Below are 288,358 nucleotides of genomic sequence, written 5' to 3'. Positions count from 1 at the left end.
TTTTAGAAATTAGTTTTATTAACTGTATTCTTTCATTTATGTTACTCAGGGTTGGACTGGGAAGACAAACTAGGCCTGGCAATTCTGCTGGCCCGCTCGGTTGGGGGTGTTAAAGTGCTCGTGAGCAGCACTTCTGCCAGTCGCTTTTGCACTGTTGCTGCTTTTGTTACAGAGGTCCAATACTGCAGCACAAAAACCGGCCCCCAGCGCTCTAAAACTGGCCCCCACCCTTCCGGCCCACTAGGAAAACACCTGTGGCCTGCTATGGCCAGTCTGCCCCTGATCTTACTGACCCTAATAACACATTAGTAACTCTTCCTATTGCCAGTTCCTAAACCCTTATACCTCTAAACTACCCCTTAACGTTACTCTTCCCAGAACTCTAAAACTTCTTGGTGCCTCTTAATGCTACCCTTCCCTAAACCCCTAAAAGCCCCATAACTACCCTTGAATTATACCAATCCCTGACCCCAACTAACCCATTATTGCCCCTAAATGCTATCTTTGCCTCAACCCTAAAATCTTCTTAAAAGCCTTTATGCACCCTTCTCTGAACCCTGCATGTCCCTAACAATCCCTTAATGCTATCATTCCACGAATCCTTGCAACTCTTACCACCTCTTAACATTACCCACCCCTGAACACTAAAATCCCTGTACTACCCCTTAATGCTACCTTTCCCTGAACCCCAAAACCCACTTACTATTGCTTAACACTACCCTTCCCTGAGCCTAAATGCCCTTACCTCCCCTTATTGCTACCCTTCTCTGAGCCCTAAAAGCAGTTACAACCCCTTAGCCCTTCCCTGATTCCAAAAAATCTTACTTCCTATTTTATGCAACCTCCCTGAGCCTTAAAACCCCCAACCATTCTTTTACCAGTTACCCATCCCCCTCCTCATCTCACTCTACTGTAGCAGGAGGATGCCCCTTTGCCCCTGCTCCGAGTACACTTACCTTTCCGTGACATTTTGTTTATTTTTTTACAACCACAGTTTTTTTCATTCTATTTCAGTAGACATTTGTGACACAACGTTTTTTCAGTCTACTTTTTCGCTATATATTTTTATTGCGATCCACCAAACAGGGAGAAAGGATGTGGCCTCATGTCTACAGCTGCTGACTTTGGAGCTGGGGAACCAGGTTCAAGCCTTGGCATCAGCTCAGAATCCAGTAATTCTGGGCTAATCACTATGGCCCCAATTGCGATGTCATTAGGAAAGGCTCCAGATGGGATTCGGTATTGCAAAATCTCTTTGGGAGCCCTTGTGTCTGACTGAATGGTACTGATTTCCCAATGACCGATTACGATGCCCGGAAACCATTTGAGCAGTCTGAATCGGTTTCAAAAGGCATCCAGACAGCCAGAGTCTTTCAGAGCCGATTCATACAGCTCTTTGGACACAGTTTCCGGATGAGGGATTACGATGACCAATTCGGACAGCCGTTCCAATTTGGTTTGTCCGAGTTGAAACAGCTGCCGGAATCAGTCTTTGGGGGCCTGTTGCGGGCCCCCCTTCATCCAGAGATGTACGAATGTAGCCTGAGGGGGAACCCAAGGGAACCCTCTTCCCAACCATGCACAATGTGGCAAGCACAATGGGGTGGTGCCCGTCACAGGTTGCAAGGTTTTCCTTAACCACCCCTTTTTTCAATGGGAGCCTGTGTTCTCGTCCGTAACACAGGCTCCCATTGAAGTCAATGTGAGTCCGACCGAACGATGTTGGGAAGCATCGTAATTGGTCGTCCGGACTCTCAGGACCCGATTAGTTTGGAAACTAGTCTGGAACCAATGAGTTCGGGAGAGTTTCCTAACGGCATTGTAATCGGTCCCTTAATCTTCCTGTGCCTACCAAAATATGAATGTGTCCTTTTGTAACGTAACTGGTGCTCATGTAAAGCGCTCCAGTACCTTCAGGTCGAGTTCACACTATACAAATCGGCAAAATGGGGTTCCTCTCACTGCTCTGAGGGACACCAGGACCAGCCAGACCATGGTAGTGGAAAGGCTGGTTTCCCTAGGTCAGTACACCGGACTGGTATGTAGGTAACACAAGTCTAGGGGCAGGACTTTGTGCACCCTATGGCCCTGGTAACCTTGGAGTGGGGTGGGAAGGTGATCCAAAAGGGTCATAGCTAATCCCCAGATGCCCATTGACTGCCTTAAGGGAAATGAGTGGCCACCAATGATTGAATAACTGGGAGGGGTGGCTGCCATGTTCCTTTTTCTGGGAGTATCGATCCACAGCGGAGGGTAAGAGGGCCGGAGTGGCAAGGTGAGGCAAAACTTACCCCTGACCCCTGTTCAGCCCTAGGAAACAGACCCTGGGCTAAGTGACCAGTTTCAGGATGTCACCCCTGAACTGGTGGGAGGTAGAGTGGAGAAACAGTGCAAGACACCTAGGGCTCCTGCCCCCCACTTTGAGAAACCACAGAGGTTAGAGACTCCTGGATGGCCTGGCTCTGGACACTGACAGCTCTCAGTGGTCCCTATTGGTTGTCGTCCTTGTGGACAAAATGTTCCTTGGGTTGGGGACAGACGTCTGATCCGAGGGGCGGGATGGGTCACATTACTTTGTTGGCCACGGTGGTACTGTTTGCCTACTGGGATGCATCTGTGAGCAAATTAAGGTTAGCTGCTGCACACATGGGATCCACAGTTGAGAAGAAGGGTTCCCATGGGTCAGTTCAGTAGCTTAAGAAAGATTAGGCAGAGGGATCCAACTGAGTTTAGTGAGGCGTAGAACTGCAGTAGTGGGCCATTGTCCACATTCTATCGCCTAAGCAGGGATCTCCATCAAGGTGCTAATTAGTCTACTCCGGCTAGAGGGGAGCCATGTTGGAAATGGCCCTTTCTGCAGGGTCACCCCCAAACGTTTTGCCTTCCTCCTCCCCTTTTTGCTAAACTTGTTTTGTTGGTTTTAGCACTCAGGGCACTTTACCACTGCTAACGAGTCCTAAAGAGTATGTGCGTTCTCCCTAAACATGGATTGATTGACTCATCCTCAATTGGCATATTTATTTACTTGTAAGTCTCTAGTAAAGTGAATTATATGTGCCCAGGGCCTGTAGGTTAAATGCTACTAGCGGGCCTGCAGCACTGATTGTGCCCCTCATTTAAGTAGTCCTTTAAAACATGTCTCTGCCACTGCATAGCCTGTGTGTGCAGTTTGCACTGCCATGTCAACTTGGCACTTCAAATACCCTGCAAAGCCTTAAATCCCCCGTTCATTACATATATGTCATCCCTAATGTAGGCCCTAGGCAGCCCATAGTGTATGGTGCTATGCAATTAAAAAGGAGGACATGTACTTTTAACTTTTACATGTCCTGGTAGTGAAAAACTCCCAATTTTGTTTTTCACTACTGTGAGGCCTAACCCCCATAGGTTAACATTAGGGATTCCTTGTTAAATCTAATACATGTCATTCCCAATTGGAAGGAGGTAGAGCTATCGTGTTTAGTACTTATAGAACTGTAATGATAAATGCTCTTTAATGGGGAAGTCAAATTTATCATTCCAGTTTTTAAAATGGCACCTTTTGAAAGTTGGCATCTTTCTGCTCTTAGCCCTGTGTGCCTGCTCTGCTCCCTGTCTCCAATGCACGTCTGGGGTGGGTGACAGCTGGGCTTTGTGTATTTCCTCTAAACAGCCACACACAAAAGGAGCTTAGGTGTAGCTGATTGTCCATCTACATCCTGATGGGACAGTCTAGGCAGGATGGAAAAGGGGAACTGGGCACAGTCTCACGCATACACCTGAATAGGCTGTTTCCTGTCCCCACACAAAGGGCTGCTTAACCCGTGTACTGAATCTGGAGCCAGGGCAGGAAGGGAGGATCTCTGGGTACTCCAAAGCCCCTCTTTGAAATCTCCTCGACTTCAAAGGCACCACTGGATATAAGAATTGGACTTTTGAACATACCACTTCAGTATACTTGTTGAACAGTAGATACTCTGCCAGGAAGATGGACTGCTGTGCTGCTGAAGGACTCCCTCTCTGTTGGACTGCTCTGGAAGAACAGTTTTCTGCTGTGTTGACCTGCCTGCTTGCCTGGGTGAGAACAACTGGACCTACACCTCTTGAACCCAAAGTTGCTCCAAGGGCTTGCCTGCTTTCCTCCTGTTGGAAGTCTCAGGTACATCAAAGACTTCACTCCACTCTTCAAGCAGCACGTGGACTCTGCCATCTGAGAGTCTTGCACTGCCAAGTGGTGCCAAACTGGTCCTGGATCCATGAAAGTGGGCCTAAAGTGCTGCAATCTGAAAAATCTATGCATCACTGTTGTTGCACGGCATGGAACCAGTGCATCTCATGTAGCACCAATGCATCGCCGGTGCTGCCAGGATCACAGGCCTTCGCAGTGTTGGCTACACGGCTTGGTCGCAATGCATTGCCTCCATCCGTGGGGTTCAACGACAATGCATCTCCAACTGCGGCCGCTCAGAACCAATGCATTGCCAGCATCCCACGGATCAACGTCAATGCATCACCTCCGACTGCTCCTCACCTCTCATACTTGATGTTGATGCAACCCCAAACCAAGGTACTGTGTTAGCCAGGCAAAGGCTGGTCCCTGAATCCACCACATGCTCCATAATCGTCAGCCTGAACTTTCAGATTTGACCCAGTCTCAGGCGACCAGATAGCCCTGGTTGGTGCTTTATGCTACGAGCACTATATTTCAGGATAGTCTTTAAAAATTTACAACTACGGTTTTACTTATTGAATGTTTTTCATTTTTGTCTTGTTGTATTTATTCAACTTAGCTCTATGTTCTAAACCTGGTGTGGATTATTTTTGAGTGGTGTTTTCACAGTTTGACAGTATTAGGTTTTGCACAAATACTTTCCACATTGCATCTTAAGTTAAGCCTTATTGATCTGTCCCAAGTAGTACAGGTTAATTTAGAGGTTCCTGCTTGGACAGGGTGCATATATCTACCAACCAGAAACCCAGGGGCATATTATCAAGGGGGTTTATCTCCGCTTTTTTGGCTTTAAAAGCCAAGAAAGCGGAGATAAAATTAACTCCATCTTACCTAGCTGTCGCTAACACCAGTTAGTGACAGCTAGTAGGAGATAGCGACCATCTTGGGCCCCGCTTTGCATGTCAGTGATATTTATCACTAATGACATGCAAAGTGGGGGTGCCAAGATGTTAGCGACTGGAAACAGTCGCTAACATCGCTATCTTCTATTACCAACTTTTGAAGATATTCGTGCTAAGTGCGAATTTCTCCAAAAGCTAACACCTGCCCCAGAGCAGTTCTTAGCCATGTTATCCAATGGTAGGTGGATAACATGGCAAAGAGCATTAGCTCGGTAATGCATGAATATCGCTGACTTTTCAACGATATTCATGCATTTCACCCGATTTTTATCGCTTAGGAGTTAAACCTTGATAATAGCAAGGTTCCTAAGCGAAAAAAATCGCCGCAGCTCGGCGATAAAAATATCGCAGCTAAACCAACATAGCGATAATTATCGCTAGTTGTCGGTAATATGCCCCCTAATTTCTAACAGTTTTTCTTGCACCTTGCCTATTTTGCACGCACTATGGATGTGAATCCGTGCTGCACGAAGGTCCCTGCAGCACCTGCAGTATATGGGAACCCCCACCGTCTGGGGGGTGGGGCTCTACTTCCAGAGAGCACCCATTCAACCTAAGTCCATTGTACATATGTAAGATTTGAGAGACTTTGAGGCCCCTCGTCAAACTCTGCATGGGGGCCCCATCATTTTTCGTTATGTCAAAGGCACATAGTCACTGGAAGTAGCGGTGGGAAGGGTGCATGCTGCAGCAACCCCAGAAATTAACATACTGAAATTCAGAAGGTGAATGAGCACTAAAAATGCCTTGAATGTGGTCTTTTGTTTGCTTTGTGTTCAAAGACACAACAAATGTCAGGAGTTGTCTTTTAACAAATTGTTGCTTACTGTTTAACATAAAGTTTTGCATTTATTTTTGTTATTTAACTGCAAAGTCAGTGGATTTTGTAAAGCGACAACACGCTGGAGTGCAGGGATTGTGAAAGTAAAGGTTGCAGGATGATTTTTCTCCTAACACAGCATTTACATACCTGTAAATGGACTGTACGAATAGTCCAAACTGTGCCAGCAATTAAGAAAGCACAAAGTAAGCACTTTTCTGTAATTCTGAAGCGTGATGGAAACAAACTTTTCAAAAGGATCAACGCAAATCAAGACACACTTACCTAATGATGCGTAAATAATAATTATTCACTGAACCCCCATTTCCACACGTTGGGCCCGATTCACAGAACTAACTTAAGACAAAATCCCAAACTTACTACTTTTGGTATTCACAGAAGTTAGGATTTTGTCTTAAGTTTGTATTAAGACAGACTTAAGACAGACTTAAGACAACATTCTAACCTAAGTCTGTCTTAAGTCTGTCTTAAGACAAACTTAAGACAAAATCCTAACTTCTGTGAATACCAAAAGTAGTAAGTTTAGGATTTTGTCTTAAGTTAGTTCTGTGAATGGGGCCCATCGTCGTTTGTGCACCATATAGTTTCAGTTCATAAAACGTCATCAATTGAGTGGCCATTTTAATGAAAAACGTCTTGTCTGTGAATGACAGTGCACTACCTTACCATGTGATATATTTGTGACAGTGTGTCACTGTGCTCTAAAATTCACCACTGGCTACATTCCACACCTTTACCAGTCTCTTGCTGAATGGGCGTGGCTTATTTGCTGCACTTTCTCTTTGTGAGATGCTTATATTTTTCACACTCCCTTTGAGTTTGGTGCTGTCGCGTTGATGATAGCACCCCCACTCTGAAAATGGTTGCGGCCCACAGCACCCGCGTGAATGGCTGCTGCAGACGAATATATAAACATTGCACACATATTTCAGTGCGACTCTACTATTCACCAACTTTCCGGGGCAAGGGCCCCGTGGCCAGTACAAAGGTTAAACTTTAATAATGCAAGGGCCTTCACAATCTGGCAGTGAGCGAGTGGCATTGCGCTGTCATTATCTGCTCTTGGATACAAAAGCAGTCATTTGGAAAAAATATGAGGCCGTAAGCGACAGAGGTGCAGAATCTGCACCCCAGTCATGTCCTCTGCGCAGTTATCTGACACGCGCAGCTTTGTTTCGAAGATCCCGTTTCAGGGGCGTAGCTAGAGCTTGTGGCGCCCGGGGCTACCCTTCAGAGTGCCGCCCCTTGGTTGGGGGGGGGGCCGGCTGCTGGGAAAAAAGGACGGTGAGCACTTGAAAGATGTCAGAGTCTCCGAAGAGAGACACGTAGTATTGCTGCTAACAGTTACCTCGATCATGAAAGTTACATTTAGTAATTTTAAAGTTTTATATAGCGCGAAATCAGAGCGCTTTACAATTTGAGGCAAAGGTAACAAATCAGAACATTAGTCTAACATGGGGAATCTAATGGGCATTGAGATGTTTACTCCTCTCAAAATCGGAATGGTTGTTTGTTAGAAATGGGGGTCTCTAGTTAGAAATGGCTGGCCACTGTCCAACTGGGGACCCTTCTTCCTAAGTCAGAGTAAGGGGCCTACACCCTTTGATAACCCCTGCTCAACCCTGTGGTAACGTAGTAGCACGAGCAGCTAGGCTTATCTCAGAGGCAGTGTGTAAAGCATTTATGATCATACACAGTAACACAGTGAAGAACACTACAAAGGGACACCACACAAGTAGTTATAAAAAAATACATATCTTTATGCATAGACTTAACACAAGACCAATAACCATAAAATGCAACAATACTGTAAACTAGGGATGCTCTTGAGAGGATGGAAAAATAGTTCAAAGTGTGCAAAAATGCACATACATGACACGGTCAAAGGTTAGACAGTTGAATACACCGGTGACTGGCAGTACAAAAGAGAACACACAAGACTGCATGATCTATCTGGGGACTCAGAAAACCCACATGTGACATCCATCAGAGAGCTGTGTGAACAATTACCCCTCAGCACAAAGCAAACATGCACATACATGACACTGTTCAGGGATCCATCATCTACAGCTGACCATTAAATGACCATACATCATAGTCCCCCCATTAAAACAGTGTGGATCTGCACAAACGTGATGTGCTCTGGGGCAGCTATGCTCAAGTGAGTCTAATTTCAAATGAAATATTTATAAGTTTCCCTTGTCATCATTGTATGGCTTTCAAGACAGCGTGTCACTCATAGTAGTTGAAATGCCACTCATATACTGAAATTATGAAGATGTTGTTACACAAAGCATAGGTAGCGATTTGAAACCTTGGCCAGCAGCTATGCAAATTGCATCAGCAGTGCTTGTGACATCTATCGTCTCATGTGAATTTTACAGACATAGAATTGAACTATTATGGCCTAAACAGTTAAAGACAGTTAAACTAGACGGCTGGAATCTAGCATGAACAGAAATCCGAAAAGCAAATGAAAATGTGTGGTTTAAAAAACGTTTACACAAGCCTCACAGAGCAACAGAAAACAATGACGCAGTAATGATAAAGGGGGAGGTCGCCTCATTAGTTACTCGGAAGTCTACAGCTGACAACCTGCTGACTCGAACAAACTGATTTACCCTAAAAGCTGGCAGACGGCAGCTTGTTTTACAAGGCACCTCTGCAGCAGAAAGGTTATCTCGCCAACAGCACACAGACACATGCTGGCTCAGTCAGCCTGTCTCTTTATATATTCAAAGCCTTACAATATATTTCTTCCACAGACTGCCCTGCTCTCCAGTCTCCATGTTACACTCGTTAGTTTTGCAGCAACTTTTGCTCTGGCGACCAGGACAGGAATTGCATTGACGTCTGATAGATGCCAAATCGAATTGTTCACTCGCTGACCACTGGAAAGCAGTCCGTGCAACGTTCCACACTATTGGTGTAAAATTGTATGGGACTTGTGGAAATGATGTGCCCTGGCCGTCTTCATTTTATTTCCTTCTCATGCTCTTCGATTTAACATGTTAGTTCTGTTTGGTGCATACGTGTAGCCGGTCTCAGTTCGGCCCGGGCCACCCCGTCTTTTAGGGGGCGGGTAGAGGCAGGCAGAAGCGCGGCCTCTATCACACCTTGTTGCGAGACACTCACACTGGTTGTGCGCCTGCTGCGGCGACCTCTGGGAAAGAGTGCATATGGAAGGTTACTCCCCCCTCTACAAACGGGAGAGCCACCCGGTTAGGGGTTCCAAGGGACAGGAATTAAGCGCCAAGAGATGTTTCAGTTGACGATGTGCGCTATACAAATTGTAAATACTATGATTACTAGCCCCAGTCTTACCTGTGGGGTATTCCTCCTCCCCCTGAAATCCTGATCTCACAGAATGCAAGGGTGCCCTGAAGGAACAAACATTCACCAACGCCAGATATTACAAGGAGGGCCTGTAATCCGTGCCAGCCGAGCCACGTGACTGGGCACAGAGGCAGGGGCAGGGCAGCCCCAGCGCACACCCCGACACCCGCCGCCCCCATGATCCATCAGCTCACCTCTTACCTCAATAAATTATAGTGCATCACGACCTCTGATAGGAGCCTCAGCCTTGATGGCAGCAGGCTTCCAGTCGCGCAGAGAGAGTGCCGCCCGGCGCCCGCAGCCACCCCACCGCCACAGCCCAGTACTGTACTACTCTAGTACTGTAGCACACTAGGAAGCAACAGGGCAGCTGCAGCAGGGCCAGGGCAGGCAATGGTCTTTACGGCAAGATGGTGCTGGTCTCGGTCTCCACACCCGGACCTCGAGGCTCGACACGACGGGAGGGGCGCGTAACGCGTCACCAGCAGTGCGGCGGGCGGCGAGAGCGAGGGCTGGCCCAAAGTGTTACACAGGGCCGTCATTGGTTGCGGCTGTGCGCACCGCGCACACTACCTAATTGACGGCCCTGTGAGCGAGTCTGGGACTGGGCGGGAGGTGGTACGTGGTGGGGGGGGCCCTGCCTGTACTGAGATAGCTGCTGACGTCAGACGTCGTCGTGATCAGGCGCTTAATCTGTATGCCTCCTATTTAACTCACTCACTGTCATGATTGACATATCGTGGGTGCACCGTGTAATGTTAACTTTTAAATTAAGCTGAAGCAGAGCACCGCCCGGGCCCGGCCACCGGGCCCAGGGTCACACCGCGTGCCGCACAGCACAGCACAGCTGAGAGCAGGTCACACAGCACAGGACAGCAGGCCTCAGCGGCCGCAACGGGCCGGGCCTCGCCTCTCCAGTCAGTCAGTCAGAGAGTGACGGCCCGCCCGCACGGCCGCAGCCGCCTCAGATAAGGTGCCGCCTGGGGCGGACCGCCCCCCCCGCCCCCCCCTAGCTACGCGGCTGTCCCGTTTGCTACCCAAGGAATTGAACGGGGAGTATGCGCGGTGCACCAAGACACATCTCCTTCACCTCTGCACAATACGAAGGGCCGAATCAATTTACAGCTTCCCGTTATTCTTTCCTCGCGGGAAGGCACGAGATCCCAGGCCCTATTTCACTCTCTCTTATTTATGTTTCCACTGACAGTCGGAGCCGCTCGGGAGGGCACTCGCGCATTCCCATCGCTTTCTGCTCGATGCCTTTAATGTACAATATATTGCTTTCAATACACTTGTCTGCAACAGCCGTAATCTACTCTCTATGCTGTAAAAGAAGAAATGTCTATTTCACAAGTCAATTATTTTTAGAGATTTCAAAACCCGGAGGACAGGCGAGGCACACTGGCCATCAATTGAGGAGGCCGACTTTACTGGAAATATCACTGAGCACCTTCCAAGGCAAGGCACCAATCCCCTGCCCTACAGCTGCTGGCAAAGGAGATTCAACCAGGTACCTTTTGTAATCTGAGATTAACATTAACATTAACATTAACAATATTACTAGCGTTTGTATTACTACTCTTATTACCATTATTATTATACTTATTATTATTACGATTTGTAATAATAATATCCATTAAAGTAAGAGTTCTAGAAGTAATAATAATACGAATGCTAGTAATATTAGTTGCTAATAATATTAGATGCTATTATCATTATACATAGTAACATTAATAATCGTAATATTAATAATAATAATAACATTAATAATAATAGGAGTAATGATAATAGTGCCTGCAATATTAGCTGCTAGTAATATTCGCTGTGGTTATTATTATTATTTTTAATATTATTATTATCATCATTATCATCATCATTATTAGTCATAATAATAACAACTAATAGCAGTGAAAACAACAATAGGATTAATAATTACAATATTAATGAAATGATTAATGTAGAGCTTAAACCTGCAGTTTTGGTGTTTCACCTATATACAGCTACTCATACAACCAGTCACTCAACCGTACAGCCAGTCACATAGCCACACACTCACCCATGCAGCTACTCACACACCAACTTTTTTGCCTATTCAGCCACTCACACACCCACTCACTCACCCATACAGCCTCTCAACACAGTCACTCTCTCAAACATACAAGCACTGTCAGACTCACTCACACACCCACACAACCACTTGCATACCCTTTCACAGATCCATACAAGCACTCACGCATCCTCTCACTCACCCATACAGACATTCACACTGGCACTCTCTCTATCATACAGCCACCCACACACCAAATCGCTTAACCAAATACCCACTCAAACAGCCACTCATTGACCAATAGAGCCACTTACACACCCAGTCACTCACTCATATAGCCATTCATAAACCTACTCACACACCCACACAACCACTTACTTACCCATTCAAACATCCATACAAGGACTCACACATCCTCTCACTCACCCATACAGTCATTCATACAGGCACTCACACTATAATACAGCCACTCACACACCAAATCACTTAACCAAATACCCACTCAAACAGCCACTCATTGACCCATAGAGCATCCTACACACTCAGTTACTCACTCATATAGCCTTTCATAAACCTACTCAGTCACCCATACAATCACTCACACACCCACTCACTCACCATACAGCCACTCACATAGCCACCCACCCATACAGCCACTGACACGCCCAGGTACTCACCAATATAAGCTCTTCCACAGTCACTAAGTCACCCATGCAGCTACTGACACTCCCAAGTATACACCCATAGATCCACTCACACACCCATACACACACTCAGACAGCCACTCACACAAGGATACACACAGTAATAAAGCCACTCACATAATCTATGTTAAAACATTGAATCACTCATTAGTAGTACACCTAGTGTATTCATTTAACTTGTGTAGTAGGTCAGTATATATATTTAACACTCATAAACTTTTAGAAAATGCTCACAGTCACTGGATGATATCATCAGTCATGTCATTTGAGAAGTGATGTCAACAGTGATGGCACTGACCATCTCATGAGTGATGTAATATGTAAGGTCATAAGCAGCGCATTGCGGGGGCTTAAGTTATAGTTAGCTCAGGTAACTATAACTGCTGAATTTCAGTGGTTATGAGCCTAACTATAATGCCCATGTAACCTTTGTATTTTAGTGAATATATATTTATATCTATAAAACAATACCCTTACAGGCTTAGAGTGCCAGATAAATTATGCAAAAAAGAAGCAGATATCTTTTGGTAGTTCCCTAGTTTAGGTGGAGAGCAATTCCTGTATAGTTCACCCTATAACACCAGCGACTCTCTGAATTTGTTCACCACAAATGCCTGTTTTACTAGAAAAATGTTAAGCATAGGAATAGCTATGACAGTGAAACATGTGTCAGGGGTTGCTTTTGTTCATTCCACATTGGCTTGAATGGGATTTTACCAATCCAAAGCTGTAAAATACTGCACCCAGAATGGTAAAAAGCTTTTGTCAATTTACATGTCGGCGTGAATGGCACTGTTCAAATCCTATACTTAAAGACTTTGCTGTAGAAATGATAGAATACTTTGTCCCTTTCTCTCTCAGCATGGACGGCACTGTGCAAATCCTATACCTAGGAACTTTGCTACAAAAACATTTGAGGTGAGCAAAATCAGTTTCGCTGATGTTATAGGATGCTGCACTGCTTATGACCTCACATATTACATCACTCATGACATGTTCTATGACATCATTTATGACATCACTGATGACATCTCAGATGATATCATCGATGACGTAATTGATTACATCACTAATGACAATATTTAAGTTTCTTTTGTACACATGGCTCCTTAATTGGGTATTCCATCAGAGCTATGGAGGTAAGTGCAAAATTGCACAGATTAATATGAATTGTCTTTAATGCTATCATACATGCAACCTCCATAGGTAAAGCAAGCTAGTGTTATTTGTAACATTGACCCATGCATTTAAGTCATCATTATAAATAACTTTATTTTGGCAACAAGTGCCATAAAAGTTTTGAACACAGACGAAAACACAATACGTTTACATGAAGACAAAAGGAGTGGAGAAGAACAAGAGGAAAAAAATGTGCAAAAATGCAGAGATTACAAATCCGAATGCAGCAACATTTCATCACTAAAATCAAAGGAAAAAAAACAGAGAAGACTCAAATCCAAAAACTTTTCATCATAGTTTACAAAAGTACAGGTGTTTCAATCTTTACAGCAATAACATTTTACATCCTAGGAACTTTGTATCTGACACAATAGAATCCTACTCCTAGCAATTCACATTCTACCAAGGCATTTGGCAACAGCACAAGCATAAGAAGGGCTAGGATCAGAACTTAATATTCGCAGTGTGCCCTCAAATTGATTTGATCCAAATAGCTCCTAAGGCTGGGCAAACATGCTGGCCAAAGTGAAGATGGTAAAAATGAATGTGAATGCTTTGACCGGCAATGAGCCTACCCTGAACTCAATATAGAGCTTCCTATCCATTGGATCTGAAGTGATGTCCAGGTATTGTTCATATGAGCTAATGGACTTAAAATCAAAAAAATCCTTTGTCACTGTACCTCTAATTGCAGCCTGTGTATTAATCTGTGCCAACCATGGCCAGTAACATTTCTTTAGTTGCGCTTTTGAGGGGAAAAATTCTTGAGTCCAAGTATGCCAAACTGTTTGTAAGCCCAGAAAATATAGTAACCTTTTCACATTGCTGAGCTCAGCTATTGTGTTGCATCTGTCCAAATCAATCACTCCTACAAGGCCTCAGCATAAGAGATTAATTCTGGTGTAGATCATAATCTCCTCCAAAACAAATGTGGTTGTAACCTAGCTCTTTCTTCAATCGATTTCCTCCCATGTCTGATTTTAATGGGTATAATGGGGGGCTAGGTGACAGGAGGACTAAATGTCTCATGAATTTATTCTTCGATCTTTTTATATGTTATATTACAGAATCTCCATATTTCTGCAACATAAAAGTCAGAACCCACAGCTTTTGACTCACAGATCTGAAATGCAGGCTCTACCGGTTTGCTTTATGATATACTGTGCTCTTTTAGAATAGCACCAACTTTTTGCCTATGTTTCTTGGTCATTTAATCAACATGGGACTTCCATGAAATAGAGGCAGTTAGCTTTATACCCAGATAATCAAATGCATCCACCTTTTCTAGCACCACATCTCCCCATGTTAACCTCCCTCTTTAGGGTTTATGCTGATTGATGGTCATGAACTTGTCTTTGCAGTGTTAACTTCCAAGCTACGGATATAACAAAATTCCTCAAATCGATTCAGAAGCCGCTGGAGATGCTTGGAGTTTTAGACACTAATGAAGTGTCATCTCCAAGACATTTGTTTCTTAGCTAGGGAGGGATTGTTAAAAAGCTTTTGGGAAAGGAAGTGCACAACCTCGTTTAAATATAGAGATAATCATCTGAAGACAATCACCCATCCTTGATGGATACCCTTGTTAACGGGAATCTGATCCGTAAGCTGGCCCAGCTCATCCCAATGAATTCTGGCAAAATTGTTCTGGTGGAGGCAATCAACTAAGGATAAAATATCTGGGGGCATGCCCATACCACAAAGTACATGCAATAACTTTTGTCGAGGGACCAGATCGAAAGCAAATTTCAAATTGACAAAGGCAACATATAAATTGCCTCTGCCGATGAGTACAATCTTCCAGTATAAAAGTAAAAGCCAAAAGACCTGATCAGTGGTGCCAAATCTTTTCCCAAATCCTTGCTCCAGTGGTGTTAAGGTATCTTTTTCATTAATCTAGTCCGGAATTTTTGCCAATACTAGCTGGCAGAATACCTTTCGGATAGATTAAATTAAGCTAATTGGCCAGTAATTAATGGATAGCTTTGTATCTCCTATCCTGTAAATGGGTACTACCTCAGCGCCTCTCCAGGAGCCAAACAAATCTGCTCCCCTTGCAATTGCATTTGATAGTACTAAAGTATTTTTAGACCAATTTTCTTCATCATACATAAAGATATCCACTGTTATACTGTCTAGTCCTGGGTCCTTAATGAGCTTGATGGCATCTAAGAAAATGCTAATATCACATAAATGAAAGTATGACGTTACAACACATACATTCACAACATGGTATTTTACATCATGTTCGTTACAACGCAAGTCTTTACACCGACTTGTGCTGGAGGCCGCTGGACTTAGGAATAGTATGATTTACTATTCCAACTCCAGCCTTTGTAACAGTAGGGAAGGTGTTGGAATAGTAAATCATACTATTCCTTAGCTTAGAGCGCCATCCAGCGCAAGTCCTTGTAATGACCGCGTTGTAAAGGTCATTCTCCAGATAAATTGAACATCAGGTCAGCCAGAGTCCGGACTATTGCTAAGCAAGGGACCTCAAGAACAGAGATGTGTGATTCATCTGAATACAATTCTTTAAAGTGGTCATGCAAGACTATCGGTGAAATATGATTGGTTGGTTATGACATATCATTTTGCCCCCCCCCCCCCCCACAGGTGACCAAAGATCAGCATTTTATAGCCTCTTTAACTGAGCATGTCTCTTAAAGGTCGTGTCACCTCATTTCATCCATATCCTGTTTTGCTTTGTACAAGGTTTTCTTATATGTCTTTCTTAGGTTTCCCATCAAGCCCATATCCTTTGATTTTATAGCAAGGGAAAACTCCCTCCTTGCTTACCTACAGTCCTTATTAAACCAAGAATTAGAATTACATACATTCTTTTTCGGGTGTGAGACAGGAGCTAAACATATGATGAAATATGCTCAAAGAAGTTTAGATGTATACTTGAAGCTTCTTTAATATCATCAACCCCGCATTGGATGACATTTAAATTGAGTATAGCTACATGCAGGTCCTGGCTAATAGGGGTCAACGTGTCCTCTTGTGAAACTTAGTGCTGCCATTTAAGGTGATGTTTGTCATTTGTGGATATGATGCCCAGTGTCACGTGATGAGGAAGAGGGTCAGTTGGTCATCTTCCGCATAATGACTGCAAACTAAGGCATAAAGGATTGTGGTCACTCTCCATTCCTTCGCTAACTGTCATGTCCTCCACATTGTGCCACAACCTCAAGTCAAGTAAAATAGTCTATACTACTCATACAGTAAGGTTTATTGACAGAAATACCCCTGTTTTGTCTACCTTTGTCACAATATTAGTTGCCCTGATCTCTCATTTTAACGATAAAGCCACAGTTGCAAAGCTACTTGGGACCATCTGAGGGATGGCTGATACCTTGTCTTCCTCTCTAGCTAGCCATACGTTATCCATATCAAGGGGTTCAAAAGTGTGTTAAATTCCCCCAGTAAAATAATTTGGGCATGTCGCTGGTTCCTTTCTATGTAGTCTTCAAGAATTTGTAATGTTTGTAACAACTTGTCCCCCTAAACCCCTCTTTCATACATATAAATAAAAAATGGTAGGGAACCACATGGTCCCCTTAGCCAAATCTCTTTAGTCCCTGACGATCCCGTTCCCCAGAGCTTTACATATCTGTCAAAAAAGGAGGGGGCCCACTACCCCCTCTCCAAATCTTGTAAGGCTCTAGGGACACCATCGCCCAGAGCTGTTTGTTTTCAATTAAAGAGGAGGCCCCTCCCTAAGCCTTGTTAGACCCTGGAATCCCATTCCCCAAGCCCATTTCTAAAACTGAAGGGAGGGGGGGCATGTAGCCCACTCCCCAAGCTGTTAATGACCCCAGGGACCATATGCCTTGGGGGCACTTATTTAGGTAAAGGGGAGGAGGCCACACAGCCCTGGGGACCCCAAGGCCCAGTGTTCTTTTGAATGGGTGCCCTGGTGTCCACCAAGGGCACCCACCATACTCTTGTTGGGGGCTGCGAGGGGAGCCTCTAGTCCCTCAGAGCCCCAGCAGGCTCCCTGCATGCAGCAGGAGCCAGCATTGCTCCCATCAGCGGGGAACAGCTCCTAATGTTGCTCCTTCCGGGCGACAGAAATATTTCGGGCAGGGAAACAAATCAAAAGTCCACTTCTAGCGGGTGAGAGCATTTTCAAAGCTCCTGCCCTCTGTCAGTGGGCTTGTTGTTTGCCCCCATTTGGAGAGCGATGTAAAAATGCTCCCGCAAAGAGAGAGCAAACACAAGTTTCCCTGCATGCACCGGTGCAGGCAGGGAATCCGCTATGTACTGGGGCTGGGCTCCACGGGACAAAGCATCCGAGCTGGCTCAGGGGGATGGGGTCCACTGGCCATTAAGGGCTCAGGGAGGGGGGCCACATGGGCTTCCTCTCTGAAAGTAATCTTCTCCGGGTGGGTTCCCCAGGGCATTTAGAGGCTCGAAGAGCAGGGCCACTTGGCCTCTTCCCCATTTTGAACATTTTCCGCTATGGGGTAGGCTTCAAAGGACCTTTAGAGGATCAAAGATGAGGGCTGCACATACCCTTCCCCTTGTTTGATGATTTGGCCCTAGGGGTGGACTCCCCGGGACCTCTGATGGTTGTGTCCTTGGGGTAGGCTCCCCAGGGCCCTTGAGGGCTTGGGAAGGGGGCGGCATATCCCCCTCACCATAAACAATGTTTTTGGCCCTGGATGGGCTCCCCGCGGCCTCTGGAGACACTTTATGAATGGGCCCCAGGAGTGATTTTTTGTCGTTTTGATCACACGAGAATCTTGCAGGATTTCAGCATTTTTTGCCAATTTTTCTTTCTTTTTGGTCCCAGGTAGGGTCCCTCTGAGTACCTCCATGGGGCCTAGGGGGTTCAGAGTATCCCTATCCTGCATCCTTATATATTTGATTTTTAAGTTTAGGACCATGGACTAAAGTCCCCCAGTCCTGCTATGGCTGCCAGCAACATTGTTCTCATTTTACTCACACCCATTTGGAGCGTTCGCTGACACAAGAGTCTGACTTCCATGGGAGAAAGATGATCCAAGGGCAATAAAGCTCCCTGGGCCAATAAGAAAGCTCTAGTTTTAAACTGACCCACCCGCAAAGTCTCTCGAGATACTCGCTGATCCAACCCACCCAGACATTAAAGTTATTAGCAAACCAAGGTGAGCAATTATAAAACCTTTGCGCCGCCGGTGCCTCACCTTTTGGCATGAGCCTGCTCCATATTAACCATGCAGCACTAAGCCACTTTTTTTGTTTTAATGTTGCCTTGTAAATATCATTCCATTTATAGCAGCTTTCTGTGTTAAAGGGGTGTGCAATAGGTGTTACTCTGGGCGTTCCCAGCAGCATCCAAGGCTTTTTGACACTGCCCCAGACTTACAAGAAATAGTAACTCTGAGGCAGCATCAAAAACTGATGACTCCCCGAGGCACAACAAGGAGAAATATCTTTATTTCTCCTTGTTTTTCCTTTTTCTATGTGTGCTGCATTCTGCATCAGTGATGTCATTTGAGATGTCATCAGTGATGTCACTTAGCATAAATGATCTCTGGAACAGAGATCAAGAGCCTAGCTGTTAGTAGTCCTATCCACAACGCTCAATGGGGTTGGAATAGTGTATCCTATGAGAGAATAGGAGAAGTTGCTCTTTTTCTTAGTGTCCCCTCACTCACCAGGGTTGCCCCTTGGTGACATGCTTTATCATGGGGGTCCTCCCAGCCCTCTACGGACTGGGGCGGGCTACGACTTACGAGTTACGCAGGAGCACTTTAATAATGACTATGTGTGGTACAAAGGTAGTGATGTGATGGAGTGGAATATCCTTTGGCCGTGTTGGGAGTGCTGTCCCGGTTGCCTGTTTCTCTCTGGCTGCTACACCACGCCTCGCGGCCCCCGCTTTGCGGGCGCCGCTCGTAGGCTCAAGACTTTAGCAGGGATTTGGTCTCTTGGTCTCCTGTTGTGCATTGGAGCACCAACGCGTGGATTGTAACTGACTCTCCTCACACCAAGCCCAGAGGCGGGACTGCGAGGACCAGCCTGCTGAGCGGCGCCGATCGGCCGCAGCTGGTCCTCTTCCCGCCCCCACCAGTCACTCCCCTTGATATTCCGTCATAGCCACGCGCTCGCGGGACGCGCGCGGGGCTACGGCCGGGGCGAAGACCGGGCAAAGAGCGGGCCGTTCTAGGCCGTTAGAGGCAGTTAGAGACTGGACTGGGCCAGCCCATTTGATTCTTCATCCTCACTCTCTTTGCATGCTCTTCCTTTTGCATCTACTATGGCAACCCGCGAGTTTAGAGACAGAGCGGCCAAATCTAAACTAAAAAATGGTACCTTGGACGATTTTATCACCAGGACCCACACTGCCATCGACAATGAAATACCTAAGATGCAACATAGGGTCTCATTAGAACTCGAAGCTGCTAGAAGACTGTCAGTCGAGTTAACTGCCGCCAAAAAATCCTCTTTAGGTCCTATTGCCTGGGCGAAAACACCAGAGCGCCCGCCCGGCACCGCCCCCACCCTGATTGTCACAAATGCCGATATCCACGTAGCAAAAGTAGATAGTATATCTTCCCCACAGGGGGGATCCCCACAAAACTCCACTCCCTCCCCAAAATCTCATCTGGGCGCAATTGTTGAACAAAAGAAGGGAACTGAGGAGGGTTTACCCTCCAAAGCCGAAACCACCCCCGCTTCACAACAAAAAGGTGGTAGTTTACCCAAATCTCAAAACCGCCCACATAACAAAAGGAAGCGTAACCTCACCTCGGCATACTCAAGGAAAAAGGCCAAAGTTGCCAAGGCGCAGTTACCAACAAAGGCACCTCCCCTTGCTTCGCTGCCAGTAACTAAATCTTCTCCCCTGGAAACGTGCCTAGAAAATACCCCCTTGCACACAGTAGTCATCCAAGAAAACAATGACCTTATCATAGAAAGTGACACTGTAGGAACCCCGCTTTGTACTATTAAAGGGAAGGATGTTGAATTTCTTACTGTTGTTTGGGAAACACTTAAAAAAGGACTTTCCCCACTAGAAAAGAGATTCACACACATAGAAACACAGCTACTGGAAATAGAAAAAAGCATATTAAATTTGGCAACTATCTCCATGCAGAACCCTAAATTAATATGCTCAAATGGACCCCCGCTGCCAGCAGCACCTCTTGGTCCTACGACTCAAGTTGCTGCGAACCCGCGGGCGCCTCCCAAGATCAAGTCCCTGGGAACCACCAATGCACCTCCGCCTCCCTTCCCTGCTGCAACCTCTTCTTCTGCTAGCCTCACCGGTACCCCCAAGGTCAAACCAACACCTAAACCCCGAACCAAGGTAGAAACCCATAATCCTCCAAGTAGGGCAATGTCGAATACTATGCAATCAGGGGCTGTATCTCTTCCGCCACCCCCCTTAGCTACATCTGGCCAAAGAGTACCTGCCTCGACTGACCATCTCAATCCGAGGCAAAATGGCCAGAATACAAACCCTCTAATATCGCAGAGAGCCAGCACCAGCTTCATACGATCAAGGGGATTTGTAGATCTTCCCCCTGAGGTTAGCCCCTATGTTGTGGTGCTGACCGGGGTAACTGAATTGACGTACAACCAGCAGGAAAACTTTGCCTCCTTAAAGAATAAGGTGATCCACTGGTTGGATGCCAATAAACCAATACCCAACCACCTAAGGAGTAAAATCCTTATGGTACGGAGGGTACCCTGGGTAGGGACCACTCAAAAGTCCACCTGTGGCGACTGTGTGATTGTCTCCTTCGAGGATCCTAACACTGCTCACTCCATTTATTCATGGATCAACCATAGTACAACCACATTAATAATAGCAAGACCACTTACTTTTTTCTATCCACCATGTCTCCCTCCAACTCAGGGTGGGAATTGGAGTAGGATCCCGGAGAGGAACCACACATGGGGAGTACAAAGCAGCTGTTGGGCAGATACACTAGGAGGATGGAACGGGGTCCCGATGTCCAATAGATATGGGTGTCTTGAGGAAGTGGACTGACTTCTACACTCGACAACCACCGCACCTCCTTCATCCACCCCAAACAGCGCCCACCCACAGTCTATGGGCGACGTATTAACTAACAGTGTATTAAATACACACATGGGCGGTCAATTTTTCCCACCAACACCAGCCCACATAATGACTAACGTTTCCAGAGTAGGGGTAGGTAGGCAAGTCACATGCTCATCCAAGGGTGTAACTAGTGATTCCCACCTGAGGTTGGAACATAATTCCCCCATCTTACATAGCCCCAAATTAAATAGTGCCCCATTGGACGCCCCCCCACTCAACCAATGTGGAAATCCCGTAGCACAAGATTGCTCCAAGATATCAGATACTAGTAGTACACCAGAGGCCCCAGGTATAATTTCCATTCTATCCTGGAATGTGGCAGGGCTAGCCAATAAAGTAGATACCCCTGACTGGACTGACCTAGTAGAGGGCTATGACATATGTCTCTTCCAAGAGACATGGGCTAGAGAACAATTCACCCGCCAGGGATTCGCTATCTTTAATATTGAAGCGAAATGGGGAGGAAAGGGCCGACCCTCAGGAGGACTTTCGACCTGGGTTGGGTCCCATTTGGGCTGCAGGGCCACACATCTGGAAACCAACTCTTGTGACTTCCAGTGTGTCTCCCTTGATTGGCTTTACGGAGGGAAGCTCATATTGATTAACATATACTCAAGGCCAGTGGGGGTTGCAGCAACTTCCGGTCCAGTGGAAGATTTGGCACAGTTCCTCGACACACACAATTTTTCCTCCCCTTTAGTCTACGCCAGAAGGCCAGTGGGCGTAGAGCCAGATCCTCATCAAGCGGGCATAGGCCTAAGTCCCCCCCCTACCTTCTTGTTTTTGTCCTGTAACCATTGTGTAGGCATTTTAAGACTTCCGCCTAGGTTGTTTTTTCCATTTTTCAGGGAGAAGGTCTCCACTGTGGACCAGGTCTTTCGTCTCGTCCTCATATACTGGAAAACGGTGCAGTTGGAGGGTGGCAGCCTCTACACTGTATTCGTGGACCTGAGGGCAGCGTTTGACCTGGTCCCGAGGAACAAGCTGTGGGAGGTCCTTGCCAAACTGGGGGTCCCCGAAGGTCTTTTGAATATGATAATCCGCCTCCACAGCACTAACTTTGCCCAGGTTAGATGCGGCAGGATGGGTGAATTGTCCGAGAGGTTCCCCGTTGGCAGGGGGGTAAGGCAGGGTTGTGTGCTTGCACCAACCCTGTTCTGCCTCTATGTCAACGGGGTAATCACCCACTTAGCGGGTGTACCTAACTCTGACGCCCCAAAACTGGCCACTGAGAGGGTCCCAGCCATCATGTTTGCCGACGACACACTGCTACTATCTAAGTCGGCAAAAGGCATCCAGCGCATCCTCGACGGCTTTGTGGACTTCTGTGAGGCCCATGGATTAGAAATCAATGCCATCAAAACGAAATTCATGGTCCTCAACCCCCCACAGAAATTCCACTTTAGTCCAAGTATTGCACACATCAAGCTGGAAAGAGTAAAAACCTTCGAATACTTGGGAATTGTGCTAAATGACAAATTCACCTGGAGCTCACACTTGGAGAAAGCTGCACTTAAATTGACCCAGCATTCGGGAGGCATAATGAAACTCTTGGCAAGCAACAAATCCTCAATCAGGCCCATTGGCCCTCCATTACAGATATACAAATCTCAGGCCAAGGGGGCTGTCATTTATGGATCTGAACTCTGGGGCCATGAAAAAACATCAATGCTGCTGAAGGTGGAAAATAAATTCATTCGTAACCTTGTTGGGTTACCACCGAGCACTCCCCTTGTCCCCCTCAGGATGGACTTAGGCCTATGCCCGCTTGATGAGGATCTGGCTCTACGCCCACTGGCCTTCTGGCGTAGACTATGGTCAACTCCAGAATTGGCCAGTTACAGGGAAGGTCTCCGGGAGGTTCTTGCTATCCCAGGTGCTGGAAAAATTAAATGGCTCAATTCCATCAAACTAGAATTCTTTGCTATGGACAAGTACTTGGGCGCCCTCTGGTCTATCAGAAGGAAGTGTCTTAAAATACAGACTTGAGTGCAGACTTGTTTTTAGCATACAAGGATTTCTTTCTCGTGATGTTTTTATGAATTTTACAACTTGCTGTATAAATCATTTAAATGAAATGTTTTTATAAATGTCTTTTATGGTAAATTTTACCGAAATAAAGATACTTTGAATTGGAATATGTAAATTTGTTAAAATTACCTGCCTAGTAAGCTATAAACAATTTTATTCTGGCTTCTAGGTGGTACTGTTTAAAACCGGGGTAGAACGATTAGGGTACCCAAATGTCAATGAACTCAGGTGTACCTATCCATTCCTATCTGCCGACTAGTTTCGTGCATCCCCCTAGCACTTCCTCAGGACTACACAGGGACTAGCCCTGTGTTCCCCACTCCTAGTAGAAGCTCCAATGAGCTATTGAAAGAAAACAAAAATTAAATAAATTAATGCTGCAAAGAATTAAGCATGCATCTGGAGCCTACGTAAAAATATTATAATCATGTGGTTCCTGTAAGAGAAGAACATAACATGGTAGTTAAGGGGTATCAAAAACCCTCATTATGTGCACCAGCACAACATGTGAACCTCACCTGCTGTACAGGTAGACACACAAAACATTGTATATGCAGTACACATCCTTTTGAGGTAGTAATCCATAATGTCCCTGAAGGTGAGTGTATTTAAAAATAAAAAACGTTTCTCAGTGAAAAAAACGTGATTAGCACCGTGGATTGCGGGCACGAGAGTTACAATTAGTACAACTAACTATTACAGAGGAATTTCAATGGTTTTGTATGAGTAAAATGTCCAGCTAACTAGAACACCCCTGAAACCTATGTTTTTTTCAGTGAATTTCTTAGGTTTTTTAAATGGAAATTCCTAACTATAACCTGCCTGAAACCTATCTTTTCTTTCAGTGAACTTCAAAGGTTTTTTAAATGTCAATATCTAACTACAATATCCCTATAACCTATAGTGTTTTTTTAAGTAAATTTTAAAAACATGTGTATACTTTTTATGGTAAAAACAAACTTAACAGTAGTGTTTAATAACTTATAATTATACCTCCTGGTTTTATGGTATTTATTTTTTGTACATTTCCATCTGTATTTATACATTTTTTTTTAAATAATTGTATCTGTATTTACCCATATATATTTCGGGTTTTGTAAAAAAATGAATGTGAAATTAGTATGTTTCCACATTTATTTTACTGATAAATATGCACTCATGGCTGAATGACTGACCGTTTTCACTCATGTAAACAGTCTTAAATGATACACTATACACAACCTTCTATTTAAATGTGCACATTTTCTTATACGAGCATATTCATTTCTCTTTAAATCTCTTTACTAAAAGTCTTTGATTGTTTTCACCCTTTTACTTTTAGAACGACAGACCTATTGGCCTAGTACTCATCATTGACAGCATTTACAATCGCTCAAAAAATAACCCAAATTCTGTATTTATCCACACTTTAAAATAAATACAGAGAGGAAATTACATACTTTTCTGTCTGTATTTATCTGTAAAAGTCAGTAAAAACATAAAACAAGAAGCAATACTTATAATTTAAGAATGTTTTCAACTTAATTAGCAGTAATTAACATATAAGTGTGGTAAAAGTATGACGCAGCACCTATAATACCTGACTTCGAACAACAGTTTGATTCTAAAGTCCATCAGCATCTTAGCCCATCACTATCTCACTGTAGGTAACACCTTGCTTAATCTTCCCAACGCCCCAAGCGCCGGCACACCTTTCCGGGGGTAGCTTTACGCTTCACAAATGCTGGCATTTTTTTAATTTAACAGCATAGTGATAACATATATTAACACGTTTTTTTTTCTTCTATTGTAAACAATATTTTTTTATGTCTTTTATTTAGATGTTTCTAATCAGGAGAATGCAAAGGACACAGTTTACTGGATAACACTTTTTAAACTCTCCAACATATATAGATAATAAGGACCTTATACGTGTTACTATGGAAATCAAAACCTTTACAGCTTCACAGTTTGTAACTTTTCCCAACACGTGCACAAGTAAAACAGTTAAAACGTGAGCACGTGTAAACTGTAAAACCTGACATCTACATAGGAGGAGCCGCATCTTCCTTCCATAAACTACTAAACAACCAAAAACTATATAAACCACACCTATTGTGCGATTAGTTTAATTTTCGCAAGTTATTTCTGCGTCGCTAATCTGTGATGCAGGTTCCCTTTTCTAGCATCGGATTCTTGTTTTGTGTCAACAAAACATATTCCGGAGTTGTAAGTTAGTTAGGCATAGTAGATAGTTATAATTTTGGCTCAATTTGTCAATATTTAAACATTTATATCTAGAAAAAAGTGTTATTGCATGTTTTTCCCTTTTTCTCTGTAACGTCAGCAGCTTGTTTTCAGAAAAAGATAGATTACAACAAACATTCCTCCTTTTCTAGCTCATTTCAGCTTATACATTGTGACTTTCTTATTATAATATTGACACTGTACTTCGCTTCAGAGGTGTTGGTGACCCGTCGGCGCAAACCCTAAACATTTACAATCAACGTCACCACCTTCCAGTGTGTTTTCCCCTAGGGATCATATACTGTTAATATGCATATTATAATACTAACAGTTATGCTTATCTCAGTGGAGTTCATGACCCGTCGGCACAAAGAGCAAAGATATATAAGCAACATCACCAGCTTCTGGTTTTTAGTCTGTTCCCCCTTTTGATCATATACTGTGAATATGTATATTATAATTTTCACAGTCATAATGATCTCAGAGAAGTGTATGACCCGTCGCTATGAAGATCAAACATTTCGACGTCCTAGAAAAAAGAAGCTCAGAAAATAATTACTGCTCAAAAGTATTTTGTTATGGATCTTCTGTTCTATAAATAACTTTGTTTTCCTTTTCTTTTTACTGTAACAATGGTATCATTTGTTATATTGTAATAGATTGCCCTATTGTTACAGAATAGGAATAGGAGATTTTTCAGCGCCATCTGTAATACAGCTTACGAAACATTAGAACGTACTTGATCAGATATTTTTTAAGTGAGCATATTTTACAAAATTGCAGAATAAAAAATATAGCTTTCATACATACTTTGTTACTTTAAATATTTGATAAACCCTACATTTCTAAATGTTATTTTCTAATTTCTATTCTTCTCAGTTGCGGTTCCTATTCACCGTCTCACTATAGAATATATAGGACCAGTACTGTATATAATAATTAGGGCTCCCAGTTTTCCGTTTTTACTGATTTTTACAGATAAATACAGACAGAAAACTATTTATTTTCCTGTCTGTATTTATTTTTTAATACAGAAAAATATGGAAAATAGGTCTTCTTTGGATGACTTTTTCTACTGTCAATTATGAATGCCAATAGAATCGCAGATTGAGAGGTAGGGGAAATGAAAAAAGACCATAGATTTCCCAATTAAGTGCGGATCTACAGTTAATTATGCTATTCTACAATGCTAGTGTTTTCAGATAACGCTATTGCACTGTATACTACTGAAACCTTTTGGGCATTCAAATGCGAGTATACATTTATCAGTAAAATAAATGTGGAAAAATACCTATTAAAGCTTCATTTATACAGAAATCACAAAATAAAAATTGATAAATACAGAAAAAATTAGCAAAAAAGAAACATGGATAAATACAGATGGAAATGTCGAAAAAATAAATACCATAAAACCGGGAGCCCTAATTATAATAGTACTATCCTATATATTCTTAAGTGAGTATGTGATTTGTTAGCGGAATAGTGTGGGACCTCTAAGCACTACGACTGAACGTTCCTGAATTCTACAAAATACAAATTTGAAAAATATTAAATGTATACATTTGTATGTAATATGAAGTCACTTGTATTTAACTGTTTTTTACTTGCTCTCCTGACCTCAGATAATGTAGTGCAGAGTGATTGTTGTAGCACTTCTATTCTACTTTATCTAAAAGTAACTGATGCCCTCTTACATTATCAAGAATATGGGGGCAACACTTTTACAAACTATAGCAGAAAAAAAGGAGGGTATGGCCATGCTTAACTGATATTTTATGAAATTCCATTTTTATTTGTCACCCCTTTCATATATACAGCGTCCGTTTCTGAAGAAAGTTTATTTGTATTTGCTAAATAAAAACTGTTTCAAACCTAGACTGAAATTGTGGCTGCGCAACCACACCTCCCCATCAGAAAAATAAACACCACATTATAAGTAAATAGTGCTCCTGGGAAGTATCCCACCCACAAACTTGATAAAAAAACACCCCACGGCAATGATATAAATGGCCCTTAAAACATATAAAAACAATTTTTACCTTCACATCCCTGTCCACCACCTTGTGACCACTGTACAGAGTTAATAGTGTTCCTACCCGCCCCTATACTACTTTCTTTTCCCATACTCCCTTGGAAGTGCATCACAAAATCACTAATAACAGTGAACCGTTCCCATCCAATAAAGAGCAAACTTGTGCTCAAAACACTTTAGCCAATAAAATGTCCACGTTGTCCCGCAGAAGAGGAAGGAATGACTGCCAAAACTTCTACTTTTAATGCTTCACAGCCAATAAACATTAAGCTTCGTAAGGTCCAGCTTGGAACACGTTACCCAATGAAATGTCCCTAATACTCCGCGAAGAGGGAAGAAATCGCTGACAACACTTCTACTTTCAACAGTTTACAGCCAATCAACATTAATCTTGGGAAAGTCCTCCTTGGAACACGTCAACAAATCAGATGTCCTTCGTACTCTGCAGAGCGGAAGTGAATGGCTGGCAACAATTCTACTTTTCATAGTTCGCAACCAACCAACATAAAGCTCAGGTAGGTCCTCCTTACAATATGTAAGCCAACTAGATGTCCTTGTTACTCTCCGGAGCAGAAGTGAATTGCAGAAAACACTTCTCTTTTCGATAGTTCGCACCCAATGAACATTAAGCTTGTTGTTGGAATACCTCAGCCAATTAAACGTTAATTTTGTTCCATGCACACATACAGAACATACCCTCCCACATATTAATAAATGTAACAAAGTGACTTTATCCGTAACAAAAGTGAACACTGACTAATAAATAAACATTATTCCACATTATATTAAAGAAAAGCCGCAATATGTCTCATTGTTGTTTTCCTGATATAATTTCCACAGCCTACTGCACCCCCCTCCCAAAATGAGTGTAGCCCCGGGACTGTGGGGGCCCCAGTGAACACCCTCTATTATTTTTTTTAACAAATACCCCTGGGACCTATTTCCACAGCCTACTGTACCCCCTCTCAACATAACTGAAGCCCCGGGACTGCGGAGGCCCTAGCGAGCCCCCGCTATAATTTTTATTATATTTTCCACTGATTTCTTCAACCTCGCTTCTACCGAAGCACAAAATGCCTTCCAACACTTCCTGGTTTCAAATGTTGACAACCACTTGACAGCCAACTAGCATTCATCGTGTGATCGGGACGGTGCTCTTATAGTCTGCGCAAGATGCGCGCATCCACCAAGGCCATAGATATATATGTACTTTCACTTGTAATTTCCTCAGAAACTACTGAACGAATTTACACCATTTAAGCCAAAGGCACGAGTCTGAACCGAGGACTACCTCTTTGCCAAATTTGGCGTAATTCTGTTCATCCGTTCAGTCTGTAGCCGCAATGAACGGTTCCTATGGAAAATTGCATGGGGAAAACACGTTTTTTTGGACCCCCCTTTATTCTCTGCCCCCACTTCAAATGCAATATTTTAGAACACAGGATTTGTCCTTCCCAGATAGCTAATTTTTAAACAAGCACAGGAGCCCGTGCTTCTTTTTTTTTTTTTACGGATGATCCATGCACCCAGCACACATTTATCCGTTTAAATTTTTTTTTAAATTGGGGGGGCCCTAGGGGTCCTTGTGGGACCCCTCAGCATGTCTAGAGGGACAAAATATTTCTTACCTGCCCACATTATACATTTTGAACAATTGTTACAATAATTGCTAGATCCTCGCTTCTACCGAGGCACAAAATGGCTGCCAACACTTCCTGGTTTCGAATGTTGACAACCACTTGACAGCCAATTAGCATTCAGCGTCTGATTGGAAGGGCGCGCTTATGGTGCGCTCATGGTGCGCTCAGGGTGCGCGGATCCACTGCGGCATAGATATATAAATTTATTTTAACTGTCATTTTCTCAGGAACTACTGAACAGATTGACACCATTTAAGCAAAAGGCATGAATCTGAACTGAGGACTACCTCTTTGCCAAATTTGGTGTAAATCCATTCAGCAGTTCGGGCTATAGCTACGACAAAAGGTCCTATGGAAAATTCAATTGCATGGGGAAACCACGTTTTGGGACCCCCTTTTTTCTCGGCCCCCGCTACACGAATCATCCCAAAGCTATCAGGATAGGAGCGGACCAGAGCTGGTAATTAGTTTGAAAAACTTCGCGCAGATTTATCAACAGGCGCCAAAGTTGTTCCAAATAGAATGTTGAGGATTTCCTATGGAAAATAGGTCCTAACTATACCTACCTACTGGCGACCGCCAGTAGGTAATATATATATATATATATATATATATTACCTACTGGCGATAGCCAGTAGGTATATATAGTTAGGATTTTTTCTCTATGGAACTTTTGAAAATTCTATGCCTAATAACTTTGGCGTTTGTGCACGGAATTGGCTGAAATTTTCAGGAAAATGGCACATTTTGTTTCTGAGCAGCTCCTGGAAATTTGGGGGGGGTTCGTCAAGGGGGGGTCGAGAAAAAAGGGGGGTCCCAAAACGCGTTTTTCCCATGTTAATTTCCATAGGGCGGTTGGACTCACTTTTAGCCCGAACGGCTGAATGGATTTCCACGAAACTTGGCAAAATTGTAGGGACTGTTAGCCCGATGTGCCTTTGCTAGGTCTCAATATATGTGCTTCAGTGAATTTTGAGAAATTAACGTTTAAAACAAGATATATATCTGTAACAGCGCTCCGGGCAGCGCTCCGGTTTGCGTACTTTTCGCTTATCGGAACTCTGCGAAGCGAAGCTGATTGGCTCTCCGGTGTCTGTCAACATTCTAAACAGTCCGGTGCGGCCGCCATCTTGTCTCTCGGTAGGATCGAGAGACAAGAGGAGGCCAAAACAAAGGGGGAAATGAAGGAAAGGGGGCAAGGTAGACTCCTTCTGACCCCCTAGGATTGATGAGGGGATATTATAGAGCCACGCTGGGCCCAAAAAAAAAAAAAAAAAAAATTCCGATTTTTTCGCCGTAGAGACGCGTCTTGGTACGCGAACCGGGCAGCTAACCGGACAGCTAACCGGCAGTGTAACGAGAGTCTGACGAGTAGCTGATTGGCTGTCAACATTGTAAACAGTCCGGAGCGGCCGCCATCTTGTCTCTCGGTAGGATCGAGAGACAAGAGGAGGCCAAAACAAAGGGGGAAATGAAGGAAAGGGGCAAGGTAGACCCCTTCTGACCTCCTAGGATTGATGAGGGGATATTATAGAGCCAAGCTGGGCCCAAAAAAAAAAAAAAAAAAATTCAGATTTTTTCGCCGTAGAGACGCGTCTTGGTACGCGAACCGGGCAGCTAACCGGACAGCTAACCGGCAGTGTAACGAGAGTCTGACGAGTAGCTGATTGGCTGTCAACATTGTAAACAGTCCGGAGCGGCCGCCATCTTGTCTCTCGGTAGGATCGAGAGACAAGAGGTGGAAAAAAAAAAGGTGTAAATGAATGAAAGGGGTAAGGCAAACCCCTCCTGAACCCCTAGGATTGATGAGGGGGCTATTAAAGTTCCCTGGGGGGTGAAAAAAAAAATTGCGATTTTTCGCGGTAAAGGTGCTTCCTGGTACGTTAACCGGGCAGCTAACCGGCAGCGTAACGGGAGTCCGACATATTGTGTTTTTTGAATGTTTGTGATATGTGCACGTGTGGATTTTGTCTGATTAAGGTTAAAAAAATATATATATATCTCTAAGCGTGTTCTGGCGCGCTTACGTTTTGGGTTTGGTTTGCGCTGCAGAGACGATACGTCACGGTTATGCGATGCATCATGAGGTGTCTCACGGGCTACGTGATACGTCACTTAATAAAGAATATATTTTACAGCTATAGATATTAGCTTTTAAAAAACCAATGAAATTCACAGAAAAAACCATAGGTTATAGACCATATATAGTTAGGAATTTGCATTTACAAAACCTTATTTTACTCGCACAAAACCATTGAAATTCCATATATAGTTAGATGTACTAACTATATATCGCGGACCCGCAATCCACTGCTAATGATGTCACATATTACATCATTCATGACATGGTCAGTGACATCACTGATGACATCACTGATGACATCTCAAATGACATCACTGATGACATCTCAAATGACATCACTGATGACATCACTGACATCTCATTTGACATTACTGATTACATCACTGATGATATCATTTATGTGATAATACATCTTCAGACTCTAATATAACCTTAGATACACTCAGTGTAAACAGGCACTCACAGACTGTCACACATCCATGGAGTTACCCACACACCTAGTCAGTCATGCAAAGAATCAATCACACCTCCATTTCCTCAACTATACAGTTATACACACCTTACTTATTCAAACATATACTAACACATATTTACTCTCTTATACAATCCTTGATACAAGTTCACAATGATTCATACAGCCACTCTCAAATTCACTGGCTCTTATGTTCAGTTATTTATATATGTCAACTCTCACATGGAGTGTGTTTTACATATGTACTTACTTTGACATGTAGAACTGAGATATCCATTCACTCACCAATATACTCATGCACACAGTCAACTGTCCATACAGCTGTTTCTACATGCACTTTTGAACCCATACACCTAGGGAATCAACTGCTCACACATCTATGCACAGAGTTATACACCTCCCAGCCACCCACACACATACTCAGTCTCCCATACAAATACTTGGGCAACCATTCAATAACCCATATAGTTACTGATATAGCTACTGATTTAAACATGCAGCAGTTTACAGAAGAACATAAATAATGATTGCCAAATTAAGACACTTTAATCACTAACCCATGCACTTAGTGAGACACATTTAATCATTCTCTCATACAGTCAGTCATGCACCTACTAAATCCTTCATCCAGACACTTATACATCCACTCATTCTTCAATATGTAAGACATATTTTAACTTTACAGAAACATACAGTCACTGGGTGTTGTCATCAGTGATGTCATCAGTGATGTCATTTGAGATGTCATCAGTGATGTCATTTGAGATGTCATCAGTGATGTCATCAGTGATGTCACTGACCATGTCATGAATGATGTAATATGTGACATCATTAGCAGTGGATTGCGGGTCCGCGATATATAGTTAGTGCATCTAACTATATATGGAATTTCAATGGTTTTGTGCGAGTAAAATAAGGTTTTGTAAATGCAAATTCCTAACTATATATGGTCTATAACCTATGGTTTTTTCTGTGAATATATATATATATATATATATATATATATATATATATATATATATATATATATATATATATATATGTATATATATTTCACCAAGTATCTGTCAAGGATTTCACCGCTCACCAAAGGACTCTTCAATTAGCTTTATTTTCAATCGTGCAAATTAACCCACGACCACCACTTACGCGTTTCAACCCTGCCGGGTCTTGTTCACTGTAAATGTGAGTCTATCCTTTGTTTCTGTATTGATAGTCTTTATCCATGTTAGCACATCGTGATGCAATAGAGGATCTATAGTTCTTCTAGTGAATATTTCAAATTTGTTAAAAGTTACATCGTACTTTTATTGGATTTTTAAATGATTTTCTTTCAGAGCAAATCCAGCTTCAGAAACAATACCTGCAGCGACGTTCTGGACCCTCACCGAGGGAGAAATATGAATGTGAAGTGGAAATGAACTCACGGAGCCCACTGAGGGTGAAACATTGCTCCGAGGAGGACTACCAGTCTCAACATTCAGCGAGTGACTGCAATGGGCGTGGTTCACTGGGGACCAATTAAAAACTGCATGCCGAGGAACAATAAAACGCGAGCCGTCTGTGAGACGAATAAAGCAGCCCATGATTGAGGGGTAGTGAGCCTGGAAACGCGTTGGGTGTTATGAACAGACTTAACGGATTGCCGAAGCGGGTCTCATTAAAGTAAATAATTGGATGGTGGAAGCTGGCGGTTGTGTGCGTCCTGTAAAAAGCTTTTGAGCAATTGTTGGTCAATTTGGTTACATGGTCGCTCTGCAGTGCGAGACAGCACCATCTGGTTATAGAGAGAGGCTGTGGTTGGGAACTGTGTCCCAGGCCTGTCGGCACAGCCAGCTTGAGAAACAATGCCCGCAGTGACTTTCTGGACCCTACCAAGGGAGAAATAATAATGTGAAGTGGAAACAAACTCACGGAGCGCTCTGAGGGTGAAACATCGCTCCGAGGAGGACTACCAGTCCCAACATTCAGTGAGTGACTGCACTGGGCGTGGCCCACTGCTGGCCAATTAAGAACTGCATGCCGAGGAACAATAAAATGCAAGCCTTCTGTGAGACGTTTTTGAAATAAAGAAGCTCATGATTAAAGGGCAGTGAGCCTTGAAACGCGTTGGGTGCTATTAACCGACTTACTGGATTGTTGAAGCGGGTCTCATTAAAGTAAATAACCAGAGGGTGGAAGCTGGCAGTTGTGTGCATCCTGTGAAAAGCTTTTGAGTATTTGTTGGTCAATATATATATATATATATATATATATACATATATATATATATATATATATATATATATATATATATATATATATATATATATATATATATATATATATATATATATATATATATATATATTCACTGAAAAAGCCATAGGTTTCACACCAGTTATAGTTAGCTGGAAATTTTACTCGCATAAAACCATTGAAATTCCAACGTTATAGTTAGTTGGACTCACTATAACTTGCGCGCCTGCAATGCACTGCTGATGACATCACATATTACATCACTCATGACATGGTCAGTGACATCACTGATGACACCATCCAGTGAATGTGTGTCTTTCTGAAAAATAAATATGTTTTATATATGTATTTGTAAAGGTCGATGGAAGAATAAATGTTTAAATAAGTGTGTAAATGGATGTTTTTTAAATAAAATATTGATTGGTTAACTGGCTTATTAAGTGTATCTTAGTGAATACATATATTAGCGAGTAATTTTTAAATATTTAAATATATGTATCAGTGTTTCACTTTGTGTATAAGTGGCTGCATGGGTTGGTGACTGACTCACTGTTTGTATGTGTTTTGAAGACAGCATATGTGCAGGACTGTATGGGTGGATGAGTGTGTATATATGTGTGTTAGTGAGTGAATGCCTGCCTCACTAGTGTCTTTATGAGTAACTACATATGTTTTAATCTAGTATATGTGAGTATTGATGTATATAAGTAAGTATATGTGAGAGTGAGAGATTGAAATAGTTCCTGTTTAAATAAGTATGTGTTTCTATAAGTTATTGTTTAAGAGAGTAACGGCCAGATTCATGAAGCTGAATTGCGCTCGCAAAGGGCCAGATTCTCAGAATCTGGCCCTTTGCGAGCGCAATTATTGCATTTTGTATTCATCATCCCAAATGCAAAAATCGGTAATAGCGAATTCGCTAATTTGCGAGGAATTACATTTAAGAAATCTCTATTTGAGATTCCTTAAATGCAATTCATCATCCATTTTTAAATTGTGAAATCGCAATTTCAGGCCGTTATTTACCGCGAGGTCAAACCTCGTAGTAAATAGCGAAAACTTAGAAAAATGCTTTTAAAAGCATTTTTCTAAGTTGCATGTTGCACACGCACATGTCCTTTGGACATGTGTGTGCGCAACACCAATGTAGATTACCTTTCAGGGGTGCTACAGGGTGTCCTTTGGACACCCCTAGCACCCTTGAAATCGCATCCTTATTTGCGATTAGCAAATTGCTAATCGCAAATAAGGAATAACTCCCCATTCAGGGGGAGTTATTCCTTATTTGCGATTAGCAATTTGCTAATCGCAAATAAGGACTGTATAAGAATCGCAATTTATTTTGCGATTCCTACATGAATCCCGTTTTGCGAGTCTGTAATAGCGATTCCTTATGAATCGCTATTACAGACTCGCAAAACGGGTCTTTGATGAATCTGGCAGTAAGTATGTGTAAGTTTCCTTAGAAGTAATGTGCTAGTGTGTGTATAGCTGTATATGCAAATAAATGGATGTCCAATAGTTTATTTGCATGTGTGAGTAACTTTTGGAAGACTGTCGGTGTGTAGCAGGATGTATATGTGTATCACTACATATGATGAGTGAGTATATGTATGAGTGACTATATAGAACTGTTGCTGAATGAGTGGATGTGTATATAGATGGTGGAATTACTGAATTGGTTGTTGTAACTGGTATGTGTATCTCCATTTTTTTGAAAATGTTAGTTTCTAGTTTTGAATATGTGTTTCAAGGGTTACATTACACAGAAAGGAGGTCTGTTACTCTGTCACAAGGATGGTGTCATCAGTGATGTCATGAGTGATGTCACTGACCATGTCATGAGTGAAGTAATATGTGACGTCATCAGCAGTGCATTGGAGGCGCGCAAGTTATAGTGAGTCCAACTAACTATAACGTTGGAATTTCAATGGTTGTATGCAAGTAAAATTTCCAGCTAACTATAACTGGTGTGAAACCTATGGTTTTTTCAGTGAATTTAATAGGTTTTTAAAATGCTAATTCCTAACTATAACTGGTGTGAAACCTATGGTTTTTTCAGTGAATTTCACAGGTTTTTTAAATGCTAATTCCTAACTATAACTGGTGTAAAACCAATGGTTTTTTCAGAGAATTTCATAGGTTTTTTAATAGCAAATCTCTATAGGTATGAAATGTAATATTTTTAATGATGAATTTTATATTTTATAATTATGTAATACTATTTTTTTTTTTTTTTTTATTTGTTGTCTCATCTGTAAAGCTGTGCTATCCAGGGGGAACCCTGCTAAAAAATATTCCTTTGGGAATCATACTATGATACGACACATGCAGCGTTTACACCCTAATAACTATTCTGCAGCAGAGGTGAGGGAAATCTGCAGTAACCTACCCCAATCATCATCCAGAACCTCTACAACTAAAGAACCCACTCCATCGGGTCCAGAAGCAAGTGAGGTGATTCCAAATATACAAACTAAGGGGCTTATTAGGATTGCGGATTTTCCGCATCCTCTGGGCCGGCGGAAGCCACCGCCGGCCAGGAGGATGCGGAAAATCCGCAGCGGACCCACCGAAGACCCACCGCCACATTAGGATGGCTGGTGGGTCCTGGTTTCCGTACGCAGCTTTTCCGCCGCGGCTGGCTTACAACCACGGTGGAAAAGCACTAATATGGTGACGGTGTCTTTCAGACACCGTTAGCCAGATTAGGATGGGCTCTGATACATGCTTTTCCGCGGTGACTTTTCCGCTGTGGAAAAGCATGTGTAACTTCACTGCGGGGGCCGTTGCGGGCCCCCTAGGTGAAGGGGGGGGGGGTGCACATGGGGGGTACCTATGGTACCCCCCTGCATTTGTATGCAGAAAGCGGCAGGCACCGCCACTTTCTACATACAAATGCAATGCTTGCATTTTTAACAGTGCTGCGGGTACAGCTTGAAGCCGCACCCGCCGCAATGTTAAAAATAGAGGATGTGACCGCCAGGGTGGCGGTCACATCCTAATTGCACAGGAGGGATCTCCGCATGCCATGCAGAGGTTCCCTCCTACTCTGGGGTCGCGGACGGACGCAAGTCCATCCGCGATACTAATAGGCTCCAAAGTTTGGGGGATGCAAAATTGTTTGTATTTATTGTAACAAAACGATTAGTTATGGTGAAAAAGCATTACACTAATCACTGTTGCAATGGATCACCCAAATGCCCGAGGAAACCATAATTTTTCCTGTTTTTTTTTGTGCTCCAGTTGAGCCATTTTCAATTCCCTCTTTTTTGTTTCTCCCCATAAAAAATACAAAAAAAATATAAAACTGTTTCAGAAAAGCCAAAAAAAAAAGTGTTCAAAAAAACAATAAAAAAATATAAAACAAAAAGAATCAAAAAAACTTCTTTTTAGAACTACCTCCAATTTTTTAAAAAAGGGTTCATTTTTATAAAACTCTGTCATTCTTTTTTCCTCATGGTACGCTCCCCGGTCTGCTCCCCGGTGCGCGTACCGGCGCTCCCCCCGCAAAAATCAAAAAAAAACTAAAAAAATGTTTTTGCCCCCCGGGGCCCTTTTAAAGCCCCCACATCAAACCTATGGGGTCAGGGGGGTCTACTCTGCCCCCTTATGGTCATTTCCCCCTTTGTTTTTGCCACCTCTTGTGTCTCGATCTTACCGGGACACAAGATGGCGCCCGCTCGGGACTGTTTCGAATGTTTACAGACACCTGAGAGCAATCAGCTTTCCGCGCGCAAGTCGCGTAGCACGCCCGGTGCGCTCCCCAGTGCGCGTACCGGGGCGCCACCATAGATCTATATATTTTTTGAACCTAAATTACTCAAAAACCACTGGAGCACATATCTTGAGACATAGCAAAGGTACATTGGGCAACCAGTCCCTATAATTTTGCCAAGTTTGGTGGAAATCCATTCAGCCATTCGGGCTAAAAGTGAGGTCGGCCGCCCTATGGAAATTAACATGGGGAAAACACGTAGCCTTCCACAAGGCCGCCCCTAAGCGCACCCACGGCCCCTTCACCTGCCGGAATTGCAGCTTCTCCTGCATCAAAGACGCCGAGGCTCCCGCAACAACAGAGCCGAACCAACTCCGATGCACCTGCTCAACACTCGCTCCGCACGCAAACACGCCGTCGAGCTCTGGCACCTACTCGACTCCACAGCACCAGACATCGCCTTCCTGACCAAGACCTGGATGAACGGAGCCTCCGCCCCGGATATCGCAGTGGCCATCCCTGACGGTTACAATATCACCCGCAGAGACCGTACCAACGGAGTCGGCGGAGGAATCGCCATCATCCACAAGAACACCATCAGGATCTCCACAAACACCGCAGACACCCTCAACACCGCCAAACACATGCACTTCCAGATCCACACGGACCCCAAGACCACCCTAAGAGGCACCCTCGTCTACAGACCACCCGGACCCCGCCCCCAATTCTGCAACTCCATCGCCGACTTCATCAGCACACATGCACTGACCTCCAAAGACTACATCCTCCTCGGCGACCTGAACTACCACCTGGAAAACAACAACGACAGCAACTCCTCCACCCTGATTGACAACCTCGTTACCCTCGGACTGAAACAGATCATCACGACACCGACCCACATCGCTGGTCGACCGCCCTATGGAAATTAACATGGGGAAAACACGTTTTGGGACCCCCCTTTTATCTCGGCCCCCGCTTGACGAATCCCCCCAAAACTTTCAGGGAAGGACCAGACGCCGCGAGGCAAATTTGAGGAAATTTTCAGGCAGATTCCTCTACCGGCGCCAAAGTTATTCCCAATAGAATGTTGAGATTTTGCATTGAAAATAATCCTAACTATAACTACCTACTGGCGACCGCCAGTAGGTAAAATATATATATATATATATATATATACCTATTTATATGGTTTTTATCTATTTTTCTTACTGTGCTGAGGATGGTTTAAAATTTAATGAATTGCTAATCTCTGTGGTCCAATTGCAATAATACTATTTTGGTATATATCATCTGTAAATTGGTTTAATAGGATGTTTTGAAGTTTTCGTCCTATCTATACATATCTCTGCTGCTATGTGTCATTCGTCACTTTAATTCTTACAGTAACTTTGCACTTTATCCCATTAGAAGAAAATTATTCCTCCCCCAAATGTTTACAAATTTGCCGTATGTGCACTCTTTGCACTTTGCACTTTTTTCACTACTGTAACATCTTGTTATAGACTATATGCCTGAATATTATATTGCTCTCTTCCAATGTTTTGGACATAATATTCTTGCACTATTTTTTTGCACAGTTTTAGTATGTGGTTTTAACTTTTGTCTACTGGTTTTATACAATGGCCCCACAACAGCGCTATATGCCATCTTATCATATCCGAAGCTTGCACTGGCGATTCATAAAATTGGGCACTTGCCCTTCATTGAGGATGAATTGATTAATGTTTTATTGTAAATACTCTATTTGTATTGTTACAATTTTGGTGTTTTTCAGCCGAGTTTGTGATAAATGGTATTTTTTTCTATGTTGTTAAATTATGGGAGGAGCCTTGTGCTAGTGTAACCAGTATTTAACCACATGATTCTCTGGGTTTGTCATGTGATCAAGTCCGGGTTTCCCGGACGAAACGCGTCATGTTGCCGTCCCCATTGATGGAATAAAGCACTCTATTCACCTTTAAAATCCTCGTCTGTGGTCTGTACCTGGTTCGTGTCTGTGCGTGGTTGCTGGCACCTCAGGATTGTGGATTCATATATATATATATATATATATATATATATATATATATATATATATATATATATATATATATATATATATATATATATATATATATATATACATATATATATATATATGTTTTAATATATTTTTTTTTTCTTTTGGCGAAACGTGTCTGTTGTGGGGGTAGGGGCTTGAATTAAAGAAAATCCCCATATGATATCGGTGTGCTGGTCATTCTTCTAGCCGGATTGGAGTGGATTGTGTGGGAACATATATATATATATATATATATATATATATATATATATATATATATATATATATATATATATATATATATATATATATATATATATATATATATATATTCGAAACGATTCCCACCACTTCCAGACAAGCACCTGGCGAAGAAGGAAACTCAGGCCTCTGCAGCAAAGTTTTTCAGACAAGAAGTACTTTATTACTTTATTTGTCACTCCTCACGACGACGCATTTCGGGCTGTGCAGCCCTTGATCACATTCAGCTAAAACTGCGCCATTTTTTTCTTTATATACAATTAGTGAAAGTGCACACCTGAGTTGCATTATAGTAATATTCACAAGATTGTGAGGCAGTGAAAAAAGACTATATTATCATACTGTGCCTAGTACTTCTTCTGTACCTGACATCAATACATGCTTTAGTCGCTATTAAAATAATTTATAAAATATTTCTAAATGTTCGTGTATTGCACCTACAATAATTTTATAAATTATAGCGTTTTTTGGCAAAGTCGAATTATTTAAATACAAAACATTTCTAACTGGATAAATCCACATTGTATCAATGTTACAATGTAACATAATAAATCTGCGCTACCTTTGTGTTATAAAGATAACCGGATAAATCCAAGCAACCAAGTACTCAATAAAAGTGCATAGTGCAAACAATTCCTATTAAAAGGACTAATAAGACAGTGCAAAAAACAGTGGTGTGCAAATGAGCATGAAGAAGTGCAGTGCAATAAATATAATAAAACCTTGATTAATATTATAAAATACAATATACAAATTCATAGCAAGCATGTATAACAATTCATCAATGATAAGATACTCCGTCCGGGTAAAACATTAAAATTGATAAAATTATACGAATGTAGCTTTATTGCTAAAAATGAGCATATTGTAAAATAGTAATCAAGATGAGGCAAGGAAAGGGTGCTGACTTGTTCAATGGAACTACCGTTATGTAGAGATATCATAAATCAAAGTGGCAGAACAACTGTTTTAAACTCTTTAACAATACTTGGCAAAAATAAATGATAATGAGACCCTATAGATAAGTGTGCATATCCTCTGTATTGTTCAATCCCTGAGGCCACTGTCAAACTCTAATATAAATTTGGTTTCAAGTTGTCGGAGTTGACGCTCTCTATTGCCACCCCTCTTAGATTTAGGAATGGCACTGACAACATAATATGACAGAAAATTAATGTCCTTGTTATGACATTGAGCAAAGTGCCTAGCTACAGGATAGGCAGGGTCATTATGCAGTATTGCCCTTATGTGCTGCAATATTCTGAAGTGCACTGGCTGCTAGTACTACCAATGTAGTTTAGCCCGCAAGGGCACGTCAAAATGCAAACAGCACATTCGGTTTTACAGTTGTAACTAGTAGATATATATTTTTTTTTGAACCTAAATTACTCAAAAACCACTGGAGCACATATCTTGAGACATAGCAAAGGCACATTGGGCTACCAGTCCCTACAATTTTGCCAAGTTTGGTGGAAATCCATTCAGCCATTCGGGCTAAAAGTGAGGTCGACCGCCCTATGGAAATTAACATGGGGAAAACACGTAGCCTTCCACAAGGCCGCCCCTAAGCGCACCCACGGCCCCTTCACCTGCCGGAATTGCAGCTTCTCCTGCATCAAAGACGCCGAGGCTCCCGCAACAACAGAGCCGAACCAACTCCGATGCACCTGCTCAACACTCGCTCCGCACGCAAACACGCCGTCGAGCTCTGGCACCTACTCGACTCCACAGCACCAGACATAGCCTTCCTGACCAAGACCTGGATGAACGGAGCCTCCGCCCCAGATATCGCAGTGGCCATCCCTGACGGTTACAATATCACCCGCAGAGACCGTACCAACGGAGTCGGCGGAGGAATCGCCATCATCCACAAGAACACCATCAGGATCTCCACAAACACCGCAGACACCCTCAACCCCGCCAAACACATGCACTTCCAGATCCACACGGACCCCAAGACCACCCTAAGAGGCACCCTCGTCTACAGACCACCCGGACCCCGCCCCCAATTCTGCAACTCCATCGCCGACTTCATCAGCACACATGCACTGACCTCCAAAGACTACATCCTCCTCGGCGACCTGAACTACCACCTGGAAAACAACAACGACAGCAACTCCTCCACCCTGATTGACAACCTCGTTACCCTCGGACTGAAACAGATCATCACGACACCGACCCACATCGCCGGTCACACGCTCGACGCCATCTTCTCCTCCAGCCCCCACGTTGCCTTCAGCCACGCCGCCGACCTCACCTGGACCGACCACAACTGCGTACACTTCACCTTCCGGAAACCCTTCATATGTCACTGCGCCCTGCAGATCCCCCGACGTCGTTGGGACAAGGTCACCAAGGAACCCCTACAAACACACCTCGCACTCAACCCATCGACCACCCCACCAACCGTGAGGAGGGGGCCAGAACCCTCAGACTCTGGATGGAAGACTGCGCCAACCCGCTAGCTCCATTGAGACAGCACGCCAACAGAGACACCAGCCAGAGAGCCAATGGGTTCACCCCGGAACTACTAGCCTCCAAACTCACCTGTCAAAAACTAGAAAACATCTGGCACAAAGAGAAGACGCCCGACAGCCGCGCAGCCCACAAAGACGCCATACGCAACCACCACCACCTCATCAGGACCACCAAGAAGGCTTCCTTTAAAGACCGCCTCGAAAACAACGCACACAACAGCAAGGAGCTCTTCAACGTCGTTAAGGAACTCTCAAACCCCAGCTCCTGCACCAACGACATCCCGCCGTCACAAGCCCTGTGCAAAACCCTTGCTGCCTTCTTCCTCCCCAAGATTACCGACATCCACGACAGCTTTAATCCTCGAACAAACACAGACCCACCGAACCCCACCGACCATGATCTCCTCACTACTTGGACCAACGTAAACACGGAGGGCACTATCAAGTCCATGAGCACCATCCACTCAGGCGCCCCATCTGACTCTCTCCCCCACCACATCGCCAACAAAGCCGACAGCTCCATCGCACCCCACCTGTGTAACATTATCAATCTTTCCTTCGAGACGGCGACCTTCCCTGAGAGCTGGAAGCACGCCGAGATCAAGACCCTACTAAAAAATAACAAGGCGGACCCGAGCGACCTCAAGAACTTCCGGCCCATCTCCCTGCTTCCGTTCCCAGCTAAGGTCATCGAGAAGATCGTCAACACCCAACTCACCCGCTACGTAGAAGACAACCGCATCCTCGACCCCTCCCAGTCAGGCTTCCGCAAGAACCACAGCACCGAGACAGCCCTCATCGCCGCCAAAGACGATATCAGGATTCCTCTCTGACAGAACGCAAAGAGTCCGCCTCCCCCCGTTCTACTCCGGAATCACCAAGACCATCTGTGGCGTCCCGCAAGGCTCTTCCTTCAGCTCGACGCTATTCAACGTCTACATGGCACCTCTCGCATGCATCGCCAGACTACATGACCTCAACATAATCTCCTACGCCGACGACACCCAGCTGATCCTCTCCCTCACCAAGGAACACCTCACCGCCAAAGCAAACCTCCACCGGGGCATGAAGGCCGTCGCAGACTGGATGAAAGAAAGCCGGATCAAACTGAACACGGACAAGACAGAGATCCTCATCCTCGGGCCCAACCCCTCCGCCTGGGACGACTCCTGGTGGCCCGCATCACTGGGATTCCCCCCGACACCTACAAACCACACATGCAACCTTGGAGTCATCCTCGACTCAAAACTCAGCATGACCAACCAAGTCAACGCAGTATCCTCCACCTGCTTCCACACCCTCCGCATGCTCCGCAAGATCTACAGATGGATCCCGACCGACACGAGAAAAACGGTCACCAACGCCTTCGTCAGCAGCAGACTCGACTACAGCAGCGCCCTCTACGCCGGAGACCCGTCCAAACTCATCAACAGACTTCAAAGAATCCAGAACGCCTCCACATGCCTGATCCTCGACGTACCGCGCCGAGACCACATCACCCCCCACCTAAGAAACCTGCACTGGCTCCCTGTTGACAGAAGAATCAGATTTAAACTCCTGACCCACGCACACAAGGCACTCCACAACACCGGCCCGGCCTACCTCAACGATAGACTCTCACGCTACGCACCCAACAGAAAACTTTGTTCCGCCGACCTGTCACTGGTCGCCGTCCGACGCATCTGCAGAACCACCTACGGGGGTAGGTCCTTCTCCCACCTCACCGCTAAAACCTGGAATTCCCTCCCTCTCCTACTACAACAGACTGAAGACCCGCTGTCCTTCAGGAGACTACTCAAGATCTGGCTTTTCGACCACTAGCTGCTGCAACCCCCTCCCCCAGCGCCTTGAAACCCTCGCGGGTATGTAGTGCGCTCTATAAATTCGCTGATTGATTGATTGAACAGAACTTATCCATACTTACATATACTTACCAATAAAGCGTGGTAAAGGCATAGGTAGTAAAGAAATTCATGGTAAAAGCATTTGCATGGTAAATGCATTGCGTTGTTTAGGCAATGCCTGGTAAAGGCATTGTGTGGTAATGCCTGTGTTGTAAAGGCTATTTTCCATTATTATCAATATCGATAGCCGTTTGCAATAGTCCTAATGCGTTTTAAGGTTGCGTCCCCACATGTAAAAAAGTAATTTCTTTGGGTCCCCTTAAATTAAGATTGATTCTGTGAATTATTTACTGCTGGAAGCAAGTAAAAAATGTATGAGGCTTCAGGCACACCCTCTAACAATTATAAACAAATGTGATATGCAGACTTTGCACAGGTATCACCACTAAAGGTTTTCCAGATTTTATGGTACATGGTAAATACCAGCTGAGATAAAAAGCACATCAACTGGATACATTTCAGCAGGTCAAACTTGCCTGTAGTTACTGTGGAAATTACATGGTAAATACCAGGATATGCTGATCTTTTTATCATACTTCATTTTATGGAATCCACTGGGTATTATTAAACCCGATCCATCTTGCACACTGGGTTTTGGATTTTATTGGGTTTGATAATTAGAGCATAGGGCACTTGCAATAGATGCTAACATGTATGCAGGTTTAAATGCAGCAAATAAACCAACCGTTTCAAATGACTATGAATTATTTAAGCATTGTATATTGTAAAAAGAATTTCATACAACAAATCCCTTAAGCGAAACATATTGTAAGCAAGAAGCCAGAATGTATAAAGAAAGTCAGAGAACATCAAATACATTATGACAAAAATTGATTCCCTCATTTTACTTTACCAGATTATGGAAGTTGAGCACTCGTAGTTTTGTCTTTAATTTGCAGGTAATGGTACAATGCTTAGAAATTGCAACACCGTAGTATGAAGTGCCATTTACAATTAATATATTCTTACATAGTTCCCCACTCTGGATCTTCAGTGGCTTTGACTATTCTCTGGTCAAGTGATTGAAAATCGAGGTCACACTGGGAAAAGTATCCATAAGGCAGAAGCAAATGCTGGATCTGTTTTTATTATCTTCATGAAAGGAGTCTACCGTGGGGAGGCTCCTTTTCTGTTAATTTGCTCCCAAACTTCCTTTGTAAAACATCCAGATGTATTCTCTTATTAAGAGAACGTACATTTTTCAGTCGGTCAGAATGGAAATTGCTCCACAAAGTTTACATTGATTTATTTCCAGACTACACATTTAAATCTAAGTAAAAATATTTAGTGTTCTCTAAAATATTAATTCTGTATGCATCCCAAGAGAGAAAATGCACATTTGAATATCTTCTGATCTTGCTAGAAGCAGTCCCCGAACATATGTTGTTTGGGATTCTAGCTATATGCTTCTTTTCATGAGTGCTTCACGTGGGAGTTTTCATGTTTTGTTTTAAAAACTTACAGAGCTTCTCACTACTCTGTTTCTTACTTTTTTGAACCCCTAGGGCGGATGTTGATGAGCAAGGGCGTGCTTGTTTGATGAAGAGATCATTAATACATTGTTTACAAAATTTGGATTTGGAAGGCGGCTAACTTTTTAGTGACTGCGAGACCAATCAGGGCCTTCTATCTGAGAAGTGTTGATGGAGTGTTTTGGTTCGAAGTAAAAATATGTGCTTTATCAATGCATCACTGAATATTGTTTGGATATCCATTTCAGTATGATGCAATCAATTTTTTACATTTGCTTTAAAACGTGATAGTCTTTGCTAGATCAGTGATTCGGGGGTCGATAAAGTCCCGGCAATAAATAAAGATGCCTTTTTATTCTATATTTATCGAGACAGAAGTGCTTCTCTTCAAAGAAAGAGGTCAAATGTCAGGCTATGTCTTTTGCTGCTTACTTGTTTAACACAGACACTGGTGTTTACAAAATCCTCTCACTTTGCAGTCAGAGAAAGTCAAATAAAGTGAATTTTGTGACTATCCTCGTGGGGTATATGAAGTGTAAAAGAGAAGCTGGTGGATGTAATTTTTCAGCAGCTGCCAGCTCAGGTATGCACGATGGGGCAGGGCGCAGGGGGGAGGGGTGGGGGGGGGGAGCCGATGGATGACGGAATAGGTATTATTTATTTACTTATTTATTTATACATATTCCGTCTGCTTTCCCCCTTTACAACAAAATGTTAAATACATGGAATGAACTGTACACATTCAGCAGTTAGGAAACCAAAATATAGCACACTTTCTTTGTAATTCTGAATTGTGATGAAACAAAGATTTTAGTCGGATCAGAACAAATCAAGCCACTTCACTTGGTGAAGAAGAAATAATAACTTTTCCCTGAAAACAGATCACCACACATTATCATGTGTGTGCAATTTTTCTATTAAATTATATTTCTTTGCAACTTTAGCGCCCATTTCAATGGAAAATGCGCTACCACCGATGCTTTATTACATAAAAAACTTAAATCTCCCTTCTCCTGTCCAATAATTGTAAGTGGGTCGCGAAAGTTTGTTGGACTAAAAAGTGGGTTGTGGTTCTGAAAACTTTGCACTAGTTTATGTGATGTAGAGCAATCCCCCAAAATTGATCATTATGGAAATGAGGAGCAGCAAGTCAGGAGGGCCAATGGGGGTCATTACGATGGTGGATGGACTTAAGTCCTTCCCCCATCGTCACAGGGATTGGGATCAGCCGTCTATATGGTCGCATTGTGCATTGTTACCATTGCGGCGGGTGCTGCTGGCTGCAGTACCCTCCGCAAAGGTAAAAATCCACGTTTTGCATTTTCCTGCACTACGTGGCAGGCACCATGCGGTGCCTGCCACATATTGCAGGGAAATGTTGGGGGGCACCATAGGTGCCTCCCAAGTGCAATACTTCAGTGCTCCTGCTTAAGGGAGGCCTGCTACGGGCCATCAAAGTATATCCACGCCAGCGTGTGAATGGCGGTTGAACCGCCATACAAAGACTGGCGGGGACGCAGCATTCTAATCTGGCGGATGGTGCCTGCTAGGCATCGCCACCATTTTGTAAATGCAGGGTGGGTCCGACAGGCAATAGTAACGATTGCCTGTTTCGGACCTGTGGCGGACGGACTTCCCGTCTGCCAGCAATCCCCTGCCATCCTTATCTGGCAGGTGGAGAATGGCCACACGATAGTGGTGAATCCTCCACCGGCAGGCTGCCAGTGGCGGATTTACCGCTGTCGTAATCTGCCCCAATGTTTGGGGTACCCATACCAGAGTGGTATATCATAGTTGCAGCTTCACCGCCAGCTTAATCAATTTGCATGGGAGACATTTCACATGTAAATTCGCAGCACCCCCAGCTTCTGCCTGCAAAAATGATTCTCAGCTGCATCACAGATATAAAACTATCCTGGGGATAATCAAGGCTTCAAATGAGTATGTACTGCCACGTACTGAGAATTTGCACTTCTTTGATTTGAGGGGAAGAGTACCTGCACTTCTCAGCAGAGGTTCAATACCTTTAATCAGAGAGTGCCAGCACTTCTCTTTAGCAAACAGGAACCCTGGTATAGTGAGTACCTAAACTTCTAGAGTTCTATTTCAAGCACCGGAAATAATCATAAGAGTGCAATACTACTAGCGTACAGCTGCAGGGCCTGTGAGGTCCCATCCAGTCAGTTAGTTGAGGAGCCTACATGGTATCTTGACACAAAGCTGCTACCATCCACTGATGGTCATAATATTAACACCACTCTAAACATGCAGCTGTAAGCCATACTTATGGGCCAAGTTTCAAGCTGGGCCTGAAGCAAACAACTACTTCATCAGTTCGCCGCTGTTGGGGCATAACATCTAGAAAGTAATATATACATATCAAGGATACAAATATTTCTGCACAATAATATAATGTCCTCATTATTGATAACTAAATATCATGAAGTGAAGTACATATAGGTAAGTATAAATGTTATATTCTTTCCTCCACATCCATGTGCCTTGAGGAAGGTATATAGTTTGGCAAGGTATAGATATGTGGAACTAAGTATAGTAAATCTGCACTTACCTACATATACTTAACATCACAATATTTTGACACCCAATGTTTTGGCCACAATATTTGGAGTCCAAGGTATTCAGGTTGTATAACATACAAGGAGACCTCTGTGAAGTGATAATATTCTGCAATTCATACATGTTCCTAAGCTATGGATTTTCAGTTTTGAAAATAGGTTTTGCAAGTTACTGTTTCAGTTATTGATAAACAATTTCTACATATATTTTGCTTATGATGACTGACTTTAAAAGCTTCTATGCTCCAAGTCAGACTCCATTTTCACTGAAAGCACCTTCTTTTGAGCAGATAAACATAGGTAACAACCACCTGGCTTGATACACTTACCGACTCAATAAGGTGTGTGTACTGCATCTTTTTATATCTACATGCCACGAAGGTAGAAACTCTGATTTCAGTGGATCTATGGGTGTCCAGTTTCTCAGAAACTTTTTAATCAGGTGATAGTTATTTAATACCTATCACTTTAGAAAATGACACCAATATGTTTGACTTAGGTGTCCAGGTCTCCTTGTCTGTATTAGAAATAAAGGAAGTAGTTAGCGTCATTAGGAAAATTGGACTTGGAAAAGTGCCTGGCCCAATTGGGGTGCCTGTAGACATTTTGAAAATATAACATTGAACTATAGGTGCCCCTATTGACCAATGTGTTCAGGAGTGCTGTGACGGTCCGATCCCTGATTCTTGGAAGACCACCACAATTGTCCGCGATTTACAAAAAAAGGTGGAATCGGAATTTCCCATCATGTTACAGACCCATTTCCCTGCTTGATTCTAGTATGATGATCTTAGGTAAAGTTCTTTTGTCGCACCTGGAATCCTCGGCTGAGGATAATAAGATTCTGTCTAATGTGCAATTCAGCTTCAGAGTAGGCATTGGGACTATAAACCAGTGTCTACATTTTTATATGATAGCGGGGAAATATGTAATGGCCAAGAAAGGAGCCCTTCATATGGCATTTATTGATTTATCCCTTGCTTTTCATCTGGTTACGTGATCAAAACTTTGGGTTTTGATGGAGAACATATGGGTTGAGACGAAACTCCTCACCCTTATTAAACGCCTACACCAGGATTTATCAATCAGGGTTCATTGTAGTCTTCTGGGTGAAACTACCCCTCAAATTAGATCCACGTGGGGTGTGAGCCAGGGGTATTTGTAGCTCCTTTTATCTTTCTTCTTTACATAAACATAACCATACATAAACATGTTTCTAAACATCTTACTGTGGGACAAAAACACATTCTTCAAATTGGTAGGCAACAATTCCCATTTTTCTGGAAGCGGAGGGCGCAGTGTTGATTGCCCTCACAGCAAATGGCTTACTTGTCTTATTGGACTCCTTCTCCTCTTACATGGAAGATTTGAATTGAAAAGTTAATCATTCCAAATTGTTAATAATGACCTGTGGGTGCCAGAACACAAGATCTAAACAGTTTGTCATGGGAGAAACTCACATTGAGAAGGTGAATGATTTTAATTATCTGGGAATTCTTATTAGTTCTTCTTTTAAATGAAACACTCTTTTAATGGTATGGGTACAGAAGCATAGTAGGAATATAGAGGTCATTTTTAGATTTACCCATAGATTTGGTCAAACACCCATTAGTGAGATGATTAACCTTTATAAAAAAATATATCTCAGCTGGGCTATATGGAGCAGGATTGTGGGCTCACTCAAACCCAGGAAACCTTCAACGGGTAGAAATCAGTTCTATGCGCAGGTTACTTGCAGTTCCAAATTGGACTGCTACCTTTATCTCCTTTTGTGAAAGGCCACATGGGACTTGCTCCCTTTTTGCAGTGGGTTAAGACTTGTGGAAACCCAGAAGCAGCCCTGGTACGATCCTGCATTTCAGATTGTTTGTCTTTGGATGGGGTGGCTCGGATCCCTTGGGTTGCATATTTGAAAAAAACCTTTGAGTCAATAGGCTTGAAAGAGTTGTTTGATAAACCTTGTGTGATTACTTTAAAAAATCTAAAGAGGAAGTTAAACAACAATTCCTCAACCATTGCATGGATCTGAGGTTACAGAGAGCTCAGGCATTGGTGGCAGTTGTAAAATACGCAAAACTTTCAAATACAACTAATCTGGGACCCTATTTGTCCTTTATTGCAAACCCTATATTACGCTTCTACCTAACCCTTTTTAGATTTGCTTTTATACACTTTAAGGTTGCTTTCCCTTTACAGTATGTATGGTCACCTGATTTACCCCATGTCATTTCAATAATGTTGTAAATAAAAGCACATGTCACTTTATAATGCTTTGCCCTCTATATGCAGAAGTAGGGTGCTCTTGTTTGGTCCCCATTTTGCATGGATTAAAATTGAGACAACATTAGGAAGGCCTGATGTTATGGCAGAAACTCTGTGCCATAGAGACCTTTTATGTGGTTCTAACTGTCATTAGAAGGGCATTGTCAATTAGAAAAAGGTATGAGGTGCTTGATTCATGAGTGTACTATCGATACTCTTACCATGCTGTATTCCCATTTTTTCATTTTATGAATTGTGTACGTATTAATCTAAAAAATGTCCAAACTACACCATATTGTAAACAAATATTTATGTAGAAAGTCTAAAATAATCGCAATGTTAGCACATTTAAAAAAATAGATTTGAAATATTTTGATGTACACTAAAATAATAATTATTGAAACTTTATTAAAGATTTTACAAAAATAAAACAATTACATCTGCACATAAATATATATAAAAAAATGTGAACAGATTCTAGCAGTAGATAAAATAAATTATAACACACACAATTATTTAACACTTCTAAGTTTAACTTAGAAATGGCTATATATAAAAGAAAAGGCAGAAGACGGAGGGCCAGGGGATTGAAAATCTGGAATCCCTTAATTGAATGGTCTCAATCCCAAGGTAATTCTCTGTAGCATAAGACCATAACCAGCGTGATCAAAAATTGCAGAAATTTAATTTGTTATGGTTGTAAACTTTTTTGAAATCAATAATTATTTAGATGCTGTTTGTATCTCCCTAAATAGACTGGTAATGCTTTGACTGATTGATTAACCTATTTACCTATTTAGCCATTAATGTATGATTTATGAATTTATCTAAAATTTCTAATTTCTCTGTGTTTATATGTGAAATATTCTTGTTGAAGTTGTCTGACTTGGGGGGAAAGGGGGGTTTGTAAATTTGGAAAAAAAACTGATAAAGATACTTAAAAAAACAACAATTATTTAACACATTTTTTAATTTGTTCAAATAATTACAAAAATGTTAATTTTTAGCATAAAATAAATTAAAAACAGAATTCTGATTTAAAAATTCCCTAGTCCCTACCTTATTCCCCTACAAACTCTACATTCTGCATCTAAACACTTTAAACATTTAAACCAACTATAAATACTTAAAATAAAAGTAAGTATTAACAAATAAATATTGTTAAAAAAAAAGATATTTACATTCAATTCTTTTTAAAAAAAATAAAAATGTTAACTTTTTAACCTTAAATATTTCACACAAAGTACAATAATTATTATTTTAGCAAAATTTCTAAAATCAGATTTCAAAATTACTCCCTACTGTATTCCACTGTAAAACTGCAAATCCCACTCATTAAATATTTTACAAATGTAATGATAAATTACATACAATGATATTCAGCAATTAATTTTATAATAGAAACATCCACTAAGAAAACAATGCAATATTTAAAACAACAATATTTTTGTCATCACAATAGAAATGCAATTATATTGATGTATCACAATATTTTTTCGACTATATTTTGGCAAAACACCTGACTAGCATTTCATCTAAGTTCTCTTTCAGTTCCGTCCATGCTTAAGCCAATTAGGTAATTAGCCAGACCCTTTCCTGACAATAGCTCCACATCTTTCATCTTTGTTGAACATCACATGCTACTATTTCCTGAGTGTTTCACAAGGATTCCTATCTATATGGTATCATCCCTGATACATGATAAGCAGCTACTGACTCTGGCTGGTGTTCCTGCATAGCTAGAAAGTGGGTCAACTGCTCATAGTAAGAAGACCACATGCCATCTAGAATGTATTCTTACATCCAGTACCTCCACTGACTGTTCCAGCCCACTGTGAAATGAGTGATCTGCCTATTAAATGGTATTCAAACATATGTACCAAGACAGGAAAAAAGAATGTGTTTGTTAGCCAGAGATCTTTATGGTTATTTATTTATTTATATTTATTTACAAGTGCAGTCTATAAATTCAATAATCAATAGACGCTGTTGAAAGTAGGAGGAAAAATATTTAGCTGAATTTCATTAATCTCCATGAGTGGTGTTACCTGTAATGTTCAAGTTTTTAATTTCCTACTCACCTCTAAAAATGAGGGTTCATTCTTGATTTGTTTTTATATACAATTCCTTGTTTGTGGGCCAAGAATTTAGAAACTTTGAATCCTTTTACAGTGCAATGTTAAAGGCATCCGTTTTGTGGATTTCAAAGGGTCCCTGGATGGTATTGGAACAGGTCTGCACTAGGGAAAGAGTCTTTGGGCCACAGGCATGATTAAAGTAAACAAAAGTCAGTCTATAGTGCTAACTAGTGTCTGCTGTAACAGTGAATGAAACATCAAAGTAAGACACGTTACATGGGAGACTGATGAAGAAGCAAAGCTTCAATGTATCCCTCCTAAGAGACTCAGCAAATGAAAGGCGTCAGGATTCGGAAACATGAGCGCCTTTCCAACCAAACATGTCTTTCTTTTCAGCAAAAACTAAATTTCCCATGATGCCTGTGTAGAATGGTATTGAGGCTCATGGGATATATATTGAGGAACTGCAAGCCAGCCAATGCCTGTGACAAAGCGTCACACATCAATAAGACAACCTAAACAGCGACTAAAAAATTCAAAATGAAGGTGGAGTAATGAGGCTACTGCCTCAGTATCCAAAAATTCACCACTGTCAGAAGGAATCTGACAGACGAAAACAAGACACAGACGCCAGCCAGTGTGTGTAATTCGATCTTGCAAGGATTATTTCGTTCTGACTCGTTACGGCTGTACGGTTCTTTCCTGTGTTTTCTGCCCTTTCTTCTGGAGTTTCCTGGTTTCATGGGCGGTGAGAGATTGGAATCCTTGAACGTAGGAAAATAATCTCCCTATCGGAGATTGTGAGTATTCTTGTTTCCACGGTAAGGAACTGTCCTGACCGCAGCTTCATTCCGAGTGTCCTGGCAGTGAGAGTATTGCTCGGAGTTCAGCGGGAGACAAGCTGTCTCAACTGCGTCTTCAACCTGAGTGCAAGGGCAACGGGAGATATTGCTCAGAGTTCAGCTGGGGACAGGCATTCTTGACCGCTCGAGATTGCAAATTCTGGCAATAAGTATCTAGTTCTAGAAGCAGCTGTAAGACGGGTTGTCTTTCCTGCTTATTATTTCTCCATTTCTCGATCATGACACAGCGGAACCAAGCTACTTCCAGATAGTAAGTCTTTCTGGATGAAAGACAGTGTTCAGATTCATGACTTTGACATTGAACCCTCGGGTCTTGGATAATATATTGGTATGATTAATCAATCCTCATCAGGAATAGAGGAACTTGATTATACCTCCGTGTTTATAGTTTCTTTTGGACTCTGATACTAGAAGAAGAGGAAACCTTTTATTATATATACTAAATGAAGGAATTTGACAGGCGCAATTCTTTTGAATGTCAAGTGGTGTCCATCAGTCTTTTCCATCAATACCATTTTTCTCTCTATGTTTTCTTTTGGGTGTGTATGTATGTTGCAGTAGTCGAACAGAGTTTATTGTTTTTCCTGAGTGAAAAGGATGAAGATTGATTCTGTTTCTTATATTCTTTTATAGGTACATGCAGGGAAATAGATACCTGGCAGCTCAGTTCAGACTCTGAAATGTGGTTGATGTAGCAGCTACCTATTAAAGGTAACTCTTGGTAGTTAGCAAGACATTTTGAGAGTAGAATGTTTTCTCCACTTAATCATCATTTGTTTTCTTTCTTTTCTAGGATTTCCTTTTCCCTGCTGGTCCTTTTCTAATTCCCTTTCCCTCACTTGATCACCCTAATACTCTGTGATGTTAAAGATGTCAGAGTTAGGGATGTCACAAGGTGGCCAGCTTTGTGCATCACTCGAATCCTGAGGAGTTCCTTATCTCATTTTCATGAGAACCTTACAAAAGGTGCTTTGTGAATTCTACTCTTTCAGGGGGCAATAAGATCTTCATAAAGCAGAAGTGCAAAGAAACAACTCTTACGGAAGCCTCACCATGACTTTAATCCACTATCTTACACTTCCAGCTGGTACTCAGGGAGCTTCAAGATAAGCATCGCAGTTTTTAACTGCTCACAAAACACTACACTCCAAGCACCACAGTGTTAAACATTAAGCACATGAACATAAATTTAGAAGAGGTGGGGAAGCAGCTGTACACCTAGCTTCCGGTTTAGGCACCCTTGGCACTGGTCTTCCTACCCACTGGCTCCTGGTGTCACATAGGCAGAGAAAGGAACAGAAAGTATACAGGGTTGTTATTTTCTAAAGACTCCAGTCTTCTCCATTGCCCCAGATCCCTCTGCAGCACATAAGAGTCTGTTGATGGCATAGATATGGGACAAGAAGTCTAAGCAGTGATGTCCTTGGCAGACACAGTTTGTATGATGTTACATTGCCCACCTATGGCAATTTGGTTAATCGACAACAGCGACTAACATTTCTTGTTTCTAATACAATGGTGGTCTAATATTTTAGTAGATCAGTTACAGCAAACACATAAAGCAGCCTGAACTGTAGGCTGCGACAATACTATAAAAATACATGTTGAACAAACAAAGTGATTATACTGAACAAAGTAAAATAAAAAAATACCAGGATGATTGTTTTCAACAGCAATGCCTACCCCCACTCCTACTAACACTCCAAAAACCTAATCGTTGCCTTAGCTGGAAACTATGAATGGATTCCAGTAGGGGGTAGTCTCACTGGTTTGTAGTTAATTCAAAGCAAACACAAAGAGATAATGAACGGAGCGCTGAAACTTTTAAGACACTCACCCCCAGTCACAGATCTGGGTTGAATCCGCCATTGTTCTTTAGCTCATTTTGCCACCCCAATTCAGACCCAGACATATGCAAATCAGCCTTGACCCTGTTCCTCATGGCAACAGTCCAGCCGTAACTGCCAAGCTAGGTCTTTCCTGGAACGGAAGCAAGCATCCTGGGACTGGTTTCAGGGTAAACACCCCCCGTCAGTCAGGCTAGCTTGAATCCAGTGGCAAAGTGAGCAAGGGGCTCACGTCTGGGCATTCCATACCAACTTAGGATGAACAAAGCAAACACATGGTGATGATGGATGGTGTGCTGACATTTTCAGACACTCACCCCCAGTCACAGATCTGGGTTGTATCCATCATCATTCTTTAGCTCACTTCGCCGACCCAGACTGGGTCCCTTGCTCATTTTGCCATTAGACTCAAGCTAGCCTGGCTGAGACCGATTTCGGGGTAACACCCTTCATCAGCCAGGCTGGCTTGACTCCAGTGGCAAATTGAGCAAAGGATTCACGTATGGGCATACCTTGCCAACTTAGGGTGAACAAAGCAAACACAAGGAGATGATGGACTGAGCGCTGAAACTCTTCAGACACTCACCCCAGTAAGAGATATGGATTGAATCCATCATCGTTCTTCAGCTCACTTCACCACCCCAGACATAGGTCCCTTGCTCACTTTGCCACCGGACTCGTTAGCCTGGCTGATGAGGGGTGTTACCCTGAAACCGGTCCCAAGATGCTTGCTTCCAGTCCAGGGAAGACCCAGCTTGGCAGTTTCTGCTGGACTGTTCTCATGAGGAACAGGGTAAAGATTTATTTGCATATGGCTGGGTCTGACCTGGGGTGGCAAAGTGAGCTAAATAATGATGATAGATTCAACCCAGATATTTGACTGGTATTGAGTGTCTGAAAAGATTAAACACACCATCCATCAGCTTCTTGAATCCATCATCGTTCTTTAGCTCACTTCGCCACCACAGACATAGGTCCCTTGCTCACTTTGCCACCGGACTCAAGTTAGCCTGGCTGATGAGGGGTGTTACCCTGAAACCGGTCTCAAGATGCTTGCTTCCAGTCCAGGGAAGACCCAGCTTGGCAGATTGTGCTGGACTGTTCTCATGAGGAACATGGTCAAGATTTGTTTGCATATGGCTGGGTCTGACCTGGGGTAGCAAAGTGAGCTAAAGAACGATGATAGATTCAACCCAGATCTTTGACTGAGATTTAGTGTCTGAAAAGATTAAACACACCAACCATCAGCTACTTGTGTTTGCCATGTTCGCCCTAAGCTGGCATGGTATGCCCAGATGTGGGTCCCTTGCTTACTTTTCCACTGGATTAAAGCTAGCCAGGCTGATGAGGGGTGTTACCCCGTAACCGGTCCCAGGATGTTTTTTTTCCGGTCCAGGGAAGACCTGGCTTGGCAGTTCAGGCTGGACTGTTCCCATGAGGAACAGGGTCAAGACTGACTTGCATATATCTGGGTCTGAACTGGGGTGCCGGAGTGATCTAAAGAACTATGATGGATTCAATCCAGATCTGTGACTAAGGTTGTGTGTCTGAAAAATTTTAGTGCTTTATCCATCATCTCCTTCTGTATACTTTGTTCGCCCTAAGTTGGCAGGGTATGACCAGACATGGGTCCCTTGCTCAATTTGTCACTGGATTCAAGCTAGCCTTTCTGATGAGGGGTGTTACCCCAAAACCGGTCCCAGGGTGCTTGTTTACAGTCCAGGGAAGACCTGGCTTGGTAGTTCGGGCTGGACTGTTCCCATGAGGGACAGGGTCGAGACTGATTTGCAAATTGCTGGGTTTGAGCTGGGATAGCGAAGTGATCTAAAGAATGATGATGGGTTCAACCCAGGTCTGTGACTGGGGCTGAGTGTCCTATAAGTTTCAGCACTATGTGCATCATCTCCTTGTTTATGTTTAGAGATTTGTAGAGTGCATGGCTGCCCATGAGCTTCCCAGCACTGAAGATTGTGTTTGCTTTATAGTTAATTCATCCTGTGACCCAAGAAGGATGCACCCAGTCGTATTCTCTGTCTTTTCTTAAATCATACTTGCCGCTTTTCAGATGTGGGTTAGGAGGCATTGTGCGCTTCCTTAGCTTCTTATTTTCTCTTTCACTTCTGGTTAACTGAAAACTGTTTACAAAAATTCTCACTCCTTGGAACTCCAAACGTTCTATAGAAAGGGAAACATAAATTTACAAAGACATAAAGATTGAACTTTTGAATAATCACTGACACTTTTTTCAACCTATTAATATTTCAAAAGAGTTCAAGCTGCTAATTGAGATCTATTCGTTACACACATTCCAGGGAAGCAGAGCTGTGAAGTGACCCAAATAATACCTGCAAAGAGGAGAACCGGATTTACCATACCTGAAGTCATACAACCACAGATAACTGACTTCAATGCTTATACAACACATTTCCTTTTGTAACAAGTTAGCAAATTGTAGCCAAAAGAACGAGCAATACTACCATTGTCTTCCCATGTTTTCGGTAGGTTATACACTGAAAGATACAACAATCATATACTCTTTCAGTAAAAAAAAGTTCAGCAGAACTGTAAACATTTGGAAAATAAGTTATTATCAGAGACTGTGATGGAGTGATTGAGGGTAAAGCACCCAGAATAAGATATATTCCCAACAAACCTTTATCTGACATTTTACAATTTGCAGCGAACAGCACAAATACCCACACCCTAATGAGGTCCCAATTATTTCCAAAATAGGCGCTGGTCGCCCAAAGGCAACTTAGCTGCATACCTCACCTCATTCAGTTTTCACATACTCAACTGAAAGAATAAAAGTATTAGCAATAATCTGGGCCGCACACTTAGGAAAGCATTCTAAGAGGCAAGTTTGAAGTTTAATACATTTGAATCTATTTCACCTTTCTTGCTTTATCGTGTACAAAGCTTCAATCACATGACATACTTAACACCTTCCATGCTCATGACGAGCTTGTCATGCAGTACACTGCTCGTGTGCTCATGACGAGCTGAGCTTGTCATGAACAATGGGATTCAAGGGAGTGTATCATCCAAGATGAATCACTGTAGCATTGAAGGTGTTAACATTATTAAGCCAATGCATTTAATTCCTCTATGACTTGGAACGTCTTCAGGGTAGGTGTAAATTGGTGTGTTTCATCTGTTACACCACTGAATCATCCTTGGTAATACAGTAAATGTTGTTGACAAGCAAAGCAGAGGTCCACATCTACCTATAGATAAGACTGTTTCCTGGGCAAGCAGGGCTGCACAAGGACAGGCACCTTCTTTTGTCTGGTCTCACAGGACCTTCAAACTCCGTGCAAAGGAGCTGAGAGTGGAACAAACTTAGAATCTGAATTCTCCAAGGTTATTGACTTTTTTTTCAATATTCTTCATGCTCTGTTTCGACTTTCAGAAATCAAACGTTTTCCAGGTATTACAGATGGTCACCATCCAACACTGTTACAGCAGTCGAAGGGTTTGGTTTAAGAAAAATATATATATATAAAAAAAAAGAATGTCTCAAACATACAGTATCAAAATACAGGAACAACACTAAAACCCGAGTGGTAGAATAAAAAGCCACTTTGAAAGTTGAATATCTTTTTTATAAAAAAATAATGTTTGTTCATTTTATAGTTTTAAACTTTGAGGCACTTATAGATATTTTGATGCTGATATATTATAAACAGTGTTTGAAAGATGGGGTTGTACCACACATTTAACGATGTTTAACAATTATAAACATGCATAGTTCAATGCTAGTCTTAATATGCATGATAAAACATAATGGATTTACATTGGACAGCACAACAACTATGTACATGGAGAAAAGGACTAGTTGAGTATCCATATACGCTAGTTCCAGAATAGTTATGTAGAGGATTCCATACCTTCCACACTGGTTCTATACTGTTGTCAGGCACTGGAATACCCCAACAATAATGGTGCACCGAAGTGTAGAAGTGGACAGGGGTCACTGATGGACAAGAACAGCATTGTGCTCCAGATACTAATCAGCTGGCCCTCAACCCAACTTCTTCTTTGTTGTGTTGCAAATTTATTTTTTGCTTCCGTTAATTTCAAGAGTTCCTTTCACCACATTTGCAACAATGGGTTCTGTGGCGACTTCCATGCTATGGAAATCTGACTGTTGGCTAGCAAAAGAGACTAGTGTACTATTTGCATTCTAATTTTCCATCTTTTGGGCTTGGCATCATGCCAAGCAGGCTGGTTTCAAACATAGAGATTGTTGGTTCTAGATCTTCAATTATGGCTGTCTTCCAATAGTGGGCCTGATTCACAAAGGTAAACATACACTTCAGTGTAAGTTTATGACTGTTTGCTATTCTCAAAGAGATTTTCAAGTAGTTTCTTTAGGAGTACGGTGCCTCTGCACATAAAAAGATCTATATTTTTATGTGTGGAAACCACGCACTCATGAAGATACTACTCGTAAATCCGATTGTGAATAGCAAACAATCGCAAACTCAGACAATGTGTGGCAGACAAACCTCATATATCAAGAAGATATAGAGTTTGTAATATCTTACTTCAACCATCGGGATAAGCCGAGATGGCGCAAGGAAACAGGGGCTTTAAAGATGAATGAAGCCTCTGAATTTAAGGACTAAACTAAAATGGACACACTATATAAGGGCATGGAAGACCAAACTGACATTACAACAATTAAGCGCCAGATTTTCTAAGGCAGGAGAGAAGGAGCGCTAGTGCCCAATGGGATCCCCCGCTCTTTTTAAGCAGGACGTTGACTTTTGGGCAGGGGTATTGGCTCCTTTATTCCAGGAAGTTAGATATTTGGGACATCTACCGGCCTCTTGGTAGGGCTCCATTACTGCCCCTATATAAAAAAGTGGTGAGAAATCTGCTCCCAGAAGCTACAGCCTAATTGCATTAATTGACAACAAAGCTAAATACTACACAGACACCGTGCTAGAGGATCTTTAGCTATGGGAAGCGGAACAAGGAATTATATCACTCAACCAAACTGGCGTCGCTAAAAACACAGGAACTTTAACCATTATCACATTGTCATTACTAATGGACAAAGCAACAGCAACAGAACAGTTATTTCATCTGTGGTTTTTAGTCTATAAGGCAGCCTTTGATATAATTGTGAGAGCTAAACTTTTGGAAAAACTGACAGACTGGAAGATCCCCCAGGCACTGCTGGGCCCAATAATATCCCTTCACACAGACTCCTGGGTGCCGGTCAAACTGGGTGACAGCCCAAGCCTGTCTAGGCGAATTCCAATAGCCAAAGGACTCAAACAAGGCTGTGTGCTTGCGCCGACTATGTTGAACCTTTATATGGCTGACCTGACGCAGACTTTGGACCAATGCAATGCACACCGGCTGAAGAAGAAATCAAGCAAAAGTGAAAGGGGGTCAACCCTAGGACTCATGAACGTTGTCTAAACTGGGCCTGGCAATTTGCACAATAATTTTTTTAATCAACAAATGTTTTTTTATCTGATTTTAATTGCTTGTCTTAGTCACACACGAGCATCATTTAACGCTCTTTTTATTGTAAATTTTGTATCAGTGTTAATGAACTATATTCAATGCACTTACTTACCAGACAAAGTGCAGGTTTACCTAGTGTGTTATATCGGGGCATGATCAAAATAAATAAAATAAGTCAGCACCAATTTCTTCAGACCTTTTGCAGATGTTTACTACCCATATATACATCTTGTGCACATGTTGCAGTGCTAACTACTTTTGCTGTAAAATATTGTGCTAAATCTATCTATTCTGGAAACCCCAGGCATAAAACTAAGCACCTGATAAATCAATCCCTAAGTCTCTCTCTCCTTGTTCCTAAGTAACTCCAGGGAAATGCCCTGTTCCTCAATTGTGTAGTCTCAAACATGTCCAATGTACATCCTCAAAAACCATTCACATACTTTCACTATACCTAACACTTGTCAAAATCTTTGTATTCATATGCAGTGCTGCAAGCCTAAATTCATAGAACAATCATAGTGTTAGATCAGGTGCACATGCTTTGTTAGTTTTCCTTCATTAGGTACAGTCTCACCAGCCAGGACTAGAAAAGTAGTAGTTATTGTGCATAAAGTATTCAGTACCATTGCTCAAGGAGTGAGGTATGGGTGCTGACCGTCTCAGATATTTTGTCTGTGTTTGTGCCTGCAACCCATCTAGTCACCCATAGTAAATGCACTGACAACTAGTATGATACATTATTGGGGGCTCCCAGTCCTCACCCCTTAACTGCAATTGAAGTAGCGACTCGAGGGTCCTGAACATAAGTCGGCGCAGTGCCATGGGTATGTTTGCAAAAAAGTCAAATGAAAAGAGGTAGCACTACCATTTTTTAGAGCAAGATTCTACATGTTCCATGAAGGGAAGTCTCTTCCAGGGCACAATCGACTCCTTAGTTGCTGCCAAGGTTGTGTTCCAATTTGTCATCTTTGTGTCATTATGATGAACTTTGACTCCTAGATATCTAAAAGTGGTCGTTTCCTATTTAAGGGCATGGTTGAAAGGTTCCCTTGTACCTAAATGTTTCAGTGAATTGAGAGGGAACACATGATTTACATCCATTAAAGTACAAACCCAATAGTCTACCAATTGTACTCAGTTCTCACATGTTAGGCTGCAAATCTGTAATAACATCTTTGAGGTAAATAACATAACGTTCACGTACATTGAATTCATGTGCATGTATCCATCCCGTTTTTTACTGGCAGAACCCTGATGTCAAAAAGTGGCAACCCATAGCTCCATTGCAATTGCAAAAAGAAAAGTCAATGTGGGCTACTATTTTGGGTCTCATCTTCTAGAGGCCTGAGATAATTTGACCCACTTTGGCCCATCCCCTCGGTTCTTTAAATAACAATAGAATCAAAAAGACCATCTTATTCCGGAGTCCAACGCCATTCATGAATGCAAAGATAAAGTCCTAACTCAGTGTGTCAAAGATTTTTCCATATCTATGTAACCAAGCTAGAGAGCCTTGCATTAAAAAAAATGTATTAAGCATTTAGAACAATGACTTAATATTTGGGGAGGTGCTCATAACTGGTACGAATCCGGGTTGGTCCCAATACACTAGGTCAGGATGCACCCACACCACCATCCTCACTAAGGGTCCGATTACGATGGCGGGCGGACAAAGTCCGCCCGCGATCGCTGGTGGAAAAGGGACCTAAATTTTTCCATTGTCGCGGGTGGCAGCACCCGCCACAATGTAAAAATACATGCTTTACATTTGCATGTACAACGTGGCAGGCACTGCGCGGTGCCTGCCACCTTGTACATTCAAATGTAGGAGGGTATCATGGGTACCCTCCACGTGCAGCACACCACCCCCCCACACCCCTGGGGGCCCACAATGGGCCCCCGGGGCATTTTCCACCTGTCTTTTTGCGGTGGGAACTCCGCCGCAAAAGACAGGCATCCTAATGCCCACGGCGGTGCCTGCACGGCACCGCCTCCATAGCCCCATAGTACAGGGTCCCGCAAGGTGGGCGGAAAGGGACCGCCTTGCGGGACCACGGTGGACGGTCTTTCTGTCGGCCGCAGTACTTTTCCCATTCCCACCGCCATCCTAATATGGCGGTGGGAATATTCAGGGTGATGGCGGGAAATCCGCGACCGCCGGGCCGGCGGTCGCGGATTTCCCGCCATCGTAATCGGCCCCTAAGATCTTAGAGAGGATGTCCAAGTTCGGCATGAACACAGGGTAATATGAAACTGTACCCAAAGAATTATTCTGGGTTTTGAACAAAGCAATCAATATTGCCTCCTTAGTGAAAGGTGGCAGCTAATCTATCTCATTTGGCTTTAAGTGCATTTCCTGCAGTCTGGGTGCCAAAAATTCCTAATAAGTAGCTTAGAATTCAGTAGGAATTCCTTCACTGCTAAAGATTTGCCACCAAGCAGTCATTTGATCATAGAATTAATTTCAGGTTCAGTCAGTGGCACATTGAAAGTATCTACCTTTGTCAGTGTTAAATTTCATAGTTGACTAGCTCGGATCTACTCTAGCAGCTCAGCTGTTGGGAGCCTGAGGTGTAAAATCATTTGTAACAGTAATGGAAGGGTGATTTTATCTCTCTTTAGGAATGTATCACCATAAATCAGGTTTTTGCAATACTGCAACAGGATGGTGTAACAGCTCTGTTTTTATCAGCTATGTCAAGATTGGTCTGGCTTTATCCCAGCATAACATGAATTCCCTGTAGTTAAAACACTAATTCTGTCTTTCAGTCATATTACTTATTGCATCCCCAGGGAAGGCGTAACGAGGAGAAATATGTTTATTTCGCCTTGGTTTTTCTTCTTTCTAGGTGTGCTGCATTTTGAGGCACACATAGAAAAAGGAAAATGCCCCTTAGGATTGTCTTTGTGCAGGAAGGCTTCCCTTCCTACACAAAAGAAATCCTGCTTACAGCACAGGTACCCTTGCACCATGGTGCAAGAGTGTCTGCACTGGCACTAGTCAACACATTGAGCATCGGTGCTGGGAAAAGACAAGAATGCACTGTGCAGTGTTAAATTTATCTTCCTGCCCTTTCCCTGGTACACAGCTCATCAAGGTCACTTGCGGCACTGCGTGACTTGTTAATAAATTTGCCCCATTTTTCTTCTCGTAATGCCTCTCCTGGGGATGCGTGGCGGTTTTGAGGAATTCCTAGGTCTACCACTTATGATAAATATGGGAATGCACCAAAATCCATGGGTGTTGTGTGGAAAGACCCACACACCACCCACGGAGCAAATTGTGCTGCATTGCGTTACTCCCAATTTATCAAGCCAATCCTTGCCTGGCTTGTTAAAGCGCACTTAAGGGTTGCTTCGCTTTTGCGCCCAATTGTGAGGTGCAAAAGGGATGCAACTCACCGTGTTCCTGCTAGTTTCAGCTCCGGTTCCAGTTCCGGTTGCCGCTGTTTGCCGCTGCTGCCTGTTGAGCTGCTGTGCCAGCTGCGAGCCGTGAGTGCTTACCTCAGCACTCCGACCCACTGCCTTCCATCTTCATCTCAGCCGCATTCATTGCGAGGAGCCCGGCCGGCCCAGAGAAGCACGGAGGGGCTTGGAGAGGTCCGAAGAGGCCCGCTGAGACCTGGATACAACGCACTGCCCGGAGGAGGGTACCGAGCGGATTGGACCCCTGCCCCTGGTGGTCATTGGGATCGGTCTTGCGGATCGGATTGGGAGCGGAAGCGGGAGCGAAAATCAGGCAAATCCTCAGCGGGAGCCAGGCAGCAGCAGGATCGGCGGTGGCGTCAGCAGCTGTGGGTCGTCCGCGGCTCGAGCCAGCTCCAACCCCACACAAGCCCTCAGCCTTAGCCCTTCAGTTCTCTTATAAAATCCTCAAAACCCCCGAGCCTCGGACCAAAGCTAGGATCGGGCGGGGGGCGAGGCTGGGAGGTCAGGACTGTGTGTGAGGGCCATGGCTGGGGCCAGGGCTGGGACCATCTTTGTTGTAGTGCGGGCAGAGCTGGTTGCTGGACCAGCCGCCGAGCCCCTTGCTGCAAGTACAGTCAGCTCTCTATCGCCATGAGGCTCTGGGAATGCCAAGAGTCAGGCCTGAGGCTTGAGGCCGAGACGACTGGAGCTTGGGGCTTGGGGCTGAGGCTGAGAGGATTGGGGGACTTGAGAGGGGTGTAATCCGGAGGCGGTCAGGCGGAGCAACGGAGACTGCAAGGTGGAGGTGGTGCCGGTGATCGGAACTGGGAGGTGAGCTGAATCAATATCTTGCTCCCACATCCCTTCCCCCCTCTCCCTCCCTCCCTTGCAGTGTACTCCTTGCATAGTGCAAACTGCACACACCAGCCCCAACTCAGACATCAGCAGATGCAATTGCAAGTCAATCATCACCGAGGACCACAACTAGAGAACAGGGAACCATGAGATCAGGAAGAGTCCGGAAGACACCGTCACAGACCAAAGCAACAAAACGGAAGAATGATAGCAATGATATGCACAGAGATGCCAGTCCTTTTGGCTTTGATCCTGACAACCACAAAACAAAACGTGAAAAACTTGACGAGAAACAGGAAAAGCCATTGACCAGCATGCTCTACAACCCCCATAACACCTTGTCCCTTAATGCATCAACCAATGCTGATTTTGTTAGCCAGGAAGGAAGTAATTCTTCCCTGGCTGTAACAACTGGAACAGTGAACAAGAGAGGGCTAGAAGATCAGGTCTTAACCAGACTGGAATGGCCCCCGTCAAGAAGAAACCTCTGTACCTTCCAGCCTAAAATGGAACTAGGCCGCACCAATCAAATCTCGCAACTTACAATGACCTCACAAACAGTCGCATTAGTTCATTCTAACGATTGTCCCCCAGAAAAAACTAATAGGAGCACTAAAGCAGAGAAGCAGCACCTTCAGCAAAACCGCGAATTGGTACAAACAGCAGAAAAAACAAACGTAAAATGTCTTGATGATGAACATGATAACATACATGAGGACCACCAAAATCATCAACTCATTTACAGAAGGACAGCAATTTCACCCAATAGACTAACTTAGGAAACTTTACTCCAATTCCACAAGAGGTCCACTACGACCGACAAGTTGCTCACCAAAATAACATCATCACCCAAAAGAAAAATACTCAAATCACTTCTCCAACTCATCAAAATGCTTCACTGGTTAGTTTATGTTCTGAACACAGCCCTCAGAAACTTCCTTTGACTTTATACGCACCTGCGGAAGGACTCGAGGGTAAATTAGAGACAGCTAATTCAACGCCTTCTAAGCAAGTTGAGGAAATGCTTAGACCAAACCCAAAGCATCGCCAAGCCACCCCTCAATTACCAGTGACTATTCCTAATATAGAAGTCCAGGATAGCCCACAACAAGTAAAATCAAATTTGGAGCTCGCATCAAAGCTCCAATATGGCCAACTGTCCAAAGCAGCCCAGCCGGAAGAACAGAAAATAAAAGAACATAAAGTAAATGAACTTGTATCATCACCACTAAAGAATTCTTCTTTTCATTGTTTATCAATCTCCGATCCAGGATTAATAACATCTCCTGTGATCCTTTCGGCACTGGACGCACTCTTTGAAAAAGTCACACCGCAGCACAGTCAGCCGCCCATTAATGGAGATTTACCCAATGGTAATGGCAACATGACCTTCTTAGCCTCCCAAGAGTGGGAGGAATTAGTCACCTCTTACAACCACGACCCTAAACCTCCAAAAATCCCCCCCCTGGAAAGCAGCAACTCAAATAAAAACCTAATCTGGGAATCATTACTAAGTACAATGCAATATTCAACAGCGGCTTTACAATAACAGTCACACAAAATGGATCTCCAGCGGACTCCAAACTTTAGCTGACTTTACTTCGGGGATCGACAGGAAATTAGCCGACCTGAACGGTTTAATAAAGAGAGGGCAGGAAGCAAACTACTACGTACAGCAATCGCAACTAGAATGTTTCTGAGCCCCAATAGTGGACAAGCTACAGACCCTTCCGGAAATATTAGGCGACCTAATGTCTGTTCTGAAAACAACTGTTATTAAGCAGAATGCTGTAGGAAATGACAACTCCTTATTGGAGAAAACCACATCGGCCACATCCCTCATTAAGACGCCACAATCAAACAGTGCACCACCAACAGTATGTGGTGGGTGCCGGCAAATCAGTAACCCAGACTCCTTAGAAGAAGTAGCTTCTACAGTAAAAACTGGGCGTAAGCAAAAAAGGAAAGGAAGAAAGAAGAGAACACATCTCCAATTCCTACGTTCAGTTGCCCCTATTCAACCGGACCACACAACTAAGGGAACACCAAATCTTCCAGCACTAACTCCTCCAGCACCAGCTCCGACAGAAGCCAGGCAAGAGGCCCAGCAAATAGCCCCTAGACCCACAGCCAGTGTTACCAATAGCAGGCTAGGCAATCAAGAACCAACCAGGAAATTGCTTGACTCTAACCTCATACCAACCCCCTCTACCAATGAACGTAACTCTGTAAAAAATAGTCTGATCATAGAACCACCTAATTCACCTTTAAAAAGCAAGACCTTAACCGAGGGTATACAAGTCACAGGGCGGAACCAAGGTTTAAGCCCTCAAGGGAATTATATAGGCTTAAGCTTATCGTCGAGCCAAACCCTCAAGCAAGCATCAACTAAACAAGAAACAACTCAAGTTACATCTGTTCAACTAGAACCCGCTCATATTAATACTGTCTGGGAAACAAAAACGGCCAACGAACAACGACTCTCGATTGGGCCTCTCTACCCGTGCAGTTACCAGCAACACAGGCACCTTCGACCCAAATCAGGGATGTTTTCCAAACATAGTAGATTTTAGATTTCAGATTAGCTTTATTCGATTTTAAAAGTAGATAAAAATCATAAAAGCGACAATATATATACACACAGTATTTCATAATAAATAATAGCTCCCAATCTTAAAAACATTAAAAATAATATTAAATTGGTACATAATCAATCTAAAGCATTCACATCATAAAATTTAGCAGATCATAGAGTTCCGTTTCCTCAGGGTACTTTTTAAAAAACCAATCATAATCATAATGCATTTTCCATTTCCCAATTGCTGTAAACGTAAGTACGCTGGTCTACATTGCCGCCAGAAACCCTGTCTCAAATATTGTCTAATCCATCTTCTGCGTTCATTCTCATAGTATTTACAGAATAGGGTTACATGGAATGTGGATTGTGATGATAACTTGTCACAGGGGCCCAATTCCAAATTCCTGGACCAATTATGTTTTGTAGGAAAAGTTACCAGGTGATGGAATAAATCAAATCTGGTCAAAATGAAACGTTCAAAACCCATACAGTACAGTAACAAGCCAAAGACATCTGATGTTGAATTACAATTTTTTGGTAAGTTCAACCGACCACCTTAACATTTCATAGTGATTCATACACAGCTTTTTTAATTATTTTCTAGGTAATCCAGTAATCAATTCAGGGTTGTTATATAGTTCTGGCCTTTGTAAGTCAATGAATGTTTTCCTAAAGTACTCTAGCAATGGAATTTGTTTGGCGTTATCAAGGGCCATTGCGTCCTTGATAATTTCCCTATTAAGGGACAAAGCTTCTGAGGTCCATACTCTCTGCCAGAACAAGATTGCTTGCAATTTTATGAGATCAGAGATAAAATCCATTCCTAATTCTGAATGGCAGTTAAAAACTGAAATACCCTGAGGGAGCGCTAACAAATATCTTAGAAAACAGTTTTCTGCTATTTGAATGGGTGCTGCATTATGAAAACCCCAAATTCCCACCCCATAAAGTGCTATAGTTCTGCATTTTGCCATATATATTTTTAAAAGGATTTCAGGAGGTCTTTTCCCCAATTGTTTTACAAAATTCATTAGTGCCGCAATGAAACGTTTGAACAATAAGGTTCTATTCTTAACTGCTACACCCTACGAGCCAGAGCCCTCTATTAGTACCCCCAAGTACAAAAAGCTTGTGTTCAATTGAGAGGCCATCCGCTTTGATGGCCTTACATTTAGCTCTTCCTTTCCCACACATCATCACAAAGGATTTTTTATCATTTATTTTCAGACCCTTGATTCCATAAACTCTACATATGCCTTCTGGGCACCTACCCTAGTTCTGGCCATTAGCACAGCGTCATCCGCATAGAGAAGGGAGACCACCTGTTTTTTCCCAAACCTAGGTGAATCCACTATGGTGGCCTCCAATTCCCCCTCCAAAGCGTTCGTATATATGGAGAAGAGGAATGGAGCCAAAACACAGCCCTGTCTAACGCCCTTCTCTATGCGGAAAGACCCAGTGCATTCTCCCCTCAACCAATGTCTCACCTTCGCAGTTGTACCTGTGTACAGCTGATGGAGGAAGTGCACTATAGCCGGTTCCACCCTGGTTTCCTCCAGAATTTGCCACAACTTATCATGGTCCACGCAGTCGAATGCGGCAGAGAGGTCGACAAATATAGCTTAGAGACAACCTTTTTTTGCTCGGGTATATTTCCCTTGAATCATCACAAAATTAAGAACCTGCTCCACCGTGCCAATCCCATCCCTAAAGCCGTACTGGACCGGGCTTAAAATACTATTTTCGTTTTCCCAAGTTTGTAGTTTGTATAGGACTACCCTACCTGCAATCTTCATAAGGGAGTCCAGGAGAGATATGGGCCAATAGTTTGCTGGACACACTCTGTCCCCTTTTTTATAAATGGGTATAATTACCGATTTGGCCCAGGTTTTGATAAAACCTTCATCACAACAGGCCTGTAGGACACATGTACAGATTGGGCCCCAAAGTTCAGTGGTCAGCTTAAAAATGTCATTTGGGATCCCATCCGGGCCCAGGGCCTTACTTCCTTTGCTGTTATTTATTGCGTGTATGAAATTTCGATGGCTATCGGGAAATGATTCTGCTCTGATGCGTCCATCTCGTTTGCCTCTACAGGCATAACCAGATCCCTTTCCTCCTTTTTGTATGCATTTGAAAAGAAGTCTATCCGCGTGCTTTCTTCTATGGCGATTTCAATTCTTGCAATATCTAGTTAGGTAAAATAGGGTGCGTTTACTGCCTGCCAGAACAATTTACAGTCTCTAAGCTGCGACGCTTTGAGCAAATTTTGCCAAGCTGCTTCTTTTATTCCTTTTTTCCGAATAGACCGGGCTAAATTATAGGTCTTTCTACAAGCCCTAATTAGGCTGTGATCCCTAGGTTTGGCAATAAGGGCACCTTTAAGATAGGTGTAAGCTTTTGTGCATTTGGAGTCGAAACTACCAAAAGTGGCAGAGACTGACACTATTATACTACTTCCTCAATAGGAATCGTGAGGCCGAATGGATATACTAAATCGACAAAACGTGCTACGGCTCTTACACTCTATTCCAACTTTAACTGATATTATGTCGTCTGACTTGTTGTCAATTGAATTCTTGTCAAATAATAACAGCCAAAACCCAGAACTAGCTGGAAAAATTCTGATGTTGCAGGCAGAATTTTACAGGAAGGTGATCGCCTCCAAAATTGGGGGATAATTATGAAACCAATCCCAAAACCATTATATCCAACTCCCTTCCTAATCAACGATATAAAAAACACAAGTTCAGGACGCTTTCAGTCTTGAAAGGAGCAATGAGTAGAACTCCAGGCACAAAGATCGAGGCAAATTTATTAATTGCAGTATTGCCAACTGAGACCCAATGCACATTAGTACAATCCCCAGCAAACAACAACTGGTCAGGTATACATCGTGTAATTACATCAGTACGCACAAATTGACAAGAGTTGCTCGTGAAACAACTACCTGAAATCGAGCGGGATGAGCTCAAAATATGTGTCTGGAATATTAATGGCTTAGCTTCCAAAACATGCCACCAAGATTTCCTAAACTACCTGAAATCCTTTGACATAATCCTGCTCCAGGAGACTTGGGAAGACCAGTCCTTTGAACTACAGGGTTATATCTCTCATTTACTTCCGGCAACTAAAGGGATCTGTTTTTGGCCGCCGCTCGGGTGGCTTATTGCTCTTAACCTCTATAACAGAAATAGGTCAGACTGATCCAATGAACATTCAATTATCATCCCCAAGTTGCATTCAGGGAATGAAAGTAAAGCTAAAGATTAACCAGATCCCACAGGAAGTAATAATAATAAACATCTATGTACACCCAAAACAAAAGCTACAAGCAGCAAAGGAGTTGTCAATGGAATTAACAAGGCTGATGGAAGAGGAAGCAACAGATTATATTATCCTTGCTGGAGACTTCCACATGCATCTCTTAGGAAACACTCAAGATGACAACCAAATCCAGGATCTTTCTGATGCATAGGGAATCCTGATGCAAGCCCAATCTACAGCCTCCAAGCCAGTTCGAAGCGAGAGATACCTGCTTCAGGAGCTGGAGTACTTAAATATGAGAGCTTTAAATGGCCGCTTTAAGGACGACAATCCACCCGCTGCCACGTATCATTCAACCACATCTTCATCCCACTTGGACTACATCTTCACAACTCTGACACTAATTAACTACATAGACTCTTTCGAGATTGGCAATAACGATCTTAGCGACCACATGCCACAAGAATTATGTCTTCAAGCAAACTCAAGTCAGACATTGCTTGTCAGCAAAATAATTGTGCAAAATGAAACCAGCAATCTTAAAAGAATAAGGTGTAACTCCTCGAATTTAGAGGAAATAACAAATATTGCCAAAGATTTGTACAATCAAGGGGGAGAATAGGCAGCTCAGCCTTTGGAACACTGAGAAAACTTTGCCAAGACGCTTGGAGAAACCTTTTTAAGTAGGCAAGGTTTGAAACGGAGGAACGCTTCACAAGTTCCTAGTAAAATGGCAAAAAGTCCAGTATCGGCAAAACTGAAGCAATTTATAAATTACACACTAAGACAGCTCCGCAAATTTCCAAACAATCCGAGACTACAAAGCTCCCTCCACGAAGGAAAGAAGTCTTTAAACAAGAGGAGATGGGCAATTAAAAGAGCAAAGAACAATGAAGCATGGGCTAAACTTCTCTATGATGCAAAACAGAAAAACAGCACCAAATTTTGGCAATCAGTGAATAGATTACAGAGGCCTAACCATCCTGGTATCAACTCCAACATCACAGAAGCGGTTTGGAATGAATATCTAATTAATCACTTCAACGACTCAATTAAAACTTTTGACAATACTTTTACTCGCCAGGGTAATGTTCGCATTATCAGCTCAAAAGAAGAAGTAACTACTCTACATTTTCCCTGCAAAGAGAACAGTAGCAGCTTCTGGTCAATGCAGGTGGAAAAAGATTCATCAAACCAAAACTGCTCATCCATTGCAGCCGAAGAGCATAATAGCCCTGCGGCTCTAGCAATAAAGAAGCAAATAGCTAAAGGCAGACGGACGGGAGCTCCCGGTCCCAATGGCATATCACCAATAATGTTCAAGCAGGATCCTGAGTTCTGGAGTAACGCACTGGTACCAGTCTTCAGACAAGCTTTAAGAACTCCTTTACTCCCGGAATCATGGAGAGGCTCAATTATCAGCCCTATATATAAACAAGGTGCTCATCCCATGCTCCAAAGTTAGGAGGTATGACACCGACAAATTTGTTACATGGTGATGATTTAGTTCTAATCAGCCGGACCCTAATTGGTCTTCAACATTTCTTGGACGTAACTAGCAACTTTTCTCAATGGAACGCCTCAAAAATAAATCTCACTAAAACCAAAACTATGATAGTAAACTACCATAAGAAGACAAGTCCAAACTGGTATCTTGATGGGAAACGTCTACATCAAGTAACAAGCTATAAATACCTGGGGATACTTTTAGATCAAAATAACTCCTTCAAGCCGCAGCTGCAATCCTTGCGAACGAAGGGTGCTATGACCTATCTGGCACTTAAACCCCTGAAAAGATGTTGCCGGACCTGTCATTAGAACCTTTCTTAAAAGTCCTGCGAGCCAAATTGCAGCCCACGATCACCTATGGTAGTGAATCAATGAGAGGAAGAGATGCTGGAATTTTAAACAGCATAATAAGAACCTCTTACCGAGCAATATTTCAGCTCCCTAAATACATTTCTCCAGCCCAAATACGACTGGAATTCGGGCTACAAAATCAAACGGCAGAGAGAATGGGAGTCTATGCAAAATGTTGGCACAAAATCAGAGCTGCGGAAAAGGGTTCCCTAAATAACCACCGCTGGGTAGAACTAACACGCACAGGGAAATCACCAGCTAACAAATACCTCTTGGATTCCATCCAGGCCCTGGGTCTAACAAACCTTTGGAATACCTCAACGGCTCATTGTGTGTTCAAAAAACTAGTCACGACTACAGAGGACAAGGAAGCACTATCAAAACAAGCTCATGGCTGGGTTTTGCTCAATAATTACGAAGCCGGAAAACCTCAACCTTTTTTAAATGCAGGAATAAAGATAACAACTAAAGAAAATTTTTTGAAGCTTCGTCTGGGAGTTGGTGCAATTAATCCATTTTTACCCCCTTGGGAAAATAGAGGAGGAGATCAGTTATGCAGCCTATGTGCTCGTGGAGTCGAGAACCTCATCCACATCATTTGTATCTGCGATAAACTAAAAGATATAAGGAAAACTTTCTTGAAGCCATTTTTTAACCAGCATGGCATCAGATCCTGCAGACCGCCGGTAATCCTGGGCTTCAATTCAACTTTAACAGAGCTGAATTACCGCCTTACAAAATTCCTTGATCTCACTGAACAGAGACTGGAAAACATATCTGTACTAGCCTTGGCCTACATGATGGTCCTCAGAACTAAACTAGTTAGTCGAGGATAACTAACCTTAATAACTTGAGCATAGTATTAGGACCACTCCAGCAGTGACACCTTGAAGCTGCTTATGTTGCCTCGAATAACCAGAGCGGTAAGGGAACTCTATGGAGAAAGACACTAATATACTGCAAAAAAAAAACTCTAGACAATGGAATCTGTGAGCATACTGCTCAACAAAATAACCTTTATGATACAGACTTTTATCCTGATTAGAATATTAATTATATTTTGTGCAGATTTATGTAAGATACAGACTGGATCATTTTAAAGTTGATTAATTTTTCTATCGCAACAGTGAATTATTTTATTAACTGGTCAAAATGTTTATAATAACGAATATTGATTTTAAAGATTATTTAATGTATGCAACAGTTTTAATTAATCATGCATAATAAAAATTACTTACTTACTTACTTTGGTAAATATGCCCCTTAGTTCCTTGTCCTGCTCAGCCACACATTTCTCATCTATGATCCTGACCATGGGCCAGATGTAGGTGGCCATTTACCGGCTGGTAACGGCCGATTTCGGCCGTTACCGACCGGTAAATGGGTTTTTGGGATGTAGGGGGCCAATTTTACCGAATCTGTAAATTTACCGAATCGGTAAATTTACCGATTCTGTAAAATACCGAATCGGTATTTTTACCGAATCGGTAACTTCTAGATGTAGGTGTGACTCTTCTGAGTCCGAAAGGCCTTTCAGAATCGGTATTTTACCACCCAATCCAATTGGATGGTAAAATACCGGATCCCGGTGTGCATGCACATGTGTGCATGCACACCTATGCCATGTGACAGACAGACATGCCCTTAGGGCATGTCTGTGTGCCACATGGCACACATGCCTGTATTTGGGGTGCTAGAGGGTGTCAAAGTGACACCCCCTGCACCCTTGCTGGAATCGGTATTTACTGAATCGGTAAATACCAATGCGGTAATGCCCATTGATTCCTATGGGCTTCAATGCCCATAGGAATCAATGGTCATTACCGAATCGGTATTTACAAAATCGGTAAATACCGAATCTCAATGATTCGGTATTTACCGATTCTGTAATACCTACATACCCCCCTCTATTTAACACTTCTTAAATACCAAATCGGTAAAATTCGGTATTTAAGAAGTTGTAAAATTAAATTACCTACATCTAGGCCCAAATGTCCTATTGTTCATCAATAGCGGTTTTCACTAGATTTCCCTGTCCAGGTGTTTCCAACTGGCTCCAATTATTTGTTCATAAAAAATGTGTTGTAATCAAAAGAGAGGGGCTCGTAATTATCCAAAGGGAAATGGAGCACCAATATACTATCAAGTAAACAAAGAGTTTTCCCAATGGGAGATCCAATTTACTCAGATCCAGACAGGATTCAGAGTTCTAGCATACTCAATCCACAACATTCACCCCACTTTCAGTCTGTTGGCTTGGGAGACACTTACCAGAAGGAAAAAACAATGTGTAAGTAAAAATATACCATTTATTATAATAAAAAACATATGAATTCTTATGTATTTGTGATTAAAAACATATAGTAAGACAAGTTAAAACCACCTAATGTGGAAATGGAGAAAAGATGGGAAAAGACACTAGTATCTGTCTTAATCTGGTCACTTCGGGCCCTAGTTTGACAACAATGGGAGTAGTAGTTTTTCCTTACAACCAAAAAAGTTTGTTGGCAACTCCGAATGTGACACTTTTTAAATGCGTCGACGCGTTTCGGGAGCCTTAGTTGATAGTGGCCCCCTTCTTTAGGACAGTCTCTATTTGTTTTATCCAATACACTGTATATCACCTAATACATGAATAAAACATAGCTTTAGTTCCTAGCATATGCCTACTAACAATAGAAAGAAATATTAATGCTGACTCATCATTTACAAGTACTACCATTACATTTCTGTGCTTGACATTACAATAAAACATAGCTTTTACACACCTATTTCGATATCTAAAGCATTTCTAGAAAGACTTGTATCTTCTCACTCTGCTACCCCCTGTTATTCATACAATCTCTAATCAATGTTTTCATATACATTACTTCATTATATAACCCACTGTTCAATTAATTTTCTGTCTAGTTAGTGAAAACCCAGCCGGTCAAACGTTCTGCCACAACATTCATACAACATCTATACATATCGTTTCGTTACTGACTGATGCAACAGCATCTTGGTGAGTCTTTTGTGCTATTTGTTCTTTATTCTGGGATCGTTTTCAGTTTTACGGTTTCCCATGTTCCTATCTTTTATAAAGGAGAACACTACATTAATGAAATATAGTTATATAATAGATGAATACAACCTATATAAAGGTCCTTACATCGTTACCTCGGTGTAAAAGAAAGGGAACCGATTTTAATTTTCACTGGTTTCTTTTCGGTTTTCTCTTCAGGTTCCTATTATCATAAAGCAACCTGTTGGCATAAAGTGCTCTTATTACTCTCTTATATTACATAGGCACTATTACTGACACTAGAGATAACCAATATTTACCTCGGAGGTTTCCTACGTTCTTTATTCCCCGTTCAGACGGATATACGTTCTGACGATGGTTCTATAAAGTATACATATATAGTTTTTAAAAATATTATCCCTTTTTAAGTACGCAACTAGAGTTCTATATTATTCCGGATGCTTACCTGTTTAAAAATCAATAGTCTCTTTTAGCTGGTTTCTTTGGCGCACCCGGGTAGTGAGAGCTCGTGGCTGTGTGAAAAAACATGTGTTTGTTTTTAAATCTGAGCGGAAGGTTCTAAAGAGTTCATTATTGCTACTCTTATCACTTTGTTAAAGCTAACCATAAATCCGCTGTATCCCCCTTAATATTAACGCATAAGGAGTTACTTTTAATCGCACATCTAAACTCACGTCTTTTACATTTGGCGTTTTCATAAAGGTGTGACGTATCAGCTGTAATTGAGATCAACTATTCTTATGGGCAATATACCTAGCCACCAACACTGTCACTTCCAGAGATGCATCTAGGGTCATTTCACCTTTGCGGTCCATGAGGTGAGCTGTGATTGTTTATCATAGTCAGTTTTAGAGTCTTTTTCTCTGTGCCAGTATCGGAGACAGGCGAAAAGAAGGAGTCAGGTCCTGATCGGGACTGAGGGGGGCTGGACCATACTATAATGAGGAAAAAATAGAAGATGCCCACACCTCATAAAATAAACAATTATTCAAAAAAGCACGTGTAACTGAATTGCACATGTGGAGGTACATTTATTTATACCAACTACTAGTATTTTTTTAAATTTTTGCAAAATATTTTTTGAAAAGCAGAAAAAGGGGTAAACCCACACAATCAACACAGTGGTTATACAAATACATACAATTATTAACAATTATGAACAATAACAATTAATGAAAAACATAAGAACACAGAACAAAAATATTAACACATTTAGTAATTCATGGTTAAATGTGAATGCCTGTTTTGAAACCACCAAAGCAGAGTGAAAAGGGGGGCAAGAGCTTGCACAATGTTCATTAACATAGATACATTTAATGTGTTACTGCGCTCTTGCACAATGCCGACGCGTTTCAGGTTCGAGCAGAACGTATTCGAACCCTCATCAGGGCTTTGTAAATTGTCTGTGTAGAAAAGAAAATTGAAAACAATGTTGAAAGCCAAGACTCACATGAATCAAATGAATTCATGGGGTTGTGAAAAAAAGGGGGGGTACCTGTGGTTATCAGGCTCCCAAGAACTGATCGATGGACAGGGGGCGGTACCGCAAAGGTTTAATTCTAAAATGAATAGAGCATATATTGTTTAAGGCGTTTCATGTAATTACAGTCTCATTTACACCAAAAATGGGTGGGGGAATCACAAATGGAAACCTACCTCTATGTGCACCGTCTGGCGCCCCGTAGAGGGAGGAGATCGAGGTTAAAAATCTTTATGTCCTGTCGATTAAAAGCAGAGGCTAGTGTTGTAATATCGACCTCACAAGGACAAATTTTGCATTATTTGGAAAAATGGGGGGGCTCCATACCTTGCGTTTTATGTGGAGAAAAAGTGGTATCCCTCTAGGATGAAATAAGCGTGAAACATCTACCTGAAAAAATTAAAATAAACGTCACACCGGCTAGACATAGCCAATATTCATAAACTGAATCAAATGCGGGTGTACAGGGGCCTACCTGGGTTAGCTGCGGGAGTCGTGGCGGCCCAGGAATCGAAAAACGGAGTATTTCAATTTGTCTCCATATGTGCGGCGCGCTTCAAAATGGGGACAAAGGCGCGAATTAGTTACACGGCTGAAAACCATCGGATTTGACATGAATGGAGGCTCCCAGAGGGAGCGGGTTTCTTACCTGTCCTCGGACAGTCAATATTCGAATGCGAGGCTTCTCAGAGAATGCCCGGCGTTACGTGGGGCCATTTTGGACATACTAGATAAAGAGCAATCAGCGTCCCATTGGATTCTGGGATATGTAGTCCCAATTGGGAAAATTCAAAAACGCACCGGGTGAAAGTGAATTAAATTTTACACTCGCGGATGGGAAAAAATGAAACACAGAAAAGGCAAAGAGGAGCTATTGTGTGGAGGCTCATTATGGCTGCAAAGGGGGTCCACCATATGAATACAAAGGAGGCAATGCAAGGCAGAGGGGGGCAAAGAGCTATTCGCAACTGAGCCATTGTCGGAAAAACCAGCTAAATTCTTGATAATTCAGACATGCTGTTGAGCCCTATAAGGGTGCTATTAAACTTGAGAATCAGGTATGCTTCCTTTTGGAGTAACACCTTGTCGATGTCTGCCGGGCGCTGTGTTGTACCAATTGTAAATAGTACTGACCATTTAAATTCCAGTTCTGAATGAGATTTATCAATAAAATGTTCAACCATGGGGGCCGTAAGAACTTTCTTTCTGATCCTGGACCTGTGCTGGCTGATGCGGAAATTGACTTGCTGATTTGTTTTCCCGATATAAATCTTGGGGCAAGGACACTGGATGACGTATATGACGTTTTTGGTTTTACAGTTGGAGAAACCGGAATGCTTCCATGTAATCCCCTGGTGTTCGAATTCATTGCCTTCAATCGTGCTAGAGCATGCTACACAGTTGCCACATCTATGGTGGCCGTCAATTGGTTTCAAATTCCAACAGGACAGAATATCCTGTTTGGATTTTGGCAATGACACATCAGCTCTGACAATTTGTTGTCCAATGCTTTTGTTTTTCTTATAGGCAAAAATAGGCCGGGGAAAGGGGCATTCTAGGCCATCAAGGAGATGCCAGTTTTTGAGAATTATTTGTCTCATTTTATGCGTGTCAGGACCAAATGTGGTCACGCATACCAACCGGTCCAATTCTTTCTTTTCTTTTATTTGCAGCAAGCACTCCCTCGGTGTAAAGCGTGCTCGTTTGTAAGAATGCCTGAGTAGCTTCTTGGGGTATCCTCTGTGTGTCATTTCCCCACAGAAGATTTCCGCATGGTGGTCAAAATCACTGATCTCCGTGCAATTCCCGCGGATCCGCAGTAATTGCCCATAGGGGAGTTTGGTCTTTAGATTTCTCGGGTGGTGGCTGCTGTGATGCAGAATGGTATTTTTGTCAGTAGCCTTCCTATAAAGGGAGGCCTTCAGGAGTCCGTCCGAGCATGTGACTTCTATGTCCAGGAAGGTCATTTTGGTTTTACTGGCTTCCATGGAGAATTTTATGTCGCTGTGTCTCGAGTTAATCCATTCGTGGAAACTACTGAGTTCGGTCTGGCTCCCCTGCCACAGGAGCCAGACGTCGTCAATATAGCGCCACCGATGGATAATGTTACCACTGAATGGATTATTGTTATCAACGAACTTCGTCTCATATTGTGCCATGTAGAGCACTGCCATTTCTGGGGCATAAGGACACCCCATGGCAGTGCCCTTCACTTGCATGAAGAATTGATCGTCAAATACAAAATAGTTCTTCTTGAGGGCAATTTCTGCCAATTTCAAGATGAACTGTGTAGGCACCCGGTGGGGACGCTCTCGCATTTCAAGGTACAGCTCAATGACCTCAAGAGCCTCTTCCTGAGGGATCTGTGTATATAAGGACGTGACGTCCATTGTGACCATAACTTGTGTACAGGGATCAAAAGGAGTACCTTCTACCTTACTCAGAAAATCGGTAGTATCTCTCAAATATGACTTGATGTTCTTAATGAAAGGCTTCAAGAAAAAATCCACGTATTTCGAAATGGGTTCTAGGCAGGAGTCAACGCCAGATACTATGGGCCTCCCCGGAGGGAAATGGGAAATGCGAACCAGAAACAGGGTCTACAAGTCATAGAGAAGCCAGACGTGATTGTTAACTTATCTGACAGAGTTCTCACACAACACGAGGAGTCCGTACTAAACTTGGGATTAAAGTTTGTCCCCAGCCAAAGGACGGATTTCACGAAATTGAAGATTGAGACCCTTGAATTTTGTAGGAAGTTGAGGCTCCGAGCCTTCTTCTTTCACCAACCCACACGCGTTGATAAAGAAACGACTGGCCTAAGGAATAAATCGAGTTTTGTTCCACACCAGAACATCCCCAAACAGGTACTGGCATTCGAACAGGTACTATTAGCATCCATTAACCAAATGGAGAGATCCAAAAAATATGTACCACAGAACATCAGTCCGTACCAACGCAAAGCGATTCAGAGCCTCAAAGAAGATTCTTCTTTAATCATTAAGAAGGCCGATAAGGGGGGAGCAGTTGTCCTGTGGCCAAGAGACCAATATATTGCTGAGGGTATGAAACATGTCAATAACACCACATGGTACCGCAAATTACAAGAAGACCCAACAAAATACATACAAAGTCTCATTTCGCAGACACTGACTGAGGGCCACGAACAAGGCTTTCTCGGACCCAAGGAATTCGATTTCCTCACAAAAAAGTTTCCACGCATTCCAATTTTATATCTTCTTCCGAAGATTCACAAGAGCCTGGCTGACCCTCCGGGGAGGCCCATAGTATCTGGCGTTGACTCCTGCCTAGAACCCATTTCGAAATACGTGGATTTTTTCTTGAAGCCTTTCATTAAGAACGTCAAGTCATATTTGAGAGATACTACCGATTTTCTGAGTAAGGTAGAAGGTACTCCTTTTGATCCCTGTACACAAGTTATGGTCACAATGGACGTCACGTCCTTATATACACAGATCCCTCAGGAAGAGGCTCTTGAGGTCATTGAGCTGTACCTTGAAATGCGAGAGCGTCCCCACCGGGTGCCTACACAGTTCATCTTGAAATTGGCAGAAATTGCCCTCAAGAAGAACTATTTTGTATTTGACGATCAATTCTTCATGCAAGTGAAGGGCACTGCCATGGGGTGTCCTTATGCCCCAGAAATGGCAGTGCTCTACATGGCACAATATGAGACGAAGTTCGTTGATAACAATAATCCATTCAGTGGTAACATTATCCATTGGTGGTGCTATATTGACGACGTCTGGCTCCTGTGGCAGGGGAGCCAGACCGAACTCAGTAGTTTCCACGAATGGATTAACTCGAGACACAGCGACATAAAATTCTCCATGGAAGCCAGTAAAACGAAAATGACCTTCCAGGACATAGAAGTCACATGCTCGGACGGACTCCTGAAGGCCTCCCTTTATAGGAAGGCTACTGACAAAAATACCATTCTGCATCACAGCAGCCACCACCCGAGAAATCTAAAGACCAATCTCCCCTATGGGCAATTACTGCGGATCCGCGGGAATTGCACGGAGATCAGTGATTTTGACCACCATGCGGAAATCCTTTGTGGGGAAATGACACACAGAGGATACCCCAAGAAGCTGCTCAGGTATTCTTACAAACGAGCACGCTTTGCACCGAGGGAGTGCTTGCTGCAAATAAAAGAAAAGAAAGAATTGGACCGGTTGGTATGCGTGACCACATTTGGTCCTGACACGCATAAAATGAGACAAATAATTCTCAAAAACTGGCATCTCCTTGATGGCCTAGAATGCCCCTTTCCCCGGCCTATTTTTGCCTATAAGAAAAACAAAAGCATTGGACAACAAATTGTCAGAGCTGATGTGTCATTGCCAAAATCCAAACAGGATATTCTGTCCTGTTGGAATTTGAAACCAATTGACGGCCACCATAGATGTGGCAACTGTGTAGCATGCTCTAGCACGATTGAAGGCAATGAATTCGAACACCAGGGGATTAAATGGAAGCATTCCGGTTTCTCCAACTGTAAAACCAAAAACGTCATATACGTCATCCAGTGTCCTTGCCCCAAGATTTATATCGGGAAAACAAATCAGCAAGTCAATTTCCGCATCAGCCAGCACAGGTCCAGGATCAGAAAGAAAGTTCTTACGGCCCCCATGGTTGAACATTTTATTGATAAATCTCATTCAGAACTGGAATTTAAATGGTCAGTACTATTTACAATTGGTACAACACAGCGCCCGGCAGACATCGACAAGGTGTTACTCCAAAAGGAAGCATACCTGATTCTCCAGTTTAATAGCACCCTTATAGGGCTCAACAGCATGTCTGAATTATCAAGAATTTAGCTGGTTTTTCCGACAATGGCTCAGTTGCGAATAGCTCTTTGCCCCCCTCTGCCTTGCATTGCCTCCTTTGTATTCATATGGTGGACCCCCTTTGCAGCCATAATGAGCCTCCACACAATGGCTCCTCTTTGCCTTTTCTGTGTTTCATTTTTTCCCATCCGCGAGTGTAAAATTTAATTCACTTTCACCCGGTGCGTTTTTGAATTTTCCCAATTGGGACTACATATCCCAGAATCCAATGGGACGCTGATTGCTCTTTATCTAGTATGTCCAAAATGGCCCCACGTAACGCCGGGCATTCTCTGAGAAGCCTCGCATTCGAATATTGACTGTCCGAGGACAGGTAAGAAACCCGCTCCCTCTGGGAGCCTCCATTCACGTCAAATCCGATGGTTTTCAGCCGTGTAACTCATTCGCGCCTTTGTCCCCATTTTGCAGCGCGCCGCACATACGGAGACGAATTGAAATACTCAGTTTTTCGATTCCTGGGCCGCCACGACTCCCGCAGCTAACCCAGGTAGGCCCCTGTCCACCCGCATTTGATTCAGTTTATGAATATTGGCTATGTCTAGCCGGTGTGACGTTTATTTTAATTTTTTCAGGTAGATGTTTCACGCTTATTTAATCCTAGAGGGATACCACTTTTTCTCCACATAAAACGCAAGGTATGGAGCCCCCCCGTTTTTCCAAATAATGCAAAATTTGTCCTTGTGAGGTCGATATTACAACACTAGCCTCTGCTTTTAATCGACAGGACATAAAGATTTTTAACCTCGATCTCCTCCCTCTACGGGGCGCCAGACGGTGCACATAGAGGTAGGTTTCCATTTGTGATTCCCCCACCCATTTTTGGTGTAAATGAGACTGTAATTACATGAAACGCCTTAAACAATATATGCTCTATTCATTTTAGAATTAAACCTTTGCGGTACCGCCCCCTGTCCATCGATCAGTTCTTGGGAGCCTGATAACCACAGGTACCCCCCCTTTTTTTCACAACCCCATGAATTCATTTGATTCATGTGAGCCTTGGCTTTCAACATTGTTTTCAATTTTCTTTTCTACACAGACAATTTACAAAGCCCTGATGAGGGTTCGAATACGTTCTGCTCGAACCTGAAACGCGTCGGCATTGTGCAAGAGCGCAGTAACACATTAAATGTATCTATGTTAATGAACATTGTGCAAGCTCTTGCCCCCCTTTTCACTTTGCTTTGGTGGTTTCAAAACAGGCATTCACATTTAACCATGAATTACTAAATGTGTTAATATTTTTGTTCTGTGTTCTTATGTTTTTCTTTAATTGTTATTGTTCATAATTGTTAATAATTGTATGTATTTGTATAACCACTGTGTTGATTGTGTGGGTTTACCCCTTTTTCTGCTTTTCAAAAAATATTTTGCAAAAATTTAAAAAAATACTAGTAGTTGGTATAAATAAATGTACCTCCACATGTGCAATTCAGTTACACGTGCTTTTTTGAATAATTGTTTATTTCATGAGGTGTGGGCATCTTCTATTTTTTCCTCAGTATCGGAGACAGGGGCATACAAGCCAGTTACTACTTTGGATTTGTCTTTTGCCAGATGCTGACCATGGACACAGCTGCTCTATTTTCCATTTCCATTTGGGTACTCAAAGGATCTGTGATCCATAGAGGGTCTGGTCTATTCCGCCTTCCACTTTTGTGTCATTGTGCGGTCATGTTTCCTGATTCATGGTTTGTGGCATCCCATTGTTTCACCCAGCCCCAGTGTGCTTTGGACCCATCAACAATCTTCTCATTAGCTGAGAAAATGAGTCTAAACTTGATACGCAAAGAATGCCTCAAAAATTGTGTTTTTAGCTACATCCAATCTAAACATAAAAAAAATGTCTTCATGAAATCAAACAGACCTGTACAGGAGAAGCTGCTGTAACCTCACTGTAACTTTATAAACAACTGACAGGAATTGCATTCACTGTTTCTTGTCTACAATAATGTATCTAACTTAAGGTACCATCATCGGCTACAGGTATCAACTGCACTCGCCTTTATTAAGGACACAATCACGGAATCAATTTGGTGAAATATTGAGCATTTGATATGAGCTACTAAAGTCTAGTCACTATCCCCCCAGTTCGCAAAAAGTTGTACTAGAAGGCATTGTACTCTACCTTAAGTGAAAGAGACAGACCACACAGTGTTCTTATACACTTCATTCCTGAAAATGTCATAATGACTCAAGGATAACGTCTTTCTCTTTGAGGAAATTTGTTCTATTCAGTTGAAAGGAAAAGCTGTAGGTAGCTTATCTGCACTAGAATTTGCAATTTGTTTTATAAACCTGAGTATGAAAAACATTTTACTTCATTGCGGAAGTCACTGTGGTTTCCATCAAAGGAATCTTCATGAACATGTATTCTACGGACAATTTCTAAGAAATGTTCCAACCGGAATGTTTAAATAAAGATCTTGATGGACCTCATCCACAGAGTGAAAACAAGATAGTACCCTGCCAAATTGCTATTAATGTGCGAATGAGGGCCATTTTCATGCCTCAGGAGTAATCACAGTCAAAAGTCTAATGCTACTTGCATGCATCACAACATATAGACCCAACACTTAGACCCAACACTAATGCACGGAGGAAAACAATCAGTTAAAATAAGCACAATTGAAATTCCATTGGACAGTCTAATATTTGCTCTCAAAAAGATAAGGAGTCTGAGGAATGAGGGATGGGATTATTGGAACTTTACCACCCCCCCCCCCCCTCCCCCTCAACCAAAAGAGCAATTGGAGACCTCAGGACAACCTAGAATTTACCACAAATTTAAAATAAATAGAAGACAATGTGAATGTTCTGCTTCTTAGAAAAAGAGGCTTGACTAATAATTACAATTGTAACCTGTGGAATGAGGGTTGAGTAAACAGTCTAAACTAATAAATACATGAGCTAATGCTTAGCCAAATAGATATTTCCTAAAACGCATGCAAGTGTGGAAACTATTGGCAGTGTTCACACCAATAGGTCGGGCAATCAATGAACACAACGCTTGCATGCATAACAAAAGACGTTAAGACTGGTTTTCAGTTCCAGGCCCAGAACCTGTGTTCCATAACATGGCATGAAGACTCATAAGTCAGGCATGCACATTTCTATGTACCAATCAAAAACTACAAAATATAATAACCAAAACACCAAATATAAAGGTTGATCCTCCTTTTCCCTGTTTAGGACACTCAAAACATGAAGCCAAGGGAGGCTTGTTCTAATATAGTAAGATGTAATGGATATTCATCACAATGTACTTCTAAGATATGATTTTCCTGTTGGCATCCAATAGCCTATGCTTCATGCTAATGAAACAGCCTGACATCCCTTCAATTGGGCTAAGCCTCCTTTTCTGAATGACATGCGTTCATGAATAAACACAAAAGTGCAACACAAATAGAACATTCAACAATACAATCATTGCATGTTTCTACAGACCTTTGGATGAAGAACCAAATCCCTGTCCAGAGGAATGCCTAAATGATAGTCAAGACAAGAGTCAAAACTAGTTGGCTTCCAAGATAGGGAGTTGTGCGGATGGATACTGCTGATAATCATTATTAGCAACACAACGTCATATTTGACATTTAAGACATGTATCCGTCTATCAATCCCTGCCTTTGAGTTTTTCCCTGTAAAAGGTCAAATCAGGATAGCTAAGAGACTGTGACATAAAAGTGGTTATGCCCCCTACATATCAATCAAAAGTGCCATTGTCCCCACAAACTTTGTTAACATAGGTTAGTTTGTTACTAGAATATGTGATACTTTCCGTCCTCTCATAATAATAGTGTTTGAGCACTTCTATTAGACTCATTTGGTCAAGGTCACAACGGCACAACAGAAATGTGTTTTGTAAACTATGAATGTTTACTTGATGCTTACAAGTAAAATCGAGCAAGAGATCTAACTTTGTATTTGACCCAAAAGTCAAAGGAACCTAAACAGTGCCTTTAATATGGTATCGTAGACGAAGTATATTATTGTAGAAAGCGTGAACTCAGCGGGAGAGATGCTTTGTGTTGTTTATAAGGCTGTGCTTAGCTCCTACTATTTGAAATACAGGCCATCAACAAAGGGGTTGATTTAGTGTAACATGCAACCTTCAATTCATCTTTTCCTTTTAAACATGTACATAGATACCTTGTGCATCTTTTATATCTGGCTTGGGTTTGGGTTCCATGTTTAAGTGGATAAAGCCTCGCTGCAGCCCCCATTGGGGATTTATAAGTCACTTGAGCTGTCTGTGAGCACTTACAATGGACTAATACAAAATGGTCCACCATAATTAAGTTCTTGAAAATGACGAGCAAGTTTAGGAGGGAAAGGCTCATGCAGTTAGGGCTGTTCCGCAACCTATCACAGCCCAGTGATCCAAAAGGCCAGCGGTCAATATCTATAAAAATGCAGGGAGAACATCTACATAAGGTGGAATGCAGTAAGTAAAAGCTTCTATACAAGGACTATATCATCTCCTACTTCCGTTACTGTTACTAGAGGATGGGATAGATCTTGCAAATATTGCACAGAAAAGCATAGCGCCACAAAAGACTATCCAACCTAACTGTAAATATCCCATAAAAAGGAAAAAAGAATGGGATCTCCCTCCATGAATCTGTAAATGAACCTCCCTTTCTCTCTAGCTCCCTGTCACTCCCTCTTTTTATGTTTCTCCTTTTCTTCTCCTTCTGTGTCAGTTTAATTTAAAAAGAGAGGCTACAAGTCTATGTTGTGGAAGCTAATTTACCTGCAGTAGATTTAGCAAATTTCAATTTCTTTACATTGAAACTCTTCGTATCTTGTGGGTTAGTTTGGTAAGTATATAGACTTGCACCTGGGTGCTATTGTGCTTCTTCCCATAAGCTACACTGTACAAACTATAAAAGAAACGTGTAATCCACAAACAGAAACACTGTTTCTGTCATTCGGCCAGTGAGTGAGTGAGTGAGTGTGGGATTGAGAGAGTGAGTGAGTGAGCAGATTATCAATGGACCGAACCACCCTAATGTGCTAATATACAAAAAGAACGTGTGTGTCTAAATATTTGGCATCATGAAAGATAAATGACTAAGGGCATCACTCTGAGTAGAGAGGGAAACTCTTATTTATGGTAATTCAGGAGTGTGTACATAAATTTGGATTCTGAGTTGTGCAGTAAATACATATGTCGTAGTTACCAGATGTGAGAATTATTGAATTCAAATGGGCAGTCAATAGGATCAAACATGGGGCAATCAGTGCACAAACCACTGATGCTACCTGTTATGCCTCATTCAGAGTTTGGGATTCGACTAGGCACAACATCACTCAGTAAACACTGCACCCATGGTAATTGTTTTTAGTGGGCACTGTAATCACCAGCCATTTATCCCCTTTTCCCTCAACTCGTAATGGGGGCTTAAGTGTCAGGATTTTGTTTCTATAGTAATTTATATTCACAGTTTGAAGTCATCACAGTTTTCCCGGTTACTGAATTGCTTTTACCTCAAGTAAGTTTACGGAATGGGTGTTCTCTAGTAAGCACTCTTTCACAGATCTGAATGAAAGCACATGGTGGTGTATGTGTGTTTTAGCAATCGCCTGAAGGTAGCAGGATAAAAGCCAAGCAGAGTCTTGAGTGTAAGCCAGAAGTATTGAGGACAGTTGACCATTTTACTTGTGGCGGATGCATGACGCTTGCACAGATATCAAAGCAATCTTAGAAACCATATCTTGTGGCCATCTTGTGATCCAACAAGGCAAAAGTTTTTTTAGTTGGTCTTGCCACAATATGTGGGTAAAGATCCCTTTAGATCAAGGATCTATAACCTTTTCTGTACTGGGAGCTAGTGATGTTCAATGGAATGCATTTTGAGCTACTAATATGATTAGTCTTTGCATATTCTCAGTTTTTTTAATTTGTGTATTGATTCAACCAAGCAAAAGCTTTCCAACTTAATACGCTGGGCTGCACACAGGTGAGCTACTCAGAGGTAGATGGAGAGCTACAGTAGCTCATGAGCTACTTGTTGGAGACCCCTGTTTTAGATCCATTTACCAAACTCTTTCTGTGATCCAAAGAGAATAAATTTTAATTACAGCAGAGATACTCTTACACCTAGCAAAACCTTGAATTATAATCAAATTCGGAGAAAGTTTTATCGATTCAATTGGTTTTGGAAAAGATAATTCTGTTAATCACCATCAAATAATCATATAATTTACTCTTTACCAAACTGGAGAACATTTTCTTGAATTAAGTAGCATCAATGGATGAATGTACCAACAGAGACACAAATTATTTTTTCACTTGCTATGAAAGGTCTAGCAAATGTTTTTACATCATCAAGTTAGCAGAAGATGTAGGCAATTGGGTTACTAGTTGAGGGCTGTGAAACAAGCATACCACAAATTAGACGTGTGCTTAACTTACTGACAGCTTGGCACAAAGCAGTCAGGCATAAGTTAGAGGCAATGTGTAAAGTATTTGTGCAGTACTTCAAACATTAATAATGTAAAAATACAACACTAGGAAAATACTGCACCAATTTAGAAAACTAGAGGTAATTTTAATACATTATTTGAAACCAAAACAACAAAAATCTCATCAGTAGAACCAGAGATATGCAATTTTAAAGATTTAAGTGAAAAAAAGAGCTCCTAAAGGCAAAAAGTGGTTTTCTGGTCATGCCGAACTAGGACAAAGTCACAAGTTCAGGCCAATGCAGTTCAGACTCAGGGACAAAGTTAGGCAACTGATCAACGTACCTTTAATCCGGGTTGCAGAGCATTGTCATATCCTGCAGAGAAGATGTATCGTACAGCGGCGGTTCCAAGGGGCTGCAGCTTGCAATGCGATGCCCTGCGTCAAGAATGCATTGCCCCACCGCAATTCCTTGGAGCTGCAGGGCTGTGATGTGAGGTCCTGTGTCAACTTCATGCAGCTGCGGTTCAGATGAGTTGTGGGGCTGCAGTGTGAGGTCTTGCTGTGAGGAGGCATCATGCAGCAGCAGTGATTCCAAAGAGTTGTGAGATCCTGCATTGGGCATGTGTCGTGCAGCGGAGGCTCCAAAGCAGAGCTGCGAGGTGATGCGTTGCACTGTTTATATTCTGCTTGGACCACAGGTGGGCTGGTATAGCACTTTCAGGTCCACTTCCAAGGGTCCATGACTGGGGTGGCACCACCTGGGGGGAAAGACTCTCAGAAGATAGAGTCCATGGGCTGAATTCAAGGTGGTTGGAGCCTTTCTGCACCTGAGGCAACCCCTGTTACCTCTTTGTCTCACTGTCTGGGTGCAAAACACAAAGACCAACTGACAGCTATACCTAATCATGTGACCCAGAATGCAGGCTTCAGGCACAAAAGGGTTAGGACAAGAAAATGCAAACTTTCTAAAAGTAAAAGACACACAATTGATGGACAGATTGCAGAAAAAATCAAAAAAGTCACCCCCAGTCAAGAGATCTGGGTTAAATTCATCATTCTTTTACTCAACATGCCACCCTCCCTGGACCGGAAACAAGCATCCTAGGACCGGTTTCAGGGTTTCACCCCTCTTCTGTCAGGCGAGCTTGAATCTAGTGGCACAGTGAGCCCGGGACCCACATCTGGGCATACCCGGCGCACTTAGGGTGAGAACGCAAGAGACACACAATTGATGGACAGAATACAGAACAAATTGGAATGGCATGGGGAGTCAAGCTATACTGGCTGATGAGGGGTGAAACCTCGAAAACGGTCCTAGGATGCTTGTTTGCAGTCAAGGGAGTACCTGACCTGGCAGTTCAGGCCATCCTGTTCCCAATGGGTGCAGGGTCAAGACTGATATGCATATGGCTGGGTTTAAATTGGCTTGGCACGGGGAGCAAAAGAACGATGGATTTAGACCCAGATCTCTGTACGGGTGAATGTATGACATTGTTCGGCATTCTGTCCATCAATTATTCTTTTTGCATTTGTCACCCCGAGGGGGGCGTGTATTCCCAGATGTGGGTCCCGTGCTCCCCATACCACTGGAGTCAAGCTATCCTGGTTGATGAGAGGTGAAACCCCAAAACCGATCCTAGGATGCTTGTTTCCAGTCCAGGGAGTATCTGACCTGGCAGTACGGGCTGTACTGTTTCCAGTAGCTAAAGGATCAAGACTGATTTGCATATGGCTGGGTTCAAACTGGAATGGCATGGGGAGCAAAAAACGATGGATTTAGGCCTAGCTCCCTGTACTGGGGTGAATGTATAAAATTGTTCCGCATTCTGTCCATCAATTTTTCTTTTTGCATTTGTCACCCTGAGTGTGGCGGGTATGCCCAGACGTGGGTCCCATGCTCTCCATGCCACTGGAATCAAGCTATCCTGGCTGATGAGGAGTGTAACCCTGAAATTGGTTCTAGGATGTTTGTTTCCAGTCCAGGGAGTACCTGACCTGGTGGTTCGGGTTGGACTGTTCCCATTGGGAGCATGGTCAAGAATGATTTGCATATATCTGGGTTCAAACTGGAATGCCATGGGGAGCAAAAAAACTATAGAAGGCCCAGATCTCTGTACTGGGCTGAATGTATGACATTGTTCTGCATTCTGTCCATCAATTATTCTTTTTGCATTTGTCACCCCGAGTGGAGCATGTATGCCCAGACGTGGATACTGTGCTCTCCATGCCATTGTAGTCAATCTATCCTGACTGATGAGAGGTGAAACCCAGAAACTGGTCCTAGGATGCTTGTTTCCAGTCCAGGGAGTACCTGACCTGGTGGGTCGGGTTGGACTGTTCCCATTGGGAGCATGGTCAAGACTGATTTTAATCTGGCTGGGTTAAAACTGGAATGGCATGGGGAGCAAAATAAACAATGGATTTAGGCCCAGATCTCTGTACTGAGGTGAATGTATGACATTGTTCTGCATTCTGTGCATCAACGTTCTAAATTGGCATTCAGAGAACTGTGACTTAAAATCGGACTTTATCATTAAAGAAGGATTTAAATTACAATTCTTTAGACACCAAACTTAAGACCTGTATCTGCTCCCAATTAAAAGTCATCACTTATTAAATGTAATAAGGTAAGCCAATGCTCTCCTACTGGAGAGGTAGGCCTTGCAGCAGTCAAAAACGAATTTGTTATTTTGTTATGTTAACAAGATTTGTATAGCGCATTACTGCCCAGAGGCGTCTAAGTGCTATTCAGTTCTGACTCAGAGTATCACAGGACTGCAGAGTTACCCAGACCTGAACAACCAGGTCTTTACAGCTTTCATAAAAGCAAGTAGACTGGGTAATGTTTTATGCAGAGAGGCAGTATGTTCCATGCTTTAGATGCTTCCAGCACAATGCTCTTTCCACCCCATTGTACTTGTTTGAATCGCGGAAGTATTACTAAATTAGCATTTCCTGAGCAGAGCTTTCTGGCAGGGAGATACTGTTCGAGGCTATGGTTTAAAGAGTCAGTACCAAGATCATAAAATGCCATATAAACTAGACAGAACACCTCAAAGGTAATTCTCTGTTTAATAGGAAGGCAGTGCACATTTCTTTTTAGGTCTTGAGATAGTGAGAAAATGTGGGAATTTTTAATAGAAGTCTAGCTTAATCATTTTGCAGGACCTGAAGTTTATTAATATTGGACTTGTGGGTGGTCAACAGCACTGTTACAATAGCCTATTTTAGATAGAATTGGAGAGGTGATTAGTGTCTTTTGCATTTTGTGAAGTATAAAAGGCAGAACCTTTTTAATTATTCTAAGGGTTTTAAACGTGAATGAAGTGAGCTTGTTTACCTGATCTCTGAAGTTAAGTTTAGGAATAATGACCACACCCAAGTTTTAAGCCTTTTTGAACTGGAGGGGGTATAGAGCCTATTATAGCTGGCCAGGCTGATGGACTCCAAAAAGGCGATTGTGGTCTAAAAAGTAGGACTTTTTCCTGCGTTCATTTTAAGGCAGTTACTGTCCATCCAATCATGAACAGCCAGCATGCAGTCATAAAATCTAAACCCTGTGTCAGCCTCATTTTTTCCTAGAGAGATGAAGATTTGAGTGTCGTCAGCATAGAATGTAAGTGAAAATCCAAAGCTTCTTATCAAATTTGCCAATGGGGAGACATAACTATTAAATAGGGCTGGGCCCAATGAAGACCCCTGTGGGACTCCACATGGAAGGGAGAAAGGATGATAGACAAAGTTCTTCAATTTTACCATTTGCTCCCGGTCTGTTAAATAGGATTTTAACAAGTCACAGGCCAAGCATGTGACCTCACAGGTTGCTAACAGAGCTAGTAGTAATTAATGGTTTACAGTGTCAAAGGCCACTGAGAGATCAAGCAGGATAAGAGCTGCTCCTTTTCCTTGATCCAAAACCTGTCTGATCTTTTTGGTTGCCTTCAGCAAAGCTGTCTCTGTGCTGTGGTCTTTCCGGAAACCAAATTGGGTGGAATCTAGATGTTTATTAGACTCAATGAAGGTTACCAGTTGGTCATTCAAAAATATGTCAAAAATATGCCAACTATTTTGGCTGGTAATGGAAGACAGGAGATTGGACGATTGGACGGTAGTTGGTTGGGTCCTTATGGTCAAGTGAGGCTTTTTTTAGAAAGGGAATCAAGGCTGCTTTCTTCTAAATACTAGGAAAGATGCCCATTTTACACATGGCTTAAAAGATAAGTGTTAGTTTGGACGCAATAACTGCTGCTGCCGGTTTAGTTATGTTAGGTTAAGTGGACAAGGATCATATGGGAAACATGAGGTAGCATTTTCCAGTAGATATCTAGTATCCTTCTTTGATGAAGCAATACATTCTCTCCGAATTTTGGTATTCTCTGAAGGCTGATATTGGCAGATGATATGATGGGCACGTGTTTAGATGTGGAGAATTTATTAAAATAGTTTCTACTATTTCTAAGAAGAATTTTGCCAGAATATCACAAAAAAAATTATTGGCAGTCAGAGATTTTTTGTTGCCATTATTTGTTAATTCTGATTAAGAGTTAATTAGGAGTTTTTCACTACCAAGACATGTAAAACTTAAATGTACATGTCCAACTTTTTGAATACACTGCACCCTGACCTATGGGCTATTAAAACATTGGAATGTTGGGAGCTCCATTGAAGACAATTGAGGGCTCCCTGCTTCTACAGGCCGGTAAAGGCCCACAGAGCAACATTCCAATGTTTTTCAAAGGCCTCTCAGAGCTCGAGGGGATTTATATCCCCTCGAACTTCGAAAAGCATTTGTTTTATTTGTTAGAACATTCTGACCTCTAGTGGTAGAATGTTCTAATAGCCTTATAGCCCTTCGTAGCAGGGCTATACCGGCTCTTAAAGTCCCATCCCTTGTTAAAGAGCCTTACCCTCGGCTTGCTACGTAGAGCTATAAGGCTATATTAAAGGCCTACCCTAGAGGTGGCTCATATGTATTTAAAGGAAAAACTTAGGCCTGGCAAAAAAAAATATTTGCCAGGTCAAAATGGCAGTTTAAAACTACACACACAGTCTTCAATGGTAGGCCTCAGACATGCTTAAGGGAGGCACAACCAGTGCTGCAAGCTCACTACTAGCATTTAATTTACAATCCCTGGGCAGATTCAGTACCACTTTATTGGGGACTTACAAGTAAATTAAATGTGTCAATGGGGTGTAACTCAATTTTACCATGCTTAAAGGAGAGAGGTTCAGTACTGGTTAGCTGTGGTAAAGTGCACAGAGTCCTAGAAGACAACAAAAAAGGGTTCAGAAAACAGGAGGGTAAAGGCAAAAAATTGGGGGTTATCCTGCAGAACAGGCCAGGTACAACAATTTTGGACACACACATGCTACTTTCAGGGAAAAACAAAGCATATTGGTTCTAACGTTTGGATTATCTTTGTTCTAGCAAAATCTAGCAAGAATGTGTAGGATAAATTCAAATCTGAATACACTTCTCACACAACAGGATATGGAATTTGGAATTTGGAAAGGTATTTCTAAAGCGCAGACGGTCGCTCCGGAAGGACCATCATGGCGCTATGAGTCCTGTTTCCAAGTCACAGAGTGAAGTGAGGGAGGCTAGATGGCAGCTTTAGACCAGTCGTTGGGAAGATTGAAAATCCAGGTTTTGAGGAGCTTCCGGAATGGCTTTTCGATTGTTTGAAGCCTGAGATGCCTTGGCATACTATTCCAGGCTTTAATAGCTAAGGTGCTTAGAGTTTTGCCGCCTTTAGATTTCAGGTTGAATTTAGAGGGGGTCATGAGGTTATCTTGAGAAGATCTGAGGGAGCGGCACGGAGTATAGTGGGGGAAGCGTCTAGTCAAGTAGGAAGGACCGGATTTGTTGTAGGCTCGGAAGGCTACAATGAGAATCTTGAAGAGGATTCTCTTGTGCAAGGGGAGCCAATGTAAGGTTTTAAGGGCTGAGGAGATTGAAGATTTCCGTGGAAGTTTTAAGACAAGCCGGGCGGCAGTGTGCAAGACACTTTGTAGTTTGGCGAGAGTGGACTTTTTGGTCCCTGCCATAAGTCCATTGCAGTAGTCCAAACATATTGGGCACCTGGCAATACTTCCAGACTGAAGTTCAAAGAAAATAGTAATTGCTCTTGGTGCCAATAATGTAACAGATTTTTCATTCATATTTTATAACTTAAATTAAACAATAAGGATAATACTAATCATTTTTAAGAAAAGATACACTTAGCTGCAAGTGGTCGTAGTAGGTAACTTTCCTACATGTTTTAATAACTTGTTAAAATTACCACACAGATCTAAATAGTTTAAGGTTTATATGAGTCAAATAATCCCTTAAGTATTTAATTGCATAAATATAATTGATGTACATAGACGTGTTGCAAATCTAAAAGGTTCTACATTTTGCAGAATGAATTTCAGAATTTAATTCTTGGCCTTCTTAGAAATAGTGTCCTGCAGCATTAATGACATGAAGTTATATTTTATAATGATGCTTAGAACTGTATACCTAATAGATCCATTTACCATACTTCTAAGATGTTGTGGTTAAGGAGGTTTGTTGTAATACAAGTACAACGTGCAGGACTTTTTTTCACCCCATTTCCCTTTATGCACAAAACTCCTGCATGATTCCTTCCTTGACCGTGTTTTCTGTTGCATTTTGAATAGTGGTTCCATTGACATTACCAAGTAGATTAAGAAGGCTGTGATTGTTCAAAATGAGTTATTTCTTTTCTGACTAGATTGTGGTTCAAGGATTCTAATTTCTCTTACCCTCTTTTTTTCTCTAGAACGTAATGTAATTGTTTCTGTTTGCCTGTGGCTTCTGTAGTTGTACAATATAAAAAAATGTAACAGCCTACATTTGAAACCACTGGTTTGAAATGGTCCAGTTTGTTAAAATGCCATAGTGGACAGAGACAATGGTGTAACGAAACCTGAGAGGGCCCCCTTGCAAGGTACATGGAGGGGCCCCCGCTTCCAATTTAATCTAAACCTGTCAGGCCAGACTACAGTGCTGAGTAGGCGTCCTGCAGTCCGGGCCAGCCCCACACCATGGGGGCTGCGGGGGCCTGTGTTACGCAACTGGAAAAAGACTTTTGTCCTGTCGTTGCGACATGAAGCTGCAGTGATAACAATCCATCTGCAGCGGCAAGAGGAAAAGAGGATCCAGACTGACATTAAATATGAGCAATAGTTGATAGCAGTAAGGTGCCTCTTCATAGATTAGTAGTACCTCACAGAACATCCCATTACCTCAGCACCTTAATTTAGTTTTTTTTACAAAATATCTGAACGTTCTCATGGCAGATTCTGACAATCTTGCAACTTTTGATAATAAAAATATATTCTGATTCATAAAGTTGTCTGAAAGTTCTGCCATTTGTGTTTGCAAAGCCAATTCGTTTGTTGGCTCCACCTATTCGCGGTAGATGGCCAGGGACCATCTGGCAAAACCATTTTTTCGTAGATGTTCAGCTTTCTTAAATGGTGGACTCAAAATTATTATTAACCTTTTGTTTTATTACATATATAAGACTTCTTTCTTTCCAATTTTGATATTCATGGAACATGGGAATTATCTTACTTGCCTTCAGCACTACCACAAAACCAAGATGGCGTACCTGCACATGTACACAAGCGACGACACACCCAAACACAAGGCTAAGTATTTAGAGTGAGTGCACTGTTTGTTATATTTGCATTGCAAGCTGCAACTCTTGTATGGCCTGGTAACCTGCTGCGTCTTGAGCCTCAACCTGAGAGTTAAATCATTATCATTACTGCCCCCTCACTGTTTAATTCGAGAAATGTTAGACAAATAAACCGCTCATTCGCGTCTTAAGATTAAATACACAGATGATGATATGGACCATCAATAACACAGTGTTTGGGCCCCTCCCCCCCCGACAAGTACTTCAGGCGCCCAGCGGACCTCGCGCCTATCCTCACTCCTCTTACAGACCTCCCGAGGCTTCGCCGGGAGCAACGCTTCTTTTTATGGACAATCACTGACCTCTGGTCTACGCACGTTGTGCTCTTCAGCTGCGCTCTGGACTTTCACGCATAGCTTCATTTTAGCAGCCTGTCCCTCCTGCACGCCACCCAGAGCGCCTCCCGCTGATCGTCTCCTCCTGCCGGGCTGCTGCTCGGAGTAGGGACGGGCGAGTCTTCCATCTTGGGCGGCTCTGGGTCAGCGCTGCAGTGTTTGTGCCCCTCCCCCCTGCCACTCCCCTTTATGTGTCCCTATATATTGGTTGGCCAGTCCCGGCAGCGCAGCGGGCGCGACGAAGGCGCGCCGAAGTTGCGCCTAATTTAAGCCCGTCTGCGCCCGTCCGCGACGGGCCGGGACCAGGGGCCGCAGACCCTGCCCTTCCTCTGGTATACACTTCTGCCCAACTGTCATCACATCTCGCTTCTGTCCCACTCTCCCCTTCCTTAGTACAGCATTTAAACACTCTTGGTATCTACGCCCCCACTCCCCCTGTCCCCCCCCAGTCCTACCCAGCCCTCCCCCTCTACGTCCTGTACTTCCCCTGTCACCTGCCCCTCTTCCAGTCTCTCAGCAGCCTCTGCTATTCTGCTTAACACCCGCTCTGCTGCCAAAAATCAAATAGCTCTCTTCAATCTCCTCAACACTGATTCCCCTGATTTTCTATTTCTCACAGAAACCTGGTTTTCCTCGGACTCTCTTCCTGACCTCTCGGCTATCCTTCCCAATACCTACTATGCCCTTCGAGCAGACCGCCCTGACGGCAAGATTGGAGGGGGTGTGGTGATGATAATTCGCTCTTCCATGAAATTCCAACTTCTCCCTCACCCCCCCATACCCAATGTAGACTTCCTGGTGGCCCGTTCTCTAAATCTCCCTTCACCTCCCACCGTTGTCCCCATGTATCGCCCCCCTCAAACTATGCCATTGTTTGTGTCCATCCTGCAGGATCTCCTGGCCACACCGGTGGTTAATAATTCTTCGCTGCTACTGCTTGGCGATTTCAACTTTTGGCCGGGCGACCCTAGGGAGGACTCTTGATCTAAAGATTTCTCTGCTACACTTCAGTGTCTCAATTTCTCATCTCACGTCTCGGCCCCCACCCACATCCAGGGTCATATCCTGGACCAAATCTGGTCTTCACGCTGTAACCTCTCATCTACTTCCATTCTTCCCTGCGTCTGTTCGGACCACTCCATGATCTCTTTTTCCATCCACTTGGGTCAAGCTGAGAAAGCCCTTCTGCCTAAAAACATTCTGGCTCGAAGTTGGAACCAGACCGACCTTAATGCTCTCTCTTCTTCCCTGACTTCATCTGCCCCTGACTTGACTGACCTATCCCTGGAAAGTCAGGCTGATGTCATCAGCACTTGGCTCTCTTCCGCCTGCGACCAGGTCGCCCCACTTAAAAAGGTCAAATCTGTCCGCCCCTATGATGCGCATAAGTGGTTTACTAGCGACCTCAAATCCCTTAAATTAGATCTTAGGCGCTCGGAACGTCATTGGAGACGGAACTACTGCCCCACCCTCCGCCTCAAATATAAAGCTCTTCTCAACGATTACAAAAAAGCAATTCTAGCGGCCAAAACTAAATATTTCACCGAGAGAGTGGCCCTCTCTGCCAATAAATCTCGAGAGATTTTCTCATTAGTTCATAGCCTCGCCACTTCCGATCGCACTTGTTCCTCTCCCGCTCCATCTCAATCTCTCTGCTCTTCACTGAATGACTACTTCATCGACAAGATCATCAACATTAAGACCAACATCCCCATTGTGCCTCAACCTGAACTCTTTGGTTCCCTTCCTTTGCCCTCCTCTGCTTTGGACCACTTTCAACCTATTTCATCTGAGCTCTTCCTTGACTTGCTTATCAAGGTCAAGTCTGGTTCTCCTGCGGACTGCGCTCCCGCACGGATTCTTAGAACTCTCTATACTAGTTGCCCTGTCCCTCCCCTCACTTTCCTCAATGCTTCTCGGGCTTCGGGTTCTGTCCCCTCTTAATTCAAATCCGCTATAGTTCTCCCTATTCTGAAAAAACCCGGTCTTGACCCTTCTCTCCTATCTAATTTCAGGCCTATCTCTCTGCTCCCCTATCTAGGGAAGATCCTTGAAAGCCACGTAACATCTTGCCTCTCCACTTACATCAAGGAGAATCACCTTTTGGCCTCCCACCAGGCGGGCTTTCGCCCTGGCCACTCCACTGAGGGAGTGGTCCTTGCGGTCCTGGATGAATTCAAGGGGAAAGCCGATAGTAACCTCCCCCAAGCTTTGGTCCTTCTCGATTTGTCCGCTGCGTTTGACACGATCAATCATGCATTCTTCTCGATCGTGTCAGCGCAGCGGGCATCCAAGGCACTGCCTTTTCTTGGATCGCGTCCTTCCTCCAAGGAAGATCGCAAGCAGTTCACCTCTCTGGTTTTTCCGCTCCCCCCGTCCTGTCACCTGTGGGGTCCCCCAAGGCTCCTCCCTCTCCCCACTTCTCTTTAACCTTTATATCCGCCCTCTTATCTCTTCTCTTCTCGAGCTGGGGGTCTCTGTGTACAACTACGCAGATGACCTCCAGCTCGTCTTTGATCTTTCATCCCCTGCTGACTCCCTTCCTAAGTTCTGTTCCACTCTAGTTTTTATTTCCCAGTGGATGAGCTTCAATCATTTGAAGCTCAATCCGGACAAGACAGAGCTCGTCCTCACTGGAGGTTCCTCTAACCCTTGGTCCCCGTCACACTGGCCCCTTTCCTTTGGTCCCCCTCCCTCACCAGCTTCCTCTGTTCGGACTTTGGGCATCAAGGTCAGCAATGATCTGTCCATGCATGCCCAAATTAGTTCCGTTGTGTCCTCTTGTTTTTTATCCCTTCGCTTAATCCGCAAGATTTCCCGGTTTTTTTTTTTCTGTAGATGCTCTCAAAACCATCATTACGGCCCTTATCACCTCTCGCCTGGATTACGGGAACGGCTTGTACGTAGGCATCCCTGCCTACGAAACCCGTCGCCTCCAGGCAATCCAAAACCAGGCGGCCCGCCTTATCCTTCGCCTTCCCAAATCCTCTCGCATCACCCCTGCACTCAAGTCCCTTCACTGGCTTCCGGTCCATCTCAGATCCTACTTTAAATTAGCCTGCTTGGCCTTTTGGGCGCACGCTCGTTCCGCCCCGCATTTCATCAATTCTCTCATCACCCCTAACGCCCCTAGTCGCACTCTCCGCTCTTCATCACTTTCTCTCCTCCACGTCCCTCGCTTCCGTAAATCACGCACAGGGGGCACCCGATTCTCAGTTTTGGCCCCCCGGTTCTGGAACAGTCTTCCTCTCTCTATCCGTTCTATTCCTATTTACACCAACTTTCGTAAGGCCCTCAAAACCTTTCTTTTTTCTCAGGCATTTCCCAGCTAGTCCCCTTGGGTTCCCTCTGTAAGTATTGATGAGTCCTCAGCGCCAGGAAGCCGCTTGGCCGCAGTGCGCTTTACCAAGTCTCTTCTTTCATTTCATTCATTTCATTTCATTTCTTTCATTTCATATGTTGGTTAGAAAAAAACTTACTTGGACAATACCACTGGATTGCAACTCATCAGGAGAACAAGTTCTGTTTTATTCATGCACAGTAATTTATGCACACCCCCCCAACACACACACAAACAGTTACTCCTCTTTTTGTTCATCATACAAGAAATGGATGACATAGCCTAGTACTGGGAGATCGCTGGGTTTCTGCTAACTTAATTTGTTTTGTGTTCTAAGTGCACCAAGCACAGACAAATCATTCTCTCTATGCTTATGGCCTCTTGTTATATTATACTCTACCTTAGGGAGAGCTTTACTCATACCCAAATCTATCCACGCACTGGATTACTTTGGACTCTGTTCCTATTCCTCTCACTTCACTTCCTGTCTAGAGCTATGACAGGAAGCTGTGCCCAATGTTGTTTATGAACTGAAAAGGGGTTTTTAGGAAATTCAGAACTCAAGGGCGCACTGCCTTAGTTAGTACGTTACTGTGTGTGATATAAATTGTTGCTGTGTAGTGCGTGAAGAGCAGACGGCAAACACCCTTAACCGTCCAAAACAGTCAACAGACTAAGCAAAATTACAAAGCTAAGCTCTCGCAACTACAATATGTTGTCACATAAAAAGTACAATGACTGATGAGAATTAATGAACAGAAGCAGATTCTGTTGTGTGTTTCTTGTCACAGCAAGAAGTTGGTTTATTTTCTCCAGACTTGAGGAATGTCACAATCGCCGACACGTGTTTCGTCGTGTACGGTTGAGTCAACACGACTCTTCAGGGCTTAAAGTTCAACTCCAAATGTGTGGGTTGAAACTAGTCTGGACCTCGTGGTTGCGTACACTATGTTATTCAGAATCAGAATTGTGACTGGTATAGAAGCGTCTATCCGATCGTGTCACGTGTAATAGACACTTTGACTCGTTAAGTCCCGCCTTAATGATCGGTGATAAAGCTACGAGTGTTGGCACTCTGAGTACGGATGCGTCTCAGGCGGAAGCCGGGAGGGGATCCATCAGTTGTGCTGCTTAAAAGGAACGGGTGCGTCTCCTTTTTGGCGGTGTGCCGTGATAAGGTATCCCTCCTCTGGTGGTTCCCGGGGGTTGTCTCTCGTGTACACGAGATAGCATGGCCAGCTACCATATCCTGGTAAAGCCAGCAGCGAGGCGCCACTCCAGGCACCATCACAGAGCAATGAAATCCAAGCAGCTTTAAGTAAGCATTGCACACTTCAGCTGCTATTTTCAGTTGCAGAAAAAAATATTTAGGGGCTGCTTGTATTGCAGTTTATCTCCTGTGCCCTACCATCTTCACCCCACCCCACCCATCGCTGCTTCCTTAACTATTTGTCTTCCTCCCTCCAGAGATGCTGGGACGCTGCATTACAGATTTTTTGCATTCGTAACGGAGAACGGCATGGCGGCTACCACATCCTGGTAAAGCGAGCAGCGAGACGCCACTCCAAGCACATTAATTTCACTTTATCTCCTGTGCCCTCCCTACCCCACACCACCTCCCTCCTGTCCCTGTTTGTTTAATTATTTGCATTGGTCCCAAAGCATTACACACTTAAGCGTCAAAGACTTATATAAAGTCACTCCCCGGACAAGTAAATTTCAATATCATGATTGCATTGAAAAGACAGCAGTCCCTTTAGCAGCCGAGGCATACTCCTGCACGCAGAACATCCTAAAAGTCGATCAGTGCATGTTCCAAACCCAAGCAGTCTTTCCCAGCTGGTCACTCCCCGCAAAACAAAATACACATTACCCTCCCCTGTAACATAATTTCATTACACTCCACGCAACACATTTTAACTGCAGATAATTCCACTTCACATAATTCCACTCCAACTTCCAAAATTATACTTCATACCTCATAATTGCACTCTACATATATCGACTCAACTCCAAAACACATAATTACAACGCAACAAAATTCTACTCCACAGCATCCCCCATATTAACACTCCACATAATTCCACACCATGCCACACAATTCCAGAAAATGTCACACCGCCCAATAGAATGCCACACATTCCATACCACGCTACAGAATTTTAACCACACTCCATACCACATAGTTACACTCCACATGAATCTACCCCATGCTTCATAGAAACACTCCACATAAGCACACTCCACACCATGTCACATAATTCAGCTCAACATAATTTCACTCAATGCCACACAATTCAACTCAACACAATTCCACAGCACATGAATCTACTCCACAACACATTATTCTACTAAATACCACATACGTTCAAACCACACCACAGATTTCCACATCATGCCACATAATTCCACTCACTACATGTCACTTCAGGACATACAATACCACTACACATAAGTCCACTACACTTAATAACACATAATTACTAACCTCCTAATTCCATTGCAGAATTGCACTACAAACAACATACATCCACATCACTACATACAAAAAACAGAAATAAAAAAACAATATAATTTACAACGCTAATAGCTCTAACTTTCACAAAGGAGACCGATTGCATTGCAAATGCTTGTTCCATTTGTCACAATCTTTCTATCTTTCTCTTCTTCCTTCAGTCTTTCTTTGTGCTCTCTTTATCTTTCACTTGTCTTTGGTTCCCAGCCCCAAAGTGATAGGGCCTGGGAAAAATAGGACCGAATTCCAAAAGATAAGTGTCAGTAACCACCGGGACAAATTAAGCACTGGGAGTACTACAAGAATAATTGCTTAGGCATCAAGGTGAATCATTCCTCTCAATAATTCTATAACTATTTTGCCTCAGTCATCGTTTGTAGTAAGACAAGGTTTTCTACAGTAAGATTACTCAATTCATGACTAATTTCTGCTGGTGTCAAAAGATTCAAAACACGTGCTTAGGGTCAAGCATTACTATCACCCTGACTACAGCAAAGGAGGACACTATATCAGTAATTGAAAATATTCTTTGCGAATGAGATTTAATTAGGCAAAGACCAAAGGATTATTGCCAAAATCAATGGTGCATTTAGAAATTGCAAGCTCCCTGTTTCTGCCAACAGACCATATATTTTCAGAGAACACCCAATGCAGTCATTTTGGCCATTACGTTAATGAAGCAAAAATGTGCTGTGCTCCTTCGACCCCAGTTTGAGTTATGGGTGAACCGCTTGCACCGGAAACGATTTGTAACAAAATAAAATACTTACAAACTTCAAAAGTGGCAATCAGAAAGTCACTGCAATGCTGTGTTATTTTTCTACCATCCACCTGTTCGTGATCGCTGCCAAATTAATCTTGTGAAATTGTGAACTGTGAAATGCGCAGCACCTGCCTCGGTAGATTTCACAGTGCAGTTACCAAAATGCCTTTCAGAAAGGAAAGCAATTTTATACTCTCTGTTATTTCCTTAGACGAAAATCCTTCTTAAAGTCAGTTGCGGTGGCATTAATGAACGAGGAATGTCAGCCAATTAATCTGGATTATCTCACAGTGAGACGAGATCAAGTTTGTTATTCAAACTTCTGTTTAAGGGTTTGTGTCTTCAAAGTGATCAGATTTTTCTGTTGTCAGTCCTCTCTACCTCCCTTTGGAGACTCATTTAAAGCAGACCACTATTAAAAGCAAAAACAGACGAATCAGAGGCAACTAAAATGATTATAGAAAACGTGTCCCATTCACGAGCCGTTCTGAGTGGCTCATCGAGATAAGACAGAGAAGCCCAATTTTATTCAATTTCGTAAAAAGGTTCAAACAGCCCTAACATCATTAATCAAAAACACAACTCCAATACAAATTTTATCAGTGGCAGGATCAAAGATCTCCAAAGAGGAGAGGAGCAAGACGAACCATATAGTCCTAATAACATGTTCTTTTATCTAGACACTCGCTTATGGAAATCTTGATTGTAAACATACTTTTATTTCCTCCTAAAAGATGCTGATTGTTTGTCTTAGTTACTAAAGGAAGTTATGAACTATCTGGAGCAGTGTTTCCCGAACTGTGGGTCGCCAGTTGAATTGTGGTGGTTCGTGAAAGTCAAAGAAAGAAATAAACATGCATTTAAAATCTGTTTTTTTTGTTCTCACATTCACTGTGCTTCAAGATATAGGTTAAATGTCCAGCTATGTCTTCTAACAAATTGCTGCTTCTGTGGTTTTTTTAATATTGGGACTGGTTTTTACAAACTCCACTCACTTTGCAATCAGAGGAAGAAAGTAAAGTGAATTATGCAACAATCTTGCTGGGGTAATGAGATCGTGAAAGGGAAGGCTGTAGGACGTATGTAAACACCTGTAAATGAACTGTACACATTCATCAGTTTCTTAAAGCAAAAATAAAGCACAGTAATTCTGAAGTGTGTTTGAAACTAAGGGCCTGGTTACGAGTTTGGTGCAGTGGCTCCGGCTCACCGGCACCTCCACTGCGCCAAACCCGCACATGGACTACCGGCCGTAATACGAGTTGTAAAAGTACAACTCATAATACGGTCAGCCGTTCTTTGGCCTTATCCAGGGGTGTGCCTTGAAAACAGGCACCGCAATGGGAACGGCCAAGAAGTACCAGCACGGCATGGGCGGTGATGTCCATGCCGGGCTGGAACTGGGGGGAATACAGACAGGGGTGCACATGTTGTACCTGCCTGAATGTATCCCCATGGCGGGGGGCATGGGGGTCCAGGCGGGCCCCATTTGTTCCTGAACCGTCAGCCTTTTTATGGAGGGGCTCTACCATAAAAATGCTGGCAGTCCAGGAACTAAAAATATGTTAAGTGTGATCATGCCAGTCCCTGCCCAGCATAATGCATTGTGGCGCTCCTACGCCACCACCAAGAATTGACTGTTCCTTTGCGCAGCTGGTGGTCCACCGCCGATACGATTTTCAAAGTCGTAATTGGCAAAATGGTGGAGTGCCACTCCTGTGCCTCCGAAAGTCTCATCCAGACTCGTAATCAGGCCCTAAGATTCTTATAGGATCAAAACAAATCAAGACACTTTTACTGTGCAAATGATAAATATTCACTGACAACCGATTTCCAAACATTATCATTTGTGTGCAGCGTAGTTGTATCAGTAAAATTGTATGCCTGTGCAAATGTGATGGGCATTTCAGCAGAAAATGTGTTCTTCATAAACAACAGTGTGCTACAGCATGATACTTCAGTTACACTAAAAAGTCACCCACCCCATGCCCATTAAAGAAAGGTGGGTCGCAAACGTTTGTCTTGCTGAAAAGTGGGTTGTGGTTCGAAAAGGTTTGCGAAAAGAGAGACTTTACAGTATTTTCAGTGGAATACTTCTTGAGCTACAAAGGACTACCAGAATACTTCAGCACTCATACTGATTCAGTAAACATCTAAAAGAACAGACATAAACATATAAATGAGTTCAAAACATTACCTGAGATACAAGTTGGCCCTTAAATGTAAGAACACTAAACAATCTCTGAACTGCACATAATAGTTAACTTACACTCTGCTAAATGTGAGGATTAGTTCCTAAAACCTCAAAAGAATCCTTAACTCCATGAAAAATAACATATAATCCAGTATTGGAGGGTAAAGATGTCATTACAAATTAGATAGACTAAGAAAAATGAAGTTAAGCTAGGAGCATTTAAAAAAGCTTAACACAAAATGTAGGAATATAGGCAAGGGCAAACAACATAAAAGATTTTTTTTTAAATCATCATTCAAAAATAACCATGTCTGAACGAATCCAATGCTAGGACCTTGAGTGTGAGCGCAACCGTCTTTCTATGAACCTTAATGCAATGACTACCATTATAAGTAAGCAAGACATCCATTATATTATATTTTAGGGGAGGTATAAATTATGATTCACATTATCAATGTCCTGTGATGGTGATAGGGAGGTGCTTCATTGTTGGTCTGACAAAGGTCCCTGTAAGGACATACAATGAATGCACTAAAGAAACTCATTATCAACCATAAATAGATTGCACTCTATAAATATTTTTTAATCAAGATGATTAATGAAATTAAACACATTGTGCAATCAACTTATTTAAATATTTTGAGAAATGGTGCATTTATAATGCTGTCAACCCACTTTAAGGTCATGTCAAATACAAGAAAAGAGCCACACTGAGGGCACAAGACTGCAGCAGTCTGAGGCGGCTCCACGCAAGGCTCCCAGGTGCATCAGTTGGAGCCACTAAAGCCTCACATTTAATCCACCCAGAATAATATGAGGTTTAAAGGCAAATAGCAGATTTACCTTATCCCAGACCAAATTCTGAAAACACTGGACTTACCACTGTTCATAGTTTTTCTTTTTTGATCTTTCCCCATTTCACCACCACCCTGCTGCTAATGCCTCCTTCATAACTCTCTGAGAGAGGAGTTGTTGTCTAGATCAGAGCAAGCGATTTGACGCGAGTTCGCTCTTTGCTATGTGGATCCCACTAGGCTGGATGAACCATGCTCCATGCCTCAGTGTGGGTATTGCGTCCATCATCTGTGTGTCTTTTGCTTTCTCGCCCTTAGTGCGCCAGGTATGCCAGACCTGGGTCCCGGGCTCACTGTGCCACTGGATTCAAGCTAGCCTGGCTAATGAGAGTTGATGCCCTGAAACCGGTACCAGGATGCTTGCTTCCAGTTCAGGGAGGACCCAGCTTGGCAGTTCAGTCTGGACTGTTCCCATGAGGCACAGGGTCAAGATTTATTTTAATATGGCTGGGTCTAAACTGGGGTCGCAGGGTGAGCAAAAGAACGATGGGTTTATCCTAGATCCATTGACTGGGGAGAATGTTTGATTTGCTCTACATTCTGTCCATCATCTTTGTGCCTTTTGCGTTCTCGCCCTAAGTGAGCCAGGTATGCCCAGACGTGGGTCCCGGGCTCACTGTGCCACTGGATGCAAGCTAGCCTGGCTGATAAAGGGGGATGCGCCGAAACCGGTTCCAGGATGCTTGTTTACTGTCCCGGGAGGACCTGGCTTGGCAGTTCGGTCTGGGCTGTTCCCATGAGGCACAGGGTCACGACTGATTTGCATATGACTGAGTCTAAACCGGGATGGCATGGTGAGCAAAATAACAATGGATTTTTCCCAGATCTATTGACTGGGGGATAATTTTTTATTTGTTCGGTATTCCATCCATCATCTGTGTGCCTTTTGCTTTCTCGTCCTAAGTGCGCTGGGTATGCCCAGACGTGGGTCCTGGGCTCACTGTGCCACTGGAGGCAAGCTAGCCTGGCTGATAAGAGGTGAGCCCCGAAACTGGTTACAGGATGCTTGTTTCTGGTCCAGGGAGGACCTAGCTTGTCAGTTTGGTCTGGATGGATCCCATGAGGCATAGGTCAAGGCTGATCTGCATATAGCTGGGTCTAAACTGGGGTGGCATTGTAAGCAAAAGGACAATGGATTTATCACAGACCAAATGACTGGGGGAGAATGTTTGATTTGCTCTGCATTCCGTCTATCATCTGTGTGTCTTTTGCTTTCTGGCCCTAAGTGTGCCGGGTATGCCGAGACGTGGGTCCCTGGCTCACTGTGCTACTGGATTCAAGCTAGTCTGGCTGATGAGGGGTGATGCCCCAAAACAATTCCCAGGATGTTTGTTTCCTGTCCAGAGAGGACCTGGCTTGGCAGTTCAATCTGGACTGTTCCCATGAGGCACAGGATCAAGACTGATTTGCATATGGCTGGAGTGGCATGGTGAGCAAAACAACAATGGATTTATCCCAGATCTATTGGCTGAAGGAGAATGTTTGATTTGCTCTGCAGTCTGTCCATCATCTGTGTGTATTTTGCTTCCACGTCCTAAGTGCACTAGGTATGGCCAGACGTGGGTCCTGGGCTCACTGTGCCACTGGATTCATGCTAGCCTGGCTGTTGAGGGGTTATGCCCCGAAACCGGTCCCAGGATGATTGCTTCCGGTCCAGGGAGCATCTGGCTTGGCCTTTGGTCTGAAGTGTTTCCATGACGCACAGGGTCAAGACTGATTTGCATATGGCTGTGTCTAAACTGGGTGGCATGGTGAACAAAAGAACAATGGATTTATCTCAGATCTATTAACTGGGGGAGAATGTTTGATTTGCTCTGCATTCCGTCCATCATCTGTGTGTCTTTTGCCTGCACACTCTAAGTGCGCTGGGTATGCCTAGGCTTGAGTCCCGGACTCACTGTGTCACTGGATTCAAGCTAGCCTGGCTGATATGTGGTGATGGCCCAAAACAGGTCCCAGGTTGCTTGTTTCTAGTCCAGGGAGGACTTGGCTTGTCAGTTCAGTCTGGACTGTTCCCATGAGCCACAGGGTCAAGACTGATTTACATATGGCTGGGTCTATACTGGGGTGGCATGGTGAGCTAAAGAACAATGTATTGAACCCAAATCTATTGACTGGGGAGAATGTTTGATTTGCTCTGCATTCTGTCCATTATCTTTGTGTCTTTTGCTCAGTGGGGGTATCAGCACAGCTGCACTAGCCTGGGGATCTATCTCCTTACTGAGTCATGGTGGGCCTACAAGAAGACAGAGCGGTTTATCCAGGACTCAAATAACTGATAAGGCCTGAGGTTTGGCAGTGCACCTTGCATTGTTGGGTAAACTAGACATTAACCCTATTAAATAAACCAAGTCCGCTGCAAAACCTAACAAAAGCCAGCACTAGGTGGAAAAAACTATGAACAACATGACACAGATGCCTAGACAGACTAAGACATATTTTAAAGCAAACAGGAGAGAATGCACCGAAAAGGGAGACATTTGTTTTATAACTCTAGTGGTGTAAAAGAGAGAATAAAAAACCCACAGAAAAACATATAAGAAACCTGAAATTTGAGGCTACTGATTGTGTTAAACTGCTAAAAATGGCTCCATCAGAGGGAGAAGTGCAATTTCAGCAATCAGGAAATGTTGCCGAAATATGCAATCTAAGTGAAAAAAGAGGAAAGTCCAGAGTTACAGACCAAAGGTAACCCTCTTAATGAGACTCATAGAAATACTCAGCTGGGATATACATCACAATAAACATATTGAAATCTTCGGTTAGTTTGTATCTAGGGAAGGTTTAAGTTGAACTCCAGTGATGATTATGTTGAGGATGATTTTAAATAGGAATATGATCGTTTGGAGGAGACTTTCTTTGTTATATGAGGAGATACAACATCCTGCACAAGCACAGACTCAGGCTCAAACTAGACAAAAAACAAATGTGGCTGTGGGAACGCTTAATGTAAAGTTTTCTGTGTCTCGAGTAATTTTTCTCGGTGACATATTGGGCAAACAGGGATGACTGAGACCAGATTCTCTGTCAATGATGGTATGATTGCAATCCTTGAGCTCAGCAGGCATTCAATTCAAATACCCAAAATTGATTGGCTATCAAAAAATTATGAAAGCACTACTACATGATATGCATATAATTTTCTGTCAACAGGACTAAACAAGGTTAATCATGAAGAAGAGCACACATTTTATAAGCCTGGAGTCCAAGGCCATGGAGGATCCAGTTGGTATTTTTTCCACTATACAATCAGAAGGAGGTAGTCAAGATACCTTTGAGACATTTGGAAAATCATTTTAAGAGAAACAATGTGAGGGCTATTGAAGTTTTGGGAATTGTTGATGTAGACAAAGCCCTAAAACTGTCCATAATAAAATGTTCTCATCTAATTTATCAATCAGAAACCTGCTCTCTCCCCCAGAAGTTCTGCGGTTGTGCTGCTGCCGCTGCCCCTGTGCAGGTAGGTGTCTGAGGCCCTCCTCCACCCGCAGGCTCTTGCCTTCGCCTTATCTCTGGTGGTCCAGTGGGAGAGCCTTGCTCTTCTGCTGGTCGATGTTGTCTGTCTCTGTGTTTGTGCCATTTTCTGTCTTTCTGCGCCCGTTTTTCTGTCTTCCTTCTAGTCTCTCCACTGGCTTGTTATTGTGCCTGGCTTGTTATTGTGCCTTTGCCTGTGTTTATCTGTGCCGTTTTCTTCTTTTCTGTGCCCATTTTTCTGTCTTCCTTCTAGCCTCTTCACTGTCTTGTTATTGTGTCTGTCTTGTATTGTTCCTGTGTCTAACTTTGCAACTGTTCTGCCTTTCTGTGCCCATTGCTCACCGTGCCCTTTTCACTCCACTGCTACCCCCGTGGCCCCTCCCCCCTGCTGATTCCCGCTCCCGCCTTCCGGCTGCACTCCCCCCCCTACTGAATGGCGGCTGGTGTGTGGCCGCGCAGCGGGGCGTGCTGCCGGCGCGCCTAAGGTAAGCCCGTCTGTGCCCGTCCGCAACCCAACCGCGGCCAGTACCAGGAACCCTGGATTTGTGACACCACCCATGGCCAGTTCTCCTACCGTCACTGCTGCCAATCCTGCACCTCTGACCGCACCCCCACGGCCCCCGCACCGAATGCCAACACTTCCAAAGCCCTGAGGTGCATCCTCCTCAACGTGTGCTCTCTGCACAGACACGCCTTAGAGATCGGGGACCTCCTCAACACCCTCTCGTCAGACGTCGCCTTCTTTCCAGAAACCTGGACCAATGTCTCCTCCGCCACTGACATCACCACTGCCATCTCCGATGGATACAAGTTCCAGAGAAAGGACCACCCAGGAGGAGGACTCGCCAATCTACACAAGTGCTACCTCCGACTCCTTATCCCCACCACGAACACCTTCTCTTCCAGATCCAGACCAGCCCTAGAACCACAAACCACTGCACCCTTGCCTACAGACCTCCCAGACCCCGCACTTTGTTCGCCACTACCGTCGCTGACCTCATTCCACCCCACGCCATCGCCTCCATTATCTACATACTTGTCGGAGACCTGAACTTCCACCTTGACAACCCCAGCAACCCCAGCTCCACCACCCTCCTGAACAACCTCACCCACATCAGACTGAAACAGCTCATCACCACAATCACGCACAAGGCTTGACATACCCTCGACACCATCTTTGCAGGAAGTAACAACATTCACTCAGCCACACCACGCAACCCCCATGGACAGATCACCACTGCAAATACTTCCACATCAAGAAACCCGCGCCACCCAAACCTGCACCATGCCCTCCAAGAAGAAACTTGAGCAAAGTCACTGAGGAACAACTCAACTCCACCCTCACCCGCGACGCCCCAACACCTCGACGGACGCCAACCTCGCAGCCAAAGGACTCCCCAGATGCAGACAAACTTGCACCCCCAAGCAACCTGGACAGACAGCACTCTAGGAAAGCCACCTGGTTCACTGCTGACCTCCAAAAATCCAGGCACATCTGCAGACGTCTCGAGAAGAACTGGAGAAACAGCAAAACGTCAGAAGATTGTACCACCTACAAAAACGCCATGACGGAATACCACCAGCGCATCAGATCCACCAAAAGGAACTTCATTCATAACAAGATCCTCACCAATGCCTGCAACTCCAAGCAACTCTTCAGCGTAATCCAGGAATTCACCAAGCCCCCCAGCGAAACCACGGACATCATCTCTTCCCAGGACCTCTGCAACAAGCTTGGATCCTACTTCCATCTAAAAATCAAGGGACTCTACGACAACTTCAGTGACCAGACACCCAACCCTGAAAACTCTTCCTTCTCCAGCAACACCATCCATCCCACCATCTCCTCCAGGACTTGAGTCACCACCGAAGACACCACTTTGACCATGAAAGGCATCCACTCAGGAGCCCCCACGGACCCTTACCCCCTCACATTTTCCACAGAGCCGCCACCACCATCGCTTTCCAACTATGACGCACCATCAATGCCATCTTCAAGATAGGCATCCTTCCCGACGAGTGGAAACACGTAGAAGTCAGACCCCTGTCAAGAAGCCCTCAGCAGACCCCACCAACCTCCAGAACTACTGACCCATCTCCCTCCTCCTTCGGCTAAAGTCACTGAGAAGACCGTTAATGCACAACTAACCATATTCATCAAAGAAAACTCCATCCTCGACCGCTCCCAATCCGGATTCCGTAACAACCACAGCTCTGAAACCGGTCTACTCGCTGCCACAGACAACATCTGCACCCTCCTCAACCAAGGACACACCACGACCCTGATCCTCCTCGACCTCTCTGCAGCAATCAACAACATCTCCCATCGCACACTCACCACCAGACTCCACAACACCGGCATACAAGGAACCGCGCATGAATGGATCTGCACGTTCCTCATGGGCAGAAACCAAAGAATTAGACTACCACCTTTTCTTCCTTTTCTTTCCGAACCCACAGAAATCACATGCAAAGTGTCCCAAGGATCATCGCTCAGCCCCACACTCTTCAGCATCTACATGGCCCCCCTCGCCGCCATCATCAGACAGCACGGACTCAGCATAGTATCCTATGCCTACAACACCCAGCTCATTCTCTACCTCACCAAGGGCCGAATCATCACCAGACTCAACTTCCAGGAAGGAATGAAGGATGTTGCATCCTGGATAAGTAGAAACTGCATTAAGCTCAACTCAGAGTCCTCGTCTTTGGACCCTCCCCCACAGCATGGGACAGCACCTGGTAGCCCACCACCTTCGGCAGCCCCCCATCCCCACGAACCACGCTCAGCATCATAGTTAACTCCTCCTTCTCCATGACTCAACAGGTCAATGCAGTCGCCTCCAGCTGCTTTCACACCCTCTGAATCCTCGGATAGACCTTTAAGTGGATCCCCCTGAATCGAGAAAGGCCATCACCCACGCACTCATAACCAGCAGACTGGACTACAGAAACACCCTCTATGCCGGGATCAACAAGTCTCTGGTCCTCAAGCTCCAGACCATACAGAACACCGCAGCCATTCTTGTCCTCAGCATTCCTCGACACGAACACACCACCCAACACCAACTGAGCCTCCACTGGCTCCTCGTTGAGAAGAGAGTCACTTTCCAGATACTCACCCACACCTACAAATGCCTCCACAACACCGGACCACAATACCTCAACGAGAGAATCTCCTTCCACGTACCCAAGAGAAACCTCTGATCCGCCGACCACGCCCTCGCCGGAATCCTGCACATCCACGGAGCTAGAACAGGCAGAAGTACCTTCTCCTACATCGCAGCCAAGACCTAGAACCAGCTCCCTATTGACATCAGACTTGCCCCCTCCCTGAACATCTACAGGAAGATGCTCATGAACTGGCTCTTCAACTGAACGGAGCTGCTTATTCCCCCGCACCTTGAGAGCCACACAGGTGAGTAGTGTGCTTACAATTCCCCTGATTGATTGATTGGTTCAGCAAAATAGACTTTACTAAAGATGCATAAAGGGTATAGCTGAAGCCTGCTTCATCAAAGAAACAAAACCTAGCTGAACCATGAAAACATTCTGGTGAATTTTCACCTATAGAAATGTGGAGAGAATCCTGGCAGAAACTCAGACACCCCCTACATGGAATTCAAAATCAAATCCAATGTTGCACCAATGTGTCCAAACGGACCAAAGAAATGGGAACTTAAGCATTATACAGAAAAATGTAAAGCAAGAGGCATGTGTGTATTTTTAAAGCACCCATCCAAACTGGGTATGATGTTAAAAGGCCTCCCTAAATGTGTCTTTTAAAGCTTTGGGGCAAATAGTCCTCTCCTAGAACGAAAATAAGAAAGGGGAAGAATGGATGAAAGAATGGAAAATATTAAACTTTTGGTTATCTCTTTCCCCTGCAGCTGCTACCTGCCTTCGTCTACCAATAACAGTTGAAGAATGGTTTAGGATTTTTTACATTGAGCAGTAAGATATAAGAATGTAGTAATAGCAAAACAACAGAAAATGGGGGTGGGTTCCTGGTGGTGAAAGGAATTTGAAGCAGAGGTGAGGAACCATGTTTAGCTAAAAAAAAACAGGATTGTTAGCTGTAGATCACAACTAATACCCACTGTTCATAAAGTATGTGTGCGTAGTGCATAGGGCTGCATAGTGGAACCCTTGGGAGGTGTAAGCAGAGTAAGTCTGGTAAAGTAGAGCAAGACAGAGAAATGTCTACATAAAAATTAAGAGATTTTCTAGAGTCATTGAGGATACACCAAAGGATGTCTGGCAGGGGACTATGCTAAAGGCCATAGATCTCGAAAAACAGATTGATACTCTTCGCTGGAAATTAGTAATAGCAGTTCTGCAACACAAGCACAGGGAGCCATAACTGGATCAGCAGGTGCCCTCTGTCACCCATGCTCTTCACACTGGCCATGGAACCATTGGCTGAAGAAACTAGAATAGGGGACAGAGAAAACACAATACTGAAGATGAGACACCTCATCATATCTCTCTATGCTGATGATAGACTATTGTTTCTGACAGATTGGAATTTAGGAGTAGGCCCTGCTGTACAATTCCTTGCGGAATTTGGGAGATTACCCAGCCTTAAAGCAAATTGGCCCAAAACATGCGCATAAACCATGGACCCAAAATTAACTGTGGGACCACAGCAACTACAGACCTGGAATCTTGAATTGGGGAGACACATGCTTAGATACTTGGGGCTGAGCATATACCACCTAGATGAGGATCTAATGGCAGGGAACTTGGGAGTCGCACTGGGCTCTCTGAGAGGAGCTACTGATTTTTGGAAGACCCTAAAATTGTCTGAGGTGAGGCAGCTACCCCTAACTAAAATGCTGATGCTACTTTTACATTATTTTCTCAGCTTACTGATCTGGGTGCTGTCGGGGAATTAAAGGTACTCCTGAGAGACGTCATTGGTAGCGAAGGTAGACTCAAGGTAACCATGAATGTTCTGAAATTGCCAAACCTCAATAAAGGATTGGGAGCCTTGGATGTTGTCATCTTTTTATGTGAGATTTATTATTTGCCAGTCCCCACCAGAGGTTTACGAGATGACTGGATGGGGTCAATACCAAGAAGTGGGGGTAATTAGAACTGAATGTAACCATGGAGCGTGTGTAGCTCTGTTTTTGTGTTTTTCTGTAATAGTGGGAGATCCTCTTGAGGACAAAGGGATTGCCTGGGGCAGGGCTCCTGGTGGCTTGGTCAGAGGCTGGCTTACCTATGGTGTATGGTTCTTATCAAATCGAGGAATTAATCTCCTTGACAACTCTGATCGAGGAACATGGACTATGTCCATCACAATTTCTAACAAACAGCGAGGAACCTGAGGCTCAGGTGGGAAACAGGCTTGGCGGAGCCACAGACACATGAAGTGCAGCAAGGGCCAAAAGTTATTGACCTGGTTCTGTAATTCCCTATTGAACATGACTAAGCACAGCCAACATAAAACCAGATCAATACATGAGAAGAGCATTGGCAGAGACTTCACACAGGATGTGGGTAGTCATTGGAGTTCACATATAGAAAGTATACAGACTGAAAGATTGATACATACTCAGTTCAGTTATTTACATGCTACCCATGTGACATTCAAAAGGATACATTTGATGCTTGGCTCTGACACTAAAGATTCTCAAATGTGATTATCACAGCACAGGAGTCTGTTATCACAGCACAGGGGTCTGTTATCACAGCACAGGGGTCTGTTATCACAGCACAGGAGTGTGTTATCACAGCACAGGAGTCTGTTATCACAGCACAGGGGTCTGTTATCACAGCACAGGGGTCTGTTATCACAGCACAGGGGTCTGTTATCACAGCACAGGGGTCTGTTATCACAGCACAGGGGTCTGTTATCACAGCACAGGAGTCTGTTATCACAGCACAGGGGTCTGTTATCACAGCACAGGAGTCTGTTATCACAGCACAGGAGTCTGTTATCACAGCACAGGAGTCTGTTATCACAGCATAGGAGTCTGTTATCACAGCACAGGAGTCTGTTATCACAGCACAGGAGTCTGTTATCACAGCACAGGAGTCTGCTATCACAGCACAGGAGTCTGTTATTACAGCACAGGAGTCTGTTATCACAGCACAGGAGTCTGTTATCACAGCACAGGAGTCTGTTATCACAGCACAGGGGTCTGTTATCACAGCACAGGAGTCTGTTATCACAGCACAGGGGTCTGTTATCACAGCACAGGGGTCTGCTATCACAGCACAGGAGTCTGTTAGCACAGGAGTCTGTTATCACAGCACAGGAGTCTGTTATCACAGCACAGGGGTCTGTTATCACAGCACAGGGGTCTGTTATCACAGCACAGGGGTCTGTTATCACAGCACAGGGGTCTGTTATCACAGCACAGGGGCCTGTTATCACAGCACAGGGGTCTGTTATCACAGCACAGGGGTCTGTTATCACAGCACAGGGGTCTGTTATCACAGCACAGGGGTCTGTTATCACAGCACAGGAGTCTGTTATCACAGCACAGGGGTCTGTTATCACAGCACAGGGGTCTGTTATCACAGCACAGGAGTCTGTTATCACAGCACAGGAGTCTGTTATCACAGCACAGGAGTCTGTTATCACAGCACAGGGGTCTGTTATCACAGCACAGGAGTCTGTTATCACAGCACAGGAGTCTGTTATCACAGCACAGGGGTCTGTTATCACAGCACAGGAGTGTGTTATCACAGCACAGGAGTCTGTTATCACAGCACAGGAGTCTGTTATCACAGCACAGGGGTCTGTTATCACAGCACAGGGGTCTGTTATCACAGCACAGGGGTCTGTTATCACAGCACAGGAGTCTGTTATCACAGCACAGGGGTCTGTTATCACAGCACAGGGGTCTGTTATCACAGCACAGGGGTCTGTTATCACAGCACAGGGGTCTGTTATCACAGCACAGGGGTCTGTTATCACAGCACAGGGGTCTGTTATCACAGCACAGGAGTCTGTTATCACAGCACAGGGGTCTGTTATCACAGCACAGGAGTCTGTTATCACAGCACAGGGGTCTGTTATCACAGCACAGGGGTCTGTTATCACAGCACAGGGGTCTGTTATCACAGCACAGGAGTCTGTTATCACAGCACAGGGGTCTGTTATCACAGCACAGGGGTCTGTTATCACAGCACAGGGGTCTGTTATCACAGCACAGGGGTCTGTTATCACAGCACAGGAGTCTGTTATCACAGCACAGGGGTCTGTTATCACAGCACAGGGGCCTGTTATCAAAGCACAGGGGTCTGTTATCACAGCACAGGGGTCTGTTATCACAGCACAGGAGCACAGGAGTCTGTTATCACAGCACAGGGGCCTGTTATCACAGCACAGGGGTCTGTTATCACAGCACAGGGGTCTGTTATCACAGCACAGGGGTCTGTTATCACAGCACAGGGGTCTGTTATCACAGCACAGGAGTCTGTTATCACAGCACAGGGGTCTGTTATCACAGCACAGGAGTCTGTTATCACAGCACAGGAGTCTGTTATCACAGCACAGGGGTCTGTTATCACAGCACAGGGGTCTGTTATCACAGCACAGGGGTCTGTTATCACAGCACAGGGGTCTGTTATCACAGCACAGGGGTCTGTTATCACAGCACAGGAGTCTGTTATCACAGCACAGGAGTCTGTTATCACAGCACAGGAGTCTGTTTTTTTTTTTTTTTTTTTTTTTTTTGGTGTCCTCATTAGCCGTATAACCGATCCAACTGTGCTCCTAGCCGCAACAACACTAGGCCCGACCTCCCCTGTATCACCAAGGAGCCTAGTACTAAGCTCCCGGTACCCAGAGAGTCAGCCCCAATGTCGCCAGCAGAGCCTGGATGGAAAATCTCCCTTCGGGCCGGTTCGGCCAGTTGTCCATTAACTGTGTGATACCTCCATTTGGACAGGGATATTTTAGGCCTAATCATCGGACCCGGGGAAAAAAAAACAACAAAAAAAAACCCCGGGTTGGCTAACTATCCCTTCTCCAATTGATCAAAAGGTCCCAAAATCTCAGAGAGCGAGGGCTACATGATCTAGCTAGGTCGACCTTCGAAGCTGCATATAGTGAAGACAGCCACTCTACATGCGTTGGAGGATTAGTGTTGACCCAGTTTTTGCAGATTTCTCTCCTTGCTAGTAAGATAGCATAGAATAAAAATTCTCTCTCTAAACCTTTGATGCTATTATTCAGGCCGAAGATGATTAAAGGCCATGACCAGGGGATGGATAATCTAAGGATAGATTCAAGTGTTATCCTGACTTCTTGCCAAAACGTGGCAATGTTCGGGCACTCACAGAACATGTGGAGATCTGAGGCTGCTGGGAAGAAGCATTTGCAGCAACACTTCCCTGGTTGGAATTTCGAAAGCCTTTTGGGAGAGTAATATGCTCTGTGCAGAGTGAAGAGGTGATTACGCCTCAGCCATGCTGGCTTAATGATTTTATAGAGGAGGGTAAAAGAATCCTCCCATATGTCCTCCAAATTTAGTTCACCCTCTGCACCCCAAAGTTTTTCCGGGAGATTGAAGTCACGCTCTCCATCTTCTATGATGCACCAGTAGAAGAGTGCGACCTCTTTTCTTCCCGCAGGTCTCTCAACGAAGGTATTTTCTAGAGGGCTATGCTCTCCCATCATTGCTTTCTTCTTGGTTTGAATCCGAAGCCAGCTGCCTAGTTGTAGGTATACTATCCAAGCAAGTGGTGATGTTACCCTAATCTTAAAAATATCCCAACCCATAAGTACTCCTTCCGCAAGCAAATCGCCCCATTGTGTTATACCTGCAGCTAATAGCACTCTTTTAACTGCGTTGGCTTCTTGTGGTGATAGCCCAGGTAAGTCCCAGATCGGAGCATGTTTTGATAAGTATCCTATCCCTGCCTTGGATTTTATTTGAGACCATTCTTTTAAGGTGCCCAATAGTGTCTTTAGTCTGATTTTTTTAAAGAACTTCTGGTGGCCAAACTTAAAGAGAAAACCGTTCGTTGGAAGGTCCGAGCCCAATAACATTGCCTTATACATAAGCCCGTTCGCATTTTCCCAGGGGATCTTGAGTAGCATCCTGGAGTGGGACAAATGAAATGCCCAGGCATAATATTCCAAGTCTGGTAATGCAAGCCCCCCTTTTTCTCTTCTCCTTCTCAGTTTTTTCCAGGCCAATCTGCTTGATTTATATCCCCAAATAAATGAATTGATATTTTGCTGACATTTTGCAAGCTGTTTGGTGTCAAAGGTTAGCGGGATGGTGTTGAAAATGAAAGTAAACTTCGGGAGAATACTCATTTTTATCAGGCTGGTTCTCCCGTAAATGGTAAGCGGGAGGAAAGACCAAGCTTTCATCAGAGTTTGTGATTCTCGGGAGATCCGGGCTAAGTTGTTTTGAGCCAGATGTTCTAAATCTTTGGTTATTGTAACTCCCAAGTACCTAATTGAGGATTTTACCGGGAGTTGAAGATTGTAAATGTTCCAAACCATGATTTCCGTTTTCCCTGCATTTATCTCATATCCTGAAAATTTTCCAAAGTCCTCCGCTTTCTTTATAATTATAGGGAATGCCGATGCGGGATCAGTTGTGTAGATGAGTATATCATCGGCATAGAGGCCGACCTTCTTTTCCCAGCCCGAGAAACTGAAATGTGTAATATTAATATCCTTCCTGATAGACTGAGCAAACGGTTCTACATATAAATTAAAAAGAAGGGGGGATAAAGGACAGCCCTGCCTTGTTCCTCGGCTAATTTTAAAAGGGGATGTTCGCGTACCATTTATTAGTAGGGAGGCGCTGGGGTTTTTATATAGTAAGCCTATGGCCCTACAAAATTTGGGACCAAGATGGAATTTTTTCATTACTAGATTTAAATATTCCCAGTTTACCCTATCAAACGCTTTGGTGGCGTCGAGTGTCATAATAGCCAGAGGTAGACCAAAAGTTGAGGCGATATCCGCGGCTCCCACCAAATCATAAGTTAAATCGGCCAATTGCCTGCCTCTGATAAACCCCTTTTGGTCAGGGTGGATAATCGATCCAATCTCGCTTCCCAATCTCGCTGCCAAAATTGACGTAAAAATCTTGTAATCATTATTGAGAAGCGAAATTGGGCGATATGATCCACACTCGGCTGGGTCCTTACCTGTTTTCAATATTAAGGCTATATTCGCTTCACCCCAGGAGCTTGGTGGTGACTCCCCTCTAATCAGTATATCATTAAAAAGATTTGTAAGGACTGGAGTGAGATTAGAATTGAGTACCCTATATAATTCTCCTGGGAGACCGTCCGGTCCCGCGGCCTTACCCTGTGTAAGTTGTTTAATAGTGTTAGAAACTTCTAACTCCGTTATTTCTTTATCTATGTTCTCAGTTTGAGAGTTTTTCAATTCAGGGAGGATTATATTATCCAACCATTCGTTCCTATCGTCCAAATTAACATTAAGTTCCTCTGTGTAGATATTCCGGAAGAACTCACTGAAGGCGTCACCAATGTCCGTATCTGTTGACCTGCTATTGCTTTCCCCAGCGACCCTGACTTCTTTAATAAAGTTTCTGGACTGATCAGCTTTGATTTTCCAGGCCAGCAATTTTCCGGCACATTCGCCATATTCAAAGTGGGCAAGTTTGCTTGCCTGCCATCTTTTATTTAGCCTCTCTTGCAATAGTGTATCTAACTTAGTTTTTAATTCTATTTTCTCCTCTTGATTATCTGAAGGGTCTTGATCTGATGATTCCAACCGGGTCAATTCTTGCTCTATATGTAAAATTGCCTCCCCATATTTCTTCCTCCTGTATGAGGCCCTGCCAGTAATGCAGCCCCTTATAAAGGCTTTCCAGGTCTCCCATACAGTGACCAAGCTGGCAGATCCTAGATTTAGCTCTAAAAAAGATAAAGTTTCCTGCATCAGATAATCTTTCTCCTCTTCTTCCAATAGAATTGTTCGGTCAAAGGACCAAGATGGATGAGTGGATTTCTGCTCTAATTTTACTAAAAATAGAATAGCAGAGTGGTCTGACAAATGTAGAGGCAAATATGTTATTTTTTTAACCTGATCTTTAATGGAGAGGCTGAATAGGGCATAATCAATTCGTGATTTATGTCTATATTTGTAATTATGATAAGAGACTCCCATGGCTTTTCCAGCTCTTTGTCTCCATATGTCCTGTAGACCAAGGTTCGACATACATCTAAGCAGTGTATCCCTCATATTACTGTGCGCTGCAGCCCTAGAAGTGGTAGTTTTGTTTTTCGGAAAACATGGCGTCCGCTTGTTAGTGCGGCGCGCTCGTCCTGAACGAGGGTTCCTACTGACGTGCCCCTGAGGATGTTTTAGCCGTGCCGGTTGTTGCCGACAGGCGTTTGGTGAAATGGCAGGCTAGGGAGATTGAGGAGATCCTACCCGGTGAGAAGGCGAGACGAAGAAGATACGGGTCCGAGCAGCAGGAGGAGAGTGAGAGTGTGCGGGCAGGCAGGCGGGGCTCCGGGGGATCCGGGAGCTCTGCGCTCGGCTGAGTCAACACGGAAAACAGCGCGGCTCAATTCAGTGGCGGTTTTTGATGTCCATGGGGGAGTATACGACATCGGATAGTGCTGCAGAGGTACCTTGATGTCAGGATCGGATCGGAGGCGGGTCAGTGCAGGCTTGGGTCGCGCTGTGTAGCACGGTGGATGGTGCACTCTGCCGATAGTGGTGAGAGAGCAGACGGGAGCCTGGGAGCTTTGTGACTCGAGTCCGGTGGTAAGGAGGCAGCCTGAGGCAGCCTGAGCTGCTGCCGGGGATAAAAAGTGCTTAATCAAGATTTAAAACAGACGGAGCTGTATACAAGACTGTTTCCCTGCTGAGTGGGGTCAAGAGCAAGAGAGGGCAGAAGGGAGCGTGGGATCCTTGACCTAGGATTCAAATTACGCCTACGTGGAGGCAGCCTGAGCTTCCGAAAACAATTGTGCTGCATTAAATAAAGGCGGTCTGAGCTCCTGATGTGTTGGGGGCAGGTTTACCTCCCTGCACCCCATCGCTGGGGCGACGCAGCTGTGGAGCTCCGAAGAAGCAGAAGGGCAGCAGCATATGGTGTACCTGCAAATAGAGTGACAACAATCACTCGGTGCGGTAAGGCGGGCCTGCAGGGGGGGAAGGTGTTGAGAGCATTGAGGGGGGAGGCTCAGTCTACTGACAGTCAGGGCTCTGCGGATACACAGGATTCTCACCCTTTGCAGAATCTGGACCTCACACCCAGAGTCTCCAGGTTTAAGGCACAAATTCAAGACTCTAACCAGGCACCTAGCGAGCCTCTATATAGTACTACCACTAGAACCCTGGGGAAGCGGAAGGCTAAGGGGAAAGGGAAAGGTAGTAATAAAGATAAAGAATCAGTTGCCCCTGCAGGTCTCAGGGACACTGGTCAAGCGCAAGCAACTGAAAGGAGCCCAGGGGAACAGCCCCTCATAGAGTCGGAGTCAGAACGCGAGCTCGAGCTAGAGACTGACATATCACAACACCCAATCTCAAGGGATTCGAGAAGGGGTAAGGGGCATCAGTTAAGGTATACTGCCCCGAAAGAGCTACCACATAAGACAAGCCTGAGTAAGGGGGACTCTAAAATAAAAGCTAGTAAACTCTCCCGAATTACACACTCATTGAAGTCCTATTTCAAGGTCCTGCCCCAGATATTAAATATAAACCAAGAGCCCCAAAAATCTGTTAACATACAAATCGCACCTACGTTAGTTGAAGACATCAAAACTATACCTTCCTCTACATCTTTATCTGGCAATTTGGGAGAAGAAGAGGTGGAAGCAACAAGGGCAGGAGAATTACCCAACGGAGTAAAGATGGGGGATCCAGTTGAGCGAGTTATTGATGCAGCTTCCCCTCCGGATCAGCAAGCCCCCACCCCAGTGGCGGGAAGTGGGACAAAAGAGCTGGGTCAATGTAGTGGGGGCTGCGAAGAAAATGGTAGCGACAATACCCTTCAAGCTATACTTCTCAGCTTGAGAGAAGAGATTAGAAATGGGTTTGAGGAGTCGAAAAAAAGCTTCGAGGAGTCTAGACAAACTCAACTAGAAATTCGCACAATGTGCGAAAACTTAGAGTCTAAGGTAGATGGTCTTTCACTAAGAACCGGAGGTTTAGAGGTATGTGTGGAAGATCTCAAGGCAAATTGAAATCTGCTGAGGTGAAGATTCAGACACTACGACAGGAAGGCAATACAGTCAAAGAGAGGGTTGAGTCTCTCGAAAATTTTTCTAGAAGGAACAACTTGAGGCTTCTAAAAATTCCGGAGGGGAAAGAAGGAGGAGACTTAAGGAATTTTGTAGCAACTATACTAAAAGACTCTCTAAATCTGGATGAACCCCTCTCTGAGATAGAAACAGATATTCAGAGGGTACACCGGGATCCATTTCGTCTTAAACCAGGTAGGGAAAAACCAAGAAAGATCCTGGTGAACTTTCTAACATACTCACTTAAAGAGAAGATTCTGACCTCAGCCCTGAAAGCGAAGACCTTGAAAGCCTTAGATTTTTCTTTTGAAGTGAGGTCCGACCTGTCTAAAACCACACTAGATAGGCAGTGGGAGTTAGGCCAACGGATGGAGAAGTTCAGAAGTTTAGGTGCTACCGTTATCACAGCACAGGGGCCTGTTATCACAGCACAGGGGTCTGTTATCACAGCACAGGGGTCTGTTATCACAGCACAGGGGTCTGTTATCACAGCACAGGAGTCTGTTATCACAGCACAGGAGTGTGTTATCACAGCACAGGGGTCTGTTATCACAGCACAGGGGTCTGTTATCACAGCACAGGAGTCTGCTATCACAGCACAGGGGTCTGTTATCACAGCACAGGAGTCTGTTATCACAGCACAGGGGTCTGTTATCACAGCACAGGGGTCTGTTATCACAGCACAGGGGTCTGTTATCACAGCACAGGGGTCTGTTATCACAGCACAGGGGTCTGTTATCACAGCACAGGAGTCTGTTATTACAGCACAGGAGTCTGTTATCACAGCACAGGGGTCTGTTATCACAGCACAGGAGTCTGTTATCACAGCACAGGAGTCTGTTATCACAGCACAGGGGTCTGTTATCACAGCACAGGAGTGTGTTATCACAGCACAGGAGTCTGTTATCACAGCACAGGGGTCTGTTATCACATCACAGGGGGGTGTTATCACAGCACAGGGGTCTGTTATCACAGCACAGGAGTCTGTTATCACAGCACAGGGGTCTGTTATCACAGCACATGGGTCTGTTATCACAGCACATGGGTCTGTTATCACAGCACAGGAGTCTGTTATCACAGCACAGGAGTCTGTTATCACAGCACAGGGGTCTGTTATCACAGCACAGGAGTCTGTTATCACAGCACAGGGGTCTGTTATCACAGCACAGGGGTCTGTTATCACAGCACAGGGGTCTGTTATCACAGCACAGGAGTCTGCTATCACAGCACAGGAGTGTGTTGTATGGTTTGAAGCTGTAGCACCATTGTTACACTATTACGAGTCATGCAGACAAGACACTCAATATGAAAGATTTGTACCCACTAGAAGTTTGTCTTCTGGGACTGTTCTCCAGACCAAAAAAATAAGAAGGTAGATACTAGATCATGGGACCTATCATTGGTTTTAGTGAAAAGGATTGATTGTAGCAGACCTTCGGAGGGTGTCAAAAGCACCTCGGGTTAAAAAAAAGAAGAAAGGAAGGCTCTGGGGAAATGAGTAAAGAGTGAGAGCATTCCATTGAGTGGGAATAAAAGCGAGGGATCAGCACGAGAGCAAAAGCACACTTGCAGGACAAGATACTCCCAGCCTTCGAAGAACCTCCACATTTCAGACGCATTATACACTGGAATAAGCAACTGCAGGTTGGGAAGCAGGGAACTCTTCCAGATACTTGCAGGCAGAGGCGTAAGAGTTATCACTCTGCCAGGCAATAGATTGAAAGAAGCAGGCAGGGTCACACGGTGGTGTAGTGTTTTGTTTGTTGGTGCAAAAATAAACCGGTGATTGACTCCCAGGATCTGAGAACGTGTAAAACGAGAAACGGGAATCGAAACTTAATGCTGAATGTGAGGATTGTGCTGTGTTCTATTGTATTCACGAACAAAATATTTAAACAATGTTTCATTGAGAACAACTGCAAAAAAACGAATAAAGAGATATAAAATAGAAATGGCAAGACAGTATAGGATATGGAAAGACGAAGGTAGGGTCACTTAGGGAAAATGTATGGGTGGAAGCATGAGTGATAGTAAATGAAAAACAAAATCCTGAATTTTTCATTTGTAAACTACCCGGTTGGAAGTAGGCAAGTAAACAGGATTAGCTGCATCAGAGATATATGTCCTGCAGATATTAACTGACAATACAGGGGGAGAGGCTGAAGCAGTTGTAGCTATTGGTTATGGAAAATATATGGTAGCCAGTGAGTTGGGTGTACATAGCATTCCCTCACGGAGTGCATTACATACATTTGAAACTTTACCCCCCTCCTTCACCTCCAGCATTGCTTTCCCCTCCTCAAATCAAACATATAAAGTGACCTGGTGTCCTGCCATCCATGCTCACCACACTCAGTAGTACCAGCCCACCTCTGCCCTAATATTTAAATGAACCTGATGACCTGCCAAAAGCCCATCTACAGCGCCCAATGGGTTTGCCCTGCCCACCCAGATATTAATTTTTACCAACTCTTCGGCCATTTTCCCAGCCTTTCTGTCGTCCCTGCCCAAATTCATGCTCTCTGTTCTCCAGCAGAGCAGAGAGCTGGCACCATGATAACAGGCTCTCTCAGAGCCATCTCTGTGTGGCTTGGAATGCCCTTTGGTTCTTGGTTAACTGAGCCCCACAGCTGCACAGGAATGTGGTGGTTGGATCAGGCAGAGTGCCGCCAATGTTCTGTGGAGGCCAAGACCCCTGTGTTCTGTGGAGACCACTACACCGGTGATCAGTGGAGAGGGAGACACCTGTGCTGTGTTCTGTGGAGACCAAGACACCTGTGTTCTGTGGAGACCAAGATGCCCGTGTGAAGTGGAGATGAAGAAGCCCATGTTCTGTGTAGACCAAGATGCCTGTGTTCTGTGGAGACCAAGATGCCCGTGTTCAGCGGAGATGGCGACGCCTGTGTTCTGTGGAGACCAAGACGCATGTGTTCTGTGGAGACCAAGACACATGTGTTCTATAGAGGCCAAGACACCTGTATTCTGGGAGACCAAGACACCCGTGTTCTGTGAAGACCAAGACGCCCGTGTTCTGTGGAGACCAAGACACCTGTGTTCTGTGGAGACCAAGATGCCCGTGTGCAGTGGAAATGAAGACGCCCATGTTTTGTGGAAATCAAGAAGCCTGTGTTCTGTCTAGACCAAGAAACACGTGTTTTGTGGAGACCCAGACACCTGTGTTCTGTGGAGACCAAGATGCCCGTGTGAAGTAGAGATGAAGAAGCTCATGTTCTGTGGAGACCAAGACACCTGTGTTCTGTGGAGACCAAGACGCCTGTGTTCAGCGGAGATGAAGACGCCTGTGTTCTGTGGAGACCAAGACGCATGTGTTCTTTGGAGACCAAGACACATGTGTTCTACAGAGGCCAAGACGCCTGTGTTCTTGGGAGACCAAGACACCCGTGTTCTGTGAAGACCAAGACGCCTGTGTTCTGTGGAGACCAAGACGCCTGTGTTATGTGGAGACCAAGAAAGGGGCAACAGCAGATAGGACTCCACGCATCCATTCCACTGCTTCTCTCAGGTCTCTTAAGACCCGGAGAGGCAGGAGAATCCTGGAATAGTGATTGCTTCCTACTGAAGTCATCATATTGGAAAAGTAACTTGTGTTTTTTTCCACTGTTGTTACATCATATCAGTTTAAACCGGATTCATTATCCTGTATTTACAAAAACCCTCACTATGAGAGGAGAGCGCTCCATAACCCATTGTTCCCTAGGGATGATTTTAACATTCATGAAAAAAATTGTTTAAAAAAAGTATTAAAATCAAGATTACAACTAGGCAACTATTCAATAGATATAACATTTGTGGTATTTTAATATTTGGATTTTTTTCTTGCCACCAATGGGGAAGAAAGAGGGATGCATTACAACATTTGGCCAAATAAATATTGACATGATAAATACCCAAGAACACCCTTTCCACTTTTAATTGTCCGGAATTAAATACGGCTCCAAAAAAACATTGGCAAAACAAATAGTTCTTGCCATTGAGAGGTGTTGGGTGAGCTTTTGATTTTCCCAATGCTTATTGATGATATTGAAAAGCTTCAGCAAAAAAGATAAATCGTTTCTTGGCAATGCTGAACTGCATTGGCAAAAATAAGTGTCAAAATCCAGCCCCTGCATCATGGTGTCAGAATTTACATTCATGTGTACCTGATGATGCAGAGGCCATTTTGTCTTTGGCTCCAGCATAATGTATGTGCATGACAAACATATGCTATGATGTGCTAGCCATTTTTTATTTTTTTATGTTACCATTCTGAGTTTGCAAATAGTCACCCTGGAGAAGTCAATTAAAAACATACAAAACATGTGCAAATGCGCATTTAGAGAAAGGAGTCGCCCAGTACTACATTGCAGTGGTCAGGCCCTCCTAAAAGGTAGCAGGTGAACAGAAGAGCAGTGTTGAGGAGCAAAGTCAATGCTGATGATGGGCGGTGAGCAGGAGGGGCTGGGGGAGAAACAGAGGAGTCAGAGGGTGCATTAAAAAAGAGGAAATGGAGGGTTATGGGTAGCAACAGACACGCTGGAGGTGGAGGAGCCACACAGAGAACATGGGGATTGGAGGTGTGAAGGTGAAGCAACAAATAGGGGAGATGAGGATAGAGAAGAACAATCTATTGGAAGAAAATGGAAAAAGTAGTTCGCGGTCAGAAGGCTGCAGCTCGAATAGAGCATGTACTTGAGTGGCCGCAAAATCAGCTCCAGGAGCTGCGCCACTACTCATCAGCTTGAGTAACCGTTTGGTGCGGTTTGTGCTGATTTTTTAGCCCACAATGCGATACCAGAGCGAAATCACAGCGTGAATAGCGCAATGAGCCTATGTCCACCCGTTGGCGGAACTCCGCAGAATTTTGCGGAGTTTTTAGGTAACACCGCGGATTTCCATTGAGTCAAATTTGGCCAGTTCCACCCACCTCTAGTCACAACATGATGACAATGTGGACCACAAATAACTATCAACATGAGACTCTGAACATAAATGTATTGTCTTCCTAGTCTTACTCATTAAACATGAAATATAGCGTTCAACAAAGAAAGCTGAAATGGACATGCTGTCAACAAACAGACTGTAACAGAAGAATATTATTTATAACATAAAGCTTTTATGATAAGCCATATATGTATCAGATGATATGATTTGCAGAAGCAGAGAATATACCTCTTCAACGAGTTGGGACATGCAGGACATAGCATAATATTGAAAACTTTGGACCTTGTAACAACGTCTGCTAGCGACAGCATTTTGTTCACAAAAGAATAAAGATTGCTATAGGATGGCAATCATTTAAATGAATCCATATTACATTAAAACCAGGGCTGTATGAAAAATCCGTATAATAAATGAGAAATACATTTTGAAATCCCTTAGAAAAGAATGTGTGCAACTTTAACTGAAAGGACGAATTCCTGTACTCCATCCAATTTGAAATGTATACTTGTAAGCCACTCAGAAAAGGGATCAATTTAAGACTGCATTCTTTATAAAACATCCAAGAAATGAGTGACCACATAGCCTCACTGGAACTAGCTCAGATTGCCTATAAAGATGTTTCGAAAAACATTACTGTCCTTGGGTTGCACAAGGTCATTAATGATAACAAACAATGAATTATAAAAGCCTGATGAAATCTGACATTAGAGGAACACTTTGGTACACCACATTGGCAGAAGTAGTTATAATTAAAATGAACACAAAATAAGTAGTCTAGGTCAAAACAAATGAATTGCCTATTTGATGTAAAAAAATGCTCAAATCTCAAATAAAGCTACAAGAATTACATTTTCTTCCCAGAGTTGCTTCCTGGTAAACTGTAGCAAAGGAGAATGAGAGAGCCACATCCACCACGATAAATAGGAGCACATTCCACTGAGAGTAAGAGTTGTAGTAAGAAAGTGAAAATGGCCATTTTAGCTAGCAATTGACACTTGTGTGCAGGAGCACAGTACATTACACTCTACTTTTACTAGCATGACACACTAAAATAATTGCATCTGTAAACATAATTGTAGTGGCCAAACGGGTGTGCACCCACCATAATGTAACATGTATGGATGCACCCAAAGGCTGGGTGAGATCAACAGGAGGAATACAAGTGACTATGAGGAACTTGTGCCTCAATCTGGAAGGTTTCTATTAGAGTTGTGAGTCAGTAGTGCCAGTATTTGCACTGTCCTCACTGCTATTTCAGTGTGGTAAGATAAACCCTTTGCCAGGCCCAAATCTTCCTTTTTAACACGCATAAGTTACCCATAGGGTAGGCCCTAAATAGCCCATAGGGCAGGATTCAGTGTACTTAAAAATACATTGACTTGGACTTTTAGCTTTCACATGTCCTGGTAGTGAAAAACTCATAAATTACTTTTTTACTACTGCAAGACTTACCTCTTCCATAGTATATAACAATGGGTTGCCTTATGACATGCAATAAGTGCTAACTTTTGAGGTAGACAGTTCATGGTTTGTAATAAAAATGCTCCTTAATGGTAATGTCAGATTTTAAGTTACAATTTTGAAAATGGTACTTTTAGAAAGTTTGTATTTTCGTCCCTATTTAGTGCCCACTCCTGGGTCACAGGACTGAATGTAGTTGGACTTAGTTTATTCCTCTCAGACAGCCACACAATAGAGGGATTAGGTGTGCCTAGATAGGCAGTCCACTGTCAGGATGGGAGAGTGCAGTTGGGCATAGCCAAACTTGTAACTGTATAAGCTGTGCTCTCCCTTCACAAAAGTACGGTCACTCTGTTTCCTGCTACTATGCTGCCCTGCTGCCTGCTGCTCTGCTGCTGAGATGAAGACTGGTACTGTGCCTTCATCACAAGCTGAAGGTACTGGGAACATAGCAAGCTCCAGAGTTTTCCTTCAATTGCCCAGCTGAGCTGCTGTCTGGACCTGCCAGAGCCCTTATGACCTCTGCTACAGTGAGTTCCTGGCCCCCAAGAGGGGCTACGCAGGTCCTTGACACTTGGTGCAGCATCAGTTGAGTCCCTCTCAAAAGAAAAGGGGAAATCATGAACTTTTTGGCTCTTCACATACGGAAATGGGCCTATTGGCACTGGGTTCTTCCCGCTTGCCAACTCGAAGTCCCAGTGAATCTGACCATGCCACAGGGACTGCCTGCAACACCTGGCAACGCGTGGTCTGCCCTTTGCCTTACAGGTCCCAGCTCGCAGTGATAGCAAGCGCGAGGCACCAGCAACAATCGTCTTTGATGCCTAACAGGTTCTTCGCACTACAGTGACAACCGTCCAGGATGCCCAGCCTGCTCTTCCCACTACATCAACGATCATCCACAATGCTCTCCATGCTCTTTGCTCCTCCCTCCACCGCGAATGGAACTCTTTGTGCTACACTTTTGAAGGTAACTCTTTCCGGAGGACTAAGCTCGTTCATGTATCCGGCCAATATTCCATAGTGGTCAGCATGAGCTAGTTACTTTCACCTGGTCTCGCACCACTAATTCACCGCAAGTGGCGCTTTGTGTTTTCAGATGCTTTAACTACCTAAAACCTTTAAATTGCATATCTCTGGTTCTACTGGATGAATGTCATTTGTTTTGGTCTAAAATTATTTATTACATTTTGCTCTATTTCTCTAAATCAGTGTGGGATTTTTCTTGCATTATTTGTACACTTTATTACTGTGTGAAGTGCTGCATAAATAGTTTACACATTGGGTCTTAGTTAAGCTTGACTGCTTTTGTGTCAAACTACCAGAGAGCAAGCACAGGTTAATTTGGGGTTTGCTTGTGCTTCACCCTGACAAAGATTTTTATTTACTGTTTTTCGAAGGGTGTCACCCCCAACAGAAGGCTCTGAAGGTGCGGCAGGGTTCCCGACAGAGCAGGGGGAAGATTTGTGAGCACTTTGACGGTTTGGCCGGCCGTCTTGGGCTGGCCAAACAGTCATGCGACTTAGCATGTTCTTCACCAGGCTGTAATGCACAGCCTGAGTGGAGAATATACACAGGCTCCCACTGCTCAGATCAATCATGACACTGATGTCTAGGGAAGTCTTCTTCCTACTGGATTGAAGAGGACGGATGAGAAGCTGCGGCCGGCAGCGCAGGTAAATGATTTTCTTTTCTTAACCCCCGCTTCCCTTCACCCCACCACTACTGCTCCGTTGCAGCAGCTACTGTTCACCCCCCTCAACCAGTAACCCAATTTCCTACATAGAGGATACGTTGAATGTATATGTATGTCGTATATTATATTTGTTTTAGGCTCAACAAATACCAAGGATAATTGGAATGCAGGGGAAAATACCTTTTGTTCCCTCAGAGGAAACAAGTTGTGCCACAGTGCATGGACAACTTTAATTAAGTGCAAGTTGAAAACAAATTAATAGGAAATGTCCCACGCAAACTTCTTGTGGATTTAAAATCTTCATTATATAAACACCTCGCACTCTGCTCTTCACCCACCACCCCCTCTCTTTTATCCACTTGTTGGTTGTTACTCATAAAGAAAGCAGTAGAACTAAGTCATTTGTGAACATAGCCCACAAAGCCTGGCCCCCTGAAGTGACAATGTGCAGCTTAGAAGGGCCTAACCTTTCTGCAACAGGCTGGAGCTTTATTAAAACAGCTGGAGTTGTCCTGACAGCCAGCTCCCCTGGGAACTGCAGATAGATGAAAGCAATATATACCGCTAATTGCAGATGCTCATCTCACAGCTGGGGCTGGTATCTTTTACGGGATGGAGCCTCGCCACTGAGAACAACTGGCAGGATTTTGCAGGTCATCAGCAGCCCTGCTGCACAATTAACTCGAATTGTCATCACTTCATATCCCTTGGCTTGAGACTTTTAATAAACATTGAAACTTCCTCAAAGGAGAGTGGATCTGTTTTCTTTTTTTTGTGAGTGTTTTAATTAATGTTGAAAAAAAACACTTTCCTAATTTCAATTCTTAGCTTGGGTGTTGCAAGGTGTCTTCAATCCAGGGGGGATATTGCCCTGAAGGTGCTGTGCCTTAATTGATTCTGGGTCTCCGCACAAAACACTTGCTAGTTCGTCTATAAATCTGTACAGAAAGGCAAAACAGAAAGGGCCAGATGTATCAATATGGAATTTTGCGATTCTATATTTGGGAATTTTACTGATTCTCTAATATGGAATCACAAAATGCAATGTGTGTAGGTTTTGCAATAATAATTGCGATTCCTATATATTCCTTATTAGCGACTTGCAAATTGCGAGTTCCAAATAAGGAATGGCTTCCCATTCATTCCTATGGGCCTAGAGGCCTATAGGAATGGATGGGATTGCATGCGCAATTTGCGAGTACCCAATAGGTACTCGTAAATTGCGCATGCAATTTCAAGGGTTCAAGGGTGCCAAATGGACACCCTGTTGCACCCCTGGAATATGCATGTGTGCACATGTGGGGCACATACATGCCCTAAGGAACCTTGAAAAATGCAAAAAAGTGAATTTTTCATGGAATTCGCATATTACCACCAACTTGAGGTTGGGGGTAATATGCAATTCCTTAAAGGCAGGTCACAAATTATTTTGGCTTATGCATTTCATTTAAGGAATTGCAAATTGTGATTCCCTAAATGCATTCTCAAAATATTTTGAGAATGCCTTTTGGGATGATACATCCCAAAAGGCTTTTTCCCGTTTGCGAACGGGAAAAATGCTGATACATCTGGCCCAGAAATATGTAATCCAAACTCTGAAAATGGCCATCGAGGGCTACAAAATAACTAAGCAAGATGAAAAAGATGAAGTAAAGGCAAATTTAGGTATTTAATTATTAGGTTGTGAAATAATTATTTCATCACAATGTAAACACAAGCAACCAGTGGAAAACAAATGTTTTTTTTGCAATACTTTGTATTAAAACTTGCCATGTAGGTGTTTATATATATTTTTTTTTTGCTTTAGGACTTTATTTGGATGTTTATGTTTTTATTTATTTTATTGGGCCTGTTTATAAAAGCACTACCATAGCCCCAAAGGACAGTAGCGTGATCTACATAGCAATAAGATACATAGCATACATCTGAAGAGAGACCGACATTATGTGCAAACCTGGAGCTCAAGCCAACACAAGCAAAAAATACATAGGAATACACAGTAAATCAGTGGAGAGAAGATGGTTGAAGAGAGGAGTAAAGGGGTCTTCAAGGATGATAGGAAGGTTGCAAAGATTGTAAACAAAATACAAATGTCCAGAATATATAACTATTGATGATCTTAAGACCATCTAATACATCACCAATCATTTTTTTAAAACATACAAAGCCTTATTCAGAAAGGATTTTGTGGTTCTCTGACAAACCTTTGGACCTAAGACTCACAGTTCACAAATTCCGGTTCAGGGAATTTTAATTTGAGAATTGGTCTCATGCTAAACAGTATGATGGATTTCCCTTTGCAGTGAGTCAAAAGTTACATGCGGTAACACATATGGGGCATATATATCAAGAAAGCATTTTGCGAATCCTTAATAGTGAATTTTAGCGATTTGCTATTAAGGACTCGCAAAAGGCAATGTATATAGGATTCGCAATATTAATTGAGATTCCTGGGTATTCCTTAATTGCGAATCGCAAATTGCGATTCTCAATTAAGGAATACCTTCCCATTGATTCCTATGGGCCTAGAGGCCCATAGGAATGAATAGGAAGACATTTGCTTTTTGCGAGTACCCATTAGGTACTTGCAAATTTTGAATGCAATTTCAAGGGTGTCAAACAACACCCTGTTGCACCCCTGAAATAGGCATGTGTGCACATGTGGAGCACATACATGCCCTAAGGGCATAAGAATGCACCACATGTAATTTTTAAAAAATGCAAAAAGGTGCATTTTTCAAAGAAATCGCAATTTACCACCAACTTGAAATTGGTAGTAATTTGTGATTGCTAAAGGCAAAATCACACTATTTGGGTGCTTCCAGAATTGCATTTAAGGAATCGCAATTTGCGATTCCTTAAATGCATTAGCAGAATAGGGAATCGCAAATTTTATGATTCCCTATTATGCAAGGGCCTTTTGGGATGATACATCCCAAAAGGCTTTTTTCCCGTTCGCAAACGGGCCGATTCTGAGAATTGGCCCATTTGCGAACGGGAAAAAGGCTTCATATCTATGCCCCATAGGGCCTTATTTACAATTTGACAGACAGTACTCCGTCCTTCAGGATTGTGGGGGACATTATCTCTGCCAATCTAACATAACACTGCCTGTCAAATTTAGAAATGACCACCTGCCCAGGGTGATCTTGGTACACTGAATTAAAAGTTTGGTAGATGGCTGCCCTCAGTTTGATGGCTGTCCAACAAACTTTTTGTTTTTCAGAAACAAACCCCCAGACCCTAACTGATTTCTCATCAAATTGGACTTTAAAAAAAAGAAGCCAAGTCAGAGGAATCATTTCCATCATCCATCTACACAGTAATTGACATCACTGGATTTCACATTATCCATCTACACAGAAAGTGACATCATTAGTATTCCAATTCATCATTTCGCAGAGGAACAGACATCACAGGAATTCACCTCAGCCATCTGCACAGAATGTAACATCACTTCTCCTTTCTCCCATGACCAACTTAATGGAGGCTGCAGTACATCTGGGCTTTGGCACCAGGAAAACCAATGGCAAGCCAGTCTTTCCATGCCTTGAGAGTGCCCACTGTCAGGAACCCTGCTCCTCTACCCTGCCACTGCTACCACGCTGTGACCTTCCGTGCCTCAACCCTGACCACTGCTACATCTGCTGCTCCCTCTTCACACAACACAACATTGGGGGAGCGTACTCATACACTTCCTGTAAGTATTCTTGCACTTACCTGCACCCAAGACTCACTGCACCTGCATTGACAGCACCCAACACCCCATTCTCCTGCATTCACACAGTGTCACAACCACCCACACAACACTCCACACTTGCATGCATGTTTCTCAACATCTGTTCATCCACCAAATACCGCACAGAGATCTGGGACCTGCTCCATAACAGAGCCCTAAACCTACTTTTCCTCATGGAAACCTGACTGACCCCTGTATTAGCACCTGTCATTGCCACATCTATCTCACCTGCAGCTACAAGATCACCAGGCAAGAAAGACTTGACAAGCCTGGTGATGAAACGCAATCACCTACAAGAAAACCATCAGCTATACCATCTCCACAGACACATCAGACTCCAAAAATGAACACCTGTCGCTCAAGCACCAAGTTACAACCAACTTAACCTTAAGTGGCACTCTTATCTACGGACCATCCAGACCGTGCACCAACTTTATAGACACTATCATGGACTTTGTCTCACCACTCGCCCTTGGCATTAGCATTTACATTCTACTCGGATTACCTCAACTTCCAACTGGAAAACCATGCTGACCCCAACTCAAAAGCACTCATTTAAGAACTTGGAAACCTGGGCCTCACCTAATGAGTTAAGGGACCTACCCATATTTCTGGACACCTTCTTGCCCTTATTTTCACCACCTTCAACAACATCAGCATTGACGAGCCCACTGCAGTCTTCTGGCAGAATGCATACACATTACCACCTGACCAGCCCACCAAAACTGGAACAGCATCACTGACAAGGACCGAAACACCGCTCTCAACACTCACCAACCTGAACACTGCAACAGCCTCACAAAATCATCAAGAATATTATAAATTGGATAACCTCCTGTGCTGACTCTTTGGCCCCCCTCAAACACAGCAAAAGAGCAAGATATAAAACCCATGCCAGTTGTTACACAGAAGAGCTCAGACTGATATAACACCACTGCAACCAATTGGAGCGCAACTGGAGAATGAGCTCGGAGAATACAAACAGAAGCATGTTCAAATATGGCCTGAAAAGCAATCACCAAATAATCCAAACCACTGCTGCTCTGACTAGCTACATTGATGCCAGCACAAACAGAAGCAAAGGAATCTTCGCCACTGTAAAGGAGTTCCCCTCACTAGCCACTCCTTCAATGCAATCACCCCCTCGCAGGACCTTTGCAACAATCCCTCTCAAGTCTTTAGCAACAAAATCATCACCCTTTAGATAAACTTTATCCTACAACTGGCACCAACAGACCTCAACAAATGCCTCCTGATCTTATCTAAAGGGCCAATACTAACCACATGACCCATCCTCTCAGAAGAAACCACCACCATAATGAAATCCGTCCACTCAGGAGTCCCATCGGACACTTGTCCCCACAACACCTACCCCAGACGACTGCAACCCATCAGCATCATGCTCACACCTATTCCTAATGTCTTTTCCTCTTTCGTGACATTCCCAGATGCTTGGAAACACGCAGCTGTCCTTTCATTGCTAAAGAAAACATTGCTGGACCCTTCCACACTTGCCAACTACAGACCAATATCCCTGCTACTATTCGCAGCCAAGGTCTTAGAGAAAATCAGCAACAGACACCTCACCAAATACCTCAAGTACCACCAACTTCTTAACAATACTCATTCTGGTTTCAAACCCATCCACAGCACAGAAATTGCCCTCATGGCCACCACAGATGGCATCTACATGACTCTGGAAAGAGGAGACATGGCGGCTCTCATCCTCCTGGACCTCTCTCCACCATTTGACACGGCTCTCACCTAATCCTCATCAATGCCTACACAACATTAAAATTCATGCACATGCACTTCAATGGAATGGCTCTTTACTGATTGGAAGGACCCACAGCCAGCCTCACACCATACACCTTGGACACTCATTACCTCATTTGCAGAGTACTGCAAGGATCCTCCTTGAGCTCAACCCTCGACAACTCATACATGATTTCTCCAGCCAGCATTATTGGTTCTCTGGACATCAACATCTTCTCATATGCCGATAATAAACAGCTCATTCCCTCTCTCATGGACAATATGCCTATTATAAGGTTCAAGCTCAATCCCTGCATCGCCCAATAGATGAAGGTCAACCGCCTAAAACTGAACACCAATAAGATCAAAATTGTGATCTTCTTGAAGGTCATTTGCTGTGGGATGCAAAGTGGTGGCCAACAGAACTAGGATACAACCTCCACCCATGCCAAGAACCCGTGGATCATCACCAACAGCAAACTCATGCTTTCATCAATCAAATCTGCTTTCACAAACCTTCCAGACACCTCCACTCTTCCAGGCTCCTACTTGCACACAGCCCACGCTTTGACAGAAAACCATATTAGGGGTCAAGAATTCTCCTACATCACTTCTGAGCATGGAACGACCTGCAACGACACACATGTGCCTCCTCCTCACTTCTTGAATCCCACAAGAAGCTGAAGAACTGGCATTTCAAGAAGTCCCACTAGGCACTAGGTTTAGCTAGGCTCACACCTGCTCAGCACCAGGATACCCTCTTGGGTGATAGTGTGCTCTACAAATCGTCATAACATAACAAAATAACAAAGTAGAGTTGTTTGTGAAAAATCAAAAAACGAATGCCTCCCTTGCCCACATCCTGGGAGAGTTCTCTCAGGGTTTGGCGTCAATAAAACTTTTTTTACTGTCCCCCACCATCAGGTTTTTCCTGGCAGCGATGGACAGGAAAAAAATACATTACACTGTCCACCCTAAATAGGGTGGATGGTGTAATGTACTTCCTCCAACAGCCTCGACTCTATTGAGTCATCGGATGAAGTACTCTGTTGATGAAGATAACTGTAGTTCTGTCTAAAGAATACTTAAGTACCTATCATCTCTAAATTAGGTGGGCGGAGTGTGGGTTTGGCAAGCAGGGTACTCTTTCACATTTGGAACTGAAAAGTATCCTCTCTGACAAACTCTAAATTGGGCTGTTAATCTTCAACCTACTCCAGGAGAGGTGCAGTGGTGACTATTAGGTATGCAGTAAACACCACCAAAGTCATAATTTTATGGATAGTCTCAAACTTTCCCAAGGGTTTTCACAGGCAATGTTCATAGGTGAACAAGCAGGGGTAAGTACACACAATTGGTGTGGAAAACGCTAAAACAGCCCATATTTGCAATGGGACTATGGGAAGTGATTGTAACACAAGGAAAAATGTTTTTCAGATAGAGAAATGAAAGGAAACAAATTGGCAGCATGTTTCTAATGAACATTTCTTGTACATTATTTTTCATGGATTGTTTTCCTAGTGGGCTGCACATGAGTGTCAGTATAAAGCAGCAAGAGTACATATGGCAAAATACGATTTCCGTATATGTGCTTGAATACTCATGGGGATTAACAAGATTACGTAAAAAGTCGACACACTAGCCAAAATGGCTGGGATCACATACAAAGAGTAGATTTAGAAGTTTAAGATATAGCTTAGAGTTTTTGTCCTCATACAAGCATACAAACTAAAACCTCTCTACACCATTTCATGTAAGGACTGGGGTCACAAAGCACAATTCTTAAGGAAAAATCAAATTGAGTATGCAAAAAAGATAATCATGGAAGCCTCAGTATGACCCCTAAACTAAGAAACATGTTTTGCTTTAAAGTCTATATTCAGACATGTAATAAGTATTTCAATGTTTGAATAAGACAGAGACAAGAACAATACATTACAAAAAAACCACATAAAGCAGCAAGCATTGCCAAAGGCAGCTAAAATGACCTCATGTGACACCATGGAATCAACCTACTATATTTGGGAATGCCTTTCTGTTTGTGACATTGCTTGTTCAATAACTGTTCTAAGGTGGCCACAAAGTGTACGCCTGTCAGCCATCTTTGAATGTTTTTTCTCATGGTTTAATAAAAAATGATTCCAAGTTGGCTGGCGTACATGCACCCACATGGCATCACAATGCTATTGACTCTACAGACACTAGTTTCGATCTTACACTCATAGATTCTAAATGAAGTCTAGAAAGTCCAATACAGCTTTAAACTTTGATACCAAATCTGTTCCTGAAATGCATAGCCACTTAGGCATGAGTGTAATGCGTAGCACATTACACCTCTTTTGATATGTAATATTGCTGATATGCTAGTAATGTGAGGGGTAGTGTTCTTAAAGTTTTTGAGACCATAAATTGAAACAATAACTGGCTCTGGGCAGCCATCAATGTCCAACTACCGTAGAACTCCATAGAAGAGGAAGTAATACTGGTGTCAACTTATAGTTCTACAGAGCCAAAGCCAGAACCCACTGACCTCCACATACTCAAAAACACATATGTACATGTACCTTTAGCTACTTCACAATTCCTGAACTAATTCAAAAATCAGTAAAAAGAGGCATTCAAGCCAGTGGCAAGGAAAGTCAATTTATAAACAAAACATCCTTTGTGATTCACTTACTTGGCACGAAATATAAGCAACACTGTTTCTATATTTCCCTAATTTCTTTACAATCTTTAGTATTAACAGCAATAATAAAGAACTTCACAAGTTCACCATTAATTTTTAATTTAACCACAGATTGCCACCAATTGTGAGCATCCTTCTAGATATCACTTTGATTTGGTCAATAGCATGAAAACACCACAAGATTTGCTACAGAATGTGTTGTAGTAAATTTGCTACTTCATTTTTAGGTCGCCTTTACAGACAGATTCATCTGTCCGCTGGCAGACCTATTTTTTCCAATACTTAAGATTGTTGTAATAAAAGTAAGGTCCATTCCATGTAGTATCTTAAAGTTGATTTATTTAAGTAGATGTTAAAAGGGAGAACCCCACCAGGAGCAGCCTCACTGCTGCTCAGCCCATCACCAACTGACTCTCACAAACATGGATTTCCATTCACCAACATTCTCTCACACAGACACCCAGGCTGAGCAGCATCATAACAAAGATATACCTATGTTGAGCTTTGGGCAGCTCCTTGCTCATGACTGACTGCATTGTTTTCTATCCCAGTTATCTGATTAAGTGGCTTTCCTCTCCATTCTTAAGTTTGTCCCACCCATGATCAATAAAGTTTCACAGTGTTCTGACGGGTTGAGTTGTGTCTATTGTCTACACTCTTTTTTATTATATTTTCAGCCCTCCATGGGAATACACATGTTTCTTGCTCTCTACCACTGCTTTTTCCACTGCCGCCTCCTCAATCTTTTTTCACTTGCGACTTCCCCGCTCACAAATGCTTCCCACCTAGCTGCCCATTCCACTTCCAGTGTTAATTTGAAAAAAAATCTATAATTTATTTTTTCGTTAGTCAGTTGATTAGTTAATTACTTACTTATTTGCTTGCTTGTTTATTTATTTTTACTAAGTCATGGAAGCTGCAAAGTGTTGCAGGGCCCTCCACCTATTTTTGTGCTTCACATGCACTTGTTTTTCACTTTTTTTACACTTTAAAATATAGTTCAACACAGCCATCTCTCATATTAGATCACATCACGATAAACACATGCAGTCATCTTGGAATGGGGGTTTCTAATAGAAAACCAATTGCAATTAAGTGTGTCATAAGTGTGCATGGGACTTGATGCATGCGTTCAGATATAATCAGCTAAAAGCACTGGCAAGGCCAATAGCCCCTAGAGCTAAGACCTATTGACTTTCCAAATGCTAGGTAAAAAAAGATGGCATGGCTTTCAGGAAAGTGAGAATCTTGAATAAGCACCTACTTGCACACATTCCACACATCCTTTGTAGGTTGACTTGATAGCACAGATATTGCTAAACATTTTAGACTTGATCCCTAGAGGTAACATTAGACTTCTAAGTAAGTTTGCACTTTTGATTGAGTTTGCTAATTTTCAGCATTTACATTGCACTTTTGTAGTAACTTACATTTTTTTAGTACGTCCAGCACTTCATATGGCCAACAACTGGTACAGAAATACCCTTCAATAGAAAGTAACTAAGGTATGGACTAAAAAATTAAAACACAGTAGGAAATAATGCTACATTTGAATAACTTATTTACAATAGTTAAAAATATAAATAAATATACATTATTTATAAAAATATATTAAAATAGTACATATGTATTGTTTAATGAAATAATTAAATATTCGTTTTTACTTATAATAATTTAACATCATTTCCTATCAGGTTATATTTTAAGTCTGCATCTTTATTATTTCTAATAGGAAGATATTGCAGAACCATTGGCTGGCCAATTATAACAAAAATGTAAGTTACAACAAAATGGTATGGTACTGTAAAAGTGCAGTTTGTGAATACCAAAAAGTACGAAACTTACACAAACATGTAAACTTATTCAAAGGTGCAGTTTTGAATTATTTATGCCCTATGTGATCAACAGAAAAAAAGCTGAGAGAAAAACTTTGATATATACCTCCATGTTTATTCCCATAAGTACAGTAGAAGTGATTGGGCAGAAGATGTGTGTTTTCTCTCTGAATTATTTCTTGTAGTATGCTTTAAACCTTGCTGGAACATGTATGCTCAGTACAGTAGGGTTGAAAGGGTTGCGGTTGAATTAGTTATGCTGACAAGCCAATGATGTCATATATTAGATGCTCTAGAAATGAACTGCTAATAATGAGAAGTTAAAGCAAAGAAAGTTAGTCTGTCATTTTTATTGTGAAAAGGATATCTTAAAGTCAGTAGGCCTTTTAAGGGTTGACTGTTATTACAGTGTGCAAACTGAATATTTTATCCTTAATATTGAAGCTTGCAATTATCCAAAATATCGAAAACAGAGTTAATCCATACTTCTCTATATGCACTTACCTTTTGATATTTTTTCCTGTAATATTCTGTCCACGATATTCTTGTATGTCGATATTCTTGAGCTCAATATTCAGTAGTTCAACCATTATTACATTGTGGAAAAGCCTGTACTTCAATACAGTGTATTGTGCAGATTCCCATAGTTAGCACATGTTTTGGTGTTTGTTACCCCCCTCTGACAAATCTTAAGGGTAAAATATTTGCATTCTGATAATCCCTTTTAGATCTACTATAAGGGATTGTATATTGGTTTGACAACTATATGTTGCACTTATCTGTCATTTATGAAAGCTGAGGCTCCATAGGGTTGGCCTGTAATGGTCCTGTAGACGAACCAGTTGTTGGCCTGATAGGTTCATTGGGAAAAGCCATGTCACGTGCCATATGTCAGATATGAATTCATGGAAAGGTTATGACAAAGGAAGTAGGCTTGACTTATTTATTGTGAAATGCGTATGATAAATCCAACAGGCTTTTAACAATAGTTTGCTACTACACTGTGGAAAAGCTTGTAGGCAAGGATTTAACTCTGGTCACTCCCTCTAGCAAACATTTCTAAATAGGAGACGTTATATATTGTTTTGTCAACAGTAATGTTATACATCAATGAGCTTATAATTAATAATAATGGGGATAAATCTAGTAGTATAGAAGATATGCAGCCCTGCCTCCTCTCTCTTTTCTCAGACCTCTATAAAGAGAGCCTAACCCCTCTCCCTAGACCAAATACAAACTTGGTTGAGGGGTAAAACTTTGTCAACACAAACTGAAGCCAGTTGTGATCTCCTTGATGCCCCTATAACTTTAGAAGAGATCAAAAGCCAAATAAAGAAATCTAAAAATAATAAAGCATCATGAATTGACGCTCTGCCAAATGAAGTTTACAAACTTCTATCAGATGACATGGCCCCGGTACTAGGTTTAATTCAGTATACAGCTCAACAGGCCAGATCCCTAGCTCCTGGAAGGAAGCAACCATTGTGCTGATATTAAAACCCAGAAAGGACCTACTAAAATCTGACTCCTATTGTCCGATAATATATAAGTTTGGGGCCCGAGGCTCTTTAAACGAGTGCGTATGAAGGTCCTCAAGGTTGCCCTGGAAAACTGGTATAAAGTGAGATGTGGCTGAGGAATTGGATATTACTCAGATTTTGCCCCAATATGGGGCTCCCCTGGGACACCATTCAGTCTTTAAGATCATTTGGCAGTACCAATTAGGAGAGCAGGCATAACGATTTGGTCTGACTTGGTGGATGTAGACGGAATACACTCTTGGGAGCTACTAAGAGCCAAGATCTGCCCTGGTTTTTCTAAGTTTAAGTACATACAACTTAAATCTTGGTTTGAAGCAGAAAAGGGGGATATAAGTGAAGATTGGGATACAGAGTTTCTTTTTCAATCAGCACAGCCAATGAAGAAATAAATCTCCACTTAGTATAAGAAGTCCCTAGATGCAGAAGACATAGAAATTCCACCACAATCTTTGGTCTGGAACCAATCCCCTTTTGAGCCTAACCTTGTAGATCTACTAGAACCCACTTTGAAATTACTATACAAATTTATTAAACAAGCTAGTCTAAAAAAGAATCACTTTTTTGTCACCAATCGACTTTATTACACGCCTGCCAGGATAGCCAAGTTTTCCCCGCTGCCTACTCCAAAATGCCCCAAATGTATGACATCCAACGCCAACAATATTCATATTTTCTATGAGTGCCTTGACCTAGGAACTTTCTGAAAGGGGGTGGGAGATTCTTTCTGCGACATTTTTAAAGTAAACATCGAGGTTAATTTACCACTAGTGTTTTTTTGGGAATGATGGCTTATCTACTACGAATTTATCACAGATTCATAGCGGGCTGCTATTATACCTGGTGGTGCTCGCCAGGAGAGAAATATGTATGACGTTGAAAGATCCCCAACCCCCAAAGAGAGAAGATTGGCTTAAGGACTGATTTTCTATGGCCCGCCTAGACCAGGACGGTACTGGGGATAACTCTATAAATATCCGGCAGCCCTTTATGAGCTGGGGTCGTGACTTGAGACTAATATAATCTTTGTTGGCTTTTCCCATGGTCCTATGGTTACACCTAGGGACTCACTAGTAAATCAACTATGTCAATCAGTAAGAACCAATTGTAATAACAATTTACACAGGGAGCACTTGCACTTTGACACTGATCAGCAGTGGCAAAGTCCCCAAAGCATCTAAGCCAGCAAAAACAAAATCCAGCACAGCATCAAAAATACAGGAGGTATAGGCAAAAAGTCTGGGGAAACCCTGCCAAGGATTCCAGGTCTAACAGGCATCACGGAAGGTGGCCTGAGCAATTGCTAGTAGCTAGGAATTGCAAGAATTCCACCCTTAACTTTGTGTTTTCCACCTAAGATAGGAGGCCACCTAGATGTTCTGCTTTCTTCTTCTTCTTCAATACATATGAAAGGTCCATAAAGGTTTATTATTAATTAGGATTGTAATATTGCAGCACATGGATTCTGTGTATTGACCATCAAATCATGTAGAAAATGTATTATACAGTGATCAAAACTTTGAAAGCAATTAGTCAGTTTAAAACATATATAGAAGAATAGTAGCAAGCTCCCCGTGCAAGCGTGTGCTTGTGAGTGATTAAGGAAGAAAAGCATGTGAAAAGTAGACTATATCAAAAACCTGTTTTGGCATTTAGAATGTATAACATATGGATGGTTCAGATCAATGTAACACAGATTCATTTTTAATTATATGAATCGCAAAAATTGGCCGTTTGCGATCGCAAAATCTGCTTTTGGAATGCATGAAGGGTGAAGGCCCTCGCAATTTGAGAATTCGCAAATATTTGCGAAATGCTAAAATGCGATTGCATTTAAGGAATCGCATTTTGCGTTTCCTTAAATGCAATGCATGAAACTTTAAAAAAATGCGAATTCGCAATTAGGGGGAGCAAATTACCCTGAGGTTGAACCTCATTGTAATTTGCGAAAACTAATGCACTTTTGTGCATTTTTCAAAGTTTCATATTGTGCACAGATTGATTTCAGTGGTGCAACAGGGTGTCCTTTGGACACCCCTACACCCTTGAAATCGCATTCTCAATTTGCGATTCGCTAATTGCGAATCGCAAATTGAGAATGTCTTCCCATTAGGAATGAATGGGGAGGTATTCCTTAATTGCGACTCACAATTTGCGAGTCGCAATTAAGTAATATTAAGAGATCGCAATTTATTTAGCGATTTCTTGATGCATTGTATTTTGCAATTCCTTAATTACGATTCCTTATTTTTCGCAATTAATGAATCGAAAAAAGCAATATTGATGCATGTGCCTGTAAGAACCATGGGTACGAAAGCATTTGATGGTTGTATGTACCATAAGTGGTAAATATCCCCCACCTCTTTCTGACAAAATAGCAATAAGGGCCTTTACAACAGTCTCTGTTTTAATACAGTAATACAGTCTCTCCTTTATGAGTGTTGACGCGTGAATATTTGATCGGTCTACTCAAGACTGGTAATGGGTGTCATCCTTTCCTGTGTGTGTACAGGACCAGACTGGGAAACCAAACTGGCCCTGGCCATTGAGTCCAAACGTATGGGGGGGGAGCGATGAAAACACTGCAGCTGCTTTTGTTACAGGGGCTAATAAAACAGCCCCCGTAACCAAAACGACTGGCCCATGGGGTCCTAAATGGGCTGCCCAACCTTGCGGTCCACCAGGGAAACGCCCGGTGCCCACTGCAGCCAGTCCGGTCCTTTGTGTGTAAACAAAGGAATTCTAAAGTGAGCAATGGCATTGTCCTTTACGCCAACGTGAGTGTACATATCACTGCTAATTGCGTAGCATACGTGTGACTGAATGAGACTTTTCAAGGGATGTGGTTCGAGGTTGGTATCAAGAATCTTGTGTCGCTAGGGGTTCAGGAGCAATGAGCACTGTTAGGTTAACCACATTGGCTTTTGGAATGGATACATACAGTGAAGGTAAGGGGGATACGTCTTTCATACCCTCTGTTGACAATATTATTGTCTGTGGCCATTTCTCTTCTCTTTTTCAAGAACCAAAATGTGCTGAAGTCAAGGAATAGTGGGTTTTTTAGGAAGCTATGTTTTAGAGATAAAATGTTACCATAATACGAAACTTTAACAATAATAAAAAAAAATGTGTAATAAAAGCATTTTTGTGATCTGATATACAAGTATGCAGCATGCAAAAAGAAGTGTATTATTATGGTGGCACCTGGATGTATTATTACCTCATTTACATAAATTGGTACAACAAATGTATAAATGGTGTTCTGTGTCAAGGTTGTTGCAGAGTGCCTAGTTAGATCAGCTCAAGTAAGAACCACCAATGCCATCCAAGAAGTTACATGCTGAGCCTAATGTTTGTGGGTATTATTCCTCGGCTCTTGACATTATTGGCATTAAAAGGTGACTATTTGACCTGTGAGTGTTCTTTTCATCGCTGGACATGGGTGGTTTGTGAAGAAAATACTTGATTGAGAAGGTAGAGTGTCAGGGCTCACCAATTCTGGCCCACTTGCTCCTCCTCTCTTCCTCACATGACTATAAGGCTTTGTCAAATCTCACATCTGGTGCAAGTTGTGAAAATTGAGTCAGTGATGTACTTGGCTATGGTGTGGACTTGCACATCAGAGACTTTGGGGGACATAGTTCTGTACAACTTGCCCCTCTACGCCTATATTCTTTGAAAAGCGTGAAATTTCACAAGATCATTCACTATTTGTCAGATCTTAAAGACATCCCGTGCTACTTGCAAGATCTCGTGAGATCTTACAGCCATTTTAGGTGGTATCCGAGTAATTAAAGAAACCCCGCCCTTCTTTGGTTGCTCAATATCAAGAAGTAGCTTCTGGGAAATACCACGCTTCCACTCAGAAGAGTGAGATTGCCTTTTTGGTTGTAAAAAGGAGAGGAGACTTTCCCGCAAACCCAGATAAGACATTTTAGATGTTTTCTCCTTTCCTGAATGTGTGAGATTTAGAATTTGTTTATTTGTGGATTAATTCATGGCCAAATTGTGACGGTAAGCTTGACAATTAAGGGGACACTAATGATTATCTCAAAGACAGAACATTTTAGTTACTCAAGATCTATTTGTAAGTCAGTAAAGATTTCTGAAATAAGAATCAAGAAAGAAAGATATTCGAAACATGAGCCAGGAAAGAAAAACTTCTTCTGGAATGAGAAGGCCTACGAGACTTCAGACAATTTTGGTCTGTAAAGCTGGAAGGAACAATTGTGATTTTTCCCTTTAGAATCCTTTGGGGAGTTTCCACCTGATTTCTTAAAGACACTTGAAGAGAGATTTCTGAAAGCCTTTTTAGTCTAGAAATCTAGGAAAGACTTCTGCAATCCAAAAAGGTTGGTTTCTGAACATAGGGTAATAAGGTGTATGCCTGTATAAATAAATTGTAAAGTTGATTTTATTTCATGAAGAGGACTGATTAGGAAGGTTGTAGATACTGTGAACTTTATCAACCCATATGTTGATTTTCCTGGAGGGTTCAATATCATATCAACTTCAGTAATCCCTGCTACCAATTACCATAGTGGTGTCTTTGGTGGCATCTTATTTTTCTCATATCGCTAGTGAAAAAGCCTCAAACAGGCAGCAGAGCATTATTTACAAAAGGCCTCCAATGATAGGGAAGAGAGTTAGAAGTCTGTCTTTAGTGATCGGATATATATTTTATTTGACAGGACTAACTCCATGGCATAATTGTGCTGCAACTGTGATGATTATCCTTCCAACAGATGTACCATAGATTGGGTGATGTGGGCTACATTCTGTTGCTGCATAATGATTTTGGATATTGAGACAGAGTACTTGTTTTGTAAAGAAATCCTCTGTTTATGTTATTTTATATAGGTAGATGCTTTCCTCAATCCAAAGGGTGTTGTTTTTAAGCTTGATGATCATGATTGCTTCCTTTTTTAATAGAATATTTTCAGTCCTCTTGTCTCTAGGGTTTGTCTAAAGGCCATTGAGAGCTGTCTTCTTCAGCATTACCCCATACACTGCAAAAGGAAGCTTTCAAATACAAAAAAACATAGGTGGCATTCATTAAAGAGAGGAAGGTATCCATGACATTGTTAGTGTTGGCAGTGGCTGCAATCATCTCTATTCAGTCATTTATGTCAAAAACAGATATCATCAACAATGCCTACATTAGTCCAGTCCACCAATTTTGAGTCCAATATACTTTTTTTGTAATTAGTAAGAATGAGGAACACTTTACAGGCTGCACAGGTTGTGATGCCAAAGGCCACATCATGTGACCTTCGAGGGTATTAGTAGCAGGGTGTTCTCCACCAGTAATGGTTTCCATGTTATCTCTCAGAATGTAACAATTACAATGTTCTCCAGGGAGAAAGCAACCACTGCTGCCCATGCCTTTGAAAAAATAAATGCCAAAACGTTTGTGAGCTAGAAGTCTCATGATTACATATTTTGCCAATGACAGTAACAATGTCAAAGGTATCTCAAATTGCAGATATTTCTAAGTGTTTATTTTTGTCCATTTCGTCAACCTATGTGTCTATTCACACAATTTAGAAATTCTTTGAAAGCCTGAAAGTAGTTGATTGTTATTCACAGTAGTCAACAAATTCACTGTCAATCCCCTTATTTAAGATGTTGTCACCCATTGGAACCACATTCTGTAGATGCTGTAACACCTGCTTGACAGTACACTCACTCCATGACCATGCAATGTAAATGTTATTCAAGGCATCTGCCAAAGCCATGTCCCACAGGGTTCATCTCCTATCTAACACTTTTTACTCTTTATATTAGTCCTCTGGTCTATTTGATATAGTCATTTGGACTGACATTAATGTGCTATGCAGGTGATGATCACGATTCAACAATTGTCATGAAAGCCACCAATAATTTTCAATAGCACATGATTGCAGGGGCAAGACAGCTTGCTGACAATGAAGTGAATTTCAATTCAGAGTCAAAAGTGTCTGGATCAATCAGTCAATCATTCAGGATTTTTTTAGCACTGCTAATTACCCGAGGGCATTGAGGAGTTGGAGTTTCTGCTGCTGTGGTGGAATTAGTCCAAAAGCCAGGTCTTGAGTTGCTTTCTGTATTCCTGCAGGGATGGTGAGGTCCCTAGATGGAGGGGAGGCAGTGTTGCAGGGATTCTGCTCAGACACAGAACTGTGCACAGAGACTCAGGACCTCAGTGAATTAGGGTGTGCCAAAAACTCATATTAGTACCCAAAATCCCCTACCAGTCTAGCAATCAGTGTCACATTAGCTCTTCGACCTATAGCAAAGAAACCAATGATTAGACAACCTAGAACATGCGACTTAGGATCATCTCAGGAATGGTGGGAAGTGAGAACACTCTTTTGTTATACTCTCATACCAGTCCACAACAGGAGTAAAAAAGAGACACAGTAAGGTTAAAATATTTATTTTAACGACGTGATCTCAAGCGCAGTATTTTAGTCAACATAAGCATACATATGAATACAATTAATATGATCAGCATGGTTACAACTCCATAAAATACAAAAGGAGGTATCATATTACAATAATAGTGCAAACAGGTGATAAAAGCGCCTAGTTTAAACACCCTCCCTATATAGGAACTATGTATTATAAAACTATAAAAGGTCTCTTGAGCTTTGTTAGGGGGACCCCATTTACCTGTCCGCTCAGTAAGTGTAAATTACATCAGGACCGGCTAGACTCTCTGCATGCCTGGAATCTTCCAAGTGTGTTCAATTCTGGCAAGTGTGCTATGATAAAGGCGCCAGAATCCTACTCAGCTTGCAGCTGCCAAAATGTTGTGTCTAGAATGTGTTACACGGACACGCCGAGAAACAGGCTCGCACGATACAGAACCCCATATTGACGGAGGCACGCCACCCGCGAGCAGACTGCAGGCGGTCTTGCATTTTGGGTGAAAGCTGTACCGGAACAAAATAGCTACCACGTGCAATTACGAATAAATTGAGACCTCTGAACAAGTATCTACAATTATATACCCGGCAAAGCCCTGAGAGACGAAAATTATACTAAAGTCCCAACGGCGGCAGCAGGTGGAGGTGCATCATTTTTTCACCTAATTCGAGATCAAATATGGAAAGCACCTAAATAGGCCTGATACCATAATAACGAGATTTTCCTTATATTGTGGGAATGTTTAAATTTTTATCCAGATGAAGGTGTTGGCTTGTAAACCAAGTTGCCAAAACCGAAACGTGTCGATGCCCTTGTGTATTGGGATACACTAAAATCATTGGACTGTACAACGTCTCCAATTCAAAGATATTTATACAAAATTTGGATTATGATTTACATAAGTCAGTCCACAGTATCCCGTCATATTTTTTAACCAATGTGTTGTTTTGTTCCCACTTTGTGATTATTACCTGCATGTATTATATTAGGATATATTGTTTATCCCTTTTATTGTGAACTTTTTAATGGTATAATAAATTGTGTACTTTTGTATAATTTCTGACTATTTTTACATCATCTTGATTGCTGCTCAAAATTGAAAGTATTAACTGACTAGTGTATGCTAGTGTATGTTATAGATGCAAGTTTTTCTGTCTGCTTAGAATCTGTCCAAAGGGGAAGTCATTTTGTGACATACTGTCGCACGATATGATAACCTTGGCGGCTCAGCACTCATTGTACAGACTGGGGGCACGATGTATGTCTAGAGATGTCAAGAAAAAAAACTTTTCTCATGTATAGATCTTCGTGAAAGCTAACTCTAGAAAAACAGCTAAGCAGTGTTGTGTGCAAAAAAGCAGCAAAAGGTAAAATGGCGTTTAAACTCCTAATAAGCCATGCTAACCTAACATGCACACAAAAAGAGGCCCATAAACCACACTACATCCCCCCCATATTTGGGGAACATACAGCACTCAGGGCAAACTTAATAGAATGCAGAGTTCAAGTTTGAATGAGACAGAACCAAGTTCAGAAATTTTGCCAAACTTGAAAATAAGGAAAGAAAATTCAAAAACCCAAGTTAGCGAAAACAATCACACGTGGCTATAGTGCATAAAAAGACCTCAAACATGTAAGGAAAAATCAAGACATAAAGATCAAAAACATTCACGAGTTCAGCACGTGTATATGAAGCAAAAAAAAACATACTTCAGTCCAACAACGTGTAAGCACTATATGTTGTTCTCACCCATGAACATTTCAGCTATCCAATTAAGCAAAGGGAAAGAACATACATGTTTTGCAACTGCCGGAGCCTCTTGCATCATTAGAGGACAACTTGGGCTTATTTCAAGATAACTGGGATCCAGAAAGTCATTGGCCGCAGTCCAAATGTTCCAGTTGCCCAGAACCCATGTGCCACTGCGCAGGCCATAATCCCGGTACTAGAACAATCTATTTCATGAGCAACTTCGGGACACATTAGTAGATTAAAATCCAGGTCAGGAGACACCGTGTTGCAGAGACACAAATCCAGGGCCCATTCAAAATCACAATACAGGCAATGGAAAACAGGCTGCACGCAAGTGAAGAAAGAGAACCGGAAAGATAAACCATACGCCACACTCAGAGTCGCCAAAGGCTGCTCTCCATAGCATTCTAGCATCCAGTTTACGAAGGTGGAGCAGCCAGGACAGTACGTTGTGGGGGACAAACTGCGCATCCATTTTGTAGTAACTAAAATAATAGCAGAATGTTGGCGCCTAAAGCCAGGAGCAAGGGGAAACCCCCAAAGACATTTGAAAAAATTGAATGAAAAAATGCAGGGATCACATCCAATATAGTCTGAAATGAGGTCACAAGGCCAGAGCATACTACTTTAAAAAATGTGCCAGGCCAGTAGTCGACGAGGCATTCAAGATTGTGTGAATCAAAGCACCGAAGTGCAGGGGCAGGTCTGTGTTTAATAAGGCATTTACCTCAGTACGAGTATTTGCAACGAGAAGGACAAATGTCTCATGTGCAGATGTAAGGGGGACTTCCTTCTGGGACAAAAGAGCTCTTATTCTGCTCATCTTGTTGAACTCTGCCTTCAAGGGCGAAATCGAGGGCCAGATGGAAACATCAAGCCTGCCATGCGGAGGAGGGAACAACACATTCTTGCAGCAAGTTACACGCTGGGAAACTGTAACAATATAAGCAATTCCTGAGTGCATCCCACAACACTCTTCATTATTTAATAATAAATAACTACCATTAGCAAGCAATGTGAATGTCAGTGAAGCGGCCGGAACTGGAGTATCCTTCAGAACATATGCTAAATTTGGTGCAAGCACATTACATAAGCCGTGCAATTGGGGATTTCTGCATGTTAATGAATGATCTGGTGTTGTGATGCAATCTTCACCATTTAAAAAAACTTCTTTACCATCCCTCAAACATCTATATGTGAATAGGAGATTCCAAACTTCATCAGGATAAGCTCCACCCAGGGGCTCAAATCTGCCTATGGCATAATGTGTCATGCAGGACTCAAATTTGAAAAGGGAAAAAGGTAAAGTTATTAACGCATGGATAAGCCAAACTGCCGAATTGGCTTCTGTTACATAAAAAGGTAAAGGTTCTAACTTTTCAATATGCAACAGTGAAAACATCAGATCTCCCATAGAGCAGATCGATAGAAACATTCAGAGGGTGATAACCAAACTTAGAGTCAGTGTGGGGTTCTAGAATTCTATGCCCCTGTCCGCGATGGGCCGCATTGCCATTTCCAAGTTGGTGATGCTCCTTAGCCTTCTCTATTATTTTGTAAATATTCCGGTGATCTTACCCCAATCTATTTTTAATACTTTAGATACTCTATTACTCCAACTCATATGGGGGACAGGCCGGAAACGTCGGAGTCTCTGGAAATTCCAGTTGGGTACGAAAGCAGGCAGATTGGGGGCCCCCGATTTCCGGGGATATTATTACGCTTCAGTGGCTCTCCTATTGGACTGCGGGCCGGAAATTACACGAGATTGGATTTACGCCTGAGAGACTAGGACGAGGAGAGCTCCATTCCCTACTGTTACCTAAAGCTAGGATCCCCACAGACTGTCCCCCTCTGTTGAGTTGTGCCTTAACTTGATGGAGGAAAGCCCTTTCCTATACATCGTCGACCCCACCATTTGCGGCGAATATCCCATTGTTGGGAATACCCACGCCACAGGGCAGGCTCATGCGAACTAGGCTCCAGGAGTGGACGGATAGCAGGATAGAGGAGGTTGGTTCTTTCTTTGGAGATGAGACGCTCCTAGATCATGCTACGTTCCTGCAGATTACGGGCGCCCGCCTCGTTTGTATCTGTTACAAGCAATGGTTGCACATTTTATTAGAACCACCTGGGCACCACAACGACCTAAACCCACGCAGCACGAGCTAGTGCACCTATTGTACTACATGGGACCGGGCAGACACTTGGTCCGCTGGCTCTATACTGGGATGAGGGCTCACGCAGCGATCCCGTTAAATGGCCTTGAGAGCTAGATGGGAAGATGACACAAACACAGAGCTTACAGGTAGAGCATGGCAGACTATACTAGAACATCCCAAAAAGGTGTCTCGTAATGGAAGATTTAAATTCATTCAAACAATGATACTCCATAGAGCATATCTTACCCCTAAGAGGATACATCTTATGTTCCCGGGCACCCCTCAATGCTGCCCTCGCTGTGGGGAGGACGAAGCAGACTTTATCCATATGATATGGTTCTGCCCACGCTTACGTGTTTATTGGAATGAGATTTGCCGCATTCTCAATACCCTTACAAAATTCCCGGCCCCTACGGAGGCTTTACCCTGCTTATTGGGGTTACGGCGATGATCTGGGAAGCAGAAAGTTGGATTAAAATGTACAGACTTGTCGTATGTTTTGGCTATCAGGGCTATAACTATGAAATGGAAGTCCCCCAGACCCCCCTCATAACAGCATGACAGGCTGATTTGTTGCAGTGGGGATGGGCGGAAGGGGTGGTCCTTCGTAGGGAGGAAGAGAGTGGGCTACGTAAACATCCAATAGCTCTGGAGTGGAAAGCCCTGTTGCTCGCCCTAGAGGCGATGGACCTCACCCTAAACTCTCTGGTTGGGCCCCAGTGAGACATGTCTCCTTTTCCACATGCTGTGCTTTACGATCCCCTTTATGGAACAATGGACACATAGTTTTTAGCATTACATACCTAGTACTCTACGGACTGCCGAGGATACCTGCGGGAGGTGAGGGTTTGAGCTGGAACAACCAGGAAGGGGTGGAGGGTGGGAAGGAGATTGTTGGGGTTAAGTTCAGTTAGCAGATTTGTTTATTGAAAAGGGAAATGAATACGCGACATTGTATTGATAATCGAACTATCTACTATATGGTATTGCACTAATTTGTGGGGGGACAGCAGAATCTGTTGTTTAAGTAGATCGTGATTAAGTTATACTGTACGGGGGCAATGATTGTAAATTGCTGCAATTGATCGATCTAGAATTTGGGAAGAAAATGGAAAATGACTGATGATGCTTCCCATTGCTCTGTATCTTACTCTTGATTCTTCTGCAGTCGACTATAAAGTGTGTTAAAAAAAATGCAACAGTGAAAACATGGCATCTTTCATTGACATAAATTGCTGTTTAACAGTCAAATTAAATGGCAGAAATAATAAACTTGTGTTCATTTAATCCCATGGAACCCGGCCATTTTTCAATGTTTGCATAGTCCAGGCAAACTGCATAACAGAACCACATTGATTTTGCCCGTGATACAATACTGCAACCTGCAACATCTTCTTGCACTATATCAACCACAGAAGACACAATATTATCTAGAGTGTAAATGGGTGAAGAAAGAATGTTAATGCTATTATCTACAACGGCAAGCACTTTTTCTAAATTGGCCTGATCAGTAGCTCTAAGCCTAGAAGCAGCTTCAATTTGTGGCAGTTTCCAAACCTCATTGTAAGCAGCATATATCCATCTTTTCGATCTGCCACCCGCAGGGCCTTTTTACAAAATCATTTAAATCGACAGTGTCAGTGAGTTTGGACAAATGTAACCTAACAGACGCTAAGGATGAATGTCCGAGCCAACTCTTGCACAATTTACCTACAGAATAGGTGGTGACTGAGTGGTGAGTCTGAAAACGGGGGATTAACTCTAACCTCTGTATAACCAGTGGTCAGACCCAGAAAACAGTGCTGGCAGGAAACTGCACCTTTTTTGCCATAGCAACCAGCCTTCGGGATTAATGCTCGAAACATTAAAAAAGGAATTTCTAAATAGTGCCTGTATTTCACTCAGGGAAGTACTGGTATAATTTTTCCAATCGGGAAATTCACCCAAATCAGGAAATGAAGGAGCATTACATTTTTTAGAAGTAGCAAATCCAAAGCTTGTGGTCTGTGAAATAGTGTCATTCAGAAACAACATATGGTTTGGGATGAGACATGCACGATGCAGAGCCTCAGTGCCTTGCACTTGCCAACTTTTAGAACCCCAAACAGATTTAAGATCAATATTATCTCTCCACAGTTCATAGCCCACAACAGCCAACTGGTCAATAAAGGACTTCGAATAAAGTAATTATTTTGTGTGGGTAAGTCTAACCTTGGAAAATGACTCTTCAGTCAATTTAAAATAAAATGCATTAGGGTTGGATTGATCAAAATCAGTAAAGTAGGACAACTTCTTCAAGAATGTTTTCGAGCTGCCTTCCACTGGGGCGGGACAATGTTCCCACTGTGTGTAATTAACCATATTTCTAAATGAGTTAGTTTCATGCAGAAAGTGATTGCCAAAATGCTGGTAACCGTACAAATCACCATAATTTGCACATTCCAAATATAAATCTTCAGCATCGAAAGCAGCATAATATTTCAAATCAGTAAATAAAGCCTCTACAGCTTTAACGTCCCAATCATCAGAGCAAATATTTTGTTTAACCACATCCCCCATAGAACACGGAGTACATTGGGAACATTAATAACCTCTGTAGAACCATGTATCTGGAACTTTACAGCATCCCATACAATCCCATCTAAAACGGGCCAAGCAGTTATATTCACAAATGTCTGGTCCCTCTTCATGATGTGCAAAGAGGAATGGGGAGCCAAAGTTCCATCAATCACTCGAATTGAAGTTCTTTCTTCCACTTAGTGATAAAACGAAAAAAATATACCTCAAATCCTATGGACATGAATAGAAAAATTGCAATCAGCACCAGCCAAATGTAAATCCAAGGCGGAATCAAAAAATGTTTTTTAAACCAGGTAGCAAAAGTCAAAACTTTTGAAGGGGACTTTGATGTGGATGAGCCAGTGTCAAATGAAAAACTGGATTGATTAGCCACACGGGTCTCCAAATCAGGCATAGACAAGTCAGTGGGGTAAGTATATTCAGTGTCATTAAGATAATCACCAGCAGGTTGATTCAATAAAGGATTCATAAGTGGACTCATTTCAACGGCAACATCAGGCCCGATGGCAGGATCCGGGGCCAAAACAGAGTGATGCACCATTGCTGGACACGAAAGCGCAGGCGTCATACTATACAGAATCGGCCACCCTGTGTGGTTTGTCATTGTCAATTGAAATGTACCTGTTCCCCTTTCGCCGAGGAAGAGGAGGTAAAATGACTGTTCTTGTACCCTGCACACCAAGCACGGCAACTGGAGCTCGATAGGAAGGACCAAATTCTTTCTTGTTGTCAATCTTCTCTCGGACCAGTCCTCCAGCCTGGGGTAGACAGCCGACTACGGGAATCTGCAACGCAGCTTCAGACGTGGAGGGCAGGTGTTCCTTTGCAAGACTGTCTCTGGTCTTTTGTAGGTTCTGTAAAACATTAGAATGTTCCTCTACGTCAAAGGATGCATATCCCGCCGCCATGTCTAGAATGTCAAGGTCCAGAACAAACATCTGATGCCAAAGAGCATATTGTATGGGGTCCGCCCACCCAGAGACCTTCTAGGAAGATTATTTAGTGCACGTTGTACGCTATTGAGGTGGTTAAGCCAGTCTCTGCCAACACCTAAAACTCGCTGTCAAGGATTGCTTTAAGTCATGGTTCATCCGCTCCAGAAAACTATTACCCTCAGGCCTGTATGGAGACGAAAATTTGACCTGGACCCCAATGAAGCCATGGCATCCTTGTACGCCTTAGAGGTGAACGCTGGACCCTGGTCCGAATTGAAGGTACCACACGCAAAAATTCCCACAAAGACACGCAAATCCCTTACGACAGTTCTAGCATCAGCGCTCCTTTGAGGCCACACCCAGACAAAGCGCGTGCAAGAGTCAACAGCTACTAAGATGAACTTATACGCAGTATCAGAGGAGAAATGACCGCAGTGATCTAAATAAACACACAATCAAGTGGTTTATTAGATATGTACAACTGAATTTGGGGCGGGCGTGCAACAGAAAAAGGTTTAATTTGCTCACAAATGCCACATTGAAGCCCAAAATCATGCATCTGTTTGTACAAACCCCGTCACCAATATCGTTGCTGGAGGAGAGATACAGTAGCTGACATGTCGGCATGCGCCAAACTCATCCCAGCGTGGGCTGCTGTAATCAAAGCCGGTCTGCGGTCCGCGTTGGTAATCAGTCTGTCTCCAACGTCATTAATTCTCACATAAGGAACTTTATCAGGACTTAAATGATGAGAGTACTTTGAAGGGAAACCGTTAGGATAATTACTTAGCATGGGCGGAAAATCGGTTCCGCTCGCGGATTTTGCGGATTTTCGGTAAATTCGCAATCCGCGTGATTCGCAAATTTCCCGCAAAATCTGCAAATTTGCACGCAGCGGATTTTTTTTTCTTGGTGATACAATTTTGCGGCGTGCGGCGTTCACTTACCGTCATTCAGCGTTTGCCGAGTTGTTTTTCTTGATATTTTTGTGAGTGCTGCGCCATTTTGGATCTTGCTACGGGATCCCGCGGGAGTTTGGCGACGCATCGCGAGAGTTCACAATTGTGAACATGTAGGTGTGGCGGGCAGCAACAATCTCGCGCTCACGAAATTACAAAATTTGCAATTCTGCACAAGAAATCCACTAGCAAGCAGCATAGACCTTCTGAAAATGATGATTTTTATCAGAATAACTCCTCAGGTTGACATTTGCCTGCACATTTTTGGATTTGAGGCCTTTTGACTCTCTTTGGATCACTTTTGGATTAGAAATCAACTTTCATAAGTATGTTTGTTTGGGGCATTACAGTTGCTGTTCTGCAGAAAGCACTCAGCAGGTGCAAAAGTTCACTCATCATTAGTAACCATTCCCTGTAGTACTTCCTGAGGGCCCCCTCCAGAGTTCAGTTGCCTATGTTTGTTTGGGGCAGTACAGTTGCTGTTCTGCAGAAAAACGAATTTTCAAAAATGAAAGCACTCAGCAGGTGCAAAAGTTCAAACTCATCATTATTAATAGTAACCATTCCCTGTAGTGCTTCCTGACTGGGGCCCCTCCAGAGTTCAGTTGCTAGTTGCAACAATTGTATGACCCTGCTCTGACCCTCACAGAAGGCTCATAGAATAGCTACAAGTAGGCCACAAAGGTCCTGGAAAACAAAAGTTGCACTGCAACAGAAAGCAAATTACAGATAAGGAAGCAGGTGCCTGACTGGAATTTTAAAACAGTGACACATTAATAAACCAACCCCAAATTAATTCATGTCAGTTGAAGCAGGGCAGGTGTGCTTGCTTTTCCCCCCCATAATCTACAGTGATGATGAACCAGAGGGTGGCATTGATGTACCAGAGGGTGGCATGGGTGAAACAGAGGGTGGCAGTGGTTAAACAGAGGGTGCTGGGAACCTGTGAGGATGAACCAGACGTAGAAACAACATAGTCGCGACCGTTGCGAGCTGACAAGTAAGTTCGCAATTGCGAACTGGTACCAAACCCTTGAGAACTGGCAGAAACCCTTGCGAACACAAAAAAAAAATCTGCAAGTTCGCGAGAATTCGCAGATTTTGCGGATTGCGAGTTCGCAAATACGCAAATTTGCGGACGCCAGATTCGCAAAATTCGCCCATGCTTAATAATTACCTCCCTTCTCAGTTGTGGCAATAAATGCCAAGATGTCATCATCAATCTTACTTTTGGAACAACATTTAACCGCTGCCACAGCAAATGTTGCTACTGCTGTCTTCGCAACCTCATCGGCGAGACAGTTGCCAACAGCGTGAACCCCAACTCGCTGATGACCTAGTGTATGAATTACAAAAACGAGTGGGAGTTGTTCTTTGAGCTCAGCCACTCGAACCGAGATCATTTTATGTTTTATAGTGCGTCCTTTGGAGTGACGATAATCATTTTCAGTCCAAAAGGGTAGATTGTTATTGAAAGATTATACACAGTAGTAAGAGTCACTCACAACAAGAGTAGTCACACTGGTGTCCACGTACTCCTAAGCAAGCACCAGAGCACGTAGTGTAGGCCAACTGGGCGGTACATTCCCCTAATGTCTGTGTATGCACGACATCGGACTTGAATTCACCATCCACCTTAGTACCAACCACAATTGCGCAGGCCGCGGAATACGCGTGTCTAGAACCCTTAGCCGCTTGCACACTTCCATCAGTGTAAATGATACAACTAAAATCCTCAAGTGGGCGCATAGTCAGAGGAGCAGGATGAACAAACTCATACTGTAAGAACTCTTGAGTCTGCAAAGAGGAATCGAAACTGAACGTTACATCCGGGGATGTCAAGGATGTAGCCCATTGTATCCACCGAGGGTGCAAAGCCTTGGAATTTGGTACACTGACCTTCGTCACTGCCTCCAAGGCAGGATACGGAGCAACAACCACAATGTGCTTTCCCTGTGACAGTGCACATTCCTTAAGAATCGCCATTTGCACTGCTGTCAAAACTTTTCCCACAGTAGAAAACCGCAACTGAGCCGAAGTGTACAGGTGTGACTTGTAAGCGATAGGGACTGTGTCTCTCTCATTAAAAGTGAGGTACGTGAAACCCACCACCCCTGGCACAATTCTTATCACCAGGTTGGTGTGGTTATCACGAGTCAACAAGAACTTAGATTCAAGGAGGTCAGCCTGCAAAGATTGCAAGATGGCTGAATGTTCTGGCTGCCTGCATGATTTGGAAAAGGTAGGTTGTATCAATGCATAAAGCTGCTTGATACGCTGGGCATATTCCAGGATGTATGTACGTCCGAAATTCAAAAAGCCCAGTAAGGACTGTAGCTTTTTCAGTGTTTGTACGAGTGTGCAAAAGTGCGCATTTCTCCAAGAAGTGAGGATCCAAGCCTCTACCTTCATTGTTGAGCTCGTAGCCCAGGAACAACACTGTGTACTCTGCAATGTGTGATTTCGCAAAGTTAAACTTATAACCAAAGTCGGCAAAACGGCAAATTATGCGGTCAACAATGCACAGATGCAGCCATATTTCATCGTCTGTGATTAAATGTCATCCACATACGAACATGCATCTGCGTCGAGCATCTTAAGGAGAGAGACTATTCGGGCGGCATAATCACCCGGACTAGTCTTGTAGCCCATAGCCAATCGAAGGAATTGGCGCTATTTGCCACCACAGGTAAAACTCATCCACTGACTACTAAGGGGGGACAAATTATGGGCAAAAAAACCATTGAATATGTCAAGCGTTGCATTGAACCGTTTACGCACTTGACTGTCTACAAGAGCAGAACTGTGACTATTCTGCACCACACACGCACAACAATGTGAGTTTAAGTGGTGGTAATGCAATACCAAAAGGTACGAGCCATCTTGCTTGGTCACAGTAAAAAAGTGGGTTATTCATCAGAGAAACAGACGTTTCTATCACACCTTGATATTCCAATTGTTCAAGGATTTTGGCTACATAGGCTTTCGCCTCTCACTGTATGGGGTATTGGGGTTGAGGCTGTGGCATGGAACGCAAAGGGATCTCATGTCGAGGGGAAAATTTGTCCCATCCACAGTGAGTACGGTACAACGCCGGCGCAAGAGCCTTAGCGCAATATTCTGCAAACTGCAGCGCCTGCTCCTTCGGCACTGTGTGCGCGAAAGCAGGGAGGATCAGCCCCTCCCCTTGTGGAGCGGCAAAGACAAAAGGTGGGGGCCAGTTGACCTCCGCCAATAAAATGTCATATGTAGTTGTTAGATTTTCCCAAAAGACCCCTTTTATGGTATGTTCTATGTCTCCTTCAATTACAAGGACAATTTCATAAAGTCTTTCAGGGGGAGCCACTCTAGTGTCAGCTGTTTCCACTACAGTGAAGGTGTCAGTCGCTGTCACCCTCAGTATGGACGCAGCGCCTCTCGAGCAATGGTAATATCCGCCGCGCTGTCCAGTAGCGTCAGCGCCCATGTCAGATTCCGAAGCTACGTTCTCACTATCTGTGGCATATCTCGCTGTTACAGCAGCAACTTTCTTCTTCTGAAACTAGGGTCTTTGACGCTGTGTCTCGTCCTGTTTGCCTTTTCCGTCAGCCTTACGAGTCTGCTCACGGCTCTGTTGGGCACTTTGACCTCTGCCGCCGCCTCCTCCACCGGTGGCTGTTACCGATGTTTCCTGCAAAGAGCGAGGAGAACGTTGTTCAGAAACCTGAAACCTATCAGGTGACTTAATAGTACTGCTGTCGCGCAAATCATATTTACGCTCAACAGGGGCAGGTGTAGGTGAAGCCGGACAGGAGCCCTGTTTCGGCTGCTGCTTTCACTGTTTTTTGTTCTTACTCCAATTTTGTTTCTGAACTCTCCGGTGGTCATCTTTATCAGATGACCCTTGTTGAGCTTGCTGCTGTTTCTTTTTCTTAGCAAAAAGCTTAACGCCAAAACTATTACGGCCCACGGTCTTATATGCCTCCGTAATAATTTCCGGTAACTGACGGGGTATGTCGGCATTGGGGACCTCGCGCAGAGCATTAGAGACTTGGAAACTCACCGCTTCCCCTTTGACATTTGCAAGGACAAGATCGCGTACCATATAAAATGCTTCTACAAGCCGCATCCCCAACTCCACAGCCACCTCTGGTCCGTGTTCATCCTGAACACGCTTGATCACAGAGGGCAGAACAGTCATTGACGGGGTGCCAAAGCACCTAGTATAGACTGCCGCAAAAATCACCCCCAAGTTGTACATTCATTTACATCAGGCACTAAGGGCCAGATGTAGGAAGCCTAATTCCGGTCGGTAACGGCCGAAATGACCGAATTTCAGCTGTTACCGACCGGAATTAGGCTTTTCAGATGTAGGTGGCCAAATTGTAGGAATCGGTAATTTACCGAATCGGTAACTTAAGGAGTCGGTAAATCACCGAATTCTTAACATACCGGTTCGGTAAATTACTGAATCCTTAATGTAGAGAGCACTCAAGCGAGTGCTTTTTACATTTAAGGATTCGTTATTTACCACCAACTATTAGTTGGTGGTAAATTCCGAATACCTTTTAAAAAGCAATTTTGTGCTTTTTATTCAGTGCCATGTGGCAGACATGCATGCCCTTAGGGCATAGATGTCTGCCACATGTGCACCCATGCACTATACAGGGGTGCAACAGGGTGTCAATGTGTCACCCTGCCACCCTTGAAGGTCTACCCCCTATTACCGATTCAGTATTTACAGAATCAGTAATTCTCATTCATTCCTATAGGCCTCCAGAAATGAATGGGGAATACCGATTTGGTAAATACCGAATCGGTATTTACCGAATTTTACCGATTTTGTAAAATTTACAGAATCATTAGCTACATATCATTTACTGATTCTAAAATACAGAATCGGTAAAATTCAGTATTTTAGATTCGGTAAATGATATTTACCTACATCTGGCCCTAAGTCTTTCTGCAAACTCACGGTGAGTATCCTGTGTTTCTCAACAGGACTAGTATTTGGGAACACTGCTTCCAGTTGGTCGAATTTCTTGGCAAGTCAAAAAAGCAACTTGCACATGACCGCATTAACCATGACAGGACTAAGTTTGAGTCCACCACCACCAACTGGATGCATCACACCACCCGAGGCCCAACCTGGGGGGTTGCGTATAATGTAATGAACCAGACCCCTGATAACTGCTATTGCAGAGGCATATAGAGGTCGCAGTTGCTGAGCTGTTAACTGCCCCGCCAAAGGATGCGGGGTGTAAGCAGCCAAAACAGGCCAAGTAGCGCCTGGAATGGACAACGGCCCTTGTCTGACTGGTGTAATAACGTGTGGGAGGGCACCATTAAACCAAACGGCATGCTGCCAAGCAGAAACCGTAATTTCTACTGTCCGATATGGAGCGTACGCAGCAGGAGCATCAGCAGGGGTGTAAGTGTGAAAAACACCAGAATTAGCATCTACAGCGGGAAACGTGACCCATGAGTAATACAACTCAAACGGGTATGCCGTGTCAGCTGAGACTACAAAAACCACTGCCTGTCCCTCCATAGAAGTGAGGTATTCCTGCAAATGATTCCGCACAGCCACACAACTGTGTGCTGGGATATCAACCGCAGCCATATCGAAACAGTAATAGAAAAGTACAATACAATACTATAACGCACAACTGGGTAGTAATTCAAACAGTAAACCGTTGAGAATTATCAAGCTTGAAATACCCTATGTAACTGTAGGTAGGTTTTTTATCCATCACCACCGTCAACCGGAAACGATAGTGAGGGGATCTTAGACTGATATAAGCACTACTCAAGTGTCTCACAATAAGACCACACTCGGTGGCGGTGCCATGTTGCAGGGATTCTGTTGAGACACAGAACTGTGCACAGAGTCTCAGGACCTCAGTGAATTAGGGTGTGCCAAAAACTCACATTAGTACCCAAAATCCCCTACCAGACTAGCAATCAGTGTCACATTAGCTCTTTGTCCTATAGCAAAGAAACCAATGATAAGACAACCTAGAACATGCGCCTTACAAATAATATGGACAGCATGGTTACAAATCCATAAAATACGAAAGTTGGAATCATATTATAATGATAGTGCAAACAGGTGATAAAAGCACCTAGTTTAAATACCCTCCCTATATAGGAACTATGTATTATAAAACTATAGAAGGTCTCTTGAGCTTTGATAGGGGGACCCCATTTACCTGTTCGCTCAGTAAGTGTAAATTACATCAGGGCCGGCTAGACTCTCTGCATGCCTGGAATCTTCCAAGTGTGTTCAATTCTGGCAAGTGTGCTATGATAAAGGCGCCAGAATCCTACTCCGCTTGCTGCTGCCAAAATGTTGTGTCTAGAATGTGTTACACGGACACGCCCAAAAACAGGCTCGCACGTTATGATAACCTTGGTGGCTCAGCATTCACTGTACAGACTAGGGGCACAATGTATGTCTGGAGATGTCGAAAAAAGAACCGTTTCTCATTTATAGACCTTCGTGAAAGATTACTCTGCAAAAACAGCTAAGCAGTGTCGTGTTCAAAAAGCAGCAAAAGGTAAAATGGCATTTAAACTCCCAATAAGCCATGCTAACTTAACATGCACACAAAAAGAGGCCCATAAACCACACTACAGCAGAGCGCAGGTGTCTGGAGGATTGATGGAAGTCAGGTGGTGGTTGATATATGCTGGTCCCTGATTGTGCAGTGTTTTGTAGGCATAGGTTAGCATTTTGAATTTGCACCTTTTGTGGACGGGGAGACAGTGGCGTTTACGGAGGTGAGGTGTGATGTAGGTACATCTGGAGAGGTTGAGGAAAAGTCTGGTCACTGAGTTCTTCATGGTCTGTAGTCTTTTCAGTAGGTTTGTGGTGATTCCTGCGTAGAGAGTGTTTCTGTAGTCCTGGTGGCTAATGACGAGTGCTGCTTGGGTAATGGTGCATTGAAGATTTTCTGAAGCATGCGAAGCATGTGGAAGCAGGCTCAGAATATTGTATTGACTTGGGTCCTGGTGTGGTCTGTTGAAGTGGATGATGGTCCCAGTTTCAAGGGCCACCAAGAGTTGTTCCATGTGGAGGTGTTTCCCACAAAGATTAGTACCTTCATTTTGTCAGCGTTAAGTTGAAGGCAGTTATTTTGCATCCAGTGGCAACGTAGGTTATGAACAGGATGAAGTTGGCTCTCATGGCTTATTTTTCTGCGGATAGAGAGAGGATAAGCTGGGTGTCATCTGCGCATGATATAATGTTGAGTCCATGGGTCCTGACGATGTTGGCCAAAGAAGTCATGGATGTGTTGAATATGGTAGGGCTCACCCTTGGGGTGACGTAAATAATTAATTTACTCTCTTAATTTCTATGCAGGTAAGTACTTAATCAATGATAACTCAATCAGAAGGAAAGAAAACAGAGTCCGTGGTGTTAGAGTTTCTAAGGGTTTTATTCCTCATAAAGGAATCAGGATATCATGTTCTGACCACCACAGGGGTGTCAGAAGGGATAGATGAGCGCGCTCTCGTTTATTGACAATACATAGCTTATATACTTGATTTACATCATAAGGTTCAATGTAAGAGGCGTAACAGCTGAGAGAAGACAAGATAACAGTATACACGTGGTACCAATACATCATCAAGAGGCGTAAACTAGGCGTGAACTAGAGGTGTGTGCTAGAAACGTCACTGATAGGTGACGCAAGTGGGTGGCACCAAGGGGTGGTGCTAACAGAATGCTGCAATGTCAGCAGAAATCGGAAGCTTGGATGCGCGCGCAGCTGCATGACGTGTGATTGACGGGGTGTAGGGGTCTTGACATTTACACTGACGGAAAGAGACAGAAGTCTGGCATGTCAGATCAACTTGTACTTCTATCATATCTGATATCTGATGTTTAGGAACTATACTATCTGGGCGGAAAGGTCTCTAGGGCAGAAGCTATTCTATGCTAACTGTGGATGCGTGTATAAGCGCCTGAGTGTCTACATGTGAAGCGTGGGGGCACGGGGCCTTCCATGGAAGCATGGCAACGGAGGCTATGAATTACTTGCATTGAGACAGGTCGGCCCTTTTGGCTCTGCAGCTGGAGAGGATGTTTACAGGATCTAGTAGGCAGGAATGTATTCTCGGGGAGCGGAACAGATAACTCGAAGGTTATAGTCAGTCTTGGCAGAAAGCAGGCTTGAGCTGAGCGCGAGGGGCCGCGCTGAAAGTAGGACAGAGTTCACGAGTACAGAGGTAGCCTGGGCAGAGTCAGGAGCCACAAAAGAGGTTCAGATGGCAGGAATTCAGGGCCTACTCTTGCTAGAGCAGGAAAAAGTGAAAAGTGTACTACAAAAAGACGGTGGCATAGCATACTTAGGAACGGACTATATAATCCATTCATGGTGGATCTGAAAGAGGACAAGTTGACGTTGGACGCAAATGTATTTGCGTCTTCATAGCTAGCACAGGAGGGAAGTTACATGCACTTTAAGCTGATACATGGAGTCGGTGGGGTACGCGTTAGGGAACACAACATGGCCAAAATTTAATTTTCCTCATTCCCTCCTTGTTCCCTACGGACCCTTCATGAAATATCGATCCTCATGAATCGATCAGTCTGTTCTTGTAACATCATTTGTTCTTCTTTCTTTCGGTTACGTTTTGAGTGAAAACTGGAATGTTCAATGCAAGAAGTGGCACATAGTCCACAAATCGCTGGCCCACACTGTAGGCACAGGCAGCAACTGAATACTAGGACTAGGCCAATGCCTAGGAAGGATAGGATCTTCCATCCCCAAGCTGTTAACGTTGTCCAGAACCAACCGGACCAAGTCCAGGTGCCTGGATTCTGATGTATCTGATTTGCAATTTTATGAAGACGGGTGATAGCTTGATATACAGATGGTGCATTCTGTGGAATGAAAACACAGCAGCTTGACCCGATGACCTTACAGGCTCCACCTCTATCTGCCAAGATGACGTCAATTACAAGACGATTCTGAAGGACAACAACCCGCATAGCGGACTGCTCTTCTGTTAAGTTACCTAAGGCGGAGGTAGTTTCATTTACTACGGCTTCAAGTGTTCTAGTTAATCTGCGTATTAATTTACTATTCTGGACAGGGCCTAAAAAGAAAAAGAATCCTTTATTAAAATCAGTGTACTGTTCCCATGCCGTTTCTGTGTAGTCGACAAGGGGGGTATCTCTTCTGGGTCTATTCTTTACTAGATTGCTATTTCTATGGTAATCAGAAGGAGCTAGAAAAACAGGTGGCAGAAGGAATGCAATGTAACAGGTACCATCCCAATCTGGAGGTAGACGAATGTATGCGGTATGACCACAAACAAAGTAAGAGTGACTGATAGCTTTGAAAGATGATTTTCCATCATCACTGAATTCGACCACAGTAGTGCATTTACTATGACCTAAGTGTACTGAACCTTTCTTCTTGATACATAATTCACCAGTGACTGGCAGTACTGACATAATAGGTAGAACTGGTGCGGCTTCGGATTCGACAGTAAGAATCATAAGGCTAATTGTATAATTACCTAATCCATATACTTCATTCTCTAGATCAGTTCCTATTCTAATGGGGAGTCCCTCCTTATCCGGGTAACAGACGTCTAGTAGGACCAAGTTCAGGTTTCCCCAAACCCAACCCCCATCGAAAACAGCAATGTCGGGATCTAAAGAATTAATTATCTTAAACCATGCTCCACAGGAGCCATTGTGAGTGAACGGATACGGAAAAAGAGGCAGGGCTCCCTTGTAATTCTGGTAGGGAGGGAGTCGGCCACATATCCAGCAATTTGTAGCATTGTTAGTTTGATGAGAATGATGTAACATACTAATGAATGTATTGTTGCGCAGCGCGAGTCTGTAGGAAAGCTCATGAGGAGGTAACTCACTAAAAGTGTGTTCAGCAGAGACATTGTAAGCAGATTGTTCACGCTTGAAAATAGGATAGTATATAGGTAACAAGATGCTAGCAATAATAATTAATATACTGAGAATAAACATAATTATTAGTGTCACTATGCAGTGACTACGAAGTGATTTGCAGTATGTTCTCTTCTTTTCCTCTCTCTCTCTAACTCGATCTAGGGGATACATGTCAGAAACTATTTAACCGATTCACCTAGGGGAGGACTTAAACAATTAAACTGTCTGACTTGCTAGATCGTAATTTCATACGGTACTGTTCTTGAGGAGTTTTTTCTCGTTTGGATTCGGAAAAGTCTTTGTTATCAGAGTCTTTGGTGGGGGTGGGTGTGTCTTGTTCCGGTTTCAGTCCTGGGAATGTTTTGATATGGCTTAGGTGGACCCACCCCTTTCTTCCTTCCAATTTGACTGCGGTCTTTGTAGTGAGTAGAACGGTCTTTGGAGATTTCCAGCGGGGCTCCAACGGACTTTTCCTGTCGAAGTTTCGGACTAAAACAACATCTCCGGGGCGGACATCATGCTCCTTCACATCGGTGTTGTCAGGGAAGGCTGCGGCAACCTGTGAACGACATGATTGGAGTGCAGACATCAAGGAGGCAAGGTAATCTGTCAACATATTAGAATCAACATCGGTTATCTTTTTAGGAATGGGCGTCCCCCACATATTCGGTGGTCTGCCAAAGACCACTTCGTACGGAGATAGCCCTGATCTTGAATGGGCAACCATTCTCATATAGAATAGTGCCACTGGCAGGGCGACTATCCAGTCGACCCCTTTGTCCTGACATATTTTGGCAAGGCGGATCTTTAATGTCTGATTATGCCTCTCAACAAGGCCTGCGGCTTCTGGGTGTCGGACACAATGGAACTTCCACTGGTATCCCAGTAACAAGGAAACTTGCCTCATTAATTCGGATGAGAATGGCTGACCGTTATCTGAGTACACGACACGAGGCAAGCCGTACCGTGGGAAAAATTCACGAACCAACTGTTTGGCAGTGGTCGGAGCAGTGTAATCTGGGACTGGGTATGCTTCGGTCCAGCGGGACAGAGCACAGACAACTACGAGAACATATTTAAATCCTCGACAACGGTCCATCTGGATATAATCCATCTGGAGGACTTCAAAAGGGTGATCGGGAGGATGAAATCCACCTTGCTCTACAGGGACGCTTTTACCTGGATTGAACTGACAACAGATCATGCAAGTACGCACTTTCTGTTTTGCGGCTGCTCGTAAGTGTTTATTGTTCCAGAGATTTTGCAAACTGTCTAGCATTGCTTTCTCTCCTAGGTGGGCAGGACTATGTGCTGTATTTATCATGACTTGAACCATAGAGTCAGGGAGAAACCATGTAGATTTTCCCTTCGTCATCCAACCTTGATCTGTCTGGATCCCTCCTAGTTCGGTCCATTTCTTTATTTCGTCTGCAGTAGCATGTGTCTGAATGTCAATAACATCTAGTGTGGGATCTCTGACTGTCATACAGTTTGTCGGATCTGTTATCTTTGTCGTGTCAGTTGTCTGAGTGTGAGTCAGTGCTGTATGTTTTGCTGTCTGATCTGCCAGGTCATTACCCTGGGAAACAGAATCTGTGGTTTTAGTATGTGCTTTACACTTCATGACTGAAATGGCTGAAGGCAGATGTATTGCTTCTAGCAGTGCTTGAATGAGAGGACCATGCTGTATCTTTGTACCATGAGAGGTCAGAAAACCTCGTTCTTGCCAGAGCATGCCGAAGTCGTGTACGACTCCGAACGCATAACGGGAATCTGTGTATATGTTAACATTTCTGTTCTTCGCTAGAATACAGGCTTGGGTCAGAGCGATGAGCTCTGCTGCTTGGGCAGACAGTGTATCAATACGATGTGTTTCTTTAACTTCAGTTTCAGTGGTCACTGCATATGCGGCCACTAACTCTCCTGTACTTGTTCTCATGCATGAACCATCCACATAAAGTGTCAGGTCTGGATTTGTCAATGGAACATCTGTTAAATCTCGTCTGGGCTTTGTTACTGCATTAATAATCTCTATACAATCATGTGGAGCTGGATCTGTCATAACTGTAGGTAACAATGTTGCTGGGTTCAAGATACTGCAGCGTCTGATTTCTATGTGTGGCTGGAATAATGTCAATTCGTAACCTGTCAGTCGTGCTATAGTCAAGTGTTGAGTCTGGGTTCTGTTTAACAGAACCTCTACAGAATGTGGAACCTGTACTGTTAACTGATGACCTAAAACAATTGAGTCGCTTTGTCTGATTGCTAACGCTGTTGCTGCTACTGACTTTAAACATGCAGGGAGTGCCTGTGCTACTGAATCCAATGTACTTGAAAAATAAGCACAAGGCTTATGTGAACCTGCTTGATCTTGAGTGAGGACAGACAATGCTGTACCGTCACGTTCTGTAACAAAGAGTGTAAACGGTTTGCTGTAACATGGTGTTGCTAAAACTGGTGCTTGGCATAAAGCTTTCTTTAATTCCTCAAAGGCTTGTGTGTGTTCCTGAGTCCAAGGGAGGACAGTCGAAGTCGCTGCCTCCTGTGTCGTTAACTGGATGAGTGGTTTAGCTAGAAATGCATATTGAGGAATCCATTGTCTGCAGTACGAGGTGAGGCCTATGAAGGCCCGCACTTCCTTTTGCGTCTGGGGTCGTGGCATGTTTACAATTAACTGAATGCGATCGGGAGTGAGCTGTCTCCCCACTTTGGACAGCAAGTGACCCAAGTACACAACTTGCTGAACACAGAATTGTAGCTTCGAAGGAGACACCTTGTGTCCCTTGTCGGCTAGGAAATGCAAAACTATCAGAGATGCTTGTTCACATTCGGGTTCACTTCGTGCGGTGATCAGCAGATCATCGACGTACTGTAGTAAAGCGGTATTAACTGGCATTTGGATACAATCTAGTTGTCTTTTCAATGCTTGACTATAGATGCTAGGGCTTTCTGTAAATCCTTGAGGTGCGCGGGAAAATTTGAAACTTCGTCCATTTAAACTGAATCCGAAGAGATATTGGCTCTCCGGGTCAATAGGTACACTGAAGAAGGCGTTCTTGAGATCAATTACAGTAAAGAACGTTGCTTCTGAATCAATAGCAGTTAACAGGGAGGAGATATCGGGGACCACAGGATACTGTGGTACAATGCATTTGTTCAGTTCTCGAAGATCAATCACCAGCCGGTATACTGGCGGTGCATTGCGGTCTGTACGTTTAAGAATTGGAATGATAGGTGAATTACAGATATTGGAGTCGGTCTCTACGACCACTCCTTGGGCAATAAGCTCTTCAATGATTTTCAGTAAAGCCACTGTAGCATCGGGTGGTAACTTGTTTTGTCTGATTCTGGGTAAAACAACTCCTGTCTTGAGTGTAACACGGTATGGTGTGATATGCATACAACCTACATCAGCTGGGCCTTTTGCCCATAAGTGATCTGGTACATTTTTCAATCTGACATCAAAGTCACGTAGAACATAATGACCCTTGAAATCCCGTAGAAAGAGTCTGACTCCCTCCGGGGAACAGCAAATTATAGCTCCTAGAGCCTTCAGTGTTTTAATTCCTAACAGATTTTCGGGACATGATTTCGTAAGTAACAAATCTGTAACACGAGATAATGGACCCACAGCTAGTGGTACTGGTTCTGATACTTCATTTACAATAGGCTGTCCTGAAAAACCAAGGGAAACATTCTGCGAGCCTGAGAGGGGTGCCCCTGGAACTTCATTATGACTTATAGTAGTGCGACTTGCCCCTGTGTCAATTAAAAACTTTCTGTCTTTTCCTAATACGTGACTATGTACATAAGGACCTTCTTGATCTACAGGAATTTCAATAAGAGGCAAATCACTTTCCCTCCCTAGGCTGTTTCATGTATAACGCTGATAATCTGGATATGCCGACTGGGCATACTGGTACATCTGTTGTGATACTTGTCGGGTTGCGGCAGCGGGCTGTGTCTGAGCATGCTGTGGCTGCGGTACTGCTACTGTCTGTACTGTATGGGACTGATCATGCATAGGCTGTGTATTCTGCATTGGCTGTTCGTTCTGTGAGGTCTGTTGATGACCCTGTTCATGTCTAGGCGGACGCGGTCTTTCTTTAGTTTTACCTGTCTCGATGTTATGTTTCAGGACTGGGCATTCATGTACATAGTGACCTGGCTGCTTGCAATAATTACATGTTCCTTTAACGGGAGCGGCAGAATGATTGGTCTGGGCCCCACCTTTTCTATGACCCTCGGCTGGAATCGTCTGAGCTACTAACATTTTCATTTTCGTGTCTTTCATACGTTTCTGTTCCTGGTCTTGTTCTTCCCTAATTCTGTTCTGGTGATATTGTAACATTTGTAACATCTGTGATGGCGTATTTGCCTGCCAAGTACTTTCAACCTTGTACACTCTATTTTTGACTAGTGGTAGTGCGTTCTCTACTAATTTTGTTACAAACAGGTGTGGATATGACTCGCTACTAGTTTTTAGGCCACTATTGATAATGAAACATTTCTCGAATCTTGAATAAAAGTCACTAGTATCTTCATCTTGTTTCTGTTTGCAGGACGAAATTGCGTCCCAATCTTCCTTTCTAGTTGTCAATAATCTTGGCAGAACCTGTACTATTAAACCTGGTAATGCTCTAGTCAGATCCCCAAGGCCTACCCCTGGGACTCGTTTCTTTTCTTCGTCTTCTATTTCTGCCCATGCTATCTTTGACTCTCCCACTTCCCAATCCTTCTCCTTTAATTTCTCGTAAATGCCCGTGGGCAACAGTACTTTTAACATTTTCATAATATCATCATACGTGTAATCTCCCATCAGTAACATGTCTTTAAGCTCTCTGTGAAAACCTGCAGGGTCTTTATCATGGCACGGAACTAATTTCTTCATTTCTAATAGTTCTAACTTAGTCAGTGGTGTGTGAACATACACACGCTTCAGGGTATGATCCTCACCCATAACTGGATGTACTTCTCGTAAGGGATTCTGACTTTCAATGCCACCACCGCATTGCATGTGGTACGTTTTTCTTTCTGGAGGCGGGGCGGGAACGTATTCAGAGCTCAAGAAGTTGTAATACTTACGTCGTTGCTCTAGAATTATCTGTATTAATTTGGTACTAAAACCTCTCCATCTATCCATCAGTAGTGCTTCATTAGATCGTCTTTTCCGGGTACCGGATCATATCTGCAAACTGACATCCTATCTTTAAATGCGTCAAGCCGGGATGAGTAGGGAGACTGGAAAGGATTCTGTGTGTCCCTTAAATGCAATCTGTGTGTCGGTGGCGGGGTCTGTAGACCCGCTGTCGCACCTCCTGAGGCGGATGCTTGGGCATTATCTCTCCGCGGAGTCTGTATCTGGACTTGAATTTGTCTTTTAGTAAGATCAGGTAGCACTGGTTTCGGTAGGTCCGTCTTGAGTGGGGGAAGTGGCGGAGCTGGCGGAACAGAGGAGGTCTGTCGCGGTACCGGTGGAACCGGATCTGGGGGCGTAGTGCCACCCCCATCCCTGTCAGTAGGCAGGGCACGAACAGGCAGATTGGTATAAGCTGGTGCTACATCCTCTAGATATGAATTCAGGAATATGTCTTTAGTAGTTTTATGCATTACTTTAGTTGGAACTAATGGTGTCGGTAAGTTTTTCGGTATTTCTGATTCAGTTTCAGATGTGCCATCTGCTACGAGATACATACCGTTTACAAGATTATTTCGGGCACGGTCTATTTGTTCTGTTTTTACTCGGATCCCTTCAGTAACTAATTCGTTTTCTCGTTCTTTATCTGATTCTTTAAGTCTGTCTTCTCTACGGAGTGCTTTGTCAGCACGCTTACGTGATTCCTTACGCCAAAACTCTATGGCGTCCTTCTGAGATTGTCTGGCTTTCTTTTTCCATAATGCTTCTTCTACCCTCATGATGCACTCGGCATCCCATGTTCCGGTAACAGGCCATCTGTGTCTTTCGTCTAGGTGCTTGGTGTAATCGGCCCATAAATCTAGATATAATATGGCATCTATGCCGTGTTTTTGATACATAAAATTGCCTGGAGTGTCCCTAGGGGGGATAGGAATTTCTTCCTCTAGTAACCCTTTCCTAGTTCCGATCTGTTTTAACTTGCTGAGGAACGGCATCCTGCTTACTTATTACTGAACGCTAGATCTTTATTCCTTGATACGAGTTGCTAGTTGATACAAGAAATACAATAATACACAATAAAACAGTCGCATTCATACCACAACATTAATCACATAAAAACATTGAAGACATACTACCTACCCCCTATACTGAATGTACCGCTCAACGGTACGGATACACTGGTATAACAGTGCAGAAATTCGAAATGCTTGATATACTGCTAAACAGTACAGATACACTGCCTAAAAACAGTGCAGACCGGACTTGCGTACCCAAACCCGTCTAGATACGACCCAGCAATGGTACTCACCGGGAAGCACGGAAACAGAAGGCCTCGGAAAACTCGACTGGACTCGACTCGGAACTTCGGAAAACTTCGGAATACTTCGGAAAACTTCGGAAAACTGGTGGGCCTCTTCACACCTCGGACCTTGCTTCTTTCGGCTGGGCTCTGGTCGGGATCCTCCGCACTCCTCACCGCCTCGTCTGGGCACTGATCGCAGTCTTCGTCACCTCCGTGGGTCAGAGGGGGATGCAGGAAATCCTGCCAGTACACGTGTGGTCCGTCTAACTGATGGCAGGGGACACGGATTGCAACGCACCTACCGGCGCGTGAGGTGGGGGAGGGGTCCCTATTCGGGCGCCAAAATGACGTAAATAATTAATTTACTCTCTTAATTTCTATGCAGGTAAGTACTTAATCAATGATAACTCAATCAGAAGGAAAGAAAACAGAGTCCGTGGTGTTAGAGTTTCTAAGGGTTTTATTCCTCATAAAGGAATCAGGATATCATGTTCTGACCACCACAGGGGTGTCAGAAGGGATAGATGAGCGCGCTCTCGTTTATTGACAATACATAGCTTATATACTTGATTTACATCATAAGGTTCAATGTAAGAGGCGTAACAGCTGAGAGAAGACAAGATAACAGTATACACGTGGTACCAATACATCATCAAGAGGCGTAAACTAGGCGTGAACTAGAGGTGTGTGCTAGAAACGTCACTGATAGGTGACGCAAGTGGGTGGCACCAAGGGGTGGTGCTAACAGAATGCTGCAATGTCAGCAGAAATCGGAAGCTTGGATGCGCGCGCAGCTGCATGACGTGTGATTGACGGGGTGTAGGGGTCTTGACATTTACACTGACGGAAAGAGACAGAAGTCTGGCATGTCAGATCAACTTGTACTTCTATCATATCTGATATCTGATGTTTAGGAACTATACTATCTGGGCGGAAAGGTCTCTAGGGCAGAAGCTATTCTATGCTAACTGTGGATGCGTGTATAAGCGCCTGAGTGTCTACATGTGAAGCGTGGGGGCACGGGGCCTTCCATGGAAGCATGGCAACGGAGGCTATGAATTACTTGCATTGAGACAGGTCGGCCCTTTTGGCTCTGCAGCTGGAGAGGATGTTTACAGGATCTAGTAGGCAGGAATGTATTCTCGGGGAGCGGAACAGATAACTCGAAGGTTATAGTCAGTCTTGGCAGAAAGCAGGCTTGAGCTGAGCGCGAGGGGCCGCGCTGAAAGTAGGACAGAGTTCACGAGTACAGAGGTAGCCTGGGCAGAGTCAGGAGCCACAAAAGAGGTTCAGATGGCAGGAATTCAGGGCCTACTCTTGCTAGAGCAGGAAAAAGTGAAAAGTGTACTACAAAAAGACGGTGGCATAGCATACTTAGGAACGGACTATATAATCCATTCATGGTGGATCTGAAAGAGGACAAGTTGACGTTGGACGCAAATGTATTTGCGTCTTCATAGCTAGCACAGGAGGGAAGTTACATGCACTTTAAGCTGATACATGGAGTCGGTGGGGTACGCGTTAGGGAACACAACATGGCCAAAATTTAATTTTCCTCAGGGGGACACCTCATATGATGTCCTTGGGAGCCGAGGTGTCATGAGAAAGATGGGCTCTTTGGGTTCTTCAGGTGACGAAAGATACAATCCATTTGAGAGTATCCACTTGGATCCCGATGTGATGAAACCTCTGGATCAGGGTGTGGTAGGACATGGTGCTGAAAGCTGCTGAGAGGTAAAGGAGGATCAGGGCAGCCATTTCTCTTTGGTCTACGGCAGTCCTGAAATCATCAGTGGCTGTAATCAGTGTGATTTCCGTGTGGTGGTCAGAGTGGAAGCCCGATTGGGAAGTTTCGAGATGGTCATTGTTTTTTAGGTAGTACATGAGTTGATGGTTAATGGCCTTTATGAAGACCTTGGTGGGAAAAGGGTGCAGGGAGATGGGCCAGTAAACCTTGAGCTCTTTGGGGTCTGTGAGCGTTTTTTATGAGGAGGAGTTTGACTCCAGTGTACTTTCATTCCTTTGGGAAGGCTGTTGAAGTGAAGGGTATGTTGAAAATGGTGGCAAGCTCATTGCTGATGGTATGGTTTCAAAGGTTGAACATATGGTGGGGACATGGGGACATGGGTCCATGGGTGCTCCTGAGTGGACAGAGTGCATGATGACTGAGATGCTCTGCACGGTGAGCTGGTCCCATTCAGTGATCCTGTGGTTGGGGTATGCTTCGGTGGGGGCGAGATGGCTGAGGGTTGGGGTAAGAAGTGTTTGTAGATGGTGGAAATCTTGCTGTGTTAGAAATCCCCAAGGCATCGCAGAGGTCTTGTTAATGGGTTATGATGTTCTCTGTAGCTGAGGGGTTAGAGAACACATTGACAATGTTGAAGAGTTTGTTGGTGTGGTTAGAGCTGACTTCAAGTTGGTCAGCCAGGGCATTCTTTTTTGTCTTCAGCAGGAATTGGTGGTTGTGGTTGAGTGCTGTCTTGAGGGTGGCATGGTCAGCTGGCTCCTTGCTGGTATGGCAAACCCTTTCTAGTCACTTGCAGATGTGTTTGGTGGTTCTCAGTTCTGCTGTATACCAACTGGTATGTTTGGTAGGTTTCCCGAGTTTGCAGCCTTGATGGGGGTAATTTTGTCAGCACAATTGGGATTGAGGTTGATAGTGGTGTCAGAATTGGAGGTGTTGAGGGCATCAGTCCATTGACTTTCTGTGATGGTGAACTGGATGATTGAGTAGACCATCCAGGTAAGCTCAGTGACATGATTCTATTCCTGGCTGTGAAAATGAGGTAGAGAGTGTGTCCAGTGTTGTGAGTGGGGGTCAGTTACAATTTGGGAAGTCTGAGGTTGATAATGCTTTCAAAGAAGTTGCTGTGTTGGCATCATTGGATTTGGGGTTGTCGAAGTAAAAGTTAAGGTCTCTGAGGAAGATTAAGTTTTTGGTGTTGATGGCCAGTGAGGCGATGAATTTGGGGATTGCATCACGGAAGCTTGGCGGTCTAAAAGCGAGGGTGCCTTTCATGGTTGTTTTGCTGCCTGTTTGGAGCTGGAGGTTGAGGTACGCCATGATCGGAGTTGTGTCATCAATGGCGGCGGTGCACTCGATGAAATCTTTCTGAACTATAGCTTTACCACCTTTGTGTCTGTAGACATGGTCCTGGTGAGCTATCTTATAGCCGTTTGGCATGGCTGTGGCAACGTCGGGTGCATATGTCTGGTTGTGCCAGGTCTCAGTGAGGAAAACAACATTGGGGTGAGGAAGGTGATGGTGTCCCAGATCTTTGTGGCATGTTTGTTGAGGGAATCGGGCGTTGAGCAGGAGGTGATGGAGTTGCCCTGGCCCAGTCGTGGTGGACATGGTGGAGGCATGTGCGGGTGTTCCAGTGTTGCAAGAGAAGATTCAGTGGAGGCAGGAGAACTGTCCTTCCATTGAGCATGGAGAGGTGTGGCTGAAGTTATTTCAAGGTCCGGTATTCAGGGCTGTCATCTCAATGCTGGTGTAGGTGTGGGTGGTGGGAGAGCCATGGTTCCTGGCACTGGGAGTAGTCCAGGCATGAGGTGGCGCAGCAGGGCTTGTCTTTGGGGTGCCGGTGGCATGCCTGTGCTGTGGCCTCCAGTAAGTAGGGCCTGGGAGGGGGACAGGGCACTGGCGTGGTTAGCAAGTGCAGGAAGCAGGACAGAGAAGCAGCAGTTGAGGTGGGAAAAATGGGCGGACAAAGGAAGCCGACAATATAGTGTGAAAATGAGTATTTAGATGGAGAACACAGAAGAAAAACAAATGTTTAGAAGGAAAAAAAAGTGGTCATAAGGAAAAACCAGTAATTAAAATAAAGATGGGTGGTTAGAAGGAAAAACAAATGGTTAAAGGAATAATGGGTGATTAGAATGAAAAAGCAAGTTGTTAGAAGGAAAAAATGAGTGGGAAATAAGAGATGATCAGAAGCAAAAACAGGCGATTAAAAGGAAAAAGAGAGTATTCAGGAGGAAAAAACAAGTGGTCATAAGGAAAAGTGAGTGCTTAGAACGGAATGAAAATGAGTGGTTAGAAGGAAAAATGAGTGTTTGAGTGGGTGGAAACAGCTAAATACAGGGTTCAGAGCTGTGGAGAAAATGAATGTTAGTGCGGGAGTAAACAGCAAAATACAGGGTTCAGTGTGTCAGAGCTCAGTGCATGAGTTGGCACCAGCAGCGGGGGAGCTGGCCTGATTACCGCCTAAATTACCACCTGACCTACGGTCGCTTGAATTAGGAGAAACTTCTGTACCTTTTGCCTCAGTTCTTAACCTCCGTTTTAATTTGGAGGCCAATTTTTCTTTACCAATCCAAGTAAGTCAGCTGTCAGTCACCTTTTCTTGAGACTGTTACATAAGACTCTATCACATTTACCAGCAAAGACACATACCTGATGATTCAGTCAACTATACTAAGGCATGATGATTACTGCCACTTTTTATACTTGGGGCCCTTCAAAGAATACAAACTATTGTAGCTAGCTTCCCCTCAAAGACCTCACACCTCCTCTGCCACTGGTAGAAAAGAGGATTCTTTTCAAGCCATGTTTTTTTTACCTTTTCGCCACTGGAACTGGTCTATCTCCAACATTAGTTCAGCTATATAGTTCCACTTGTGACTTTAGATCAGACATTACCTTCTTAACCTGGAACCCCAGTGTTAACTGAAATAGGTCTGTTGTGGCTGCATTCTCAGTGATGGGAGCTAACACATGGAATGCCTCACCCTTCCATTTAAAAACTGAAATTAGGATGCTCACCTTCTCTAAGGCACTAAGAACCTGGCTATAAACACTCAAGCAAATTGAAACTAGTAAGCTTAACTCGGATGCTTGCTGTTTTCTTCTTGTAACTTTTAGTCTCAGAATGCCTGCTGTGTATCATATAGATCTATAAATAAGAATTTTGTAATATTACACGCCATGGACTGTTGAGCAAAGGAAATTAATATAGTCAATCAACAAAAGAGTTCCCACTTGAGGTCTGATATGGAGAAGGCATAAGGGAAGATTGCGCCATAAGCCATTCCATCCCATTGCTGAAATTGCTGCAGACCGCGGTGCACAAGGTGGAATGAGCACTTCTGAAAGATCCCCATGAGAAAGATGAAACTGCGGGTTTTCTCAACAGCTTACTCTTTCTTCTGGAAACAAATAATAGACTGCAACAAGAAATAATATCCTGCCAAAAGTGCATTCGTGTCACTCTACTGGATCATTGTATGAGTTTACATAGGAACTACCCTAAGAGTTACACAGATGATTAATGAATTGTTACATGTTCCCTTCCTTCCTGTCTATACAGGTTTTAAATTCAGGCAGGCAATGATTGTCCTGATGATGATCCATTATTATTAACTGGATCGAAACGCCGTTGACACAATATGTGGTTTAAACACTAGCTCACTATTACGTGCCAAAAAATCATGTGTTACCCACATATGTGAAGCAAATACACTGTAAATATTGTTCTCTTGCTCCCGTTCCTTATATGCCTGAAATACCTTATATGTATGTATTGTCCTATAGATGTGTAGCACTGTGGATGCAGGACTGTGTCCCACTGTTCTAATGTCTTTTGTCAGAATCAATATATTCAAATATTGAATAAATTCTAAAGTCCGGCTGGACTTCTTGTTTATTATAGTGCAGATTGTGGCCTATAATTATTGTGGTTGTTATTCTCCTTGTCAAGGACCATTGTTTTCTCACTTAACTCTACTGGATCATGGCACAAACATGAGCTGCCTATTTTCCTATTCCTTTGCCGTGCTTGATGCCTTTAAGTAAAAGGGTTGGATCTCAAGAGTGTATCTGTACTTGAGGATAAACACTGCAACATCTAGGACTAAAAGACAACTGAAGTGCTCACTTGACACATCTTTACAGAGCACACAGGCAGCTTAAGTGGCATCAAAGTAATGCCACATCAATCACCACTGGTATAATCACGTTTCCATGCTCCACCATCCGGCACAAAATCAGCATCAGTAGCAAAATGTCTTGTTTTGGTTTAATATCACATGCTTCAGGACATACCTTAAGCTCGTAGGTCAAGGAAGCTCAAGTAGAGCCACTGACAACTATGACAACAGATAAGATGTAACAGGAGAACTTAGATGAGAAACAAGATCATAAGTTATTGATGTGTTATCATTGGAAAATGAATCAGAGGCTAAAGTGGCTAACTGTAGGGAATGATAATCTTTTGCATGGTTTCCCCACAAGTGTTTCCCTATCGATTTTGTTGGATTTTGAACTCGGTGCACTTTCCACCTGCTAACACAGAGTAAAGAGCCTGTGCTTCCTCTTTAAAAATATTGAAATCAGCCTAATCCTAAATGGCATTTAATTTTGCAATTAGGCCATAGTATATGGTGCAGAAAGCAACCCATGGCATGGAAAGCTGAATGTCACTTGTGGACTTCTGCACTTATTGTGCCATTCACAACAGTGACAGAGAAAACATGACTTTAGGCCTACCTTGTGTATCCTTACTGTATCAGCCTAAACCCTGCTGTCTATACCAGTAAAAATAACCTTTTTTAACAGGTCAGGAACTCTTATTTTAAAGGATATGAAGTCACCTCTAAGAACCTACAAGGCAGGGTGCCTGATATTTAAAAGTGGAGCACATGAGAAATTAAAATAGGCATGTTCCTCCAGCAACTAGGCCCCAAAAGCTATTTTTACTGTCAAGGTTGTAGCTGAATTCTAAAAAAAATTCAAAGTACAGGTTATAAACTTTAATCTGTAACATTTGACAAGAAACAGCGACAAAAGTAATTCATAGATTACTTTTAATATTTAGTAATTTTCCAATTTAATAGTAAAATGATTGGCCTAGGTGTGAAAACTGCTCCCAGAGCAGGATCAGTGCCTTGGAGTAAGGAGGTGTTTTATTTCCCCTTGCAGCAAGACCTGTTAGGGTGGACTCCGAAACGTAATTAACTTGTAAAGAGGCATGCTCTTTCACTCTTAAATTTAAGAAGAGACCTGGAGAAACGAACACTTTGTCACCCAGCCAGGCTGGCACCAAACTCATTGAGAGCGGAGCTACCCCCAGAGCTCGTTTTGATTGACCACAGAGTAGGGGACTGCATATTTCACTGGCCACACCTCTGGGTGGGCACATACGCTCTGTAAGAGGAAGAAAGAGTTTCTCAATCTTTAATTTTAGGGGTAAAGTGCACTGTGGGGTTGTTTGAAGTAGGGTAAACAAGAATCACTGCAAATGTGGGTAGGGTAGTTCCAGAGATCTTTTGCCCCATTGGTTTTGAGCGAACCAAGAGTCACCTCCACCCACTGACTAGTGCAGGTGCTGGGGTGATCCCTGACCCCCCACCCGCTCCAAGTGCTGTTCTTGAAGTGCAGTGTGTCTTCGAATTGAATCAGAGGAGTTGCTCCAGAAACTTGAAATGGTTGGGAAAGTTTTGGACTTTCAAGGCCTCCGGAGCTGTGAGGAGGACCTTGCGGCAAAGGTGTTCGATTTTGATGCACCTTCCTCAAAAAGAGCTTCAGGATTTTAAGCTCCATAAAAAAGACTAATTCAGAAGGTACAATCTTTGACCATGACGAACCACATTACAAACCCATTTGTTGAATCCGACCAGTGCTCCATTTGGTTCCACTATTGGGGTTTTGTGGTTTTAGTGGCTTTTTGTTGATACATTTTACTCTATTTTTCTAATTCAGTTTGGGATATATATTGTTTGGTGTTTTGACTTTAATACTGTTTTCATACTGCAGTAATACTTTACATATTGCTCTACGTTAAGCCTGTCTGCTCTGTACCACAGATTCCAGAGGGTTGAGTGTTGAAAAGAAGAAAAGGCTGAGGCGGAGTAAAAAAGAAGTAGACTTTATTCCGTCACCCACTCTCCAAGACTGACTGAGGGATGCCAACATTCTAAGGTAAGCTCCAGCGGCACGTACCATTTAGGGAGGAGAGAAACAGTGAGGAACGTACCAAAGAGGGTGGAGGAAAACAGAGGAAAGAAGATTACAACAATGAGCTCAGGTAAATCTAATGATTTGGGGTCCCCTCTGAACGTTAGTGTCATTCTTGAGTTTGGCAACTCCCTACCCACAAATTAATGCACTTTTATACATTGACAGTAAAATATCTATCATATCTTGCAGCCAGTACATCTTCTGAATGTGTTTTCAGTGTGGTTGGGAAGCTGTCACTATCAAAAGGACCAAACTGTCTCATCAAAATGCAAAAAATGGTGACAATTATTAGAACAGTTGAGCATTTTATTTCTAAAGATTATGAGGCTTCACTAGCAGCACCAGAGGAAGAGGAAAGAGATTATTTAGGCATCACTATACATGAGCCTCTGATAAATATATAACCAACATACCGCACCATAAAATATGTCAAATTTCACCTTTGGACCCAATCTCTTCTCACATGAGCAGAGCTGCTTTAAAAAAGAGAAAAACAATTGTTCTAAGTAAACTGAATTCATTGTATGTGGAAACATGTTTCCCATGTAAGTAGAAAAATAGACTAGTGCTCACTGGACAGAAAGGTGATTGAGGGGAAGTCATTTTAGCATGGGGACAAACAAGGACAACTAATTCAATGGCAGGTGAATCATATATTTTGTTGTGAACCATGGCTACTAGATGATGCATGTGATATCCATCCATTACCTTGAATTGCAATGTGCTGCTGTCATCACTGAGACATTAACATGACTATACTTCTTTTGTAACTATTATCAACTGCTATAAAAAAAGAGAGAGAAACACAACTCTGATTTGGAAATAGGTTATTTAGAATAATTATTGTTCCAAGTGAGAGGCTCAGCTCTATTATTTCATTTGTCATTGTACATTCTGCATACGCAGGAGGGGTAATTAATCAGCCTTAATTATTGTCAGTGAAAGTTCTATTTTGCATTCTAAATAGGTTATTCCTTTAGGTCCTCTGAGATCTCCCCATTTACCTTTTCTTCTAAAATCCAATTCTTCTCATTCAGCAGGTCGTTAGCAAACAAATAAACTCCACAGCGCCTGTACTCTGTGGTTCAGCCCTGTTCACATTTCAGGTGGTAAATATCATAATGCACCATTTTTGGCCAAGTATCATTTTTCCTTATTATACTTTTGCGATGAGCGTGTCTACCTACTTTTGCATTTTTTTCTTAGGAAATATTGTACATTTTTGGAGTCTGTTTTCAATTAAAGATCATTAATTATTTCACTTGTCTTAAGTCTCATATTTCTTCTATAGCAGATGTGCCAAGCTCACGAGTTGTGGTTGATTGATGCCCATGCCAGTCTCTCGACTTTTTCGCTAAATACCTCTCCATCGATTTATTTCTCTCAACCCCATTTCCCACACATAGAAGATTTACTGTGTTGTGATGTATTTTCATCATCAACACAACTCACAGATGGTACGTGGATGTAGTGTAAGCAAAAATAAACTTATCGGTAGTGAACAAAAATGCAAATTCACCTGCAACATCCTCTGCCCCATCCACTTTTTGGTAGACCAAGATTAGACTGTCTGCACTTTTCTTTATCTTTGCTCACAGAACATATGGTGGAGTTGGTGAGTGCACTAAGGTATTAACTTTCATGATGTTGTGACACGTATTTTGCCCCCCTTTGGGTTCCATAACCTTTATTGACTATGGCTGTTCGAGTTATTTTTTTTAATAGTTTTATATAACGCAAACTAGACCCAAGACATCGGGTATCAGAGCGCTTTACAAAGCACCTGTTTCGTTACAAAAGGGCAAATTCATTTTTGATAGGCACGGTTAGATTAAGGGGCAGATTTACGTTTCCTGGGGCATCCCTGCAAATCAGAAGGGAAGCATCAGGAAAGATGCGTAACGCAAGTGTACCCTTGCGCCACCACAGATGCGCCGCATTTACAATGCGGGGCATCATGGCGCAAGGATAAACAGATGCATGTCGCATCTCCCGGCGTAGGGTTGGCGCAGTGCTGGAGTTGTGTCCCGGGTGCGATGTAAATCCAGCACTGTTACAACATGGCCTATTCTCAACATGGTGCGTCATGCCTTACGCCTGCTTCAAGCAGGCGCAAGGTTTTGACGCAGCGGCGTCTGAAAAGTGACTGAGTGAAATCTTGTAGATTTCACTCAGGCACTTTTCCGAGCCGTTCCTGTGACGGAACGCCCCCCCTGCGCCAGAACGCCCACATGAGACCTGACACAGGTTTCATGTGGCGCAGGACTTTACAAGGTGACGCATCTTCCTAGATGTGTCACGTTGTAAATAGGGTGCAAGGTGGCGCATGGTTGATGCCACCGCTGCGTCACAGAAGTGATGTAACAGTGGCACAAATGTGGTGCACAACGCTCAAGGTCGACCGCTCTAGCCGTAAGTCTCATTCGGGCTAGTTTTGTGTTTGCAATTTCAGTCAAGGCATCTGTCTCTTTAATGTAGTGCATGATGATGAAACTGGCTTTTGCATTGACTTTCCACTAACTTTGTCTTTGTTCATGAATTCTTTTTCTGATTCATCTTGTTGAAATAAACCTCGTTTCCAGCTATACCTTGATAAATCTGCTTATCCTTAATAGGACTACTGGGCTCATCTGTTCTTTTCCACTGTGACTAATGTAATGACTGCACCTACTTAGCCGGCCAGCCTTCAATCCTTCCGTTGACCTGGTTAATGTGACTTGGACTGAAGCCCTCTTCTTGCCCACAGTCTATATCAAGCATCCTTCTGGCCACCTGTGACCTGGACGTCTTAGACTTTTATAGCTTGCCTAACCTTCCATATCTCCTATACATGGATCTAGGAAAAGACTGGAGAAGATAAGGGCACCTCCCTGTGGTGTCTTCCATGTTTGGAACTGTTAGTGGGCTAGTAAACACATGAGGCCAATTACACATTGCGGCTGGAACCCCTTTGTCTCGTTTAGTTTCCTTACCTGATTCTTCTAGCTAAAATTACTACATTAAACGTCATTAACTGCCCTGGGATTATTTAATACACTTACCAGATCTGCTCCTGTGTGGACTGCATAGTTGCTTTGTTTGGTCCCTTTAACTCGTGGAAGAATGGGCACGGGTTGCCAGGAAACTGACTCAAAGAGTTGGGTGTCAAGTTGTAGCTTACAGAAGTTGCATACCAACAGATATTTAATGTCAACATCTTTGGTCAAGGTGCTGGTGGACTCCCTCTTACTTGTCAGTCATCTGCACCAGAGTGTATCAGAGACACTCCTATCCACCCAGTGTGGGATCGAAGAGCTCCCAGTAGATGGCTAGCTAGCCATAGGTGAGGTGGAAGAAAACTAGTATACACGATGTCACATATTGTTTGAAACATAGCATTTTGAATAGACTGGAAGCACAGAGCATTTTTTTCTTAAAGTCTTTCCAGACACACATTAGTAATTCCCTTCTCACAATGTTTCCTTCTGATTCTCTTTCCATTTTATTAACTTCCCCTCCTTATTAACTCTTTCGAGTGCAAATTCTAACTAAATTACGTTTGTCATGAAAATAACTTACTTTCTAAAATCATGATCCTGCCTTTTTTTTTGTTGAAGCTCCAGTTGGTGGACCACAAGAAACTTCCATTGATTTGTTTGTATATTATTGTTCATCTTACACCCCCTGATGAAGGGTTTATATTTAACACGAAATGAATTGGGAATGAATTCTGGAGTTTGCTTGTAAAAAATGCAATATTTTTGTTTCTCTTATGTAATTGAAATACACACTTATGAATCTGAATAAAGACTCTTGGCTTGTATTTATGATGATCACACGTATTGAGTTTCTGTTATGAATTGTTATGTCTAAAACGGTCCAAAAATGTTTGATTATACATAGATAACATTTAGTCTTAAACTATTAACCCCTTCACTGCGACGGCTATTCCGCCGCAGTGCTAAGGGGGGAGGGTGGGCGAGCGGCAGGTGCCTGCTGGTGACGGAACCGCTCCGTCACCAGCATCAGTTGAGCTGTGCTCGTGACGGAGCGGTTCCGTCACGGCCGCGCCCGCTCAATAGAACGAGCCGCGCAGGCGCGAAATCAGCGCCGCGCAGACGTGGCGGCAGGGCCATGACGGAACCGCTCCGTCATCAGCACAGCGCCACCGCAGCTGATGACGGAGCGGTTCCGTCAACAGCAGGGGAGGGGTTAAAGAGAGTTGAAGACCAGATAAGACATTATTGTCAGCAGCTGTTCGTCATGTAGGTTGTGGTGATCCACGGCCTTGCTTGAACATTTTTATATCCCTTAGGGACGCAGGGCTGCATCCCTACAAGTGAGCGAATGCTAAACTTGATTAACCTTGAATATATAACCGTAACAGTTAGTTTAAACTGGTGGTAAACATTCAGGTGTGCATGCCCACCTTCTTTCAGGTTAGCTTTTAAGTAAGCCATCAGAAGTGAACCAGTGAGGTAGAATTCTATGATTCTTTTTCTACCAACTTTCATCCAATTTCTCCCCATTGTGCCTCAGCTGCCCATTGAGGACTGGAGCTGATGAGTGCCCAAGATTCATGCTGCCATGCTAAATTCCTCAATGCTCCTCTACAACTCCAGGTCTGTTTCAAGTAGTGAGCAGGTATACTTTGACAGAGCTGAAAACATGAAGAGATGGATTTGGACAGGAGAGGCAGAGACAACAGTGATCCCTGCTCAGGTGATAACAGTTTGGGTCCAAAGGTAAAATTTGACATCTTTTCTATGACCTCTTAGTGATGACTTCAGTGGAGAGGACAATTGCTACCAGGACACCTCTTTTACTGGGGTTTGGGCTTGACCCTATTCCAGGGAGCATTTTGAATATTCCTTCTAAGAGGGTCTAAAGATTAAAAAATATCTAAGAGACATCCTGGTTTGTCCCTTGGTGGGTGCCTTTTATATAATTAGAACATTGGAATGTTGGGAGCTCCATTGAAAACAATGGAGTACTCTGGGCTTATAATGGCTGGTATAAGCCTGGAGCTCCAACATTCCAATGTTTCTTTGTTCACAGCTCTGGCTGTGAAAAAAGGCTTCAGGGAGCCTGAGGGGATTCCAATCCCCTCACGCTTCCAAAAGGCTTTGTTTTTTTTGTTACAACATTCTGTCCTCTAGTGACAGAATGTTCTAATAGCCATATAGCCCTTCGTAGATGGGCTATGCCGCTATTAAAGTCTCTCTCCCTTGTTAAAGGCCCTCGCCTTCGGCTTGGACCCTTTAACGCTGGAGAGGGCCTTTAATAGCCGGTATAGCCCTCTACAGCGGGCTATAAGGCTATATTAAAAGCCTATGCTTTTGGTGCATCTGAGCGGGAGGGGTTACTGTGCCTGCACTCTAGTTTCTTGTCGACACGTTTCAGCCATTTTAATGATCTTTCAAAGGTCCAGAGCTTTCACTAGACTATTGTAATTTGGTAATACTTACTGTCATTTATTTTTTTAACAGAGTTTTATATAGTGGGTACTTCACCAGGTATCAGAGCGCTTTACATACCACCAGTTGCGTTACATGAGGACACATTCGATTTTGTTAGGCATGGGGAGATTAAGTGATTTGCCCAGAATCAAAGGACGTGCAGCGTCATTGCTGAGACTAGGACCCGGTTCCCCAGATTCAATGTCAACCGCCCTACCCTTTAGACCAACTCCTCTCCCCACAACATTAGGAGGTTATTGTCACCTCCTAATGTTGGGTATTCTATGTCAAACAATGGGCACCCGTATTTATGCAAAAGAAACGAAGCAGGCCTACTTGCCCGTCTCCTGGTCGAAAGGGCATGCACAAACACCTGTTTTCATTAGGTTCAACATCGATAAGTAAATGGAAAAAAAACAAGTTCATTGGTACTTGTAATTTCGTTATTAAATGAGCAATTAGTACACACAAGACATACAGACACATTATGGAGCACTCACTTGGTGCGCTTTTCACAGATGCAAAGCTGTACAGAGGTCTTTTGCATCAGCAGAGGACACCACATCAATAAAACATACACAAATTGTAAATGATATGTAGAAGTGTGCGATGCACTACAAGTCACACACACAATTATTTAACTGCAAATGTGAAAACTGACGACACAGTTTGTGCACACATTTTAGAGTCAATATAGGGTCTTATCCTAATTAATGCATACTAGTACCACATATGGGCTGGTAGGGGCAGGTCTCTGTTGTCACACTTTATTAATCGCTGAAGACAATAGTCAGTATTAGAACATTGGAATGTTGGGAGCTCCATTGCAGACAATGGAGTGCTCCCTGCTTCTACGGGCCGGTAAAGGCCCGCAGAGCAACATTCCAATGTTCTACAAAGGCTTCTCGAAGCTCGAGGGGATTTATATCCCCTTGAGCTTCGAGAACCCTTTGTTTAATTTGTTAGAACATTTGCCCTCTAGTGGCAGAAAATTCTAATAGCCTTATTGCCCTTTGTAGCAGGGCTATACCGGCTATTAACAGTAACAACAAAGCCCCTGCACTGGAGAAAAACAGTAATGTCTGGGTGATTTGCAGTTTCAATGAGAAAGGTAAACTGTGCACATCAAGACTTAAGTAAATCGACCATTTGGTGCAATAAGAGAGTTCAAAAGATGTAAAGTTCTTGGTGTATAACACCGGTTTAATGTTCCTCTGTACTGGCCAACACGTATTTCATCGCAGGGAACAGACTGCGAATCTTCAGGGCCTCATAAATTATGGACCGGAAATGGTGGTGTGGCCAACCCGATATGGGTGAGATATGTAGAAAATAAACGTTGCTCGCGTAGTTGGTAGTCTCTCATTAGTATTCAATGGAGGCCATAACCGGGAGGAGAAGATTTAGCGCAGTAGCGCTCAAAATCATAGACAGGCGGATACACCTGACTAGCCGTATTCCCCCTCCTGTAGTTCCCGGCGCCGTGTTTCAAAGACGGCTAGTCAGGTGTATCCGCCTGTCTATGATTTTGAGCGCTACTGCGCTAAATCTTCTCCTCCCGGTTATGCTCCTCCTACGCCGCCGGTCCTCTGCTCCTGACATCACCGCTCCTCCCCCGCGCCATGTCCGCCGCTCCTCGGACGCCGCTCCTCCCCGTGCTCCTAACGTGACAGCGCACGTCGCGGCCGGCGCTACTTTTGAGGCACTACTTTTTTTAATCTAAAATTTTTTAAATAACATTTATTTTTTTAATTAATGTAGCCTATAACCATCTACACACCCTGCCGATTTCAACGGTGTATCGGGTGTGTAGATTGGCGCAGTGGTTCCCGAGTTTACCCGCCTCAAAGCCTGAAAGTTTCTGCTTTATTATAGTAGTATAGATTTTCTAACATTGCAGCATGGGTGTTTTATCTTTTATCTTACAGATTGCCCTTCTGTACACTGAGGCAGGAGGAGGCCACCACAAGCTTTAACACCTCAGACGGCCCCATTAACATTCTGTATGTGGCTATTACCCAGCATACAGAATGACAATGGGTGGGTGGGGCTGCTCTTCTGCTCGAGGAGGAGAGCGAGGCGCCCCAATCAAGGGGCTAAGGCTTCTCACAGGGGAGCAGTGCTGCTTCCTGTGATGTCCAAAATTATGGACAAAAGGTGTCTGCAAAAGGGATCCTCACAGACAACGGACTTTGGGCCCAAATTACGGACGGTCGTGAAATTTACGGACGGTTGGTCACCCTAAGGGCAGGAGGACTCGCTTCTACTGCTTTCAGCTGGACTAGAGGGGCTCCTCGGGATGCTATTGGCAGTGCTGAGAAGTTATCCTGTGAGCTGCCTCTCACTATTGCTGCAGCGCTGCTCCGGCTAGCCTCCCCATCGCCGCCATCTTAGAAGAGACCTGGAACAAGGTCACTTGTGATTGGCCCGAGATGCGTACAGATGCTGTTGTGACTTGTCTGCTGCATTCCTGTCAGAGTAATAGGGAGTCCAGCTTCTAATTATTTCTGAAGTAGGTAAGCCGAGCACCAATAAACTCTGCCACTTGGCAGAGCATGGAGTTTTTTCTGAACTCCGCACTCCAAGCGGCGTGCAGGGTGATAAAACTCTGCAAACTCTGTCGGCGGAGCGGAGTTTACCTCCCAGCAATTTCTCCGCTTTCATTAAAGAAATTTTTAACCCTGCCCTGTGTACCCCCTAAATTAAGAGATATCTATTGGGTTTACACAGAAGCTGTTTTATTAGCTTTCTCTTGGATCCTACACTTTTCAAAATATCGTTATTCTGGGCTGAGGTCACCTGGCTGTTATTATGCTATCGGGGTAGGACGGACTAGTCGATAATGAAGCATGCCACAAAAGTGTGAGTGGGACTTTTCCGTCCAATATAAGCAATATTGCTTCAAAAAGAGCCTCAAAGTGAAGATGTTACTTTCGTGTCTTTTGTGTGTATTACTAAGGCATAAATACCAGAAATAGGGTCAAAGAAAGAATATTTGGGGCTTAGATTAAAAATTGAATAATAGCTATTGCAATACAAGCCTCTATGTTATTATATTTATATTATTTCTAAGTTAGCAATAACATTTATTCCTCCAGATTTTGGAAAACATCTACATTCTAGTTGTTTAGAGAAAATCACCTTATCAATGTCACTAGCAAATACATGTTATGGAAGGGAAGCAGGCAGCCTGGCTGTTTCTTTTACTAAGTACTCTCCAATCCATCAAAGTAAGAACACTATGCTATTCTTCTTGCTATAATAGTGTCTAGAAGTAATTGAGCTCTGAATTGTGCACTATACAAACAAAATAGACATGAACATAAACTTAACTGCAGCCTGAAATATTGAAGCAGCTGCAGACCAGTGGTTTTGTGACCCGGACTGGCAGCTGCACCATTTTCCTGCCTCTACTTTTTATTAAAATGCTTTTAGCTTCACTACCCAATGAATCTGACAAGTTACAAAGTGAAGGGCTTCACTAATTCACTTCAGTCACTGATGCCTGCTTTCAACCAGTACAAGTTACACTAAAAAAATAAAACATTAAATGTATTAGTGATTACAGTTAAGAAAGAGGGAGTATGACTAAAGGTTTTCCCAAACTTTCTGTCCCCCAAGGCCCCCACCATGATTGTGCCACTGTGCGCTTTATTTAGAGATGAGTACAACACATTTTGTTTATTAAATCAATAAACATAAAAAATGACCACTATCTGTATCTAAAACCATTCTTATATTTTTTGGGGCCTTGAATAGTCTGAATAGTCTCACTTGTTGGAGTGTGAGGGTTAGTAGTTGTGCTGGTGCAGTCATTGGCAGCACTGACAGGGGCAATGGGGGGCAAGCAGTAGTGTTCTCCGGATCAGGGCCCTGGTACTCAAGCTTTTACAAATTAAGCACTGGTAATTACTATCAGTTGAACAAATCTGATGATTTAGTCACCCATACTCATACTATACCCACTCTCCAAAATGTCTTCACAGCCCTCATACATTTTCGCCAGCACACTTAACAAAGGCCAAATGTTAGAATCAGGGTCTCTAGTTGGCTGAGGTAGGGATCGTAGTCCAACTAGATACCTAGATACCCCCGTGCATCTAGTCAGAGTAAAGAGAGACACACCTTTAGAAAACCTCTGCTCATCCTCTGGTAGCTTGGCACGAGCAGCCAGGCTTATCTCCAAGGTAATGTGTAAAGTATTTGCAACCACACTCCAAGTAACACAGTGATAACACCACAAATGGACACCACACTGGTTTCATAAAAATAGCGGTATCTTTATAAAAAGGAATACGATGAGACCAAACAAAAGAAATTCAACAAATGTGTATTCGTAATAATTCACTTGGTCAGTTATTAGGCCAGCAATCACTTGTAGCATCTTGCGGTATTAATGGGCAATTAACGATCTCTAATGCAGTCCTAATGCAATGTTATGCCGTTCGTAATGTAGCAATAAGACAGTCGTTAATGCAATAATAATGCGGTTAGTAATGCAAGAATCAGGCAGTCTGTAATGCAATAATAATGTGGTTCATAATGCAAGAATCAAGCAGTTCGTAATGCAATTTTAATATGGTTCGTAAGGCAAAAATCAGGCAGTTCGTAATGCAAGGATAATACTGTACGCCAATCTACATGGTCAACTCAGGCCCCCACTAGGCCCCAACACCAGAGACAATGGCCAGAAGTTTACAGGGGCGGCCCCTCTACTGCTGGAAAGGTATGGGCTACTCGGGGACTCAGCGCGTCTATCGCTGTGCAGCAGGAGAGAGCTCGGAGCACTCCTGCACTCCTCCTGCATGCCATCCCAGGCCCCACACGGTTGCGGCTCCCAACCGGAGAACAAGCCCTACCTGGGGGGTACGCTGCCTGGTTCTCTCTCTCCACTCGTCGGACGTCCTGCTGGGCAATTCCGATCACATTGCGGCTCTGTTACTAAGCGACGCTGTAGCACGACTGGTTACGACATGGCCTTCTCCTTCGTTGACGATCTTGGGCAGATTCCTCTCAGTGAACAACAATCACCATCCCTTTCACCTAGCAGATTTCGTAGCATCAAGAAATCCTTTAGCACGTTCCGGCTCGCGCTGGCGGCGGTGATCCTTAATCACAGCCCCATTTACGATGACGGCTCAAGCTTCAAACAGCAATACAGCCGCTTGGACGATGTTTCACTCTACGAGGGCAAAGCAATCACGGGGCACCTCATAAACAGTACCACGGACCACACAGCAGACTTCCAGAAATCCGGTAGCACTCTGCGGCTCAGGCAGGCAGCAGTGATTCTTACTCACAATCTCAGTTATAATCACTGCTCGGCCACAAACAGCAATACAGTGGCATGAACTATGTTTCACACTGCGGGGCAATGCGATCACGGGGTACCTGGTAAACAGTACCACGGACCACACAGCAGTCTCAGGCATGCAAAGAGCACACGCACACAGCGTTGCTGTGACACAGTCCTTAGTTTCAAGTAAGCCTTTAGCACATTGTGGCTCGGGCCTGCGGCGGTGATCCTCAGTTATGATGACGGCTCAGGCCACAAACAGCAATATAGCAGTGTGGATGATTTTTCACGCTGCGGGGGAAATGCAATCACGGGGCACCTCGTAAACTGTACCTCAGACCACACAGCAGTCTCAGGCCTGCAAAAGCACCACGCACCAAGCGTTGCTGAGACGCGATTAGAAACTTTTATGTTCCTAAGTTTCACAACGGGGGACCAGCTCTCCTCAGGCCCTTGGAGACATGCTACTTCAAGACACAGCACACAGTAAAGTCCTGATAAGCTGGGGGGACACTGCACACAGCAAAGTCCCTTGTCCTCTAATTAGTCAAATCAGCAAACTGCAGGCCAGCCCCAGAACACACTGCAAGGACAGTCCTTCTCTTCAGTCTGTTTAGCTGTTCTCCTTTGGCAGAGGTTCCTCTTGAACACAAAGTAGTTTCAATCATTTTTCAGTATAGATTTCAATCTTGAGTTCAGGGATTTCAGCTCTTACATTTATAGCCCTAAATGCCTTTGAATTATTTGTGTTCAGGGGGCTCTGACCTCAGTCCAAACCAGACCTGGGTGTCTTCCTGCTAGTGTACACCCTCCTCCTTTGATAGTCAGGGTCTGGGGCCAAGACTCTCAGCAGGAGGTGGAGCCATCCTCCGGTGGCAACAACACTGCCCTCTTCACATTCAGGGGACTACTCCCCCCACATCAAACACAGGTCAACCTGTTGCTGTCTCACCTATTCCTCCCTGGGGTCAGAACAACTCCCAGACCCTGTCACATCCAAACCCAGGCAGGAAATATACAACCAGGCATAGGCACACAGGATGGTTTAAGACAAGATATCAGCCACTTCCAAAAGCGTGGTTTCTAAACACACAATTCAAAAAACATCTTCACAAAAAGATGTGTTGTTCAATTCAGAGTTCAGGCACACTAAACTCCATCTCTCCATCTTATGCCTATGGGAATATATGCTGGAATCATTGGACACAGCATTCCCCATTCTGTCCTGTGGGTGTGATGGCCTTGCAACAGTGAAAAACGAGTTTGGCAGTATTTCACTGCCTGGACATAGTACACGCCTCAGTACATGTCCTACCTTTCACTTACACTGGTACCTTGGGCCTACTATAGGGGTGTCTGATGTGCATAAAAAGGGAAGGCAAGACCTGGCAAGTGGGTGCTCTTGCCAGGACAGCAAGACAGTTAACAAACTGCACGCAGGCACTGCAGTGGCAGGCCTGAGATTTCTCTTAGGGCTACTTGTGTGGGTGGCACTATTAGTGTTGCAGGCCCACTAGTAGCATTTGCATTACCAGCCCTGCATGGCACACATAGTGCACTTTACCAGGAACTTCAATAGTAAGGCAAACATACCAATTATGGACAACCAATAATGTGGAGAAGCGTGGCTCAGTGGTTAGAGGCGGCAGACCCAGAAGCTGAGATCGGCCGTGGACCAGGGTTCGATTCCCCGCCTCGGCGGGTCTCGGGCTCAAAATTCCACGGAGTCGACAATTCTCGCTCCGGTGCCTACTCGACTCACGGGGTCACACTCTGCGACTCTGGGCAATAGCTTGCTTAATCTCCACTACGGCCCCTCGCGGCGGGATGCCTGGCTTTCACCTTGTGGATACCCGGCCGGGGTATCTCACAGGGGAATACCAGGATGGGTTCCCTAAGCAAGCGCCTTGAGACCTCTGGGTTAAAGCGCGCTATATAAATCGAAGCACATTTACATTTACATTTACCATAACACTTTATACAGGGAGCACCTGCACTATGACACTGATCAGCAGTGGCAAAGTGACCAAAGCATCTAAGTCAGCAGCATTATGTCAGAAAAAGGTCTAGGAGGAAAGGCAAAACGTTTAAGGAACTTTAGCCAAAAAGGGACAACTCCAACAACAAAGGATATCATTCTGCAGGAAATTGCTTTCCCAGCTGCTACTCAGAGCTGTCAGGGCCTTATCTTCCTGAGTAGCAGGCTTCAGGAAAAAACAGTTGGCAAAATGAGCATGCAGAGGAGCATATGTCTTGCGAATTGTATACCCAGAATGTTTCTTGCAGCAAGGGATTGGATAAGTACTTTGCTCATTGGACGGAACCTCTAGCCCAGAACTCTTCAAACATTTTGATGCCGAGACCCCTGTGTCAAAGGTTTTTAGGTGTAAGTCTGACACTCCTCATCATCGACAACTATTGACAACCATAATCACCCCCAATTTCTACTGCAAATCATTTTTAGGGTGGGGAAATAATATTAAACAGTAGAACGAGTTGCGATGGCTGGGGAAATTGGCGCACTCTACCAAATGTGTATAAGAAAAGTATCAAAGTATATACTTGTCGCCATCACTCTCTGCGGACCCATTCCTTGAGGAAGTCTACATACTATTGTGATTAAATACATCGATATTTTTTAATATCAGTCCTGCTTACAGCAGTAGGCCGACTTGAGTTTGAATTGAAAACCGTTGGTAGGACTTCATCTAAGCGATATAGAATGTGTCAGGAGACTGAAACTTTGCCCTGAGGAAGTCTGCTGTGACAACAACAGCTTGAGACAAAACACCTGTTGGCAAGGGGCTTGTATATCAATTAACCCCTTCTATGCTGATGACTGCCCCCGTCCGTCATGCACCGCGGTGGGTGTGTGCTGATAACGGCTGGGGGCCGCCATGAACCCGCCCACTTATTAAAAGCGCCGCACAGGCGCAGAATCGCGGCCGTGCCCAAGGGGTTAAGAAATAAAAGAACTACTGAAACCACAAACTCAATTTATCTCTGTGTGCCTGAAGAACAGTATTGTTGATTCCAGAATATTAAACAGTGTTTAGCACACCAAAGATGTAGCTCAAAACAAAGAGCCTAATTTATGAGATATTGGTGTAGGGCAGTGCCGCAAGACTTGCCCTATGCCAATGTGAAAGATCAGGAATGCATAGTATTTATGAAATACGGTGCATTCCTGTCCTTTCCCCTTGATTTGGCACACAGATTGATGCATAGCACTAACATAGGCAGGATTGGTTTTGCGCATGAAGGGGCCCTTTCCTTCACAAAAGCAATTCAGAGAGGCATGTTTCTCTTTCTATGTGAGCTGTAGAATGAGGAGAAATTAAAACATTTCTCTTTGTTACACCTCCGTTGGGGAGGTTTATGGTTTTGATGCTGTTCCAGTTTACGTGATTTTGTAAATCTGGGGCAGCAACACAATCCATGATGGGTGCTGTGTGGGAACATCCATGCAACGCTCATGGAAGCCCTCTTGATGCAGAGTAAGACAACGCAGTCACTTGCGCTGCTTTGTCTTACTCCATATCTATGAGGCCATGCAAAGCCATGCTGGGTGGCTTTGGGCTGCCTCATAGGTAGGATTGTGATGCTTGTGTTGTTTATATCCTCTCATAAATAATGCCCAAAATATTCTGTACATTTTTCAGGTCTTTCACCATCGGGTAGCTACAAATAAAATAATGGACAGCTTAAATGAAAATAAACTTAAAAAAGTTGTTACTCAGTGAGAAGTGCACTGTAGTACATTATGAAAACCCAATTAGTTAAAGCACTGCAGAGGTCTGTGTGTAACCAGAGAGCCCCAGAATGAAATCTTGGTTAGTGCAGTGCAGAATAGTGACTTGTGTATTTTTAGTCATACGTGGTCACAGGCTTTGACAGAAAGCACTGTGAATATGTAAGTCATTGTTTTATACTTGCATTACACACGGCACAGCACAAAAAAGACTGATACAAAATGTGCAAATAGTGTTATGATAAAATGGTGCTTCCAAAATGTAGATTTTATTAATACCAGAGCGTATGTAATGCAATTTCTTTCTACATAACTGTCCATTCAACACCACCCTAGGGGTGCTAAGGGCTCTTTGAATACACCTTACGGTTAAAAGAAGTCACTTCACGGCCCAGTTCCACTACCACTAAAAGAACTAATCTTTTTAATCACAAAGCTTGGAGTGATTCAATCAATTAAAGCTCCCAAGCACCCTTTACACTTGCAGATTTACTAAAAGCGCACATTTGCATTTTATTCAGACAAGCAGAGAGACTTTTCATAGAACCGGACACTCAATTAATGAACCTTCAGATGAAGCAATGGTTCAAAATTAGCCATCCCCGGGGCAATTGTCTTTTTCCCAAATGAAAGCAAACGTTTTGGATTAAATGCACAAGTGAGGCGGGGGGAATGCGCGACCTCCTTCCCAGGACTCTACGGCCCCCCTGGGGGTCACACCCACATAGATTGAAGACCTCTGCTCCAGCCCCATAGGAATATCCTGAGCTATGGCTGCCAAGCAGGGTCCTTTTAGCCCTGAACGACAGAGCACCTTTCTCTGCTCCTTTGGTTTCAGAGCCATGCTGTAAAAGACACCATGTTTTATATACCCCGCTTCCTCATTCTTATCCTTGACCTACAAGTAATATACTTTCTCAGTACCTTTATATAAATTTTCACTAGGTCATACAAAGTCTCAAAATCGGGAACTTCAAGAAGAAGGATGTGGTATGTTGTAATACATAGCATGGAATGTTACGTGCTGACCACTTCCGTAATAAGAATGTATAGATTCAAAGAAACAAGAGTTGGAGAAGCTGGAGTGGTCAGAACTCTGATGGAAGGGGTCGCTATTTGGGAACCTGTTACTAATAATAAAGAAGAAATCTTATCAACTATAAGTTTGAGTCTTCTGCATTCTTAAATTGGTGACGATCGAAGGAAGAAACCTACGTCAGAGACCCCAGCATCTACTTTTAAACTCTGAGGACAAGAGGAGCAGTGAAAAAAGAGAGGAAATCCATACCACTGACCAGATTTATTTATTATGTTATATGTTACTGAATTCGCAGCTTCAAAGAGTATTCATGGGTAAGTCATTTTCTTATATTTGACTCGGCTGTGTGATGGTTTCAGCATGGGAGCAACAGCAGCAGCGGTTTCTACATGGGGGCGTTTGGGCGCCGCCCCACCTGATTTCTCGCCGTGCGAGAAGAAGGCAGAAACAAATGGTAGTTATTTATTTATAAATACCATTTGTTTCTGCCTGCCCTTCTCGCACGGCGAGAAAGCAGCGAACTTCCTGGTTACTAACTCGAGCCTCAGGGCATGGGGGAGTGGCTTGGGGGAGTGGCTTGCCCACTGTTATTAATACTGACTGTTTGGACAGCAGCCTGAGAGGCTGTCCAAACAGACAGTATTAGCAACAGTGGGCAAGCCGCTCCCCCAAGCCTCCTCCCACTCTTCGTTCTGCAGGATGCAGACTCGGAGAAATGACGCAGTTAGGGCAGCCGGCCAAACCAATCAGCGCCGGCTGCCATGGAGGGGAGGGAGGCTGCCTGCAGCCTCCAGTGACGACGAGAGCCCACACGACCACGTCAGACGCAGCGGCGGCACGGGCATTCTAAATCCAGGAAGGCGGGAGTCTGCACTGCAGTCTCGGGACGGGACTCGAGTCGGGAAGCCAAGGTAAGTTTTTTATATTTCTTTGCCATTTGGGCTGACCTCTGACCTCCGCCGTGAGGGAATGAGAGTGAATGATCTTGGTGCCTCCTCCTGACCTCGCTTTTATTGGGATTGTCTCCTCACTTATGTTTCAATGCAGGCTGGTTACAGTATTGAGCATGCGTTTATTATGTGTATTGTTCTGTGATTACGGAAGACAACACATATTTGTCAACCACCAATCCACTCAGAGAGTTCAAACTGCAGCGCCTCTTGCAGTCACCCCTTCCCGCACTCCTCACATGACACTGCCATGCGTTGGGCGGTTGTCTGCTCCTGTCCCACCTGTGTCTCGAGTGTTTCTGTTTCCGTGATTCGCTCGACGCTCCCATCACTTGAACACATCAGCTGGTGCGAGTCCACGCTGGTACCCCGTTCTCTTTCCTCACGCGGTCACCTCAATGTCTCACAATGTTTATGTTTCTTTAACCCCTTCCATGCTTGTCACCAGCACACATCGAACTGCATTTTATTGTATATGTATTCAGCGCTCCCTACTTCATCACAGGGCGCGAAGCGCGTTATTTGTCTGAGACAGTCACCCTATCCTCTGCACGTCACCCCATCCCTCACAGTGTTTAAGTTCATTTATACCCGTCCTCACCGTGCCAGACTGCATCGACCACCCCTAACTGCCACGTGACGTACATACCTAGGATCCGGTACCTATTGTTGAGCCGGATCCAGACCGAGTCAGTGAAATATGCTGACGCTGTCCCTGTGTAATATGCCAGTGACAGCCCCCGATGTATCCAACATACAACATTTATACAACAGTTTGGTGCAGTCTCATGCTGCCTGGGAGCGCCCTGATCCCTGCCAAGGGCCCGATCTTGGTGGGTTCGCTGTATCCCGACCTGTCCGTAAACAGGGCACGGGTTGGAATTACAAGTATTTGCCAAACATGTGTTTTGCTTAGCTCGCGCGGTGAGGGCTAAGCCTAAGAAATGCCGTGTGTTTAGGATGGGGCAGGATCTTTCAGGGTAGGGTTCATCTTGTGAAACCGTGGCCCTAACTTCCTATCGTGCTGTGCAACTTGAACGGCGAATAAATCGGTGCCATCTACAGGATTAGTACGACACACAGAACCCGTTTAGAAATGTATAATTGTTGTTTGTAATAAGGCCCTCAGGTAACAGGCGAACAGGGAGTGTGGGGCCGGCGGGGTGGTGCGCCCAGGAGAGTGAGTGCTCTGGTACAACCACGAGGAGGGCAGAGGTGAAGACGGGCCAGAGAGGGAAGAACAAGGGTGTCTGAGAGCTGCACCTCTCTTGCAGCATCCGGCACCAATCATTGAGGATCAAACAGCAGGCAGAGGTGACCAGGGACCAGGTGAGGATAGTTTCCTTACCCCTCAACACCCCTTTCTGGGTAGCTGGCACCCTGTGCTCTGTGGCAGAATCTCCACCAACACTTATATGGCAATATATAAATGGGCGGGTTGAAGGTAAGGGGTTCTTAGCAGCCTTCCAAACACCCTTTCTGTTGGTCACCCTTGCGCACTTCGCACGCTCGCGATGTAAGACTCATACGCAACTTTTACGCCCTGCCACTTCAAATGTCACCAGCCGCCACTGAGCAACAGCAGTAGTAGCAGCACGAACACACACAGCAGCACTAGCACAGCTGTGTTTTTCTTTTGTTGCTTGCTCAGATGCATAATGATTGCTAGAGACGCCGCTTGAGTGTAACAGCTTCACGTCAATCATGTTGGCCGCATGTCTGAAGCCGTTCTCTGCTGTGCTGTCCTATCTGCCTGTGGTGTCTGCAGAGCCTTGAGTGCTGTCATAAGATTGTCACTACATTGACGTCAGCAGCCATTTTAGTTGGATCAGGCCTACTTTGCACTCTAGGAGTTGTGGTGATCTGGAACTGAAGCTGGCAGCTATCCTAAGAAGGGAGGTATCTTTGGTATTCGCATCCTCTGCTGCAGTGTATTACAAACTGTGGTACGCACACAAACTAGAAAGTGTTGTCCTAGGGTGTACAACCTGTGACACACAAGCAGCTATTATTAGCACTTCCTGTCAGTACCTTTGATACGCGCACAGTTTGGCGAACAAGTGGATACTGTTCCCGCGTGTTGCAACCTGTGACTCACACAAGTGATTGTGATCAGCACTGTGTGTCATTACCAGTAATGCACACACAGTTCGGCAAACAAGTGGATACTGTTCTGGCATACTGCATCCTATAATACACAAACACAAGTGACTATTATGAGCACTGTGTGTCATTACCTGTGATGTGCATACAGTTCAGCAAACAAGTGAATATGGTCTTGATATGCTACAGTAAATCTGTGACATAGTCGATTTAGATTTTCTTTCTATGGGCATAACATCTGTTGCACTTGCATAGTTATTTAAATTGGAGAGTTTTGATTTCTTGTAGTTTACCGCAATGCTATTTTTTTTGTATCTGGTTGTTAGGTAAACAAGAAAAATGTCACTGCACCTATGTTTTTGCTTTCCTCTCCAGGAGAACTAGCTATATCTTGGCAGAGATGTAAGAAAGTTGTCATTCACTATGCACAGGTTTGTGGTACCTCTCTTGGTACTGAGAGGAAGATGCCTTTACGTATGCACTACTTGGGGGGCAAGAGGTATTCAAGCATTTACCGCAGTTGTCTATGGAGGATGCAAATGGGCTTAATGTATACAAAATTTGTCTCAAGAAACTTGATCACACTATTTACCGAAGTTAAGCACTGTCTTAGAGCAATATTATTTTGGAAGAAGGTTGCAGCATGTATGGGTTTCAGTGGAAGTATACATTACTGCTCTAAGGAAACTTGCTTCAACATGCAATTTTGGCGCAACTACTGATGAGAGGTTGTGTGATCAATTTATGGTGGGATGTGTCTTGGACAAAGCAAGGAAGGCTTTGTGGTAAAGTACAGTCCCACTCTTAATGAAGTAATAACCACAGCGAAGTTGTGCGAACATTTGCAAGTGTGAGTGGAGGTTATTCAGAATCAACAGCTTAATGATGAGAAGAAGGAAACTGTGTATGTAGTAAAGTCTAAGGGGCAACAGTTGCTATGGTTAAGCAAGATGTAATAGAAATGAAGAAACCTCAAATTAAATGCTTAAGGTCACATAGCAAATTTCAAAGAGTGTCCTGGGTAGAAGACTACATTCAAACCTTGTGGGAGAAAAGGACATTTTACAGCTTGCTGTAAATCTGCACATACATATGAAAAAGTGAGTGAAGTATTGTGTGACTGATAACAAACGTGAAGAAATTGTTTTACAAATAGTCAAGAGGGAGAAGAGCCTTTTGAAGTGATGAGAATTCATAGTTTTCTAGTGAGAATATCATTTGATTCCAGCGCCAAGATAATATTTATTCCCTGAAAGGTTTTTGAGGAAAATTGATGGGTTCTATAAAATCTAATGATATTTGATGAAACCTGATATTAAACCTAAGGGTTATGGAGGACAATCCATCAAGTTGAGGGGCACTGTTGAATTGCATTATGAATTTGTTCCAGCTAAGATGGATATATGACGTTACCACGCGTACTTTTAGCACGCATACCATTACCACGCATTTTTTACAACGCAGGTCATGTTACAACGAAAACATTTACAACGCAGAACACTACAACGCAGATACTATTACAACGCATACCATTACAACGTAAGTATAGGTAAGTATATGATATTTATATATAATGTAAATAATTTTGTTTTAATTATTATATTTAAATATTTATTATTTAATTATTAAATAATTTAATTAATAAAAATAATTTAAATTTTATTATTTGTAAATATATGTTAAAAATACCCCTGTATCCCAAAACCCAAACCCAGCCCTAAAACCTAAAAATACCCCTGTACCCCAAAACCCAAACCTAGCCCTAAAACCTAAAATTATCCTGTACCCCAAAACCCAAACCCAGCCCTAAAACCTAAAAATACCCCTGTACCCCAAAAACCAAACCCAGCCCTAAAACCTAAAAATACCCCTGTACCCCAAAACCCAAACCCAGTCCTAAAACTTAAAAATACCCCTGTACCCCAAAACCCAAACCTAGCCCTAAAACCTAAAAATACCCCTGTACCCCAAAACCCAAACCCAGCCCTAAAACCTAAAAATACCCCTGTACCCCAAAACCCAAACCTAGCCCTAAAACCTGAAAATACCCCTGTACCCCAAAACCCAAACCCAGCCCTAAAACCTATATATAAAATTAAATGATATACCTACCTATACTTACGTTGTAATGGTATGCGTTGTAATAGTATGTGCGTTGTAGTGTAATGCGTGGTAAAGATATGCGGGGTGAAGGGTTCTGCGTGGTAATGGTATGCGTGGTAATGGTATGCGTGGTAATAAATGTGAGGTAAGAGTTGCATACCAGCTAAGATATATGTGTCTGTGAAGGGTGATTCTTTAATTAGCCAGTTTCAACAAAAGAAGTGATTGGTGTTTCTTTATCCCAATCTATCAACTTCAGTGAGGTTGAAAGATGGTTGGGTTGCTAAGAAAGAAATGATGGGTTCAAATGTGTGCACCTTATCGGAAAAGATTGATTAGGATAAGCAGTTTCCAGGAGTCTTTAGAAAAAATTATGTTCATCACATAAAACTTAAGTCTGGTGTGATTCTGAATATGAGATAAGTGAGAAATGTACCTATAATGAGTAAGAATGCAATGAAGAAGGAGTTGGCGAAACTAAAAGAGAGTGGTGTGATTCAAGAAATTGTAGCATCAGAATGGGTGTCAACAGTGGTCATGGCTTGGAAAGCAAATGGAGAGGTAAGACTATGTGTGGACTTGAGAGAGTTGTGGTTCCAGATTGCTATCCTTTACCAAGTATCACTGAGATGCTATGCCATTTGGATGGTACAAAATCATTCACCTTATTGTATCTAACTTTGGCGTACTATCAAATATCATTACACGCTCAGTCACAAGAGTTAACCTCTTTCATCACGCCTTTTGGAACATAAAAATATGCATGAATTACTTTTGGGTTTATTTCTGCTTTTGCAGTTTTTTAGAGGGCAATGGAACATATATTGGAAGGAGATAATGGTGTGAAAATATACCAAAATGATGTGTTAGTGTATAGGAGGCCTCAGGATAAGCAGTATTTTAGAGTGAGTGAAGTGTTAAAGAGACTGAATGAGAGTGGACTTTCTCTTAAGCATGAGAAGTGTAGATTTGGGGGCATATGTATCAAAATAGCATTTTGCGATTCTCAAATAGCGATTTTTTGCAAATCGCAATTTGAGAATCGCAAAATGGTATGTATGTAGAAATCAGCTTCTTTTTAGCGATTTCTTAAGATTCCTTACTTGCGATTAGCAAATTGCTAATCGCAATTAAGGAATGATTTCCCATTCATTCCTATGGGCCAGGAGGCCCATAGCAATGAAGGGGAAATTTGCGATTAGCAATTTGCTAATCGCAATTTGAGAACATTCGCAAGGGTGCAGGGGTATCCAAAGGACACCCTGCTGCACCCCTGAAAATGTCATGTGTGCGCATATGGCGCACATACATGCCCTAAGGGCATGTATGAGCGTCACATGGCACCTTTTGTTTTTACAAAAATTGCTTTTTGAAAGGAATTCGCAACTTACCACCAACTTGAAGTTGGTGGTAATTTGCGATTCCTTAGGGACAATTAGCAAACATTTTTTGCATGATACATTGCATTTAAGGAATCGCACATTGTGCGATTCCTTACATGCAATCGCAAAATAAGGAATCGCAAATTGTGCGATTCCTTATTTTGAACCACATTTGCTTCATACATACCATATTGAGAATTTGCATTCGCAAAGGCCGAAATTCGGCGAATTTCGGCCTTTGCGAATGCGAATTTCAATGATACATATGCCCCTTGGTGTTTTTCAAAAGTAGAATATCTGGGACTTGATTACTGCGGATGGAATTCGTCCTAAAGAAAATCTAGTTAATACTACAAAAGATATGCCAAGTCTCAACACCAAAGATGAATTGGTGAAATTCTTAGGAACTGCAGACTGTTGTAGCAGTTTATTTCAAATTTTTCTGAAGCTTGTAGTGGTATGAGAACATTCCTGAAAAAAAAGGAATGTAATTTAAATTATCACAAGAGTGTGAAAGGGAATTTGTAACCGTGAAGAGAAACCTGTCTATGGCGGTGAACTTAAGTAATGTTGAGCCTGGTATGTTTGTTTGTTTGTTTGAAAGGTTTTATATAGCGCTGGCTAGACCCGGAGGTATCAGAGCACTTTACATGAGTATCAGATCATAGTTGCAGGTTACATCGTTACAAAGGTTACACAGTTATTAGAGCATAGCTACATAGTTACATGTTAGGTCGAGACAAACAATAAGGACATATGCATAAGGGAAAAAGCAGGCAAGGGGAGAGATTTTGGGGAGAGGGGATAGGAGCAGGGGAAGTAGACAGAGAATGAAGGAGGGAAGCGATGCCAGTGCAAAAGGCTTAGGTGTGGTGTTAGAACAAGGTGCTGCAGAAAAAGTGTATACAATTTTATTCTTGTCTAGAACATTGCAAGTGGCTGAAACCAGCTATTCAGTCATAGAAAAGAAAGCTTGGGCTGTTTATTGGGTGACCGGAAGACTAGAAACATTCTTGTGGGGTAGTTTTTTAGAGGTAAAACCAGACCATAAGCCTTTGATGAAAGTTTTTTGCAAAAAGGGAATTGTTGCTATATCAAGTAGAATAGGAAGATGGGTAGAAGCACTGCAGGAATTTGATTTTGTTGTTTCTTATGTGCCTGGTGCGATGAACATCATTGCTGATTGTTGTTCCAGATTATGGGGCTTATTAGGATTGCGGATTTTCCGCATCCTCTTGGCCGGCGGAAGCCACCGCCGGCCCGGAGGATGCGGAAAATCTGCAGCGGACCCACCAAAGACCCACCGCCACATTAGGATGGCTGGTGGGTCCTGGTTTTCGTCCGCAGCTTTTCCGCCGCGGTTGGCTTACAACTGCGGCAGAAAAGCACTAATATGGTGACGGTGTCTCTCAGACACCGTCAGCCAGATTAGAATGGGCTCTGATACATGCTTTTCTGCGGCGGCTTTTCCGCCGTGGAAAAGCATGTGTAACTTCACTGCGAGGGCCCGTTGCGGGCCCCCTAGGTGAAGGGGGGGTGCACATGGGGGGTACCTATGGTACCCCCCAGCATTTGTATGCAGAAAGTGGCAGGCACCGCGCAGTGCCTGCCGCTTTCTACATACAAATGCACTGCGTGCATTTTTAACATTGCTGCGGGTGCAGCTTGAAGCCGCACCCGCCGCAATGTTAAAAATAGAGGATGTGACCGCCAGGGTGGCGGTCACATCCTAATTGCACAGGAGGGGACTCCGCAGCCCATGCGGAGGTTCCCTCCTGCTCTGGGGTCGCGGACGGACGCAAGTCCGTCCGCGATCCTAATAGGCTCCTAAGTGTGGATGGGAAATGCAATAAGAATAGTTTTGAAATGGAATGTGAGTTTGGAGATGAAAGTGTTAAAGTCTGCATCGTGTCGGGTGGCAATGTGCAGGAAGAGGATTGGGAAGAAGCGTTAGAGGGTGATACACAGTTACAAAAGATGAAATGCAGGATAAAGGATGGATGGACTGGAAAAGATAAGGTGTGTATTGATTTAAAAGTGTTTTAGCAGGCGAGAGAGGAGTTTTCATTGGAACTGGTTTGTTAAAGAAAGGGGGAAGACTCGTTCCACCTGAGAAGGAAAAGATTAAATTGATTAGTTGAGCTCATTAACAGCACTCTGGTCGCTAGAGTGGGTCGCTAGATTGGAACCTGTTACTAATATTAAAGAAGATACCTCATCAACTACCTGTGTGATTCTTCTGCATTTTCACAAAGGAGCATGTGTGCAGGGAAAGAGAAGGCATGGGCTGCCAGAGATCACCCACTAGCATCCCTTGAGCTCATTCCTATTTCCTTCTTACTCCTTGTCTATCACCCTCAGCCACTGCCTCTCCCACAAATATCCAAGTACTAAATAAAACACAATCCCTGGGATCCCACAATGCTCCCTGTCCAGCCAAAACAGCCCCCTCACTCACCAGAATAATAAAAGTATACCCGGTGTCCTGTCACCCTTTGTGATCCTCTCTCCTACCCATGCAAAAAGAATAGATGATGGATGGAATTCTGAATCAATCAAACTTTACCCCCAGTCACAGATCTGGATTAAATCTATAGTTTTTGCATGCCATGCCATTTCAGCAAAAGAACAATGGATTTAACCCAGATCTCTTGACTGGGCTTGAATGTTTTGATGTGTTCTGCTTTCCGTCCATCATTTGTGTGTCCTTTGCTCTCCTACCCAGTCACAATTTTTTTTTGAATCCAAATGCCTGACCTGATGTGGCATCCTGACAACCTCTTTAACGCCTACAGGACCATTCCTTCCCACCCTCACTGATAATTTTTCTCTCTACTCTCATTTAGAAAGCACAAAATCAATTTATTTGATGACAATGGCTACAGAGCCCGCATGTATGACTATCTCCTGTCAGTCATGGGTCTGCACCAGCTCATCTTCTCCAATCTAGACTTTAGCTCAGCCCTTTGGTACCCTTGGCGAGGTTGTGGTAGACTGGGGAGACAAAAACTTTGATTAGCATGGTCACAACGCTGAAAAATATTTTTTGTTTTTCACAGTTGTAACAGAATACCAGTGAATAAATGAGTTTACGATTGGATATTAAAAATTTAACAAATGCATTGATTAATGTCAAGTCAAGTCAAGTCAAAAAATTTGTATAATTCACTACATACCCAGAGGGTCTCAAGGCGCTTAGGAAGGGGAGGAGGATTATTTGTCAAATATCCACGTTTTAAGTTGCTTTCTGAATGCTAGGTGGTTCTGGGTAAGGCGAAGGTAAGTGGGGAGTGAGTTCCATGTTTTAGCAGCCAGGTATGAGAAGGATCTGCCTCCCATGGTGGTCTTGTTGATGCGAGGTACAGTGGCGAGGGCTTGGCTGGAAGAACGTAGTTGGCGGGAGGGGGTGTAGAAGGACAGTCGTGAGTTGAGGCATTCTGGTCCGATGTCGTAGAGTGATTTGTGTGCGTGGGTTAGCAGTCGGAAAGTGATTCTCTTATTGACGGGTAGCCAGTGGAGGTCTTTCAGGTGACCAGAGATGTGTTCGTTGCGCGGGATGTCTAATATGATCCTGGCTGAGGCGTTTTGGATTCGTTGGAGTTTCTTCTGGAGTTTAGCGGTAGTACCTGCGTAGAGGGTGTTTCCGTAGTCCAGTCGGCTCGTTACCAGAGCATGGGTGACTGTTTTCCTGGTTTCGGTGGGGATCCAGCGAAATGTTTTTTTGAGCATGCGAAGAATGTTGAAGCAGGATGAGGATACGGCGCTGACTTGTCTGTTCATTGAGAGTGAAGAATCCAGGATGACGCCTAGGTTCCGTGCGTGGTCTGTCGGGATGGGTGCTTTTCCAAGGGCTTCCGGCCACCAAGAGTCGTCCCATGCAGAGGGGGATGTACCTAATATGAGGACTTCTGTTTTATCTGAGTTCAGTTTCAGACGGCTGTGTTTCATCCATTCGGCAACTTCTTTCATTCCTTCGTGTAGGTTAGTTTTGGCGGTGCTGGGGTCATTGGTGAGAGAAAGGATCAGTTGAGTGTCATCCGCGTAAGAGATGATGTTGAGGTTGTGTTGGCGGGCGATGGCCGCGAGGGGGCTCATGTATACGTTGAAGAGGGTGGGACTGAGTGAGGATCCTTGTGGTACGCCACAGATGACTTCAGTGGCCTCGGACTTGAATGGTGGAAGGCGGACTCTCTGGGTTCTTCCGGTGAGGAACGAGGTGATCCATTCAAGTGCTTTTCCTTGTATTCCGATGTTACTGAGGCGTTGTAAAAGGGTGCTGTGGCAGACTGTGTCGAATGCTGCAGAGAGGTCGAGGAGGATGAGGGCGACAGTGTCTCCATTGTCCAGTAGAGTTCGAATGTCGTCTGTTGCTGCGATGAGGGCGGTCTCAGTGCTGTGTTTTGCTCGGAAGCCAGATTGTGAGGAGTCGAGGGATTTGTTGGCTTCGAGGAAAGCGGCGAGCTGGTTGTTGACAGCTTTCTCGATAACTTTGGCCGGGAATGGAAGGAGCGAGATGGGGCGGTAATTTTTTAGTTCGGTGGGGTCCGCTGTGGGTTTTTTCCGAAGGGCGGTGAGTTCAGCGTGTTTCCAGCTTTCCGGGAAGGTGGCGGAGTTGAAGGAGCAGTTGATGATGTCTCGGAGGTGCGGTGCTATGACGGAGTCTGCTTTGTTGAAGATGTGGTGAGGACATGGGTCTGTGGGGGATCCTGAGTGGATGGAGTTCATCAGGCGGATGGTGTCCTCAGTGGAGATTGGGTTCCAGTCGATAAGGGTGTTCACGGGGGGAGAATGTTCAGCATATGGTTGGGTGGGTTGGTCTCCGGGTTGGTTGTCGAAGCTGTTGTGGATGTCTGCAATCTTGTTGTGGAAGAATGAGGCTAGGGAGTCGCAGAGGGCTTGAGAGGGGGTGATGTCGTTGGAGTTGGCCGAGGGATTGGAAAATTCCTTGACGATGTTGAAAAGTTCCTTGCTGTTGTGGGCGTTGTTGTCAAGTCGATCCTTGAATGCTGTTTTCTTGGCCTTTCGGATTAGTTGGTGGTGTGTGCGGGTGGCGTTTTTGAAGGCGTCCTTGGAGCTAGTGGTTGGGTCTTTTTTCCAGGCCTTTTCAAGGGAGCGGCAGAGTTTCTTGGACTTCTTAAGATCATCGTTGAACCATGAGGCCTTCTTGTTGCCAGGTTTGCTTTGACGTTTTTTCAGTGGTGCTAAGGTGTCGGCGGTGTTGGATAACCATAGGGTGAAGTTGGCGGCGGCTTGGTCTGGGTTAGAAGAGTGGGCTGGGGTGTTTAGAAGGAGCGATGAGGAGATCTGGTCGATGGTGATTTTGTTCCAGTTTCTTTGCAGCGTTGGTTGGAGGTGGTTGATGGGTTTTGGCTTGTTGTAGGTGAAGTGAACGCAGCTGTGGTCAGTCCAGAGGAAATCCGTAGTGTGGCTGAAGGAGACATGATTGCTGGAGGTGAAGATGGGGTCGAGAGTGTGACCTGCGATGTGGGTGGGGGAAGTGACCAGTTGTTTAAGTCCGAGGTTGGCAAGGTTGTCCAGGAGGGTGGTGGTGTTGCGGTCGTTGATCTTTTCAAGGTGAAAGTTGAGGTCTCCCAGAAGGATGTAGTCTTTGGAGGGGAGCGCGTGTGGAGTGACGAAGTCCGTGATGTCTTCACTGAATTTTGCGCGGGGTCCTGGTGGTCTGTAGAGGAGGGTGCCTCTGAGTGTGGTCTTGGGGTCGATGTGGATCTGGAAGTGAAGGTGTTCGGAGTTGGCGAGGTTGGCGTCAGAGCTGGGTGAGATGCGGATTGATTTCTTATGGACGATAGCGATTCCTCCTCCTGTGTGGCCGGTACGGTCCTTGCGAGTGATCTTATAGTCTTCAGGGATGGCAATGGTGATGTCAGGGGCGGAGGAGGCATTCATCCAAGTTTCCGCTAGGAAGGCGACGTCTGGAGAGATGGTGTCTAGTAGATTCCATAGGTCAATGGCGTGTCTGTGGACCGAGCGGGTGTTGAGAAGGATGCATTGTAGGTGGTTGGGGTCGGGAATCTGTGGTGTGGTCGTAGCGGAGATGTTGTCGGTGCCGCTGAATTTGCAGGAGTAGCAGGAGAAAGGTCCATGGGAGTGTCCAGGAGCGGCTTGGACGCAGTTGGGTGCGCGACCGGGGTTAAGGGCTAGGAGGGTGGCGGCATTGTAGGTAATGCGGGAGGGCTGGGAGGGACGGGGGCCAGGGGGTCTGGCGCTGGGCGCGGTCCAGGCGCGGACGGGCGTAGACGGGCTTACCTTTGGCGCACCTTCGGCGCGAATGGGGCGCGGTCGCTGCGCGTGAACGCTGCGCGCGGGATGAACTGTCATATATGGAGAGTGGAGGGGGAGGGCGTCTCAGCTGGGAGGCGGGACGGGCACACGAGGACGACGACAACAACAAACAAAATGGAGGCGGAGGGGGGAGCACAGCGGAGCGCTAGAGGCAAACGCGATGATAACGTCTGGAAAGCAGTCACAAATACACAGAGCGCAAATGAGGCAAAGCGCTAATATGGCACAAAGCAGGCGAAATGAAATGACAAAAATTCGAGCATAAAAACAGAGCGCTAATGAAGTTCACAATTCAGGGAAATAAACAGAGCGCAGGTGAAGCAAAGCGCTAATAAACTACACAGCAGGCGAAATGAAATGGCTAATTCAAGTAAACGAAGCGATGCAGCGCTAAGATACCAGATGTCTGCAGGGACACTGGGAGCGACCCCTCAGCCCGTGAGAGATTAAAAATGGTAAACAGTCATAATATCGATTCCAAAATATAGAATGAACATAATATCGAAGTAAAAATATAGAATGGACAAAATATCGAATGGACACAATATAGTGGTTAAAAATATCGATTTTAAGGTAAGTAATATCGATTTTCAAAATATAGAAGTCAAAATATCAAAGTATAAAACATAGGCATTGAATATATCGATTTTTTTATAATATCAATTTTTTTAAAGTGTTTTGTATGTTAGTATATGTGTGAAAAGTGTATATTAATTTTCGTAATGTATGTTTAATGTATTTTAAGTAATGAATTTTATGTTATTTATTTTTGCGTAATTTAATTCTGTAGCGGGTTGTGGGTTTATAGGGGAATAGGGTGGGAAGTAATTTCATTATATTAAATTAAATATTATTTTTTAGCAATTATTATTATTTTTTAATTAAATTTTGCTTTTTAGTTCTGTAGCGGGTTGTGGGTTTATAGGGGAATAGGGTGGGAAGTAATTTAATTGTAATATTTAAATATTTTTATTTATTTATTGGTATTCATTTTGAATTTATTGTTATTTTTTAATTGGTAATTAATTTTTATTAATTGCCAATTAATTTGTAATAATTGATTAATTGTTAATTATGTTAATTTTCTAAATTTATTTTCTGTAGCGGGTTGTGGGTTTATAGGGGAATAGGGTGGGAAGTAATTTAATTGTAATTAAGTAAATTATTCTTTTTCATTCATTAGTATTGATTTTAAATTTGTTGTTAATTAATTTTTAATTGGTAATTAATTTCTATTAATTGGCAATGCATTTTTAATAATTGGTAATTATTTTGTATTAATTAAATATTTGATAATTATGATAATTGTATTAATGTTTTTTCTGTAGTGGGATGTGGGTTTATAGGGGAATAGGGTGGGAAGTAATGTAATTGTAATTAATTACATGTTAAAAATACTTTTTGTGTATTGATAATTAACTTACTGTTAATTTTTAATTGATATTAATTTGTATTATTAATTAGTTTTTGTTATTGAAAATTAATTCGTTGTTAAATCATTATGAATAGGTTATTAATTTTTAATAACTAATATGTAGTTGTATTTCTAACTAATTATTACATAATATTAAATTGGTTATTAATTTCAATTAATGTTTTATTGGGATTGATATTTAATTTATTTTTAATAATATATTGAATCATTACTTTCCCTACTGTTAAACTCACTGGAGTGGGAATAGTAATTGTCACCCTCCCGCTATCCAACGCTTTCCCTACTGTTGCACTCTCTGGAGTGTGAATAGTATTTTTTACCCCTACGCTATCCAACGCTTTCCCTACTGTTGCACTCTCTGGAGTGGGAATAGTAATTTTTACCCTTATGCTATCCAACGCTTTCCCTACTGTTGCACTCACTGGAGTGGGAATAGTATTTTTTACCCCTACGCTATCCAACGCTTTCCCTACTGTTGCACTCTCTGGAGTGGGAATATAAATTTTTACCCCTACGCTATCCTACGCATTCCCTACTGTTGCACTTTCTGGAGTGGGAATAGTATTTTTTACCCCTACACTATCCAACGCTTTCCCTTCTGTTGCACTCACTAGAGTGGGAATAGTATTTTTTACCCTCCCACTATCCAACGCTTTCCCTACTGTTGCACTCTCTGGAGTGGGAATATTAATTTTTACCCTTACGCTAACCAACGCTTTCCCTACTGTTGCACTCACTGGAGTGGGAAAAGTATTTTTTACCCCTACGCTATCCAACGCTTTCCCTACTGTTGCACTCTCTTGAGTGGGAATAGTAATTTTTACCCCTACGCTATCCAACACTTTCCCTACTGTTGCACTCCCTGGAGTGGGAATAGTAATTTTTACCCTTACGCTATCCAACACTTTACCTACTGTTGCACTCACTGGAGTGGGAATAGTATGTTTTACCCCTACGCTATCCAACGATTTCCCTACTGTTGCACTCTCTTGAGTGGGAATAGTAATTTTTACCCCTACGCTATCCAACGCTTTCCCTACTGTTGCACTCACTGGAGTGGGAATAGTATTTTTTACCCCTACGCTATCCAACGCTTTCCCTACTGTTGCACTCACTGGAGTGGTAATATTAAATGTTACCCTCCTGCTTTCCTACGGTAAAATATTGTACATTTTTTATTAATAACTTAAATTAATTATATCTTAATTTTAAGGTTATGTGAGTATTTTTAAGTATGTTGTAGTTAATTATATTTATTATTTCATTAATTTTAAATTACTTTTAAGACATTTAAAAAAATTCGATATTTTGACTGACTATATTTTTTACAGACTATATTTTGGATTCGATATTTTTGTACTTACCTGTTTGTAGATAGGAATTTGATATTTTGGCATTCTATATTTTGGTGACTATATTTTGGTAAGTCTATATTTTGTCATTCTATATTATGTCAGTGATCCGTTTTTAAACATATAAGTATTGCACGATCTGCATACAATAATGCAGGGACCTAAGATTTTCCTACTTTGAGTGCAAAAGTCACCTTTAATTAATAAAATATCACACAAATCTGACATAAATAGGTTAAATAAAAGCAGAGCCAGTGAGCAATATTTTTAACACCCCTATACTTGGGAAATTTGTCAGTTTGCTGTAGTATTCTTTTGTCTGTCCTACTTGTGGCCTACAAACTGGGCCAAATACATTCATTCCCTGTGCAACTCTCAGAGTAGCGTTGGTAAGTGGGTCAAGGAGTCTCAGGGAAATAGTATTGCGGGTAGACTCATGTATAATTGTACACTGTGTAAAATTATCATGCAGAACTGTGATTGCAAACGTAGGACTCTCAAATGCTGTACAGGGTTCCTTTTGGGAACCCGCAACTGTCGCAGCCTATCAGGAGTGCTCCAGGAAACCTTTGCAAGATACAGAAAAATTGAAATTTGGTCCAAAGTTAGGAGGAAAGATATAGTAATAGGTTTCCAATTTTCTTTTTGAGTCATGTGGTGAGTGCAAATTGGGCAATCCCATCACTAGGGAAATTACAAAAAACCATTAATATATATATAAATATCAAACAGTTAAGTAATTATAATATATGCAATGTGGACGTTACAGAATGGTCCACTTTACACTACCTGAATTAGAATCGTTTTAATTTACATATATGCATATACTTAGTTTACGCTTGGCCTCAGTTGCTCTTGTTTGCCAACACTTTGGTTAATCAACCCTAATGGACTTTCACAGATGCACACCCTGCACCATCCTTTGCCAGTTCTACCAATCACAAAAACAGGACTAAACTAGCCTATAAAAATGATTTGCCACAATGACAATTGAGGCAGTAGCCTCTCCTCAGATGAGGTGGCCAAACTTTCTGACACCAGAAAGCATCAAGTAGGTCATAAGTGACAAATGTAGTCTATTTATGTAATGAGCTCAGTAGAGAAATAGAACATTATGGTTAGCTGAGGAAAGATTTGGGTATAGGAGGAGCCAGGGAGGACACATTTTACAATTCATCCCTGGGGCCGGCCAGAACCAGGAATATCCTGATTGTTGATAGACAAGTCGATCCCTCCGAAGAGGATGTTTGATGGCACGCGTCTCCTCTTATCCACCATTGTGGGGTCGAACCTTGAGATGGTTTGCATTTTAACCTGCTCCTTTTAGTGCAACTTAATTTGCATTCAAGCAATGCCTTGGCTTCCTGTACTGCTTTTGCCGTCTGACGTGGTGAATGTTCTCAAGGGAATGGAGGGCGCTGGTTTGCTTCTTACTGCTTGCAGGTGACGCAGCAGGTCTTGAGGAGAAAGTGGGTCTCTATGGGGCTGCTAGCACAGCTCTAGAGGGGACAGGTTGCTCACAAAGATTTTTTTAACCCGCTGATGAACTAGGTCATGGTGTACTATGCTCTCTTCACTGGTGCCACAACGGGATGGATGGTGTTGGACTTGCCCCTTTTTGCAGGGTTATCCCCAAACTTTTTGCTTCTTCCTCCTATTTTTTTTCCTGACCTGTTGTTGTTGGCTTTTGGACTCTGGGCACTTTACCACAGCTGATCAGTGCTGAAGTGCATATGCTCCTCGCGTAAATTGTAAACATGATGGTGATGAGGAAGACGTTGGCTCAATCCACACGGGCCAAAACCAGAGGTTGGACAGTGTTTGTGAAGCCATCTTAGACTTTTGAAGTTTTATCTTGAGAAGGATTGGTGGTTGGTACCAGGATGTCTGCTTTTCACCAAAGATAAAGTGGCTACGTCCACATATTGACAACTATGGGACTAACTAAAGTCATTTATATCAGGCACTGGGCCAGGCAAGAGGATAGCAGTAAAGAAAAAAATATTTGTTGGCGTTTTATTTAAGAAGTTTAGTGCTTCTATCTTGATCTTAATTGAAGCTGACCTGGCATAGTCAAATCAGCAATCCCTGGCAGCACTGAGAAATAGGGCAATCACTGCCTAGTACAATACATTTTCTAAAGTACTAACTTTGAAATTGCACTATTTTACTGTTCCCTGCCAGGTTTTATGAAAGCATTTATTTGACTCAAATAATGACAAAAGCCTATAATGTATGAATTATTCATTTCGGAAATATTCAGTGCTCAATGGCATGTGCACATCTCTTCATTAAAGTAAACTTGTAGAAGCGCGAGGAAGGGGAAGACAGAGGGGATGAGATAAAAGGCTCAGAACAATTTTACACTTCACTTGGAAACCCTCTCATTCTGGTGCTGATTGCAAGGCAGAATTGGGAAGTTAATTTCACGAGTGTGCACAGAGCGCCGATCATCCATGACTTCTGTGACGTCTCGAACATACGTTCATACTTTTTACAAGTTGGAACAAGGTTGGGCTAGAGGCTGTGGGTAACGCCACAGTACATGATAGCTGAAGATCTTGCAGGATGCAAAATTACTACACAAGTATGTGCTATCCCTTTTGGTATAGGAAATGACTGGGAAAATCAGTGTTACAGTACCAGTTCTGTCAAGAAATTCGAAAGTTCCCTGGTCTATTTCTGGGGGGAAATTTCTTCAGCCTACACATTGCAAAATGTGGCATTGGAAACCTGAATAGGGTAGTCACACATGTGGTATCACCAGGAAACAACCTTTACAACGCAGTCACCACTTCGCACTACACTTACAACGCAGTCATTACATCGCGACATCCTTTAGAATGCATGTCGCTACAACGCAGGCATTAAAACGCATACCATTACAATGCATGACACTACATCGCATGTCACTACAATGAAGGCATTATAACGCATACCATTACAATGCATAGTACCCCTACACTATCCAACACTTACCCTACTTTTGCACCCCCTGCAGGTCGAATAGTAATTTTTAACCCCTACACTATCCAACACTTACCCTACTGTGGCACCCCCTGGAGTTAGAATAGCAATTTTTACCCCAACACTATCCAACACTTACCCTACTGTTGCACCCACTGGAGTTAGAATAGTAATTGTTACCCCTATACTATCCAATACTTACCTAAAATGCAATGTAATGGTATGCGTTGTAAAGGTATTACACAATGTAATGGAATGCGTTGTAAAGGTCGCTTTTAAAAAAGCGATGTAGTGTCATGCGGTGTAATGGAATGCATTGTAGAGGATGTTGTGATGTAAAATCTGCATTGTAAGCACATGCATTGTAAATGTATGCGTTGTAACATCATACATTTGGTATCACCACATCACTGTTAATACTAAATTGGTATTGGAGGGTCACTCAGCATGATAACTTCAAAGGTGGTCCTTCTCTTCCATCTATTTAATTACAAAACATTACCTAGAAGCAGTGCAGGCTTTGTGTGGTATTGATTTGTCTGCTTTTCTGTAGCTGACTGTCTGCTTTGTATCTATGCCTTTGCGTTTTGCCACGTACGACTGTACAGAATACAATTTTCCCAGTGTGCACTTATCGGGGCGCAAACTATTTTCTCATATTCTTACCAAAGTATGGACTTTGGTGCTCCCTGAGTGGGCTAATCTCTTCTTCTGTGATCTCAAATCAATTATAGGAACTGTGAGATTCTCAGAAAGACTGACAGACATGGGTCAACATTTGAAGGAACTTATGTTAAGAATTATTAAGCAAAATGCATGAAATAGATCATCAGCTTGGTTAGCAATAAAGAATATAAAGCGTAAGTACCAAGAACTCAGTAAAGTTCTTTGTAAAATCCAGAATAGATTTACTTTTTAAGAGTGGAAAATGGTGTTCCTGGTTACAGAGGAAGGTATGTATTTTTATTGGACTTTTGGCAAAGGATTTCACACATTACTACACAGGCAGATTGTTCTCAAGACAGGCATGACTGAGGAACAAACAAGAAGAAACATTTTACTACAGATTACATTAGAAGATGCCCTCATAACACTATTGCATTGAATTCAGTTGCTCGAGCCTGAGATCCTTAGGATGTCCTTGGTTATGTACAGTGTGTTGAGAACTCTCTGGGAACGCTCACCATCTTTAACTGCAAAACTTACAATTCTTTATTCATAGCAAGAAATCAACAACAATGATCAGGTGGTATGCTTCAAAATCAATTCAAGATGGTGGAAAACATGAGCTTGGTTCATGTTAGCGCATGTTCAGTTTCTAAAACGTTTAGAGCTAAAAGAAAATAGCTTTCACACACTTATATGTTGAGCTTAGATAGTAACATGTCAGAATGGCCTGTACTATGTTGAGCAGCTCTAAAAGTTGAGGACATCTTAATCCAGTGGTTTACACAGAGTTTGCTTAGTGTTATGTCATATATGTATGACGCACGTGACATATAGTACTATATGTCTTTTGGTAACAGTGACAGAGACAATGTGAGACAGACCTATGGACCTTTTGGCTAAATCCAGCCAAGCACATACCTTAAAAGATTATGACATTATTGAAGGTCATGGACACACATATGAACACAAATTTATTTTCCAATTTCAGACATGTTCCATTATTATCCCTGCAGCATATTCCTTAGAACACCTTTCTTAATACAGCAGCACTACGGTTATATCTGATACAGTTATGAATTAACATTTACATTAGAGAGAACATGAGTAAACCAATGTAGACCATAGGTTACATTTGATATTTATGGTTGATTACCTTCTAGTCATGTACAAACATGTGCCAATGACATTTTAAATGTGTCTGTGTACAGACAATTCTTACATGAGTAAGAACATGGGGTTTGCCATCACACACAGGAAATGTTATATTGGTACAAGGGTGTGTGAGTTGGTATTGCAGGGCCTTAACTGTGAGGAAATACTGTGTGCAAAATAAGACTTTGTGTCTTACTTGTGACATTACAAAGACTTCATTGACATTATGAACATCAACCAATGCCACTTTGCGTGGCTATGAGTGTGTTTGTACATAAATGTAACACAAACCAATTCCTTGTGGTGCCTTACATAACATTACAGGCTAGAAGGCTTTCCGTGGTGGATCATGCATCAACCAATGTTTTCTTACGCATTGCCAGACTGCATGCATCTACTATGAGAATGCATGACAATATTGTGACTCCCAGATCAAAGCTGAAAACTGTGAAACATCTTTCGTACTCCTAGTTATTTCCTCTTTCAATCTGTACTAAATTCCGTGGCACGCGTGGAAAGAGGTAGATGCCATTAAGGATTAATTTTGAACTTTAACCGCATGCGCGCTAGCGGGTTTTCCCACTGCGCGCTGAAATTTGAAAATCGCGGCTTTCGTGACAAAGCCAGCTCGTCATGCGCGCAGCACAGGTAACGCCCATGACGAGCTGGCTTTGTCATCCGCATTGAAGGGGTTAAGTTATCCCTTCCTGGCCTAAACTTTTCCGATACATAACACAGACACCCTTGCACTATGGTGCAAGGGTGCCTTGGTTGTTGGTAGGCTGCACACAGTGCTGCAGCGCAAGGAGAGACTACAAATGCTCTGCATCTTTGGAGAGATATGGTGGATGTGTCATCTCTCCCAATGAGGTACCACAACAAAGCACATTTTGGTGCTGGTCTGAGTTGCATAACAGACTGGTAAATATAAGCCCCAATAGTACACAATTGATTATCTGTGTTGTTTAATTGTAGCCTTTATCTGTAAATGAAACACTTTATTGATCCTGTATTTGGATATTATCAATTGTATTTCACAGCCACACACAAATGAATAGCTGCACGATTAAGCTTACCAATCAATAGACCATTTCCATATGTTCCATCCTGGAAACCCTCATTTATTCTGCAGTGTTGGAAAATATAGGAATCATGGCACTTCTAGGGTACTTGGCTACCACGTTGGTGAAGACTCCCTTATTGTAAACAATTGCTTATACATTGATGAAATAGTTGTGTTTCCAATTGCAGAAAAAATGTGTGGTAGCTGCAGGTGGCACTAATTGCACGTGGGTGCAATCAATTGTTCCCAAACATGTGAAAGCAAGCAATGTTGTACAATCCTTGTTTGTTGGTGATTTCCTGTTGGTTGGTTTTTAGAAATCCACGAGATCCAGCGGGGGACAGCTAGGTGCCGAGAGGGTGCTGAGCGTTGCGGGCGGTGTGCCATTGTCGCTCCCACCCCCCCCCCCCCCTGAATCTATGGGGCGTGGCTCACATTGAATACAAACTTCTGGGCTCCTCGCAATAGAGGCAAATCCCCTAGCCTTTTGGTTTGTATTTCACGCACCAATTTTTACACATAGTGCAACTTTTTAACTTTCACTGCCTACGGCAGGGTAGGCCTTAGCGCGCCTATACCTGTTGGGGTAACACTCGCTTACTGGTCCTGACGAAAGCCCTGTAAATTCATACACTTAAAGGGCAGAAACATGTTGACCTTCCCCTAACAGGGAAACACCAGTATTTCTTTTGGGTAGTTTCCCTGCACTATGGGCCAGATGTAGCAAAATCAGAAATACCGACTCTTAATTCCCGAATTTTACCGATTCGGTAATTAAGAGTAGGTATTTCTAATGTAGGTACCAATTCGGTAAATTTTACCGAATCTGTAAAAATCGGTATTTACCGATTCGGTAGATACCGCATCGGTATTTGCTATTGAATCCTATGGGCCTTGAAACCCATAGGATTCAATATCGAATACCGATTCGGTATTTACCGAATCGGTAAATACCGAATTTTGCAAGGGTGCAGGGGGTGTCACTTTGACACCCTCTGGCACCCCTGTTTTAGGCTTGTGTGCCATGTGGCACACATACATGCCCTAAGGGCATGTATGTGTGCCACATGGCACAGGTGTACATGCACAGATGTCCATGTACACCTGAATCGGTATTTTACCATGCAATTGTATTGCATGGTAAAATACCGATTTTCAAAGCCCTGTGTCAATGTTAAAATTGGCACCTACATACCAAACATGTATTTTCGGTAATTTTACCGACCGGTATATTTACCGATTCGGTAAAATATACAGAATCAGTAATTTTACCGAATCGGTAAAATTACTGATTCGGTAAAATTACCGAAAATGCATGTTTTTTATCCCCTACATCTCCATGGCCATTTACCGGTCAGTAACGGCCGAATTCGGCCGTTACCGGCCGGTAAATGGCCAAAATCTCCCATCTACATCTGGCCCATAGTTCTTAATTTTAATATGTCAAGTTGACCAGTGAATAAATGATTTTTTGGGACAACCTCTGACATTTTTAACCACACTTTTTTCACTCTTTACTCTCACAAAACCTGCTCCGCAGTCTCCTGGCGTCGTAGCACACTGGGGAGGTACTCGATCTCCCTAGTGGACCCGATGATGAAGCATGTCACCACTAGGGTGAGTGAGGGTTTCCTGAAAAAATCACGAATTTTTTCTTGAAAGCTGGGCCAGCCTTTTGAACAACCACAGCTGGCCTCATATTTTTACGTGCTATCTCCACTATATTAAGGCCACACTGACGGACACTCTTCCTTTGTTGATATATTTTAGAAAAAGCAGACATCTAAATATTCACTCCTTTGGTGTCGCTGTTGTCGTCCAGCACCAACTACGAGTTGAAAAATAACTACCTGTCCGACTTAGATGAGCTTGTTAAAGTGTTTAGGTAGGATTATTCTTATACTGATGGCCTTGAGCCATGTGTTGGCCATGTGTAGTATTCTAAGCATTTGGATCCCTACGTTACACTGTATTACGATGCGTCACTCAGTGATGTGTTAGTAAATCCAACTGTGTGGCTGTTGCAGTGGGATTTGCGTAGGAATTCCTACATTGCATACAATAATTCCTGTGTCACGCAGGTTTATGCAGCGCAGCACTTGTACCATGTAAGTCCTTACAATTGACACCGGAAGGCTTGTGTACTGATTGTTAATTCGGGAAACATCCTTTACAACGCAACTTTTACAACGCACTACCATTACGACGCAACTTTTACAACGAATTGCGCTGGAGGGCGCTATAGGATAGGGAATAGTCTAATTACTATCCAACACCTTCCCTACTATCCACGGGGACTGGAGTTGGAATAGTAAATTAAACTATTCACTATCCAGCGCCCACCAACGCAAGTCGTTATAACGACTTGCGTTGTAAAAGTTGCGTTGTAATGGCATGCGTTGTAAAAGTATGCGTTGTAATGACATACATCTGTTAATTCTCACGTAAGCCCTTGTTTTCCCTCGTGTCGCATTGCGTGACATAAGGACAACACAAGGGCTTAGTAAATATAAGCCTAGGACTGTGTAAAGAGAACTGTGTGTATTTTCTCTCTTCCCTGAATGGCACCTTTAAGGATAGCTCCAATTATCACATTTGGCATAGGGATGTTAAGAAGTCTGAGCATGCATTTTTAATGTATGCTATCCTTAAAACTCTGCCTGCGTTATTGATAGTTCATTCACTATCCAAAATTAAGCTTACAATATATATTAAAGCATGATACTTTTTAATGGGACCGTAAAAAGTGTTATTTATCCATGAATTGTGGCCCCTAATTATCTATACAATTTGCTAAATATGTGTCAACTTGTGGTTATCTGAATCGTACACTTTTTGTGCTTTGTATATTTATGGTCTGTTTTATACAACAATAAACAGTCCTTTACAAAGTAAATTAAATAAGAAATAGGGCACATGATACAGCATTTTCTGGGCCCAGTTGCTTACCATTGGTTCCCTGAGAGACCTTTTTCTCTGACTGAGAGGTGATGGTAGTTAGCATTAACAACAATTAAAATTCAATAGTGCAACCCATTTGACTACACAATGAAGACCAGGAATCGTTAGCCAAGTTCAAAATAGTTTATTACAAATTAATAATCAAATTCAAATACATTAATCATCAATCAATCAGAATTTTTGTAGGGCAAGACTGTCACCCCTAGGCTTACATCTGGCCACCTAGGGTGCCATGTCTCCACCGAAAAACTAGGTCTTGAGTTTATTTCTGAAGTCTGCAAGAGAGGGTGCTGTTCAGAGATGGAGAGGCAGGTTGTTCCAGGTCTTGGCGGCGATGTAGGAGAAGGAGCGGCCTCTGCTGTGACTGCGATGGATGCACGGGGTGTGTACAAGGGTGAGTGAGGTGGAGGTAGGTGTCTTGTGGGCAGGTGGAAGTTCAGTTGATTATTTATGGAGGACCACCCTCAACTGTGTAGAGTTTTGTTGGCATGCATGAGGATCTTGAACTTGCATCTCTTCTGGATGGGTAGGCACTGGTATATTCTGAGGTGGGGATGATGTGTGTCTGTTCGGGGAGATCCAGGATAAGTCTGGCTCCTATATTCTGTATGGTCCGGAGTCTTCTGCGGAGATGGATGGAAACTCCAGCATAGAGAGCATTGCCATAGTCGAGGCAGCTGGTGAAAAGAGCATGCATGGCTGTCTTTCTGGTGATGATCGGGATCCATCTGAAGATTATGCGGAGCATGCAAAGGATGTGGAAGCAAGAGAAGGCGACTGCATTGACATGTTTCATTGTCAGTTGGCTGTTGAGGATGATGTCACGGTTATGCACATGGTCTGTCGGTGTGTGGGTATTGTTGTGGTCCCAAACGGAGGTGTTCTTTCCGAAGATCAGTACTTCTGTTTTCTTGGAGTTGAGTTTGAGGCAGTTGTCTCTATCCATTTGGCTATCATGGTCATGGCATTGCAGAAGTTGGTTTTGTTGTTTCTGGGGCCCTAGGTGAGTGAAAGGATTAGTGAGTGTTGTCTGCGTAGGAAATGTTGTTAAGTTTGTGGGTTCTAGCTACATCAGCAAGGGGGTCATGTAGATGTTGAACAGGGTGGGGCTGAACGATGATACTTAGTGTACACCGCATGTGACGTCCTTGTATGCAGAGGTAAAGGGAGGCAGTTGGATGCTCTGTGTGCGTCCTGTAAGGAAGGGGATGATCCACTTGAGGGTGTTTTGCTGTATGTCGATGTTGTGGAGGTTGTCGATGAGTGTTTGGTGGGAGACAGTGTTGAATGCAGCAGACAGGTTTAGGAGGATTAAGGCCACCATTTCTCCATGGTTGATGAGAGTTATGGTGTCATCCGTGGTGGTGGTCAGTCTCAGTGCTGTGGTTGGTACGGAATCCTGTTTGTGAGGCGTCAAGCAGGTGGTTTTGTTCAAGGTGTTCAGTGAGCTGTTGATTGATGGCTTTCTTGAGTGCTTTGGCTGGGTAGGGGAGAATGGAGATTGATCAGTAATTTTTTAGGTCTCTGGGGTCGGCAGAGGGTTTCTTTAGGAGGGGACTGACCAATGCGTGTTTCCATCTATCCAGGAAGGTAATTGTGGAGATGGAGTTGTTGAGGATGCTGGTGAATTCTGTGCTGATTGGGTTGGTTCCAAGGTTGAAGAGATGGTGGGGGCAGGAGTCATTTGGCTGATCTGGAGTGGATAGACAACATGATCGTTGTGGTGTTCTGAGTAGTGAGCGGAGACCGGCTGGTGTTCGCTGGTTGGTTGAGGTTGTCGAGGCTGAGATTGCTAGGTTGGGGTCGAAGTTGTTGTAGATGGTGGCAATCTTGCTTTGTAAGTAGTCCGTGAGGGTGTCACAGTGGAAGATGGTGTTCTCTATGGATGTCATATTGGAGAATTCCTTTACTATTTTGAAGAGTTCATTCATATGGTTGGCCAGTGTGTCAATGCGGGCAGAGATGGTTGCTCTTTTGACTTTCTTGATGTGAAGGTGGTAGTTGCTGGGGGTGCTTTGTGAGCTGCTCTGTTGGAGGGGTTCTTAGTGATTCGCCATTACTTCTCGAGTCGGTAGCAGTTGCACTTGGTGGTTCTGAGCACTAAGATGTACCAGCTGCCTCGTTTTGTGGTTTTGTTGGCTTTTACTGGTTTCTGAAGGACAACTCTGTCAGCACAATTGGTGATCCAGGCGGAGAAGTTCTGGGTGGCCAGGTCAAGGTCTGCTGACATTTTGGGTTTTGTGGTTACCTTGTCCCAGCTGTGGTTGGAAGAGATGTGGTGCTTGGCGATGGTGTGCTGACCATCAGAGAAGATGAGGTGAATGCCCTGGTTAGTTGAGGTGTGTTCAATGATCTGGTTGAATTTGATTCAGACGTTAGAGGTAAAAATATAGTTGATTGTATGTCTGGCTTTGTGCGTGGGTTAGGTGACCAGTTGTGTGATGCCACTGCTGTTCAGATTCTCCAGGAGGGTGATGGAGTTGGCGTTGTTGGGGTTGTCAACATGGAATTTGAGATTGCCAAGTAGGACTCAATGGTGGGAGCCAATGGCTTAGGGGACAATGAGGTTGGAGACGGCATTATAGAAAGCCGATTGGGGTCAGGGGGGTTTGTAGGGAAGGGTGCCTCTGATCCTGGTCTTAGCATCGGTCTGTAGTCGAAAGTTGATGTGTTTCATGAGTGGCATTATGTAGTCATTGGTGATAGTGCATTGGATGGTTTCCTTGAAGATGACGGTGATGCCCTAGCCTTTGTTTTCTGATGCGGTCTTGGTGTGTCATCTTGAAACTGTTAAGAGTGGCGATGTCAGGGTTCACGGAGGGGTGGAGCCAAGTTTCAATGAAGAAGGCCATGTCAGGGTAGAGGTTGGGGATGCTGTCCCAGATTTCCGTGGCATGTTTGCAGAGGGAGCGGGCGTTGAGAAGGATGCATTGAAGTGGTTCCGGGTTCTTCGAAGTCTTCTGAAGCTGTGTGGGCTTCAGTGCAGGGCCGTGGACCTGTGTAGCAGGAGAAGCAGCAGTGGCGGCAGGTGAAGGATCCTTCGGTTGATCACAGGGAGGATGTGTAGCAGTTGTCTCGGTGTCCGGGGTCCAAGTCCAGGACCTCCTTGGTAGTGTAGCAGCGGATGGTGGGAGGACCAGGTTCCTGGCTCTGGGCGCAGCCCATGCACAGATAGACACAGACAGGCTTGCCTTTGACTTGCAGTGGCCTCCTTAAGTAGTCCTGAGAGGTGGGAGGGGCTGTCAGGGAGTGCAGGGAGCAGGAACAGCGTGGGAGAGGGAAAAACGGCAGGAAAAGCGAGGTGAAAAATCAAGTGACAGCTATTGCCCACAAACTGAAAGTGCCAATAACCAAAATCAGAAAATCAAATCAACCAAAATTTAAACAACGAAACAAATTAAGGCTAATGATGGAAGTTCAAACCCAGTGGCCCTCCGAGCAGTGGTCTTGAACTGGAGGCAGTCGGGAACTAGGAGCGCAGTCCCAGCCTCATGGAACTGGCAGCGGCGGGGAGTAGCGCACAGGAACAGGAGTCAAGTGCTACTCACTGGGGCAGTGCAGCGGCCGCCATGAGTAGTCCTAGGAGGTGGAAGGGGCTGTCAGGGAGGCAGGAGGGCAGGGAGTGGGAACAGCATGGGAGCAAGAAAAACGGCTGGAACAAGTAGGGTGAAAAACCAAGCAAAGGCTATGGGCTCAAAATAGCCCACGTACTGAGATTGCCAATAATAAAAATCAGAAACTCAAATCAACAAAATTATGACAACAAAACAAATTAAGGCTAATGATGGAAGCTGAAACCTAGCGGACCTCCAAACACTGGTCTTGAACTGGAGGAAGTAGGGAACTAGGAACGCAGTCCCAATCTCATAGAGCTGGCAGCGATGGGGGAGCGGCACACATGACCGGGGCTCAAGGGTTACTCATAAGACCATGTTGTAGAGATACAGTATAACAACTAGGATTCCCAAACGCCTGAAGAAATTGAGGTGAACTAGCATTAACGGACAAGCAATTTTATGACCGCAATACAGAATAATAGCATCAAAATCTGGTGCTCAGAAAATAATCTAAGGCTCTCTCTCCTAAACATTAGTAATCAAGAATGTCAAAGTCCAGAGGATGGTTAAACACAGAAGCCTCACAAATCAGGGATGTTCCATGAAGAAAGTCAGGTCAGGACAAAAAATAATCAAGTAGGGAAAGTTTAGCATTTCAGAAGCTCGGTCAAGAGTCTTCAATGGGTCAGGGATAAGTATTAGCCTAAGCCACACGTAAGCAAGAATCAAAAGCGGAAGAAGTGTGGTTTAACCCCATCCCTGCGGGGCATATTCCCAGATGTGCTGGGGGAGGGAGGGCGCGCGCAGCGCCACGGTGCTCAGCCACGGTGGTCGTGTGCTCATGACGAGCTGAGCTCGTCATGACCACACCTGTTTCTTTAGAACACTCGCACAGCAGGGGAATTTGCCCAGTGTGCGAGCGTTCTAACGTCATGGCGTGCTCAGCTCGCCATGAGCACACGAGCACCGTGGCTCATGACGAGCTCAGTTCGTCATGAGCATGGAAGGTAATAAAGCCTCTCAAAGTCCATTTAGGAAGTAGGGAATCAGGGAAGGTGTCTGCAAGAAATCCGCAAGAGAGATCTTGTGGGGCAAAAGGTATAAAGGGATCCGCAAAGAATCTATCTAAAAAAAGTCCAAGGGGAATAGTATATTATAGCATGCAAAGTCCACTAGGCAACACCACCTTGATCACACCATCAGAAGGCGATTGCTTCAGTCCGGTTCTCAGGTATCAGAGTGATACATCAGCAGGAAATCACACACTAAACATGGGAACAACATCAATTAATTACATCCGCATTGGAAACATTTACTCAGTGGGTCTTTCAGTTAGCGCTCCTGTTCCCCATGTTCCTTCGTCAAGGTCTTCTTCTCAAGCTCTTTTCCCTATATCTAGTACAATAATATATCTATTCTACAACTATCAATGCTTGTGAATACCTGCAAGAAATGGCGAGTTAGCAGAAAAACTGAATCTGCTTTTATGCAGCATGGTGAAATACAGGCCTACATATGACAACCTAAACGTTAATTTCAATGGTGCACATTTAACCACAAATGAATTTCTGTTCCTAATGCACTACGTTTCAGAATAGTAAGTCATTAAAATAATCAGCTGTAATTATGGCTAAGAACTACATTTAAATCAATGACAGAATATTAATGCACACATTACATAAACTTTTTCCATTTCTAATAGGATTACATTCTACATATATGTGGATGGTTTTAATCACAATTTCAAATCAATAAATGTTATTTACGTGAATCAGTGCACATATCAAGAAAATCATATTTCATCTTCATGGCGAGTACACTATCTACTAAACTTTTTTTGCATCAGGAGTTTTTGTGTCTAATTTGTGTGTAATAGTGTAAACAACCAGAACATTAACATGGTGCTAAAAACGTCTGGTCCAAACCATTTCTGCCAAGTTAATTAATTGAATTTCTGCTTTCAGCTCTCAGTTTTACTCCCAGTCTATACATCAGTGTGAAAATTTGCCATGGCCTGGTCACTTGATGTATGTTTGACGTAGTATGTGAAAGAAAAGGGGTGTCCCCCTGCAAGGTACACACAGAGAAGTTGTGGAGATCCATTAAGGGACATGGCAACGGCCAATGGTGATCGGAGGGGATCAGTCAGGGACAGCAAAGGTTTGCAATTACCACTTCTATATCACAGCTTTTCAACCCTTGGGGTTGTGGCTTGGAGGTCTTGTGATTACACAAATCTGACTCATGAACTTTTAGAAGTTAGTTTGCATTCAGCTTACCTTACACTATATTGAATATATTACACACCATATGTCACGGCCACCCTGAACACTATGGGCCCAGGTTGTCATTATGTCGTAAATATTTAATTTACCGTCTTAATTTCTATGCAGGTAAGTACTTAATCAATAATAACTCAATCGGAAAGAAAGAAACAGAGTCCGTGGTGTTAGAGTTCTTAGGGGTTTTATTCCTTAAAAAGGAATCGTTCCGGAACTGGATATCAGGTTCCTGCAACCACAAAGGGTCCAGGAAGGGATAGAGCAATATTTTATTGACAATACATAGCTTATATACTTAATTTACACCATAGAAACCAATATAGGAGGCGTAACAGCTGAGAGAAGACAAGATAACAGCATCCACGTGTTACTAGTACGTAATCAGAAGGCGTGGACTAGGCGTGAACCAGAGGTGTGCGCTAGAAACGTCACAGGTAGGTGTCACATGGGGGTGGCACTAAACAGAAATGTTGCAATGTCAGCAGAAATCGGAGGCTGTGATGCGCGCGCAGCTACATGACGTGTGATTGACGTGAAACTGGAGGGTGCAGGGGGCTTGACATTTACACTGACGGAAAGAGACAGAAGTCTGGCATGTCAGATCAGCTTGTACTTTTATCATATCTGATATCTGATGTTTGGGAACCATATTATCTGAACTGAAAAGGTCTCTGGGGCAGAAGCTATTCTATACTGACTGTGAGTGCGTGTATAAGCGCCTAAGTGTCTGCATGAGAAGCGTGGGGGCATGGGCCTTCCATGGGAGCATGGTAACAGAGGCTATGAATTACTTGCACGGAGACAGGCCGGCCCCTTGGCTCTGCAGCTGGGGGATGTTTACTTAAACTAGTAGGCAGGAATGTATTTTCGAGGAGCGGAACAGATAATTTGAAGGTTGTAGTCAGTCTTGGCAGGCAGCAGGCTGAGCTAAGCGCGGTGGGCCGCGCTGGAAGTAAGTCAGAGTTCACGGGTACAGAGACAGCCTGGGCTGAGGCTTTCAGAGTCAGAAGCCAGAAAAAGGCTCGATGGCAGAAATTTAGGGCCTACTTTGCCAGAGCTGAAAAACGTGTAAAGTGCACTACAAAAAGACGTTGGCATAGCATCCTTAGGAACGGACTATTCAACCCATTCAGGGTGGGTCTGAAAGAGGACATGTTAACGTTGGACGCAAATGTATTTGCGTCTTCATAGCTGGCACAGGAGGGAAGTTACATGCACTTTAGGCTGGTACATGGAGACGGTGGGGTACACGCTAGGGAACACAACCTGACCATAAAATTTATATTTCCTCATTCCCTCCTTGTTCCCTACGGACCCTTCATGATATATCGATCCTCATGAATCGATCAGTTTGTTCTTGTAACATCATTTGCTCTTCTTTCTTTCTTTCACGTCTTGAAAGAAAACTGGAATGTTCAATGCATGAAGTGGCGCACAGTCCACAAATCGCTGGCCCACACTGCAAGCACAGGCAGCAACTGAATACTAGGACTAGGCCAATGCCTAGGAAGGATAGGATCTTCCATCCCCAAGCGGTTAACGTTGTCCAGAACCAACCGGACCAAGTCCAGGTGCCTGGATTCTGATGTATCAGATTAGCAATTTTATGAAGACGTGTAATAGCTTTGTATACAGATGGCGCGTTTTCTGGAATGAAAACACAGCAACTTGACCCGATGACCTTACAGGCTCCACCTCTATCTGCCAAGATGACGTCAATAACAAGACGATTCTGAAGGACAACAACCCGCATGGCGGACTGCTCTTCGGTTAGGTTACCTAGGGCGGAGGCAGTTTCATTCACAACTGCTTCAAGTGTTCTAGTTAATCTGCGTATTAGTTTACTATTTTGGACGGGGCCCAAAAAGAAAAAGAATCCTTTATTAAAATCGGTGTATTGTTCCCATGCCGTTTCTGTGTAGTCGACAAGCGGGAGATCTCTTCTGAGTCTATTCTTTACTAGATTTGTATTTCTGTGATAATCAGGAGGAGCTAGAAAAACAGGTGGCAGAAGGAATGAAATATAACAGGTACCATCCCAATCTGGAGGTAAGCGTATGTACGCAGTATGACCACAAACAAAATAGGAGTGACGGATAGCTTTAAAGGACGATTTACCATGATCACTGAATTCGACCACAGTAGTACATTTACTATGACCTAAGTGTACTGAACCTTTCTTCCTGACACATAATTCACCAGTGACTGGTAATACTGACATAGCGGGCAGAACTGGTGCAGCTTCGGATTCAACAGTAAGAATCATAAGGTTAATTGTGTAATTACTTAATCCATATATTTCATTTTCTAGATCAGTTCCTATTCTAGTGGGGAGTCCCTCCTTATCAGGGTAACAGACGTCGAGCAGGACTAAGTTCAAGTTTCCCCAAACCCAGCTCCCGTCGAAAACAGCAATATCAGGATCTAAGGAATTAATTATTTTAAACCATGCACCACAGGAGCCGTTGTGAGTGAACGGGTACGGAAAGAGGGGCAGAGCTCCCTTGTAATTCTGGTAGGGAGGGAGTCGGCCACATATCCAACAATTTGTAGCATTATTAGTCTGATAGGAATGATGTAGCATACTAATGAATGTGTTGTTGCGCAGCGCAAGTCTGTAAGAAAGTTCATGTGGAGGTAACTCGCCAAAAGAATGTTCAGCAGAAACATTGTAAGCAGATTGTTCACGCTTGAAAATAGGGCAATAGATAGGAAGTAGTATACTTGCAACAATAATCAGAATACTTAGAAAAAACATGATTAACAATGTCACTATACAGTGACTACGCAGTGATTTGCAGTATGTACGTTTCTTGAATTGTCTCTCTTTCTCTCTATCTCGATCTAGGGGATACATGTCAGAAACTATTTAACCGATTCACCTAGGGGAGGACTTAAACAATTAAACTGTCTGACTTGCTAGATCGGAGCTTTAATCGATACTCCTCTTGGGGAGTTTTCTCTCGTTCGGAAACTTTAAAGTCACTAGGCTCGATACAGTCTTTGGAAGGGGTGGACGAGCCTGGGTCTGGTTTCAGTTCATTGCATAGTTTAACATGGCTCGTGTGGATCCACCCCTTTCTGCCCTCCACTTTCACTGCTGTCCTCGTAGTAAGAAGGACGGTCTTCGGCGCTTTCCAGCGGGGCTCCAGCGGACTTTTCCTGTCAAAGTTCCTAATTAAAACCAGGTTGCCAGGACGGACATCATGCGGCTTTACATCAGTATTGTCAGGGAAGGCTGCGGCAACCTGTGAACGACATGATTGGAGTGCAGACATCAAGGAGGCAAGGTAATCTGTCAACATATTGCAATCAACATCAGTAATTTTCTTAGGAATGGGCGTCCCCCACATATTCGGTGGTCTACCAAAGACCACTTCGTACGGGGATAGTCCTGATCTCGAGTGGGCAACCATTCTCATATAGAACAGTGCCACTGGCAGGGCGACTATCCAGTCGACCCCTTTCTCTTGACATATTTTACCAAGGCGGGTCTTTAATGTCTGGTTATGCCTCTCTACAAGGCCTGCGGCTTCGGGATGTCGGACACAATGGAATTTCCACTGATATCCTAGCAGCAAGGAAACTTGCTTCATTAATTCGGATGAAAATGGCTGTCCGTTATCTGAGTACACGACACGAGGCATGCCGTACCGTGGGAAGAATTCACGAACCAGCTGCCTGGCAGTGGTCGGAGCAGTGTAATCTGGGACTGGATATGCTTCGGTTCAACGGGAAAGTGCACAAACAATTACGAGGACATATTTGAATCCTCGACAACGGTCCATCTGGATATAATCCATCTGGAGGACTTCAAAAGGGTGATCGGGAGGATGAAATCCACCTTGCTCTACAGGGACGCTTTTACCTGGATTGAACTGACAACAGATCATGCAAGTACGCACTTTCTGTTTTGCTGCTGCTCGTAAGTGTTTATTGCTCCAAAGATTTTGTAAACTGTCTAACATCGCTTTCTCTCCTAGATGTGCTGGACTATGTGCTGTATTGATCATGACTTGAACCATAGAATCAGGGAGAAACCATGTAGATTTTCCCTTCGTCATCCAACCTTGATCCGTCTGGATCCCTCCTAGTTCAGTCCATTTCTTTATTTCATCTGGGGTAGCATGTGTCTGAATATCGATTACATCTAGTGTGGGATCCCTGACTGTCATACAATTCGTCGGTCCTATTGTCTTTGTCATGTCAGTTGTCTGAGTGTGAGTCAATGCTGTATGTTTTGCTGTCTGGTCTGCCAGGTCGTTACCCTGGGAAACAGAATCTGTAACTTTAGTATGTGCTTTACACTTCATGACGGATATGCCTGAAGGCAGATGTATTGCTTCTAACAGTGCTTGAATGAGGAGGCCGTGTTGGATCTTGGTACCATGAGAGGTCAAAAACCTCGTTCTTGCCATAACATTCCGAAGTCGTGTACAACTCCGAACGCATAACGGGAATCAGTGTATATGTTGACATTTCTGTTCTTGGCTAGTATACAGGCTCGGGTCAGAGCAATAAGCTCTGCCGCTTGAGCGGACAGTGTGTCAATACGATGTGTTTCTTTTACTTCGGTTTCAGTGGTCACTGCATATGCGGCCACTAATTCTCCTGTACTTGTTCTCATACATGAACCACCCACATAAAGTGTCAGGTCTGGATTTGTCAGTGGAACATCTGTTAAGTCTCGTCGGGGCTTTGTTACTGCATTAATGATCTCTATACAATCATGCGGGGCTGGATCTGTCATAATTGAGGGTAACAGTGTTGCGGGGTTCAGAATGCTGCAGCGTCTGATTTCTATGTGTGGCTGGAATAGCGTTAATTCATAACCTGTCAGTCGTGCTATAGTCAAGTGCTGAGTCTGGGTTCTGTTTAAAAGAACCTCTACAGAATGTGGAACTTGTACTGTTAATTGATGGCCTAAAACAATTGAATCGCTCTGTCTGATTGCTAATGCTGTTGCTGCTACTGACTTTAAGCACGCAGGGAGTGCCTGGGCTACTGAATCCAATGTACTTGAAAAATAAGCGCAAGGCTTATGTGAACCTGCTTGGTCTTGAGTGAGGACAGACAATGCTGTGCCACCACGTTCTGTAACAAAAAGTGTAAACGGTTTACTGTAACATGGTGTCGCTAAAACTGGTGCTCGACATAATGCTTTCTTTAATTCCTCAAAGGCTTGTGTGTGTTCCTGAGTCCAAGGGAGGACAGTCGAAATCGTTGCCTCCTGTGTCGTTAACTGGATGAGTGGTTTAGCTAGAAATGCATATTGAGGAATCCATTGTCTGCAGTACGAGGTGAGGCCTATAAAGGCCCGCACTTCCTTTTGTGTCTGGGGTTGTGGCATATTTACAATTAACTGAATGCGATCGGGAGTGAGCTGTCTCCCCACTTTGGACAGCAAGTGACCCAAGTACACAACTTGCTGAACACAGAATTGTAGCTTTGAAGGAGACACCTTGTGTCCCTTGTCGGCCAGGAAATGTAAAACTGTCAGTGATGCTTGTTCACATTCGGGCTCACTTCGTGCAGTGATCAGCAGATCATCGACGTATTGCAGTAAAGCAGTGTTAACTGGCATTTGAATACAATCTAGTTGTCTTTTCAGTGCTTGACTATAGATGCTGGGGCTTTCTGTGAATCCTTGAGGTGCGCGGGAAAATTTGAAACTTCGTCCATTTAAACTGAATCCGAAGAGATATTGGCTCTCTGGATCAATAGGTACACTAAAGAAAGCGTTCTTGAGGTCAATTACAGTGAAGAACGTTGCTTCAGAATCAATAGCAGTCAATAGGGAAGAGATATCAGGGACCACAGGGTACTGTGGTACAATGCATTTATTCAGCTCTCGCAGATCAATCACCAGCCGATATACTGGCGGTGCATTGGGATCAGTACGTTTAAGAATTGGAATGATGGGTGAATTACAGATATTGGAGTCGGTCTCTACGACCACTCCTTGGGCAATGAGCTCTTCATTGATTTCCAGTAAAGCCACTACAGCATCGGGTGGTAACTTGTATTGTCTGATTCGTGGTAAAACAACTCCTGTCTTGAGTGTAACACGGTATGGTGTGATATGCATACAACCTACATCAGTTGGGCCTTTTGCCCACAAGTAATCTGGTACATTTTTCAATCTGACATCAAACTCTCGTAAAACATAATGACCCTTGAAATCCCGTAGAAAGAGTCCAACTCCCTCCGGGGAACAGCATATTATGGCTCCTAGAGCCTTCAATGTTTTTTTTCCTAACAGATTTTCTGGACATGATTTCGTAAGTAACAAGTCTGTAACTCGTGATAACGGACCCACAGCCAGGGGGACTGGTTCTGATACTTCATTTACAATGGGCTGTCCTGAAAAACCAAGGGAAACGTTCTGTGAGCCTGAGAGGGGTGCCCCTGGGACTTTGTCGTGGCTTATTGTGGTGCGGCTTGCCCCTGTGTCAATTAAAAACTTTCTGTCTTTTCCCAATACTTGACTGTGCACATAAGGACCTTCTTGATCTACAGGAATTTCAATAAGAGGCAAACCCAACTCCCTCTCTAGGCTGTTTCATGCGTATCGTTGGTAATCGGGGTAAGCAGCTTGGGCATACTGGTACATCTGTTGGGAAACTTGTTGAGTCGCGGCAATGGGCTGTGACTGTGATACCGCTACTGTCTGTGCTGTGTGAGATGAAGCATGCATAGGCTGCGTGTTCTGCATGGGCTGTACGTTCTGTGAGGTCTGTTGCTGGGCCTGATCTTGTCTTGGTGGATGCGGTCTCTCTTTAGTTTTACCTGTTGATATGTTATGTTTCAGAACTGGACATTCATGTACGTAGTGACCTGGCTGCTTGCAATAGTTGCATGTCCCTTTAACGGGAGCTGCGGCGTGACCTGTCTGGGTCGTACCCTTTCTGTGGCCGTCGGTTGGGACCGACTGGGCTACTAGCATTTTCATTTTCGTGTCTTTCATACGTTTCTGTTCCTGATCCTGTTCTTCTCTAATTCTGTTCTGATGGTATTGTAACATTTGTAACATCTGTGATGGCGTATTTGCTTGCCATGTACTCTCAACCTTGTATACACGGTTTTTAACTGCTAACAGGGAATTCTCAACTAACTTTGATACAAAAAGATGCGGGTACGACTCGCTACTTGGTTTAAGACCACTATTAATAATAAAACATTTCTCGAATCTTGAATAGAAGTCACTAGTATCTTCGTCGGGTTTCTGTTTACATGCTGAGATTGCATCCCAGTCTTCCTTTCTTGTTGTCAGCAATCTTGGCAGAACCTGTACTATCAAACCTGGTAATGCTTTAGTTTTCTCCCCAAGGCCTACCCCTGGGATACGTTTGTTCTCTTCGTCTTCTATTTCTGCCCATACAATTTTTTTCTCTCCCACCTCCCATTCTTTTTCCTTTAGTTTCTCATAGATGCCCGTGGGCAGCAGTATCTTTAACATTTTCATGATATCTTCATATGTGTAATCCCCCATTAGTAACATGTCTTTAAGCTCTCTGTGAAAACCTGCAGGGTCTTTATCATGGCACGGGACTAGTTTCTTCATTTCTAACAGTTCTAACTTGGTCAGAGGCGTGTGTACATACACACGTTTCAAGGTATGATCCTCACCCATAACTGGGTGCACTTCTCGTAAGGGGTTCTGACTTTCAATGCCATTCAGACGTTCCATATGATACATTTTTCTTTCTGGGGGTGGAGCGGGAACATATTCGGAGCTTATAAAAGTGTTGTATCTATGTCGTTGTTCTAGAATTATTTGTATTAACTTGGTACTTAGACCTCTCCATCTATCCATGAGTAGTGCTTCTAATGTTTCGTGTAAGGGACCTGGATCAGAATGTTGGTTTCTGTATTTCGTGAGGAGGTGCTGAATCATGTATACACCTGCTAATTTCTGCTCGTCTGGGGAAAGGTTCAGGAATGTCTGCGCTACAGTGTCATCATTGTATATATCCGGATTGTCAGTCCATAATATGGCTGACCGTGCTAGTTCTTGTTCATCCATAGAATTGAGTACATGGTACCCCATTCGTTCTCGGAGCCTTTTATCAGTCTCCTGGAACTGATGTTCAGGAGAATTCGGGTTTGTTAAGGCAGAGAGAAAAACTCTCTTGCTTTCTGGACGAATGCCTTTTCTAAGGTAAGTTCCCTTACCTACATACGCTATAGTATCTGTAGTCTTTTCTGGTTCGTCAGGTTCTTCTTCCCCCTCGGAGGAAGCCTTTTCTTTCTCTTCTTTGTGTATGTCTATCACTGTTTTTCTTATTTTCTTGTACATACTGGCTATGCAAGTCCCCTTGTCGTGTTTTCCTTCAGATATATTTTGACCCCACCTGTTGAGTGCATCTAATTCACCCTGATCTGTCTCAGGCCTGTCTCGTTCTCTTATTAGGCAATTTATGAAAAAACGTAGTATCTGTGCTTGAACGTCAACTTTCTGATGCTCCATGGCATCCTTAATACTGTCAGGGTCTTTCCCAGTCTGAACAAACTGATATATTCTATCTAGGCGCTCCTTCATTCCTGCAAATAACAGCAGGAAATCAGTAGCAGATCGTAACCGTAGTGATGCCATCATCATTCTATCGTCTTTGCCGGGTACTGGATCGTATCTGCAAACTGTAAGGTTTTCTTTGAGTATGTCGAGGCGGGGTGATTTGAACGTGAAAGGACTCTGCATATCCTTAAGGTTTAATCTGTGTGTTAATGGCGGGGTCCGAAAACCCCCGGTCGCACCTCCTGAGGCGGAAGCTTGGACATTATCTCTCTGTGGAGTCTGTATCTGGACTTGAATTTGTCTTTTAGTAGGGTCAGGTAGACGTGGTTTCGGTAGATCAATTTTAGGTGCGGGAAGTGGTGGAGTTGGAGGAATGGCCGATCGAACGGGAAAACCTGGTTGCAGTTGTGGCAGAATTTGGTCTGGAGGCGGGTTGACACCCCCGTCTCCGTCAGTAGGCGGGGTGCGAACAGGCAGATTGGTGTAAGCGGGTGCTACATCCTCTAGATAGGAATTCAGGAATATGTCTTTAGTGGTCCTGTGAGTTACTTTAGTTGGAACCAATGGTGGCGGCAGATTTTTCGGTATTTCTGAAATGGCCTCAGGCGAACCCTCGGCCGCGAGATACATACCGTTTACGAGATTGTTTCGTGCACGGTCTACTTGCTCTGATTTTACTCGGATCCCTTCAGTAACTAATTCGTTTTCTTGGGCTTTATCTGATTCTTTAAGTCTGTCTTCTCTACGTAGTTCTTTTTCAGCACGCTTATGTGATTCCTTACGCCAAAACTCTATGGCGTCTTTCTGAGATTGTCTGGCTTTCTTTTTCCATAATGCTTCCTCTACCTTCATGATGCATTCGGCATCCCATGTTCCGGTAACAGGCCATCTGTGTCTTTCGTCTAGATGTTTAGTATAATCGGCCCATAAATCTAGATATAATATGGCATCTATGCCATGCTTATGGTACATAAAATTTCCAGGAGTGTCCCTAGGGGGGATAGGAATTTCTTCCTCTAGTATCCCTTTCCTAGTTCCTATCTGCTTTAACTTGTTGAAAAACGGCATCTTGTTTACTTAGTACTGAATGCTCAATCCTTGCTACTTAATACTGAATACAGCTAGTTATACAAGAACACAAGAATGCACATTAAAAACAGTCACACTCATACCACGACATTAATCACAGGAAAAGACATTCGAGACATAGATGACTACCCCCTATACCGGATGTACTGCTAAACAGCACAGATACACTGCTAAAAACAGTGCAAAAACTTGAAATAACGGATGTACTGCTAAACAGTACAGATACACTGTCTAAAAACAGTGCAGACCGGACTTGTGTACCCAAACCCGTCTAGATACGTCCCAGCAATGGTACTCAGAAGCACGGAAACAGAAGGCCTCGGAAAACTCGACTGGACTCGACTCGACTCGACACGTGGATACTTCGGAAAACTTCGGAAAACTGGTGGGCCTCTTGACACCTCGGACCTTGCTTCTTTCGGCTACGCTCTGGTCGGGATCCTCCGCACTCCTCACCGCCTCGTCTGGGTGCTGATCGCAGTCTTCGTCACCTCCGTGGGTCAGAGGGAGATACAGGAAATCCTGCCGGTACGCGTAGTTTCCTTCTAACTGATGGCAGGGGACAGAGCTTGCAACGCACCAACCGGCGTGTGGGGTGGGGGAGGGGTCCCTGTTCGGGCGCCAAAATGTCGTAAAAATTTAATTTACCGTCTTAATTTCTATGCAGGTAAGTACTTAATCAATAATAACTCAATCGGAAAGAAAGAAACAGAGTCCGTGGTGTTAGAGTTCTTAGGGGTTTTATTCCTTAAAAAGGAATCGTTCCGGAACTGGATATCAGGTTCCTGCAACCACAAAGGGTCCAGGAAGGGATAGAGCAATATTTTATTGACAATACATAGCTTATATACTTAATTTACAGCATAGAAACCAATATAGGAGGCGTAACAGCTGAGAGAAGACAAGATAACAGCATCCACGTGTTACTAGTACGTAATCAGAAGGCGTGGACTAGGCGTGAACTAGAGGTGTGCGCTAGAAACGTCACAGGTAGGTGTCACATGGGGGTGGCACTAAACAGAAATGTTGCAATGTCAGCAGAAATCGGAGGCTGGGATGCGCGCGCAGCTACATGACGTGTGATTGACGTGAAACTAGAGGGTGCAGGGGGCTTGACATTTACACTGACGGAAAGAGACAGAAGTCTGGCATGTCAGATCAGCTTGTACTTTTATCATATCTGATATCTGATGTTTGGGAACCATATTATCTGAACTGAAAAGGTCTCTGGGGCAGAAGCTATTCTATACTGACTGTGAGTGCGTGTATAAGCGCCTAAGTGTCTGCATGAGAAGCGTGGGGGCATGGGCCTTCCATGGGAGCATGGTAACAGAGGCTATGAATTACTTGCATGGAGACAGGCCGGCCCCTTGGCTCTGCAGCTGGGGGATGTTTACTTAAACTAGTAGGCAGGAATGTATTTTCGAGGAGCGGAACAGATAATTTGAAGGTTGTAGTCAGTCTTGGCAGGCAGCAGGCTGAGCTAAGCGCGGTGGGCCGCGCTGGAAGTAAGTCAGAGTTCACGGGTACAGAGACAGCCTGGGCTGAGGCTTTCAGAGTCAGAAGCCAGAAAAAGGCTCGATGGCAGAAATTCAGGGCCTACTTTGCCAGAGCTGAAAAACGTGTAAAGTGCACTACAAAAAGACGTTGGCATAGCATCCTTAGGAACGGACTATTCAACCCATTCAGGGTGGGTCTGAAAGAGGACATGTTAACGTTGGACGCAAATGTATTTGCGTCTTCATAGCTGGCACAGGAGGGAAGTTACATGCACTTTAGGCTGGTACATGGAGACGGTGGGGTACACGCTAGGGAACACAACCTGACCATAAAATTTATATTTCCTCAATTAGCAAATCAGCAAGCTTTGCAACAATGTTCAAAAGCCATTTTACAAGTCTGAAAACTCTTTCTGACTCCCAAAATAGCTATTGTGGCCTCTACAGAATTCCAAATAGAAGAGGTTCTGATGGAGCCATCAAGCTCATATTTTCAAGCCACAAAGTTATGTAACAACAGTTTGCAACAGCAACTGCTGTCGCACACCATTGAACAGTTACTGACACCTGACTCGGGGTTGTAACTGATGGAAAAGCTTCCCCTTTGGAATTGTTGTGGGTGGTCTCAGAGGTAGCGCCAAATGTCCCTGGCCCTGACTTGGAACATTTTTTTAAAGCAACACCTGTGTTTTTGGGGCGCGGGGGCTACTTTTAAAAGGAAACTCTTTCCAGGCAGGAAATGCTGACTCAGGGAGTTACAAAGCGACTATTTCCTCAATAATATTCATTAAGCAGGCGGATTTGTAATCTCTTGCAAATATACATTTTGTGATGCAACTGGTTAGTACATTAGCTGCATCACAAAATTTAGCCCTGTTCAAAAACCACAGGAGCCCTGATTACAAGTCTACTGGAATTTGGTGTGGGGATAACAGGGGACCAGGATCTTTGATGTCATTAGGCAGCTGGTGGGGAGCCAAGGGGGGTAGGGGACTCCAAGGCAGATGTGAACCTGTCTGGGGGGACTTGACTAAGCTCCATCGTACGAGTTTACAACGCATGCTATTACAACGCGGTCATTACAGCGACTGCGATGTAACATTGCATACCGTTACAACGCAAGTCATTACAACGACTTGCTGTAGGGGGGGGCGCTGGATTTTGGAATACTATCATCTACTATTTCAACTCCAGTCTGTGCAACAGTAGGGAAGCTGTTAGATCTTAAATCCAAAACCTTCTGCCCCCTACAGCAAGTCATTGTAACGAATTGCGATGTAATGGTATGTGATGTAGCAACGCAGTCGTTGTAATGACCACGTTGTAAGGGATGCGTTATATTGCATGCGTGGTAAACAATGTTTACTGTCTGGGTGACATTGTCTACTCTGCCGTGCTGCTGTATGGGTCAGGTGGATATTTGGCTATGCTCCTGCCTCCAACCCCTGACCCTGTACCATGAAGCAAAGTGAGGTGTTTCTGGACATGGAATTATTGGGTCTGGAATTTGCAGACCCGATAATTCTGGGCATGGAGAAGCAAGGGTTAATTGCACCTGTCGTAATTTCGCTACACATAATGATGGCGTCAGTGTGCAATATGCACCTTCTAATTGGTGAAGAAAAGTTTGTACATCCAGTTCTATATGCCTATTTAAAATCCATCTTTTACATATTTAGGTATTTGTATTATAATAACTGGCTCTGGTAGCTTGTCTAGCATTTTTACTAAGTTTAAACAATCATTTGCAGACTTTTTCCACTAAATTAATTTTAGGATGATATTTGTTTTGGCACTACAGTTGGGAACACTGATCCTTGCATTATATGTTGGAATAATGGTAAGGAGATTTTGAAAATGACATTCATTTTAGAGTCAGCCTGTGCGGGTAAGAGCGGTGGGGCCGGGTTATGGGGTGTTTCGACAGACGACCACGAGGGAAAATTAAATAAATAATTACTTTTCCCTCATCGTCGACTGTTGAAATCTCCCCCCCACCCGACACAACCGACCCACCACTCTTACCTGCACGGGCCGCAGCTGTTTGGAGTATTTCTGCTTCAGTGTGATTTGAGTGATACAAAAGGGGATGATGGACGAAGCGTTTGACCAAATCAAACACTCACCCCCAGTCAACTGATCTGGGTTTCATCCATCACCATTCTTTAGCTCACTCTGCCACCCCAGTTCAGACATGGCCATATGCAAATCAGTCTGACCCTGTGCCTCATGGGAACAGTCCAGCCCGAACTGCCAAGCCATTTCTTCCCTGGACCGGAAACAAGCATCCTGGGACCGGTTTCGGATTCATAAACCTCATCAGCCAGGCTAGCTTGAATCCAGTGGCCAAGTGAGCAAGGGACTCACGTCTGAGCATACCCTGGCAACTTAGGGCAAATAAAGTGATACAAAATGTTGTTTGATTGATTCAGATGCTCCGCTCATCACCACCCCCTTTTGTACCTCTTTTTTCGCCATAAATTGGCAAGGCCACCTTGGGCAGCCCAGCATGGCTTGGTAAATCTGGAGCAACGCAAGCAGTGCAAGTCGCTGCCTTACGTTACTCTGCCCCAGGAAGGCGGTCCATGGATGGAGCATCCTTGTTCTCATGCATCCAACCTGGATCTCTGTACATTCCCATATTTACCATGAGTGGTAGACCTTGGAATCCGTCAAAGGGCCACACCTTCCAAAGGGAGGTGTAACAAGGAGAAATATGTTTATTTCTCCTCGCTCTTTCCTCTTTCTAAGATTGCATTCTGGAGCACGCATAGAAAGAGGGAAATACCTCAGAGGGTTGTTTTTGGACAGGGAAGGCTCCCTTCCAGCACAAAAATAATTGTATCTGCAAAGCATGCACTGGTGCAAGGGTGACTGCGTTGACACTAGGCAGCACATAGGGCGCCAAAGCAAGAAGGACAGGAATGTGCCATATAATGTTACATATGGCGCATTCCTGCCCCCTCCCAGTCACACAACTAGGTGTCTTGCTGTGCTGTGTTGCATGACAATCTGCCCCTTAGTGTCAAAAATTGTGTAACGTCATTTCAATTGAAGTCATCAAGTCCAGGCTCACGTGATATCACTTTCTGTGATTTTATCTGAAGCACAAGTTACTTGATGCCACTTTTAAAAAAAAATATGTATTTATTGAATTTATTTATTAAGTTGCCAACCAACTATTGAAAACGCTATGCTCTAATATGACATAAAATCAAATAAAATCAACAATCGTTTGAGTCACTGTGTACACAGCAAAGAATCTGCTTATAGACACATCACAATAGACAGCTGTCAAATGAGGTGGGACTACTGACTTTTCAATGCATCCTCAGAGAGGATACTCTGTGTGCATGATGTCTCTTACAATACCCTTATCATTTTGTTCAAATAACATCAGTGTTTTTTCTGCATAGACTCCTTCCTCCAGGACTATCAGGCCGAAGAGAGACATTCTGGATGAATAGCACTTTATGTTGGAGTGGTTTCACTTGTCAGCACTGGGTTCTGGATGTTCAATGTAAGTCATGTTTGGAGACTGTGGTGTAGCGGGGATGTGGTAAGTGTGTAGGAGGTCACACAAGCTATTAAAAATGCCTTGGTGTCAGCAAAGCATTCTCAGCAAGATACAACCTCTTCTGACGTCCATTTTCTGTTCCACGTCATATTTCTATCCCTCTTTGATGAGGCAATGCACTTCTCACCAAAATACAATACTTCATCTCAACCCCACATGAGGCCATCTCCCAACTTGCCATCCACCTCACTGCAGCTTAAAGGAAATTTGAGCACCTACACCCAACTCTGAGGGAAGGCCATGTCTCTCTCTCCCACCTGTTTTGCCAACAACCATTGCCTCTTCGGTCAGTCGGAGCCTCAGACCATTCAACAAAGAATGAACCAGAAGGCAAAACACCTCGGGCAGGTTAATGAGCCCCTTGCGCCACAGTTGCGCCGCCGTTGTGTCACTTCTGTGATGCAGCGGCGGCATAAATCATGCGCCACGTTGTGCCCTATTAACAACATGACGCATCTAGGAAGATGCGTCACCCTGTAAAGCCCTGCACCACATTAAACCGACGTCAGGTTTCATGAGGGCGTTCTGGCTAAAGGGGGGCATTCTGTCGCAGGAACGCCTTAAAAAAGTGCCTGAGCGAAATCTACAAGTCACTTTTCCAACGCCGTAGCGTCAAAACCTTGCGCCTGCTTGAAGCAGGCATAAGGCGTGACGCACCATGTTGAGGATAGGCCAGGTTGGAACAGTGCTGGAGTTGTGTTCCTCCCAAGACACAACTCCAGCACTGCGCCAACCTTACACCAGCAGATGCGTCACGCATCTGTTTATCCTTGCGCCAAGATGCACCGCATTGTAAATGCGGCGCATCTGTGGTGGCGCAAGGGTAAACTTGCGTCACGCATCTTTCCTAGCACATCCCTGCTGATTTGCAGGGATGGGCCAGGAAACGTAAATCTGCCCCCTCGTTCTACCACATCAGAGTCTGAAACAGACTTCTGGGGCAGATATATTTCTTTGGGGTAACACAGCGCGGCTACCAAAGTTATTGTACCTCGTTGCACAAAGGGGAGAACAGTGCAGAGTCTTAGAAAATCTTCCCCTAAAACCATGCCCATCTGTCCACCCATCCAGACAGAGACTTGCTCCAGCAATGTACCCAATGTCAGCAAATGACATCAGTCATCAGTCATCTGTCATGTACCACGCCTGCTCAGGGAAGAGGTGTGGCGCAGCGGCTAGGGCGGCTGACTCTGGAATCTGGAGATCACGGTTCAATCCCGGGACCAGCGGCAGATTAGCCCAGCACCATGTGACTCTGGGCCGACGGCCCCAGCGCCTAGAGACCCTTACGGGTGATTGTGCGCTTTACAAATGTGACTTATTATTATGCCTGGAATGATTTCTTATTACCCTTCCATTATTGCATATATATTTTAATGTTGTATGCACCCTGAAATAATTCTCTCCCTTCCTAACTCCGACTTCATTGTTTCCTCTGTTTGCAAATCTGCATTGATATCTTCCCCCAGAGTCTCGTCTGCACTTCCAAAATGCGCCGAGAGCCTGTAACCTATAATTCCATATATCAATTCCAGGTGAAACACTGCTTTGTCTGTCGCATCGGGCGGACTGTTTCTGAGAGCGCAAGGTGCAGTGGGAAACAGAATTACAGATGGAATGAAAAATGACATTTAATATCAATCGTGTAACGGCGGCCACTTGCTGTAAAATGTCACAGCATCCTCCTGCAGCTGCAAACATGTCTCGGTGGCCTCGTCTAATTTTATACGGATTGTAAAGCCCTCAAATTCACAGGCCCTGTTCAACCCCAAACATGTCCCATGACCACTGTTCCTGGAAATAGCGGGTCAGGTTACAGTCAGGTTTATTGCACAGCAGTGACACCTGGAGCGGATTCCAAGAATCAGACTGTAGCTGGCAGAAACCTCAGCTGTGTGCATTCGTCCGCACAGCAACGTGCAAACCACAGGAAGACTTTCCCTCGTCCATCTATTCAGCCACATTCTGCAGTGTGCATTCTCCATAAGAAGCATTGTCCTTCCAGTGCACAATGCAGAGTGCATTCTCCACATGCCACGTTGTGCATCCTACAAACCCTGCTGGTGCTTTATCCATTAGCCACATTTCTGCATCCAGCACGCACTGTAGGGTGCATTCTCCATGTGAAGCACTGTGCATTCGACACACCCTGCGTGGTGCATTCTCAATAAGCCACATTGTGCATCCGACACACCCTGCTTGGTGCATTCTCCAGAAGCCACATTGTGCATCCGACACACCCTGCTTGGTGCATTCTCCAGAAGCCACATTGTGCAACCGACACACCCTGCTTGGTGCAATCTCCAGAAGCCACATTGTGCATCCGACACACCCTGCTTGGTGCATTCTCCAGAAGCCACATTGTGCATCCGACACACCCTGCTTGGTGCATTCTCCATAAGCCACATTGTGCATCCGACACACCCTGCTTGGTGCATTCTCCATAAGCCACATTGTGCATCCGACACACCCTGCTTGGTGCATTCTCCAGAAGCCACATTGTGCATCCGACACACCCTGCTTGGTGCATTCTCCATAAGCCACTTTGTGCATCCAACACACCCTGCTTGGTGCATCCGACACACCCTGCTTGGTGCATTCTCCATAAGCCACATTGTGCATCCAACACACCCTGCTTGGTGCATTCTCAATAAGCCACATTGTGCATCCGTCACACCCTGCTTGGTGCATTCTCAATAAGCCACATTGTGCATCCGACACGCCCTGATTGGTGCATTCTCCAGAAGCCACATTGTTCATCCGACACACCGTGCTTGGTGCATTCTCCATAAGCCACATTGTGCATCCATCACACCCTGCTTGGTGCATTCTCAATAAGCCACATTGTGCATCCGACACACCCTGCTTGGCGCATTCTCAATAAGCCACATTGTGCATCCGACACACCCTGCTTGGTGCATTCTCCATAAGCCACATTGTGCATCCGACACACCCTGCTTGGTGCATTCTCAATAAGCCACATTGTGCATCCGTCACACCCTGCTTGGTGCATTCTCAATAAGCCACATTGTGCATCCGACACACCCTGCTTGGTGCATTCTCCATAAGCCACATTGTGCATCCGACACACCCTGCTTGGTGCATTCTCCATAAGCCACATTGTGCATCCAATGCACTGTAGAGGTCATTCTCCATAAGCAGCATTGTGCATCCTACACATACCACAGCAGCATTTTCCATAAGCAGCATTGTGCAGCCAACACACACTGCAGGATACATTCTACATAAGCAGCATTGTGCATCCAACAAACACTGCAGAGTGCATTCTCCATAAACTGCATTATGCATTCGACACACACTGCAGAGTGCAATCTTCAAAAGCAGCATTGTGCATCCAACACACACTGCAGGATACATTCTCCATAAGAAGAATTCTGCATCCAACACATACTGCAGAATGCATTCTCCATAAGCAGCATTGTGCATCTTATGCACTGCAGAGGTCATTCTCTATAATTAGCCTTCTGCATCCAACACACACTGCTTGGTGCATTCTCCATAAGCAGCATTGTGCATCCTATGCACAGCATAGCTCATTCTTTATAATCAGCCTTCTGCATCCAACACACATTGCTTGGTGCATTCTCCATAAGCAGCATTGTGCATCCTATGCACTGCAGAGGTCATTCTCGATAATCAGCCTTCTGCATCCAACACATACTGCAGAGTGCATTCTCCATAAGCAGCATTGTGCATTCGACACACCCTGCTTGGTGCATTCTCCAGAAGCCACATTGTGCATCCAATGCACTGCAGAGGTCATTCTCCATAAGCAGCATTCTGCATCCAACACACACTGCAGATTGCTTTCTCCATAAGCAGGATTGTGTATCCAACACACTACTTGGTGCATTCTCCATAAGCAGCAATGTGCATTCAATGCACTGCTGAGGTCATTCTCTATAAGCAGCATTGTGCATCCAATGCACTGCAGAGGTCATTCTCCATAAGAGGCATTGTGCATCCAACACACACTGCAGAGTGCATTCTCCATAAGCAGCATTGTGCATCCAATGCACTGCAGAGGTCATTCTCTTTAAGCAACATTGTTCATCCAATACACACTTCAGAGTGCATTCTCCTCAAGCAGCATTGTGCAGCCAACGCACAATGCAGAATATATGATCCATAAGCAGCATTGTGCATCCAACACACACCGCAGAGTGCATTCTCCATAAACTACATTGTGCATCCAACACACACTTCAGAGTGCATTCTCCATAAGCAGCATTGTGCATCCAACACACACTGCAGAGTGCATTCTCCATAAGCAGCATTGTGCATCCAACACACACTGCAGGATACATTTTCCATAAGCAGCATTCCGCATCCAACACACACTGCAGAATGCATTCTCCATAAGTAGGATTGTGCATACTACACACACCGCTTGGGGCATTCTCCAAAAGCAGCAATGTGCATTCAAAGCACTGCAAAAGTCATTCTCCATAAGCAGCATTTTGCATCCAACGCACACTGCAGAGTGCATTTTCCATAAACAGCATTGTGCAGCCAACGCACACTGCAGGATACATTCGCCAAAAGCAGCATTGTGCATCCAACGCACACTGCAGGATACATTCGCCAAAAGCAGCATTGTGCATCCAACACACACTGCAGAGTGCATTCTCCATAAGCAGCATTGTGCATCCAATACACACTGCAGAGTGCATTCTCCATACGCAGCATTGTGCATCCAATGCACTCCCGAGATCATTCTCCATAAGCAGCATTGTGTATCCAACACTAACTGCACAGTCCATTCTCCACAGGCAGGATTGTGCATCCAATGAGCACTGCAGGATGCATTCTCCATAAGCTGGATTGTGCATCCAACACACACTGCAGGATGATTTCTCAAGCAGCAGCCTTGTGCATCCAACACACACTATAGGATGAGTTCCCCATAAGCAGCATTGTGCATCCAACACACATTGCTGAGTGCATTCTCCATAAGCAGCATTGTGCATCCAACACACACTGCAGGATGATTTCTCAAGCAGCAGCCTTGTGCATCCAACACACACTATAGGATGAGTTCCCCATAAGCAGCATTGTGCATCCAACACACATTGCTGAGTGCATTCTCCATAAGCAGCATTGTGCATCCAACACACACTGCAGGATGATTTCTCAAGCAGCAGCCTTGTGCATCCAACACACACTATAGGATGAGTTCCCCATAAGCAGCATTGTGCATCCAACACACAGTGCTGAGTGCATTCTCCATAAGCAGCATTGTGCATCCAACACACACTGCAGGATGATTTCTCCATCAACAGCCTTGTGCATCCAACATACACTACCGTATGATTTCTCCATAAGCAGCATTGTGCATCCAACACACACTGGAAGATGATTTCTTCATAAGCAGCATTGTGCATCAAACACACACTGCAGAGTGCATTCTCCATGAGCAGCATTTTGCATCCAATCCACACTGCAGGATGCATTCTCCATAAGCAGCATTGTGCATCCACCACACACCGCAGAGGGATTTCTCCATAAGCACTATTGTGCATCCAACACACACTGTAGAGTGCATTCTCCATAGGCAGCATTGTGCATCCAACCCACACTGTTTGGTGCATTCTCCATAAGCAGCACTGTGCATCCAATGCACTGCAGAGTTAATTCTCCATAAGCAGCATTGTGCATCCAATTCACTCCCGAGATCATTCTCCATAAGCAGCGTTGTGCATCAAACCCACACTACAGGATGAATTCTCCATATGCAGCATTGTGCAGCCGAAACACACTGCGGAGTGCATTCTCTGTAAGCAGCATTGTGCATCCAACACATACTCCTTGATGGTTTCTCTATAAGCCACAACATGCATCCATGATCCAACACATACTCCTTGATGGTTTCTCCATAAGCCACAACATGCATCCACCAGATACTCCTTGATGGTTTCTCCATAAGCCACAACGTGCATCCACCACACACTGCAGGATGATTTCTCAATAAGCAGCATTGTGTGTCCACCACAAACTGCAGGATGATTTCTCCATAAGCAGCATTGTGTATCCAACACTAACTGCACAGTCCATTCTTCACAGGCAGGATTGTGCATCCACTGAGCACTGCAAGATGCATTCTCCATAAGCTGGATTGTGCATCCAACACACACCGCAGAATGATTTCTCAAGCAGCAGCCTTGTGCATCCAACACACACTATAGGATGATTTCTCCATAAGCAGCATTGTGCATCCAACACACACTGCTGAGTGCATTCTCCATAAGCAGCATTGTGCATCCAACACACACTGCAGGATGATTTCTCCAGCAACAGCCTTGTGCATCCAACATACACTACAGGATGATTTCTCCATAAGCAGCATTGTGCATCCAACACACACTGGAGGATGATTTCTTCATAAGCAGCATTGTGCATCCAACACACACTGCAGAGTGCATTCTCCATAAGCAGCATTGTCCATCCAACACACACTGCAGGATGATTTCTCCAGCAACAGCCTTGTGCATCCAACATACACTACAGGATGATTTCTCCATAAGCAGCATTGTGCATCCAACACACACTGGAGGATGATTTCTTCATAAGCAGCATTGTGCATCCAACACACACTGCAGAGTGCATTCTCCATAAGTAGCATTGTGCATCCAACACACACTGCAAAGTGCTTTCTCCATAAGCAGCATTGTGCATCCAATCCACACTGCAGGATGCATTCTCCATAAGCAGCAGTGTGCATCCATCACACACCTCAGAGTGATTTCTCCATTAGCAGTACTGTGCATCCAACACACACTGTAGAGTGCATTCTCCATAGGCTGCATTGTGCATCCAACGCACACTGTTCGGTGCATTCTCCATAAGCAGCACTGTGCATCCAATGCACTGCAGCGTTAATTCTCCATAAGCAGCATTGTGCTTCCAATTCACTGCAGAGTTAATTCTCCATAAGCAGCGTTGTGCATCAAACCCACACTACAGGATGAATTCTCTATATGCAGCATTGTGCAGCCGAAACACACTGCGGAGTGCATTCTCTGTAAGCAGCATTGTGCATCTAACACATACTCCTTGATGGTTTCTCCATAAGCCACAACATGCATCCAACACATACTCCTTGATGGTTTCTCCATAAGCCACAACGTGCATCCACCACACACTGCAAGATGATTTCTCAATAAGCAGCATTGTGTGTCCACCACAAACTGCAGGATGATTTCTCCATAAGCAGCATTGGGTATCCAACACTAACTGCACAGTCCATTCTCCACAGGTAGGATGGTGCATCCAACGAGCACTTCAGGATGCATTCTCCATAAGCTGGATTGTGCATCCAACACACACTGCAGGATGATTTCTCCAGCAGCAGCCTTGTGCATCCACCACACACTATAGGATGATTTCTCCATAAGCAGCATTGTGCATCCAACACACACTGCTGAGTGCATTCTCCATAAGCAGCATTGTGCATCCAACACACACTGCAGGATGATTTCTCGAGCAACAGCCTTGTGCATCCAACATACACTACAGGATGAGTTCTCCATAAGCACCATTGTGCATCCAACACACACCGGAGGATGATTTCTTCATAAGCAGCATTGTGCATCCAACACACACTGCAGAGTGCATTCTCCATAAGCAGCATTGTCCATCCAACACACATTGCAGGATGATTTCTCCATAAGCAGCATTGTGCACCCAACACACACTATAGGATGATTTGTCCATAAGTAGCATTTTGCATCCAACACACTTTGCAGGATGATTTCTCTATAAGCAACATTGTGCATCCAACACACACTACAGGATGATTTCTCAAAAAGCAGCATTGTGAATCCAACACACATTGCAGGATTATTTCTCCATAAGCAGCATTGTGCATCCGAACACACACTATAGGATGATTTCTCCATAAGCAGCATTGTGAATTCAAAACAAACAGCTGAGTTTATTCTCCATCAGCAGCATTGTGCATCCAACACCTACTGCAAAGTGCATTCTCCATTCAGCAGAGGTCATTCTCTATAAGCAGCATTGTCCATCAAACGCACACTGCAGGATACATTCTCCATAAGCAGCATTTTACAGCAACACACATTGCAGAGGTCATTTTTCATAAGCAGCATTTTGCATCCAACACACACTGCAGAGTGCTTTCTCCAGAAGCAGCATTGTGCATCCAACACACACTACAAAGTGCATTCTCCATTCTGCAGGGGTCATTCTCTATAAGCAGCATTGTGCATCCAACGCACACTGCAGGATACATTCTTCCTAAGCAACATTGTGCATCCAACACACACAGGTGCATGGTATGGAGAGCACAGGACCCACGTCTGGGCATACCCGTCCCACTCTGGGTGACAAATTCAAAAAGAACAATTGATGGACAAAATGCAGAACAATGTCATACATTCACCACAGTACAGAGATCTGGGCCTAAATCCATCATTTTTTGCTCACCATGCCATTTCAGTTTGGACCCAGCCATATGCAAATCAGTCTTGACCCTGCGACCAATGGAAACAGTCCAGCCAAACTGCCAGGCCAGGTCCTCCCTGGACTGGAAACAAGCATCCTAGGACCGGTTCCTGGGTTTCACCCCTCATCAGCCAGGATAGCTTGACTCCAGTGGCATGGAGAGCACGGGACCCACGTCTGGGCATAACCGTCCCACTGGGGTGGCATGGTGAGAAAAACAATGGATTTAACCAAGATCTCTTGACTGGGGGTGATGTATGATTTATTCAGCATTCCGTCTATCATTTGTTTGTGTAGCACTTTTCACCCTAAGTGGGATGGGTATGCCCAAAATGGGTCCTTTGCTCAGTGTGCCACTTGATTCAAGCTAGCCTGGCTGTTGAAGGATAATACACAGAAACTGGTCCCAGGATGCTTGTTTCTGGTCCAGGGAGGACCAGGCTTGGCAGTTCAGTCTGGACTGTTACCATGAGGCACAGGGTCAAGACTGATTTGCATATGGCTGGGTCTAAACTGGGGTGGCATGGTGAGCAAAAGAACAATGGATTTAACCCGGATCTCTTGACTAGGGGTGAATGTATGATTTATTCAGCATTCCATCCATCACTTGTTTGTGTAGTGAATTCCGTCTAGACAGCCAGGGACCTGAATGGGCCCATTATTGGCTTGATGGGGGAAGGGGCTAAGCACCGCACCACTTACACCTGATTAGGCTGTACCCTGTCGCCACACAATAGTCCTAACAACTGTGTATTGTCACTCCAGCCGGTTTGGAGCCAGGGCGGGACAGTAAGGGTATTCCCTATGCTTCAAAGCCACTGTCTAGAAGCTTCTCCCACCTTCCAGAACTAGGGCACCAAAGTATAAATACTGGGCCTCAGACACCACCACTTCAGTACACTTCTGGACCTGTGGATACTCTACCAGGAAGAAGGAGTGCTGTTTTGTTACAAGGACTGCCAGTCTGCTGGACTGCTACTTGGTTGTACCCCTTCTTTACTGTGCTGATCTGCTGCCTGCTGCCCTCTCACCTGGGAGTGAGAAGGACAGGACCTGCATTTCTCCAACCCAGAACTAAAGTGGCTCAAAGGGCGTGTCTGCTTGCCTCCTGTTCAGTAGTCTCCGGGATACAAAAGAATTCCCAACACCCTGCTACAGCACCTGGAGTCTGCCATCTGTTAGTCTTACCTTGTCAAGTGGTGCCAATCCACTCCTGGGTCCTTGGAAGTGGGTATAAAGTGCTGCTCCTGTAGAACACTAACTCATCGCTTGGCTGCACCGGCATCTTTGTCGATGTAACCAGGTTGAGGGTACTTTTGTTCAGCGACCTCACTGGGTCTCTGTATGTGGCCAGTGCTCCATCGTGGTCAGCCTGAACTCTTGGCTTTGTCTCGGTCCAGCACAACCAGATAACCCACATAAGCTCTTATTGCTTCTAAGCTCTATTGTGCAGTTATTCTTCAAAATATCATATCTTAAGTTCTATTAATTCTCATAAAATGAACCTCTATTTTGTCACCTGGTGTGGATTACTTGTGTGTAGTGTTTTCACTGTTTTACTGTTTTAAGTGTTGCACAAGTGTTGCCTCTTACATTAAATCTGATTGCTCTCTGCCAAGCTAACAGAGGGTGAGCACCGGTTAATTTAGGGTGTGTATCTGAGTTACCCTGGGTGCATACCTCTGCCAACTACAGACTCGATTTCTAACATGCACATTCACAATATTGCTGACTGTCATGCGCCAATCTTTTGCGATTTTTGGAAACAAACTCCCAAAGCTGAAGTTTTTGCTTCTAAAAATCCCAAAATATTGGCATGAGTTTTCCAATAGCTTAGCCAGTGATGGTACGTCCATCCGAAAACTGATGGTCCGCCTGATTCATAATTGAACCAGAAGGCTGAGGCCCAGAATTAGTAACACTGTACATCATGATTGTGCCACTTTTTTGGCACAGTCACCTCAACAAAATGATAGTCAATATTTGTAAATCCACGCAAGGGTCTATTTGTGAAAGCCTTGTGTACCATTTTGTTAACCCCTTCGCTGCGGTGGCTATTCCGCTGCAGCGCTAAGGGGGAGGCGGGGCCGCGTGGCGCTCCCGTGCTCGTGACGGAACCGCTCCGTCACGGCCCGCGGGTGAGCTGTGCTTGTGACGGAACGGTTCCGTCACGGCCTCGCCCGCTCTTCAGAACGTTTAGCGCAGGCACGGAATTCGCGCCGCGCAGGGGCGGCGAGCGGGCTCTGACGGAACCGTTCCGTCACCAGCACAGCCCACCCGAGGCTCGTGACGGAACGGTTCCGTCACGAGCATGGGAGGGGTCAAAATAGTTGCATTACACTGCTTTGAGTAGGTTTTACTTGGGGAGCTTGGGTGGAGCATGAGCATTACAATGCACCCACCCATGAATTTTGATCTATTTTGTTGCAAACCGAGATTTGCTAAAGGCAGTAAACCTGGGGCTGTGCCAAAATGGTGCAGCTATCCAAATGAGGCGTAATGAGCAGAAATATCTTCATTGCAACCCGATACTTACTCTTTTCATGTGCGCTGCATTCTGCACACATAGAAAGATGAATCTGCCTCTGAGCATCTAGTATCCCTTCTTGCGCAAAAGCAATTCTGACTATAGTGTGCCAGCGCAGGGAGAGAGCTGAACAACACTGTATTTTTGCAAATATGGCACTGTTCAGCTCTCTCCTGTTCATGCAACACAGCACATCATCTTGTCCTGCCATGTTGTGTTGCATGAACATATATCCTCATCCGTGCTGCCCCGATTTACCGCCGGTGGTGGGCCCTAATGAAAACGGGCGTGGTCATGACGGAACAGTTCCGTCATTAGCACAGCTCAACCGATGCTCATGACAGAACCGTTCCGTCATGAGCATCGAAGGGGTTAAGAAATGTGCTCCTAAAGGTTTAGCAGACTGAGTTATCTCCATCACATTTGTCACAGTGTACCCTGTGCTCAAACTCTAAATCAGGCCCTTTGAGTATCCACCCCACATGATTTCCCAACCATTCCAGATATTTCAATGGAATCCATCTAAAAATAGCCATCATATTATTGTGGTCATTGCCCACAGGCCCAATAACCTGTATTGGCAATGTACTCTGCCATGCAGACCTGAGAAGATTACAGAAGACATTTGCCTTTACAGAGACATGGTGCGTGGCACTACCTCATGGTCACTAAGGGGCCTGTTTCACAGGAACTGATCCTATAGGTTGTGTCAGAGGAGATGCTGCGGAGAAAGGCTTCAGCGTGTGAGGGCAGGGCACAACTATAGCGTGCCAGAGGGGAAGCTGCTTGTGTGAAATACTTCCATTTGCAGTATCTGATGTCAGTAGAGCAGCCCAGCAGGGAGAACAACGAATGAAGAAGGCTATATTTTTGATAATAGGTGTATTCATCCACCAGTTCTCTCTCTACACCAGGCAGTCTAAGTGGGTGTCAACAACAAATAGAGGAAACTGGATATGTGTGTGCTTGCCCCTTCTCTGTGTGAGACTCCCTCTGTTTAGTGTGATCTCCAGAGGTTTTGGTTCACCGCACTGTTTTTAGGTTGAGCGCTGCTCTGCAAGACATGTAGTATTACATCTATCGACATTGATCACAACTCTGGCTTCCCATTGGTTCATTTGCATGCTTTTAAAAATTCCCTTCCTTTCAGTGGCTTATGTATCGTTGGTCCCGCCTTTCAGTGGGTGTTTCCCGTCACTGCCAATTGGCCCTGTTACGTGGCTCTTCGTTTTCATTTCATTACATCATTGGACTTCTTTTTCTGTTTCTTTGTTTGTTTTTTTATATTGCGAACAGCTCTTCAGGCACGTGGTGACCATCTATCCTTTATTGTACTCAGACAGACCTTTGTACATTATTTATAACATACATCATTTGCTTTGATGGCGTGGCTGTGAGAGAGACATTTAAATCGGCATTTTCTTCTATCATGTAAAGCGCGTATGTACTTAGTATGTGTTTTGCGGCTTCACATAGCGCAAACTTATCCCCAGACCATTAACCCTTTCGCTGCGGCTGCTATTCTGCCGCAGCGCTAAAGGGGCGGGGCGGCCGCGCGGTGGCCGCATGCTGGTGACAGACCCGCTCCGTCACCAGCCGCGGTTGAGCTGTGCTGGTGACGGAGCGGTTCCGTCATGACCCGCCCCGCTCAATAGAACGGCCGCGCAGGCGCGAAATCAGCGTTGCGCAGGCGCGGCGGCCGGGCCATGACGGAACCGCTCCGTCATCAGCACAGCCCAACCGTAGCTGATGACGGAGCGGTTCTGTCATCAGCAGGGGAGGGGTTAAGGAGCTTTACGCTTGAGGCGGAGGTTTTACACTTGAGGGCCTGTTTTTCCGTTTTTGTGGCGCGGGGGATTACGTGATTTGTCCAGATTCACAGGAAGTTGGCCCAATGCTGGGATTGACCTCCCCCATACCGCGGAGGCAGGAAGGTAGACTTTCATGCAGAAGATGTGCTTCTCATGTAAAACGATTTAATGCTTTACTTTAATGTCGAAGTCATTTTTAAATTGGTAGGTTTTCCGGCGTCCCTTGGACCTCTTATAGCCCTTGCATTTATTGTAGCCGAATAAAGAATGCTCCTCCTTTAAAAGGGGTGCTCCATTATTTATTAATTTTTTTGCTGAGTTTTCTATAGCATGTCGCTACTTGTGGTTTTTTCAAGCGGGGGGAAGTCGGTTCTCCTGTTAAAACAGTAATGTCCTCTTCCACTCCCCCCAACCCAGAGGCGCAACTAGAGCCAAATTTCAGGGGGGGCTAAGAAAAGATTTCGGGGAAAGCTGAAACTTTAAGCAATAGGCACAGTGGAGCTGAAGGGGGTCTTTGAAGGGGTGAAACAAGAACAATGCCTCTTTATCATGCAAATGGTCTTTTAACTCCTTCACTGCAGTGGTAATTCTGCGGCAGCACTAGCAGGAGGGGGGCCGCGCTCGTGACGGAACCACTCCGTCACGAGCCTCGGGCGCGCTGTGCTTGTGACGGAACGGTTCCGTCATGGCCCCACCCGCTCAATAGAACGCGCCGTGCAGGCGCAAAATCGGCATGCCGGGCGGGCCGCGACGAACCGTTCCATCACCAGCACAGCGTGTCCGAGGCTGGTGACGGAGCGGTTCCGTCACCAGCATGGAACCGGTTAAAGACCTGTGAAGTGCTCGTGTGTGGCTGTGTGTGCCTGGGAAGCTGCCTCCTCCCGGGCTGCCACACCTGATGGAGGGCTGAAGCCCTTTGAGTCCAATGGGTGTTGCGCGCCTGCCCCAACCGCCTTATTGTTTCCACAATAGACTGCCCTCTACAGAACGGACCCCCAGGATATTAGTGTAGGGATGGGATGGGGAGTTTCTGTGTTCAGAAAACCCTGTTCCCCCAGAACAGTCCCCCATAACCTCTTGGTAGGGTTGTTTATAATTTGGGGCGTAGGGGGCGTCTACATCTTTGGGACGGGCCCAGTATTTATTTCAAGGAAAAAGTTGAAGTAAAGCATCTGGTCAGAGATAAAATTCCTTGGAAATGAGCTGTGCTGGGCAGACCAGAGGGAGGGGTAGAAGGGGCAGCGAAGCTGTCCTCTAAGACATCTGAGACAGAACTCTCACCTCTGGAGAGACATCCAAGAAGCCCTCCCACCTCCTGCGAAGGAATCTGAGATTGAGCTCTTCAGAGACACCTATTAGCTCCAACAAGTAATCCAAGACTGACCTTTCACCTCCAGAGACAGACCCATCACCTGCCACCAAAAAATCTGAGGCTTACTTTTCCCTCCCAGAGGCAGGTCTTTCACCTCACGCCTAGACAGACAAGCATTTGCAAAGCAATAGGTCTCGCATTTGCGAGAGTTTGAGTTATCAGCATTGTAAATGACAATGCCTTTTATTTAGGTATTGGTTTTTAAAACAGAAAAATGAAATAGATTGTCATTTACAATGCCAATAGCTTAAACTATCACAAATGTGAGACCTATTGGATTGCAAATACTTGTTTTTCTCATGCAAAGACTCACAATTGTATTTTTCTATCACGTCCTCAAGTGCTTCTGTTGCAGTACCCAACACTTTCATCCAAGATGCAGATACTCCTGTAAAATGGGTGTGGCCAGAACTTAAGTAAGCCAGTGTTAATATTTTGTGGAACAATTTCTCTTTATCCCGCTCCTGCAGGTTCCTTTTCATCCCTCTTTTCTCCCTTTGTCACCGTTTTTCATCTTTCTCATCTTCCTTCTTTCCCTTTTTTTTGTTTCTCTCTGTCTTACTCTGGATCAAAGTCAGTTGAAGAAAAAGCAGTGTACGTCCATATAATGAGTGACAGTGGACCCCACCTACAATCACCAGCTCAAATTAAGCACTGAGGAATACATGCTCTACATGCAATGGCCTGCTCTTCCACTGAGGACTTACGGGATCAAGAAGACCTATAAACAAGTGCTAAAATGGATCTCCTTTAGCAATTGCTCCCTTTAGGAGCTGATTTTAAATTGCACTTGCTCTGACTTTTGCATAGGCAGTTACCACCAGCAACGAGCTTTGCCTGTGCAAGCAAAGTGCGAGGGTAGCAATCACATAGGCAAAATGGGTGCAAAAAACATTGGTTCACTTTATGCTCCATTACTTACTATCAAGTTCATAATCTGTGCAATCCTCTCCGATAGGAGATGCCAGGATATTCATTTTATTTACAGAATTTATATAGCTCATTTTACCCACAAAGGTCACCTTGGCACTGTTGAGGATCCTCTAGGACAGGTAAAAGGTGCAGTGCTTAATTTTGAAAGAAATAAGTGCCAGGGCTCTCCTCAGGACACCACTGCAGCTTGCACCACACATTGCCCCTGCCATGCTGAAATGATAGTAACAACACAACTACTAACCATCACACTCGCACAAGTGCAACCATTCGGACTATGTCAGGCCTCCAAAGCTCTAAAAATGGCTTGGCCAGCAAGTAATAGTCATTTTTAAAGTATATTGCTTTGATAGTTAGCTGTTATTGTGGTGATCTCTAAATTGGCCAGACAGCACCACCTTGTGGCAGGCTGTCACAAGCGCAGGTTCTGAAAATTAATTTCCGGTGCCAAGCACCGGGAACCACCAAAACAAATTAAGCACTGCTTCTTAGCAGTAAATAGCCATGTTTTCAGTTGTTTCTTAACTGGTAACATGAAGGTGTCAATTCTCCAATTCACGTGAATGTGAATTGGGGTTGCTGAGGGGAAAGTATTATTGAGCAATATTATTCTTATATCACTGACATAAGTCGCAACTTTTAGGAAATGTTTATGATCGTATGTGAAATTGACAAACTGTATGCGCCCTTAAATCAATCTTTCTTCAGCTTTTAAAGACAAAATACAGACAATTCATGAATATTTTAATAACTGACTCTTTCAGTTTAACTCCTCAACCATCAGCTAACACTAATAAGATGTCTAGCTCTCTGAATTAATTTTTTCTCAAACCTCTGTTCCTCAATCTTACAATTGAAGAAATCAACATAGTAAAATATGATTCTCTTGATGATCCCAGCTCTGTCAAAATCTTCCTCTAATGACCTTCAATGTAGCTCCTGAAACCTGTTCATTGAATAGTCTACCTATAGTACCTATTGTTGTATGGCGTTTTAGATTCCGTATGAATTTTCCTGATTCATGCCCTTATATAGGTACACTTCGTGCAGCCCTTATATAGGCATAGAAATCAAGCCCTTATTAGGCATAGCCCATGCTACCCAAATACAGGCTACTTCCATCCATTCATTAAATGTCACAACATTTTCTTGGAAAATTCGACTCTTAAGCACAAGGGACTTCGCTTAGCCTGGATATTGATTTCTCAATGAAACTCATTATTCTGCATGAACAACTATTCCTTAGGGGTTCATCCATGACGTTAATGTGCCCGACTTTATGTCAATACTGGCATTCTTAAACACCTTCAAGGTATAAATATACCTTTACTTGCTATGGCAAAGCACAGTCTGGTTCGACTACCTACTTGCCGACACAGCTCGCTACAGCAAGTGTCAAAGGAAGCTGACTCTCCGGCTGACGCACTGATCAGAAGCTGTCCTCCTCTGCCGAGAATCCAGCTCCAGTGTTTCTGACTCCCCTTGCGGGGTGTTGGGAAATCGAGTCCGAGACAGAGATACCAACCTCGTTCATTCTACGGTATGGAGCTGATTAGAACCTAGAGAAACCTTTGGCAATCCTTGGCAAGAACTAAAACCTATGCTAAAGACCACAATTACTTCTTCCCTGGTACTAGACCTAGGTTAAGTACATTGGGGTAGGCGTTTTTTAGAAGCACCAGTTGAGTATTTTAGCCTATGTTATTTATGTATGTATTTTTATATCTAATAGCACTAGACAATGTTATTACAGTATTATTTTATACTACTGTTTACGCTGTACACATTATACTTTGCATTCTGTCTAACGATTGTAGCAGTTCACCTCTCTTGCATGAGAAAGAAGATTGTTCAATAAACCCCTTTTTATTGAAACGCCTGACTCTCTATTTTCTCTGCAACTCTGTAAAAACGAAGCATGCTCGATTGACTGAGTAAAATAGTTATTTTTCCACGACTATGATGATATTTGTTCTAGTCCTAGGGAAACAAAGTTGTCATGGGTATGCAGTTGTCAGAAACGAATCCCTTCTTGTGTATTCAAGAACGTTTCTAGTGACCTCTGAGCTAGCTGGCACTCACAATAAAGTTTATTATATTCAATAGAGACATACTGACCTCAGTCCTATGTCATATCTATAGGGTATATTATTCCAATGCACAGAGCCTATTGGGAATATCAGAACTACACTACACTATAACACTGTGGGGCTTCTATCAAACTGGAAAAGAGCTAGGGTGATCCCATTATTAAAAAGAAATAACCTTGGACACTGCAGTCTTAAGAAACTACTATCCCATCTCCCTGCTACCTTTCATTTCCAAAATAGCACAGAATGGTGTTAACGCCGAAATATCTTTCTTTATGTCCTCCAACTCTTCACTTGGGCCTGCCAAGAAGGGTTTCCTCTTTTTCAAGGGCTTAAATGGCCTTGGTGGCAGTCCAGAATACACTGCACATAATTCTGGACCAAGGCTGTATGGCTGCCCGTATTCTCCTGGACCTCTCTGTAGCATTTGATACCATATCCCATATAGCATTAATTGAGAGACTGCATTTTGGCAGTCTCAGAAGACAACCATTAAATTGGATTTCCTCTTTTCTATCAGATGGTAGGTAGGAGGTGTTGATGGCACCTATTTGCTCAATAGTGATCAAACATGCACATGAAGTCCCTCAGGTCTCCTCTTTTAGCCCTACTTGTTTTAATCTCGATGTGTCTCTTTGGCATGGCTTATTCAGTCATTTGGTCTCTCTTGCATGTGTTATGCTGGCGGTACTTGTCCAGACACTCACCTAGGTAGTTTTAATCCCTCTTTTTGTTTTGAGAGGATCTCAATCCTACTAGGAGTAGAGGGTTGGATTCAAATCCCCCAATTGTTGTGGGTTTTTTTAAAAACGTTTTGCTCCATCAAATGACAGTGGTCAGCATCTTGATGTTGATGAGGCCCTATTATAAAGCTTGACACTATCTAGTGTGTGAGGGCAGTATTAAAAACCAGGTGGTTTTTCCAAAACGGGCAGATACGCAGCACCCAGGGACAGATTGGTCCTATTGAAACCCCATTTCCCTTTTTGTTGTGTGTTAAGAAGAGAGAGTAAAAGGAAAGGTAGAGAATATCTCACCCCCACCAGGTGTGTGTGTGTTGAAGGTATTTGTCCAGAGACTAGATTGCCACACTGAAGCAGCCCAAATTAACTTTCACAACTGATTTACTGTGGTTGCAGCTTGGATGAGTGCCAAGAAAGCAATGGTGTACATGCACTGTGTAAAAATGTTCAATATAACTTAACATGAACCACAATTGTCCTATGATGAACATGGATGAAACAGCTTTGGTGGTACTGCGGAGTCCCACCTAAATCTGGTAATCATCACGATGGCACAACCTGCTTGTCCAACATTCCTCCCCTATCACAGATGTAAAGAATCTCAGTAACCACTTTGATCAACCACTGTACCATTCACCTGTTTCTTTAATCTGAAAGTGCTTATCAATAGCCTCCCTTTCTATACCCAATCATTTGCTCTTCAATTATTATTGAGCCCAATGTTGGTTATTGATTGAGCTATGCTAATGCCCTGCATTTAGGTCCACCTGTCTCCACTTTTGACTCACTACACTAAGTACAAAATGCAGCTCCTCAACCACTGCTTAGACTTCATGGCAAAACCCCAGTAACCACAATGCTTGATTAGAGCCGGAGGTTTCTGGTGCTCCCCACCGTCATTTAATTGGTTTCCAGGGCTCAGCACCAGCCCTTTATTGTCATCGCCACACTTATGAGACTGTGCCACATGGTGGTGCTGCTCCTCTACTTTAAAGATGAGCAGAACAACAGTTGTTTATGAATACAATGTACTTTTAAAATACTAATACCTGCCTCCCCAGCCATTCCTTTAGCTTTGGGGACCTGGAATAATCTGAAATGTAGCACTTGTAGGTGAGAGATTTGGTTAGTAGTGTTTTTGGTGCCGTCATTGGCAGTGAGGATGCGGCAATGGGTGGTGCAAGCTGCAGTGGCCTCCTGGTCAGGGCCCTGGCACTTCACCACCTGAAGAAATTCCACTGGCTTCCAATGCTCACAGTCTGTGCCTCTATTTTAAAAACTCTTCATATTAACAACAGTTTTTTTATTCAATAATTATTTAACTGGTATGCTCTCTGCAATCTTTTCATCCCTTACTTGTGATTGCTCCCAGGATCCAGAAGTTTCGTCAAAGTGATATTTTTTTTCCTTTCAGAACAAGCCAGTCTCTGAATTTCATCAGGACAGGTGACCTTCAGGTAGAATTGAGAGCTGTATGCATATCGATGACATGAGATCCTGGATTGTCTCATAATTTCCAGAAAAGGATTCCAATTAGAGACTGAAGAATGCTGGAGCATGTAAAGACCCACATGGGACACCTTGATATAGCAACATGGAACTGGAAATGGAGCTGTCAATTCTGATCACCTGGAATCAGTTTGTTAAATATGACTTGAATCAGTTGAGAACTTGCTAAAGCCAATTCTTTTCCCTTAGAATGTGAATGAGAACATCAGATACAGGTGGAAGCCATATGTCAGCTTTTTTAAAAGAAGAGTGACTTGGCCCAGTTTAAAATATTCAGGAAACACACACTGGGAAAAGGATAGGTTAATCAAGTTTGACCAACACTGGTTCAGGTTGGAAACCATGCCATTTGTGAGGTGGATAGGCATTGGATCATCTGCATCATTAAAGAGTTTCAAGTTCTCAATGATTCATACCATTGACTAAGAGATTTTCTGGAAGTATTCAAAATCTTGCATTCAAGAAGTGGGGAAAGAGTCTTCATTAGTTTTAGCCTTGAAGATAAAATTGACTGAATTCTTAGCAACAGGGGCAGGAAATTTAGTGCAATAATTTACAATCTCAAAGATTTTTTCCCACTATTTTAGGCCAATTATATTTGAGATTAAATAATAGATAACTTGACCTGTCAAACATGTTTATATAACATTGTTGCATCATATAGGTGTTCTAGGTGGGAAACAGCGTTTACTTCGCTTGCGATACATCGCATTCGATTACAACGTGAGCTATTACATCGCAAGTCGTTTCAACGACCTGCTGTAGGGGGCGCGCAAAACTAAGGAATAGTATAATTTACTATTCCTACACCTTCCCTACTGTTGCACACACTGGAGTTGGAATAGTAAATTATACTATTCCTCAGTTCAGCGCGCCCCCTACAGCAAGTCGTTGAAACAACTTGCAATGTAATGGTTCGCGTTGTAACAAAGCGGTCGTTGCAACGAACACATTGTAATCGTATGCGATGTATCGCATGCAATCTAACATCGTATATTCGTTCCAGGTTATCCTTAGATGGATTAAAACACCAAGATCGTTGATAAATCTGAGTTGGTTTTTGCTCATTATTCTGGTCCATGCTACCCAGGATATATGCCTCTTGCATTTCCTTATTTGTTCTCATTAAAAAGTGTTGTCATTCACTACTCAGGGAGTACTACATTGAAAGTGTTAGTGGTCCCATTCGCATAGGTTTGTTTGGGAACAAAGGGAGATACACTGACATTTTAGAAGTAAAGACAGTTGTGTCAATGTTTCTCACTTTTCTCAACAGTCTTTTCTGTCCCGCTGGTTGTCACACATTAGTAGACTTAGACAGGAACATGGAAAAGGTAATCTGATAGTGACATGACTAATATAATACAACACAGTATTTAACAGAGATAGAATCATCATTATTAAGTGCAGAATGGCACATTTAATGTGGGTATAGTTGTAACAGATCCTCATGTAAAAAGGTGGAGAGGAGAAAGTAAGCACTGTTATTAGGATTGCCCGCGTGGAGGTTGAACTCACCAATTTACATGTGATCCTAGATAGAAATCTTGACTTGTAACGTCATGTGATTCATAAAGGGTTTGACAAAAATATCGTTCTCACCTGGAGTCAGCTGAGTGCTATGTAGTATGGTGGTTTTGGTACCAATAGACTAAAATTCGACTTCGATCTCTTAAAAAGTGAGGTGGGGGTATAATTCCAAATATGGCATGATATGGAGTTTTGCTTAATCAAGGGCGCTCCATCTGCAGACTTACCTTCCCTGTCCGTCCGTAAAATGTAGTAATCAAGAAATCAGAAGATAGTGGCACGAGGCTAGGAAGAAGACAACAGATAGTGTTGAGAAGATATTGTCTTAGCTTTCATTTTAAGGAGGGGAGAAGGCAATAGTGAGGATATAAGACATAATACAGGTGAAGACTTTTGGTACCAAACCACAGAATGAATGGTTCAATGTAAATCTTTTGCCTACAATAGGGATCTCAGGATGTAGAGTGTCAGAGCTGCCTACTTGGCATTATCTCCCTGGGAACTTCAGTTTTCTTGCCAGGCAGTGAGATGGACCAAGGAGAAGGAGTTTGTGTACAAAAGCTGCATATCTTTACATTGATCTACCCTCTATAGGCAGCCCGCTCAGAGTGATCAATCCAAATGTAATGTGGTTAGTTTAGAACCGCAGATTTAAAACTGACTAGAGCTCTTTGTAAGTCCAAAAAACGTGTATAAATTTAGCCCGAAGTCGTGCCTTCATTGTAGAAAATTTAAATTCTTCTTTTTTTAAGGTCTTGCATTAGACAAGGCCTTTTGATTTTCCTAAAATTAAATGTATAATACAATGTACTTTCTTATATGGGCTTTCAGACATCTCTCTTGATCCATTAGTATGTTATTGTGTCATTCACGTTTTGATTCCGCCAACTACATCATTCAGCTTGGGGCAGGGCAGTCCACTTCAGCAATTGGTTAACTGCACTGTGAGTGATGCCATTCTGACCTTTCATAAGGAGCACATCCACACACAAAGTAGTTCCCTTAAGCGCCAGGGACTAGTATGGCACTGTGTGCTTTTTGAGACCAAAAGACTATTTTGTAAGTTGTCCAGGTTTTTTTAATTGACTAAGGCCTAGCAGATTCATCAACTACAATGTTTTGCAAAAGCCATAACAAAACAAGCATTGATAAAGCTAAAAGGCTAGAATCCAATGCCTAGGCTAAATCCTTTGCAAATGTTTGTATGTATGCTGTAGAAAAGTCTGATAATTATTGGATACTGGAAGCAGGTTGCAAAGTTTTGAATGCAGTGTGAAAATTATCGCTGTCCCCAGATTTCGGATTACGGAGAAAGGCTTCAGTTAAAAGTAAAGATGAGTTGACTGCCCAATGAATTGCCCGAAGTCTAGGAAATATGGAAACATGAACAGCTACACATTGGCATAAATTGGAAAGCCATCATGTCTTCCTATTTCCAAGTTTGACGTGTTCAGGCGGTAAATCGTCCACATTACAAGTTTCCCTGCAAATCCCCGTTGGCCATAAACAGATCAGGATGTCGAGTTCCGTGGAGAACTGTATATTCCTGAGATATATTTCACCACTGAAAAGCAGGCAGAATTTATCCTAGGAAAAGTGCTTTGGAATGATGGACAAACGGACATTAGTGCCAATGTCTAAACTTGTACTCACTACAAGGATCAAAACTCACATTGGCGTGGTAATGCATACCTACTGTGATTACCAAACCTTGATGTATTGGTGACTCTGTGCTTTTGTTTTTTTACTTTGTGGTATTACTGCAGCATTTTACCAGGAAGCATGTAATTGAGGTCTTACTTGAAAATGAGCTGCAAGCAGGTGATTGAAAGCAAGGCAAGGTGATAGTCATTATTTTACTTGTGTTTGGGGTGCTTGTCTTGATACTCTCACTCCAACCTTGATCCAAAATCCACCATGGAAGTCTGCAAGGACATCTTAACCATTAATCGTATCTGTCATATGACAATACCCAGGGCCTCATTTATGGGCTTTTTGCTGTAGGGCAGCGCAGTAACCCTTGCTGCTACAGTGCGGCGAAAGAAAAGGGCAGGAATATGCTGTATCTATTAGATAAGGTACAAAAGGGGGTGGTGATGGACGGAGCACCTGAATCAATCAAACACTCACACCCAGTCAAAAGATCTGGGTTTAATCCATCACCGTTCTTTAGCCCACTCTGCCACCCCAGTTCAGACATGGCTATATGCAAATCAGTCTGACCCTGTGCCTCATGGGAACAGTCCAGCCCGAACTGCCAAGCCATGTCTTCCCTGGACCGGAAACAAGCTTCCGAGGACCGGTTTCTGGCATTCCAGCCGTCTTCAGCCCGGCTTGCTTGAATCCAGTGGCAAAGTGAGCAAGGGACTCACGTCTGAGCATACCCTCCCACACTTATGTACCCCCCCTTTGTACAGTATCTATTAGATACGGCACATTTGTGTCAGTTTCCCCTGCACCGGCACACAAGAGCTGCTGTGCGCCAACGAAGGCACCTTTACACCATGGTGCAAGGGTGCCTGCATTGCCGGGATGATTATTTTTGTGCAGGAATGAAAACCTTCCTGCACAAAAAAACAATCACAAGAGGCTGTTTCCTCTTTCTATGTGTGCTGAAGAAAGATATTTCTCCTTGTTGTGCCTCCCTTACGTTTTTGGCGCTGCCTCAGACTTACGATTTCTCGGAAATCTGGGGCAGTGTCAAAAATCCATGGATGTTGCTGGGAAGAACACCCATGGAACGCACCTTTCACGCAGTTTTCTGCATGAAAAGGGCACATATTTATAAGGCCATAAAAAGACACGTAACGTGGCTTTACATGGCCATTTAAAAATGTGCCACCGGAAAGTCGGAAAAGTGTCGTTCCGGCGGCACAGTATTGCCGGTATGAGGCCCCAAGTGATTAAATATGATTAACAAACAAATAACTATGTAGTGGTTAGTAATCTGTAGCATTATGGAAGTAAGTAGTGCTGACAATGTCCGATACGGGAGGAGATAAAGAAGGCAGAAGGCTTGTGTTTAATTTACATTAAATTGAACATGTATGATCCTTCAAAACCCCAAAATATGATTGTAATCGTAAAAGACTGGAGGTGTTCAGTTGAACAGTAGAACTGTGACTCTGAGCTCAGCCAGGATGACTTGCTCGCAGCAGCATGCTCATCCCAGAATGCCCTTTCATGTTTGAACATTAAAAGCCTTCTGACTAATACAAAGCTCATAGGAAGTGATACAACCGAACAAAGAGCTTGGACAGGCACTGCTGCTGAAAGACAGTTCGTGTTTGTAAGACACAATAGCTGTACCAACCTGACATGTCATCTCCCACAGGCTTCCTTGAGAATTTCTGAACGCTTTATTTGACCTTCATGTTCACAAACACAATGGAATTATTCTGAACACTTTCAAGGTCACTTCTTTGTGCACATTTGTTGTTTTGTGTTTTGCAAACTGGCAAAGTTGCCGGGTTCAGCTGAATCAATGCGCCTGAGAACTGATGATCACTTATGTTACATTTTCCCAAACACCTTACGTTGGATTTGAAATGTCACCTGTCACCTCGCTCTTGAAGAAGCTTGCTTGTTCTGAACATTTCATCTGGAAATCGTTTGCTTTCGCAAGTTACATTTTACCCCCAAAAAACTGAACAAATTTACAGGACTGCATTTGGAAGAGACCGGAAACTTTCTCTCAACTGTGTCACGAGCCCGCCCTAACTGACACATCCTTGCCCGTTTCCTGCAGGCATGAATGCCCATATTCGAGTGAGGTGCGAACCTCGAAGGTGTGTCCTTTGAGAGGAACGACATAAAAATGAAATACAAAAGGACTAATACCAAAAAGCTGTTAAAAAAAAAAAGCGAAACTATGGGTGTTATTTAGAGTTAGGTACTTGGGGCCATATTATCAGGAACGGCAATAACATTATCGTTGCTTTAGCGGCAGGAAACTGCCGCTAAAAGCGGTGATAATGTGCTTGATAATATGCCCTTGTGAATTCCCACAGGAGCTCAGGTTTGATGTCCATTTTTACAGCAACAAGGGGCCCCAAATTAGTCAGCAGGGACCTCGAGGAACATACTTTGTACATGCAACATTGGTCCCCTGCAAGAAAGTTGAAAAAATAAATAAAATATAGACAGAGTCAATCTATATTAAGAGTGACATGTCCAGCCGGACAGTGGTCTTTCAAAGTTTACTCAATTTACACGTAGTTATATCACACAGAGTACCTTCCACAAGTCAGCCAGTGTGGAACACAAGTCTGTGCCCAGCACTTACAGAACGGGCACAGAAGGTGAATATAGAGAGCAAAGAAGGGCTTTATAAGTCAAAACACGTTTTTCTGTTATAAATGCAATTGTACAGAATATTTCAACAAAGCACCATTGAAACACATAGTAATCACGTTTTCGTTTTTTGGTACTTAAAGGTCGACAGCGTTTCGGACCCCTAGTAAATCATGGGGACCATCATCAGGACATTTTCAGTGAAAGCCTTAACAATAATTTAGCCAGGAAGCGCGAGTGGAAACCGACTAACCCGGCTCCCCTGGCCGCCGACGGATACCATCGTGTACCGCGGCACCCCTCGCCTGATTGCGGGCGGGCGCAACTTTCTACTGCCGTTTCCTATTCAGGATCACTGGCATTTAGAGGCTAAATTATTGTTAAGGCTTTCACTGAAAATGTCCTGATGATGGTCCCCGTGATTTACTAGGGGTCCGAAAAGGATACTCTGTCGCAACGGAGTACCCTTACCACCAGGTTGATGGTCCGCCCGCAAAAGTTAGATGCAGGTGGATCATAGGTGTAACCATGCGGAGACTACACTATCCCTGCTATAGTTACACACCTCCATCGGCTCACAGAGTAAGGGTCATCGGAGGCTGACCTCTATGTCCGCCCACCTAATTTTGATGGGCTGACATAAAGGTCAGTTTTTACTGCCAGCCACCGCAATCAAATCCCTGCAGTAAGTGAAAGGGAGAAATTTGTCTAATGGCCTCCTCGTCTTGGGAGGTAACTCCCAAGGCGAGGGGGGCATTTTTTTTATTTTAAAAAAGAAAATCCCGCTTTGGGATTTTTTTCCTTTTGAAAATACAAAAAAAAGTTTGATGGAGGGCTGTGCCAAACTTTGAAAAGCATTTACAGGAACTGCTGTGAATTTGGTTCCTGCCCATGCTTTAGAAACGATTGCCAGCTTGGTGGTCATTTCTAAATTTGTCAGACCGAGTAGTCTTGGCCTGCTGGACATTAATTCCTGTGCCAGGCCAAAGGAGATTACTCCATCCTCCCAATATTAAATCAAGCCCAAAGACACATTTTTGGAGCTAAAACTTCACCAGTGAGATAAGTAGAAATACTACTAGTAGAGTAGCTCATGAAGGCTTTCAGGTCCCTCATATATGCCAGGATTCTCAGACTGAGGAGTGCTCTACTGTATGTGGTGCAGCTATCGAGAAATCATGCGGAAGAGGTTCTCAGGTGTGGCAAAATGTCCAGTCAGCATGAAGGGTCATAGAAGGCCAGCAATGACCAGTCTTTGTCAAGTTTATTTTGGTACATCATGCTAATCTTCTGATGGAGGTTCACAGACTTCAAACTCTATTATGGCTGTGGTTTATATATAAGAGGTACTTATAATACTGTGGGCTAGCCACCTGTGCACTTCAGGAATGGGGGAAGTGTCCGCCTGGTCTCGTCTAGAATGGCCCCTGCCATCTGTACTGTCCTCTTCGGTCTTTCAGCTCACAGGCCACCTCCAGAACTTCCAGACTCTTCCAATATCAAACAGGCAGAGCAGGAGGTAATGATACTGACTGGTTCCAGGAGTAATTTGCAGATCTGGTTTTAATCCACCTGGACCTCTTGAGAGACAATACAGGTGAAACAGTCTGCTGGGTCCACAACTTCTCACATAAAAGTGGTCATCAGCTATGATATTTATACCTGAATTATTCTGGGTTTTATAGTTGTGGTTTTGAACACACATGAGAAGAATGATATACTAAAGGAAAGTCCAGGACTAGAAGACATGGAGTCATATGGTAAATCAAGTCGCAAAGAACAAAAAACAAGCAACACAGGGGTTAACGTCTTATATACCTGAACTAGTTGGAATCAATATTATAGCTTACAGAAAAAAACAATTCCAGAGATACATAAAAATTACCATGGATCCTAATGCAAGCAAAACAAATGCCTCCTGTCTCCAGCACACAAAATATCATGCTGAATTTTAGAAGGCAGCCATATGGCGGGGGCCCCTTGCATCTTTTGGCCCTGGGTATTGCACCTGCTGAGCTGTTGATAGCTACGCCCTGATAGTGTTTAATGAAAGCATATTTTATGCCTGCGTTTCTTTAAAGGCTAAGTTAAAAAATTACTGCAGAAGAATTTTAAAAAAGGACACGACTCATTTGTTGAAAAGTGTATCTATTTAAAACATTAAACAGCATATAGGCCAGAATACATCTCCTATAAACCCAGCGTGGTTTAAAAGAGTAGCCCTCTCATGGGTTAATAGCGCGTGAGCTGCCTCAAGCTGATGATGAAATGCCAGAGCTATTTTAACCCTCCTTGGCAGGAATATGCCTCGGGGAAGGGGGTGGCGGGAGCATCTGGGCTGTGCCAACTGCAAACCTTTGCAAGATTTTTAGAAGCGATTTGCATCGGAAATTCTTTTCAAATTATCCTCATAGTGTTAAATGTGTGCCTGGAGGATGTACGTCGTTACAACGCATGCCATTACGACACAACTTTTACAACGCAAGTCGTTACAATGACTTGCGTTGGGGGCGTTGGATAGTGAATAGTTTAATTTACTATTTCAACACCAGTCCCCGTGGATAGTAAGGAAGGTGTTGGATAGTAAATTAACCCAATCCCTATCCTGGAGCGCCCACCAGCGCACGTCGTTGTAATGACTTGCGTTGTAAAAGTTGCGTCGTAATGGTAGTGCGGAGTAACAGTTGCATTGTAAAGGATGTTTCCCGTGCCTGGAATCGGGCAACACAAGTTTAGTTTCAGCATTTTAACCTAATGCGAGAAACTGGCAAAACGATGTTCGTAATTTCTCAATCTCACGTAAATATTCGTTTGGGTACTGCCTTGGCTCTAAATTGCAACATTATGAGGCACATTTTCAGTGTTTCGTTAACTTCCGGTAGCTTCGAGGTGCTAAGTGCAGTATGGTAACCACTTTAAATGATTACTTTAGTCACCAATCACTGCCATGTAAACAGTGTAACATTAAACACCAGAGAAATGCACCAGAGAAATGAAACAATCTTCAGCGTCGGCTCAACATCAAGTGATTGTGGGCAAATCACTTAATCTCCACATGCCTACCAAATAATGAACGTGTCCTTTGGGTCCGGTGGTTTATGCTATCTAAAACTGCAAACCGCTGCGCCAGAGAAATGAAAGGTTCACGCTATATAAAACTACAAAAAAAGCAAGCCGCCGTGCCAGAGAAATGAAAAGGCGCGTCAGCCATTGTTGAATCTAAACGCAGTAATAGTAAAAAAAAGTGCTTAGCGGCTAATTCTGAGACACTGTCTCCCGCCGCAAGTAAACGATCCAATCCCTGTGGGTGGGGCTAAAAGTAGACAGGGTTGCAACCCTCAGTGTAATGATTGCCTCTGGTGCAATCATTACACTGTGTTTTGCATCATCCATGATGCAAAACGACGCGCACAAATCAAAATAATTATAGGCGGAGCAGCCACACAACTTCTGGAATCGTATCGATTCCAAGAAGCCCTTGCGTAGTGAGAGCAGCGCATACACTGCTCACTCCTGGCGAGACTTAAAAACAGTTTTGAAAAAGCATTTGTCAGAAGACATAAGCTGACATTTGGTCTTTGTCTTTGAACACTCAGCAAATGTGACAACATAAACGCAATATTTAACTGCATCTTTTTGCTCATTCACCTTCTGAACTACAGCATGGTTATTTTTGGGGTTGCTGCAGCACCCCACATCCCTTCTTCACATAGAAGTAACAAATCACCATTATTGATTTTGGGACATCTTCCTACACATCATGCTTTGCAACACAGGCACCCTTGCACTATGGCACAAGGTTGTCAGTGTTGGCCCTAGGTAGCTATTTGTTGCGCAAAGCGCAAGGTAAAACACAGGGGTGCACTGTATTATTGTAAATATGGTGCATCCCTCCATTTTGGAAATAGTAGGGAGTAGCATTACAAACTTTCCGCCGCTCCACGCTCCGGCATTTCCTTGTAATTCTGCCCCCCCCCCCTATTTCCTCACCAGGAGAGCTATTGTTTTCACCTATATATCCCTTTATGAGCAAGTATCTTTAGGGTATTCAGTGGCCCCTCTCTCTTTCACAGTGTTTTCACCCCTGTTATCATTCAGAAAACTCATTAAATGTGTTTTATTGTTTTGATCAGGTTGAAAAGTGCTTCTGAATACATAACAAGATTTTAGATTTATAAAAAGGGATGGCAATAAGATACAATGACTTTGGCTCTAAGTTGCCCTTTAGGTGCCTACGTTTTATAAATCTGTTGGTGGGTTCCCTAGTTCTCCACGGTGTTGTATGAGTACAACTGACAAGGAGCACCATTCAGCACCCAGATCTCTGACTGACTTTTGACCGCTGCCATTTGCTGCGCGTTCCAATCACCTTAAAACACCTGAAACACACATCAGCCTGTGCCAGCTCATAAAGGCATTTTAGAGTAGGTATAGTACTCTTTTACTTTGCAGGATTATGTGAAATTTGCTTAAAACATCTAAAATGGGACTATTCATATACAATTAGGGCAATGTGGTGAAAGAGCAACACAAATATTAAGTCATATTTTTTAAGCCATGCAAAGCTACTTTGCAAAGCTTTGAATTGCTTCAAAAATATGGGGTAATGAAACGCAGCCGAAATCACTGTGTTGCATTATTCGGCACAATGGAGGCGTTCCATGGGCGTTGCATGGGTGTTCCCAAGCATCTCCTATGGTTTTTGACACATTCCCAGATTTATCAAACCTGGGAATGCGCCCAAAAGAGCCTCCCCTGGAGAGATGTAAGGAGGATAAATCTATACTACTATAATAAAGGAAGAACTTTCAGCCTTTGAGGCGGGTAAACTCGGGAACCACAGCACCAATCCACACACCCGATACACCGTTGGAATCGCCAGGGTGTGTAGATGGTAATAGGCTATATAAAAAAAAAATTTAAAACGGCATTTAAAAAATTTACAGTAAAAAAAAAGTAGTCCCTCCGAAGTAGCGCCAGCCGCGACGTGCGTGCTCACATCAGGAGCGCGGGGAGGAGCGGCGTCCAGGAGCGCCACGAGGAGCGGCGGACATGGCGCGGGGGAGGAGTGGTGATGTGAGGAGCAGCGGACAGGCCAGCGGCGGTGCGAGCAGCGGACAGGCTGGAGGAACGGCAGCTGAGGTAAGGGAGCGGCGGTCATGGCGCGGGGGAGGAGCGGTGACGTGAGGAGCAGTGGACAGGCCAGCGGAGGTGCGAGCAGCAGACAGGCGGGAGGAGCAGCGGCTGAGGTAAGGGGACCCATGTCGGGGCTGGCGGGGGTCGGGGCAGGCGGGGGACGGGCCTGGCAGGGCCCCGGGCTGCTGGACAATGTCGGGGCGGGGGGGGGGGTCGGGGAACCCTGTTGCTCCCGGACAAGGTCGGGACGGGCTGCTAGTATATGTATATTTCTCCTTGTTTTTTCCTCTTTCTATGCGTGCTGCACATACAGAGAGAGAAAAATGCCTCTCAGGAAAGGGTTTGTGCATGAAGGTGTCCCTTACCGCAGAAAAAACAATCCTGGTTACAACACAGACACACTTACACCATGGTGCAAGTTGGCGCTAGGCAGGCCCGGACTGGCCGTTGAGGGCACCGGGCAATCCCCCGGGGGGCCGCATGGTCGGGGGCCGGTTTTGGGCCCCTGGGGGCCGTTTTTGTTACAGGGCTGTTATGCTGCAAAAACGGCCCTGTAACAAAAACGGCCGAAAACCGGCCCTGCCACAGAGCGCGGTCGCACCTCTCCCCCTCCCCACCCCTCCCGGAGGGGAGGAGGGGGGCCGGCCGAACACTTTGCCAGGGCCGGTCCTGGTTCCCAGTCCGGCCCTGGCGCTAGGCTGCCAAAACGAAGCCAACACAAGGAAAGAGGACAGGAATGCTCTATTACTTACCGGTAATCTTCATTACTCCATGTCCCGTTGTCCTCGTCCCATTCATAACAAAGTGGAGATAACCATCTCCCGACAGAAAAAAACAAGAGGAATGCTGGGACCCTAATACTGCCCTCCCATTGGGAGTACATAAGCAGTACTTAACCAGCATCCCACCTGTACAACCAAGCCCATACAGGAAGGCCGGCCGCCCGGGAGGGAGGGAGGGGTGTATGAATGGGACGAGGACAACGGGACCCGGAGTAATGAAGATTACCGGTAAGTAATAGAGCATTACACCCAGTTCCCTTATGTCCTTGTCTCATTCATAACAAAGTGGAGAATACCAAAGCAGAAAACCAGCCTTCTGAACCCACAAACATGCCCAGGAAACCACCACAAACGCAGCTACCCAAGGGAGCACTGAAAAGGGAGGAAAAGGGAGACCGCAGGAAGCAACCGGCCAGCACCCCAGACCCGGACAGCAGGGACCAAACAAGGACCAGAGACATCCCAGAAAAAAACAAAAAGCCAGGGCCCCAAAAGGAGGTCGCCAACCAGAGAAACCGGAGACAGGGCAACCAGGACCAAGACCCAAAGGACACAGCCAAGAAATCCACCGGACAAGGCCGCCCAGCCCAGAACCACCAGGAAGGCACACCGGACCCGGCAGCCACACAGACACAGAGCAAACTACGACCGCCCCGAAGGAGGCCCAAGAAAGAAGCCAAGACCGGCCAGCTGAGCGCAGGCACAAGCACCCAGTCCAACAAGGAAAGAGGAAAGCACAGGCCAGAAACTGGCCCACCCACTAAACCGAACAACCTGGCCCCAGAGAGCCCAGAGGAGAAAGCCAACCAAACCCTGCAGAGGAAGCCCAGGAACCAGGAAAGAAAAATCAACACACCCAGGGCCACCAAACGACAACCACCAAGCACCCAGCCAGAGGGAGGAGCCGCAGCAAGAGCCTAGGGACCGAACAGAAGTGAGACCCCAACCAAACTGAAAAGGACAGGGAAGGAGACAGAGACCCGAAACCCCAGGGGGCTAAAAAACCCACAGGGAAATAAGCCGCAAACTAAACCCGAAAGGCCACCAAACCCAGAATAGCAGAGGCAGATGAGGCCAACCTAAAGACCACAGGCCAGAGACACCCCCAGAAAGAACCAGCCGAAAGCCAACCAACAAAGGAGAGGCCAACCAAGACCGGAAACCAACAACGAACAAGCCCAACAAGGGCAGGGACAGGGCCACCGGCCACTACCCCCAAAAAAAAACAACCCAAAAAGGGAAGGAAAAACAAGGGAGGACGGGAGTCCAGGGCAACTGGGAACTCCCAGCAGCCCCCAAACCAGGAAACAACCAGACAGGGATCCACCGAACCACAGAGGGCAGAAACAAACAGGTGCCAACATGACGGAGAACCGCACAGGTTCCCCACACCCAGGCCAAGCACACAGCAAGGGCAGGAGCAGTGGAAAAAAATGGTCCAAGGGCGCACAGCACCCAGATCAAAAGCTAACAAGGCCCGACCCCAGCAACGCTGGAGAGGAGCTAAGAAAACAGCCCAAACCAGGACAACAAACGCAAAATGAACCAGGAAGCCAGGACCAGAGCCAAGCAACCTGCCAATGCAGGAAGACTCACAGGCCCAACCAACCCTTGGAATGAGCCCACTCAGCGCCCAGGCCAAAGCAAAGGGCAGGGAGGATCAGGGACCCCCAGCACACCACCGCCAAACCACACAGAAGGCCAGAAAAAGAAACATGGAAACCGCTAAAGCGGAAACCGGAGGAAGCAGAGAAGGCAGAGGGCCAAGCAGCTGCAAAACCCCAGACAACCCTCAGCCAGGAGGGTTAACCCCCTAGAGGCAAGAGGAACACCACAGAACCGCACCACAACCAGAGAAGGGGGCACCCAAATAGACACACACAGAGAACAAAGCCCAGGGAAGCAAGGGAAGACAGGAGCGAGCCAGGACACCAGAACCAGGAAAGAACCAGGAACGCCCAGCAAAACACACCCCAAAGCCAGCCGAAAGGTGACAGCACAGCCAGAAAGCCAAGGAGGCAGAGCCCAAGGCCACCCTGAACCAGCAGGAAGTAGGCCGACCCGAAGCAACAGGAGGCAACCCAGGACATACCAACCCAGAAGCACCAAATACCAGGACCCCAGATAGGCCCAACACAGGCGAACCAAGCCCGGGAAGAGAACCGCCGGCAGGAGCAGGACCCACCAGGATGAGGCCACAAACTGCACAGCACCCCGCCAGGACACACAAAAAGAGCACAGGCAAGGAGGCAGAGCTGAAAAAGTTGAACATAAGTCGCTCAAAACCCGCAGGATTGGGAAAGCCCAATAGACACCCAGCCAGGCACCCACAACAGTAACCTGATGAGACCAGGACCCCCCAGGGAGCAAACATGCCCAGAGCGCAGACGGACCCACAACCGGAGAACCGCAGAACAGAAGAGGGGAAAATGGTGCCACGTCAAGGACATGGCAACAGCAAAAGACAGCCAGCCCCAAACAGCAGCGGCACAAACCCCAGGGACCAAAAGGCGAACTGCCACAGGAAATAAACCCCGGGGGAACACCAAGGAAAGAAAGAGCATGTGCCCAACCACACCAGTCTGAGAAGCCTCCACCAGGCACCCCCAGGCGGCCCCAGCCAGGAACAAACCAGGCCCGACCAAGAGGAACCCCAGAGACGAGACGAGAGCAGGAACGTCGGCAGACCCAGAAGGGGTAGCGAGGAAACATTAAAGCAAGCCAAATACAAGCACAGTGAGTGCCAGGGCAGGAGCAACCAAAAACAGAAGCACCCAGCAAGCATGAGGCAAGCAGCTGGAGAAAGGACCAACCAGCCAGACCCCTGAAGCAACCCAAGCACACAGAAGGCCCCGGGACAAACACCCGAAGCCCCAGGCCAGAGCACAGGAGAACAGAACAGCCGCACATGAGGCAGCACGAGCAACCCTTGAAGACAGAGAGGCCAACCCACAGCACAGACAAAGGGGGCAGAGCACCCCAGAGAGCACCAGGCATGACACCAGGAAGCCCCAAGAGGAACCAGGCACAGCCCAAGGGACGGGAGTGGCAAAGACAGGAACCAGGAGCCCCGTGCACCAAACCCCAACCAACCACGCAGAAGCCAGGAAGCGGGGGTGAACACCCAGCATACCCAAGTGGAGCAGAAGCCACAACTTAACAGTCTGCCCGCAGTGGAGGTAAGGCCCCCTGAGAAAGGGTGGGGAGACAGGTGGACCCAGCACACCCAAGGTCAGGCCACAACACCCTCACCTGTGACACCCTAGAAGCAGGGACGCATAGGGGCAGCAAAGAAAAGCGGGGAAGACCCTGGCAGGCCAACAAGACTCCCCCCACGCAGCTGCCAAAAGAGCAGGAACACTCTCCCACCACCAGCCGGGGGCAGGGAGCCGCAGAGCAGCCCGGAGCAGGGGGGGACCAGAAGCGCACCCCAACAGACCGCCTCTGAGGAAGCAAGAGGCGACCCCTACCAAAGAGCAAGCAACAGAGGGCATGACGCAAGCAAGCAGGCAGGGAGACCCCAACAACACAGGGAACCCCAGGAGCAAGCACAGACAGAGCCAGCGAAAAAGGAACCTGCCACCACAGCAGCGACAGGAACTCACGCCAACCCCGGGCAGGCCACCAAACAGAAAGTGTAAATGCCAATAGCGCAGAGAACTAGCAAACAAACTCAAGGGATAGGACCACCCCCCAACAGTGCCCCAAAAGAAATGGCAGAAGCACGCATGGCCAAGGGAACTAGCCAAAGGCAGCGACCCAAAGAGAGAAGTCCTGCAGCAGCAAAAGGAACTCCCACCACGCATTCCAAGTGAGTGGAATCACAGGAATCTGCGCTGACGTCGAGCTCCGAACCCGGAACCACAGTGCTCGAGTGGCCAGCTCCAGTCGAAGAAGAGGCATAGGCAGAGGCAGGCGCCGATCCGTGCACACCATCTGTCTCAGGGCCGCCAGTAACACCGAAAGAGCCGCAACCCCCCCCAATTTCTGCGATCCGCAGGCAGGGCGGGAGCCAGAATCTGGAGCAACTGCAGGAAGGAATCAGCACAGGACATGTAACCCCCACCAGGAAGACAGCGTCCCAGTCGAACAAAACCGCTCCCAAACACAACCCCAAACCTGAGGGAGAACCCAGGGCCAGCTCCAGTGCCAGCAGTGTTCACAGAGGCTTGTTATATCTAAGGTTTTTACCTTACATCTTCCTAAGAAGAATAAACGTATCATCTGTAACCCATCTAAGTCTTCTGGAATTCCTTACCAGGATGTAACAAGGCTCCTGAAAGAAAAAGGAGCGAAAACACCCAGAGATGGGGCCACCAGCACAACAAGGCCCCCACCGCCACTGGGAACAGCAGGAACCATCAGTAAAGTAATGGCCACCCTGTAACTCACTGAGCCCTGTAATCGAACCCACTACCTGCTTCATGGTAGAGACATCACTCTCCTGCTGGTGCTATCACCACCTGGGCAGCGATGCGTACACCTAAGGAAGGGAGACACGAAAACCCAACCTCCGACCAGCACAGACAGCCTGCCACCCTGTGGGAGAGAAGAGACTGAACACACAGCAAGAAGGAAATGAAAACCCGGCATGCTGGACTCACCCAAAGCGGGGGCCAACCCCAGGAACAAGGCCTCTACCCCAAACGATCAGTACACCAGGAGATTGGCAGGAGTACAGCAAGCGCAGCACATCCCAAACGGCCAGGCTCGGGAAGAGGAGCGCGCGACCCGGAGGAAACCCCGGAGACCAAGCACCAGCCACAAAGGCACGGAAGGCCAAGCAGGGCACCGGCTCCAACCGGGACAGACAAGCCCAGCAGGCTAGGAAAAAACCCAGGAAACCCGACGCCCGCTCAGCCAGGCAGCCGGACGAGGGGGGGAGAAGAGAAGCACCTCCACTCCAGCCCAGCAGGAGCAGCAACAGCACACCACGTCCATTCGGTCGACAGACAGAAAAAAAGAACAGGTGGGATGCTGGGTAAGTACTGCTTATGTACTCCCGGTGGGAGGGGCAGTATTAGGGCCCCAGCATTCCTCTGGGTTTTTTTCTGTCGGGAGAAGGTTATCTCCACTTTGTTATGAATGGGACGAGGACAAAAGGGACCTGGGGGTAATGACCCGTATTGTATATATGCGTTGCATTCTTGCCCTCTTGCTATGACACAGGGTAGCACAGCAGGGTGACTTTGCTGCCCTGCCCGGGGCCACAGTTTTCATAAATATGCCCCTTAGTAAAACCAGAAAGGACTGTACCCTCTGTGCACTGTGCCCTCTTTACACTTTTACTAAGATCAAGTTGGCCCGTTTCGTCAGTGGTGTAGACAGGACAGTGTGTCATGGGCCCAAGTGCAAGGAAGGAAACTGGGCCCCTGTAATGCATGAATAATCAGGACTCAGGGGGTCCACAGGCCACTGTACCTGGGCGCCATTACTCCTGTTGCACCAATGAAAGCTACGAACCTGCAAGTAAAAATATAAAAAAAGAGTGCTGCTGTAGTACTTCTCTTAACTGCTCTTGTGAATCGAACCTTTGGGTTGGTTGTAATGTGTGGCTTTACATACAGGGAGCAGGACACGAAATACAGAATTACCAGCATAATATAGACTTGCTGATACAAAAAGTGCAGGTATCATAACATCATGTTACCACAGTCAGTGTTGGCCACTCCGAGAATATTTTTACAACTCTCTTACCCCTGCATGGCATTGTAAACTTCGTGTTTTATTTTTTGTTATTTTTAACACCCGGCAGTGTTATGTTTATCGACGCTATCGGTTCATAGGTTGCATCTCATCCGAACATTTTTTTTATTTAAATTGCAGAAATATTCGAGCCAACCCTGACATCTAGCGGCCACATTGGCACATTGCGATCCTTGGTTTATTGAGATGGGTGTTTGGGACTCTTTCGTGCAACTAACTACCTGGTCAAACAAACTTTGAATAACGGTATTACAGAAAGGATCACAGTTATTTTAAAATTGTCCATAATGTTTTCTTTGGACTGGACGTGCAAGAAATGCATCTCTCGGATAGATCCAAGCGTTCGTGGAACAGGGAGTACCATGGAGGAAACAACTGATACCAAACGCTAATAAATAAATAAAATTAATTTCATTGCGTGCGCTGCATTGCCGAATGCGATGCAGTGTGCACAACGAAATTCGTTTTATTTATTTCGTTGTTTACTTACCTCCGTTCGGCCGTATTCCATAGTTTACTACCCCCCCCCCCCCCCCCCCCACCCTGCTCCTCACCCGCCCCGCCTAGCGCCCCGCAGCACTCCCTCCACGAGCCGCTACTGGCGGTGGAGCAGCAGGGTGGGCTGTAGTAAACTACGGCATACGGTCAAACAGAGGTAAGTAAACAAATAAATTAATAAAATTAATTCCATTGCGCTCGCTGCATTGCCAAATGTGATGCAGCACGACAACAAAATTTGTTTTATTTATTCATCCGTTTACTTATAATTTAATTCTAATTTAAAATATTTCTAGAGCGCAGCGTACACCTTGCGGTTCCTTGGCGCTAGGGGGATCGGCAACTGAGGAAAAAAAAGACCAGGAAAAGATAAAGGGGGTATTGAGAGAGTTTAAGTGGGGAAGGCCTGGCTGAAGAGGAACGTTTTCAGATCTCTACGAAAGGGGAGATACTGGGTGGCAGAGCGGAGGTGATCAGGGAGTGAGTTCCAGAAAGTTGGAGCCAGGGTGGAGAAATTGGCCCGCCCCACTTTTTACGAGTGAAGCGAGGGATCTGAAGGAGGGACTTGGAGGAAGACCGAAGTTCTCTTGCAGGTACATAGGGATTGATTAATGAGGAGATGAAAGCGGGGGCAGTGCCCTGGCGGGCCTGGAAGACCATGCAGCCTATCTTAAAGAGGGAACGTTCTTTTACAGGGAGCCAGTGAAGCTCCCTGAGAAGAGGGGTGGAATGGTGATAACGAGGGAGGCCGTACACCAGCCGGGCTGCCTGGTTCTGGATAGTCTGGAGTCTACGCAAACTGTACGCGGGGATGCCATGGTAGAGAGCGTTTGCGTAGTCCAGTCGCGATATCACTAGTGCGGCCATGATGATCTTAAGTGCCTGGGGGGAAAAGAAACGGGAAACAGTGCGAATGGTGCGGAGAGTGAGGAAGCAGGAGGATACCACGGAACTAATTTGTGAATGGAGGGTGGGCTGGTTGTTTATTTTGACACCGAGTGTTTTGACCGTGGTGGAGGGGGTCGGTGCGGGACCAAGAGAGGGGGGCCAGAAGAGAGAGTTCCAGGGGCTGGACGAACCACCAGTGAGAACCAGCTCGGTTTTATCCGGGTTCAGCTTGAGGTGGTTGTGGTTCATCCAGTCCCTGATGAATGTCATAGTTGACTGGAAGTTAGAGACAGAGAGAGGAGAAAGGGACAGATCAAAGATGAGCTGGAGGTCATCCGCGTAATTATAGACGGTGACCTCCAGCTGCTGGAGTGCGAAGATGAGAGGAAAGATATAAAGATTGAAAAGTAAGGGGGAGAGAGAGGATCCCTGGGGAACACCACAGGTGACAGGGAGAGGAGTGGCCGTGAAGTCGCCTAGCCGGACCGCCTGAGTGCGGTCCCTCAGAAAGGAGGAGAGCCAGATCAAAGCTGATCCCCCGATGCCGGCCGCCTTGACACGGGTAAGTAAGATGGTATGGTCCACCGTGTCAAAGGCGGCGGAGAGATCAAGGAGGACCAGTGCCTGGTGTTTGTTCTCATCCATGCCCTTTCTGAGTTTGTCTAAGACTGAGACCACGACTGATTCGGTCGAATGCCTGGGACGGAACCCGGCTTGGCGGGATGCCAGTCCCCCATTTGCCTCAACATGGGCGCTGAGCGCCGCGGTAACGTGGCGTTCCATCACCTTGCCCAGAAAGGGTAGCAGGGAGATGGGGCGGTAGTTGGCCTCCGTTCGGCCGTATTCCATAGTTTACTACCCCCACCCTGCTCCTCCCCCACCCCTCCTCACCACCCCGCAGCACTCCCTCCACGAGCCGCTACTGCCGTAAAGGTTAATATTTAGTCAAGTAAAATAGTTAAACGTAAAAACCAACATCAGGAAGGCTGTAAAAGCAAGTTCAAGCACCAACAAATTGTGGGACCTATTTATCAAAAAGTAACGCAGCGCAGCAAATCACCTTGCTGTGGTATATTTCAGGGAAGGGGCAGGAATACACCACATTATTACAATACGGCACATTCCTGTCCTTTCCCTAGTGCTGGTGCACAATGGGCTGCCTAGCTTTAACGCAGGCACCCTTGCACCATAGTGCAAGACCGCCTGCGTTGCTTGCAGGATTGTTTTAGTTCAGGAAGGGACATCTTCCTTCTCAAAAACAATCCTCAGAGGCATATTTGTCTATCTATGTTTGTTGCAGAATGCATCACACATAGAAAGAGGGAGAAACAAGGAGAAATTAAGATATTTCTCCTCGTTGTTGTGCCTCTCCTGTCCTTTTGGTGCATTCTACCAGTGATGGCAACTCATGAAATGCGATGAAAAACCATGGGAGTTGTGTGGGAATACTCGTGCAATGCCAATGGAACAACTTCCCAGGCCATAGTAACGCAATGCCAGCGATTTGTGCTGCGGTGTGTTGCTCCTGATTTATCAAGCCATGCAAAGTGGCCTTGCGTAGCTTGATAAATCACATATTAGGGTTTGCGTTGTGCATGCATCACGGTACATGATGAAAACTCAATGCAAACCCTTGATAAATAGGCCCTATGTCTGTAAGCTTGCCATTGCTATCTTAACCTGGAACATTCCAAAACAGGTCGCTTGAGATTTCGGTATCCATCTTGGAACTGAACAATATAAAAGCCACGCCTCGACAGCCACTGCCTTTTACTCGGAAACAGTGTACAGTGAAGAGGAAGCAGTCTGTCAAAGTCCTGCACTTATCTGACAAGATCTGTAGCCCACAACTTGGAGATTCTTTTAAGAATGTCCCCTGACTGGCAATGCTTCAAAACACATAAAAAAAAAAGAAAAGAACAGAGAAGTACCGATGTTCAGTTTCCTTTGGTAGCCAGTGTATATCCTGCAGCGTTTTGAGTATCTTTGATGATTTTCGAATATATCTTGGAAGATCATGCCACAGAATTTCAATGCAAGCCTGTAATTGAAAGAATTGGCAATAACTTTAACAATTTTAACTGCTTAACCGCAGTGCAAATTCAGCCGCGGTGCGGCGGTTTGAACAAGTGGGCGGGGCCACGTCGGCCATCGGACATGCGCAGCACTACCGAGGTAGCGCTCGCGACGGCCGTTGGCCGACGCATACAGCGAACTGTTTAAGAGAACTTGTCAGAAGCCCTCATTGAGTTCTGTGACAACAACAGAACTTCTTAGATATAAGTACAGAATTTGCCTGAAAGTTGAAACCAGGTACGGAACTAAAGGTAATGTTGTTTGTCGCATTAGAGTGAAATCCGAAGTGGCAGGCTGTGAACGTTGTTGACATTCAGTTCAGTATACTTTATATGGCTGCAAAGAGCCACAAACGTTCATAATTAAAAAAGGCAATATCAGTACATAAAAATAAAATACATTTCACAGTTTAAAAGATATATAAATATAAGGTGCGGCACTTGTTAAAATTACATTAATTATCGCATAAAAATTGAGATAAAATCGCCAATTCTTCAATACTTATTGCAAGTTCGCTAAGCACTTATACAAAATTTAGCACAACATAAAAAGTATCTAAACTCCCTAGACACTGTGGGGCAGATTTACAAGGAACTGGCGCATCTGCATAGATGTGTCAGTTTCCTTGCATCAGCGCCAAATGTCCTTGCACCACCATGGATGCGCTGTATTAACAATACAGCCAGGTTCTGAAACTGGGATGGTGCAGTGAGCTAAAAAACGGTGTTGGATCTAGCCCTGATCTCTTGACTGGGTGAGAGCTTTCTGCTTAATTCAGAGACTCTGTCCCTCACCACCCCTTGTTGTAAGTATTAACAATACAGTCTCCAGGGCACAAGGATTAACAGATCCGTCAGAAATTCTCCGCATCTGTTGGCCCAAGAGTGACTCATTGCTGGAGTTGCTCATGAAAGTGACGCAACTCCAGCAATGCACCAAAACAGATTGTTGAGTCCCATTCAAAATGTCCTGCGTCATTCCTTACGCCTGGTCTGAGCAGACATAGGGATTTTGACGCAGTGAAGGCGTGGAGGGACGCAGTGAAATGTTGGAAATTTAACTGAGTCAGTTTTACATGGCTTTTCGCGTGTGCGAACGCCGACCCTGCATACATTATATCTGACGCAGGTATAATGGGAGGCAGGGCTTTTCTGTGTGACGCTTCTACCTAGATGCACCACGTTGCAAATTAGCCGCATTGTTTGCGCCGCTGTTGCATCATAAAAAGTTACATAATGGTGGTGTAAGGAGGCGCAAGGGGCTTGTAAATCTGCCCCTGTAGTTGTGCAAATGCAGCTTATGGGATCTCACTTTAGATTCTCTCAGAACAGGGAGCAAAAATGTCTCCTTAGTGTGATATATAGCGGACAAAATAAAACAAAGTACAGTGTCCTTTGTGCTGTACTTCCGTCACAGGGACAGGGAGAAAGAAATGGAAGCCATGTTCCTTGGGAAGGAAGGGCCAGCAGAAAGTGAAGAGAACTGAGGCAAAATCTAGGTAATAAATACTTTTGTCGCTCTTTGGTGATTACTTGTAAATACAATGCTGGTGATGGACTCTCAATTGAGATCAAGTTCAAAAGACCCTCACTCCTTTTCTCCAGGTTATCCAACCACGTGGATTGGCTACATCTGTTTAATAATTCTTTAACTTCGAGAGGGGTCCAATCAAAGGGGTCAGCACGATTGGAAACGATCTCTGCAAGACCTAGGTTATTAAAACTTTGTCTTACGTAAAAAGCCATGAATTTGTCTATAGTGAGGCAATCGACGAAAAGGGCTTGCTAAAATGTGCCTCCGTTTTTCTCCATATTCTAAGCCATAGTAAAACAGGCTGGAGTTTGATATGATCTTCTGTGAAGAAAAGCCACTCTTCGGAATGGCAAAAATTAGTAGGTGCTGATTGTGGAACGGCCAAAATCCTTCTTATAAATTAAGTTTCAACTTTCTGCAGGCAGTCACTTTTGGTGTAGCCCCACACACCTGCAACCAGAGTGCAATAGACAGACATTTTCTTTTCAAAATATGTACTCTTTTATCTGCATGTTCATGACCAAGTCTACTTGACAAATCGAGAAATGGTATCAATATACTTTTGGAATTATAGAGCTCTGATAGTTAATAAAAACTTCCAGTTAAAAATGGAGTCAAATGGGATACCCAGGTAAGTGAAATGTGGGACTTTACCAACCTCTGCTTGGCAAGCTTCAATGTCATTGTTTTTTAAAGCCCAGGGCCTCATTTTATTATAAAAGACTTTGTTAAATGTGTCCTTAAGCCCAAAGTAGCCATAAACATATTAAAAGTTCTAAAAGTGTCTGTAATCCATTAGCTGTTCTCGCTATTGGTACTGCATAATCTGCGTACAATAGTACTGGAACCGAGCAGCAGCTAATCTTGGGAATATCTTTGCCTTTAGAGCACAAGTAATCTTCAACTTCAATCATATATATTAAGAAAATAGATGAGGCCAATACACAACCTTGTTAGAACTCAACAACAGAGCTAACTTTATCGGAGAGATCACCTCCCTACTATAAGGAATCTTAGCCGTGAAGTGTGCATGGAGCATTTCTCATTTCTTGTATAATCACCCACAATTTTGGTAGTTGGACAGTATCAAATGTGCACATTAGGTCCATAAAGGTCAGATGTATACTTTTTTTTACCATAATGTGTTTTTATGCAAAAAAATACAAGTTTAGGCTTTGCTTCACAGTTCCCAACCCGAGACAAAAACCCAACTACGCATCTGATAGTCCCCTATCCCCAGTGACCCTCGTTTCCAATTTGTGAGCCGATTACGATCTCACTAGGAGAGCCCTCCGTACAACTCTGATCTGGAGGGCTTTCCTATAAAATCACACTGTGCGAGTCCAACTGAACGAGTATGATGCAGCGATGCTGACGGACTCGGTTTGCTTGGACTCCCATTAAACTCTATGGGGCCTCTGTACTGATGCATATACAGGCTCCCAAAGCAAAAAAGGGGAGAGTGGGGAAAAGTGTACACCCTGTGCTGGACACACCATATTTACCACCACACTGTGCATGCTTGGATCGGGGGGACTCATGTGCACCCCCTCGTGACTAATTCAGAGTGCTCCGGGTGAAGGGGTGCCTCCTACGGCCCGAAGTCCGATTCCGACAGCCGTTTTGTCTCCCTGAGACCAATACAATACAGCTGTCCGAACCGTACATCGTACTCGGTCATTCGGAATCCGGCTCCATTGCGCGGCACAATTCAGCTCCGAACGAGTCGGACAGAAAGGATCTGGTTCCGAAAATGATTCAGTCGATGCAGACGAGATCTTTGCATCGTACTTGGTCGTTCGGAGCGGGAGACGACTATCAGAAACAGAGGCTCTGAATCGGATTTGCTCATACCGGAACCTGTCTGGAGGCCTTCCTAGCAAGATCGTAATCGGCCCCTTAGCCAAAATAATCCTGACCAATACTGTAACTGTTCGGTCTAAAAGTGAAATCGGGAATGATTTTTATCCCCCTTTCTAAATATCACCACGATTATCGATACCTGCCAAGTAGGACTTGCGGGCCTACAATTGCCGATCTAATAATGTTGGTACTTACTGTGCCCCACAATTGGGGAAGTGCTTTGAACAGGTCTGAAGGGATTTTATCTGGGCGTGCAACTTTCTCTATAGGGCAGCTTTTAATAGCTAATATAACATCTGATACTTCAATTCTGTTACTCAAGCCTATAGCCCCCTCAGGGTAATTGTAAGTTTCTCCCCCTTTCCATAAACTGGGTTAAGTCACTAGGCTCAAAGATCTTGGAAAAATGTGTTACTCAGGCTTCCACAGAGAGGACTACATCTACATTTGGGCTATCATAGCCTGAGAAGAAAGGGTAATTCACAACTGTCCGAATGCACAGGGGTTCATTCAGCCTATTAGCGGCCATAAGCGTTAAATCTGGCCTTCTTAATTGATTATGATACATGCCCCAGGCTAAGTTTTCTCAGAAGGCCTAACCCATGAGACTCACCTTACTGTGAGAATCTCCTTAGACAGGTCACAGGTCCATCCTGAGTGTTTTCTCAGCCAGTGATGCACTTTATTTAAAAGGGGCATATGTTTCTGTGCACAAAGGGTCCATCTTGGACACGTTTTCTAATCTGACAATATAGGAGGCGCACTCCAGATGTATATGGGGGTGATTGTCGTTGCTCTCACTTGAACTTTTGTGATCCTTGTTTGATACGTCCTGGTTGCTATAAACTTCCGCTCTACATCTTCCACCCATCTCATCCATACGTATTAAAGGTTTTAACAATTTAAAGAATTTCAAGATTTCTTTTTTCAAACTCAATCTGTTTTTAACCCTTCAAATTCTCTTACATATTATTGTTTCTACCTCCAATCACTATTCGTCGTCATTCACCAATGCCAGCGCGGCTTCACACCAACAACCATTACCAGCGCAGCACTTATATGACCCTCCCATCACCATCTGTTCATTGTCTGTTATCTCCTGTCCTTTTAAGACAAACTTCTCACAAAAATACAACATAAAACAAGTTTGTCTGCTCCACTAAAAGATTTGTAGATAGTCACTCATTCGGAAAATTTCATTGGCTTCCAGTGAAAGCCTCGACTAGTACGGTATCATTCTCTTTATGTTAAAATCCTTAAGATCTCTCCTGGTGCACTTCCTGAAGAAATCTCAACAATTCTAACTTGTCATGCTTCAAGTTCCCTTTCTCAGTAACAGCAATGACGTCTCATGCACAGTACTCAAAAAACAGCACACGATCACTCTTAGTGTATGCCACACTAAGACTGCCCATAAGCTTATCCCAAGATCTTAGGCCTCGACAGACCTGTACTCACTTAGATCTCGACTGACCGAATTCAATACAACATAAACATGTGATTTTCACAATACGGCAAGTGTGTCATGGAGAACACATGGTCTCTGCTGTGTAATCCCCAAAGGTACCACTGTCTGGGGTAGAGCACTTAGTGCCTCTGTCAAGTCTTCTTGCAAAGCAAGAGAAGAAAAATAGCCCAGGTTTGGCAAAATGGCTACCGAGCCTTCTTGGGAACTAACCATAAGTGCTCTGGAATTCCGTAAAGTAGCACCCAAACTGGCCTCTTCCTGCCAATTTCAGTGTTAATGGTACCCATAACAGTTGGGATATAGTTGTTGATTGATTTAGAAACCATCTTCCCTCTCTTGTCACAGTCAGCCACTTATCTTCTCTTACGTTTGTCCATGTTGTATCACAATAGTCAAATGAGTTGGAAGAAAACAAGAAAAAGTACTTATGTACCTTTGGTTCCTAGGGTGATTCAGTTCTTGATGTTGCTGTTAAACCCAGAAGATTTAGCCAAGAGACTGGCCCAGCCTCTTCTAGGCTTTGACGGGCGCAGGCGGGCCCACTCTTGGCCTGGTATTCACCGGGCATATCCTATGCAGCGGGAATGCAGCTGGTGCCTTATAGTGTAGCTCCCACCTCTCCCCGGCGGCCTCTGGTGTCGGATGTGGTTCTGAGACATGTAGTCCCCCACTCTGCAAGAGTCTCTGATCCTGTGTTCCAGGAATGCGCAGGTGCC

The sequence above is a fragment of the Lissotriton vulgaris genome, chromosome 10 (assembly GCF_964263255.1).
Source record: "Lissotriton vulgaris chromosome 10, aLisVul1.2, whole genome shotgun sequence".
In the NCBI taxonomy this organism is placed as follows: Eukaryota; Metazoa; Chordata; class Amphibia; order Caudata; family Salamandridae; genus Lissotriton; species Lissotriton vulgaris.
This window is presented reverse-complemented; position numbering follows the sequence as displayed.